This window comes from Leucopleurus acutus (assembly GCF_964270905.1).
Source record: "Leucopleurus acutus genome assembly, chromosome: 18".
NCBI classification, from domain to species: domain Eukaryota; kingdom Metazoa; phylum Chordata; class Mammalia; order Artiodactyla; family Delphinidae; genus Leucopleurus; species Leucopleurus acutus.
In genome coordinates, this window is record NC_139160.1 from 18,305,319 (window position 1) to 18,593,676 (window position 288,358).

General features: G+C 38.3%; 1 protein-coding gene and 1 pseudogene across 6 annotated transcripts; both read right to left on the bottom strand.

Moving 5' to 3' along the window:
* Positions 1–7,475: 7,475 nt before the first annotated feature.
* Positions 7,476–174,865, bottom strand: FNDC3A (fibronectin type III domain containing 3A). Of its 5 annotated transcripts, none has more exons than XM_082859634.1 (26): positions 174,818–174,865; positions 149,984–150,121; positions 111,975–112,050; positions 74,703–74,779; positions 62,662–62,899; positions 56,642–56,911; positions 55,432–55,490; positions 50,682–50,839; positions 48,667–48,726; positions 47,441–47,579; positions 45,668–45,721; positions 43,491–43,615; positions 42,946–43,120; positions 41,061–41,147; positions 33,248–33,386; positions 32,648–32,716; positions 31,693–31,811; positions 29,985–30,090; positions 29,722–29,897; positions 28,130–28,243; positions 27,261–27,410; positions 26,874–27,157; positions 26,557–26,769; positions 23,799–23,965; positions 22,271–22,398; positions 7,476–9,936 (listed from the first exon to the last, which is right to left on the bottom strand). In XM_082859634.1, exons 2-26 carry the CDS (start codon positions 150,080–150,082, stop codon positions 9,622–9,624), a joined length of 3,597 nt encoding a protein of 1,198 aa, XP_082715760.1. In that variant the 5' UTR covers positions 150,083–150,121; positions 174,818–174,865; the 3' UTR covers positions 7,476–9,621. The 5 variants fall into 5 exon arrangements, with proteins under 5 accessions (XP_082715760.1, XP_082715758.1, XP_082715759.1 ...); XM_082859632.1 differs by lacking the exon at positions 174,818–174,865 and adding an exon at positions 173,949–174,183; XM_082859633.1 differs by lacking the exon at positions 174,818–174,865 and adding an exon at positions 173,919–174,183.
* Positions 174,866–269,962: 95,097 nt separating this feature from the next.
* Positions 269,963–270,900, bottom strand: LOC309974922 (calcium-responsive transactivator-like; annotated as a pseudogene). The gene has a single exon. The product of its transcript is annotated as a calcium-responsive transactivator-like (transcript).
* Positions 270,901–288,358: the final 17,458 nt, after the last annotated feature.

Here is a 288,358-nt window from a genome sequence, read left to right on the forward strand (position 1 = left end):
GGCAGGTCTAAGTTTACCTACCTTTGCCTTCTTAGGAAAGGAAGACTAGAGTGTAAGTTTGTCAGTCAGGAAATGCTGTTATGACACACAGTTTACAATTACTTGCTTCTTGTTTTTTTACTAGAGGTGAAGGTTTTAAGGTTAAGAATTATAAGGTAAAATTTCAATATACAAAGATGTAGGACGTGTGTTTTCAGCAAAGAAGGTATGAGGAATGAAAATGCATTTTATTAAAGGAAGAAGGTGGTTTTGTCCTAGAGCTGGTTGTTTATGAATGGAAAAGAAAGTGAGGGACAGATTAATATGGGTACAGAAAAATTGTGGAAGGATTGTGGAGGAGGAACAGCGAAAGAGTTTTGTGCATGGTCAGGATTGGCTAAGATACGATTGAACTTAATTAAGAAAATGAATTTTAAAGGTAAAGTGGTACTAAACCTGAATTTGGCTCTCTAAGAGGACAAAGGTTTCTTAAAATACCAGACTACTTTGGGTAATTGTGAGTTTCTTTAAGTGATCTGTACTTACCATTGAGATCTTTTATTATCACTGGTTAAAATTTTTTGATATTTTTGACAAAATTCCCAAAGATCAAATTCTAAATGAAGTTCATTTGACCTCTAGCTAACTTTGAGGTTTTCCAAAGGGTCCCTGGAACCCCTCAAATTATTTTTTCCATCTCAGAGAGAGGAATATCAAACTAATTAGGCTTATTTAGTATGTTGAACTACATGGGAAGCACGGTCAAATAAGTGGTGATAAAACTTCTTAGATTGTATCATATGGGTAAACGTTATTAATATACACATTTTAGAAATTACATGAAATTCCTAAAATTCTGGTATATCCTGGTAAATGGTAATCAGTCATAATTTTAGTAATTACCTTAAATCGTTGTGTATCACAGCAGTAACCAAGTTTCTTTTCAACTGCATTGTGATCCCTGTTGGTTGATGCTGAAGTAAAAAGGCATCCTTTTAATGGTTAGAAATGATCAATTGCTATTTTTTTTACGGTGGCTTTTGAATGACTTTATAGCTATTTTGTGAAGAAGCGGGGTTTCATCAGCTTCAAAGAGTTGTACATAAAAAAAGGATTGACTAGAGATTCTAAGGAATATTTGTTGCCTCTGTTCAGCAGGAAGTAGCCAGAGCCGTTTATATCCCTTTTCCCACAAGATTCTGGAATGGACATTGATAGTGGGGAATTGTAATAGGGAAGAAACTTTGTATTCAATTACAAGTTAATCACTAAAGGGATGTTGCCTGTAAGCTTAAATTATTCATAATGGCCCATCTCTGGGAGCCCTGACTCCCAGGTAGTGAGCATTAAACGTAAAGGCCTTTGTTTAGCTCACAGGAAACATCCAGACCTGGCCCACCTGTGAAGACTACCGGAAGGAAGAAATGAACACATCCTCTCCGGAGGCTGACTGGAACCAGGAAATGCTTCACTTTACTCCCCTTTTAGTATAAGATAAACCTTAATCCTAACACAGGCAAGATGGTTCTTTGGGGCCCAAGCCCACCATCTTCGTGGCCTGCTGGCTTTCCAGCTAAAGTCGCTATTCCTTGTCCCAACAACTCTTGATTTATTGGCCTGTCGTGCAGCAAGCACTACAAGCTTGGACTCTGTAACAGAGCCAACAGCCTAACACGCCACGCATCTGTTTCTTGCTTCCCAAGAGTCTGCCTCGCATCTGGGGGACGGTCCAGAGCAGTCTTCTCTCTTTGATGGCTCACTGTTCCACCAGTTCAAAGGCTGCTTTGATCACACGGTCTCTCTGTAAAGAGCAGATGCTCCCATAATCTCTGAGGCAGGGGAAGAGATAAAATGGAAAGTAGAAGCTTTAAACTGCTGTCTCTGGGCTCCAAACTCTCCCTTCTTGGATTCTGCGAACCGCTTTTGCCCATCGTTGGGCTTGTCAGTGGGGCTGCTAGCGGGTAGGGGAGGGGAAAAGGCACTGGCTCCTTCCTGTCTGCTCATCCCATGACAGCCCCGTGCCCTCCCGGCAGCATGGGCTCCAGTCTGCAGCTTCTCTGGACACAAACAGAAGCCCTACCATCAGCAGCAGACAGCAGCCACTTTCAGGAGTCTCAGTCCTGGTGTCCGGGGCTCCTCCTCCAACCTGTTAAGCTTGAAACCCTTAACATCTTTCCTTTGCTCCCAACCCCCAAAGTGGCAGATTTTAAATACGGCTATTACCTCAGTGCCACCTGCTTGCTTTTTCAGTCTTCTAACACTTGTTAACCAAATGCCCAATGTTAAATGATCCGTGTTAAATACCTAGTGTGGCATCTGTTTTCCTGATTGAACCCTATCGAGTACAGGGGTGAATGTCTTTTCTGCTCACACTTCACTGGCTGAAAGTCACCTGGCCAGTCCCAACTTCAGTGTTATGGGGGCGGGTGTGTGGGGAGTGCCCTGAAGGAGAATCAATATTTGGTCAAGAACCATGTGTTTTAGAATTTGAATTATGTGTTCCAGTAACTATTGCTGTGTAAAAAATTTTCCGACTCCTTTGTGGCTTCAGACAACCATTTTATTGTGCCAGTTCTGCAGATCAGGAATTGAGGAATGGCTTGTCTCCACCCCATGATGACTGGGGCCTCAGCTGTAAAGCCCCAAAGGCTGGGAGACAGTTGGGGGCTGGCGTCATCTGAAAGCTCATTCACTCGCTGGCCTGGGCCCAGGAGATGTGAGGACTAGGGCACCTGCCCCGGGAGGCTGCAGCCTTCTGCACTTTGTCATTTAATGATACATCTTGGCTTTCTTTCCAGATTGGTAAATAGAAGGCTACTGTAATCTTTTTGCTATAGCTGCATAGTATTCAGTTGTATTGGATGTACAATTTATTTAACCAGTCTCCCATTTTTGCTCATTTAGGTCATTTCCAGTCTTTTGCTGGTACAAACACGTCTGCAATGAATAGTGGTGTCTAATGTGTCACATGTGGGTGTAGATGAATATTTGTCAGTGAATTCGCCTCCTCAGAGTATAAACAATATGTAATTTCCCTTCATAGGGACTGTACAGCTTAAGCTACACCGGCGATGTCTTGTTTTTCTATACTTACCAATATAGTGTGTAATTCAAGTTTTGCATTTTTGCCAATGAGAGTGAAAATGGTTTTTCTGTGTTTTTAGTTTGTGTTCCTTTTGTGTGTGAGATTGAGTTCTTTGTATTTCCTTTTATGTGAACTGCCTGTTTTTATATTGGGTTATTAATCCTTTCATCTCCATATTTCAGAACTTACTACATTTTCCTATGTTAGAGAGACTAGATTAGCCCTTTTCTGGGATATGTGCGCAAGTATTTTTTCCTGGTTTGCTATTTGCTTTAACTTTTTTTTTTCATATGCAGAAGTCTTTATTTTTATGGCATTTAAATGATCAGCCTTTTTGTGACTTTTGTATCTTGAGGCACAAAAGGTCACCACCGCTCCAGGATTATAAAGGAGTATTCCCACATCTTCTCATTTATTTGGTTTCATTGTTCACATTTAAATTCATTTGGCATTCATCCTGGTGTAAGGTGTGAGATACGGATCCAACTTTAATTTTTAGGTTGCTACCCAGTTGTACCAATATCATTTATTGACTTGATCATTTTTACTCCATTGACTTGAGGTGTCAGCTTTATCAAGTATTAAATTCTTCTATGTACTTGGGACTACGGGCTTTCTATTCTGTCCTTTAATTTTTTTGTACTGGTATTATCAGTTATGAAATCTTTATAATTTAGTGCAGCTAATCCCCTCTCATTGCTCTTTTTCAGGGTCTTTCTATTTTTATTTTCCCCAATGAATGGCAGTATTATACTCATTTATTTACAGTGGATTTATAGTATCTTTTAAAATTTGGTGTCCTGTTAAAAAAAATTAATGATATTGTTATAAACTGCATGTGCTCTTTCTAGAATAATGTGTACTCTCTGGACCCTTTGTAGTTTTACACTCCTCACCCCTCTGAGGTCATTTTGAGCCAGATTTACAGTGAATAGATTCCAAGTTTTTCATAGCATGACTGGATACTAGACTTTAGTAGCTGGTTTTAGTAGTAGCTGGTTTTAATGTTCTGAATCAAAATTTAGAGAATCACAAATTAATTCTGTTAGTATTACTACTTGAGCATTAATACATGAATTTTCCTCAAATGTTTTTTAGGTTGCTTTTCAGAATATAGGCTGTGAGGAAAAAGGTCTTATATTACTGTATGTGAACATTTCTTACTACACAGCTGCTGTCGTTGGTAAACTGAAACTGTAAAACGTAATTTCCTCTCCAAGACCACCGGGTCATCCTAGAAACATTAAGAGTCAGAGAGGGACTTCCCTGGTGGCGCAGTGGTTAGGAATCCACCTGCCAATGCAGGGGACACGGGTTCGATCCCTGGTCCAGGAAGATCCCACATGCCGCGGAGCAACTAAGCCCGTGCGCCACAACTACTGAGCCTGTGCTCTAGAGCCCGTGAGCCACAACTGCTGAGCCCGCGTGTCGCAACTAATGAAGCCCACGCACCTAGAGCCCGTGCTCCGCAACAAGAGAAGCCACCACAATGAGAAGCCCGCGCACTGCAACCCCCGACTCACTGCAACTAGAGAAACCCCACGCGCAGCAACAAAGACCCAACGCAGCGGAAGATAATAAATAAATAAATAAATAAATAAATAAAATTAAAAAAAAAAAGTCAGAGAGAGCTGATAACTTAGGCTTGGGCAGGCCAAATCATTTAATAGCTATCAATGACATCCATAAAGATTCAGTTGTACCATGCACAACGCACCGACTCAAAGGAGTAGGAACGCCCAAGGAGGTCTGGGAAGTCTGAAAAGGAAGTGAGAAGTTGGTCTGTGTCCTTAGAAACATGGACTTAAGTGAATTTATTTTATTGACTCAATGTCCAGGAGTCTCTAGTCGTGTGCTTTCTGTATATCAGTCTTTAGGAATGTCTTATAATCCCTTCTAGAAACTGAGGTGAAAAATTCACAGAAAACCAGCCATCTTAAAGTGAGCATTTCAGTGGCTTTTAGTACATTCACAACGTTGTGCAACACCCATCTACGTCTGTCAAGTTCCAAAACATTTCCCAAATACAACTCCATACCCATTACGCAGTTTTTCCCCATTTCTCCCTCCTTACAGCTCTTGGCAACTACTAACCTATCTTTATGGATTTACTTAGTCTTGATATTGCCTATGAATGCAGTCACACAATATGTGACTGGCTGTGTCTAGTTTCGTTCACTTAGCATGTTTTTGAGCTTCATCCACATTGTAGCTATATTCCCTTTTTGGACAAGTTAGCTTCTCTCATTTGTGGATGAATGAGTATTTAAGAGAATGGGTTATTCCTACGGCAGGGTGGAGGCTCAAAATGGGAATCAGTGTAGCAAAGGATGAAATTCTAGAGAAAAGAAATTAGAGCTTCGTGTTTAATCTGTCTGATACGCCTGTACCAGTCTCCTAGTCTGTTTTCTTTCTGTTCAATACTTAGTGGGCTGTGGGCTGTTTTGGATGTGGGGAAGTGTTCAGCACAATGCCTGGCATACAGGAAGCTCTCAGTAAATGCTATCATAAATGCAATATTAAAGTCAACTATTATTTTGATTTCCTTCTTAGAATTCTGGGAGACAGTAGAGGGTAGTGGTCAAGTGTGGGAGCACTAGACCAATCACATGGGTTCAAACCTCAATCTCAGCTCTGTCACCTATTAGCCATGTGATCTTTGGCAGATGCTTGTTGCTCCGTGTTTCAGTTTATACTTAGTGGAGCAATTGAGAGGATTATGAAATAACTAAGGTAAAGCCCTGAACACAACACCTAGCACACACTGAGTGGCCAATAGACACTATTAGGATTTGAATGGTCATGCGGCTTTAAAATCTATCCAGTTTTGAAACTTTTCTCTTGGCAAATTTCCCATAGCATCCTGTCACATAAGATGAAAAATAGTCCTTATAGCATCTAAACATTTGAAGGCACCACTCCATACACTGTAGGTTTGCTGACCCCCAACTATTAAAATCTTAGTTGTTCTCTCAACTTCCCCTTTAAGAGTGTAAGGGAGAAAATGACAAATGAATAAAGGGGTACTCTTGAGGGCATATAGATTATCCTAAAACTGTATATTTAAAAAGCGTTTAAAAAATACAAGGCACTATCATCACCTATGTTGATGGTAGGTGATTAGATTGTAGGAAGACTGGTGTTAGATTTTGGGGACCCATTTCCTCTTGCAGTCTGTTTGCCTAATTGAGCCACCATACACAAGGGATCCTCCTGCAGAGAATCTGTTCATGATGATGATGGTAAGGTACTTGCGTTGGAAACCAACCCACAAAATGCTCAAGTACAACGTGTAATACTCCTATTTCCAATCTGCAGAAAAGAGGTGATAGGTAAGTCAGTATCATATTGTTCTCAAGGCTGGATTCCAACTCAGTTGCTTCCATGGAGTGATGCTCCTACATCCAAAGTTTATCTCCTCTTCCCCAGCCTAACACTGTAAACTTTACTGTGGTGCCTGCAGTTGTGGCAATTAGAGATCCACTTGGATTTTTTTTTGTTTAATTAATTTTATTTTCATTTTTGGCTGCTTTGGGTCTTCGTTGCTGCGCGTGGGCTTTCTCTAGTTGCGGCGAGTTGTTGCGAGTTGTTGCGATTCTTCGTTGTGGTGCGTGGGCTTCTCTTGTTGCGGAGCATAGGCTCTAGAGCACAGGCTCAGTAGTTGTGGCTCATGGGCTCTAGAGCGCAGGCTCAGTAGTTGTGGCGCACGGGCTCAGTTGCTCCGTGGCATGTGGGATCTTCCCGGACCAGGGCTCGAACCTGTGTCCCCTGCATTGGCAGGCAGATTCTTAACCACTGTGCCACCAGGGAAGCCCCACTTGGATTTTAAAAAGCAGTGTATCCCTGGATGAGGTCTGTGGGATGGAAATTTTAAAGAGATTGAGGAGGAATGTTGAATGTCTTGGTGCATGTGAGAACTTTCTGGTGTGGTATTAAGTAGATGGGAACGTTGAACTTTCTGGTGGAGAGCAGACCTGGGGGCAGATTGCAGTGCCAGTAATAGGAAGGTTCTGGGCCCCTGTAGGTGGGAAAGAGAAGGTACTAGGAAGTAGGTAAAGAATGCAGGATAGGTGAGGCATGGTCCGATTTTCTTTCCAATGGGAAGTTTACCTCATAAGTTTACCTTATTCATTAGATATATTGTTTCCTTTATATATATATACACACACACACACACATATATAAAAGAATACATATAATGTGCAACAGAATCGGTCACTAGGATAAAACTTGACCTTCTTGAATATGGATCCTCTCATGTTGACGATTTAAATATTTTGAGAAAACTGTTGTAAGCCAACTGCAAGAGGGGAGACCTTAACATTTCATTTTCCAAAAGAGGCAGCAAATAATGTTTATGAATACAATAAACACATCTCAAAAAAGAATGATACAACTTTTATTTTCCATGGATTTAAAGATACTTTTGCTACATAGTTTATGTATTTTTATGAGATTATATTTTTTCATTTGTATGAAGTTCAACCTTATACAATTTCAAGGTGATACGTTTGGTAGTGTATCTATAATCTTTAAAAAGTTTTTAGAGTTTTTGGAATGTACGGTATATGAGGTAAAACCAAGATTACATTAAAAATTGTTTCTCCTCTGCACTAATTTTGCAGTGAGGCTCAAATGGCAAGTACACTATTAAATGACATTTACTATCAAAAATAGGAGTTCATTTGAGTTACTATGAAAAACATAAGCCACTGCAACTGCCACAGTGGCACATTTTACAATTTTAGACATTCAACTATATAGAAATCTCTGGGTTATTACACTCAAACTCATTTGTACTGCCAAATGTGGCACTTTTAAGAAGTTTCTAGAAAACAATCTCAATCACTGTTTTGGGGGAAGTTAGCCTACACATAAGAGATTAAATTTAAATAAAATGTAAACATACAGTATTTTATAGTGACAGATCATTCTTACCACTTGGGAAGGCCAAGTTTATCCATTTCTTTTTTGAACAAAGGTTAATGTTTTTTCTACAGCACAGATCATTTGACATAAAACAATTACAATACATGCTCATTCTAATATAAGAAATTCTTCAGAGATCTTCAAAGCACAAAACATACGTCCTTTTTTTGAAAGACTGACAGAAGTGCTTAGTAATCACTAAACTGCTAACCTCAGCAACTAAAAATTAGTGACTCGCTATCCTAAAATTCAAATAATAAATTAAAAAGTCTAGTTACAAGTGTTTCACAGATAACAGATGTGATAAAACAAGAATTTTAGATAGTTTCATTACAAACTATTATTACTGGCAGTCATGGACATCTATGCAAGATGTACAATGTGATACTTGACAAAATTCAATCTGATCACCCAATAACTCACAAATGCAAGCTCACAAAACATTAACGAATTATGTAATTGCAAAGTGCTCTAATGCAACATTAACCACATGCAATCAACAACTGGAACAGTATCCAAACAGACATTACATTAAACATTAGTTTTTCAAGAAAGAAAGCAGCTTGAAGTTTACTGGTGCAAATTAATTTTGTCTTCGGATTTGGTGCCCCAAACAAAAGGTTAGGTTTGATTATGAATTCTGATGGTGATGGCAGTAGTTATGGGAGAAGCAGCAAAACTTACGGGAGTTCTTCAAAATTAGCCTGTACCAGATAGATGGAGTGAGAGTGAGTGAGTGTGTGTGTGTGTGTGTATATATTTTTACACTTGGTATATATAAAGCCATATATGTACGTGCATGTCCTTATACACACACATATAGTTCAAAGGCTCACAAAACCAAATTAAATAGGTTTGAAGTTCAGAATTATGATTACTTTTAAAAAGTATGTAAAAGCCCTCTGTTCTTTTCCATGTTCTCAAGACCTGAAGATGGGTTTTTGAGTAAACATTAAAATACTTTTAGGCCAAGTAAACTGTATGTGCTTTCAAGTGACTTACCTGTGAATTCATGAATATATACTTATAATGAAGAACTCCACATTTATCAAACAAGAAGCTTCTTTTTCCCATGCATATTCTTTCATCCAGTTTTTGTCTGCTAAGCCCCTCCAGTTATTCATCATAATCCCACTTACCAAATTAAGACAAATGAGGAGGTAGAAATATAGCACTAGATTGCTTTCACAGCATCATACTTTAACATTTCTATATAGCATGTTAGTGTAAATTTTAATCATTCTGAATTTTTCACTAGGTAATAATTAAAACAAACAGATCAGGTTGTCACTGTTACACTCATGCTGACTGGTCAAAGTATCAATTATATATTGTTGCCTCTCAGAAAGTTTGTTTCACAAGAAGGCATGTCAAAAAAAGAAAAAAAGAAAAGAAAAGAAAAAGAGCCCCAACCGAACAAAAAACCGAAACGTGCTATTTCTGTGGCTTGCATTCTAATAAGGTGCCAGCCTCTACCTAACAATATAAGCATTAAAAATGGCAAAAATGATGTACTATAGTCTCAATGCCAGTGCTAAATGTCACTGATTTTGTAAAAGCAATACAGAAATAATTTTAGTACATGACAAAATAAAATGTAATACAATATTAAAAATAAAGTTATATTTTCACTTGATTACAAAGTACTGAATGATAAAGGCAATCAAAATGGAAAAGAAAGCAAACAGCACAAGGATGACAGCTGCACACTGCTCGTCACTGAGTGCCCGCCGGGTCCTCGTGCTTTCCACAGTGTCTCTGTTGGTGCTGGCTGGTGGTTCAGTCCTCTGAGAGATGAAGAGCACTGTTGTGCTGTAGGGGCCTACGAGGTCCTGATGCCCCACAGGGTCTTGGCACTGGCGAATGGCACACACACGGAAACGATATTCACAGTTCAGCTGAAGGCTTGAATACCGGAATGAAGAGTCAGGCCCTTTGTAAATCTGATAGTAAGACATTAGAAAAAGAATTATATGGGAAGGCTGGGTAGAAAATCTATGTTAAAACTGGCTAGTTTTAGAATTATTTTTGACATGGAAGCTAGTGAGTGCCACTGCTTGTATCTTTTAAATGACATTTTAAAAATACCTATCCATTAAAGAACTCAACTGTTTGCTGTATAATGGCTGGAGAAATCTGAAAAGTAAGGATGTGATATCTACCCTCACAGAGCTTACAGACCAGCTGAAGAGTGAAGATGTGTTCCCAGAACAGCTAGAGAACAAGCAAAATCAGCCCACGGGCATTTCTCTGGTTTCACCAAATGTAAGAAGTCAGACTTCTGTGAAATCATTCCATGAAAGGAGGAACAGTGTCTAACCTTGCTCTCCCATGATATCTTTGTATAACTGGTTTCTGTAAAGTTTCAAACAGATCTGCTAAATGAAACAATAAGTGAAAAAGGAGAGCTCTCTGTAGGTGTCTATGGCAAATCATTTTATAAACTTTAAAAGGAGAGATCCCTTAGAATCAAAGAATGGGATTTTAAAACCCAGCTCCTCTGGCTCATCCCTTAGAAGGGAAATAACAAGAATGGAATTCCATAGATTTTTCAAGAGAGTGTGCTAGTGATTGAGAGGATATGTAGTGGAACTGGGGTCCAAGCTCTGCTCTACCACTGCACACTCCTCCAGGGCATAATAGTAGTTATCTTGTACGGTAATTACGAGAATGAAATAGACTAATACTTGTTAAAGCACTTCTTAGCACAGTGCCCAGCATATAGTGAGTACTCAATATATGGAAGCTATCACTTCCACTACTGCACCCCTTCACTCATTCTCTAAATGAAAAGACCAAGACTTAGTGATTTCCCAGTTGAGTTTCCCCAGCTAGTTGGTGGGTTATATTAAGAGATCAACCAAAACCTGTGGGCTAGCATTCCCTCAAGCAATTTTAGTAGCCTCAGTTGTATCTGTGTTGTAAATCTACATTTTTACATACTGGTTTGCTTCCAAAGGAGAAAGGTAAGATCTTTCCCTCATTTTTGTGTCTCCAGAATATAGCATATAATAGGTACTTAATGAAAGGCCACTAAATTAGTACTGTGTATACATCAAAATGTATATCAGAAGATACTGAGAAGATATATAAATGAACCTTTACTGAAAAAGTAAGCTTTAAGACAAATCTTAAAAAAATGCGGAATATGAGTTAGTTCTGCAGATGCATATGAGCATTTCAGGAAGTGAGAATGTAGAAATGATTTATGTCTCAGCGACAGTAAAAGGATGAACTTAAGTATATCAGAAGACTGTATTAGAAAGCAGTGTGAAACAGTATACATACAATGAAGTCAATTTAGTAAAAATAAAAAATATGTATTTGTCTTATGGGTATAATGGGTGATATTTATTTTTGTCTTTAAAATTTTCTTTACTTTCCATTTGTCTCCAAATGAGCGTGGTAATGTGATCAGGAAAAAAAACTCAACAAATGGCATGAGGGTGATAGGTGAAGAGATTGGACATTGAAAGGAGGAATATGTTAATACACTAGTTGGAAATTTAAGTTTAATTCTACAGGGGCCACTGTAGTGTGTGATATTTAAACTGTTTAAGGAATCCTGATCATAAGGCTGAGAGGGATTGAGGGAGTTGGGCAGGACAAGGGCTCTTGCTGAATTATGAGGCCCTGGTATAATTTTCATGGATCACTTAAAAAGTGACTTTTTATTTTAATAAAAGTTGGCAGGCAAAAAAAAAAAAAAATCTTCCAAGAGTTTAAAGCTTGGGGACCAAAATGATGTTAGTGTTTATGATCCTGACGAATGAGGAAGAAGTTGGAGAGGAGAGACTGGGAAGGAAGACGAGATCAAATTTTCAATTTTGTTTTAGATGTTGGGAAGATATCTAAACAGGGAGACATCCTATAGGTAACTGTAGACTCAGGACTGAAGAAAACAGATACATCTGCTAGAGCTGATTTTAAAAGTTTTATAGATCTAAGTGAAGCTATTCAAAGAGTCTCAAGCTCAAGATAGCTGGGTTAGGCCTTAGAATGAGAAATAAGAATTAAAATGAGTAACACCATTTCCACCACCCCCTTTCATATTGACAAGATAAATTCTGTGACCCTAATAAACAAGAGGGCAAGTAGAAACTCTAATAAATTCATAATGTTTTGGTCCATAGCTATTGCTCACAGATAGTATTACATACAATTAAAACAGAAGAAAAACTAAAATATCCCCTTTATATTTGCTATCAATAACTATCCATTTACTTAGGCAGAATGTGGCAAATATAAATTAATGCAGATTTGTAGTTAAGAGGATGGCAGGTAAGACATTAATGTTTTCACTTTCTTTGCATTTTAACTGAGAAATGCAAACTAAAACTTAAGCTTGGAAAGTCTGCATATCTAGCTGGCCAAGAACTTTGAAACAATATACCACCTGCAACAGAATTTACAGGAAACCTTTATAGAAAGCTTATCGAGTTTCATAAATTGGTATTTATCCTTACTTTAGCTTTGTGAATATATTTACAGCATGGAGAAAATAACAACTGTGGAATTGGGGCCAATAAGACTGAAATCACTATTTTACCTATTTATATCTACCTCTATATCTACATTCTAAAAATCTATTTGGTTGGTGAGATTAATTTACCAAGTACCCATACTAAAATTCAAGACAGTCCTTGTTGTTACCTTTTAAGGACAAGTATACATGTTTACTACCAAAGACAACCACTTTTGAAGCGTCATTATAGAGGAACAAATTCTGTTTATTTCTACTTTCTGTGTACATTACATATCCACAATCTGATCTTATAATGAGTAATAATACAGTCTGTATTATTTATAGAAATTAGTGTAAGACAATGATTTCAGCAATACATTACTATTAGACTGAATGCAGACTTACTCAAAACTTTCCTAAGATTTATTATAGATTTGACTGCATTTAAAAGTAATTACAGTTGACCCTTGGACAACACGGGTTTGAACTGTAAGCGTCCACTTATACACAGATTTTTTTTCAATAAGTACAATCTACACTACTACACAACCGGAGGCTGGCCAAATCCATGAATGTGGAACAGCGAACACGGAGGGCTGACTGTAAAGTTCTATGTGGTTTTTCCACTGCACTGGGGAAAAACCAGTGCTCCTAACCCTTGTGGTGTTCAAGGGTCAACTGTATTCATTAAGACAAATAATAAGGCATATGTTGTCATATAATTTGGCACATATGGTCACATAATGTGATCCTTTTGTAACTTATGAATGTATTATTGCAAATAATTATTTCCTAGTGATCAATAAATGAAGGGAACAGTAAAAACCCTCAAAAACAACTGAATATGGACAAATAACCACATAATTCGTCTCTACCATTCTTCCCCTCTATTATTGTCCAGGGAGTTGTAAGTGAACTTGGAGCTTTTAGAGCAATCTTTTTTTTGAATTTAATTTTTTTTTATACAGCAGGTTCTTATTAGTCATCAATTTTATACACATCAGTGTATACATATCAATCCCAATCGCCCAATTCAGCACACCACCATCCCCACCCGCCGCTGCTTTACCCCCTTGGTGTCCATACGTTTGTTCTCTACATCTATGTCTCAACTTCTGCCCTGCAAACCGGTTCACCTGTACCATTTTTCTAGGTTCCACATATATGCGTTAATATACGATATTTGTTTTTCTCTTTCTGACTTACTTCATTCTGTATGACAGTCTCTAGATTCATCCACATCTCTACAAATGACCCAGTTTCGTTCCTTTTTATGGCTGAGTAATATTCCATTGCATATATGTACCAAATCTTTATCCATTCGTCTGTCGATGGGCATTTAGGTTGCTCCCATGACCTGGCTATTGTAAATGGTGCTGCAATGAACATTGGGGTGCATGTGTCTTTTTGAACTATGGTTTTCTCTGGGTATATGCCCAGTAGTGGGATTGCTGGGTCATATGGTAGTTCTGTTTTTAGTTTTTTAAGGAACCTCCATACTGTTCTCCATAGTGGCTGTATCAGTTTACATTCCCACCAACAGTGCAAGAGGGTTCCCTTTTCTCCACACCCTCTCCAGCATTTCTTGCTTTGTAGGTTTTCTGATGATGCCCATTCTAACCAGTGTGAGGTGATACCTCATTGTAGTTTTGATTTGCATTTCTCTAATAATTAGTGATGTTGAGCACCTTCTCATGTGCTTCTTGGCCATCTGTATGCCTTCTTTGGAGAGATGTCCATTTAGGTCTTCTGCCCATATTAGGATTGGGTTGTTTTTTTAATATTGAGCTGCATGAGCTGTTTATATACTTTGGAGATTAATCCTTGGTCCAATGATTCGTTTGCAAACATTTTCTCCCATTCTGAGGGTTGTCTTTTTGTCTTGTTTATGGTTTTCTTTGCTGTGCAAAAGCTTTGAAGTTTCATTAGGTCCCATTTGTTTATTTTTAAATTTCCATTACTCTAGGAGGTGTATCAAAAAACATCTTGCTATGATTTATGTCAAAGAGTGTTCTTCCTATGTTTTCCTCTAAGAGTTTTATAGTGTCCATTCTTATATTCAGGTCTCGAATCCATTTTGAGTTTACGTCTGTGTATGGTGTGAGGGAGTGCTCTAATTACATTCTTTTACATGTAGCTGTCCAGTTTTCCCAGCACCACTTGTTGAAGAGACTGTCTTTTCTCCATTGTATATCCTTGCCTCCATTGTATATCCTTGCCTCCTTAGTCATAGATTAGTTGACCATAGGTGCGTGGGTTTATCTCTGGGCTTGCTATCTTGTTCCATTGATCTATATTTCTGTTTTTGTGCCAGTACCAATATTGTCTTGATTACTGTAGCTTCATAGTATAGTCTGAAGTCAGGGAGTCTGATTCCTCCAGCTCCATTTTTTTCCCTCAAGACTGCTTTGGCTATTCGGGGTCTTTTGTGTCTCCATACAAATTTTAAGATTTTTTGTTCTAGTTCTGTAAAAAGTGCCATTGGTAATTTGATAAGGATTGCATTGAATCTGTACATTGCTTTGGGTAATATAGTCATTTTCACAATATTGATTCTTCCAATCCAAGAACATGGTATATCTCTCCATCTGTTGGTATCATCTTTAATTTCTTTCAACAGTGTCTTATAGTTTTCTGAATACAGGTCTTTTGTCTCCCTAGGTAGGTTTATTCCTAGGTATTTTATTCTTTTTGTTGCAGTGGTAAATGGGAGTGCTTCCTTAATTTCTCTTTCAGATTTTTCATCATTAGTGTATAGGAATGCAAGAGATTTCTTTGCATTAATTTTGTATCCTGCTACTTTACCAAATTCATTGATTAGCTCTAGTAGTTTTCTGGTGGCATCTTTAGGATTCTCTATGTATAGTATCATGTCATCTGCAAACAGTGACAGTTTTACTTCTTCTTTTCCAATTTGTATTCCTGTTATTTCTTTTTCTTCTCTGATTGCCATGGCTAGGACTTCCAAAACTATGTTGAATGACAGTGGTGAGAGTGGACATCCTTGTCTTGTTCCTGATCTTAGAGGAAATGCTTTCAGTTTTTCACCATTGAGAATGATGTTTGCTGTGGGTTTGTCATATATGGCCTTTACTATGTTGAGATAGGTTCCCTCTATGCCCACCTTCTGGAGAGTTTTTATCATGAATGGGTATTGAATTCTGTCAAAAGCTTTTTCTGCATCTTTTGAGATGATCATATGGTTTTTATTCTTCAAATTAATATGGTGTATCACATTGACTGATTTGCGTATATTGAAGAATCCTTGCATCCCTGGGATAAATCCCACTTGATCATGCTGTATGATCCTTTTAATGTGTTGTTGGATTCTGTTTGCTAGCAGTTTGTTGAGGATTTTTGCGTGTATATTCATGAGCGATATTGGTCTGTAATTTTCTTTTTTTGTAGTATCTTTGTCTGCTTTTGGTATCAGGGTGACGGTGGCCTCACAGAATGCATCTGGGAGTGTTCCCTCCTCTGCAATTTTTTGGAAGAGTTTGAGAAGGATGGGTGTTAGCTCTTCTCTGAATGTTTGATAGAATTCACCTGTGAAGCCATCTGGGCCTGGACTTTAGTTTGTTGGAAGATTTTAATCACAGTTTCAATTCATTACTTGTGACTGGTCTGTTCATTTTCTATTTCTTCCTGGTTCAGTCTTGGAAGGTTATACCTGTCTAAGAATTTGTCCATTTCTTCCAGGTTGTCCACTTTGTTGGCATAGAGTTGTTTGTAGTAGTCTCTCAGGATGCTTTGTATTTCTGTGGTGTTTGTTGTAACTTCTCCTTTTCCATTTCTAATTTTATTGATTTGAGTCCTCTCCCTCTTTTTCTTGATGAGTCTGGCTAATGGTTTATCAATTCTGTTTATCTTCTCAAAGAAACAGCTTTTAATTTTATTGATCTTTGCTATTGTTTTCTTTGTTTCTATTTCATTTATTTTCTGCTGATGATTTCCTTCCTTCTGCTAACTTTGGGTTTTGTTTGTTCTTCTTTCTCTAGTTCCTTTAGATGTAAGGTTAGGTTGTTTATTTGAGATGTTTCTTGTTTCTTGAGGTAGGCTTGTATAGCTATAAATTTCTCTCTTCGAACTTCTTTTGCTGCATCCCATAGGTTTTGGATCCTGTGTTTTGTCATTTGTCTCTAGGTATTTTTTGATTTTCTCTGTGATTTCTTCAGTGATCTCTTGGTCATTTAGTAACGTACTGTTTAGCCTCCATATGTGTGTGTGTGTTTTATGTTTTTTCCCCCTGTAATTGATTTCTAATCTCATAGTGTTGTGGTCAGAAAAGATGCTTGACATGATTTCAATTTTCTTAAATTTACTGAGGCTTGATCTGTGACCCAAGATGTGACCTATCCTGGAGAATGTTCCGTGCACACTTGAGAAGAAAGTGTAATCTGTTTTTGGATGGGATGTCCTATAAATATCAATTAAATCTATCTGGTCTGTTGTGTCATTTACAGCTTGTGTTTCCTTATTTATTTTCTGTTTGGATGATCTGTCCATTGGTGTAAGTGAGGTGTTAAAGTCCCCCACTATTATTGTGTTACTGTCGATTTCCTCTTTTACGGCTGTTAGCAGTTGCCTTATGTATTCAGGTGATCCTATGTTGGGCACATATATATTTATAATTGTTATATCTTCTCCTTGGATTGATCCCTTGATCATTATGTAGTGTCATTCTTTATTTTAAAATCTATTTTATCTGATATGAGTATTGCTACTCCAGCTTTCTTTTGATTTCCATTTGCATGGAATATCTTTTTCCATCCCCTCACTTTCAGTGTGAATATGTCCCTAGGTCTGAAGTGGGTCTCTTGTAGACAGCATATATATGGGTCTTGTTTTTATATCCATTCAGCAAGCCTGTGTCCTCTGGTTGGAGCATTTAATCCATTCACGTTTAAGGTGATTATCGATATGTATGTTCCTATTACCATTTTCTTAATTGTTTTGGGTTTGTTTTTGTAGGTCCTTTTGTTCTTTTGTGTTTCCCACTTAGAGAAGTTCCTTTAGCATTCGTTGTAGGGCTGGTTTGGTGGTGCTGAATTCTCTTAGCTTTTGCTTGTCTGTAAAGCCTTTGATTTCTCCATCAAATCTGAATGAGATCCTTGCCCGGTAGAGTAATCTTGGTTGTAGGTTCTTCCCTTTCATCACTTTAAGTATATCATGCCACTCCCTTCTGGCTTGTAGAGTTTCTGCTGAGAAATCAGCTGTTAACCTTATGGGAGTTCCCTTGTATGTTATTTGTCATTTTTCCCTTGCTGCTGCTTATCCTGTATGGGACTTGCTGCGCTTCCTGGACTTGGGTGGCTATTTCCTTTCCCATGTTAGGGAAGTTTTCGACTATAATGTCTTCAAATATTTTCTCTGGTCCTTTATATCTCTCTCTTCTTCTTCTGGGACCCCTATAATGTGAATGTTGTTGTGTTTAATGTTGTCCCAGAGGTCTCTTAGGCTGTCTTCATTTCTTTTCATTCTTTTTTCTTTATTCTGTTCCATGGCAGTGAATCCACCATTTGGTCTTCCAGGTCACTTATCCGTTCTTCTGCCTCCGTTATTCTGCTGTTGATTCCTTCTAGTGTAGTTTTCATTTCAGTTATTGTGTTGTTCACCTACCTCTTTGTTTGTTCTTTAATTCTTCTAGATCTGTGTTAAACATTTCTTGCATCTTCTCGACCTTTGCCTCCATTCTTTTTCCGAGGTCCTGGATCATCTTCACTATCATTATTCTGAATTCTTTTTCTGGAAGGTTGCCTCTCTCCACTTCATTTAGTTGTTTTACTGGGGTTTTATCATGTTCCTTCATGTGGTACGTAGCACTCTGCCTTTTCATCTCATCTGTCTTTCTGTGAATGTGGTTTTTGTTCCATAGGCTCTGCAGTACTGTAGTTCTTCTTGTTTCTGCTGTCTGTCCTCTGGTGGATGAGGCTATCTCTAGAGCAATTCTGAAATTTATGGTGTTTAAGCACCACTTGGAACTTAAGAACAAAGAAACAAAACCAGCGAAAGAAAAACAGAATTGTGGGTTCCACTCCTAGACATTCAGATTTATTTGGTCTGCAGGCCACTCTGAGGAACAACTGTTTTTGAGAATCTCAAGTTCAGAAGTTTAAGAACGGAAGAAATTGTATAGAATCCAACAGGCCACTGTCCCAGCAACCGTTCTCCTACATTGCCAACAATACCCTAATTTTGGATGGGGTATCCAAAGTACAGTCCCTGTACTAGGAGAAGCTGGCGAGGCTTAAGTCCAGAGGTGGGCCCTGGCTGGCTTAAGCCCTGGCACAGTCACTGCTTCAGGGATGACTTTGTAACCTAAGTGCTATCTTTTCCCTGAATGTGAATAAGGAAGTGTAAGTTCCCCATGGCAGGCACTGAACACTGAGAGAAACTATGTCCCTGATGACTTCATTAAGCTCCTCGATCAACCTACCTACCTACCTACAGGCTTCTCCCTAAGAGGATTTATACTTTATAAGCCAATTTGAAATTTTTTTTAATTAATTTATTTTTTTAGTTATTTTTGGCTGCATTGGGTCTTTGTTGCTGCATGCAGGCTTTCTTTTTTCTAGCTGTGGCGAGTGGGGGCTACTCTTCCTTGCAGTGCGCAGGCCTCTCATTGTGGTGGCTTCTCTTGTTGCGGAGCATGGGCTCTAGGCGCGTGGGCTTCATTAGTTGTGGCATGTGGGCTCAGTAGTTGTGGCTCACGGACTCTAGAGCACAGGCTCAGTAGTTGTGGCACACAGGCTTAGTTGCTCTGCGGCATGTGGGATCTTCCCGGACCAGGGCTCGAACCTGTGTCCCGTGCATTGGCAGGCGGATTCTTAACTAGTGTGCCACCAGGGAAGCCCGTATAAGCCAATTTGTATTAATTTTTCTGGTACTTGTAACATTAATGAGCTTGGACACAAGAACTCTCTTAGGTACAGACTCCCAGATGGTGCTTATCCGCTTTGACAGTGGTTCTACTGTCCCCCAATATTTTCACTTCACCCTGTTATACCACTTGAAATGCTGCTTTTGGTTTAAAAGCACTTGCTTTAAAAAATGTATACACTTCTGGGAAGATTAAAGAGCCAGCAGACACTCAACTTTTGACATGAATTTTCCCAAGGAAAGAGTCTTTTTCCTAATGGCAATAAGGTCAGTTATACTGTGTATATGAGAATTATGATGTATGTGAGAGAGGGAGGCAAGAGTCAGAGGAAGAGTGTAATTTTAGAGAACAGGGCCAAGCCTTGGGGAGGTGCTGCAGAGCAGGGCACAGAGCAGCAAGAAGGCAGCAAGAGTTTGGTGAAAGCCACTGACTGATCAAAGAGGGATGAAGCAAGGGAAGAATGTAAAGAAATCAATATGTTTCTAAGTTTGGCCCAGGGTTGTAAGTACTGGCTGCTAGGCTAATTTGCTTCCAGGTCCCCAAACCCAGCAACACTACAGGTTAAACAGTTTTTAAATAGGCTAGCCTAGAAACTCAACCACCAACTTATAAATAATAATCCTCTTCTTAAAAACATCAACAGTTCCTACTGCTGTAGAATGAAGACCCACTGAGACTTGGCCTCCTCCACTACACACTCCAATCTTTTTTTTTTAAGCTTTATTTTTTATTAGTAATCTATTTTATATATATTAGTGTATATATGTCAATCCCAATCTCCCAGTTCATCCCACAAGCATACCCCCTGCTTTCCCCCACTGTACACACTCCATTCTTGAGCCTTACTCAAGTCATACTTGAGAGTTCATGGTTCCTCCTAAGCTCATCAACTCCCCAAATAGACTCCCTTTAATGATAATCCTTTTGGAAAACATTCCAAAGTCCAGCTGGAAAAAAAAAATCATTCCTTTTAATAAAGTATGTTTTATCTTTATTATGATCTTTTATTTGCTTACACAGAATGTCATGATTATGAAATTTCTGCTTGCTTGCTAACGTCTAATAAACAACTTTCTTGAAATCAGAACAGTAACATTAATAATGCAGCCCCCTCAAATTCTTCATATGTAGTATTTAATACATGTGTGTTGAATAGCAAGTCAATTTTAGGTAAAATATTAAAATCCCATGAATGAGATTGAACTCTTAAAAAATGACCTTTAAACTTCTGGAATACAACTTGCCAATAAATCATAAAATTTTATAAACATTTAAGAGATTTAGATGAGCATATATATGATGAAGTTCTAAGGAAATCAGTATTTTAAGTTTTACAGTATGCTTACAATCTAAAGTAAAATTGGTGATAGGGTTAATTTAGCTTTTAAGTTAAATTAGAATTAGCACTGCTGTTTCATGTAGTGATATGTTTATTAAAATTCATATACTACTCAAATGTGGGGTCCCTATTTCCTTTAAATATGTAATGAAATTACATTTTCTTTAATATTAATTTTGTTTCCTCCTTGGAAGGAAACCTACTTATCTATAAATCATATTCAAGTCTAATTATCATGTCAATTTGCAGATGGCTTAATAAAGAAAAACAATCACATGCCAAATTTAATCCAGCTCTTTGGGGCCTTTTGTAATTTTGGTTAAGAAATTATGCTTCCATATTTAGCAAAATTGAAAGGAAAAAATTATACCTTATTGAAAGGTAGTCTATTATTAATAGTTACAATAGCAGAAGAGTGAAATAAAACAGATGAATGATTTTTTAATAGTGAGAAAAGAAAATACAAAATAAGAAACTAAAATGAAAACAACCCAGCTTAAAAGCTCTCAAAATCAAGAAGAGTAACAGCAAAAAGGAAGAAGCAGATGAAATGCTTACAGAAATAAGGCTTTTGAGTTGCATAAAAACTTCTTTATAAAAGTCATAATGACACTGACAGCTGCCCACTTCATCGGCTATTCACTGTTTACCAGGAACCTATCTTTGAAATTTTACCTAGAGGAAGGTGATACTTCCTCTAGGCTTCCATAATAACTGTGTCAATTGTCATATTTACAACACTGCATTATAACTATGACTATTACTAACATTGTAAAAGCCTCTTCAATGTTGTCTCTGCATCTGTCCTCATCCTGCTCTGGTCACAATAATCTTGTGTCTGATCATGTGCCTACTCTGGTCAAAATCCTCCACTGGCTTCTCATTTTACATGGAGTAAAACTCAGAGTATGACCTATAATGCCCTACACGATCTCCATGCCTGCTCACAGACCCCCTACCATTAAAGCCCTGACTTCATTTATTATTCCTCCCTTTGCTCATGCCGCCCCAGCCATAGTGGCCTTCGTCTTGTACAGTAAATTTAACAAGCATGCTCCTGCCTCAGGGCCTTTACACCTACTGTTTCTGCTTCTTGAAACACTCTTCTCCCCATATTCACTTCCTTTGGGTCTCTGTTCAAATGTCACCTGACGGCCCTATATAAAATAGCACTAGCTGTCCCTCACCCTAGTACTCCCTAATCCTTTTATCCAGTTTTATTTTTTCTCTATTGTGCTTATCACTATCTAACATATGATATACTGATGTGTTTATCTGCTTTTAGAATCTCTTTTTCTACTAGAATGTAAGCTGCACGGAGGCAAGGACTTTTTGTTCACTTGTATCCTGAGTGCCTGGCACAGAGTTCAATAAATACCTGTCAAATGAACGAATACTCTGTTTAAGTGCAGGTCACATCCAAAAGATTTTGAATCCTGATATACTGTGTAGTTACTATTTTTTGGCACATAGTAAGCACTGAACAAATGTTTTTGAATTAGGAAGATAAAGGTAGTCAAATCCTGCATTGAAAATACATAAAAATGAAAAAGGTGAAAGTGTGTATCTATAGAATTATATTTTGGCACATACCTGTTTGAATTCTGAATCTTTTCCCACCATAACTTGAAGACTGTAAATAACTGGATCACCTTTCATTGGCTGTAAACACTCCCATGTAATTTCACAAACGTGATCATTTACCTTCTCTATTTTGGGGGCTGTAGAGAACAAATATAAATAAAATCTGCTCTACTTGATTTTTAACGTGGCACATCACACAGACACTTGTTTCAATCAAAATCAACAGACTTTAAAACATAGTTACAAACTTGAAATAAATATTAGTGAATTTTTGAAATTTTCAGAGAAACGGTCAATGGCTAACTCTTATCATCTCCAGGCCATACAATCTACAAGCACTCCAATGGCCAGACTGATTAAAAGATCTGTAAAGATAAGTACTATTTTCCCTGAGCTAAAAAAAGCCAATGGCAGTTCTACAACATCTTTTATGGTACTTCAAAGAGCATAACTAGAACATGAAATTTTATAATTTAAGAAATCTTCTAAGAGAATGAGTTGAAAAATACACCTAGCTGTCTGACCACATATATGACTGCCTCACTCAATAGTGGGGTACAAAGGTGTTAAAATCAGCAATCTTCTTAAGGTAAAGAGACACTAAACCAGATGAGGGAACAGAAAAATAACTCAGTGAAATCCATCAGCATTATTAGAAAGACTATTCAAAGAACAGTCTTGCTAACTATGCATCTGCTTAACAAATGATACATTCAAGTATATGATCCAGGACACTGTACCAGAAATCTTTGTAATTTGTCCTCAGAGGGTGAGGAATTTTAGTATTTTTTACTTTCCAGGGTCATTTTAAAGAACCCTGCTGAAATTAATTTTAAATATATAATATATACACAAATGTGTGTGTATATGTAAATTTGATTTAAAAATTCAAGTTAACTAAGTATTTATTCATGTTTTGCTAAACAGATGACCTGGCTCTCTCCCTGAAATCCGAATGAAAACAGCAATGACTCAAAACAACCAGAATTGTGATTTTTTTCTTTAAGTAACAATAGTGGAAACAGCAAACAACCCTATTAGAAAACGAGCCTACCTATTCAGTTTAGTACTTTTATGTTTATTAAAAAGATCAGTGACAAAAACCAGCACTTGTCTGATTATCAATATGCCAGATAAAATAGCTTTTATTATTATTAAGTGAAAGTCCCAGTAGGTAGGCTTGTCTAATTTCCTTTTTATAATTTAAATGTTGGACACATCCTGGATGATAATTTTCTTTTTTTTTTTTTTTGCGGTACACGGGCCTCTCACTGTTGTGGCCTCTCCTGTTGTGGAGCACAGGCTCCAGACACGCAGGCTCAGCGGCCATGGCTCACAGGCCCAGCCGCTCTGCGGCATGTGGGACCTTCCTGGACCGGGGCACGAACCTGTGTCCCCTGCATCAGCAGGTGGACTCTCAACCACTGCTCCACCAGGGAAGCCCCCTGGATGATAAATTTTAATAGTACAAAAGTACTTTATGAAAAGTGCATTTAATTTATTATTAAAGAAAATAACTTGAGGATGTATAACTTACCTTTCAGGGCAGCTGGGACAGATTTTGGAGTAGTGAAAATATATTCTTGGGAAAGAGGACCTTCCCCCGCTTCATTACAAGCTTGAATACAGAATTTATAAGATGTCGACTCATTAAGTCTTTGTACTTTGTATGTATGGCATGGACCTCTGTACAGGGATATAAACCTAAAATGGAAATGACTCCTATGAAAAATAAACCTTGACTACCTTATGAAAAACGTTTAAAAACCACTAAAAAAAAAAATACAGTTCAGACATTATTTAGGAGTAATAAGTTACTCCTAGGAGTAATAAGTTACTCCTAGAATTTAATGCCAGGAATGGTTTGTCACACAATAAATCTGTGTTTTTTCAGCAGATGATGAAAATCACAGAATTAGTAAATTTCCCAATTTGACATGGTTTCCTGAAAATTTATTGCTAAATTTTTCTCTTCAGGCTTCTGGTATAAGCTTTGTTTCTGACTGCTGTTTTTTAATGTTTACATTTTAAAGGATACTCAGTACATCACAATTTTCAATATAAATTATTTCTAACTAGAGTCATAGGCATACAATTTGTCACATAAAAAAGAGAATTCCCTTTCCCAGGCATAATTTTAATTGATTTGGTGAGGTTTTCTTAAGATTTACATAACAGTATGAGATAATATATAATTTCCCATAAATTATCCACTTGAACTGTTCAATGGAAAGTTTAACATCATATATGTTATCCGTATGCTGAATGTTCCCCAAATTTTTGATTGGCTATTTAAAAAATTTTTGGAAACTGAGGAATGAATAATGAATACTCTTATAGTTCTAACAGTCTGAAAACTGTAGTTAGATTAAAAATGAAGAAATATTTAATAATCTTTAGTAAGAGTATTTCCAAGAAGCAGTAATTAGATAAGCCTTGCCTTTTGAATCTCCAATTTTTTTTTTTTAATGACAGGAAAACAACCAGTGGCAAAACCACTGTCGAAAAAAGGTGAACGATGATAAAACCTGTGGTCAGGGAACAGCTGAGGTAGCATTCTGACATGATCCCACAGCAAGTGTAAAGAGTTGTGAAAAGTCAAAAGAAAGTAACTAAAGATATTAAATTGATTTAGTGCATTAAGTTTATATGGTAAATTTACAGTATCATAAAACGTTTTAATTTATTTATTTTCCACAGCCAAAGACCATACCCCATACCCTACAACAATTCTCTAGATGCTAGCTAAATATTAATTACGGCTAAAATTCTAAAATAAGAATATAAACTAATATAATCTATACTTAATAGAATCTTTGTTCTATTATCTTTCAACCAAACACCAATTAAACCTGTTTCCAGTAAACCTTCTTGCACTACCCCAAATGTAAATGCTAGAAAGGGGATAAAAATAAAGAATTAATTAACCTAACAGTAACAACATATATTAAAGATAAATGGCTATACCAAAAACCTGTGGCAAGGCAAAGAATTTCCTTCCAGAGATAAGGCTACAAACAGTACATAAAATTCTGCCAAGAACAAAGGCGAACATTCATAGAGGCACATATTTCAGGAAATGATCAATACTATTTGCTCTGTGTAATGCTCTTACTGTTGATACAGTATGTTTAATTCTGTATGCTATTTTAAATGTGTAAGTACTTCTGATAGAGAGTACTTATATACAAGTACCTTGAATATTCCATTATTGAATACTTGGCTAAGATACAAACCCAACACAAAAAACAAAGTAATCTTGGGAAATACTGTCCCTGGTACTCTGAATCTATCAGACATACAAATTATTTCTAATAAACTAGTGAAAAAGCAAACAAATAAAAAAGAAAAACCAACAAAAAAACCCACCAAATTCTTAAAAGATTAGAGTAACGACTGTGAAAGATATATGGCATTGTTTATTTTGGATATAATAATAAATTACCCAGACTGGAATTTGAATAATTTACACCACACTTATTTTGAGTAACACTATAATTCAAATGCATGATTTAGTGGGGTAAAATATGGCATGGATGTAACGAGACTGTAAAGGATGGTAGCACAGAGAAGAACCTGAGTAGCCAGGGGACTGGACTATTTATTCAGAGTCTAAGATCTGATGGTGAGGAAGTAAACTACTGCATTCACTTAGTGTGCAGGCCCTGTGAGGGTGTGGAGGAGGGTGAGATATAATCCCTGCCTTCAAGGATCTCAAAGGCCTTAAGCCAATCAATGATTTACTGTAAAAACTGCCTCTTGCTGGAAATAAGCACTGAAGAGATTATTTTCCAGCACAGATTACGTTTCTTTTACTAGCTTGAAGAGAGGAAATGGGTTAGAGATGAGAGCCAAATAATAGTTCCCCTAATTTTTTCTCTCTTGCATCACCCTCCCAATTATAAACAGAAAATCTTCATTATGTCTTCTGATGTTTCAAAAATGGCATACTTAAAAATTATTTATGAGACTTCTAACTCTGTTTTTTTTTTTTTTTTTTTTTTGCGGTACGCGGGCCTCTCACTGTTGTGGCCTCTCCCGTTGCAGAGCACAGGCTCCTGACGCGCAGGCTCAGCGGCCATGGCTCACGGGCCCAGCCGCTCCGCGGCATGTGGGATCTTCCCGGACCAGGGCACGAACCCGTGTCCCCTGCATCGGCAGGCGGACTCTCAACCACTGCGCCACCAGGGAAGCCCTAACTCTGTTTTTTAAAACTTAATTTATTTCTATTGTTAAAAAAATTTATGTACTTAAGACCTGAGAAACTATATAAAGAAGCAATTAGAAACACCTACCTTCCATTCTTATCCTCCATCTGAAGGTGGTACTGAACAGAATCTGTCGACAATGTCTTTGGGGTTCCTTCTCCCCACTTCAGTTTAAGGTTCTGGTGGCTGAAGGCAACACATTCCAGACGAGGTGGATCAGGAGGGAGGGGTTTAGTTTTTAATTTTATCATGTGGCTGAAAGGACCAGCTCCAAGGCTATTCAAGGCTTGAATTCGTATTCTAAGTGCCATATTAAAAAAAAAAGAAAAAGTTTAGTTTATGATTATTCTATTTAAAGTGTCCCTCTGGTCTAGGCAAAAATTAACATAGTTTTTACTGTGTACCTGTATGTTGTATCTGGTTGCAAATTGTCTAGAATGTAGCTTGTAACCTTTCCCACAGTCAAGGGCTGTTTATCTCCAAAGTCTATGCTGTAGGCAAGGATTTCTGAACCATGATCACAAGGCTTTTCCCAGCTTACTGCAAGGCATGTAGACGGTGAATAATTGGGATTTTCTATATCATCATCACTTACTTCTTGAAGATAAGTCACAATACCAGGAACTGATGGTGGAGTCACACAGGCTACTACTTCACTGAACGGGCCTGCACCCACAATACTCAGAGCCTACAAATTAACAGAGCCCAAAAGGTAAAGACGCGATCATGAAAATGCTCACAAGACGCAAAACTCTGGATAGAGTAAGTGACAAGGCCCTGACCGCCTTTACCTGGACTCTGCAATAATAGGTAGTTGCTGGTGAAAGTCCTTTTAATTCATAACTGAGACCGGGCCCATAGTAACATATCTGCATACTTCCTTCAACTCCTCCCCACTCCAATCGATATTCAGTGACATCAGTTCCATTACTCAAAGGGACCTTTAAATTAAGAAGAGGATAAACGTCTTAAGTCCTGACATGATTAAATAGCTTTGGGCAAAAATGTTCTTTACCTGAGCATATAAAAAACTGAATTGTTTTTGGATTTTTAAAAAATGTTTAACAGAATTTAAACTGTTCAATATTACATTTTTATTCATTAAGGCCACCTGAATTTAAGATTTGTCAAAAAGTATAACTTTGTTTTCAATTAGAAGTAGAAATATCACTGAAACACTTTAGAAAGAGTACTTTAATGTAAATATACTTCAAAACAATTCTATTAAGTAATATAAATGTTAAATCGTACAAGGACATTTTCTTTGTTAAATTTCAAAGGAAAATGAAAATGTAATTATCATTATTGATTATTACTATATGCAATAAATATACTAGAGATAAACATAAGAGAAATAGTATTATAGTAATTTCTATGAATGTTTGCTCTGAACATTAAGCTCACCGTGGCTAAATATCTCAGTACCGAGACAAAGCCTTTGATAAAATACAAAGCACATCACAAACAAGAATCTAAATACTTGTAATGTAAATATACCTTATTTAAATGCTTCAAAGAGAAAAAAGAATTCACTTTTTACCAAGTGAATTTAACTAGGACTTACTCTTTGTATAATTTATGGAGATGAATGCACAGTGTCTTTATTCTTTTATATAAACTGTTTCAATCACTTAAATATAAGTCAAGGAAATTACAATACCTCCCAATTCACTTGTGCACAAGTTGCAGATCTCCATGTAACTTGAGGGGGCTTGCACTGATCTGGTGGTCCAGGGGCTGTAGTAATATCACATTTTTCTGAAAATGGTCCAAACTAGAAAAACAAATATTAACTAGTGTTTTCATTTTTCACCTACCAACTGCACAGCTCTCCATAAATATTCACAAAAAATCAAATTCATCATCCCTTTCCTTTAAGACTAATTGGACATAAAATTCTAAAAGAAATCACAGAAAGTAAAGATTTAATTAATGATCATGGAAGTAAATATGTGGGGTGTTTTAAAGTTTCATTTACTATAGTTTCTTCACTTGCCCCTATTACTTCATGAATTGGTTTTTGTAAAAAGGGCGGGGCATTCAGCAATTGGGCTGGTCAAATAAATAAGAAAAAATTCTGTGAAGGGTGAAGAAATGGATACCAATTAAAGGCATGAGAGGTGATGGGCATAAATTATATCTTAAAATTTAGAATAGCTTTAGTAGGGTGTAAAAATTAAATTCTCTGGAAATACAGAGAACAAATATTTACTTAAGATGATTTTGACAGGTTATTACAAACCTGAAAATATAGGTTAAAGACACTAGCACTAAAGATGTTAATCCCAGTGTACTGCAGCCTTGAGGGGCTGACAAGATCATGACTTCAGAAAGGAAGGAATGACGTACGCATTCCTTGGTTGGAATACCAACCAAGTATATAAAACTGGCATGTAAGAAATTTAAAAGTAAGTAAGTTTACAGATATAATGAACTCAGTTGGAGAATGAGACATAAAACAGCACAGTTTACTAAAATCTGAAATAATGGGGAGAGACTTGTCAGTTTAACTTTATGAAATTTTATACTGTAGTTTAAAGAAACACAGTGCTAACTCAGTTAAAGTAAGAAATCACTGCTTTGTCCTTAGAGAAGTTTTAATTCAGAGGGACGGTAGGTGTCACAGTTGGGTGGAAAGGGCGCTGGCTCTGGGGTCTGAGGAAGTGGCTGGCCTCCACCACTTCTTCGTCTGTGTGACTGCTGGGGCAGCTATTAGCTTTTCTGAGCCCCAGCTTCCTCAGCAGTAAAATGGAGACATCACCTGCTTTGTCCATTTTATGGAGTTGTACATACATAATATTTTTTTAAAAAAACCCACACAAAACCAGAATGCTTAGAATGTAAGTTTTCTCCTTTAGGCAAAAAATGAATCACAACTAGTTGCAAACTGAAAGTAAATGCCGCATTTAACCAGCCTCAAAACACTTAATAACTCTAAGTATTTCATCTTATGATCATGTTTCTACTCTTTTCACAAAGTAAACCCTATTAGCACTGCCTGAAAGGCAAGCTTTAGCTTAGCTAAAGTCCAAAGTGTCACATAGTGTAAGTGGGGTTTGAAAATACTGAGATTCTATAACAATTAAGTTATGGTATACACTGACTTCTCTCTTATTTATCAACAGAGGCTTATTAAAAATTGTAAAATTTGGAGTTGCATGTTGAAAGCAAAATGGTCAAATAATGGGTACAATGACGTATGTTATATGAAATACCACTGTGATTATAATTCAGTCAGCTCCGTCTTCGTACCCCCATTTTGTTAGCTGCACGCAGTCTGAAGCTGTAAGTCTTTCCAGGAAGAAGGCTGCTCACTGTACATTCCACTTCAGAACCTTGGTAAACTTCTCTGGGTTCATCTCTTTCTACAGGAGACATTTCCACACCATAGCAAGAAATGGGTGATCCACCATTGACCAAAGGGGGTCCTAAAGGTGGAAAGATTCATGCAATTTAGCAAGAGGAATATATTTAATACTAACTTAATTATAATTTATTACCAAAGTGAAAATTACCCCATCGTAACTGTATTTCTTTTGCTTTGGGTCTACCCTGTAATCTGGGAGGGAGGCATGGGCCAGGAGGCACAGCTGGAGTCTGCACAAGTAAAGATTCAGATACCTGCCAAAACAAAAGCAAAAACAAAACGAAAATGCCCCAAGCCAAATAATCAGACTGCTTTTGTTAGAGGAAAATAAGACAAACACAAAGATTGCACCAATAATTTGAAACTGTACTTGACTATCAACAGAAAAGGAATAAAGTTCTGAATAAAATCAAACCCAATTAAATCATTAAAACTCAAATTTTACACAGGCAAATAAAATAGACATGTATTATGTGACTACTAGATACAAAGAAAGTTACCGGAACCCCCCCGCCCCAAAAAAAACCTCTCTTTTCTTCTTTCCATAATTAAAAAAACAACAAAAAAACCCCTCCATATAACCTAATGGACATTATTTTTGATCATGTCCAAATGGCTCTACAAACCTCTTCTAAAAAAGGATGTTTTAACATTCTGTAAACGCTATCTGCTCTGTTTTCAGGAGGTTTAGACTATTTTGTCCACCTGACTGTATTTTTAACCTAAACATTAATTTATTTATTATTTAAAAAAAAATCTTTCCTTCTTTCTTTCACCCTAAAAATAATTTAAAAATCAGGTAAGTCTTCCCAAGTATTTGGCATCTTTCCAGGTATTTGGTATTACTTTTAATTTCTATGCTATTAAAAAAAATCTTTTAGTTTTATTTTAAAAAACTTTCTCTTAAAAACACTGACACAAACTCAGTGCCATATTCATTATCTGCACTGTATTAAGGTTTACACTTAAACTTATTCCAAACATAAATAAAATATTTGGTCATCACCTTATTCAGAAAGGCATTCATATAAGAATACTATAGATGCTATATTAGAAAGATAGGTGTTTTTTTGCTGGGGGGGAGGGGAGTGGGGGTTTGCATTTATTTTAAACCTAGGAAGATTTTCTTATTAAAGAAAATGAAGCAATTGGATCCAAAGCCTGTTGGGCAGGACTTGCAACTCAGTTTCACAGTACTCTCATTTTCAACAAAATGCTTATAATTCATTAAAAAACCCTACTTTCATTGCATTAAATCCCATTTGAAAAATAATAACAATTATGAATGCTCCAAGAAACATTCTTGGTTGAATTCATTAAAAAACAAAAAAATCACTTCTATTAAAAAACATACTTCTCCAGAACATTACAAATGTCTCATATATAATCAATGGCACATATAAGTCCATTTTGGTTTTGGGGTCTCTAATAAGTGAAATAATTGTGAAACTTTTCTGAAATAAGTGGATATTTAGAATTTGTATTTAAACAGTAAATGGTATTTTATGGTTTGTCCTGATACACATAATTTACGGTACACTAAATAAACCTACGATTATTTTGTTTCTATTTTCGTTAGGGTTATTATTGAGCATCATCTTAAAATTTATCTTTATAAAATTGTCTGCAATGTTTTCATATATTTATTCTCCCAAAGCTAAACAGCAACCAGACAATAGATATTCACTGAATTTTGACCATAAACTAAGTACTATATGTATTAGAATAGTGTGGTCACTATAAATTTAACCACCTACGTTATACATTTATGATTTATTTCAATAATTGAGGTGGCATCTGATGATCTCATCTCATTTGACCAAACTTGGAAAAAAAAATCTGCATGTAAGTATTACCGCACTCTGTCCTCCATCACTGATGCAGTAAACTCGAAAACGATAGAAACAGCCTGGATTCAGTCGATCGCAAAGATGTTCCCTAGTAGCTCCACTGTATATCATATCCCACTTGTTTCCTGTAAGGTGAAGAATTATGTTCAATCAGCTACCAGGTAATGTTTAACATTTTGGTATCATAGACACAGCAGGTATCCTAGCTTCACTAGGTAAGTGTTTATGTAATTTGTCAGAAACAATTTAAGCCTGTTTTGAGTTTCCTGGAAATGATCCAATTTTCTTTATGTGTGCAGCTTCCTAGACAAATTTGCATGGCTTTGTTGAAGTGAAATATCTCTGTAACTCTGTACAGACTTTGGCTTAGATTGATAATTTACTTTTAATTAAACATTTTAAATGTGTTTACTGGGCCGGTAATAACATTATAACACACAAAGAATAGAAAGAACCAATACCATAGGAAGTTTAGTCTTAATTAAAAGACATCCTTATTTTTTGCAAGGAAATAGGCCATTTGATAGAAATAAAGATTGTTAAATGTGTGATTCAAGAATAAATTTTACTAGGCAAAGAATTTATTACTAAAACTAGTATAATGTAAGTTAAGTTTTAGAAGATGGTTTTTCTGATACATCTGGGTATAAATCTAACTGAGTAAGCTAACCTTCATAAGACTTTAGGTATACTGGAACTGAGTAGTGCAAACAAAGGAGGGAAAAAAATAAGAAAATAATATAGCTATACAGCAGCCTTGCATTTGAGTCACTGTATTTCTGGAGATTACAACTTAAAGTGGGTCATAATAGACAAAATCTTAAATGCTACAAACAAAGGAAAAAATCAAGAGGAAAAAAAAGAGATTATACAACATTTAAAATCATGAAGAGTAAAGGTAGACTGGTATAAATATCAATTTTTAATAGAATAAATATCAATTTTTAATAGATATTCTTACCATTAGAACCTTCTGCCATCTCTACTACATATTTATTGATGGCTGCCCCTCCATTGTCTTTTGGTGGGTCTATCCAAAGAAGCAAAAGTGTTATTAGGTAGAGTATACACAATTAAAAAAATCACATAAACTCATAATAGACAGAATACCAAACTCAGGGTTGCTCTAAAAGAAAGAAGAATCACCTGCAATGATTTTTTAAAAAGTTAACTCCAGCATCTCATTTACTCTCATTTTTGCATAAGGTAGTACATAAGCAGGTGCTCAATTAATTTTTGTTTTAAATGAATAAGTGATTTTAATTTCTCGTGAAAACCAGGATGACAAGAAACTGTAGCTACAAGTTCAGTAATCTTTCATTTCACACATTGCTGCCCCTGCTCAAAGTTCTACAGTGGACCCCAAGTTCTTCCTCCATCAAATCTGAACTTAGTATGTGTGACTACAAAGCCATTCTCAAACAGTAAATGAGTCTCACATTTCTTACTGAACTTACTTGAGCTAACAAATTTATTCAAGTATCTTAAGAATGATCTAAATATTCAAATCATTTTAATCAAATATAAAGGTAATGATATACAAGTATGCATAATATCTTACCCCAAGTTATTTTAAAACTATGTGAATGTATCTTTCCTTTAACTGAGGGCTTTACAGGTACTCCCGGTTTATCAGGGCATGTAGTAAATTCAACTACTTCACTTGGATTACTTTTACCTTCTGAGTTATAAGCAATAACCTATGATGAGAACACAAAGACATAAAATAATTAATGTTTGATACCTAATGATATTGGCTTAACGAACAAAAGTGATGAGAGACAACTAGGCTCAGTCAAATGATTTATGTGAGAATTGCTTGTCTTCAAAAGGGACTCAGCATTAAAAACAAAAAGGGATCCATCTACGTCTCTATATACACTAATATGTATAAAATAGATAACTAATGAGAACCTGCTGTATAGCACAGGGAACACCAATTTGCTGTACAGTAGAAACTAACACAATATTGTAAAACAACTATACCCCAATTTAAAAAATAAATAAAAACAAAAACAAAAAAAAGGGACTTAGCATATATGAAGAAAATTCAGGTATAAAATAATCCCCTTTTAGAATCAGTCTTGAAAATACAAGTATAAGTCTAACATTTTGATACTAAACAAGAGTCATCACTGGAACAAGCTATAATCTGGTGATACTTGATGGGCTTTAGGCTTGCTTTAACTTATTCTTTTATTATTCTTCAGGGGTTTAAAAAAATGCCCACAAATTCTCTGAATTTCCTCTCTTTAAAGGTAAAGGTTAATTCCTCTTCCCTTGAACTGTACTTAATGACTTGCTTCTGACAAACAATGTAGAAGAAATGACGGTATGTGTAGCTTCCCTATGGAGAAGCCCATGTGGTGAGGAACTAAAACCTCTGACCAAGAGACAGCAAGGAGCTGAGGACTCCTGGCAAAAAGTTCACTTGAGTGAACTTGAAAGCACATCCTCCAGCCATAGTCAAGCCTTCAGAGGACTGCAGCCCCACATGACATCTTGACTGCAACCTCATACAAACCCTGCATCAGAACCATCCAGCCAGGCTTGTCCTGAATTCCTGACCCACAGAAACTGTGGGCTAAATAAATGTTCATTTTTTCAAGCTAAGTTGTGCAACAATAGATAAATATAATTCATATTTATAATAATTTACTTATTCAATATAATTATATTTTTCACTTCAGAAATTTAATTACATATATATTTTAAAATTCTTATTTATTTTACTTATTTTTGATCGCATTGGGTCTTGGTTGCTGCGCATGGGCTTTCTCTAGTTGCGGCAGGCGGGGGCTACACTTCGTTGAGGTGTGCAGGCTTCTCATTGCGGTGGCTTCTCTAGTTGAAGAGCACGGGCTCAGAGCACACAGGCTCAGTAGCTGTGGCTCACGGGCTCTAGAGCGCAGGCTCAGTAGCTGTGGCACACGGACTTAGCTTCTCCGCGGCATGTGGGATCTTCCCAGAGCAGGGCTCGAACCCGTGTCCCCTGCATTGGCAGGCGGATTCTTAACCACTGAGCCACCAGGAAAGCCCTATGTTTATATTTTTACCTATTTCTTCTACTGAACTTAAAGTTCCTCAAGTCCAATATCAAACTTGATATGATTTTTTCTCCAAACCTGCTCCATCTCTGTTCTTCCCCATCAGTAATAAGCACTACTACCATTTACCTAGTTACTCAAGCCAAAAATCTAGAAGGATCTTTGATCCTTTCTCTAAACTTATTTGTTGAATCTATTAGTAAATCCTGTACTCTACCTCCACTTCTCTGTTTTCTATACCTACCACAACCTTAGTTAAAGCCTCCTTTATTTGATGTTTGCTGAATGACTGTAACATACTACTAATTAGTTTCTCAGCTTCCATTCCTTTCCTTAACCTCATCTATTCTCTACATGGCAGCCAGAGGGACTTTATCACTTCTCAGCTTCATGGCTTCTCATTTTACCAGAATAAAATCTAAATTCTTATCTACAAAGCCCTATGTGATTCCACCCGACTACCTCCACTCGAAAGGTTCGAGTCTTTTACGTTAGCAGTTATTTCCTTTGCCTGGAATGTTCTTTTTAATCTTGACATGCCACCTCCTTCTTGTTATTCAGATCTGTTTAAATGTCATTTCCAGAACTTCCTCGACTACCCAGTCATTCTGTCAACTCACCCTATTTTAGTTAACTTGCATAGCATTTATCACTATCTAATGTTTGTTTGCTTGTTTGTCGTCTATTCCTTCCACTAGGATATTAGCTGTTTTGATCACTGTTGAATTCTTATTGTTTAGAAGAGCGCTTATCATAGAGCAGATGCTCAATAATTACTGGCAGAATGAATGAGCCATAGGTGAGGACCACTATGACGTGACACTACAGACGAGGATCTAAATAAAATCTATTACCCCAAATAACTCATGCAACCCATGAGAACTCAGTAAAATTTAGTGCAGTTGTTCAGTTTTGCTCAGGCTTCCTCATCAGTCCTCCCACATATTCAGATAGAATTTCAGGATGTTTTCTCACTCTGCTGCTTTACAAATTAGACTTCAAAGGGGGTCAAAACACTTTCAACATAGTACAGTGTTTACTTAAACCTCACAACTAGAGGAAGATTTTTTTAAAAAACTGAAGTATAGTTGATGTATAAGTTACAGGGTGTACAGTATAGTGATTCACAATTTTTTAAAGTTATACTCCATTTATAGTTATTATAAAATATTTTCTATATTCCCTGTATTGTACAATGTCTTTTTAAAAAAAGAAATTTATTTATTTATTTATGGCTGTGTTGGGTCCTTGTTGCTGCGCACGGGCTTTCTCTAGTTGCAGCGAATGGGGGCTACTCTTTCTTGCGGTGCACGGGCTTCTCATTGTGGTGGCTTTTCTTTGTTGCGGAGCACAGGCTCTAGGCGTGCAGGCTTCAGTAGTTGTGGCTCACGGGCTACAGAGCACAGGCTCAGTAGTTACGGCGCACGGGCTTAGTTGCTCTGCGGCATGTGGGATCTTCCTGGACCAGGGCTCGAATCCGTGTCCTCTGCATTGGCAGGTGGATTCTTAACCGCTGCACCACCAAGGAAGTCCCAATGTCTTTTTTTAAAAAACTTCTAATTTTATATTGGAGTTTAGCCAATTAACAATGTTATGATAGTTTCAGGTGCACAGCAAAGAGACTCAGCCATATATATATACATACATGTATCCATTCTCCCCCAAACTCCCCTCCTATCCAGTCTGCCACATAACATTGAGCAGAGTTCCCTGTGCTATACAGTAGGTCCTTGTTGGTTATCCATTTTAAATATGGCAACGTTGTACAGTATGTCTTTATACTTATTTTTTTATACCTAGTAGTTTGTACCTCTTAGTCCCCTACCCCTACAGTGCCCCCTCCAGAGGAAGCTCTTATTTTTAAATTATATACTTAATAAAATCTTTGGCTGCACCATGCCGCATGCGGGCTCTTAGTTCCCCGACCAGGGATCAAACCCGCACCCCCCAGCCGCCAGGGAAGTCTGAGGAAGCTTTTAAAGTAAAAGCAGACTCCATAAAAACCATAAGGTCCACTAATTATGTTTTTAAAGCTATATATGTCAGCACTGCCTTTTACTTCAGTTAGCCAGTAAGGTATAAAACCGTATTTTCCCCCAAATTTTACGAATAATCAAAGCATTCATTTATTGTCCACCACAGAGGGAGCACTGTAACTCTAGGTGTGGTGCACTTTTTACCTTCAGAGTTTAGAATCTTTGTGCAGATTCTATGCAGACAGGCAATATGCATATCAAAAGAATTACGCAACAGAAGAAAGATTACTATGGCCTAAAATGGTCCAGAAAGGCTCTGAAAAAGCAAATGAAAGTGATAACTGGGTTTTCACAGACAACAGCAGTGAAAAGGGGAAGATTGGGTAAGAGAGAATAGAAAGATGTGAGTACAGGAGCAGAAGGGAATAATAAATAGTGAGCTCTGCTCAGGGAAGGATGAGTATTCAGTGTGGTGAGGGAGCCAGTTCAAGTAAGAAGTGAAAGGCAGTGCAGTTAAAAAACTGAATGGGTTGGAATATAAAGAACCTTACAGCAAATTAAGGAAATTACATTTTGGAGGCAAAGCTGTGTTTCAGATAGATTAGGTATAAAATACAACTTGGATTAGAAGGTGAGCAATCAGCTTGAAAGTGATCCAGAACAGGTTTGGAGATTTAGTCCTCTTTAGGGCAGAAATGACAGCTCGCATACGGCAGAGAGACGATACATCCAAGGCAGAAAGGGATATTCCAGGTAGAACTGAGGACTAAACTTGGGCCACACTTAGATAGGGCAGAGGAGAAAGGGAGACGTCATAAAATGACAACAGACAAGATGAGAAAGAAGAGGGAACGTGACTCTGTACTGTCATAGATGCTGATGTATGAGCAAATTTCAAGGATGGAAGATAAGTGAAATTGATGGACCCAGATACTGTTTTGATTTCTCTTCACCTGTGAGAAGGCCTCAAAAACAAGTAACAAGCTGAAGTAAAGGTATCTGAGGGTTCTCAGCTCAAGGTACTCAGACCCTGACTTTTAGAAGCCTTGCTACTTGAAAACATATTTTTTCAGGAACTTCAGGAAATAAGGCATTAGTTTTCTAGTGGCCCAGAGTCATAGGGACTGGCCACTAGTCTCTGACGGTTTTAACTCTTTTCTTGAAAATCTGGACACTAGGTCCTAGCCCAGCTTCCAAGTGAACCACTGGATGGAATTAGCATTGTTCAGTTGTTTATCACTCTGAATTTGAAATGATTTTAAGAATTCTCATTGCTCACTTATGCTTTAAAGTTTTATTTTCATTTTTCTTTTGTCCTTTAAATTTTTTTGTTCTAATTTTGTTTTAGTATTTTGAGTGTCCTAGGATTGTCCTTACTGTACAACCTAGAACTCTGGCATTTGGTAAACTTGCTCAAATTAGAATTTTATGTTAATCGTATCCTTATTGTTTCTTTACAAACAATAATATACTATTTAGTCACTTCTTCCTGCATTATAATATTTTTATTGCTTTTGCTTAGTATTCTATGATTTCTTTTAGAGTGTTAAGATTTTATTTTGATATGTTTGCTTGAAAGAGGAGACTGCAAATGTCAAGCTAGAAAGGAAGACTCAAACAATAGAAGTAGGATTTAATGATTCAACCCCACCTCAGCTGGCACCCAGTACATGGCAGATTCAAAATAAATGTTTGAGCTTCTAGAAAACTTCATACAGTCACCATTTTCTATTTCCTAATATTTTTTTCCCTCCTCTAGATCAGTGGTTCTCAAATTTTCACAAGCATCAGAATCACTTGAAGAGCCTACTAAAATACAGATTGCTAGGCCTTACCCCCAGAATTTTTAAATAAATTTAGCAGATTATAAAGACATTAACAACGTCTCTTTTGAAGATCTGCTGGTATGATAATCATTACCTAAAGCAAAAATGCAATCCAACACCATAAGAGGAAAACTAGAATAAATGTACATAATACTTCTTAGGTATTTTATAAATCTTGTCAATAATAAAAACTGTATTTGAAAATTAAAATGACCCAGTGTTATCAGAAGTTTTAAAAATGAAGCTGATATACAAAATAAAGCATGACAAATATAATCATTATGCACTGCATAATCAAATTTCCCATTATCATTAAAATTTTCTTTCATAGGTTCTCAAGGAGTAATAAAAGTTATCTTTTGCTTTTTAATAGTGAAAACAATTTACGATGGCTTTTATCATTTATTTGAAATAAGTTGTTTAAACAAGCAATGGTAGGAAAATTCAAATGTTGAATTTATCAACTAATAAGCATCCTGTTACAGTCTGGGGAAAACCTCTGCATAAAAATGTAGGCTGGCTTATATTAACTGGTATATTAGCTAATTCAAGCACTGTCTACCAAGAAATAGCAATGCATATCACCAACCAAGTCAGAGCTAAAATATATCCTAGAATGGATGAAATACTAGGAAAGACAGAATTTTCAGAAGTCTCCATAGGAGAAGAATTTTCAAAGCTTGCTACTGCTTCAAGTGAGCAAGACGTAGAGTCTCCAGGCCTCAAGCAAGCAAGAATGACATGAGGTAGGTTGGGTGGGAGCAGCAGCGTCTGCCTAGTAGAAACTTGAGCACCCTGAATAGGACTCTAGGGAAGGATATAAAGGAAAGAGGAGGAGTTTCATCCAATAAGTAAATATTGTGAACATATGTGGGGCAAAGTTTCTCACTGATGATGATGGGAGGAGTTAGAAATAAGGAAAGGGAGAAAATTAGAATTAACCCATGGCACTAGATTAAATGGAGGTTTTTGGTGCAAACTCATGATTTTTAAAAATAGATATTCTAGAAATAAGAATATAAATGTGTTTGTGCATGTAAATTGTGTATGTGTGTGTGTATACACACACACACAAGACAAGCACACATACATCTAGTTCTTAGCCTTGTCCACTGAGAGGATGCCCAGGAGTAGCAATACCCTTATAGCATTAAGTATACTTACTACCCAGATCTTGACTTCTAAATACCATTGTCCACTTAAAGGACCCAGGTGCTTTGAGAAATGGCCAATATCAAGGTTGACGAAGAGAAAGTACAAGATGAGAATGAAATACCATGTTCCAGAAAGGGTGGGCTCAAAGAATGATGGGGTGGGGACATGTCAAAAAAATTCAAAAGTCAGCCTGACAAGGGCTCCCAAATCTAAGACAATTTGAACCTCATAACTGATAGCCATAGCAACAAAATATAACCCACTCAGTAAACAGGAATCCATGAGTTCATACTGAGAAAAGAAAGCTTTTCCTTATAGTATAATGCAAATTAATAAATGTAGAAGGAATGATAAAATTAAAAAAATCACCACTTGGCAACCATTAATCATGATTACTGAATAACTGATTCAGGCAGGAATTATCAATGGGTGTTAAAACTAGTGGGTGAAACTTTGATGAGGAACAAGATGTCTACAGAGTATTCACAAAATACTTATTACAAAGAGAAAAAGAACAACTTTACAGTGAAGAAACATGGTAGATATCACCTTCATCAAGTAACTACTAGTGACTGGACAATTGAAACTGCACCACTAGATAGAGCATTAAAATATCATTACTTTTTTCTGATATACCTGCCAAAAAAGCATATTCTGACTATGTTCAATGAAATCCACATTTTTTTTGACATCCACATTTTAAAAGATGTTTTGTTCACGTTTTGCAAATAAGACTCCCGTAAAACATTGAGACTGTTCTGAATTTAAATAAAGTTTGAGAAGCATTATTATATAGTAAGAAAGTAAAACTTATTAAAGCTCATTTGAAAAGGCCAAAATATTTAAGATTTAAAACCACAGGGGGCTTCCCTGGTGGCGCAGTGGTTGGGAGTCCGCCTGCCGATGCAGGGGACACGGGTTCGTGCCCCGGTCCGGGAGGATCCCACATGCCGCGGAGCGGCTGGGCCCGTGAGCCATGGCCGCTGAGCCTGCACGTCCGGAGCCTGTGCTCCATGGCGGGAGAGGCCACAACGGTGAGAGGCCCGCGTACCGCAAAAAATAAATAAAACCACAGGAATGGGCTTCCCTGGTGGCGCAGTGGTTGGGAGTCCGCCTGCCAATGCAGGGGACACGGGTTCGTGCCCCGGTCCGGGAAGATCCCACATGCCGCGGAGCGGCTGGGCCCGTGAGCCATGGCCGCTGAGCCTGTGCATCCGGGGCCTGTGCTCCGCAACGGGAGAGGCCACGACAGTGAGAGGCCCACGTACCGCAAAAAAACCCAAAAAGCCCCACAGGAGTGAGGCATGTACCTGCCTTTAAAACAGGAACAATAAGAACAAGCAAATCTTTCAAGGGCTTTCAAAGCTTACCTTAAATTTATACTTTGTACTACGTCTGAGATTTTTCACTGTGTAAGCAAGGTCTTCTCCATCATATTTAGGCTTAAAACCATATCCCTGGAAAGGGAAAATAAGTCTTCATTAGAGGTCTAACAGCAGAAATATGGGGAATAAGGAATATGTGAAAAGACTCAGGTCCTCTTCATCTTCTGTTACGTGCAATGTGATTAATGCTTGGTTGAGGGTAATCTTCACCTTGATGCTTCTATCTTGAGTAGACAGATCCAGAAATGCTACTGAACATTTGTAGGAGGATGGGGAAGACCACTTATTCTCAGTAAATACAGTAGCCAAGAGAAGATCTTTGTGTTGAGGGAAAATGAGAGACAATGGTAACATCACCATCAGTAAGCTTATCCCTAGAACTAACAGGAGTTTCCCAGACAGATGTTGCAAGAGCTAAACAAAACCATAACTATTTAACATATTTAACTTTCCCTGAACACATAACTGTGTTTAGGTGAATAGATGAATAGTTGGTTGTGCTGGCAGGTTGTGATGTCACTTATGTTTGGCATTATTTAGTTTGGCATTATTTATAGCCCCAGGGACAATGCTTATACTTTCCCAATGTTATTTTTAAAATTTAAAAAGACTGAGATATAATTCCCAAACCATAAAATTCCCATTTTTAAAGTATAAAGTTCAATGGTTTATAGTATAGTCACAAGCTTGTGAAACCATTGTTTAATTCCTAGTTCCAGAATAAAGCCTGTACTTTACTTTCTGGTTAGCAGTCACTTTCTCTCTTTTCTTATACACCAATATACTTTCTCTCTTATGGATTTGCCTATACCCATAGAAATGGAATCACACAATATGCAGTTTTCTGTGCCTGGGTTCTTTATTTAGCATAATGTTTTCAAGGCTCATTCATGTTGTGGCATAATATGTCAGTACTCCATTCCCTTATGTGGCTGAATGGTATTCTACTGCACGGATATATTACACTTTGTTTATCCATTCATCAGTTGATGGACATTTCGGTTATTCCCACTTTTTGGCTATTATGATTAATGCTGCTGTGAACATTGGTGTACAAAGTTTTGTACAAACATGTATTTTCAATTCTTCTGGGTATACACCTAGAATGGACCAAGCTATTTTTTTTTAATTAATTTTTATTGGAGTATAGTTGCTATACAACGTTGTGTTAGTTTCTACTGTACAGCAAAATGAATCAGCTATACATATACATATATCCCCTTTTTTGGATTTCCTTCCCATTTAGGTCACCACAGTGCATTAAATGGAGTTCCCTGTGCTATACAGTATGTTCTCATTAGTTGTCTATGGACCAAGCCAGTTTTGACTCATATTGCTTCAAAGTAACTCTGAAAAGCTATGGAACTATATATAACTAGGAGAAGACAGCCTAACTCTTGTTTAGCTCAGGTCTAGCTTACAGGAGATGAGACACTGGTAACTAGATTCAGGCTGCACTATATAGTCTGTGAGGCTCTTCAAAGTTTCTGTGGCACTTGGAGAAGCAATGCATGAACACAGTTGGAGAAGGGAGACATTCTCTTTTCTTATCTTTTAGAGTTGCTTAGTCTAAGGCTGTGGTGATCCTTCCCTCTCTTTATTTTCCCCAAAACATATATACTTAAAGTGTAGTCTGTGTTGTTCCCAGGCATAAAATGTATCCAAACACACATAAAAACCAAAACCCCCTCCAACACATCAAGAAAACAAAAGGCTGAGTTGTCCCTCACTTCCAGTCCCTCCCAAACAGTAACCAACCAAGGTTTCAAAGCATCTGGGAAACGATCTAAGTATTGTGGCAATATTTACTGTATCAGGATTAATGTCACACTGAAATGTTTTAAATACCATATTTAAAATACATACTTACTGAAGTTTCTTCCTCCATCTCTAAAATATAAGAAATTCCTTCATCTGATGGTGTTCCTGAGGGTTTACTCCATTGTAAGGATAACCAAGTAACCCCAGCTTTAATTAATATAGGACTTGCTGGCATAGAAGGGGCACAGCCTGAGGTGTAATATAAGACTTCTTCACTAAAACCACTGTTGAAGCAAATGGTTTTTAAGAAGGAATGAAAAATAGTTATTTTTTATAGCCAAAGAACTCATTTTGATAACTGACATTTTTGGGGCAAATGATAATTTTGATAACTAATTATAATCCAGTAATATATCTTGGATTTGGTAATATCTTTATGGTAACCAGGTCAGATACCTAAAAGTGAATTAGTATTGTTTTAAAACTGCAGTTTATGTAATTAACAAATTCTCTCATAGCTTTGCTAGGTTAGTAACACATCTTAACTATATCAACGAAGTGATAACTAAGGCAGAATTTTTAGTGGATAATTTGGACTGTGAATAATTTATACAAATGAATAGTCTAAAATATCTACATTAAAATGTATCTTACCTTGGACCATAGTCATTTTTGGCTGATAGTCTAAATTTACAACCCATTGCTGGTGACAGTTTAGTAATTTTAAATTGCTTCTGTAAGCCCGTGTAACACTGACAAAATTCTCCATTTCCTTTTCCCTAAAAGAAACAGTTATTATATATCATTGTACATTATTGTAAGAAGAAATCCACATTAATTCCTAATTGATAGTAACATATTAGCTAGTGTACATTAAAAATCATCTTTGTTACATGCATGTCATGAATCTCAAGAGAAGTCTAAGATAACACATCTTTTATATGATACTCACTGTTCATTAATGCAGAATTCAAAAACTGAAGAGCAGGCATCTCTGTATAGCTTCTTGAACTAAGCACCCTGTTTCATAGCTGATGCTTAACCTCTGGCTTTTAGTAAAAGAAATTCTTTCCAGGTATGGATCCCACAATCTCTATGGGGGGACTGGCGGCGGTGGAAATAGGTTGATCTTTGATATGCATAACTGGCAGCTTTCCTCAACCTATGAAAAGTTCTATGCAAACAGTTTCAAGAAAAGGTCCCTACCCATCCCCAAACCACCTAGATAGCTGCTAAACTTCCTTAAAGATTTTGGCACTACTACTGCTTAGATTTAATACTGAAAGAGTATAAACAGAGAGAAAAATCCCATTACAGACATTAAGATGGGAGAGAGAAAAGTCTGCAGTTCAGGACAACTGAAGAGTTTTAGAAATTTAAGATGCTACATAAAATCAACACATTTTTTATTTTCTACCCATTTCTCGTTATTGTGTGGTAGAGGTAAAGGGCGGTTAGGGTGACCTCTGCTTCAAAGAATACCTTTAGTCTGAATCTGGTTGCTTTATTGAACTCTAATTTTAGTTTTAATCGTGTTTATAGTTGATTCTATCAAGTTATCTAAATAGAAAATCATGTGATCTCTAAAAAATGATAATCTTGCTCCCCACAGCCCAGCCACCATAGCTCTACCTCTTGTTTTGATTCCAAATCATACTGTATTAGCTGTAACTTCCTGAATAATGTCAAATAAAGGTGGGGAAAACTGGCAACTTTAACTTGTATTTGCTTTGACTAGAAGCGCTTTTATTGTTTAGTGATAGTACTGCACTTAATACAAAACTATCAAATAAGGAATTACCTTTCTATTCCTAATTTGTTTTGAGTTTTAAATGAGATGGGTGATAAATTTTATCAAATATCTGTCATAATTTATTAAGATGATACGGTTTTTCTTCTCAGTTACTATGATACAGCAATAGACTTCCTAATTCTGAATTCTCTTAGACCTTCTGGAATAAAACTTACTTGGGTTGTGCCTCAATTTGAATTCCCAAATTATCAGTGGAATTTCTTCTACTCCCTCTGGCCCCTCCTCTTAGCTGCAGTGAAGCAGCAGCGCAAAAGAGAACATGATATATATAAATGACAGTAAAACAAAGTACTAAACAATAAAGCCCAGTATGTTTGCTGTGGTAGGCTGAATAACAGCCCCCGAAGTTACCCAGATCCTAATCCCAGGAACCTGTGAATGTTAACCTCACATGGTAGCAGGAACTGTACAAATGTGGTTAAGGTGTAAGGCTCTTGAGATGTGGAGAGATTATCCTGGATTATCTGGGTGGGTCCTAAATTCCCTTTTTAAGAGGGAAGCAGAGAAGGACTTGAAGACAGAAGAGGAAGGCCATGTGATAATGGCAGCAGGGGGAGAAAAGGCAATCTGATGTGGCCATGAACCAAGTAATGAGCACAGCCTCCAGAGCTGGAAAAGGCAAGGAAATGCGTTCTGCTCTAGAGTCCCTGGAGTAAGCACGGCTGTGGTGACACCTTGATTTTGGCCCAGTGAAAGCTATTTTGGATTTCTGGTTTCGAGAATTATAAGAGACTAAAAGTGTTGTTTTAAGCCACTCAGTTTGTGGTAATTTGTTAAAGCAGTCACAGTAAATGAACATGCTTGCCTTTAAGGCTGATGTGAAAGAAAATATTCCATCAAGTTAATTAACCAAGTGATAGCTTTGATGGTGGTTTAGTTGAAAACAATTAGAACACTGGGAAGTCTGGTCAGTAATGGTTTCTAAGAACACCATCAGCTGACTCATAAACAAAAAGGTATTTCTGCCTGAGGATATGCATACATTTTAGCCTAATTTAAAAAGTTTAAATGTACTTACCTCATCCCATTCTAAAATAAAACTTTGGATTTTAGAACCATTGTCACTAGGTGCCTAAAACAAACACCAAAAAACAAACAAAATGAGTACAAATTAGTACTTTTATAAAAGATATTGTGACGATCCAATCTAAGGCATCTATTGTGTGTTGCAGATGTTCTCTGGGATTTAGCCCTGGAAAAATGTGCACAGAGAATACAGAAATACATGTGTATCCTATAATCCTTTTAACTTCAAGAAAATAAAACAAATCAAGAGGCTACTCAAATTTTTATGAACACTGAACAATCTCTTTTCTCAAGATCTCTTAACTTTTATAATTTTTTTAAAAAAATTTATTATTTTTGGCTGTGTTGGGTCTTTGTTGCTGTGTGGGCTTTCTCTAGCTGCGGCAAGCGGGGTCTACTCTTTGTTGCCGTGCACGGGCTTCTCACTGCGGTGGCTTCTCTTGTTGCAGAGCACAGGCTCTAGGCATGCAGGCTTCAGTAGTTGCCGCTTGTGAGCTCTAGAGCACAGGCTCAGTACTTGCGGCACACGGCCTTAGTTGCTCCGCGGCATGTGGGATCTTCCCAGACCAGGGCTCGAACCCATGTCCCCTGCATTGGCAGGCAGATCCTTAACCACTGAGTCAGCAGGGAAGCCCTATAATCCTTTAAAAAAAAAAATAAATAAACTGCCTTTTATCAGAAGGTTTTATCAGCTTTAAGCTCCTGGGATAGATCCTGTCATTTTCATTAAAACTCAACTTACAATCTGAAAGTGATATTGTGTAATACACTAAAAAGTGAAAGAACTAGTGTTCTGAAAGAAACTCCAAGAGGGCATACTGTCTGGATCTCTGCTTCTAGACTCCACGTATCAACCGCCTAAGACTGCTAATTCACCAATCTGTTAATTTTCAGTGGTGAAAATTTCAGCTTTTTTGGTCATTTTTTCCCCAGTATTTAATCACTCTAAAACTAAAGAATTTCACCTTCATTTCAGTACAATGAAGAATTGGTCTTTTCCTCTAGGACTTCTGAATGTGCTCCTGGACATCCATACAGGTGAAATATCTGTTTATAATTATTACTGCCTAGACCCTAATTCCATTTTACAAGGTATTTGCGGTATAGTTTTAACAGTTACTGTATTCCCCCAAATGCAACTACTATGCAAGTTGGGAAAGCTTGTACTTAATTTTATTCAAAAATTTACCAAGACCTAGGTATCATTTCAGAAAATCATGTCACCAATGACAATGATGTCTGTGGTGTGTGAATTACCAATTCTATCTAGTGTCTCTCCATTTCATTACATCTTCTTGTGTAGCTGGGCACAAATATTTATATATCAAAAAATATATTATTCTATTAAAAATAATTTTATTCCTCCTTTAAGACATATTAATATTTTAAAAACTATGAGTCTAGTTATTATGAATCTCATTTTAGGATAAAATTCAGGATATAAAGGTGTCATTACAGAGTATTATAGAAAGTAGTAATGAGCCTGAGAATTACACATTGCAGTGTCATCACAAATTCAGTATAAGGGCTGCTAATTATAAATCAATCTTTTCTGCTATACATCAGTAAGAAAAACTGATGAGTGTTAATAACACTAATAAGAGTGTTATTTTATAAGGAACAAATGCCTATTTAATACATGTGAAGAGCAAGAGCAATTTAGCTTAAACCTTTTTGTCTCCAAAAACAAATGAAGTTTAATACTACAGAAGAAAAAAAAGGAAAACAAATGTCCAGTTGGAAATACTCTAGAGAATATTCTTACCTTCCATTGCAAAGTGAGTGAATTTTTGGTCCGATTGGCTATCCTTGGTGGATTAGGTATGTCAGGTTCACAGCTCAAGGTGGTAAAGGTTTCAGCTTCGGAAGGAGTTCCCTTTATAGAATTGTATTCTGCCTGGACTCTAAGGTGATAGAATAAATTGTTTTAACCTGCAGATAGAATCACTGTATCCTACCATTCTATAGCATCACCTTTAAGTACGGGCAAGTCAGTAAGATGCCCTCTAAATGTTCTATTGAGAAAATATGCATATCAGAAATAAAGGGTGACCCTTAAAAGAAAGAAAAATAGAATAGGCCAGGGGCTTTCATATTTTTCTGATTGCCGAAAGTAAGAATACATTTTAAACTGTGACTGTGTCTCTGAGATATGCATTTATACACACACACACACGCATGCATGCACAAGTACCCTGAAACAATATCCTTAACTAGGGTAATATACTGATACTTTCTATTCCATTTGATATTTAACTTTAAAAATTCTGAATATAACCCACAAAATTAATTTTATGATTTCAATAATGGTTGCAATCCACAGTTTGAAAAATATTAGGTTGGATGATACTTTGGGTTTATCCATAGGATGTATAATTGAAGACTTAATTTAATAGTTTAATAGGAATAATCCCAACTACAAGTGTTATTTTTAAAAAGAGGTGACTGACTAAATTGTTACACTGAGTCCCAGCTGGGGAGACCCTAGAGTCTATAAAATAATTTCAGTAAATTATAAAAGAAGAACGGTGCAGAACAAAACAGTAGTATCTAAGTTATCCTAATTAAATGTTATGAAATTCTCAGAGTTTTAATATCCCAAACTTGTACAAAATAGGATGGAGTAAAAATACGTAAGTAGCAAATATTATTTATGATTCTGTTTTGTAAAAGTTTCAAAAGCTGGGACAATTTTCCAGTGCTGAATTAGATATTACAGCTATATTATACATATTATCTGTATATTCATTCTAATCCCTAGGTCCTACAAACAGGGTGATTTACCACTTCAATATAACATTTGAGTTAAATGTTTTTGTTTTTTTTGGAAAGTGTTGATAATTATACCACAAGAAAAATCAAAGTCCACAAAACCCATGTTTTTAATCCAAAATTAATATTTAAATTATATTCTAGACTTTTAAGGAAATCATTAAAAACAAACAAACCCTATGCTATATCATATAAAAGCAACATATAGGAATTCCTTACTTTGCATGGTAATCTGTAGCTGGTTTGAGATCATTTAAAGTGACACTGGTTTCTTCTCCTCTGGGGAAAAAAAAGGCAACATTTCGTTGTATGATAAAGCATTCCAGAGGATATGTATTATGTACACTACAGTTTGTGGTACTTTATGAAATTATACTGCTTCTTACTTTTCCAACTGTAACCACATTCAGATTGCACTAATATGCAATTTGTGTAATTAAGATATATGCCGAACTTAAGCATGTACCTGAATACCACTTTAAAACAAAAAGGTATGCTAAGCAAATCAATTGTGTAAGCCAGACTTTTTTATTTTCCCCCCTGTGGAGTTAGGGAAGATACTTAGCTTACTGAAGAAACAGAACCATTTTCAATTATTTAAAAATCCACTGGTATATAATTAAAATGCTAAATAACACATGTACTACTGAAATCAAACCTACCAAATTTCTACAAGGAGTCTGCCACTACTGGATTTTATTTAAAATATAACATGGAACTTTATTTAAAATGTTACAGTTTAATGAGTAGATAAAAAAAAACTGAATCATAATTTAAGGTAAAGCATTTTTTATGGCCACTATTAAATTTTCAAATATAATGGCACATATTTTCTTAAATAATCATTTGATACAACTATTATTTGGGTATGTAGCCAACAAACTAGCCTGTTTTCTCTTCCTTTTCTTTTAAATCACTGTTCTCTGTTTCATTTCCTTCAGTTAAGTTTCTCTCCTTTCCACTTTATGGACTTCTTCCTCCAACCTCCCACCTCCCTCCCACTTTCCTTCCACAGCTATCCTGTTTCTCAAATCAAAGCCAGTGAATCGTATGAGAAAGGAAACATGTCTCACTGATAGAAGTACACCTTAATGAATCAGGCAGTTGTAGTAGCAGCCTCAGAAAGAGACCTTAATTGGTGCAGGGTAAAAAAAGGTGACTAAGGTTGACTAATGTCCCTCTTGTGCTCTCTGGTCAGGCTGCAAATGGAGATAAATCCTTCCTCTTAGAAAGCAGCCATATCAAACTAGAACAGCCATTAACACAAAAAGAAACCTTTACGTTGATGCTCCTTTACCCTCTGTTTACCTCTTAGGTAGGTTTTGTCTCTTTTAAGAAAAAGAAATAGAATAAACACAAGGAAGTCTCAAAAGAGAGAAGGAGATAGGACATTTTTATAACCTTATGTTGCTAGATGACAGTCACTGGAGCAGTTTCTCTTTCCTTTCTTCCCCACACTAGCTATTTTTTTGAAAAAAGATACCAAGAAGGCTGATGTATCCAGTGTTGTGTGTTAATAATGATCATTCAAATGGCTAACCACATCCTTTACAATCTTCCTGATGGTGAAATTTTAACTAGTAATCGACTTTATTCTTTTTCATCAGAATAAGCAATTTCTATATGAATAAGAAGAGAAAAATAATTTATTTTACAACCATCAATCATAAACGTCACAATTTTAGCCACTGATACTTCCTAAGGCTTCTTGGTATATAATATGCTTTAGAACCAAGAAAAGAGAACTATGATTTTTTCAAAGTATGATTATTAACATACCAACACACAAATGAGGAACAATGGCACTAAATTCATTTTACAATGGGATATGAGCTTGTACATATAAGAATTAAATCCAACTCCCTAGAGGAGCAATATCACATTGCATGAGTTCACAGTATAAGAGTTCTCCATTTCAGGTCCTGGCTTCTACATACTACAATTTATATTTATGTCTCAGGAATACGTGAATAGTGAAATATCTATTAGGGAGCCTACTGCAAAATAAAAAAGCTGAATGTGGGCAATGAAAGTGATTATTCCAAGGGAGTGTAGACAGAAATGTGAACCAGCCAGCATTTGGACTATTTACATTGAAATTACTATCACTGGTCAACTTATAGAGTCAAAATAAAAGCATGAAGAGGGAAAATAGCACAGAATTAGTTTTAAGCTGTTTTTGATAAACCATTAACTTATATAATGGCAGGGAGTAAAACGTAACAAATACCTACGCATATACACTTTTATATTTCCCATCTTTTCCAGTACTTGAGACCAGAATTTCATAACCATAGAGCTCTGGTACAGTAGTCTCATCTGTTTCGCCATTAATGAGGCTGGAAGGAGGTGACCAGGTAAGTACTACTGTCCTTGCCTGGATGTCTGAGGCCTGCAAAAACATAATATTTGAAAGCTCTTTGAAACAACTGTAATGTGTACAACAAACAGTAAAAAAAAATCTAATGGGGTTTCAAGCTTAAATAAAATATATCTACTTACATAAAATGGCTCACAAATAGAAACCTGTCCTTTTGTAGATGAGATACAATTTGCTGTGCAAGGGCAGATAGGTTCAACAAAGGTTTAAAGACCGTTTGGGGCTGTCTAAAACTATTAGTGTAAACATCATATACAGTCAAAAGAAGGGCAGAAAAAACCCACTTGTAACATGCTTGAAAGGGTTCCATTTCCTCACTTTAGAAAGTGTCTAACAATAAGAAAAAGACCAAAGCCTCAACAGAAAAATGAGCAAAGGACATGGACTGTCCAAAGAAATATAACTGAATAATTTAAAATAAAAAGATATAAAATATATCTAACTACATTCATAATTAAATAAATGTAAATTAAAACAAGATACTACTTTTCATCCACTGGGTTAGGGAAGATTAAAATTAATTAATGGATGAAATACTGGATTAATATCTAGTGTGGTGAGGGTCTGGAGAAATGGGTGGTCTCTTAAATGAGGATAGGAGTATAGATTGGTACAATCCCTATGTAGAGCTACTTGGGAACCATTATAAAAATTTAAAGTGTGTTTACTTTTTGATTCAGGAATTCTACTTCCAGGAATTTTTTTTCATGATAATATTCCATAAACTTACATAAGTACATAAATATACACCCTTAAGAATACTCGTCGCAGCACTTTTAATAGTGGCAAGAAACTGGAAATTGGTATAGCTTCTTAACATATTACTATGCAGGTGTTCAAATAATGAGGTAGACATGTACGTGCTGACATTTAAAGAGATCCTCAATATACTGGTGCTATGTAATAGAGGAAAAACGGAAGCTGCAAAGCAATATATATATGCTATGATTTCAGCTGTGTTAAAGAAATTAAAAAATGCACACAAATATCTGAAAATGTACTGTAAAAATGTACTAATCCTTACCTTTGGGGATTTTGTGAGTATGTGTGGTGGGATGAAGAGAGATATGAGAGAAAAACAGGAGGTCTCAATAGCATTTTTACATTTTGGATTACTTTTATAAAAAAAGTCTAATAAAGAGGAAAAAAAGTCTAGGGATTTGATTTAAACTAAAGATTGGTAAGAAAGGTATCAGATTATATCAATACCCAGACATTAATGTAAAAGCTTGCTTTAAAATTATCTACATTTAATGACTATCTTAGTCGAAGACAATAAAACAAACAGAAACAAAACAAAACCACTAACCACTAGGATGAAGCCCCTATCTTGAATTAGGCAGAATAAACAGTCTATACACAAGCATAACTTTCTCTCCTTTTCAAAGCTCTCAAAGCTTGAATAAGTTTAGAAGACTGTTACTGTATTTATTTTGCTTCTGCTGAGTCACAGGAAATGTAATATTTACTGTCATGCTGTCTTTAAAAAGTCTTAGTACAGTACTATGTTGCATTTACAATGGACTTAAAAGTGATTCCTTGTTTTAACCAGTGTCCATCTGGCTATTAATCTGTAACTGTGTAAGGTTTTCTTTCCTTTTTAAACAAACATACTGTTAACATACATATATCTGTACCCTTTAGAGTTTCTTGATTTTATGGGATGATCATAACTGTGTTAAAACTGTGAGAACAGGGAAGTGAACAGTATTCTGAAGGTAGGTAAGTTAATAGCATTAACTGGCATCTACATTATAAAGCTTATTAGGCTTTGTGGGTACTGATTACATCATCAAAAGTATAGGCAATAGAGAAAAGACTAAGCAGGGAGACAGAAGACTTGTCACTAATTTGCTTGGTGATACTAAACTCTCAACCTTTTAGGTTCCAGGTGTCATCTATACAAATGAGTGAAATGATCTGTTTACCTTAATTAATCAAATACAGTATATTTAAAATGGCTTTTTTTGGGGAATAAATCTAGATTTACAGAAAAGTTGGGAAGATAGTATAGATACAGAGTTCTGTATACTTTCTACCCAGCTTCCTCTAATGTTAACATTTTATATAATGATGTACTTCTGTCAAAACTAAGAAATTAACACTGGTAGAATACTATCAATTAAAATTTAAACTAAATAGGCTTTTCCAGGATACTAGTTGAATTTACCAAGTATAGCTTAAACAAAAAAATTAGACACACTGCTAATTTCAGCTTTTCTAGACAATCCATTTTTACAGAATAACTCTCGGTCCCAACTCATTCTTTAAAAAAGATATTTTATTACTTGCATATAAATGTTAAGGCACAAAAGATTACACTAGGGTTGCTGTGGAAAACTTCATGAGAAGTGAATTTTGAATAGAATTTTAAAGGATTTGGGATGGGATATAATTTCGGTAGAAAAGAAATGGGTAAGCTGCTGGAACATGTGTGAGTGTGTATTTTTAAAGGTTACCTAGTAATTTCATGTTCATGAAAACCATAGACTAAGGGAGAGAGAGAGAGATAGTGGGCCATTAAAAGGATGATAGGAGAACAAGGAAATGATCAACAATGTCAAACACTGGAGGGAGATCAAGGAGAATGAATGTAGTCTGAAAAATGCCTAAAAATGCTGTTTTCTGGTGCTGGTTTCAGAAGGATGTAACCAGTTGTAAAGAAGAAAGAGAAGTGGACTGCCATTAAGGTACTGTGAAATTCCTGTGTAAAGATGAGTGTGTGTGTGTGTGTGTGTGTGTGTGTGTGTGTGTGTGTGTGTGTCCAGGAAAAAGTAGATCCTAGAAATTTATAGCGAAAAAAAGGATAAAGCTTGCAATTCAGTTTGGCATGGGGAGAATTAAAGGTAAAGAAGAAATCTAAGATAATACTGATACTGTGAGCCAGAGAAATCTGGATGAGTAAGTGTTCATTGATGGAAATACTGAAATTAGAAAACTAAAGGGATCTAATCCAATTCCTTTTTTATTTTAGAGGAACAATGGAGAAGAGAAAATAGGAAAAATGATGAAGAATTTGGTTTTCTAGATGAAGTTCTAGTTGTTGGCAAAACATACAAACTTGGGTATTCTTTAGGATGCTTCAGGAAATGTGGTTCTAGAGAAAGAGGTGAATAATGAGGGTTAAAAATACAGATACAGAAATCATCTGAAATATGTCTTCTATTTGTATGCTACTTTAGAAGTAAAATTTCCTTTTATATCCACTTTTATTTCCTTTTATATTACTTGATCCTTATAATTATGCTCTAAAGCAGGCAAAACAGACATAACTATCTTTGTTTCATAGATGAAACACATTCAGAAAGGTTAAGTGACTTGTCTGAGGTCACTCAACTAGTGACTAGGGCCTGAATAATTCAGTTCTTTTTTTGCTACACAATGCTTCCATTTTTTATTTTAAAAAGTTAAAAAAAAATGTTTTATCTTTTGGCCATGCCACATGGCATGCAGGATTTTAGTTCCCCAACCAGGGATCGAACGCACACTCCCTGCAGTGCAAGTGTGGAGTCTTAACCACTGGACTGCCAGGGAAGTCCCCACAATCCTTCCATTCTGAATCCACTTCTAGACAGTAGCTGAAAATAGACATGACCGTGTAAAAATACGTGTGAGTACTGACAAAGACTAAATGGTAGTAGGCAAACATGAAAATAGAAGTGGTTGAATTATGTACAGTATATTTTAACTTTTGAGGAAGCTTGTGGTCTTTGTTGGGTAGTGATCAAAACCATTCTTGAAGAAAAGCTGTTCGAGCCCTGGTCCAGGAAGATCCCACATGCTGTGGAGCAACTAAGCCCCATGCGCCACAACTACTGAGCCTGCACTCTAGAGCTCGTGCGCCATGACTACTGAGCCCATGAGCCACAACTACTGAAGCCCGCGCACCTAGAGCCTGTGCTCTGCAACAAGAGAAGCCACTGCAACGAGAAGCCTGCACGCCACAACAAAGAGTAGCCCCCACTGGCTGCACCTAGAGAAAGCCCTCGTGCAGCAACGAAGACCCAACGCCGCCAAAAATAAATAAATAAATTTATTAAAAAAAAATTCAGTTCGTACAAGCATTTTAATCTTTTTTCTTATCTGATGGAAATATTTTTTCTATTAGAATGATAGCCTTTATTTAGGCTATTCTAAAAATATGCAGATGTAGCCAGTTTTGCTGTCATACCTTTTTCTGATTTTCTGATTTCTTCTATTACATCTACACAAAAAAAGGACTGGGGAATATTAACTTTCTTCTATGGTTTGATTTTAACTCTTTCTGTATATGGAGTTAATTGGATATATTTAATTTGGAAATAATATAAATGGGTTTTTTAAAAAATGATAATCAGTTGTACCTACACTCCTTAGATCTTTGCTTGGTCCAGTCATTCCCAATGTCATTGAGCATATATTAAAACCTTGTTTAAAAATTCTTGGTTGAGTAGTCTGCTTCACTGATTAAACTAAACTATCTCACCTTATGTCAGATCTGTACTGATCCACTACTGACCTCACATTCCTTACATATAGTTAAGTTTTAAACAAGGCCTGAATATACCAAAATCCTATATGAATATACTAAATATAAATGTCAAGAAAATACATAAGATACTTACCACTGGTTTGACAATGTTGGAAAGAAGTGCTTCAAAAGCTTTAGTTTCTTCATCTTTTTCTTAAAAACAAAACAAAACAAAACAAAAAATGAACCTAAATGCAATCATCCCACTCCCTTCCCAATATGTCTTCTAAAACATATACCAAGTGGTTGGTATTTTGAGAGTTTTATTGTCTGGTTTTTACCTCTTAGTTCATATTCAGCAGCTTGTGGCTCTTTAGAGTTCTTCTGCCTCAGTTTCTATGTCTGTTTTAACCATGATTACTAATTATAATACCACTATATACATCTGAACTAGTCAATAAGTTTTACGGAAAGTGTATTTTTATACTTAAAAAAAAAAAAGTAAAGAATATTCTCTCTCTGGAAAGTCCTTATTTGCCAATCTCATACCTCTTAATGACAAGTTAACTAAGTATTTGTTTCATGACATGCCTTAACTGTGGTTCCCAAAATAGGAATATAATTGACTTGACCATAACTTATAGCCACCACTGATGTATCTGAAACTTTAGCTTAACTCTTCTGAAACATCAGTGCTGAAAAGAATGATCAGAAGGTCTCAAAAATATGGGAGAACATTTTGATAAACGTTAATAGGCAAGCCAAGAGGCTGTTAAAGCATTAAATTTGTTGATGGGGAATGGAAATTTTAAAGAAAAGGAAGTAATGCTCAGAGTTCATATGGTGAAAGTCACAGGTTAAAGGAAGGATCCAAGGGAAACATGGGGATTTTGAAACAAAAGAACTTTTGAAGAAAGAAATGGACAATACTCTATCCTAACTACAGAGTATATAAATAGATTGGTGAATGACAGAACTAGTTGCTATCAAGGACTTGTGTATAAAGAAGCTGGGAGGATTAAAGAGTTTTGATAAAAATCAGCATAGCCTTATCTAGGTCCAGAAAGAAGAAGGAAAGGAATCTGGATGACCTTTGAGTTTTCCTATCAAAGAGAAATTTCTCTTGGTTAGTAAAGTTTAGATATAGGTGAAATTATTAATTGAGCTTTCCCAAAATGTAAAAAGAAATACCCTAGTAACAATTTAGGTTCTAAAACTTTCCCGTCACATTTAAGAAGTGTTAGGCTATTAATCGACAGTTTATGTGAAGCATGATGAAATGACTGAAAGGTTAGAATATACTTTTAGTAGGTTAAATGATGATAAAAAGTACAATTAGAATATATTGTATTTTAAATAGTTACCTTCTATTTCTGTATCAATTTGTGCACCACCTTTCCCCCTTCCTGACTTGTTCTTTGCTGATCCTATGTTTACACCACTAGCATTCTGCCCTTTCGTAAGCCCATTATGTTCATTTATGGGAGAAGGGCATTTCTGGGGTGATGATGGTGGACTGTTCATTTTATCCTTCTGTGTTCCTTGGCGATCCTTTAATTTTTTCTGCAAACGTTCATATGTCTTACTAGATCTTTCATCTCTAAAGTTGGACCTTCCATGTGTAGAGTGGGCATCTGAGAAGAAATAAAAAATAAGACATTTAAAAAGGTCACTGTCTCCAAACCCATTTATGGCATGAGAAAAGAACAGGAAATAAATCTATCTATATTATATAAAACTTATGTATTATAAAATATTTCAAAGAATAATCTTGCATAACAAAGCTATTTCTGTGTCTCCACCAACTGAAAGAACCAAGCTTTGTGACTTGATTATAACTGTAATCTTATAGACACTTCTTTCCTTCCTCTTTTCTCAACTATTAATCTCCATAGAAACAGCTTGCTGGTATGCTATGACTATTACAGGTGGGGAATAAGAGCTGAACTGAGCTGTGTACAGTTCTTCTTTTACTCTTTTGTAGCCATTACTTTTAGCATCTCTTTCAACTTCAAACATATCAACTAGGAAACAGAAAATCTCCAACTACCTAAATTCCCTTATGACTCAAAAAAAGCAAATCATCACTAAAAAAATAAGGTTTTAAGAGTCAGCAAAAAGAAGTGAGTGGGACTGTTAACTAATAACAGAATCTAGGTACAGAGTATTACATTTTCAGATATTGTAAACTCAGGGCTGAGACTGAGAATGTATTCATTCTAATAAGTCATAGAGCAATATAATATAAATCAATACCCTCATGAATATTGTTAAATCAGTTGTCCTCAGAGTTCATTTTCATTGTAAATTTAAAATCTGTAGTGAGGAAAATATTTTTCAAAGGAAAAGTCTCAAAAATCTCAGTAAGAAAAGTTTTAATTTATCAGTGATTTAAGAAAATTAGTATAATATTCTTGAATACTGTAAGGATATGCACAATAATATTAAAACCCCAGGAATTTGGATATATACAAGTAAAAGAGTAAGTTTAGAGCCTTACTTCATATTATACACAAAAATTAACTCAAAATGAATCAAAGACCTAAATGTAGGAGCTAAAACTATAAAATTTATAGAAGGAAACAAGCACATATCTGCACTTTGGATTTGATAATAATTTCTTAGATATGACACCAAAAATACAAAGCAATCAAAGAAAAAATAAGGTAGACTTCATTAAAAACTTTTCTGCATCAAAGGATACCATCAAAAAAGTAAGAGACAACATGGGAGAAAATATCTGCAAATCATATATCTGATAAGACGACTTGTATCCAAAATACATAAAAACATTTACAACTCAACAAAAAGATAAATAACCCAATTAAAAAGAGGTGAAGGGGCTTCCCTGGTGGCGCAGTGGTTGAAAGTCCGCCTGCCAGTGCAGGGGACACGGGTTTGTGCCCCGGTCCGGGAAGATCACACGTGCCGCGGAGCGGCTGGGCCCGTGAGCCATGGCCGCTGAGCCTGCGCGTCCAGAGCCTGTGCTCCGCAATGGGAGAGGCCACAACAGTGAGAGGCCCGCGTACCGGAAAAAAAAAAAGAGGTGAAGGATTTAAATAGACATCTTTCCAAAGATGATATAAAAATTGCCAATAAGCAAATGAAAAGATGCTCAACATCAGCAGTTACTAGGGACAAGCAAATCAAAACCATACTGAGATAATACTTCATACTCACTGGGATGGCTAGAATCTAAAGACAAATTTTGGCAACGATAGGAAGAAATTAGAACTTTCATACGTTGCTGGTAGGAATGTAAAATAGTACAGTCACTATGGAAAACAATTTTGCAGTTCTTCAAAGAGTTAAACATACAATTACCATATAAGCCAGTAATTCCACTCTTAGTTATATACCCAGGAGAAATGAAACCATATGTCTACACAAAAACTTGTACACAAATGTCACAGCATCATTATTCATAACTGACAAAAAGTGTAAACAACCCAAATGTCGATCAACTAATGAATGGAAAAACAAAATTATATCCACATAATGGAATATTTTTCAGCCATAAAAAGGAAAGGAGTACTTATCATGGTACAAGCTTGAAATATACCTTGAAAACAGTATGCTAAGTGAAAAATGCTAGATACAAAAGGCTATATATTGTATGAACATTTACATGAAATCTCTAGACAAATCCATAGAGACAGACAGTAGATTACGAGGTGGGGGAATTGGGACTTACTCTTAATAGACACAGAGTTTCTTTTTGGGATGATAGAAATGTGTTGAAATTAGATAGCAGTAGTGAATGTAGTATCTAGTGAATATACTAAAAATCACTGAACTGTACACTTTAAAATGGTGAATTTTGTTATGTGAATTATCTCAATAAAAAAGAATAAAACACAGGGACTGTAATTAATTAGTGCATACTTTAAAAATGTAGTTATCCAAATGTTTTTATATTTCATTTACTATGCAAATAGAATGATAAATGGACCATGAGGGAAAAATAAAAAATACGTTGTAATAACAGGAAATTTATTATCAAACAGATCTGAGAGGGTTAACATCCTCAACAATGAACTAGTTGTGACCTTGCAGAAATTACTTAACATTTCTGAGCTTCAGTTTATTTATCTGTATTTTGGAGGATTTTATTGAGGCTTAAGTGAGGTAATACATGTATGAGCATAGTGTCTAGCAAAGTTCAGGCTCAATAACCATAGTTGTTGACAGTGAAATGTTGGATTAGGTCCCACTTTGGGAATCCAAACAAAATATGCATGGAAAAGGGGTCATGGAGGCAGCTACTAATTATAAAACTACTGTAAAACTACTGTAAGTTACTAGGATCTAGTGGTAAATTCCTTGGCTTATAACCTCAAATAGATATGACTCTTATCTTCCATCACTGGGTAGCTGGTTTTCAGATTAGTGCTCTTCGTAGATCTGTATGCTTCACTTTCTTTCTCATCGCTGTGAATCATATTCATACATTCTAATGCATATCTCCTCTGAATAACAATGGGTTTTAACAATGTAAAACAGTAGTAAAATGTAATATTTAGCCTTTTCTTATAATTTTCTCAGACACATTTAAAAAAAATATTTATTTATTTATTTATTGATTGATGCATTGGGTCTTCGCTGCTACACAGACTTTCTCTAGTTGTGGCCAGAGGGGGCTACTCTTCGTTGCGGTGCGTGGGCTTCTTATTGCTGTGGCTTCTCTTGTTGCGGAGCACGGGCTCTAGGTGTGCAGGCTTCAGCAGTTGCAGCACGTGGGCTCAGTAGTTGTGGCACACGGGCTTAGTTGCTCTGTGGCATGTGGGATCTTCCCGGACCAGGGATCGAACCTGTGTCTCCTGCGTTGGCAGCCGGATTCTTAACCACTTCGCCACCAGGGAAGTCCCTCTCAAACACATTTTAAAAAACTAAGTCATAATTAGGAGTAAAAAAATGGAAGAGACCGATTTATAGTATTTACTCTGGCTACTCAAAATTAAGTTCATGGGGCTTCCCTGGTGGCGCAGTGGTTGAGAGTCCGCCTGCCGATGCAGGGGACGCGGGTTCGTGCCCCGGTCTGGGAGGATCCCACATGCCGCGGAGCGGCTGGGCCCGTGAGCCTTGGCCGCTGAGCCTGTGCATCCGGAGCCTGTGCTCCGCAATGGGAGAGGCCACAACAGTGAGAGGCCCGCGTACCGCAAAAAATAATAAAATAAAATAAAATAAAATTAAGTTCATTGGACCACTGCATGAGCCTCACCTGGAAATTTGTTAGAAATACAGAAAACCAAACCACACTCAGACCTATGGAATTAATATGCATTACTTGGGCAACAGAAATAAGTTTGAAAAAAATGTAATATATTACATAATATATATAATACATCTACTACTTACAGGTTGTGCTACACAATTTAAATTTTGTATTTAGAGTTATTTCTTCTACAGATTTACTAAGCATAAATGACAGGTACTGATTAAATGCAAGGAAAACAGTGATGAATAAAACAGATTCAGTTCTTAGGTGGTTTACAGTTAAATAAGGGAGAAAGACATCCAAGAAAAGAACAAAAAAATCAAATTGTGTTAAGTTCTGTGAAAGAAACAAAAGGTTTCAGTGCTAGAGACTGATAAGGATAGGTTAGGGAAGATCTCTCTGAAAGCTGAAATCTAAAGAAAAAAAAAAAAAAATAAAGAAGCCTTGCATGGAAAAGGGGGAAGAGCACTTCTGGTAGAGAGAACACCATTTGCAGAAGCATTGAGGCAAGAAAGAGCTTGGTTCTGAAAAACTGGAGGTGGGGCACATGCATGGGAAAAAGTGGGACAAGGCAGGATCTTGTCCAGGGCAGCCGTTTGCAACCAGCGTCAATCCTGGCCCCTAGGAGTCATCTGGAAAGTCTGGAGATATTTTTAGTTGTCACAATCGAGTCAGGGTGAGGGCTGGAGGTGTGTGCTACTGGCATCTAGTGGGTAGAGGGCAGGGATTCTTCTAAATATCCTATAATGCACAGTTCTGTCCTCCACAATAAAGACATCCTTCCTCAAAGATCTAGAGTGCCGAGGTTGAGAAATCCTGGTCCAGGAGAAGGGTTTAGGATTTTATTCTAAGTACAATGGAAAGTCACTGAAATCCATTAAACAGAAGAATGGTCTGATTTATATTTTAAAATGATTACTCTGGCTGAGCCTGGATGGTTGGGGGCCGCAAGAATGACAGCAGAAAACTAACTGGAAGGCTGTTGTTGCAGCTGTCCTGACAAGAGCTGATGGTGGACTAGAACTGAGGAGCAGTGGAGAAAAAGTAGATTGATTTGGGAAACTTCTGAAAGTAGATGCCAGTTGAAGTGGGGGTTGAAAGAGGAGGAATCAAATGTGGCCACATCTGGTTTTCCCTTGAGCAAACTGAGTGGACAGTGGCACCATCTATCGGGATGAAGATGGCAGAGAAAAGCAGGTTCCATCATTGAGATTTATGTTTTAAAATGCTATAACTGAGATGTATGAGACAATTTAAGTGGAGTTATCAAGAAGGCATTTACGGGAGTTCCCTGGTGGCCTAGTGGTTAGGATTCCGGGCTTTCGCTGCTGTGGCCCAGTGTTCAATCCCTGGTTGGGGAACTGAGATCTCGTAAGCCGCATGGCATGGTCAAAAAAAAAAAAAAAAAAAAAAAGGCAGATAGAAATAAAAGTCTGTGACTCAGAGGAGAGGTTTTGACTGAAGATACAAATTTAAGAACTGTCAGTATATAGATGGTATTTAAAGCCATAGGAAAGAATAAGATTATTATTTTCTGTGTGTGTAGTTGTCTGTCCTTCCCAAAATTTAAACTCCCTGAGGGCAGATGTTATGTCTTACTGTTTTTTTCAGTATCTTACAGAACCTAGCAACTTTGGTTAGTGGCATCAGAGGCTTCAGGTTTTAACAGCAGCATGATTATTCCTGGCTAAAAAATTTCCTCAGAGCCTAGAGAGCAGCAGGACAAAGAAGACCTCTTGTTTGAATGTGTCCCCAAATAAATACTGCTGCATGACAGAAGTTACTTCCCCTCTTTGATTTTCTGTTTACTCATCTGCCTTGAAAGGTGATCATGAGGATGAAACATTTAACGTAGTGTTTTATTGTTTTGTTTTTAAATTAATTTTTATTGGAGTAGAGCTGATTTACAATGTTGTGTTAGTTTCAGGTGTACAGCAAAGTGAATCAGTTATGTACATATACATGTAACCACTCTTTTTTAGAATCTTTTCCCATATAGGTCATTACAGAGTATTGAATAGAGTTCCCTTAACATAGTGTTTGAATAACAGAAAATGATTGTGATATTGTTACCATTTTTTGTTTCTTTTATATAGTAATAGTACCTATTATATCCAAGCAAAAAATAGCCAACTCCATAAAACAGGAATATTTTTAGATCCTTACCTACATCTCCATATACTTGTGAAGACTGATACTGTGTCATATACTGTGTTGCCATGTCTCCAGCTCCAGTTACTGGTGAGTACATGTGGCGTGGTGGAGGGGGCATCATGGTTGGTACAGGAATGAAACCAGGCAGAGGAGGATGTGGAGAACGATGGATGACTGTGTGACCACCAGGATGAAACTCTGGTGCCTGAGGAACCACAACAACTCTTCGAACACCATTGTCTTCAATAACCTACAAAATGAACAGATTAAAAGTTTCTTCCATAGGATGTTAAGCAATCTTTTTCAAATATGTTAGAGTAAGAATTTTTATACCATTAGGAGTTAATTAAGAAATTTTACAGAACCAACATGAAAAGATTTTATTAAGTACATTACATACATATGAATTAGCACTGAACAACATGAAGTAGTTTTTGTTATACAATGCAGTATAAATCTTAAAACACTGAGAAGACAAGCTAATAATTTAAACAATGAGTTATGACATCTGGTATTTATCTTACGTGATACATACATTTAGTGATACAGTAAAAATGAAGGGAGTCTCAAAGGAACTTTTGGTTTGAACATAATATGGGAAAAAAGCTGGATCCAGACTCCTAAGATCAACCATATATTGAATTTAGGTATAAAACTCTTAGGACCATGACCAGAACACTTTTAATAACTGAAGATCATTTCAAGGGAGGCAAACACCTAATATATTAACTCCCAGTTAAGAAAAATATCTGTGGCTCTGAGTCGTAGAAATTACATGTTTTTAAATAGGGGTCACACTGTAGCAAAGGATTTTTTAAAACGCCAGATTTATTCCTTTTGAACCTCACTGGGCAACAAGGACATACAGGAAGGCCTAAAAAGATACAAGATTTAACCTCAAAATTAGAAATCCTTCTACTAAAACAGGGTCCTTAATCTTTTAGACTTAAATGATTACTACTGTAGTACAACAAATGGCTAACAACAGAAAATGATTAAAATGTAAAGTGCTAACTTAAAGGCAAATCCTGATATTTTCAGGAAGTACATGTTTTACTATGCTTAAACAAATTGCAAATTTTGTTTATAAACATATGTGCTTGGGAGGAATATTAGAAAACACACTTATTTGGGTAAAGGTAAGCCTAGATTACAAATAAATTACTGCTTTAGAAAGAATATAGTTGCTACTAAATAGCCTATTAAACTAACCTTACCTGTTGGAGTGTGAGATGACTTGTCTGTAATATGGGACCAGAAGAGCAAATGAATCAGTTTTTATACACTAGCTCTAGAACTACAATGCCTGGCTTCTAGCACAATGGATGCTTCATATCCCACCTCTCTCCCTATTTAACTGAGTTCTGGATTCAAGCCTCAGACAAGTGCCTATGACTGACTGGTGGAAACTAAATCATACCTGGAAGCATAGCTGAAGATAATCTGGAAACTGTTGTTTTTTCAGCCTCTAACCTATAGGAATGGACATTAGACGAAGTCTGAAATGGATTCTGAGTGACCCAAACCATGGTGTCTGTCATTAACATACTACTTTCATCTTTCTCAACTCTCTGACTCACAAATCTTAAATGATCCCGCCATTTCTGATAGGATTGTACTATACATACTCTTAAACCTACCATCCCATCTGGTTGCCACCTATCGTTATTGCTGTATCTTCTTCCACACCAAATCCTGAACCCTTAATTCCAGCCAGGCTGGTATACTAAAAAAACCTATCTTCATACCTAACCTACATATTTCTTTATCTTGTACTTTGGTTTATGCCATCTACCCTCTTCACTTTGCTTCCCCTTAATCCATAACCATGCAAATCCCATCTCTCCTTCCAAATCTAGCAATACCCTCCTCCATTCATTAAAAAAACAAAAGATTTGTTTTTGAACAAAAAGAAATTGTTAATTTAGGAGAGAAAATACAGAGTGATGTGTTTATGCGGGCACATACACTAACAGGGGCAGACAAACATGACATCAAAAGTAAATTACTGAGCATGCTGCATGGTGATAAATACTATGGAAAAAAAAAAAAAACCCCAAACAGAACAGGTAAGGGGGATTAGAAGGATTGTGGGAGGGGAACAGGTTGTAGTATAAAAGAGTGATCAGGATACGCCTTATTGGCAAAATGAAATTTGAGCAGAGACTTGAAGGAACTGAAAGAATTAGCCACACAAAAATCTGAAAGAGTGTTCTGGGTAGAGGGAACAGTTAGAACAGAGCCTCTAAGGTAGAAGTGGCTAGAAGGAAGCCAGTGTGACTGGATCAGCATAAAGGAGGAGGAAGACAGAAACAGATGAGATCAAAGAGATACACGGGCTTCCCTGGTGGCGCAGTGGTTGAGAGTCCGCCTGCCGATGCAGGGGACACGGGTTCGTGCCCCGGTCCGGGAGGATCCCACATGCCGCGGAGCGGCTGGATCCGTGAGCTATGGCCGCTGAGCATGCGCGTCCGGAGCCTGTGCTCCGCAACACGAGAGGCCACAGCAGTGAGAGGCCCGCGTACCGCGAAAAAACAACAACAAAAAGAGATACAAAATGGTAGGGGATGGACTTCCCTGGCAGCCCAGTGGTTAAGACTCTGCGCTTCCAATGCAGGGGGTGTGGGTTCCATCCCTGGTGGGGGAACTAAGATCCCACATGCCGTGCGTGGCCAAAAAAAAAAAAAAAGGGAGGTGGCCAAGTCACGTAGGGCTGTATAGGCTTATTAAGGATTTGTATTTACTCAGTGAAACAGGGAAGCATCACAGAGTTCTGGGCAGAAGAGGGATACAAACAAGTGATTCTCATCCAGGGGTAATTCTGTGGTAACACGTGGAGTCACTTCTGGTTGTCACACCTGGAGCTGGCAGCACTACTTCGCATCCAGCGAGCTGAGGTCAGGGATGCTGCCTCAATGCCCTGCAACACACAGGGCAACCCCGCAACAAAAAATCACCACGCCTAAATGTCTACAGTGCTGAGGGTGAGAAGCTCCTGACATACTCTTACAGGATTATTCTGGCTCCTGAGTTGAGAAGAGATTGTAGGGCAAGGGCAAAAAAGGTGAAATCATTCAGGAAGCTACTGCAGAAATCTAGGCAAGAGATGGTGGAGACTTGGACCACGGTGGTAGCAGTGGAGGTGGTAAGAAGTGGTCCACATTCTGCGTATCTTTAAAGGTAGAACAACAAGATTAGCTGATAATTCCAACGGAGAAGTGTGAAAAAGAAGTTTTGGAACGATGGTATTTCACCAACAGTGAAAGGGAAGGCTGCAGTTAGAACAAGTCATTTGGGGGGTGGGGGCCAGGGAAGATTTGGAGTTTTAGGTTTTGCGCATGTCAGTTTGGTAAGCCTGTAAGACATTTAAGTGTAAATGTTGAGTAGGCAGTTAGATAATAGTAGTCTGCAGCTGCAGAAAGATTGGGAAAGGACAACCAGGTAAGGCAGGAAGAAAACTTAAGAATGTGGAGTCTGGAAGTTTCATTAAGTGTGTCAGGGAGGAAGGATCAGTTCTGTCAAATGTTGCTGACAGGTTCAATAAGATGAAGGCTAAGGACTGACCATTGGATACAGCAATATGTAAGTCATAGTGACCTCGATGAGAGCAGTTTTAGTATGATCATAGGGGCAAAGCCTGATTGGAGTGGATTTAAGAGAGAAAGTGGGGAGGAGAACTAGAGAGGTAACAGCACAATTCTGGAAAGTTTTCCTGCAGAGAGGAATATGGGAATAGGGTGGTGACTGACAGTAGTAGAGTCAAGCAGCTTAAAAAATGTGTTGTTTTTAGTGAGAGCAATTACAACATACTGATATACTAATCAGCACAATCCATCAGAGAGTAAGAAATTGATGACGTAGGAGAGAGAATGCTAGAGTAATGTCCTTGAGCAGGCAAAAGGAGATGAGATTCAGGGCTCCAGCTGGGGCACAGGAGCAGAAAAGTGCGTCTTTGTTCTAGATGAAAAAGAAGTATGGACTGATGAGATGAGAAGGTAGAGCATATAACTCCAGATATTGGTAAAGATGTGGGGTTAGGAGCCGGTAGATAGTTTCTTTTGATTATTCTCTGTGACCCTTTCCTAGACACCACAATCTCAGTGATCTCTGCTTCCTAACAATTCCATTGCATTTATTCTCTATCACTTGTTTGGTATCCATAACACTGTAGTATTTGTTAATTTTCCAAATCCATATGTCTTACTCTATAATGTCTTACTTACTTACTTACTTACTCTATAATTTAACTGTAAGTCTTACTCTATATGTCTTACTCTATAATTTATGTCTTACTCTATAATTTAACTGTAAGTTTCTCAAGGGACATGTATTAACTATTTAATCCTCAACACAATGCTACAAATAGGTAGCATATGTCTTACTCTATATGTCTTACTCTATAATTTAACTGTAAGTTTCTCAAGGGACATGTATTAACTATTTAATCCTCAACACAATGCTACAAATAGGTAGTATTATTATCTCCATTTTTAGATGGGGAAACTGAGGCACAGAGATGTCAAATAACTTGCAAGGTCACACAGGTAGTAAGTGGAGGAGCTAGTAACTGAACTCAGGTAATCTGGCTTCAATTCTATGTTCTTATTCATTTTGTGGGCATAGAATCCACAAACACCTGCCTTCTACTGCCTTTAAAAATTTCACAAACACAAGTGAGATCTCATCGGTTAAAAAAGAAATGGCTAAATTACTTTTGAAATTAAAACTTTTCTTTTGAAAAGAACATTTCAAAAGAAATGTTTTTATTTCTTCTGAAAAAGAACATTTCAAATATAAAGATAAACTGAGGGAAGAGAGATTGGGGAGTTATTAACAGGTTGTGAAAATGAATAAAAGAAACCTCATTTAAAAAAAGAGTTGGGAAGCCCTGAAGGCTTCTCACTTACTACTGCTTGCTGCCCCTTGGAGACACTAGCAAGAAGCATACCTTGCATTCCCCATCCAGAAGAAGCTTACTTTACATACCCCAGCTGGAGGAAGGAAGATTTTTCTCCTTGCCCAGCAACAGCCCAGCCAATGAGAAGCCACCACAACTAGCCTAATGAGAAGCAGCCATAACCCTGAACTCTCTTTCCTCCAATGGATTTTGCTCAAAAAACCACCCCTTCCCAACCCCCCTCTTTTCTTTATAAAAGAATAGGCCTCTTCTTTGTTTTGGGGACTTGCTTGTGGTTTGCTATAGTTTGCATGCCCTGAACTGCAATTCCTCTGCTATTCCTGAATAACCTCATTTCGCTGCTATAATAACTATGTGTTTTATTTTTAAGATTGATAAGGTACAGAGTTCAGCTTTGCAAGGTGAAGAGTTCTTGTGGATGTATGGTAGTACAACAGTGTGAATGTACTTAATACCACTGAACTGTACATTTAAAATAGTTATGATGGTAAATTTTTAGTGTGTATTTTACCACAATTTAAAAAAAAAAAAAAAGCTAAGATGCAGAGATTAAAAAAAAAAAAGAGCCAGAGCAGGACCAAGAGTGTGTGGAGAACTCCACCACTTCCAATAACCACCTGAGCAGCCAGTAACTTCAGAGTAAGGCCAGAGACCTCAAAACTATCTGCTAAGTCTCCAGCTGCCAAGAAATAGCCAGGACATTGAATTTTATATCAACAGGGTACACTGACGGTGATGATTAAAATAAAATCAAGTCATGAAAAGGAAAAAAAAGGTAAAATACCCAAATTAGTCTATGTTAAAAAAAATTAAAGGCAATGAGATAAAATTAAATGGAACTATCAGCATAGTCTGACCACCTAACCACATATGCCATGCAATTTCTAATTAGACAAAGCCCTGTTTTCTTTTCGTTATTGAACACAGACGTAATTGAGAGGGACTGCAGAGGAAGGAGGTTGTGTTTACTGTCTGACATTTTATATTGTGCACCAGAATATACATTCCATGACAGATCTGTATACTGTTTTCTTCCCAATATCTGGTATAATACACCTAGCATATGACAGATGCTCAAAAGTTTTTTTGTTTAATGGATGATATGACCAGAAATAAATTCTATTAGTTCTACTCGAATGCTCCCCTGCTCCCCCCTTAACAACACCAAACTACTAGGGTTTTGTGACCTCTTCAATGCCTACAGTCTCTGCTTCCTCACTACTTTTAGCAACCTACTTCTATTGCCTCACCCTGAACCCTGAACTACTCCAACTTTAAGCTATTGAACAATAATAAAGATATTTCTGGCCATTCATCCAAGAGATATTTATTTTATATATCTAATCAATGTCACTAAGCGACTACAGCCTTTCTCTTCAGCTCTTACTGTGACTCTTCGTCCTCATCTAATCCTCCATCTAATCCTCTAAGTCCCCTTCCAGTCTCTTACACTGCTGCCCATCTTTTTTTGGCTGTTCTCTCCACGAGAGACAGGGAAGACTGAGATCAGACTGGTTTGTAGAATCTTTGAAAAATTTACTGACCTCATTACGTGCTGACATAAAGGCACAGTGAAATACCAAGTCCAGCTCAAAGGAGTAATCTGAAACTTTTCATGAAGCTGACATAGGCCCTTTCCCCACATTATGAGATCTACAATCCCCTCCCTGTTAGGTGCCCTCTCATCACCATAACAACCCACATTCTATAAAAAACAGGGGAGCCATTCATTACAAGAAAGGCAGAAGGAGAGAACTTTTGCTATTACCTTTCAGGAGTTCCATTCAGGTAAATCTATAATATTTTCTTGATAATTCATTAACTTCATCCTTAAAATACCAAGTGTTCTGAGCTGCAATGCCCTTAGCAACTATAAGTTATTATTATTTGCCAGGAAATTAAGTTCCTTCTACACTTGTCACCTTTTGCTTTCCGTGTCATCATTTGCTTTGTTTTTTGAGTTTTACTGTTGCTGTTTGTTTCTCCATTTGATGTCTCAGTTCAGTTGGCACATATTTCTGCCTCTATGCAGTGTGTCAAGTCTCTCGTAAACCTCCCTTTCTTACTTGTTAAACTATAATAATAGAGTTCGGGAAGGTTATGTCTCCAGGTTATCATAACACTCGATGCAATTTTTTTCCCTACCCTTTTACATGTTTTCTAAGTTTTCTACGTAATAATGATCAGAAAAATATACAACTTTTAAAATATACAACTATATTTGTTCTTTAGCACTAAATATATTTCCCATTGGCTTGTTTGCAAAATTAATATTCCTTTATACTTAAGCTTCCGGTGAACTACATTTTGAACTATATTTAAGCTTCCGGTGAATTACATTTTGCTTTATGCATATCATTTTAATTAACTTTAGGTTTCCCTATCATATTGGATGGTATCTTACACAGTGTCATGGTTAATAAAAATTTTTTTTAAAAAAGATCCATTTTTCTGATCCAACAGTAAAAGTTATGTAACTGAAAAATTAAGTCTGACTATTCCCATTACTGCTGAGTAGAATGCTAAAGTATCAGAGCAATAAGGTACAAATATTATAAAATAAACAATATTGTGGAGCTCTTGAATAGATATGCAAAGGAACTATAACACAACTGGCAATTTTAATGGCGAGTTTGGGTTTTGCAAATTACAAATGAGAAAAACAGAACCAATTAATCCCCAAATTACCCAGTGTATAATACCCTGTCTGTTATTCTCAAAAATTAAGTTAAGGGCTTCCCTGGTGGCGCAGTGGTTGAGCGTCTGCCTGCCAATGCAGGGGACACGGGTTCGTGCCCCGGTCCGGGAAGATCCCACATGCTGTGGAGCGGCTGGGCCCGTGAGCCACAACTACTGAGCCTGCGCGTCTGGAGCTTGTGCTCCGCAACAAGAGAGGCCGCGGCAGTGAGAGGCCCGCGCACCGCGATGAAGAGTGGCCCCCGCTCGCCGCAACTAGAGAAAGCCCACGCACAGAAAAGAAGACCCAGCACAGCCAAAAATAAATAAATAAATGAAATTAAAAAAAAAAAAAAATTAAGTTAAAATATATGAGTTAATGATGAGTTCACACCTGAAGTGCTTCTAAACTTAATGGGGACATGCCACTGGTAAAACATCAAAAATTTGAAGGTTGATTTATCCTGGCTAAATCATGATTTCTTCTTGTTTCTACTAATAAGTATTTTTGTTAAATCTCAATCTTCATCTTAAATTAAGATCTATCTTTTGAACCTTTCATTATTCAGCCTCAATATGCTCCTAGATATGTAGCATCATTACTTCCTCAGTGGTAGAGCTAACGGTCCCAACACTGGATTTTAATTTTTGCAGTCCTTGCTTGCCTGACCAAACGTTTTAGGATACATACATTTGCTGAATCCTATTAGTATGTATTGAATTACATGATGATATAGCAAAAACATTACTTGACCCTCCTTGGATCACTGGCCTTCAATAAGAGATACACCTAAGGCCGGGAAGGAGGTGATTAAACCTGCTGCCCTGAGGGGAGAACAGTGTACGAAAGTCTAAAAGGAGACTATAGATGATAGCTATTCATGGATTTAGTGTGTGTGCTACTTGGCTCCTGCTGAGCCAAATATAGCTTGTACTTAACAACAGCCATCTCTGTGTCTTAACATTTGGTTCAACTCCCAGCTTCTATATTTGCTAATATAATTATGTTTGCTTATGTGCCAAGTTTTGGACAATTATCAAGCTCTTAGTTGTGCCTAAAACTTGGCTCTTTATAAGTATTTTCTAACATCAGAAATTGCATATGTCAGGCAATGGGGGATGTACTTCAACAGTGATGTTAAAATGTTAGAATCCATAGTGGGTACTTAAATTATTTCAATGATGATGAAACTAGATTTTTGTCCTTGGATTACCACTGTGTGCTTAAAATGATACATTTCCTAGAGATAATCTTAAACTAAGGTTGATTAATTGTTAATTAATAATTAGCCTCACATAATCCTTCCAGTAAGGTTATTGTTAAAGTTCATTCACTTATTTGACAAATATTTATGAAACATCTACTATATTTGAGTTACCACAGAACAAAAATAATAATTAAAAGGTACCTCCCTATGCTCAAGAAACTTAAAATCCCATATAAGAAGAATATATATATACACAATTATAATACCAGGTAGTATATAACATATAACCAAAGAATGGTACAAATAACTCGATCTAGGTTCTCAAGGATGGGTAGAATTTCAAAAGGCAGAAATGAGGGAATGAATAACATTCCCCAAATAACAGCATTAACAAAAGCATGGAGAAAGAAAAACATCAAGTGAGCATGTGAGTAGTCATGTTTGGCTGCAAAAACAGATTATGTGATTAGATGTATCAAGAGAAGGGTACGAAGACAAACTAGAAGAGAACTGTGTTAAGGCCTTATATATCAAGAAATCCAGACTCATTGAGTGGGCAAACCAAATAATAAGCACAGAAGTGAAAAAAATCAAATAAGTAATATAGGAAGATTATTTCAGTAGCTCTTGGCCTAAAGATATAGAACCTCGGGACTTCCCTGGCGGTCCAGTGGTTAAGACTTCACCTTTCAATGCAGGGGGTGCAGGTTCGATCCCTGGTTGGAGAGCTAAGTTCCCACATGCCTTGGGGCCAAAAAACCAAAGCATAAAATAGAAGCAATATTGTAACAAATTCAATAAAGACTTTGAAAACGGTCCATATCAAAAAAAAAAAATCTTTTTAAAAAAAAAGATATAGGGCTTCCCTGGTGGCGCAGTGGTTGAGAGTCTGCCTGCTGATGCAGGGGACATGGGTTCGTGCCCTGGTCCAGGAAGATCCCACATGCTGCAGAGCGGCTGGGCCTGTGAGCCATGACCGCTGAGCCTGCGCGTCCAGAGCCTGTGCTCCGCAACGGGAAGGGCCACAACAGTGAGAGGCCCTCATACCACAAAAAAAAAAAAAAAAAAAGATATAGAACCTCAACTTGGATGATTATTTGATTGATTTACTAATATTTATTGAGCCCTTAATATAGGACAGGCATTGTACTCAGCATCGAGGAAATAACAATGAATATGAATCCTATATGATCTAGTCCCATTATCTCTCTGACCTCATTGCTTACTATTATTCTGCCTTAAGGGACTCAGTCCAGCCACGATGGCCTCCTTGTTGTTCAGGCATGTTCTCATCTTAGGCCATTTGCATTGGCTGTTTCTGTTCCCAGAATCCTCTTTCCACAAACAGATGCATTGCTAACTCCCAACTGTCCTTCAAGACCTGGTTCAAAGTCACCTTTCCAATGATACCTAGTCTGATCACCCTATTTTAAAATGTAACTAGCTCTATTTTCTTTCTATTACTCACCACCTAATATATTATATAATTTATCCATTTATTATGCTTATTGTTTCCTTTTCCCCACAAGAATGTAAACTACAGAAGTACGGAGGTCCTTGCCTCTTTTTATTCAAGCACCTAAAAGAGCACCTGACATATATGAGCACTCAATACATATCTGTTGAACACTGTTGAATACAGGAACTGTACAAATCCATAATCTTCTCGGGAAAGAGAATTTATTAACTAAACAATGTGAAAAATTCATTAAAAGAAGGATATACATAATGTGCCATGAGAACCCCAAAGGAGAGGCACCTGAAAAGGTTCAAGTAAAGCTAATTCTAGAAGGTCATGATTGAGTGAAAGGAGAGGGGTAGAAATTTGCCATAAAAATAAAAGGTACTGTTAGCTGAGAGAAGAGGATGTGCTATAATTGCCTTCAAAGAATGTCTTAATCATCTTTATGTCACTGGCACTCAATGCAGAGCTTGACACGTGGTACCATTCAACACATTTGTTAAAGTGAACTGTGCTCGAGAGAAAAGACCGGGTATCCTCTTTAGGTGGAGAAAGGTCTGAGAAGGAACAACCAGAGAAGTAGGAAGAATCAGGATAGCATTACTTCAAGGAAATCGGGGATAATCTGGGATAAATCATATGAATAGGGTCAAATGTTTAGAGGTCAAAGAGGATCAGGCTGGAAAAAGGCCTTTGGTTTGGTATATACCAGGGAATAGATTTAGTAGGGTAATAAAGGCAGAATGCAGGCTAAGGAGTCAGTGTGCTAAACAAAAGTAGAAAGTGAGCAGATTACTCTTCTGAAAAGCTTACGAAGCATTTTCTAATATGTTATCATCTCATCTTACAGTGAGGACACTGAGGCTCAAGTAAATTGATTTGTCCCAGGCCACGCAGCTAGTGAGGGTTTTAAGAATGACATGGATCCAGCTTTTTGACTCTAATTCTCATACTGCTTCCATTCTCCCCAGCATCGTGGTCCTCTTTTGCTCTCATTCATATAGCGGTAGGCTTCACAGAGAGAGCAGTGAGTCCACCACAATATCCCACCAATATTCTGGCATAATCAGAGAGGAAGTAAGAGAGGGTCTGAAGAAAATTTCAAGTATAAATTCAGTGCCAGGTAAGAAACTGGCTATTTCCAAAAAGGTTTTGAAGCAATGAGTGCCGACTACATAGAATCTCAGTAGCAGATATTGAACACCTACAGATACTACAGTTTAATTAAGTTTGCCTGTGCAAATAAGTTAGCTATCATTTTTTTCTTTAAGTCAGAGCTTTCCAACTAGTATGTAGGAAAGGGCTACAGGTGTGTGGTGATATTGATCCCCTTAGCCCTTATGGCTGCAGGTCTATAGGTCTAAATTCTCCTCTATTGACCACAATGTGCCATACAATTATTATGGGTGTCTGTGAATGACTGTAAGAATAAAATTGGAAGTACCGTCTTGGATTACTTTTAAGCAAATGATTAATTTTAAAAAGTTAGTTTAGGTACCTTTAAATCTTAAGATACTACTTATATTACTCACATACCCAAGGAGATAAAACTCTAAAATTAATTCTGTATTATAATTCAACACCCAAAGACAAATGATGAGTGCTGCTAACTTAATTTTTCCTCCTTTACAAGTATACTAAATGTACTAAAATATTTGAAATAGATTTACCAAAGATATACTGTACTGGGTAAGCTTCAGCACTTAAATGGTACTTTTTGTCTGAATTAAACAGTAACATTACGATCACTATTATATAGGTATAAAAAGGAAAATTGCATAAAACGTACCTGTGGGGCATATCCAGGAGGCACATAAATAGGAGGCACAGAACCATTTGGGGACATCATTGGAACCTGAGCAGGACCTGCATGGGTCACAGAAATGAGGTATTAATCCAGGATTACTTAGCAAGCTAAAATTGAGAACAATCTGAATTACATTTTGAATTCTTCATCTAAACACTCAAACTAATAGTGACTGTATTACTATGAAAAGAAATTTAGATGTTAAAAAACAAAAGTTTAACTTATAAAGTGCACTGATTGCTCTTTACCTATAGTTGTTTCTCAAACTTGCCTAGTGATCATAACAGTCACCTGGGGAGCTTTTTAAAACACACAGGGACTTCCCTGGCAGTCCAATGGTTAGGACTCACGCTTCCACTGCAGGGGCGTGGGTCTGATCCCTGATCAGGGAGCTAGGTTCCCACTTGTGTGCGGCATGGCCAAAAAACCCCGAAAAAACGAAAAACAACCCCCCCCCCACAGATTTCCAGGTTCTCCTACAGATCGCTGTTTAGTATGCTTACAGTAAATGGGGGTCTTGAATCAGCATATTTACTTTACAAATATCCAAGGTGATTCTTATAATTGTGCAAGTTAAGAAACACTGACCTAGAGGAAACTCAAACTAAACTTTGCATATAAAATCAATGAAAAATACAAAAGGCAAAAATCAAAAGTCAAGAGGGAAAAGCAGTAAGAGGAAGAATAGTTAGAAATTTGGGATTTGCTTTGTTAGGGTTAAAAACCTCTTGTGAACGTTTAAGTCATGTCTGTGGGGGCTTGAGAACAAAGTTAGAGAAATGCTATACATGCATATTTACCCAAAGAAAATTTTTTTGTTTCTTACACTGAAAAGTTCTTTAAAAAAAACTCAGCTTGTCTTATTCTTCATTTCCTTTCGTTTTTATAGTGATATCCTTTCCAAACAACTTTCAAAAGTATTATCTCATTTCCCTTCTCTAACCAGGCACTCTTGGAAGGTGTGTTTTGTTCTTTCTAGGAACTAAAATCTTACTTGCTTTACATGACTTTAAAAAAGAATATCTTACCCTCAGATCCTTTTTTTCCCCTGTAACTTTAGACTGCACTGTCCCCTCACCCACTAGTTTTTAATAAGTTGAAATGAAACCTTCTCAGAGAGCTTTACTCATTTCTAGGGAAATAAAGGTACCCAAGAGTCTGATGAAGAATGTAATGAAGGAAGAGTTCCTTTTATATGTAGATTTCAACCTGCAGAGTACATATAATGGATCCCACTCATAAAAGAAACCAAGGAGGAAAAGCTAAATCACAGGACAGAAAAGAAACAAATTTCACTGGTAGCATTATACATATTTCAGAAAAACAGAATGAAGAGCATGGAGGTTACAGCAAATCAGATTACAGCCACTCTCCTCTTTCTACGGAAGGGGGAGGGGTGAGGACCAAACAACAAAGTAGTGGTGAAGGCTGGTGAAGGTAGGGCAAGGAAGGTGAGAGGTGGGGAAGGAAAGAAAAAAGAGAATGTAGGAAAGAGGAGGATGCAGGTGGATAAGTACTAAATAGTGGTAAGGAAAGGGTGAAGAGAGAAGAGGGAGAAGGGAGGGAGGAGGGGGAGAGGATAAAGGCAGGAGGGGAGGGAGGACGAGGCAAAGGAGGAGAGGTAATAGGAAGATAAGAGAGAAGACAGGAGGAAAGTGAAAAGGGCTGGAAGGGAGGGAGTGAAGGGGAGGGGAAGGAAAGGGGTGGAAGAATGTGGGAGGAGGAAAGGAAAGAAAGAAGAGGCAGGTAGTAGAAGGAAGAAAGTAGGGAAAAGACTCAAGTCGTTAAGAGGAAGTAAGGAGTGATGTGTATGTGAGCAGACTACCAAATTATACTATATATGACTATAAAATAACTTTTCAACAATACTTTTCCTATCTAAAACAAGCCCACCAAATACATGAAGTTGTTCAGAATATTATCTTAAAATACCTAATACTAACTTACTATGTGCCAGGCCTTTTATGTATTTTTTTTCTCCTCATAATCATTCTATTAGGTAAATATTATTACTCCCATTTCCAGATGCAGAAATTGAAGCAGAAAGGTTAATACAGCCCTAGTGGTAGAACTAGGATTCAAAACCAAGGAGTTTCATTTCTGAGGATATCTCTCTACTATGTATTTAGTAAACACTAAAATATGCAATTTGGCAACTGATACAATTTGAGCCTTAAGAACTATGCTCTGATGCTTCTAAGGAAAATTAAGGCCTTCTTTATCATCATATCCTTGAAAAACAAGACAGAAGGAAGAACAAAATTTTTCTACATATAAGCAACATTACCTATAAATTCACTAAATAAAACTTGTGAGGTGCTCTATATCTCTAGGCAAGAAAGGCTTCATCCGAAACTCACCTTTTAATTTCTATACACTGGACTCAAGAGAAAATGACAGCAGTTTTAAAGTAACGCTGGTTTACTTCTATTAGCTAATTTATATAAAACTAGCTTTCTGAATCCTGAGAGCTGGCTTAGATATTATTCAGAACATGTGAAATTTAGCTGAGGACCAGAAAGAGAATTCACTGAAAATCACATCTATAATCTTAATAAAGGAAATTATTCTGTTGAGCTTCTACTATATATGCCAGAGACTGTGGTTCCTTGCGTATGTGGTCAAATTTAATCCCTACTTCAAGTCACCAGAACAAGCCTTTGTTTGATTTTTAGCCTTCAGGGTAAAAAATAAGTTATTACTGATTACATTTAAAGTTGTAAGACTACAGAACTGCTTTGGGTTGCTCTTCTTTTAATAAAAATATGAATACATAAATACTAAGTAGTTATAATTCAAACCATTTTATACTTTGAAAGCTGCTAAAATCTTTTATAACTTAGTAGTATAAAATTCTACTTCATTCTTTAATTATATTTAAGTGTGATACTGAAAAGAGAACAAAACAAACCCAATCTAAAATAGACCAACAGTAAATCCATTACTAGTTGCAGTCCAGGAATAATGATTAACTCATATCCCTATGAAGTAATCATTTCACTTTAGCAAGTGAATTTTCTTACCCTGAGACAGAAATGGTACAAGGTTAGATTAAAAAAAAAAAGACAATTCATGTATATCATTATTGAATATCTAAAATACTGGTGTGAAGTAACATGCAACACTGAACACATAAAACTCCCATTGTATAAACATAATAAATATAAGTATTCATGTTTAGAACTACAATATTTACAGCACCACTTCTGTTGCTCTTCCTGTATATAGTAGCAAAACTCTAAAATCTTGCTTACTTAATGATGCAAAAGTTTGATTACCTCCTTAGTTCCAACAATACTTTTTAATTTAGTAACTACTAAACCCCGATTAAGGTCAGTGAGGGAGATTTTGTCCCAATGAAGAAGCTACATCTGTTACTGATTGTACCATTAAATGCACATCTGGCAGGAGAGTGGCTATATCTGTATAACTGTAGATACACCTAGTAACTCCTTAATAATCTATATAATTTGAGCAAAATCTACCCCAAATCACACAGCTATTGATTTTTAAGGGCGTATTTCCTTTTCCAAAATCGTGCATAAGAGTAAACAACTCTATTCACCAATTATCTTAAGAAATTTGAGAAGCCTCAATTTCTTAAAAAGTGGCATCAATGATTTAATAAGGACGATATTTCACCTAGTATAATTTAAACTCTTTTTATTTTTTCTTTATTAGTATACATTAACATTTAAAAAAACGAAACTAGAAATTTGTCTGGGTTTAAATTCTTAAAATGCAACGGGCTGCTGACGTGCCACACATTCCCTTTTTAAGCAAGCTTTCACAATGGCTTCCAAATAATCTGATGCCAATTTACAGATTTCAGTTGTAAAAAGAAAAGCCTAGTAAAGAAAAGGCTCTGGAATATAAAATATATTCTGTGGAATATAAAATCAGCTCAACTCTTAAGTAAAGTCTAATCTTTTTATAACTACATGGCCACAATTTAAAATATTTTTACAGCGGTAGATCTGGCATCTATTGAAAAAACACATGGCATGACTTCAGATTAATACAATACTTTCTACATTTTAAAATAAAAGCAGAATGTTTAAAATCTTACCACTCATTTTGTTTTTACAGTAGCAGCAGAGAAGAAAATCCAACAAGGAAACAGCGTAGTACACGTTAACAGCTTTAATTGGAGAACGACCGCGGCTTCTTTCTGTTTTTTTTTTTTTTTTTTTTGCGAAGCTGTGAGAGGAAAAGATCCTTTGACCGAGTCACGTGATGCATATCACGTGACCCGCAGTGACCCGCGGAAAGGGGGAAAAAAACAACCAAGCGTTCCTGCCGGCAGTGTTTGGGATACAGTAAATGATTAAATGATTTCTACTGATTCTGCCTTCGATTTGACCATTTTAGGACTCCCTTATGAACCAACTCAAAAGCTCATCAAAATATACATGGAGAAATAGATATTTGATGTAAAACAAGTCTCTTTGTTCTTACCTTCCTCTGATAACATAATGAGCACTATCTACTAATTCGTTTTATTACCCAGGTGGCTGCTTTTCATTTATAAATTTTAGAATACATATAACACTTACTAATTTACAAGATTCGCTCTGAAATGTCCTTGTGTAAATTGACCCACTCTCCATACTCAACCCATAAGGAATGCCCACCATATACAAAAGAATTGTCTGTAAAACACAGGCTTGATCAACGTGTTCCTCAAACATGGGGTTTTTATTTCAGGCTGGCATTTAACCTCTCAAGCTAATAAAGGCTACCACTTTTATTGCTGGTTCTACTTCCTTTTTTTCTGATTTTTTGTTGTTGTTATTAAAGATTTAACCCAGACATTAATACAGATACTTGGTGGATGGCATTCTCACTCATATCCATGAAATCTGAAAAGACAGGTCATGATTGGGGCTTAGAGCACTGTATTCAAGCATGTGTGGAGACCAGGAAAGAGACTACAGATGTTCAGTTACAAAAGAGGGGAATAAGACTGTGAGAACTTTTGGGGGTCTTTTCATTACTTTATGGTGCTATGCAGTTAAGGAAATTTATTAACAGCTAATATGCATATACAGGTAATGATAATGATTGTGATTTGTAACAAGTTGCACAGTGGAAAGAAAATGGATTTTGGTATCAAAAGATGTAAGTTTTAATAACAGCTTCAATATTTATTAGCAAGGCAATTTACTGCTCTTCTGTGAGTCTGTTTCCTTCTGTAAAAAGGTTAAAATAATCAACCTCATAGCACTGTTGAGAGAATCAAATTAGATAAATTTAAAGTACCAAATACGATTGGCAGCACTCAATAAATATAGTTATTATTATAAGTATGATCACTATATGTTTTAAAAAATAATAATGATATAGTGCAGAGTATATACAGGGCACTATCCAGTGTTTTACAAGTGTTAACTCACTTAATCCTCACAATAATTGAAGTAGGCATCATTTATAGGTTAAGGAAATTGAAGCAGAATGCAACTGAGTAACTTGATGAGGGCACACAATGAGGCAAAGCCAGGATACTCTAACAATAAGGCAATATTTTAAAAATACGTAAACGATGTTGAAAGACTCAGTCTTCCAAAAAGGTAGAAAAGAACTGGCAAGGGATAACCTGGAGCAATAGATTTCAATAAATACTGGGTTGGCCAAAATGTGCCTTCGGTTTTTAAGTAAAAATAAAAGATACATTTTTCATTTTCACCACGAACTTTATTGAACAACATATTCACCCTTTTGTTCCACTATCTTCTGCCACTTTCAGGCAACTTCATAATTCCATCTTCCCAAAACTTTTATCTTTTTGAGCAAAGAACTGTTCCAGGTGCCTTTTACAGTCTTCCAGGGAATTGAAATTTTTTCCATTAAGAGAATTTTGTAAAGACCGAAATAAATGGAAATCCGAAGGTGCAATGTCTGGTGAATACGGTGGATGAATCAGAACTTCCCAGCCAAGCTGTAACGGTTTTTGCCTGGTTGTCAAAGAAACATGCAGCCTTGGTTATCCTGATGGAAGATGATGTGTTTTCTGTTGGCTAATTCTGGAGGCTTTTCGTCAAGTGTCGCTTTCAGTTGGTCTAACTGGGAGCAGTACTTCTTGGAATTAATCGTTTGATTTTCTGGAAGAAACTCAGAGGACTCCCTTCTAATACCACCACGTACACATAACCTTCTCTGGATGAAGACCAGCCTCTGGTGTGGTTGGAGGTAGTTCATTTCACTTGCCCCACGATCTCTTCCATTCCACATTATTGTACAGTATCCACTTTTCATCACCCGTTACAATTTGTTTTAAAAACAGAACGTTTTCATTATGTTTAAATAGAGAATTGCATGCGGAAATATCATCAAGAAGGTTTTTTTCCGCTTAACTTACATGGAACCTAAACATCAAGGCGATTAACATAACCAAGTTGGTGCAAATGATTTTCAACGCTTGATTTGGATATTCTGAATGTGACTGCTATCTCCTGCGTGGTATAATGCTGACTGTTCTCAATGAATGTCTCGATTTGATCGCTATCAACTTCAACTGGTCTACCCGACCATGGAGCATCATTCAGCGAGAAATCTCCAGCATGAAACTTCTCAGACTACTTTTGACACGTTTGATCAGTTACAGCACCTTCTCCATACACCGCACAAATCTTTTTCTTGCGTTGCAGTTGCGTTTTTACCTCTCTTGAAATAATAAAGCATAATATACCAAAAATGTTGCTTTTTTTCTTCCATCTTCAATATTGAAATGGGTACACAAAAATTCACCAGTTTTGACAGGATTTTTTTTTTTTTTTTGTGGCTGCCTTGGGTCTTCATTGCTGCATGCTGGCTTTCTCTAGTTGCGGCGAGTGGGGGCTACTCTTCGTTGTGGTGCGCAGGCTTCTCATTGCGGTGGCTTCTCTTGTTGCGGAGCATAGGCTCTAGGCACGTGGGCGTCAGTAGTTGTGGCACGTGGGCTCAGTAGTTGTGGCTCGTGGGCTCTAGAGCACAGGCTCAGCAGTTGTGGCACACGGGCTTAGTTGCTTCAAGACATGTGGGATCTTCCCGGACCAGGGCTCAAACCCGTGTCTCGTGCATTGGCAGGTGGATTCTTAACCACTGCTCCACCAGGGAAGTCCCTTGATAAGCCTTTTTTAAAATGCATGCCGATATAACAGCTGTCACATACAATCTAGCAAACTTGTTTTGAATGAAATTAAAGACAACTAAGTGCTACTACAGCCATCTTAATGGAAAAAACTGAACAAACTTTTGGCCAACCCAATACATGCCAGACACTCCAGAGGAGATAAGACACTAAGGCAGTGGTCCCCAACCTTTTTGGCACCAGGGACTGGTTTCGTGGAAGACAATTCTTCCTTGGACAGGGCGGAGGGTGGGGAGGGGATGGTTCAGGCGGTAATGTGAGCAATGGGGAGTGATGGGGAGCGGCAGATGAAGCTTTGCTCTTGCCAGCCACTCGCCTCCTGCTGTGCAGCCCAGCGGGGGTGGGGCTGGGGCTGGGGTCCCCTGCACTAAAGGATCATTCTCACCAGTGGGGAAGGGAAATTGTTACCTTCTAAGTTCCTACTAAAAGGCAAGGCTACCCTGAAGAGCATGACTTAATAGCGGAGAGTCTCCTGGTCTCAACAGTATCTCCTCATAAATGATGGATTCAGGGCTCCCAGTAAATCCAATCATGCCTCTGATCTTCAGGCCCTAAACAAAAACCAAGCCCCGGCAGCCCACTTCCTCATTTTGGCTCATGTTCTCACACAGCTGTGTTTCCATTTCTTGACTCTTTCTTTAACTGATGATCTCCGTCTCAATTCTTTCCACTGTGCTCACTAGAACCTTTTCTCTAGTATAAATTCCCCTATATCCTCAACCTTTTCACAGCACACCTGTTCATGTGCTTTCTTTAAATGAAACCTGGTCTTCCTCAGGACAGTTTTTCCAGCAGCCACTGGGAGCAGAGGCTTCCCATTCTCCCCTGCGGCAGTCTCCAGACCCCCCAAGGCTGCTTCCATTACCACTGTCCTTCCTGTTTCTTCTTTCTTGAGATCATGCCATAGGAACATACCACCCTCTACCCCTTCTCACTGCTGTCATGCTCAGTCCTCATTTCTTGAGAACTTTGGCATCATGTTCACAGTGTTTTTCCCAGCTTTTGCCCATCAGCACAATGACTTTCATGTCCAAGAAAACCTAACTTCAACTTTTCCTGAACTCTCCTCTTCCATTCTGTTTTTAGTAACCCATGTTCAAAGACATATCTTGGAACTTATCACTTAGAATTCCACTATTTCATCTTTGAAATCTTAAACTTTCATGTTTCTGTCTCTGGCCACTATATCTATCTTTCATCTCTCCAGTTCTCTTTCTTCTACAACATCTGGTCTTCCTCATAATGATTTCCCATTTCTCCTGATCCACCACTGTCTTCATGGCCTGATCTTTTTTCCCATTCATATCTTCCTTTTACTTCCCCTGCACTAAAATTCCCCAATTTTAATCAATCAAATAAGTATCTTCTCATAGACCTGAACTGTAGAAATCAAATGGTACTCAGACTGGCATGTTTATAAATTTAGTTATATCCAACCTTAACTCAGCCATCAGCATTGCTCAGGAATCCTTTCAGGAAGTTATCCCTGGTTAAGAACCTATATCCTGTTTTCTACAGTGATTATCAGAGATCTTCACCACTTTCTAAGGACCTTCCCCAACCCGACCTCAACACAAAACTGAACTCTTTCAATGTTATTTACAAACTTTTCTCACCTCTTCTATTTTCAGAAGAATCACTGTCCCTTCACATTAGGTCAAAGCTATCTTTCCACTTCTACTCTTGATCTGATCTCCATTTCTTACTGGGGTCTTTACTTTATTGGTCTGTCGTCAGTACCCTCTTAACAAGGCTTAGTTCTATACCCTTACTATCCTCAACTATCCCCACAGTTGCCACAGAGTTCTATTGCCCAGGATTAGCAACAGGGTCCATACTTTCAAGGACCTTTCAGTTATATAACAAAAATATAAGTTAAATGTATTTTATATTTCCTAAAGACCTTGTTAATTCAAGAATGTGCATCAAACACTTTTCCCATAGAAATAAAGTGAGAGGATGCGCTGAGAATATCACAATTACAGGAAAACATTATGCAGTGATGAGTATTCATTTTCCCTTTCTACCTGATTATATGACAATTTTAACAAACTTAAAATGCTCCTGCTTTTTATTTCCTCAACACTGTCTCAAATATTTTGCAGAAGGCTCTCTTAAATTAGGAGCATGACATGTCAGCAATTGTATGGACTTCTTGATAACATTTTAATGCATTAACTATTACCATTCCTGAAATAATGATTTTCAGGTAGGCTTGTCAGTGTAGCACTATACTTGGGTGACGCTGTTTATAAGGACTTATTGGGTACCAGGCACTGGTCTAAGTGCTTTATAGACATTAACTCATCTAATCTGCATAATATCCCTGTGAAGTAGTATGACTATTATTTCCATATTATAGGTGACGAAACTAAGATACAAAGAGGTTAAGTAACTTGCAAAGTCTCACAGCTAGTAAGCCAGCAATAGAATTAGGTGGTCTAGCTCTGTAACCCATGCTTTTCAACATGACATTACTCTGCTTCAGTTGTTTAGGATATAACAAATATTAAAAATTATAAAATGAATGAGAAAAATTGCAGCATAATACCAAAATTCACTTGAAGATAAACCACAAACAGAAAAGCAATGAACATTTGGATGGAAGATCCCACACAATACACCCCAAATATCTGTTAGTTACATATAATGGTAACAAAGCAAAATGTACCTAAATGTATCTCACTGAAATTGAGAAGAAATTGAGAAGAAAGATCTTAAATATTTCTACTAAGTGAGGGATATCATATGGAAAATAGTCAGTGAATTACTTAATAACGAAACCTGTTCCAAAAGATAATTTAAGGGAATTTAAGAGACAAACACAGCATCAAAAACAAAAGCTAAAAAACCCCCTAAAAAACCAACCGACCAACCAAACAAACAAAAAGACCTCAAAACAAAACAGATGACAAACTGAAGAAAAGGGAAAATTAACATAGGGAAAATTAAGATAGAAAAAATAATATAAATAAGGAGTGAGGCTGGTATTATGTATGCCCTTTCTAGAGTTGGGCCATAAAACCTTTCTGGTTTGTATGAGCTGAAATGTGATTGAGATATCAAGGACCACACTGTCAAGCTAGTCCTCATTTTCTGCAGATCAAATACATCTCAAACTGCATGGCCCCAGTGATTTGGCTTGAAAAAAACGAGAGCAGGTATAAAGTAATGCTGACTTTGGTCATAAATGAAATTTAGTAAAGCATCAATAAATGTAAAACTTTTAAGCAATGTATCCTCAAAAATAACTACTAGTTGCAAAATGAATAGCTAAATAGCAAGCCAACTATATCAGCTGACTTGTAGAAAGGGATTATTATCTGTGAAGCAAATGAGAAGCTGGAAGAGTTGACTATGATTTTATAAAATTCCTTCTGGCAATAAATAAGATTAGTTGTTTATTAAGGCTGCTCTTAGACTGTAATAGTAAGTCTGGGTCATTTGCATGTCAGAAAATTTAAGAGGCAGACTCATTCACCTTAGCAAAAAGTGGTTTCAAATCATATAAAATGTAAATTTAAAAGAGTGGGGGGACTTCCCTGGTGGCACAGTGGTTAAGAATCCGCCTGCCAATGCAGGGGACATGGGTTCGAGCCCTGGTCCAGGAAGATCCCACATGCCATGGAGCAACTAAGCCCATGTGCCACAACTACTGAGCCTGCAGTTCTAGAGCCTGTGAGCCACAACTACTGAGCCCGCATACCTAGAGCTGGTGCTCCACAACAAGAGAAGCCACCGCAATGAGAAGCCTGCACACCGCAAAGAAGAGTAGCCCCTGCTCACCGCGAATAGAGCGAGCCCGTGCACAGCAACAAAGACCCAACGCAGCGAAAAATAAAAAAAAAAAAAAAAAAAAAAGAGTGGGGATGTGAAGTATGTCCCTCTTCTACTCCTCTACAAATACATATCTAATCCTCCAAAAGACTGACTCTGACGATGACAGTGGCACTGATTCTTGTGGCAGTATTAAGGTACACGTTCTGAAAAAGCATCTAAAGAACATGTGTTAAGCTTATGCAGCTTAGACCATAACTGATGCATGTCCATAGTTTCAAGGGACCAAGAAAAGGTTAATGAAGTCTGCACCTAATCAAGTGCTCTATGGGAGGGAGTATATTACAGGGGAGTGGCTGACAGCGGTATAGGCAAATAACCTCAGGAAGATAAGGGGAGCAAAGGATTGGAATCTATAACGTTATCTTGGACACAGATCAAACCTTGTTTACATTAAGTCTATTTGCTTGCCCATGTTTTTCCTCTTTCGCCTTTCAGGAGCCTTAGTCACCTTGCAGATTGAGCCACACAACAGCATTTTCTTTCTCTAAAATTTCCCTCTTTACTTGTATTAAACTAAAGTATCAATCAACTTGACAAAAGTTTTATTCTGTATTATGCATGCCAATAGGAAGCAAATGTGAGGATCATCCTAAGACCAGATACGGTTTGAAATGATTGGGGTGTGAAGGTAGCTGGAGGTTAGAAACCTAGACACTAGCCAGGGTATGGACAATTCAGACGTCTGTGTTCTAATGTAGTATTTCCCAAGTATTTGTATTTATATGCCAATAAAATTTCAAAACAAATTCTGGGGACTCATTAAGGTAACCAACTTTTTATGAGACCAAGTAATGACATTAAAAGGAAAAAAGGTGGAAAGGAAGGACAGAAGGAAGGAAGTCTGTCCTGTATTATCACATAATTTCATTAAGATGCTCAAAACAGTAGAAGGGATTTAACTTCAGAATTTAAAAAAGTCTTTAAGTTAAATAAATTTAGCTTAATGACTACTACATTATCCTTATTTCTGCATTTCCTAGACTGATGAAACTTCCCCAGATCTACGAACAAGAATATGGGGAATAACTCTCAGTAGTAAGAAAGGTAAGAATTTGTCCTCAAGGCTGACTAGCTCTGGTGATGGAAGAGGGAGGAAACAGAGCAGAGGTAGGGTAATCATATTATCATCATCCAATCTAGGACACTTCTGAAAGTGAAAGAGGTAGCTTAAAAAATCATTAAAATTATATAATTTGGAATTATTCTTTATTGATTGACAAATTGCTTTTATTATATTGAGGAACATGAAAAAGAGTTCTATTAAAAATATTAAAAAATAAAATGCTTTATTAAAACACATATGCAAGTACACTAAAGAGCATTTTACAGGTTTCTTTAAATTGAACATCTGAATATTAAAGAGCAGTATAAGAAGAGCAATTATTCTTAGTACATATCTAAGTATTTTAATCAATTTGTTAGCTGTATCTGTCTCTAATTCCATATCACTGGTATTTAACTGAAAATTTTCCTTTTTTCAATGTAGTCTTATTTTTAATTTTTTCATAAAACTGCCTGCGACTGTTGTATTTTATGGTTAATAAATTTGAAGCTATTGATACCTTCAATTGACTCTTTTCTATAATATTTAAGACTATAATGTTTATATTAAGAAAATACTATGATTCTGAGGGTGATGTTTGGTAAGCTGGGAACAAATTCTGCTAAATGGAGGTTATTCTCAGTTCTGTTTTTTTTTCTTATTGAACTGTGTAAATATTTCAGTCCAAATATTTTCACTGGTACTACAATACCTTCAAATATTTTTACAAACAAAATTCACTGAGTTCTCTTTATTTATGATTCTTTTGAATGTTTCACCAAATTTAGGGGTTTTTTTTAGCTTATTTTTGCTGAAAGGGTTTACTGCAAAATAAAAAAGCACTGCCAATAATAAATAGTTACAGGTTTATATAATAAATGACAAAACTATTCAGACTATTTTTTATATATTCTGAGGCAGGGATATTTAGATTTTATTTCCTACATATTATTTGTCATTCATCTAACCTATATGCATCCCACTGATCCCTCCAAGTGGTGGCCTGGTGACACCAAGTGGCCATCAGGGGCATTAGCATTACATACTTCTGCAGCCGCCACCACCGAGACTGCAAGGAGTTAGCTGTCCCTAGCTCTCCTTTATCTACAAGTACTTTGCTCTACTGCTAAGTACCTTAACTGTTATCCTTGACTTGCTTCTGCCAGGGGTCAGGGAAAGAGAAATGGTTTATTCCAGTTGCCTTTAAGTTTAATCACAGGTTAAAGTAAAAACAAGAGATGGACAAACTGCTTGTTTAGATGAGATCATGGCAGAAGCTGGAAATACAAAATGATGGCTGATCATATACATTAGAGCTTATTTTAATGGAACTACTAATTATACTGTTTAAAAAATGAAACGTCTGAAACAAATGTTAAACCGGTTAGATACCAAGATGACAGGCATAAACTGGGACTGTCCTAGACAAAATGGGACATAAGGTCACCCTATTAATAGGGGATGCTTATTTGTTAAGGCTACAAAACACCTGGCAACATTTATTCACATGAGGCTGGCAATTAGCACAGGCCTTGAGTCTAGGTATTTAACGAGCTGGTGATCATAATTTGGGAATAGAATGAGGCAGGAAGTTACAGAAGAAAGAGAAAAGATCAAGGTAATTATTATTCACTGCTTTAGGGGCCTATCTTTTCCCCGAAAACTTATTATTCATTTTTAAGGCTGGATAAAGTAGACTTTAAATCAGGGGCCTAAGTATGATTCAGAATTATGGGCAACTTCATTTATATGTGTACAGGTAATTGAAAATTTTTATAATTAGATTTGTAAGCATTTAGATATATCAGTGATAAGCACACTAAGTAGAAAAAGGGTGAAGAATGACTATCACATTATGGTTAGAATCTACCTCTAGCACTAAATCAAACTGTATATTGATAGAAAACTTAAGGTAGGAGATGTGTTTACCAAGCACCTGCTTCTAAACAAGAGTTATTTTTAGTGTACTTGTTTAGAAAGCTACAAAGGCTATGATATTAATGTGCACGGATGCAGCAGGTTGTGAACATTACTATTTTTAGTATCAGTCTAATGTGAACAATGATGAATCATTCTTTGTTATTCTAGTAGGAAACAGTGCTTAGGATTTACTGCAGCACATTAACTATGTCTCAGTAACTGTACACCCACACACTGACATCACACAGGCAGTGATATGGATCAATGATGCAAATCCTGTCAGGATCAAACATTCAGGCCACAGCAGTTGAAAAAAAACCTGCCTGCATGACAGGGCAGACCAGTCATCCAACATGTACAGACTGCATTAAATCAGTAGTGCTGATGTTGAAAAGGGTTGTGTTAGGTCCTTTTTATATAATAGCTAAACTTTTTAATTTAATTATAGATTTCCCACATACAGACTCTATCTTTAAGCTTCCTCACAGCTTCTGTGGTTTAAGGTCTGGACCTTTTAAAACATGTCTTAAGGCTCCACCAGCCACATAAGTTATCTTGGAAAATAGCCTCTGTAGCCAGGCTATCTATCTAATCTATCTACCTACCTACCTACCTACCTGTCTATCTATCTATCTACCTACCTACGTGTCTACCTACCTATGTATCAATGTATCTATCGATCTATCTATCTATTTAGGCTGCACTGGGCCTTCGTTGCTGCACGCCGGCTTTCTCTAGTGGCGGCGAGCGGGAGCTACTCTTCATTGCGGTGCGCGGGCTTCTCATTGCGGTGGCTTCTCTTGTTGCGGAGCATGGGCTCTAGGCATGCGGGCTTCAGTAGTTTTGGCACGCGGGCTCAGCAGTTGTGGCCCGTGGGCTCTAGAGCGCAGGCTCAGTAGTTGTGGCGCATGGGATTAGTTGCTCTACGGCATGTGGGATCTTCCTGGACCAGGGCACAAACCCGTGTCCCCTGCACTGGCAGGCAGATTTTGAACCACTGCGCCACCAGGGAATTCCCTGTAGCCAGGTTCTTATAGACAAATCTTTTGAAGAACATGCCTTCAAAATCTTCTGAAGCATTTTATATAACATGTTGTGCTTGACAAATAACATTCAAATTTAGATATGGAGCACTACACTGTGGCCTCACAATTCACTGCTACCTCAGAGTCTTCTTCCCACTGTCACCTTCTTCTTTGAGCTTTCACTGTTTTTAGTTTTACTGGCATCAAAATATTAATTTTTTATCATTACAGATATATTGGAAAAGATGGCTTATTATGAGTAACCATGTATAAAGTTTCAAAATATCTTCTCCTAGAATTACATGTACCCACTGGAATTAGAGATTTCCTTTCCCGTAACAGGAGGCTTGCCACAGAACATTCACATCCTGTTGCAGTTTCTTCTGAAAAGAAACTGGGTCTCTACACTTAAAGCCTCACCCTTCCTTCTAGTTTCTTATGTTCTCCTCAACGACTATCACTTCCCAGGAGAAATGGAAAGCTGAAAGGAGATGAGAGCTGGAGGTGTTTCAGTCTATCACTGATGTTCTGACATAATCAGACTAACATGAAAACATGCCTTTCCCATGCTCTCAGGCACCTGCTTTCACGTTGTTTCCTCAACTAGTGGTGTTTCTTATGAGAGCTTGAAAAAAAAAGAAGGAAAGGTAAGGGTTCTCCCTCATCCTAAGGTTGGTTAGTTTTTTTTAACTGTTAATCATCTGAAAGAAATATTTTGAAAACGTAAAAATTACTGAGACAGTTGTCTTCATAGTTCTTTTTGAGGGGTAATCTTTAAATCTAGATTTTCCATAGTAGAAACCAAATGCTATTTCACAGTTGAAAATATTTCTGTACTTCCCACTGCACATCAACTGTCTTCATGAGAAGACTGAACTGTAAGGTCTTATTTTTCTCTATCATGATTTATATATTTTGATCATCTGCTATTAGCTTCTATTTTACTCTAATCATTTCATTTCAGTCTTCTCAGGGCAAGTCTGTATCAGCTAACACAGTCTTAAATGGAAAAGAGAAGATTAAAAACTCACTGTGCTGATTGCATGCTAAAGACTTCAAAGAGTTAGGAAAAAACTCCACAAAAGACAGGAACAGAGGCCTTGTCTCCCTCTCATTCTCTTCAAAGGTTCAAACATTACCAGACTGGGAAGAAGAATCTTATTTTTTTAAATTTATTTATTTTTATTTTTGGCTGCATTGGGTCTTTGTTGCTGTGTGCGGGCTTTCTCTAGTTGCGGCGAGCAGGGGCTACTCTTCGTTGCAGTGCGTGGGCTTCTCATTGCGGTGGCTTCTCTGCCACTGGCCTTTGGATTCTAACTCAATTACACCAACTTTCTGAGTTCTCCAGCTTGTAGTCAACAAATTGTGGGACTTCCTGGAGAACCCTAGTACACATTCCAAGCCTTTCTTATGAGAAAGAGCTATAAAACCAAAAAGCATTTTGAACCTAACATGCTCAGAAATAAATTAATCATTTCCATCCTTCTACCCAAACCAATTCTTTTTTTTCTTCTTCTATATTTTGAGGAAAAGAGAAAGAAACTGTCATTTATCTTTATGTTCAACTGACTTGTGAAATCTGTAAATCATTCTTAGTCTCCTCTTACCCTCTGAATTGAGCCCCCAGGTCTTATCCTTACTACTTTTCTGGGGGGTTTATTTTCCTGTTTAAAATCAATACTTCAGTGGCTCCCTGTTCCTTTCAGGATAACACCTGAACTCTTTAGCATGCAATATAAAGGTATTTGTAACACAGCCTATGTTTCCATTTTTAGTCTCATTTTCTGATACTCCTCAATGTATTCTGTTCTCCAGTCTATTTCTTTAATCATACCTTTTCAGTCTCCTCTAACTTCTCTGTGTACATGCTATTCCTTCTGCTTCTAAGATATTTTCTCAATTATTTTTCCTCTTAGTTAACTTCTATTTCTTTAAGCATCACCTTTTCCTGCACAGTTCAACAACTATTCCAAGCTGGGTAAGGTATGTCTCCTCTGGCCTCCCACATATATCTGGGCATACCTAATTCCATCATAGCACCTATTACCCTCTTCTGTTTTAACTGTGGTTTACTTGCCTGTCTCCCTGACTGTGCTGTGAGGCAGGGTCTAAGTCTTTTAAATGGCTGTCAAGAATGAGCTGTCCTTCAGAATAGAAGAGATTTGGGCAAATTCTCTTTCCAGGAAAAGAGCATGCATGCACTTAGTTACTGTGTTTTCTGTGCTCTGGCAAGCCCCTGAGCATGGGAGATTGAGTACAAGAAGGTGAGAAATTCCAAAATATTAAGGCTAAAAATAATGTTAAACTATTGAAATATGATCTTTCATTGTAATGATAAAGGGATTTTCCAAAAACGTTGAGGGATTATATAATAAAATGAAGCAGAAGAGTATATCAAAGACAAGAGAACTTTGCTGATCCATACAAAATGGAAACAGGATTCGATTAAAGTTTACCCTCTAAAAGTGAATCAACATCCTCAAATGATGTTATTGCACAGATTCTGAGATCAGAATCCTATGTTAAAATTGACTCTGGCAGAGAGTAACTTAACTTTTGGAGCCTTAGAGAAATTAGTACATACTTGCAAGGAAATCTTCTACCACCCTTATTATGTTGTTGCCTGACTCTTAAGGTTAATGGCAGCATGTTTGGATGTGCCTTAATATAATACCATAACCACAGTCAGGGGCAAAGTCATACTTTTATAAATATAAGGAGGGTCTTTATCAGATATGAAATTATGCCTAGTGTTAGTTGCTGTGACACAGGAAAATGAGAATTGTGAAAGAATGATTTTTCCATCCCTTTATATCTAGGTAGGTACTAAAAATCACATTTAACATGTTGCCATATAAAGAAAGGAACCAGAAAAGATCTTTTCTTTTCCTGGGACAATCTCTGCAGATAGGTACAAGCGTATGTAAATCAGATTATGTAATTAATTCATGGTAGTCTCTTTATGACTTTATATAAATGCTCACTGAAGAGCCTAGCCTTGCCTTATCCCAGCTATGCTTCTGTGAAAAAACCAGAAAGGTTTATGCCTAGGTTAGACTGCTTAATTAGCACTTCCCTGAGTCTGAAATTGTGGCTGCAGTTACTACAAGGCTAAAATAAGGTAAATCTGTGTATCAGTAATTCAGATGCTCTTCTCACCAGGAGATCCTTCTAGTGAAGCTAACTTTAGAGAGTGTGGTTTTTATTTTTAATAAGGAAAGTGATGTTTCTATATACTCTTACATACAGTTAAGAAAATGAATGCAAAGCACAAAACAGGTTTGTAGTGAATACTGGTTCCTTTCCTAGCATCCCTTCACAGAATGATTCGGTTAAATAGAGAGGATCCAAACAAACACATCTTCTTTCAAAAATACAGCCTCGCTTATACTGGTACTTTTTTGGGGTCGACAAAATCCTCAACATCTAAGGTTTATTGCCCTGGGTTCTACCTGTCCTCTTGAATGTCAGAATTCTTTAAGCCATTTCTAAATTATGGTATCAAATTTACAAATTTCTTTTTTTCCACCCCCTTGATTTAAAAAATTGTCAGACTATTATAAGCTTGGTATGTCCCTTTTTTTTTTAACTTTTTACTAGTTAAAAAATCCACTTATCTGCACTAAAATACATTGTATGGTCCACCATTTTCCTTAATAAGCTCAGGGTCTCAGCTTTTAAAAAACAAAACTATAAATTTTATAAAATAAAATTGGGACTAAATTTAGAAGGAATTAAAACATTTATATGGTTATTTAAGCAATTAATATTTGTCAAAATTATCAAATTATACAGAAAATATAAAGAAGAAAAAAGACTACGGTAATCCTACCAAATAGGGGCAGGCACTTGAAGGAAATGTGCTCAAATTATTTTTGATGCATATATATTCATTAATAATATTTTTCCTTATTACAAAAGAACTAATTCTGTTGATATCCTTAGTAATGTATAATCACATAAACAGCCTTCAAGATTCAAGTCCTGATTAAATAAAACTACTAATTAATAATCTTCTTAATCTTCCATTTTGGGGAGGTAAAAAGTAAAAAATAGAGCTTATCCTTTGAGTATCCTCTAGGAAGTATCTCCTAGTCCCTGGACTGGTTTGGATGTTCGTGCTGGAGCTTCTATAGCACCCTTCCTGTTCTCTTCAATCACAGCCCTTTTCTCACTTTACTAAATACTTTTGACTGTCTTCCCTATGAGATTGTGAACTTCGTGGAGGGCAGGGATAGGGTCTACCTTACTCATCACTAAATCTCCAGAGTTTTGGAATAGCGACTGTACATATCAAGTTCATGATAATTTGCTAAATAAAAGAATGGGTTTTAAAAGAAACCTAATATTCTAATCTAGACTCAGCAATTTATTCAACTCAATCTTCTAAATAATCTACACTCTAGTACCATATAATCAGTATTAATGCTTATAATGATTTAGGGCACTGGCAGATTCTGAATTATTTTCAGTACATTCTGTTTACTAAGGCTAAATATAAGTGTTTATTTTGTAAACATTTTCAGTAATATGATTTGGAAAAAGCTTTTCTGGTTTTCAGTTAATCAGAAAGGTATTTTAACAAAAACACACTGCCCCAGGTCAATGTTTAAAGCATACACCTTATGCCATAGTTATTAACTCTAATAATATCATCTTTGGCAAAAATATCTTAAAGCCAACTGATGAAGGTTTCTTCCCCAAAAGACGAGAAGGCAGAATCAAAAGATACTAACCCTCCCTTTGACCCTCCCCCATCTTTTTAGGGTAATAAAAATTAAGATCTTTCTCAAGTATAAATGGGGAAAGAACCTTTTCAAATTCTAATACTTAGTGTTTTTAATATAAAATCTGGTATTGTTTACTCCTTAAAATTCTTATGGTGGACTCTCTCTTCAAAGAAGAGGATTAGTAAATTAAACATGCTTTGAGATGTGCTCTGAGGAAAAATGACGTTTTGCGATTAAAAGCAAAAGAGACTTTTTTTTTTTTTTTTGCCCTAGCATCATGTAGTACAACGTATATACGGCTAAGTGGTACTTTTTTTGGGTATATTTCTTTTTTATTTATTTATTTTTAATTGGCGTATAATTGTTTTACAATGGTGTGTTAGTTTCTGCTTTATAACAAAGTGAATCAGTTATACATATACATATGTTCCTATTAAGTGGTACTTTTTGATAGCGTTGGTCTTAGGGTTCAGAGATGAATTTATGAGTAAAGTTCTTGGTCTACAGTAATTTGGTTTCAGATCTTTAGAAATAAGACACTCCCATTTCTAGAATACAATTTTGAATGACTTACAGTAAGTATATGAAAATATTTCAGAAAAAAGTATGTGGTTGAGAGGAACGAACTATTGTTAAGCTATGAGTAGCGTGCCATCTTAGGTACTTTATGTTTGAGAAGTAGCTATGAAGTGTGGACTCTGCAACCAGACTACCAGAGCTCAGATCCCAGCTCAGCCACTCAGTAACTGGTAACTCCGGGCAAGTTATTAACCTATGTCTCAGTTTCCTTGTCCATAAAATGAAGATAGTAATAGCTATCTCACAGCATTGATGGGAGAATCAAATAGATTAATTACATGTAGAATGTTTACAGAAGTTAACTGGTGCAGTAATTATTCAATAACCATTAGACAGTATCATACATGCTAATTAAATTAGAGTCACTTTCTACCCTTTTCCCATTACCTGAGGATCTATAACGCATTGGTATTGCAATTAGAAATGAGTAAGTGCTGAAATAAAGACAATTCGATCGCTTATTCCTAAAATAAGTCAATAAACATTTAGAGTTTCTATAAATGCAAGGGGAAGGTCCAGGTGCTATAGGGAGGGAAAGGAGATCTAGCACAGAAGAATATAATATGGTTTTGTATCATCATCACTTGAGAAAGGTTGATGTGGGTCCAGACACCTGCATGTTTCAACTTCCCAGTTGATTCTGAAATCCCTTGGTGCAGTGATAAAAATTATCTTTACAGTCAGAAAGACCTTCATTTGAGTCCCAGATCTTCCAATAGCTAGCTTTGAGACTTTTATGAACCTTAGGTTTCTCACTCTTTTAAGGTTTAAATAAGATTAACTGCACACAGCATGATCCTGGCAGATAATGAACACTCAATTACATTATTAGTGGTGGACTCTAAAACAGAAAAAAAAGACAAAAACCAAAAAATAACATATGCCAAGTTAGAGATATAGGCCAGACGAGTGGAAAAGGAAATTGAGGAACACTTTTTAACCCTGGGGTGGTCAGAAAGAGAATCTCAAGAGGTGGAACTAATTAGTACTGGGTTTTGAAGAACTGCAAAAATTTAGAAAGCTCTCTCGTGTGTGTGCACATGTGCATGCACATGTGTGTGCACACTCTTGTGTGATTTTTCAGTGAAGGAGCAATGTGAACAAAGATATGAGAGGGGTCTCTGTAAGAAATATTTAGAGACTGGAGTATCTACTAATCTTGGAATATTTGGAGTGGAAGTTTCCTGAAATTAAAACTAGAAAGAAAGATTGGAATGAGGTGATGGAGTGCCTAGAAAATTAGGCTAAGAGTTATATGCTATATGAAATGAAAGAAGGCAAGGCTTTTCGGTTAGTTTTTAGCATGACTTCCTAAAAAGTCATGTTTTAGGAAGGCCAATCTTTTAGTTACAGAAATAAATATGGAAAAGTGACAGTCTTCTGTAAAGAAATTTGAATCCCAGTCAATGTGGGACTAATGTTGCTTAAAAGGCCATAAAACTACTCAATTAGGTGTAATACATGCTCACACGGACTTCTGTGACAAGTTTTAATCAAATCTAGTTAGAAAGTATAGCTCTCTAATGTGGAAACCTCCCCAATTTATATAGCTAGTTAGAGTGATTTGATAAATTACAGTATCGTTAGCTTTGGTTTCCTCACTTAAGAAGAAGTTGCTTCAGATAGACAGTTCTCAATTTACTAGAAAGTGAATTGGCAAGATGGATATTTAGAACCCAGAATGTATTACCTGACTCTCTCAACTTTATAAATGATAGTAAGGCTCTGCTATAAATAAAAACTCACAAAATAAATACTGACATGGTCTAAAACAGCGGTCCCCAACCTTTTCGGCACCAGGGACCGGTTTCGTGAAAGACAATTTTTCCACAGATGGGGGGTGGGGGGATGGTGCAGGCGGTAATGCGAGCGATGCGGAGCGGCAGATGAAACTTCACTCGCTCGCCCGCTGCTCACCTCCTGCTGTGCGGCCCAGCTCCTAACAGGCTGCGGACGGGTACCAGTCTGCAGCCCGAGGGTTGGGGACCCCTGGTCTAAAAAGTAGTTAAAATATTGTGCATATGCAATGACAACAAAAGTGGAAGGACCTTTTTCTATTAATTACTGTGAAATATCAGAATGTATCAAACATTTAAGGATACCTAATATACTTAATCCATTATATATATATATATATATATATATATATATATGTATGGACATATGTATACATATTTGACATGGCCTCTTTTGGGCTGAGCTCACTGACTAAACTCCAAATGACAAAAATCTCAAGAGGGACAAAGAGGAAGAATGGAGAAATACTAATCCCAAAGGAACAGGTGAATGTGTCTGAGGGAAGGCAGACAAGTATCTTTTGGGTAAAAAGAAAGGGGGGAGGTGGAAGTTTCTTATATACAGCCCTTATTTATTTAAAATGGTTTTTTTTTTTTTTTTTGACTGCACAGCGTGGCTTGTGGGATCTTAGTTTCCAGACCAGGGTTCAAACCCGTGCCCCCTGCAGTGGAGCACGGAGTCCTAACCCCTGGACCGGCAGGGAATTCCCTAAAACGTTATTTTTAATAGGAAGTACATTTACAAGATTCAAAAATGAAAAAAATATTAAAAGGTAGAGAGGAAAAACTTTCACTCCATCCCTGTTCCCCATGTGATGCACCACCACCCCATAAGTAAACACTATAATTACTTTTGGAGGGTCTTTCAAGATTTTCAATTATTATTATTGTTTTTAAAAATAGTCTGTGGCATCTATTAGTTAGCTTCTAGTATTTGTTCTTCCCTTTTTCCACAGTAATAATCCCCTGAATGTTAGCTGGAATCCATGGTCAGCCCAACCAAAGGCAATTTTTAGTTCTCTTATCTAGCTAGAAGTGGTCAACTAAGCTATGGTCAATGAGAATGTGAGAAGTGATCTTTACAATCTCCAGAGTTTGTCCTAAAAGAAACAAGGCATGTCTTATATCTCTTTGTCTCTTCCTCTTTTCCATTCTGTCTGGGACACGGACATGGTGGTGAGCCATCTTGGATCATGCACATGAGTATGATGTGCAGATCCTAAGGATGGCAGATCAAGACAGAAGTAACCTGGGTCCCTTTACTGCCTATGGGGCAAAGAACTCCACACAAGTACTAATTGACCTTTAAACATAATGCATGAGAGAAAAAAAGTTCATATTATAATTGTCTTAGTTTTCTACTGCGGTGTAACATTAGCACAAACTTAGTGGTTTTAAAAAAAACACCCATTTATTAGCTCACAGTTCTGTAGTTCATAAGTCCAGTCATAGTATGGACTGCGTTCTCTACTCAGTCTCACAAAGTGAAAATCAAAGTATTGGCTAGGATGTGTTCTCATTTGGAGGCTGGAGTCCTCTTCCATCCAACCTCATGTGGTTTTGGTGGAATCAGCTTCTTGTGGCTGTAGGACTAAGATCCTCATTTCCTTGCTGGCTATTTTACACAATTATATTTCTGGGTCTCACTTTCCTTTTGCCATCACCACTCACTAAAATTTTTTTAAATTGAGATTTTTATCACTTATTTTAACAGAACTCACTAAACTGGTTTAGATTTCCTATTTCCAAGAGAACTTTAACAGTGATATTTTATTCATTAGGAGCATAAAGAATTGAAGATAATTTGCCTATATTTTCCTTTTTAGCATAAACATTGCAATTTTCTCTTAACTAAGTCATATATAAAATAGTTTCTCTTGAAAAGTAACATTTAATAGCATTTAGGGACAACCTGGGACTATTACACAATGTACTCAGGATGAGTCATAGTCATTCACTTAACCTAAAATGGGCTGAATTTATGAATGGATGATTATATTATGGTTCATTTTCACAAACAAGACTCATTAATGTTTCAAAACAAGTATTTTGAGTCTCTCTACTGGAACTGATGTTTTCATCTTAGAAGGAGAAAATGTAAAGGGCAAACTTTTTAATATAATCATGTGATTTCCACCAGCATGAAAAATTGTTACCTATGCTTTTAGAGCATTTTCTAAGGGTAGTTAAGATTTTCTAAGTAATGTATAAAGGATATAACTTCTCCATGGTTTAGTTTGTTAAATTATGAAAAAAATAAATAATGGCTAATCATATGGGAATGAGAATCTACTACATATGATTTGGACTTGAGTTACTTATAATTTCCGTAGACTGAAAAGAACTTCATTAAGTTCAGTCAGGTCTGTAGTAAAGAAGTCATTAATCCAAAGATAATCAATGGTCTTATAAAAAATTCTTGGAATACTGATATACTTATTATTAAAATAAATTTAAGATATGGCATAAGATATTAGCATAGTTATGAATACCTAAAAACTTGAGAGCTCGTAGAAAATTGTTGAATCTAATTCACACTAGCCCATCCTCATTTATGTGCAAAATAATGGCCAGAATTTAAGTAATATACCCAAGGATATAGAATCATAACATTTTAGACTTGTGAAGAACCTTATTAAAAGGCATCAACTCCAACCATCCATGATCTATTTTGAAATTAAACCTCCTAATGGCACCATCAAGTGAAGAGTCAGTATACGCATTAACACCTACAAAGGTGGATGGGAAACTGATTGCTCCTGAGTCTCTTTGACAGCTCTGTTTATTACAAAGTTGTTCCTCATACTGAGCTCAAGCTGTTTTCCTTTAACTCCCACACACTGATCCTAAAACCCAGGCTGACCTACTCCCAGACTTGTACCTTTAAAAATGCACCATTAATTAATTCACATATTTTGTTATGTCTTTAAAGTCTTAGTGTTGTGAATTTAGGAAGAAAAGTTATATTTCATACTGCTATTTATAGTAACTATAGCAAAAAGTGTAGTGACCATGATATATAAAACAATAGACATTTAACCTCTAATAAATTTCAGAGGTATTTTTAATATCAAAGGTCTGACATATCTAACAAGATTCATGGGGCCTGAGGCATAGTTTGTATACATGTCTCAGGTATTCCAGGGTATCAGAGAAGGTCACTAGGAGTCCTACTTGCATGAAAACTCCATCTTCCTTTCCCATCCCCACCAAAGACAACCTGGGAGAAAAGGCTTTTTTATTTTTTTTACACAAACATTTGCAACCATTTTATTTATGTTAACCAAAATCTGGAAACACCTCAAATGCCCCTCAACAAGTGAGCAAATAAACAAGATAGGGGTATCCATGCAATGTAATATAACTCAGCAATAAAAATGAGCAAACTATTGATACATGCACAACATGGACAGATCTCAAACTTGTACTAAGTGAAAGAAACCAGAAATAAAATTCTACATGTTGTATGATTTAATTTATGAGCTATTACTAGCAAAGGTAAAACTATAAAGACAAAAGGGATCTGATTATATCTGATGAGCATAAGGATTCAGACTAGAACACAGAGATAGGCAAGGCCAGGAGCTCCAACTTTTGGAGCACAGAGAATTCACTCTGAGGTAACAGAGTTGGGGTAAATGGGATACAGAGCTTGTAAGTATTTAACAAAATATTGTTTTATTAAGGACCTCAAAGGTCATCTGGCTCAGTTTAGGAGGAGACTTGCTAATAAAATGCTCTGCAAAGGAGATGGCAAATATGAAAGAGCAGACCAATTGCCGGAGGGAGGCTAGACGTGTGTTTATACGCACCATGATCCCAAAACACACAGAGAAGGACACAGTGGTACTTACTAGTGGGGACAAACCTTCCCTTAACTTCAAAAACCCCTATAATGGCATGAAGAGTCTGGATCAGGTATATGAAGAGATAAGGTGAGAGCGGAAAAGCAGTAATAAAGAGCAGCAGCAGCAAAGAGAAGAAAAATAGGAACAGAGGTGCTGACAATAACTGCCCCAGGAGCAACAGTGCTGGTCACGCTTTGCATGAGGTGACAGTAGAAGCAACAAGGGCCCAATAACCTCCCACTGGCCGACTGAAAGTGACACCAACAGTGGTGAAATAAGCATGAGTAACTACTCAGAAGCTGGTCAGAGCCATCTGGAAGCAAAAAGGCAGGCAGGAAGATTTAGAGGTAGTATTGATGGCATACTAACTCTAGTGGGTGAAGGGCCTCAGAATCAACACACTCTGGAATTGTCAGTTAGGTTCCTGACTTCCCTAAGTAAGGTGAGCTATGAGAAAACAAAGGTTAATAGCTTTCAACAAACCTGAATTCACTTTGACAATTTTTCTACATGTGAGAGTCAAATCGTAAGAAAATAGGCAGAAATCCAGGATTTGGCTAAATGATTAATATCTGGGCATTATCTATGGCTCACTACATTTATATTTTTACATTTTTAAATTAAAATTTCCATATTACCCTCCAATCTTAATTGGTGCTCATATTGAAGACTCTAAGGCACTAAAATACCCCTAAGTATAAAAGTATATTTTCAGTATATAGTAGTTACCAAGGCGAGCAAGTACACCAATATATTTAAAGATATGTTAGCAGTTAATTCTAATAAATATCGACAGCACGCCTACTAAGCAAAAGGCATTATTTTAGCACAGAGAATCAAAGAAAAAAAGGACAATTTTTGTTGTTAAGGAAACAAAATAGAAGGAAGCTAATATTCCTTGACCATTTTCGTCAAGTAAGGTTTTATGTACCAAGCTAAAGACAGCAACACTGTTTCTGTCCCTATAAGATTTGAAGTTTAGTGGAAGCTTCTCTCACAAGTGTTTATTTCATTAGGAATTCGGACTAGTAAATTAGCTAGTTGGCATGCTACTTATAGGTCTATTAGGAGCAATAACTATTCACTAGCTCGATTACTCTATGAAGTGTGCCAGCGCACAGATATACTTGTTAAATTTAAGACTCTCATTCAGAGTACTCACTTCCAAAAACAAGGAGATCTCAGTTTAATTAAAAGATTATTTTGGAATCAAAGAATCTTTAGATAGAATGAATGCTGGAACTTGCACAACCGAAATTCTTTTACTATGCAAGAATTACTTTTTATAATATCATCTAACCAGTACATAAGCATACATAATGATGAGAGTCTGGTATAATCAAGCAATGACTCCATTTTTATACAGCCATAATTGTTGGACAGTTTTTCCCTGTGAGTCAAAATTTGTTTCCCTGTAGCTCTCTCACCTGTTTCAAACATGTTAAAAGGATATCATCTAACCACAGTACTACACCATCTGTTCTGAACATACATTTCTATTTTTGCAGTTCAAGATTTTGTTTTTACTTTTGTGAGATTCAATAAGTGACTCACATTTAGCTCTAGTTCTACTAAAATAAGCAAGTTCTAGTCATAAAGTTAAGTTCTCCTCTCCTGCACTATAGTGTACACTGTCATTCGTTTTGATGCATACGATCTAAAGTCCTTTTGTGTGTTGGAGGAGTCACCTTGGTGTGAGGTGAAGAACATTTCTCCTATAGGTGCTGATAACGTAGGAAGCAGTGGTGGGTGCTACAAGATTCCTGTTCCAGAAGTGGTATCTGTGCTGGAAGCAAGTGACCTTGAATTCTTGGTGGAGAAAGGGCATGGGTACAATCATGACATTCACGATGGTTTCCTAATCAAACTAGTACTGTAGCATGGTTTTAGGGCATTCTTCCTTAAGCTTAGCCTTGGGTATGGTTCTCTAATACTCCCAAAGATTCTATAAGATATCCAATATCATTTTCTTAAAGTAATATTTTTTAAAAAATTCGAAATAATCACAAATTTACAAAAAAAGCTGCATGTCCAGCTGGCACCAAGAACTTTCTTCCCTAAACCATTTGAAAGTAAGATGCTGACATGATGACTCATCACCCATGGAATACTTTAGTGTGCATTTAGTATGTATTCTCCCATATAACCACACAACCATCAAAACCAGGAAATTAAGATTGATACCTTGTTACTACCTGTTATGGGTAAAATTGTGTCCCCCCCAAAAAAGATATGTTTAAGAACCAGTACTTCAGAGTGTGACTTTATTTGGGAATAGGGTCACTGCAGATATAATTAGTTAAGATGAGGTCATGCTGGAGTAGAGTGTGGTACTAATCCAATATGGAATCCTTTTAAGAAGAGAGCCATGTGAAGGCACAGAGACATAGGGAGAATACCACGTGAAGATGGAGGCAGAGACTGGAGTGATGCATCTACAAACCAAGAAACCCCAAGGATTGCTGGCCATCACTAGCAGCTAGGAAAAAGACATAAAGTCTCCCTCAGAAGGAATCAATCCTACTGACATGTTGATCTTGGACTTCCAGCCTCCAGAACTGTGAGAGATTAAATTTCTGTTGTTTTAAGCCACCCAGTTTGTGGTGCTTTGTTATGGAAGCCCTAAGGAACTAATAAACCACCTAATTTCAAACCCCACCCAGGATTCACCAATTGTCCTAATAATGTGCTTTCCAGACAAAGGGTCTAGTTCAGAATCACATATTGCAACTAGTTAGGATGTCTCTTTAGTCTATCATTCTGAACAGTTCCTCAGTCTTTCCTTGACTTTTGAAGATTAAAGGCTAGTTATTTTGTAGAATGTCTCTAGATTTGAGTTTGTCTACTATTTCCTTGAGTTTAGATTCAGATCATGCATTTTGGGCAGAAATATCACAGAAGTGACACCATATTCCTCTTAATGCATCATATCAAGTAGCACACAATTTTGATTTCTGACATTACTGATGACATACAATTTGATCACCCGATCAAGATGGTGTCTGCCAGGTTTCTCCACTGTAAAGTTACTTTTTTTTTTTTTTTGCCTTTAATCAGTAAGTATTTTGTGGGAACATAGTTTGAAACTATGTAAACAGTCCATTTTTCATCAACTTGCAATTTATTTATTTATATTTGTGTGAACTCACTGTTTCCTATTGTATTCAGTGGGTTTTAATCCATATCTATCATTATTTTGATGCTCAAACTGTGCCTGATTTTGCTAATGGAAGTTCCTTCACGCTGTCTACTACATCCTTTTGACATGTCTCCATCCGTTTCTCAGCACTTCTTTCTTTCTGGGATAAGACTTATATAGCAGAAAAGGAGTTACAGATGTGGAAAGGGAGGAAACTAGAATAAATCCTGTGGCAATTGAACCAGAAAAATCATACATTTTGATTCTAGGTCTGGGGCAAGGAAAGTTCAAGACGTTATCCCAGAAAGAAGGAATATTCAATATTGTCATCCCAGAAAGTCACTCAGGCTCTGACTCCCCATGTTGAGTTTCCTGCCCCCTAACCCCCACTCCCACGTGAATGTTCTTTCCTTGGCTCCCTGTGGTCACGTACAAGCTCTAATGCCCTGTGCTGGGCTACCCACTCCAGTTTTGTGTATATTCTCTTCTCACCACATCTGGGCTCTGACTTCCCACACCAGGCCATTCTACCCCTCACCCCACCATGTGGACTACCTCCTTACTCTGCTTGGGCTCCGATCCACACCAGGCCACCCCTTCTTGAGGACACCCTTCTCAGCCGGTTTAGGCTCTGAGTCCATACAGCAGGCCACCTTGCTGTGTGAATTTCCTCCTTACTCTGTTTGGGCTCTGACTCTCTACACTAGGCTGTTGTCCTATGTGATGAACTCCTCCCGCTCTGACATCCTACTCTGGGGCACTGCAGCTCACCTCCCCAACTCCCACCAGTGCAGTGCTGCCATAGATTGAATGTCTGTGTCTCCCACAAAATTCCTTTATTGAAACCCTAACCCCAATGTGATGGTATTAAGAGGTGGGGTTTTTGGGAGGTGATGAGGACATGAGGGTGGAGCCCTCATGAATGGGACTAGTGCTCTTATAAAAGAGAACCCAGAGAGCTCCTTTGTCCCTTCCATCATGTAAGGTTACAGTCAAAGTCAGCAGTCTGCAACTGGGAAGAGGGCTCTCACCAGAACCTGACCATGCTGGCACCCTGATCTTGGACTGCCAGCCTCCAGAACTGTGAGAAATGTATTTCTGTTGTTTATAAGCCACCCAGTCTATGGTATTCTGTTATGGCAGCCCTAATGGACTAAGACAAGTGTCTGCATAGTTCTGCCCCATCTAATGACTTTAGGACTTAAGTGCTAGGAAGGAAAGGGAAGAAAGGAGAGGATCTCAGTATCACAGTAATAAACTCCTTTTGTGCTTAATTGACAAGAGTCAGTTTCAGAAAGGAACTCTGATACACATCATCTATATGGTACCAGTGCAACTAATTTTTTAAATCAAAATGTATAACTTTGTATTATTCCTGTTAAATTTTATCCTATTGGTTTTGACCTATCATTTCAATATATTGTGATCTTCTTGAGCTTGGCATTTACTTAATGTTATTAGTTGTCCTTGGTAACTGTCTGATACCTGGTAACTTTATAAATGTGTCATTTATTTTTCTCAAAGCTATTGATTAAAGTGCACAGAAAGAGAGCCCTAAAGAACAAAGTCCTCTTTCTGACTTACTTCACTGTGTATGACAGACTCTAGGTCCATTCACCTCACTACAAATAACTCAATTTCATTTCTTTTTATGGCTGAGTAATATTCCATTGTATACATGTGTCACATCTTCTTTATCCATTCATCCGATGATGGACATTTAGGTTGGTCCCATGTCCTGGCTATTGTAAATAATGCTGCAATGAACATTGTGGTACAGGACTCCTTTTGAATTATGGTTTTCTTAGGGTATATGCCCAGTAGTGGGATTGCTGGGTCGTATGGTAGTTCTATTTTTAGTTTTTTAAGGAACCTCCATACTGTCTTCCCTAGTGGCTGTATCAATTCACATTTCTACCAACAGTGCAGGAGGGTTCCATTTTCACCACACCCTTTCCAGCATTTATTGCTTCTAGATTTTTTGACAATGTCCATTCTGACAGGCGTGAGGTAATACCTCACTGTACTTTTGATTTGCATTTCTCTAATGATTAGTGATATGGAATCTAAAAAAAAAAATGGTACTGATGAACCTAGTTGCAGGGCAGGAATAAAGATGTAGACACAGAGAATGGACTTGAGAACACAGGGAGGGGGAAGGGTAAGCTGGGGTGAAGTGAGAGAGTGGCATGGACATATATACACTACCAAATGTAAAATAGATAGCTAGTGGGATGCAGCCGCACAGCACAGGGAGATCAGCTCAGTGCTTTGCAATGACCTAGAGCGGTGGGATAGGGAGGATGGGAGGGGAGGGGATATGGGGACGTATGTACGCATATGGCTGATTCACTTTAGTGTACAACAGAAACTAACATAGTATTGTGAAGCAATTATACTCCAATAAAGATCTATTTAAAAAAAAAAAAAGAACAAAGTCCTGGATAATATAACATAAGACAAAGCTTTAGACTGGCAGTGGGCCAGGGACGAAATTCTGTTTTATCTTCCCATAAAGATATATAAGAAAATCTGTCAAATAATCTTGAGGAAATAAGGAGTGTTTGCTTATTCAACTTTTGTCTCTTACTGAATACTGAATGAATGGATGAAGAATATGAGGTCCTCATTTGTGCTGAAATGCAACTGTGGAAGCAACATTGCAAAACAAATCATCAAAATGTAGATCTGGTTAATCCATGATCAACATAATTAGGGTTTATATATCTGATGTAGCTTTTTGGGTTTTATGATTCCACAGATATAAACAATATGTCAAAAAGATATGGTGTAATAATAATCTCTATGACTAATTATATTCCAAATCCTCTGATGGATAAGACTCTTTCACACACACACTCTCTCTCTTTACACAAACAAGTATAAGACAGGATGTAAAAATAATCACTAAATTGCTTAATGTAATCTGACTGATGTAATAGTAAGCAGCAGAGCTGAAACTCAACCCAGGTAGCATTTGCTTAACTACTGCCTTATTAGATTAACAAAATTGAACATTCATCAATATCTTTCTCTCCTAAAGTATATCATTCGAAGGGACCAGGGCATATAAAAACTATTCAATCATAGCTGGTTTATATATTCATTTTTTTTAACATCTTTATTGGAGTATAATTGCTTCACAGTGGTACGTTAGTTTCAGCTTCACAACAAAATGAATCAGTTATACATATACATATATTCCCATATCTCTTCCCGCTTGCGTCTCCCTCCCTCCCACCCTCCCTATCCCACCCCTCCAGGCAGTCACAAAGCACCGAGCTGATCTCCCTGTGCTATCATTTTTTTTTTAAAAGATAACTTTGTATCTTGCACAGACAGCATGGAATCATACCACAGTAGAAGTCCCGTAACAATGCAAAACCACTAGATATTTAATTAATAAATTCTCATTATTTAGTCCTATTTATTCATTTTGAGATGTCATGGAAGAAGGGAAAAAAAAGAAAGCCATACCTGCCTCTCAATAAGCAGGATTTTTAGATAAAATTTTTTGTGTATATAGACTCCATTTGCTTGGCACATGGAAATGCTCAAGAAAGGTTAGTTTTTTCTCTTTCTCATGCAACTTAATTAAACATTTACTGAGCATTCTCTATGTGCTGGGCGCTATGCAAGACAGGAGATTTACAAACATGTCAAACAATTTCTGCCCTCAGTGATTTCTGTATGTGTATCCAGGGGTAGAAGAGGCGAGAAACTGAAGAAAGATCTTGTCTGCAAACACTTCACAGAACAGATAATGTCTGAAGGATGGGTACCAATTTACTGCCAGGAAAGCCAGCTCTACAACAGGGATCTTAAGAGTTCACCACATACTCTCTACAAAATGTGCTTCTAGGACATCACCAGTAAGCCAAATTCAGAAACTTCAGTTAATTCTCTATTCTGTGTACCTCCCCACAAAACAAAACTAAGAAGGGCAGTCTTTAGCACTTGTTACAAAGATCTATTAATACTAAACATTAAGATTTATTCACATAATAAATTTTTACATTCCTATGCACAATTACCAAGCAAAAATGAATTTCCATAATATCATTATAAAAAAAAAATTTGTTGACATGCTATCAATCCAATCACTAAAAAAATCCAAAAAACATCAAGTTGTTAGATGTTTCAAAATAACTGTTAATAGAAAAAAAAAACAGAGATTCAAGGTAGTACTTCAATTTCAAAAGTAATGAGGTATTTGTGCTAAAACCCATTAACAGTGACTTAAGATGGCAAAAATGAGGTATAGGTTAGAATCAGGTAGTATAAATAAATCTAACCAATGAGCAGAATGGCAAACTGAAAGGTAGTAAAAGGCAGGGACCTACACTTTTATATATTTAAGAGTTGTGCATTGTCTAAAAGGACATGAAATAAGGCAAAAGGTAAGTTAAGACAGACATCAGATCCTGTATTAGAATCAGAAAGAATGATATGGAACAATAAAAAATGATCACATTAAATAAACAAAGTATATTATTTTCATTATAAATATGAAACATATTTTAAAAAACAAATATTGAAAAGTCCTTGTTTCTGGCCCATAACAATTTCTTTTCTTTTTTTTTCTTTCTTCTTTTTTCGGGGTGAAGGCAAGAGAGAGAAGCTATGCAATGCATTTAAAAGAATATTTGTTACATTTTATTGAACATTTCTAGGTGTTTGAAGTAGGGAGATTTTCAGATTAACAGGTGAGCACATGGTAACTGAAAACGAATTCACTGATCCTTCCAAACTGTAAACTGGATATTAACTCTATTGTATAATCTCCTTCAATGGCTCTTCCTCACCTTTATAATAAAGTTCTTAGTATGGTAGTCAAGTCATTTCAAGAGGTGACTATATTTTCAGATTCATCTCTGTCCATATCCCCTTTATACAACTTTTTGTTTTGTTTTTAGCTATTGCAATCTCTTTGCAGTTATTCAAATAAATCAAGTTGCTCTTTCCTTCTGTTGCTTTTGTACGCTATTCTCTCTGCCTAAAACACTTTCTTGAGACCCTTTTGTCCATTTGGCCAACTGGTATTTTCCTGAAAGATAAGGACGTGTCACTTTTTCTTTGAAGGGCTTTTTCCCTGACATAATCACTCTGTGATTAGTCCTCTTATGCTCCCACAATACCCTATGCATATTTCTAATGATTCTTTTTATATTGTACAATTGTTAATTTTCCCCCCTTTCCCCTACTACACTGTGTTCCTGAATGGCAGGAACTGTGTCATAGTCTTCTCTGAATCCCTTGCAGCTGGTACAGTATACCTCAGCAGAGATTTTGTAATTCATGAAAAAAATATTAGCAGTTTTATCTATCTAAGCAGTATGCTATATAGTAGGAAAAAGGTAGTATATTGAGCTCTGCCCATAACTACCTGTATCTCACAAATTCTGAACCTCCAATAAAATAGGGGAATTATTTAGATCTCTAATATTCCCTGTGATTCTTTCACTTAGTTTTGGTTTCTATAAATTCTTGATAGGTAATAAAACTGCTTTAAAAAGCACAGTCTTTAATTCAAATGCTTATTAATTTATACTGGATTTATCTCAATTCTTTAGGTTTTACTACAGAGGTTTTCTTAGTATAGTGGCTGTGAAAAGAAAAGCTTTCCTAACTTGATGGCCTTAGGCACCCTATTTTTCTGTCAGTTTCATTGGCACATGATTTTCCTCCCTTAACACTTTCTCTTTTTCATATATTGCATCCACTTCTACCTATACTCTTACTTTTTACCTAGCTCAAGAACTAGGTCAAGAAGATGACTGCCATGTGATAGAAATAGTGATGGCAAAGAGCAAAAAAAGGGAGAGGATGAGCCCCAGCAGTCCTTAGCCTTTTCTTGTCCTGTCTTCTCTTGCTTGGACTGAGGGCATGCTGGTCTTCACAAAGACTTCAACCCAGTCTCTTGTTCACTACTACCTTTCATCTATATCCCATCTTTTAATTTTGGACAAACAAAAACATAAAGAGAGGAGAGTCTTTTACTTTCTGTATGGTTCCCGCTAAAGTTTCCTGTGTTTTTAAAACTCTGCCCAGTAGTAATTTTAAAACAAAGTCTCCACTCTTATAATCTGATGTATAGAGAGAAGAGTCTCCGTTTTCTCCTGAAGCAAAGAAATGTGTCCCTGCCTAAAAATCCTTCACATGATAGTCAATTCTTATTATTAGGATACTGTTAGCACTACAGGCACATTATAAACTAGATACGCTTTTTTGGTTCTGATTGAAGGGATAAGTGCCACATAAAAAATCAATTAAATTGATTTTATGAGGGAAGGGGTTTACAAATTACACTTACAAATTGACTTTTAAAATATAAGATATTTAAAATTCAAAGTCTGGTTATCCAATTGCAATGATCAGTTTTTGCATTTTAAGTCACACTAAAACAGTAATGAGTATCCTCATTTGCAGATGTGTTTGAAAAGACCAATGTTATATTAGTTAAAATGCTTCCATCATAAACAATATTTATTGAAAACAATTTGAAAAGAGATGTACAAATAAACCTAAGGTGTGTGCTCTACTAAAAACTTACATTCTAAGAGGTACCCAGTATAAAAATGAAGTTATTTTTATGAAAACCTAATTGACAAGTAAAGATAGGCAAAGTTTATTATACTGTTTATGAATTCTACTACCTGGTTTCTTTTAAGCTCATAATATGCGGACCATTCCTATTTGTGAAGTTACCAAATAACTGCCGCTCAAAGGATTTAAATTAACTTAGAGAAAGTGCTAACTCTAAGACATGTAAGGTTTAAATGGCAGGTTAAAAGTTTTAATTGTAATTATTGCGCTAACTGCTTCTCTAGAAAGAGTTAGATCTATTTCTTCTTTGCTTGCATTGACTTGACAGCCCAGGTTAAATGGGAGGGAGGTATCATGAGTCCTGGTTTGCCTGGGACAATCTTGGCTGACACTAATTGTTGTGGAGTAATTGCTAGGGTCCACTTTCACTCTTAAAGTATCCTGGTTTGGATGATAAAGCATACGGTCTCCCCACTTCTAACGTGCTCTTTTCAAATGAAAGTAGTAACTATTAGATAGGTACCCAATATGTGGAAGGCCAAGAACTGAAGGGAATACAAAGGAATGTAAGAAATGGTATCTGCCCATAAAGTCCTTATTAAAACTTAGCCGGAGAGACTGAATACACATTCCAAGTTAAACACACAAATTTAAATGGCTTTTCAAAATACTAACTGGAAGAAATGTTACAAAAAAGTACATTCTTGCTAAATGAATGGCACAATAATTGGTGTTTTGGGCTTTCACAGGAGATGGGGTCACTTTCTATTAAACACCGCTACAGTACCCACCATCACCACTTACTCAGTGCCTTCTATGTGCTAGGTCTGGTTTAGAGTGCTTTATAAACGTATTAGTCAACCCTCACAATTATCCTATGAGGTGTGTTATTATGCACAGGGATAGGAATTTTACTGAGAAACGTACCTGATAGAGGTTAAATAACATGCAAAAGTTCATACAGCCAGTTAAGTGGCAGAGTTGGGGTTTAAAACCAGGTTCTCTAATTCCAAAGCTAGTGACCTTTTTATTGCTCTCATCTTCACACAGAGTGGTGGTTCTCAGCTAGGGGTGATTTTGCCTCCCAGGGAACATTTGGTGATATCTGGAGACATTTTTGTTTGGCACAAATGTGTGTGTGTGGGGGGGGGGGTGTTGGCTAGTAAGTAGTGTGGAAGGGATGCTTACTAAAGACTTTATAAAAAACCTTTTAAAGATAAGATCTGAGCTCAGTCTGGAAACATCTGGATAGGCTGGGGGTAGTGGTGATATGCGTAAATTCTAGATAAGAAGAAGAATACAGTAAGTACAAGAAAGGTACAGAGACAGTGAATAAACCAACTTAGCAAGATTGAAGGGAAACAGTATTGAAAGGAAAGTGGGAAGCAAGCAAAAGATGAAATGATCTTTCAAAAAGACTAAGGAACCTGAACTAGATTCACTGAAGATTTCTGAGCAGGGGAGTGACATTATAGTAGGATTAATCAAGAAACCAGGGCAAAGAGACTAATTAAGATGCTACTGTAATAATTAAGCCATAAAGTATTCAGAGTTTGTGCCTTGTGGTGGTAGTGAGAAAGAAAGGAAGAAACTACAAGCACATACACTTTTATGTATCATAAATTTTAGTCTTGTCTCAAATGACAATAACCATTCTTACCTGTAATGCACTGAAACTGTCCATCTTCTCTTCTTATTGTAAATGCTTCCCCTGGGTTAACTTGTACCAGGATAACCTTAAAATGAGGGGAAGAAGTATTAATCAAAGGGGCAACAGAGTAAATCAGTGTATCAAGATATTAAATGTTGCTAGTAAGAGAGTAGATGTGAGCTATTTAATCATATGGAACTGGGAAGGAAAATGGGGATTAACATTTGTTGAAAAGTATTAATTACTTCATTTTTCTGGAGGTCAGACTCAAGCCAAAAGTAAGGGAATAAAAAAAGACAGTGGCACAATTTTATTGGAAAGTCAATAAATTTCACTCTGAAACAAAGATGGAGTTAAACTACTGAATATTTGAATCATCTATGCCTACTTCACCAATTGTAAAGTATTGTGTTTTTCTAAAAATAAAGTATAAATTGATAGGTAGAGAATAAGATGGCACCCCTGAATTAGTATGACATCTCAAATTAGCAATATATTTAAAAATATGTTAAATTAATCCCATAATTTTGAGTAGTTTTATTTTTATTTTATAGGTAATACACACTAATCTTATGACATCTGAAAAACAGAAAAACAAAAAACTGGAAAAAAAACTGAAGTCCCTCCATCCTAATAAACATTGTTAGCATTCTCATAAATTTTTTAGTCTTGTTCTCTATGCATAGGCTTAATTTCCCCCCTTAAATATAAGGGGGAAAAATAAGACCTCCAATTCTGTGTCTTTTTTTGGTTTAATATTAAAAAAAGACTTTTCCAATGTTATTATTCAAAGTCTGTCATCGAATGTTTACACCATAAACTACTTAACCATTCTCTTAATTAAAGAATTTAGGTAGTGAGCATTTTGGTATGTAGTTTTCCCATCTCTATAATTAGTATTGTTTCCTTATGATATACTCCCAGAAATAGAATTCCCTTATCTGTTGCTAAACTATTTTTTAAAAGGGTTTTACAAATTCACATTCCTCCTCAGTCTATGAGAACACCATTTAACCACATTCTCTGCACCCCTAAAAATTATAGTTTTAAAATCTTTGCTACCTTGATAGATGAAAACAGTATATTACTATCGTTTAATTTGCACTTTTTTGATTATTAACGAGGTTAAATTCTATCTTTACATTTGCTACTGGCTCTTTTGTAAACTGGCTGTCTGTCATCTTTATTTTTTGGGGTCTTAAATGTTCTTAGCAATTCATATGAATTCTCTGAATAATAATGGTAGTAATAATAATAATATACTATATTATGCTGCAAATATTTTCCCATTTTGTCTTCTCAAATTTTTTCATTGTTTATTTTCCTGTAGCCAATGTTACCTATTTTTTCCTTTGTGACACCTTCTATTGCTTCTAAATTTAACTTGTGGCTGGCTATCAAGCACTTGAAATGTGGCTTGTCTTTGTCTATATGGAGATGTGCCATAGGTGTAAAATACACACTGGATTTCAAAGATTTAGTACAAAAGAACCCAACCATGTAAAATATCTTGTTGTTAATTTTTATATTGATTACATATTGAAATAATATTCTGGACATATTGGGTTAATAAAAATTATTACAATTAATTTTTCCTGTTTTTACTTTTTAATGTGGCTACTAAAATTTTTTAAATTACTTATGTGATTGGCATTATATTTCCATTGGACAACGGTGACCTATAGGTTTGATTAAAAATGCTAGTTTTTCTTTTCTTCTAGTTTTATATAATTGCTTATAGTTAGTTCTTTAATGCACCTCAAATTTATCTGGAGAAGATCCAAAAGTATTTTTTTTCCTTAGAGAGCTAACCAATACAATCTGCTAAATTTAAGATAGCTCCTTTAGCACACAATATACTCTTCTGGCCTGTCTCATCCATAACACTGTCTACTTTGGCAAAAGTAGCTTAGGAAATATGTTTTTATTTTAATCATTTTAAACACTGTAACCTTAGAAATATGTTTTCTGATGGTGTACCTCGATTACTGCTCTTCTTCAAACATTTCTTTGACATTGACTGGTGATAAGTGCTACGATAGGAGAAGTTAAGCACTATCAGAGCACACAGGACCAAGTACTTAGTCTGTTACCTGAGCATGTGTATGTATACATGTATATGCACGTGTGTGTGTGTTTGTGTATTTAATGGCTTTCTAGAGAATGTAAAAGTTAAGCTGAGTCCTGAAGACTGAGAAGGAACTAGCTAGGCAAGAAGAGTGGGAAGGCCTTTAAGGTATAGAGAAGAGCAAATGCAAAGCTCCAGGAAAGGAAACGTCATCAATAGTTTATCAAATTCAATGAACCAAAAGAAGTTCTGTAGTTCTATATGGTTGGAGAATGGGGCAGGCGGAGATAAGGGTTGGGGAAATGATGGAGGAAAAAGGTTAGAAATATGGGGAAAGGTAGACAGGAGTTGGGTTAAGAAGGGTCTTGTGAGCCATTCTAAGGGCAAGGAAGAGTTACGTAAGCAGGTAATACTATGGTGGATCGCCCTGGCTGCAGTGTAGCAACCAGATATAGGAAGAACTCTTCATCAGGAGGTTACAACAGTCATCTAAGTAGGCTTCTTTTAATACATTAATATCTATTTTCAACTTTTATTATTTCCTTTCTTCTGTTTTCCTTAGGCTTACCAAGTTGTTTTTCTAACTTTTTCAGTTGAATACTCTATTTTATTCTTTCTTTAGTAATATATGCACTTAAAACCATGAATTTTACTCAGTTTAACCATAGAGAATGTTTTCACTATTGTTTTTTAGATTTTCTGCCATTTACTTCTTCATTCCCTCTGTGATCCAACAGTTGTTTTAAAGAAAACTTACAATTTTGAAAGTGGGCTGGAGGATTTTCAGTTTGTTTTTATTTCCAATACATTTTTTTATCAATCTCAAACAAATCCATGGTTCTTTAAAAATTTTTTTAACCCATTATGTTTCTTTCACTCCTTTCCTTATTAGTGTTAGAACTTAGTAGAGGTAGTGAATTACTAAAGGATGATACCTGAGGCCAGCACTGGGTTAAAGCACAGGAGTTCTTAACCTGGGGGCCATAGATATCTATTCAAAGGGTTTGTGAACCACACAGAATTATATATGAAATTCTCTGTAGGTATTACAATTTTCTACGGAAGGGTTCACTATTTTCATTAGATTTCACTAAATTCTTAATGCGGTTCAAGACCCAAAGTAGTGCTTACTGTGTCACACTATGCTGTCTGCTTTACATGTATGTTACCTCTTTTAATTATGATTCTCTATCAGTACTGGTTGTACTATGGAATTCTATAAAATACTAATAATTCCTGTGATGAATTCATTCACTACAAAGTTGGGAAAAAGAAATAAAACTAAGAAAACCAAACATGGTACACATACAACTGATATATCCTGATATTAAGTAAAAAAGGATAAACTCTTTTAAATTATAATAAGACGTTCAGGAAATGGTAGGAGGTTAAATTTATTCATTTATCTAAAAATCATTTATTAAACACCCACTGTGTGGCACCTACTCTTATATGCACTATGGACATCAAGAATAAAAATAAATCACAGTCCAAGGACTCAAGGAATATACAGTCTTGTGAGGGAAACAGGCAAGTACTCAATTAACTCTACAGTGTAATAAGAGGTGTAACAGAGATATGAACAATGTACTATAGGTTCCACTCAGCCCACAATGATGAGGGAAGATTCCTGGAGGAGATGATAGCTACATAATGTTCAGAGGGATAACCAAGAATTAACAAGCTAAAGATGGGGAGAGAACATTCCAGAAGAGAGCACACATAGCATGTATGAAGTCATAGGGGTGAAAGAGATCACGGATATATATTTTTTTAAACATCTTTATTGGAGTATAATTGCTTCACAATGGTGTGTTAGTTTCTGCTTTATAACAAAGTGAATCAGTTATACATATGTCCCCATATCTCTTCCCCCTTGCGTCTCCCTCCCTCCCACCCTCCCTATCCCACCCCTCTAGGTGGTCACAAAGCACCAAGCTGATCTCCCTGTGCTATGCGGCTGCTTCCCACTAGCTATCTATTTTACGTTTGGTAGTTGTATATATGTCCATGCCACTCTCTCACTTTGTCCCAGCTTACCCATCCCCCTCCCCGTATCCTCAAGTCCATTCTCTAGAAGGTCTGTAAATTGATCACGGACAATTTGAAAATGGGAAGAAGTATGGCATAGCTAAAGTCTAAACTAGTTTGAGAAATGCAATGGAAAGAGATAAAATTGGGAGGATAAGCAGGGGCTAGATCATGAAGATCCTTAAATATAAAGCTAAGGAGTTAAACCTTTAGGCAAGGCTATTAAACAGGGAAGGGTCATATTCAAATTTCATCTTTACCCCAACTTTTATTCTGTAATATTTCAAATGTACAGAAAAACTGCAGGACTGATTCAATCAATGCCCATATACCCCTCACCTAGATTCACCAATTGTTAATGGGCTGCCATATTTGCTTACTCTCACACTCACTCTTTTTTTGATATACCATTTTAGAATACCTGAGTGGTGTTAAGTTTGATCACTTGGTTTTAGGTGATTATCTCTTAGATGTCTCTATTATAAAGATACCATTTCCCTTTGAAAGTAATAAACAATCTATATGGTTGGTGATACTTTGAGACTCTCTGAATATTCTATTCCCTAACAGTCTTTCACCCAATGGTTTCAACAATTACTACCAAACATTATTGTGGTAGCTGTAAAATGGCAATTAAAAAAACCCCATTCTTTCTGTAGTTACTAGTTAGCATTCTTCTATTAAGAAGAGAATTCTTTTCTGAATTCTTCCCCTTATCCTACACCCCAACTTTACATGTTTCTTAGTATGAGTATGGGCTCATGGATTCTTTTAAAAATCGATGTTATTATAATCCATTAGTATCACTATTAATATTTTCAGTGAGGTGAAATTCACATATTAATTATAAATCAATATTAAAGTGTACAATTCTAGGCATTTAGTACATTCACAATGTTGTGCAACCACCACCTCTTCTAGTTCCAAAACATTTTACTACACCACTTCCATTAAGGAATCACTCTACGTTTTCCCTCTTTAAGACCCTGATAACCACCAATTTGCCTTCTGTCTCTATGGATTTACCCATTTCTATGTATCATATAAATAGAATCATACAATATGTGATCTTTTATGACTGGTTTCTTTCACTTAGCATAACGTTTTTAAGGTTCATCCAGGCTGTAGCATGTATCAGTACTTCATTTTATGGTTAAATAACATTCTACTGTATGGATATACTACAATTTATGTATCCATTCAGACCCTGATAAACAACTGGACTGTTTTCAACCTTCTGGTTATTGAGAATCGTGCTATGGTAAACATTTATGTACAAATATTTGAGTTCCTCTTTTCAATTTTGGGGGTATGTACCCAGGAGTAGAACTGCTGGGTAATATAGTAACGCTACATTTAACTGTTTGAGGAACCACCACATGCTCCTTATGCAGCTGCATCATTTCACACGCCCAGTAACAATATACAAGGATTCCAATTTCTCTAGACTCTTGCCAATGCTTGTTATTTTGATTATAGATATCCAGTGGATATAAAGTAATATCTCATTGTGATTCTGATTTGCATTTCCCTAACATCCCTGACAAATGATGTCGAGCATTGTGTCATGTGTTTCTTGGCTATCTGTAAATCTTCTTGGAAGAAATGTGTATTCAAGTCATCTGCCCAGTTTAAATTGTGTTGTCTGTTTTTGTTGAGTTGTAAAAGCTCTTCATATACTGTGGATACTAGACCCTTATCAGATACAAGATTTGAAAATATTTTATCCCATTCTGGAAGTTGTCTTTTCACTTCCTTCATAATGTTCTTTTCGGGGGTGGGGGGTACGTGGGCCTCTCACCATTGTGGCCTCTCCCGTTGTGGAGCACAGGCTCCGGATGTGCAGGCTCAGCGGCCATGGCTCACGGGCCCAGCCGCTCTGCGGCATGTGGGATCTTCCCGTACCAGGGCACGAACCTGTGTCCCCTGCATCAGCAGGCGGATTCTCAACCATTGAGCCACCAGGGAAGCCCCATAATGTTCTTTTATGTACAAACATTTTTAATTTTGATGAAGTACAATTTATCTAATTTTATTTTGCTGTTGTTGTTGCTTGTAAGTTTGGTGTCATATCTAAGACTCCACTTAGAGTCCAAGGTCATGAAGATGAACTCTTCCTTTCTTCTAAGAGTTTTATAGTTTTAGCTTATTTAGGTTGCTGATTCATTTCAGTTCCCTTTTCTATATGGTGTGGAGTAGTGGTGTAATTTCATTCTTTTGCATGTAGATATCCAGTTGTCTCAGCACCATTTTGTGAAGAGACTATTCTTTCCCCACTGAACAGTTTTGGCACCCTTGTCTGAAACAAATTGGCCATAGAGATATGGGTTTATTTGTGGACTCTCAATTCTATTCCATTGGCCTATATATATCTATTCTTATGCCAGTACCATACTATTTTGACTACTGTAGCTTTATAGTAGGTTTAAAATCAAGAAGTGTTAGTTGTTGAACAACAACTTTTTTATTCTTTTTCAAGACTGTTTTGGCTATTGGGGCCCCTTGCAATTCCATATGAATTTAAGGATCAGCTTCTTCATTTCTGCAAAAAAGGCCACTGGAATTTTAATAAAGATTGTATTGACTCTGTACCTTCCTTTGGTCAGTGTTACCATCTTTACAATATTAAGTTTTCCAGTCCATGAACATGGGATGTCTTTTTAATTAGTTAAGTCATCTTTAATTTCTTTCAGTACATTTCTGTAGCTTTCCACATACAAGTCTTTCACCAACTTGGGAATATTTATTTCTATGTATTTTATTCTCTTGGATGCTACTGTAAATGGAATTATTTTCTTAACTTCGTTTTCAGATTCTTCACTGCTGATGTGTAGAAACATAGCTGTATTTTTTTTGTTGATCCTATACCCTGCAACTTTGCTGAATGTGTTTATTAGCTCTAGTCATTTTTGTAAGGATTCTTTGGGATTTTCTTTTCAAAAAAAAAATTTTCTTTTTTGAGGTGGACCATTTTTAAAGTCTTTATTGAATTTGTTACCATATTGCTTCTGTTTTGTTTTTTTTGGCAGCAAGGCATGTGGGATCTTAGCTCCCTGACCAGGGATCGAAACTGCACCCCCTGCATTGGAAGGTGAAGTTTCAACCACTGGACCACCAGGGAAGTCCCCTGGGATTTTCTACATAAAGGATCATGCCATCTGCAAACAGACAGACCTTTGGTTAGACTAACCAAGGAAAAAATAGGACCCAAATCAAAATTATAAATGAAAAAAGAAACATTACAACTCAACTGATACCACAGAATTACAAAGGATCATAAGAGGCTATGAACAACTATATGCCAACAAACTGGACAACTAAGAAGAAACAGAAAAATTCCTAGAAACATACACCTTACCAAGACTGAGTCAGGAAGAAACAGAAAATCTGAGCAGACCAGTTACCAGTAAGGAGATTAAATCACTAATCAAAAATCTCTCAATGAAGAAAAGCCCAGGAGCAGATGGCTTCACTGGTGAATTTTACCAAACATTTTAAGAAGAACTAACGGCAATCCTTTTCAACCCCTTCCAAAACACTGAAGAGGAGGGAATACTCCTAAACTCATTTTATGAGACCAGCTTTACCCTGATACCAAAGCCAGAAAAGGATACTACAAGAAAAGCACACTACAGGCCATTATTCTTGATGAATATAGATGTAAAAATTCTCCACAAGATACTAGCAAACCAAATTCAGCAGCACATTGGAAAATTCATTTGCGAGACGAAAGCTGAGCTAAAGGCAATGAATAGCAGAATGAATAATGCAGAAAAACGAATAAGTGATCTGGAAGATAGAATAATGGAAATCATCCAATCAGAACAGCAGACAGAAAGCCAAATTAGAAAAAAAATAAAAGCAATATAAAAAACTTATGGGATAATATAAAGCATGCCAATCTATGCATTAATAGGAATTCCAGAAGGAGAAGACAGAGAAAAGGATATTGAAAATATATTTGAAGAAATTATGGCTGAAAACTTCCCAAACTTAAAGAAAGAAACAAATATTCAGACACAGGAAGCACAGAGGGTCCCAAACAAGATGAACCCAAACAGACCTATACCAAGACATATAATAAAAATGGCAAAAGTTAAAAAAAAGAGGATTCTAAAGACAACAAGAGAAAAACAAAGAGTTAATTAAAAGGGAACCCCCCATAAGGCTATCAGGTGATTCCTCTACAGAGATGCTGCAGGCCAGAAGGGAGTGGTGAAATATATTCAAAGTCTTGAAAGGGAAAAATCTGCAACCTATAATACTCAACCCAGCAGAATTATCATTTAGAATAGAAGGAGAGAGAAAGAATTTCTCAGACAAGCAAAAACTAAAAGAATACAGTAATACTAAACCTACCCTAAAATAAATATTGAAAGGTCTTCTCTAAGTATAAAAGAAGCAAGAAGATACAGAAAAGAGGAAATCACAATTGGAAAATAAATCACTTAAATAAGCCAGTATACAAATCAAAAAGAAAAAAAAATCTATTTGTGAAAGTAATGATAATCACAAGGAACAGCAAAAGGATAAACGTGAAGATGTAAACGAGGACATCAAAATCATAAAATATAGAGGAGAGTAAGAAAATGTAGATTCTTCTTTTTAAGAATGCGTTTGAGACTATATGATTATCAGTCTAAAGCAAGCAGATGGAGGAAGGGGTTAACATACTTGAAAAACAGGGTAACCACAAATCAAAGTCAGCAGCACATTAAAAGGACTATTCATCATGATCCTGGGCACAAGGATGGTTCACCATACACAAATCAATACATGTGATACATCGCCTTGACAGAATGAAATTAAAAAGATCATCTCAATAGATGAGGAAAAAGCATTTGACAAAATTCAACATCTGTTCATCATAAAAGCTCTGAACAAATTAGGTATAGAAGGAAAGTATCTCAACATAATAAAAGCCATATATGACAAGCCCATGCAATCAATGGTGAAAAGTTGAAAGCTTTCTCTCTAAAATAAGGAACAAAACAAGGGTGCCCACGTTTACCACTCCTTTTCAACACAGTACTAGAAGTCCAAGCCAGAGCAATCAGGAAAGAAAAGGAAATAAAAGGCATCAAAATTGGAAAGGAAGAAGTAAAACTGTCTCTTTTGGCAGATGACATAATTTTATACACAGAAAATCTTACAAGACTCCACCAAAAAAACTGTTAGGTCTAATCAACAAACTCACTGAAGTTGCAGGATACAAAATTCTCATGCAAAAACAGTATCATTTCTATACAGTAACAGTGAACTATCTGAAAAAATTTAAAAAACTATCCCATTTACTATAGCATCAAAAACAATAAAATACTTAGGAATAAACTTAACCAGGGAGGTGAAGGATCTCTACGCTGAAAACTACAAAACATTTATGAAAGAAATCAAAGAAGACACAAATAAATGTAAAGGTAACCTGTGTTCATGGATTAGAAGAATTAATATTGTTAAAATGCACACACTACCCAAAGCTATCAATAGATTCACTGTAATCTCCATGAAGATTCTGATAGCATTTTTTTTATAGTAGAAAAAAATAATCCTAAGATTTATATGGAACCACAAAAGACCCCAAATAGCCAAAGCAATTCTGAGAAAGAGGAATAAAGTGGGATCCATCACACTTCCTGATTTCAAGCTGTAGTGTAAAGATATAGTAACAAACAGTATGGTACTGGCATAAAAACAGAAACACAGACCAATGGAACAGAATCAAGAGCCCAGAAACAAACCCATGCATATATGGACAACTAACATTTGACAAGGGAGCCACATATACCCAATGTAGAACCCACAGTCTCTTCAATGAGTGGTGCTAGGAAAATTGGATAGTCACATGTAAAAGAATGAAACTAAGACCTCTATCTTACACCACTCACAAAAATTAACTCGAAATGGATTAAGGACTTAAATGTAACACCTGAAACCATAAAAATCCTAGATGAATACATAGGAAAAAAGCTCCTTGACATGGGTCTTAGCAATGAGTTTTTGGATATGACATCTAAAGCACAAACAACAAAATCAAAAATAAACAAGTGGGGCTTCCCTGGTGGCGCAGTGGTTGAGAATCCGCCTGCCGATGCAGGGGACACGGGTTCGTGCCCCGGTCTGGGAAGATCCCACATGCCGCGGAGCGGTTGGGCCCGTGAGCCATGGCCGCTAAGCCTGTGCGTCCGGAGCCTGTGCTCCGCAACAGGAGAGGCCACAACAGTGAGAGGCCCACGTACCGCAAAAAAACCAAAAAAACCCAAAAAACCAAAAAAAACAACAAGTGGGAATACATCAAACTACAAAGCTTCTACATGGCAACAGAAATGATCCACAAAATTAAAAGACACCCGATAGAATGAAAAAAAATATTTGCAAATCATATATCTGATAAGGGGTTAATATCCAAAATATATAAATAACTCCTACAGCTCAATAGCAAAAAACCAAATAATGGGACTTCCCTGGTGGCGCAGTGGTTAAGAACTCGCCTGCCAATGCAGGGAACACGGGTTCGAGCCCTGGTCCGGGAAGATCCCACATGCCACAGAGCAACTATGCCCGTGCACTACAACTACTGAGCCTGCGCTATAGAGCCTGCGAGCCACAACTACTGAGCCCGCGTGCCACAACTATTGAAGCCCGCGTGCCTAGAGCCCGAGCTCTGCAACAAGAGAAGCCACAGCAATGAGAAGGCTGTGCACCGCAACGAAGGGTAGTCCCCGCTCACTGCAACTAAAGAATGCCCATGTGCAGCAATGAAGACCCAATGCAGCCAAAAATAAATAAATTTATAAAAAAAAAGACAAAAAACAAATAATGCAATTAAAAATGGGCCAAGGACCAGAATAGACGTTTTCCCAAAGATATACAAATGGTCAACAGGTACATGAAAAGGTGCTCAACATCATTTATCATTAGGGAAATGCAAATCAAAACCATAATGATATTATCTCACACCTGTCAGCATGGCCATCATTGAAAAGACAAGAGAAAACAAATGCAGGGAAGGATGTAGAGAACCCTTGTGCACTATAGATGGAAATATAAATTAGTGCAGCCACTATGGGAAACAGTATGGAAATTCCTCAAAAAATTAAATAGAACTACCATATAATCCAGTAATTCCACTTGGGGGTATATATCCGAAGGAAATGAAAACACTATGTCAAAGAGAAATCTGCATATTTTCACTGCAGCATTATGTACAATAGCCAAGACATGGAAACAGCCTAAATGTCCACTGACGAATGAGAATGGATAAAGAAGTTGTGTTATACATACACAAATACACACACACACACACACACACACACACACACACACAGATCCTACACGCAGCAATGAAGATCCCGCATGCTGTAACTAAGACCCATCGTGGACAAAATAAATAAATAAATATTCAAAAAAAAAGGAAAAAGAATTCCATTCATTGTTAAGAAAAATCCTTGAATTAAAGTTTACTTTCTGGGACTTCCCTGGGCGCAGTGGTTAAGAATCCGCCTGCCAATGCAGGGGACATGGGTTCCATCCCTGCTCCAGGAAGATCCAACATGCCGTGGAGCCACTAAGCCCGTGCACCACAAAGCCCATGCCTGCGCTTGAGAGCCTGTGAGCCACAACTACTGAAGGCCGCGGACCTAGAGCCCGTGCTCTGCAACAAGAGAAGTCACCACAATGAGAAGACTGCGCACAACAGAGTAGTTCCTGCTCACCGCAACTAGAAAAAGCTTGTGCGCAGCAACGAAAACTCAATGCAGCCAAAAATAAATACATAAATTAATTTTAAAAAATTTACCTTCTGACCTCAGTAGAACCAGTACTTATTTTTTCTTTTTATAGGAAGTGTATCATAAAGTGCAATGTTTCTACTTAAATATAATCTGAAATATTTGTTTGGTATAAATTTCAAGGTAAAATATAATGGCATCACTTTCATTAGGGACTTTCATTAAAATTATCATATGGGTTTCTGGAAGGTGTGGAGGAAAGCAGTTATAAATTCAAATTAATGTATACTGATAGAATTCTGCATTGGTAGTCTTTAACCTTCACCAGAGTAATTTTCACTAACCAGACGTTTAAATAAAAATTAATATCTCAAAAAAATCAAAGAAAAACTTAGAAAAGATTGAAAATTGGAAAAACTTAGAAAACTTAGAAAAAACTGTAAAAACTTAGAAAAGATTGAAAATTAATATATTAACTGTCCTACTGAGTGAGAAAAGGTAGAGCTAATTCAAAGAAAATAAAAGGAAGGAAAGAGCAGAAACAATGAAAACAAAGAAATGCTGGAGGATGAGAAAACAGCTCTAACAGGAATCAGAGTGAACCAAGACAAAAATTGCAAGAGGAAAAAATAGTCACCTTTTCCACCTTGGGGATGTTTTTTTTCCCCCAAGGAGATTCTCAAACCTTGGGAGATTTTATGCAAGTAGATGACTATAAAATGCATTTTTAAATTCTAGGAACTTACCTCTCTACACAGGTTTTATTTAGGGGAATAGTAAAATTATGGCTCTTCTCCCAAGATCTTTCCAAGGCTGGCTCATTACTCAGGTACCTCAAATGTCATCTCCTCAGAGATCTTCCTTGCCCACCAAATTCTAGGGTATATATACCCTCACACATTTTCTAACAAATCAATCTGTTTTATTTTTTAAGTGCTAGCACTTATCACTATCTGAAATTATTTTGTGCAGTTATTTGGTTAGTTGTTTACTGAGCCATTTCTACTCCACTAGAACAAAAGCTCCCTGAAAGCAAATACCTTGACTTTTCTTATAAACATATGCTAAAGCCTGGCTCATAATAGGTTTTCAAGAAACTTTTATTCAATGAATAAACAGCTGAACAGTGAGGACTGGGAAGTATGTGAAATTCATTCAACAAACATTTCTTGAGGTCTTATTACAATGTAAGGCTCTGTTCTAGGTAATGGAGCTACAGTAGTAAACAAAACAGAACAAAAATATCTGCCTTCATGTTACAGCAGAAAAAGAAAGTTATAGGATTCAAGTTATGCCACTGAGTAATACCAACTGAGATTATTTTTAAAGGTCTAAAGAAAATGTAGACTGATTAGAAGAAATTAAACATACATATGTATGTATGTGTGTATGTATGTATGTATGTATGTGTATATGTATGTATGTGTGGTTAAGAATCATTTAATTGTTGCCAACATCACAGATCAAACTGGGGCTACTTTGTAATAAAGGCGCCTGACTGAATTCTAAGCCTACTCATAGGTTTCTGGCAAATAATCAACAGAGATTTTTGTCTAGCTTCAAAATGCAGAATTCACATACCTTCAAATTATCTGGATTCCTATGCCATTTTACATTCATCTGCACAAATGCAGTAGAATTTTCCATAATCTCATCATAAACAATAGTACAATGCGATAAGGAGAAAGACAACAACTACATATGATAGTTATTTTACCTGAGATAAAATATGCCCCCAAACTGTTTCCAGCACTGCCATAAATGAATTAGTGCAGCTTCTTGACATATATAATCTAATTTGGTGAACACAGAAATCTTGTAAACAAAGTAACTCTCAGAATTGTGACAGGTGAGGAACCCTGGCAAATTATCCATCATTTTGTGTTTCTTATCATTGATGTCTCTATTAGCATAGGGAAATATTACACAGCACATTCCACAAATACAGTATCATAAAATGATTATGAAGTACTTGATTGGACTTTTGAAAATGAGATTCTTCAACATCTTCAAATTTCACAAAAACAAATGATCATACTTGTATGTATCTCAAATGCACTGCTGATCTTCCATTTCCTAACCCCTTTAAAAATTCAGAGTTCAGACCTGACAGTTTCATTACACTCCATAAAATCACTAAATATGTTCTCTTCTCCACTCAGTTTCTTTCATTTCTTACATCCCCATATCCACGGTGCCATGCTCAAGATCTCACTCAGCTTGCAGGATAGATTAGCCAGGCAGTTTTCTTTTGTCATTCTTTAGTGAAAATGCTTTTAATGCCTGGTTTCAGTTAACAGTGTCACCAGGGGGTGAGTAGACAATTGATAAAAGCAATTGCCTGAATATGTGCCAATTGTTCAACTTCTAGCATTCTGAACAGAGATATGTAGAGCTATTGAACATTTTAAGTGTATTCTGAACTTAAATATTCAGTACTACTAATATTTACATTACTTCTTGAATAACAGAGAAACATATGCTTGAAACATATGTTTTGGATAAGATGGCTACCACTGCGCCACCAGGGAAGCCCTGGATAAGATGGCTACCACCAAACGGCAGATTAAAGTTGACAATGACTGTAAATAATGCCATACCATGTAGATTTTTAAATTATTCTTACAAGTAGGCTATGATGATACGTGGAACTATTTATACAAAATGTTACATTAAACAGTAACACAGAAAAGTACTCTAATGAAAATGTCACTGATTAAAGCTATAACCATGCCTAGTATATACATTAATGAAGACTAGAAAAATCTAGAAAAACGTAATTAAAATTTAATGCTCCCTGTATTCCCTAATAAATAATTAAAAATATACAGTGGCTTGGAGAAGTTATGGAAGAAGACAGACATTTAAGAGGCTCAAATATAAAATTATTTCCTTAGAGAAAGAAAGAATTTTCAAAAAAAGCAAGATAGCAGAAAAAGACGTCTCTGGAGTAAGGAAAGAAAGAGAAGGACCAAGGTGCATAGACAGATATCAGAAATCAGCAAGCCTGACTGACATAAACACCTCTAAACAAACAGGGCATACAGCCTGGGAAAAGTTAGAGCTAAGGAAACCTGAGCTATCATTTAGTCCAATGTAGATTTATTTTTTTAAAAGTAAAATAAGAGATTATTGGTGTTATTGAAAAAGTTACTTCATTTTACAAAACCATTCAAACAACTATTCTCTTATGGAAAACTCCCAGTGTAGTGGACTTAAAACTTAATTTATATCAGCTAACCACTTAAATGAGGCAAATTCAAATGAGCATTTACAATAAAAAATATAGGACTTAGGTACCACCTTGGAATCTGTACTACATAGAAGTGCCAAAATTAATTTATTTATACTTTGTTATACAAAAAATTGACTTTATTCAAATGTCAGGGCATAATCGTTTATTAATAATATTTGCATATATTATAAAGGAAACACAATGAGTGAACAATTTTTAAAAAACATAAACACCTAGGTATAACTTGTACCTTGTCATTTAATTTTCAATCGCTACTAATCATTACTAAATATAACTTTGAAAATATTCTTTTGCATTTCAAAAATACAAAATTCCTTGGCCATGTACTTCAATTTTACTGAATTGTTGTTAAAGTTCTTTACATGTAAAACGAGAATAGGAAAAAGAGCAATCTTTCATATGACCCATGGCACCAATAAAGTGTATTAGATGAGAAAATGTGCACTAGGTGAAAAGGAATACTTCTTAGAATCACTCTGAAATTTTCAAAACAATATGTACATATTTAGGTCTATTTCCAGGGGATAAGGAGTCTGGTGTTTTTCCCCTAACCTGAATCCCATGGAAATAATCAGTTTTCTAATGTAATTACTCATAAATTCCTAAGATGGCCATCAGAAAAACCATGCTATTATTTATTGTTCCAGAAAGTACCACTACTTTAAATCCTAAAGGATTTAGTAAAAGATATAAGGTTAGTGTTAATATTCTATATATAATCTCTAAAGGAAACAACAGAAAAAAAAAGCCAAATTATTATAAGTAATTTGTTCTGTGGAGGTAACAAAAATTTAACTTTTGAATTTAGGAAATCATTTTTACTGTTAAACTCTAACAGTTTAAATTGTTTATTCTGAGGGATATATACCTATGAAACATTAAGGATGTATTAATTTCTAAAAATGTTCACCTGTATTTTTATAAAAATAACCTATAAAACCAAATATAATCATTGAAAAAAATAAAGAGGAAAATGTTTACGGACAGCATCAATTTGTGTATATAATTTAATTTTTTCCTCTGTACGTCAAAGGACACACAACTTGCATTCCTCACTGTACATTAAGACTGACACTAAGTTAGGTCTGAGGAGAACAAAGCAGGTACCTCACAGCTCTATTTCTGAAACTCAGTAGAGGGTTTAGCAGACAGAACAAGAAATCAACCCAGAAATCAAAAACATATATACATGCTTTCCAGTATTTACAGATGTATTATCTTGGCTATCGTATTAGTTTGCTAGGGCTGCCATAACACAGTACCAAGTCTGGGGAACTTGAACAAAAATTTGTTTTCTCATAGTTCTGGAGGTTAAAAGTTCAAAATTGCTTCCTCCTGAGGCCCCTCTCCTAAGCGTGTAAATGGCTGTATTTTTCCTGTGTTTTCACATGGTCCTTCCCTCTATGTGTGTCTGTGTCCTAAAATCCTCTTATTATAAGAACACCTGAACAAAACTGTCTGGAATGTCTAATCCTTTTCCCTCTTCCTTATCCAACTGCTTCTTCATGCTTGGTCTAGGGTACCAACTTAAAGAGGTTTACAGTAATAATAAAAGGGAAAATCCTATGGGTCTTGTACCCTTAAATAATAGTTAACATACCTTTAGCAATGTAGTTTCCCAATCTGTGGTTGAAAGCCTTCAAATTAACTCAATACTCATGGGGCTGCTGTGATGACTAAATGAGTTAACATATGTCAAGTGCTTAGGACAGCAACTGGCATGTTGTAAGCACTATTTATGTATATTAGCTGTTGTTACTGTAAGCACTGTATCTGTAGCTCTTAGTATTACTATTTTTATCAGTGCAGATCTGCTGCTGTAAGAATTTGCCCTCTAGCTTAGGAGAAATGGACTAATTTACACAAAACAGAGAGAACACACACAGGACACAATATTTATGAAATTTCTCCTGAACTGGTGCTGGACACCTGCCTGCCTCTTACTTCCCATATTTTCCTGTACTGCCCACCCTATAGCTTTCCAGCTATCCATCTGCTTTATTCCTTTCAATCTAGTGTTGCATAGTCAATACTTTCATCTTCATTTCCTGGTCTGTGATTTATTTACTATTCTCTAGCACGATATTTGATTCACACTTGACTTTGCTGACATTTTCCTATGAGGAACAATTTCCTTCTTCAAGAAATACTACCCATCCTTCAAGATGATGACACTCTAAAGCAGAGTTAGATTATTCCTGTATTAGAGCCCACAGCACTTTGTACATCGTTCTATAATAACATTTAGCACATGATTGTGTTCATTTGTTTGCATGTTGTCAGCTCCACTACATGAGCCCTTCTTGACTTCAGTCTATTTATTTTAATACACAGTTACAGAGACTACAGAAGTTAAACAAATGTTTGCTGAATTAACTACTGTCCAGTCTCTGAATAGCTCCTAAATCTTTTCCTCTGGCTCTGAGAACAGCGCTAGCTGACAGAACTTTCTGTGATGATGGAAGTGTTCTATCTTGGTGCTGGTAAGAGCCTCTAGCTATATTTGGCTATATATGGTCTATATATGTACACAAGTGCTACTGAGCATTTGGAATGTGACTAGTAAGAATGAAGAACTAATCTTCTTTAATCTTCTTTGATCTTATTTAATTAGTTTAAATAGCCACATGTTGTTAATGGCTACCATATTAGGGTATATCTCTAGATTCCCCAAGCTCCAAAATTATATTTCCAACTAATTTCTGAATTTATTTACCTTGATAAACTGCAGGCGCCCAACCTTATTATGTCTAAGTTTGAACTCATTATCTGATTTTCCTAAGAAATTAAGCTGGGAAATTCATTTCATAAACAAGTCTGAATTATTTAAACATCAACGGGATATTAAACTGACTTCACTATAAGAATTTTCAATCATGCTTCGTACTTCACTAGATCCTGTTAATCTGTAGATGAGCTGGCTGATGTAATATATTTCAGCTGAAGTCTAAATAGAGATTAATAATTGTAAATAAAAGGACAACTATCAAACTAATGAATTTGAGTTTAGTTTTTAGTCCTATGAAAGAAAATCACTTTCAAACTCAGCTAAGAATACATGCTTGATACCAGCATACAAACAATTGAGATCTGTCAACCATCTACTCATTTATTTATTTGACAAATAATTAATATGCAAATACTATATGTTAGGTACTTTTTGCAGAGTTGAGGACGTAAGGATGAATCAGTAAGGGAGATAGTTACAGCCAATTACAATGCTAAGTTAGAATACAAGGTATAATTTGTGATAACTAGAAAATACTTAAAAAAATTTCTTTTCTTTCAGGCTCATTTGCCTTCACAATTTCTTTTTAGAAATAAAAGTACTATAACAGAAAAAATATGAATTTGTAATCAGGCAATTCTATATTGAAACTCTACTCTATTGCTTAATAAATGTGTGATTTTTAGACAAATTTACCTCCATGAGCTTTAGTGTCTTTTCTAAAATACAGTGTTTTTGAAGGATTAAGGGAAACACTATATATAAAATGCCAGCACAGTGCCTAACATACAGTAGACCCTCAAAAATAATATTTCCTAGCCCGGAGATGGAAACAACCTAAGTGCCCGTCATCGGATGAATGGATAAAGAAGATGTGGCACATATATACAATGGAATATTACTCAGCCATAAAAAGAAATGAAATTGAGCTATTTGTAATGAGGTGGATAGACCTAGAGTCTGTCATACAGAGTGAAGTAAGTCAGAAAGAAAAAGACAAATACCATATGCTAACACATATATATGGAATTTAAGAAAAAAAATGTCATGAAGAACCTAGGGGTAAAGCAGGAATAAAGACGCAGACCTCCTAGAGAACGGACTTGAGGTTATGGGGAGGGGGAAGGGTGAGCTGTGACAGGGCGAGAGAGAGAGTCATGGGCATATACACACTAACAAACGTAGTAAGGTAGATAGCTAGTGGGAAGCAGCCGCATGGCACAGGGATATTGACTCGGTGCTTTGTGACAGCCTGGAGGGGTGGGATAGGGAGGGTGGGAGGGAGGGAGACGCAACAGGGAAGACATATGGGAACATATGTTTATGTATGACTGATTCACTTTGTTATAAAGCAGAAACTAACACACCATTGTAAAGCAATTATACCCCAATAAAGATGTTAAAAAAAAAATTAAATCTAAAAAAAAAAAAAAAAAAAAATATTTCCTTTAAATCCAGTACAAAGGGAATCCTAATTAATAATGTAGACTGTGGAATACTTCATTTACTGACAATGGTAGAAAAGTGATGTAATATCCCCCCCCACCAAAAATATATATAGACAATGTATGTACACATGTGACATTCAGTTGTTTGTGTGTACATCACGCCATGCCTTTGTGTGTACATATGTGACTAAGGATTTGCATCTTCACCTACTTTGGAATGGCTTATGAAAAGATCTGTCCTTCATTCTCTTACTAATCCTACTAAAAAGGGTTATACCTGCACAAGTGCACCCTGTATTCCATTGAAGATTTATATGAGGGTTGGCAACAATTAAATCTTTAGTTTCTAAAGCCAGTTCTGCTAAAAGGTCATATTTACATTTTTCTATTTTAAATAAAATGAAATTATGTTTAAAAAAAATTATATAGACTTCACAAATAATTAACATATCACTGTCGCTTCAAATTTCTATTCTTTTGGGTTTGCATGTCCATATATTTTTAATCATTCTATTGTTCTTTAAAAACTGACATTCAAAATAAATTCAGTGTGTCAAGGGGATGATTACAACATCACCAGCTAAAAGCTGTGTTTTTTACTTTACTGTTAACAAAGCATTTGCACACTTATTTATTTTGTTGATCTTAGGATTGAGTTAAAAATGTGAATTCACTGTTCATATAGATTATACTCAAACGATATCATATACCACCTGAACATGAACACTCCCAGTATGAAAATGAACTAATTTATCTTTTTAATAAAAATTACTGCTTTATGTTTTTTTTTGTTGTTGTTGTTTTTTGCGGTACCGGGCCTCTCACTGTTGTGGCCTCTCCCGTTGCGGAGTACAGGCTCCGGACCCACAGGCTCAGCGGCCATGGCTCACGGGCCTAGCCGCTCCACGGCATGTGGGATCCTCCGGACCGGGGCACAAACCCGCGTCCCCTACATCGGCAGGAGGACTCTCAACCACTGCGCCACCAGGGAAGCCACACTGCTTTATGTTTAAAAAGCAAAACGAAAAGTTTATATGCTGACAGTCTCCTCACAGAAGAGTAAGTTTTCTTACATAAACTGCATCAGTATTTTGAAATCAATTCATTATGCTCATTAAAACTCAAACACACAAGTTTTTATATTGAGATTTAGAATTAAAGTAATGAGAAATACTCAGACTAAATGTCTTACAACCTGATAGGATCAAGTAAAAAAGAGTTGCTTAAATAATTCTAAGTTTCAAAAGTATTATGATGAAAAAGTCATACGGATGACAAATACTATTAGGTTATTTTAAACTTTGCAATAAATTATTCTAATAATAAGTGTTTATGTATGAAATAGTATCATTTCAAATATATTAACAAATTAACTAAAATGTATACTGAGAACACTGTTTAAAAATGAATGCTAGGGGCTTCCCCTGTGTGCAGTGGTTAAGAATCCTCCTGCCAACGCAGGGGACACAGGTTCAAGCCCTGGTCTGGGAAGGTCCCACATGCCGCAGAGCAACTGAGCCCACGTGCCCCAACTACTGAAGCCCGCGTGCCTAGAGCCCATGCTCTGCAACTAGAGAAGCCACTGCAATGAGAAGCCCGCACACCGCAATGAAGAGTAGCCCCCCACCTCCGCCACAACTAGAGAAAGCCCAAGTGCAGCAACAAAGATCCAATGCAGCCAAAAATAAATAATAATTTTTTTTAAAAAAGAAAAGAATGCTAATTAGTGCCTGAAAAGACTTATTTTCTTTCCAGTGTCTTACAATAGCCTGTCATAGCTTTCCTTTTTCCTAATGTACCTTCTAAAATTTCCACATTTATATTTACTGACAATGGTAGAAAGGACTGATCATTCTTAAATAATCTCTGAAATTCTACAGTCAAATTATAAAGACTTTAGACTGGTAAAAAAAAGAAGTTATACAATCTCCATAATTAGCCAGACTCATCAAGAAAAAAAGGGAGAAGACGCAAATCAACAAAATTAGAAATGAAAAAGGAGAAGTAACAACGGACACTGCAGAAATACAAAGGATCATGAGAGATTACTACAAGCAACTACTATGCCAATAAAATGGATAACCTGGAAGAAATGGACAAATCCTTAGAAAAGCACAACCTTCCTAGACTGAACCAGGAAGAAATGGAAAATATAAACAGACCAATCACAAGCACTGAAATTCAGACTGTGATTAAAAATCTTCCAACAAACAAAAGCCCAGGACCAGATGGCTACACGGGCGAATTTTATCAAACATTTAGAGAGGAGCTAACGCCTATCCTTCTCAAACTCTTCCAAAATATAGCAGAGGGAGGAACACTCCCAAACTCACTCTACGAGGCCACCATCACCTTGATACCAAGACCAGACAAAGATGTCACAAAGAAAACTACAGGCCAATATCACTGATGAACATAGATGCAAAAATCCTCAACAAAATACTAGCAAACAGAATCCAACAGCACATTAAAAGGATCATACACCATGATCAAGTGGGGTTTATCCCAGGAATGCAAGGATTCTTCAAAATACGCACATCAATCAGTGTGATACACCATATTAACAAATTGAAGGATAAAAACCATATGATCATCTCAACAGACACAGAAAAAGCTTTTGACAAAATTCAACACCCATTTATGATAAAAACCCTGCAGAAAGTAGGCATAGAGGGAACTTACCTCAACATAATAATGGCCATATATCACAAACCCACAGCCAACATTGTCTTCAATGGTGAAAAACTGAAACCATTTCCACTAAGATCAGGAACAAGACTAGGTTGCCCACTCTCATCACTATTATTCAACATTGTTTTGGAAGTTTTAGCCACAGCAATCAGAGAAGAAAAAGAAATAAAAAGAATAAAAATCGGAAAAGAAGAAGTAAAGCTGTCACTGTTTGCAGATGACATGATAATTTACATAGAGAATCCTAAAGATGCTACCAGAAAACTACTAGACCTAATCAATGAATTCGGTAAAGTAGCAGGATACAAAATTAGTGCACAGAAATCTCTTGCATTCCTATACACTAATGATGAAAAACCTGAAAGAGACATTACGGAAACACTTCCATTTTCCATTGCAACAAAAACAATAAAATACCTAAGAATAAACCTACTTAAGGAGACAAAAGACCTGAATGCAGAAAACTATAAGACACTGATGAAAGAAATTAAAGAAATTAAAGAGAGATATACCATGCACTTGGACTGGAAGAATCAACATTGTGAAAATGACTATACTACCCAAAGCAATCTACAGATTCAATGCAATCCCTATCAAACTACCAATGGCATTTTTCACAGAACTAGAACAAAAAATTTCACAATATGTATGGAAACACAAAAGACTCCGAATAGCCAAAGCAATCTTGAGAAAGAAAAACAGAGATGGAGGAATCAGGCTCCCTGACTTCAGACTATACTACAATGCTATAGTAATGAAGACAGTATGGTACTGGCACAAAAACAGAAATATAGATCAATAGAACAGGATAGAAAGCCCAGAGATAAACCCACACACATATGGTTACCTTATTTTTGATAAAGGAGGCAAGAATATACAATGTAGAAAAGACAGCCTCTTCAATAAGTGGTGTTGGGAAAACTGGACAGCAACATGTAAAAGAATGAAATTAGAACACTCCCTAAAACCATACATAAAAATAAACTTAAAATGGATTAAAGACCTAAATATAAGGCCAGACACTGTAAAACTTTTAGAGGAAAACATAGGCAGAACACTCTATGATATAAATCACAGCAAGATCCTTTTTGACTCACATCCTAGAGAAATGGAAATAAAAACAAAAATAAACAAATGGGACCTAATGAAACTTCAAAGCTTTTGCACAGCAAAGGAAACCATAAACAAGACGAAAAGACAACCCTCAGAATGGGAGAAAATATTTGCAGATGAAGCAACTGGCACAGGATTAATCTCCAAAATTTACAAGCAGCTCATGCAGCTCAATATCAAAAAAACAAACAACCCAATCCAAAAATGGGCAGAAGACCTAAATAGACATTTCTCCAAAAAAAGATATACAGATTGCCAATAAACACATGAAAGAATGCTCAACATCATTAATCATTAGAGAAATGCAAATCAAAACTACAATGAGGTATCACCTCACACCAGTCAGAATGGCCATCATCAAAAAATCTAGAAACAATAAATGCTGGAGAAGGTGTGGAGAAAAGGGGACACTCTTGCACTGTTGGTGGGAATGTAAATTGATACAGCCACTATGGAGAACAGTATGGAGGTTCCTTAAAAAACTAAAAACAGAACTACCATATGACCCAGCAATCCCACTACTGGGCATATACCCTGAGAAAACCATAATTCAAAAAGAGTCATGTACCGCAATGTTCACTGCAGCTCTATTTACAATAGCCAGGACATGGAAACAACCTAAGTGTCCATCAACAGATGAATGGATAAAGAAGATGTGGCACATGTATACAATGGAATATTACTCAGCCATAAAAAGAAACAAAATTGAGTTATTTTTAGTGAGGTGGATGGAGCTAGTGTCTGTCATACAGAGTGAAATAAGTCAGAAAGAGAAAAACAAATACCGTATGCTAACACATATATATGGAATCTAAAAAAAAAAAAAGAAGGTCATGAAGAACCTAGGGGCAGGACAGGAACTGACGCAGACCTAATAGAGAATGGACTTGAGGACACGGTGGGGGGAAGGCTAAACGGGGACAAAGTGAGAGAGTGGCATGGACATATATACACTACCAAATGTAAAATCGAAAGCTAGTGGGAAGCAGCCACATAGCACAGGGAGATCAGCTCAGTGGTTTGTGACCACCTAGAGGGGTGGGATAGGGAGGGTGGGAGGGAGGGAGGGAGACGCAAGACGGAAGAGATATTGGGATATATATATATTTATAGCTGCTTCACTTTGTTATAAAGCAGAAAGTAACACACCATTGTAAAGCAATTATACTCCAATAAAGATGTTACAAAAATAAATAAATAAAAATAAAATAGCAAAATAAATAAACATTAAAAAATAACTCCATAAATTTTAACTTTCTGGTAAAATGTTAAAATACACATCTTAGCAATAAATGTAAGCAATAAGCTAAAATAGCTTCATTTATATATAATTTACCCATTTAAAATATTGATGTTCTAATAGTTTTTTTGTTTTTTTAATTTTATTGAAGTATAGTTGATTTACAATGTTGTGTTAATTTCTGCTGTATAGCAAAATGACTCAGTTATACATATATAGTTTTTCATATTCTTTTCCATTATGGTTTATCATAAGATATTAAATATAGTTCCCTGTGCTATACTATAGGACCTTGTTGTTTTTCCATCCTATACATACTAGTTTGCGTCAGTTAATCCCAATCCTTCCCTCCCCCACCCTTTTTCCCCCTTGGCAACCACAAGTCTGTTCTCTGTATCTGTAAGTCTGTTTCTGTTTTGTAGATATGTTCGTTTGTGTTGTATTTTAGATTCCACATATAAGTGATATGTTCAGTCATAAACATGCTTATCAGTAAAGCCACTTCCAAAATCTTAGCACTTATTCTTTCTCGAAACCTCTTTAATTTCCTCATTCAATTACTGCTACTACAGCTACCAAAGGCTGCTGTAAGAATCAACAGTTTCTTCTCCAAGTATTCCAATGTGTTGCATTCACCAAACACTGAGGGAATCTTTATTGTCAAATTGGCCCTCAGACTGTCCTTCGCTTAATAAGTCAACCTTTAAAACTCCATTCAAAGTAGAATCTTAGAGCATTTTATAGCTATCTTGGGTGAAAACACAGATAGAGGTGGGATGTTAAAGGTACTATCGATTATCAGTATATTCATCAATACCTACCTCAAACCTTGTTTCCAATCGAATTAGCCAATGTATAATAATAAGCTTCCTGTTGAAAGGAATTTGTCAGGTCACTGTAACAACTAAATCAACAAAGAGCTGTGGTAGCAACTGCTTCTGGATCATACAATGTCAGTCAACAAGTTGGAATTTTAATAGTATGCTGCTTCCAAATACATTTCATTTTAAAGCCACAGTTTTAGTAATTTTATTTATTTTAGCTCTCTGATCTTGGAGTACGTCAGTATATTTATAGCTTATAAATACTATATGCAGATAAATATGCAAGGAAGTAGACAGTGTCACTATGCAAACAATTTATCATCATATATTTAGAAATGTTTTAATTCTGAAATTGATTCTATAAATTTAGCCAATTTATCAAAGACTGACAAGTCTTATAACAATAATTTATTTCTAGATTACCAGCAATCACATTTATAATATATAAACACATCTAAAATATGGAGATGGGTTTTAAGATATTTTTTAATGAGATATAATCCATACACTATAAAATTTACCCTTTAAACAGTATAATTCAGTGGTTTCTAGTATACACACAGATTTGTACAACCATCACCAAAGTAAATTTTGATCCAAAGTAAAGATGATCCAAAATCTTGGAAACAGAATGGAGAAATACAAGAAACGTTTCACAAGGACCTAGAAGAACTAAAGAGCAAACAAGCAATGATGAACACCACAATAAATGAAATCAAAACTTCTCTGGAAGGATTCAACAGCACAATAACTGAGGCAGAAGAACGGATAAGAGACCTGGAAGATAAAATAGTGGAAATAACTACCACAGAGCAGAATAAAGAAAGAAGAATGAAAAGAATTGAGGACAGTCTCAGAGACCTCTGGGACAACATAAAACACACCAACATTCGAATTATAGGGGGTCCCAGAAGAAGAGAAAAAGAAAGGGACTGAGAAAATATTTCAAGAGATTATAGTTGAAAAGTTCTCTAATATGGGAAAGGAAATAGTTAATCAAGTCCAGCAGGTGCAGAGAGTCCCATACAGGATAAATCCAAGGAGAAACACGCCAAGACACATATTAATAAAACTATCAACAATTAAATACAAAGAAAAAATATTAAAAGCAGCAAGAGAAAAACAACAAATAACATACAAAGGAATCCCCATAAGGTTAACAGCTGATCTTTCAGCAGAAACTTTGCAAGCCAGAAGGGAGTGGCAGGACATATTTAAAGTGATGAAAGGGCAAAACCTAAAACCAAGATTACTTTACACAGCAAGGATCTCATTCAGATTTGACGAAGAAATTAAAACCTTTACACACAAGCAAAAGTTAAGAGAATTCAGCACCACCAAACCAGCTTTACAACAAATGCTAAAGTGAGAGAGTGGCATGGACTTATATATACTACCAAATGTAAAATAGCTAGTGGGAAGCAGCCGCATAGCACAGGGAGATCAGCTCGGTGCTTTGTGACCACCTAGAGGGGTGGCATAGGGAGGGTAGGAGGGAGATGCAAGAGGGAGGAGATATGGGGATATATGTATATGTATAGCTGACTCATTTTGTTATAAAGCAGAAACTAACACACCATTGTAAAGCAATTATACTACAATAAAGATGTTAAAAAAAAAAAGCACTTACTAATGTGCCAGTTAAGTTTACCAACTGTTTTAGTTTTAAAATGCCAATTTCTATATTACATAGGTATACAGACCATTAGGTGGTCAATTATGTTTACAGACACATATAAGACACTGGAATTGATGTTTACTAATTAAATAATAGGCATTTTATTCATATATTCCCCAAGAGGAAAGTATATTTATTTTTGTTCACACAGGAGGTATGTGGATATTTCCTCTAAAATTCAACTAGTATACATACCTATCATGATAATAGATAAAATGAAACAGACAATTCCAAATGATTTGACTGTAGAGCAACTGCCAACAATATACTGCCTGTGGAAGTGTAAACTGGTACAGCCTCTTTGGAAACCTTTTTCTTTGCCATCAGTGGGGTGGGAAAAAATAATCTTACCCTAGAGGGAGGCAGCAGCTATTTGGGGAAAATAATAGCCCTCCACAATAAGGGAAGACAGAAGTAGTAGTAAAAGTTTGGTGTTTGAGGGAATATGAGGAGAGTTCAATTGTATTTGAGGTATTCTGAGATGTATAAGTAGAGATAAACAACAACAAAAAGTAATAGTTACTATTTGAACATATATATTCCCTATGATCCATGCACTCCACTATTAGGTATATACCCAAAAGAAAAGCATGCACATGTATAAAAGTAGTGTACAAGAATGTTTTGAAGAACTACTTGTGATAATCAAAAACTGGAAACAACCCAAGTTTCCATCAATAGTAAACTGAACCTACCTAAGGAGACAAAAGACCTGTATGCAGAAAATTATAAGACACTGATGAAAGAAATTAAAGATGATACAAATAGATGGAGAGATATACCATGTTCTTGGATTGGAAGAATCAACATTGTGAAAATGACTCTACTACCCAAAGTAATCTACAGATTCAATGCAATCCCTATCAAACTACCAATGGCATTTTTCACAGAACTAGAACAAAAAATTTCACAGTTTGTATGGAAACACAAAAGACCCCAAATAGCCAAAGCAATCTTGAGAACGAAAAACGGAGCTGGAGGAATCAGGCTCCCTGACTTCAGACTATACTACAAAGCTACAGTAATCAAGACAGTATGGTACTGGCACAAAAACAAAGATAGATCAATGGAACAGGATAGAAAGCCCAGAGATAAACCCACGCACACATGGTCACCTTATCTTTGATAAAGGAGGCAGGAATGTACAGTGGAGAAAGGACAGCCTCTTCAATAAGTGGTGTTGGGAAAACTGGACAGGTACATGTAAAAGTATGAGATTAGATCACTCCCTAACACCATACACAAAAATAAGCTCAAAATGGATTAAAGACCTAAATGTAAGGCCAGAAACTATCAAACTCTTAGAGGAAAACATAGGCAGAACACTCTATGACATAAATCACAGCAAGATCCTTTTTGACCCACCTCCTAGAGAAATGGAAATAAAAACAAAAATAAACAAATGGGACCTAATGAAACTTCAAAGCTTTTGCACAGCAAAGGAAACCGTAAACAAGACCAAAAGACAACCCTCAGAATGGGAGAAAATATTTGCAAATGAAGCAACTGACAAAGGATTGATCTCCAAAATTTACAAGCAGCTCATGCAGCTCAATAACAAAAAAACAAACAACCCAATCCAAAAATGGGCAGAAGACCTAAATAGACATTTCTCCAAAGAAGACATACAGACTGCCAACAAACACATGAAAGAATGCTCAACATCATTAATCATTAGAGAAATGTAAATCAGAACTACAATGAGATATCATCTCACACCAGTCAGAATGGCCATCATCAAAAAATCTAGAAACAACAAATGCTGGAGAAAAGGGAACACTCTTGCACTGCTGGTGGGAATGTGAATTGGTACAGCCACTATGGAGGACAGTATGGAGGTTCCTTAAAAACTTACAAATAGAACTACCATATGACCGAGCAATCCCACTACTGGGCATATACCCTGAGAAAACCATAATTCAAAAAGAGTCATGTACCAAAATGTTCATTGCAGCTCTATTTACAATAGTCTGCAGATGGAAACAACCTAAGTGCCCATCATCGGATGAATGGATAAAGAAGATGTGGCACATATATACAATGGAATATTACTCAGCCATAAAAAGAAACGAAATTGAGCTATTTGTAATGAGGTGGATAGACCTAGAGTCTGTCTTACAGAGTGAAGTAAGTCAGAAAGAGAAAGACAAATACTGTATGCTAACACATATATATGGAATTTAAGGGAAAAAATGTCATGAAGAACCTAGGGGTAAGACAGGAATAAAGACACAGACCTACTAGAGAATGGACTTGAGGATATGGGGAGGGGGGAGGGTGAGCTGTGACAAAGCGAGAGAGAGGCATGGACATATATACACTACCAAACATAAGGTAGATAGCTAGTGGGAAGCAGCCGCATAGCACAGGGAGATCAGCTTGGTGCTTTGTGACCGCCTGGAGGGGTGGGATAGGGAGGGTGGGAGGGAAGAAGATGCAAGAGGGAAGAGATATGGGAACATATGTATATGTATAACTGATTCACTTTGTTATAAAGCAGAAACTAACACACAGTTGTAAAGCAATTATACCCCAATAAAGATGTTAAAAAAAAAAAAGTAAATTGAAGCGATTAAGGTATATTCATAGAATGGAATATTATGCAGCAAATACTATGTTACAGGTGGTAACATGGATAAATCTCATGCATATAACATTGAACAAAATAATATATACAGTATAATTCTATTTATGTAAAATTCAAATCAGGCAAAACTTATCCTTGGTTTGGGGAGGAAAAAAGGGATACTGTTTGGGAGAGAGGGGTTACTTCTTGGGAAGGGTTGCAAGGGTAATCCTTCCCAAGAAGTGTCTTGGAGGTGCTAGTAAAGTTCTATTTCTTGACCTGAGGGTGGTTACAGTGGCTATGTTCACTTTATTTTTTTAATTGGGCTGCAGAGAAATGATTTGCGCACTTTTCTGACATATGTTCGTTTAAATAAAGACATTCTAAAATCTTAAAACAGTTTGGATAAAGCAAAATTTCCACCTCTTGCCAACAAATCTCTTTCCTGAAAAGAAGAACCACTGTTAATAAATGCGTATGTATGTGTCCAGAGCTTTTCTTCCTGTGATATATGTGTATATGTACACTTGGAACTGCGTGTTTTTTTTTTTCAACTGTTAGTTTTTAAATTGAAAAAGTAATAAATCCATAAGATTAAAAAATATTCATACGGTACAAAAGGTTGTATAGTAAAATGTAAACTTTTTCTGGGGTCAGTCCCTGCTTATAATTTCTTGTATAACTTTCTGTCATGTGTTTACATGTATGTGCATATTTGTCTGATTTTCAAAATGTTCTTTTCTGAAAAATCACATAAATGCATTTCAGGACTTTGAATTCTGGGCATTCTATCTGGTGGTAAGAAGATATATAACAGTACTTTGAATATATAATGACCATGGTTTATTACTGAAAGGGAAATGTTACGAGAGCTGAAAAAGCAGAATTCAACTTCTATTTCTATAAACATCTGCATAATTTTTGACAAAAAAAAATCTTGCTTTGTATTAAGCTAATGTAAGAACATAGAAAAGATCATGGGAAAAATCATTTTTGTAAGAAGCCTCCTTTTCATTTAGTATCTCCTATTACAGAAGTTTATAATCAGATTCACTTTAAAGAATTTTCAGTATTCCATGGATAATTTTCAGTTGAATGCATTTCCTTATTTATTCAGTGCTGCTTCGAAGTTATTCTTTATTTCCTCCTCACTTCAGCCCAAATTACATTTCTTATAAGTCAACAATTTCTACAGGATTCTGGGGCACAGGATTTGACAAACTACAAAGTCACTTAACTAGAGAATTAGGAATTATTCTAACTGTAGAATATCTAGAAGTTAATTTAATAGAAAATCAATTATTTTTAGACCAGGATCCATCAAAATTCCATGACCATTATGTTTCATTTCCTTAAGATGTTGTTCCCTTTACAGTCTGGTGATTCTGTCTTTCACAACAGGTTTAAGTGTGTGTGTATATATATACACTTATATGTATTTCATTAAAATACTGTAAAATATTTAATGTTTTAAGTTATAGAAACAGCTAGGTGGCAATACCTTGCAAGGCTGCAGAAAGGTTATCCAGGAGGTGGCATATGCCCTAAATTGGTATCCAGTATATGGTGCTGTTTCTTTCATAGCCAGGACTCGCGAGTCCAGGTCGAAGAATCAAGGGGTGGAAATGGGAGGGGGTACCACTCTCTAGTAATATAAGAGATTATTATCCTGCAAGGTTGCTAGATATTAAAGCAATATAAACTGTGTTTCTATTTACCAACAACAGGACATGAAATTTCACACACATGCACACAATTTCTAATAGCTTAGATATACCAACTTCAACTTCAAGGACTGAAAGACTCAATATTATAAAGATGTCAATTCTCTCCTAACTTGATCTATAGATGCAAAGTACTCCAAATCCAAATCTCAGCAGGCTGTGTATGTGTATATTGATAAGCTAATTCTAAAATTTATATGTAAATGCAAAGGCCAAGAATATCAAGACACTCTCAAAGAACAACAAAGTGAGATGGTTTGCCCTACTAGATACCAAGACTCCATTTAAAGTATTGGTGTATTCCTGGCACAGGAATAATCAAACAGATCAATGGAATAGAATTAATAATCCAGAAACAATTCCACAAATATATGGTCACTTAACTTATGGTATAAAGATCACTGTAAAGTGATAGGAAAATGATAGTCACTTCAATAAATGGTGTGAGATAATTCAATATACGTATGTAAAAATAATCAAATTGAACCCATGCTTGACACAATTCACAGAAATCAACTCCAGTGGATTTCTGAATAAAATGTTCAAAGCAAAACTATACTTTTTAGAAGATAATATAGGAAAATATTTTCATTGCCTCAGTGTAGGAAAGAATTAAACAAAAAATAATACACTAACTCTAGATAAAAAGAACTGATAAATTTGACCACATTACAATTAAGAATTGTTCATCAAAAGACACTAAAGAGTGTGGTTACAAGGATAAGAGAAAGCATTCACCACATTGGTGACTAACAAAAGGTTTATATCCAGAATATATATCAAGAGGTTTGACAAATCAAAAAGAGAAAACAGTATCAAACTAGAAACTGTCCAAATGTCCACCAAGAATAGAAGAGATAAATGAATATACTGTTGTATATCCATACATGGAATCCTATACAACAATGAAAAGAACAAATTTCAGCAACATCCAATAAGAATGAATCTTAAAAACAATGTCGTACAAACCCAGCAAGACACAAAAGAACAGTTACAGTAAAGATTACTTTAGTTAAAGATCAAGAATAGGCAAATCTAAACAATTATTGCTTAGTGATGTATGCATAGATAAAACTATAAAGAAAAGTCTGGAAGTAATTCCCATAGAAGTAAGGATGGTGGTAACCTCCAACTAGAGAGGGTATTGTGATGAAGAAGGAACACACAGGGGATTTCTAGGGTGTTGGCAGTATTCTACCTCTTAGTCTGGCTGGCAGTTATAAGATTTATGCTCTTTAATCATGTGCTATATTATATATTTGTTTTATGTACTTTTCTATATATACAGGTTATAGCTTACAATTTAAACAGGTTTTGAAAACAGTAAGCTGAGGAGATGTTCCATGTTTTCTTACATTCTGTATTTGTCTATTTGGCATCTTTTCAACACAGGGCCAATTATTTTAACCATATTTTCTTATTTTCTGTGTTCTTGATGCTTTGGCATTGATGGCTGAGCTGGCTGGGGAGAGACTGCCTGTCCCAGGGCTAACCAATTCTTCGAGGTAGTAAAGAGCTCAGCCAGGAGCACACCTCTCATATGCAAACCAACCAATTTCAAGTCTACAGCTCCAACTAACCTCCTTACTGAACTCTTACACACCAAGCCAATATTTCCGCTGCCCTAAACCATCCCACGGCCAAGTCACAGGAAACTAAAGACCACCTGTATAGCCCCAAATCTGCCAGAATTATTTTTTTTTATTTTCTTAAAATTGAGATATAATTGGGCTTCCCTGGTGGCACAGTGGTTGAGAATCTGCCTGCTAATGCAGGGAACACGGGTTCGAGCCCTGGTCTGGGAAGATCCCACATGCCACGGAGCAGCTAGGCCCGTGAGCCACAACTACTGAGCCTGTGCTCTGCAACAAGAGGCTGCGATAGTGAAGAGGCCTGTGCACCACGATGAAGAGTGGCCCCTGCTTGCCGCAACTAGAGAAAGCCCTCGCACAGAAATGAAGACCCAACACAGCCAAAAATAAATATAAAAATAAATAAATAAAAAGATTACTATTAAAATTGAGATATAACTGATAGAACATTATATTAGTTTTAAGTGTACAATGTAATGATTTGATATATGAATATATCACAAAATAATTACCACAGTAAGTTTAGTCAACACCTACCACCACACATAGTTACAAGTTTTTTCTTGTGATGACAACTTTTAAGATCCACTCTCTCAGCAACTTTCAAATACAATACAGTGTTCCTTGCTGTGTATTACATTCCTAGGACTTATTTATCTTATAACTGGATGTTTGTACCTTTTGGCCATCTTCACCCATTTTGCCCACCCCCCCATAACCACCCACCTCTGGCAACTACCAATTTGTTCTCTGTATCTATAAGTTCATTTTAAAAAATATTCCATACATAAATGAGACCATACAGTAATTGTCTTTCTCTGTCTGACATTTCACTCAGCATAATGCCCTCAAGGTACATCCACGTTGTGGCAAATGGTAAGATTTTCTTCTTTTTCATGACTGAATAATATTCCATCGTGTGTATGCATACACATATACACATACATATACACATATATATACATATACACACACACCACAACTTCTTTATCTTTTCATCCACTGACGGATACATAGGTTGTTTCCATGTCTTCACTACTGTAACTAATGCTGCAACAAACACAACACAATAATGCTGCAACACAAAAATGTAGATACATTTTTTCCAGTGATTTCACTTCCTTCAGATAAATACCAAGAAATAAAATTGCAGGATCGTATAGTAGTTCTATTTTTAATTTTTTGAGGAATCTCCATACTGTTTTCCATAGTGCCTGCACCAATTTATCCATACCTTCCTACCAACAGTATACAAGGGTTCCCTTTTCTCCATATCCTAGTCAATACTTGTTATTTCTTGCCTGCCACAATTATTAAATAGCCAATCCTAAGCTACTTACTCTACACTGTTGTGCCTTTCCTGAGAAAACACCAATTTAATGGCTTTGGCCTAGGCTTTCCTCTTGTTCCTGCTTCTGCCTCCTGACCAAAACCTGATGTTTCCCTTGTGGCCCAGCATGGCATGGTGTGCTCCCTTCTTTCAGGAAATGTAAGTAATTTGCCTTCAATGGCATTCGTCTCTCTATGTCATTACTTTTGCCTTCAATGGCATTAGTCTATGTCATTACTCAGTCACCTCCATAAATCAAAATCAAGCAGGTACAAGTGAGAAAATAATTATAGAGTTACAAAATAATAATTAAAAAATTAATGAAATGGAGAAGATTCTGATAAAGAAGCTAGATAGGCACTGAGTTTTGAAAGATCTTAGCCAAAAGTTTAAATGCATTCAATATTTTTGGAAGGTAAATGAGTAAAAATTAGAGAAGGTAAAGTTAAATTAGGAAAGTACTGAACCACACAAGAAACCAAAATACCTGAACTTTTCTTTTGATGGTAGCAATAGTGAATACAGCTGGGAGCATTCCACTTGTGCTTAAAGTTCAAATTCCCTAAAGCATATCTGGGGGTTCTAACAGGGCAGCACAAGCACTCATAAACGCTTTACCTGCTCTATCAGGAAAGGATACAATCTCAAATCGAGGACATGCTTGAGAATGCGAAATGGTATAGCCACTCTGGAAAACAGTTTGTTAGTTTCTTATAAAGCTAAACAGAGTCTTACCAAACAATCTACCACTGATGTTCCTAGATATTTCTCCAATTGAGTTGAAAACTTACGTCTATCCAAAAACCTACACATAAATGTTTAGAGCAGCTTTATTTATAATCACCAAAAACTAGAAACAATCAAGCTGTCCTTTAACAGGTGAATGAATAAACCAGGACATTCAAACAATGAAGTATTATACAATAGCAAAAAGGAGCTATTGAAATAGCCACAAGAAGAAATTTTCCAGACCATATTGCTAAGTGAAAGAAGTTGGTCTAAAAAAGCCACATACTGTAAGAATCAGATTATAAGATACTCTGGAAAAAGACAAAAATTATAGGGACAGTAAAAATATCAGTGGTTGCCAAAGTTTCAGGGGTGGGGAGTGAGGGAGGGATAATAGAGCACAGTGGAGTTTTAAGGCAGTTAAACTGTTCTGTATAATACTGTAATAGTGATATACAGCATTACACATTTGTCAAAACCCAGAGAACTGTACAATACCAAGAATGAACCCTGATGTAAACCATGGAACTTAATAATAATGTATCAATAATGGTTTATTAATTGTAACAAATGTACCTATTAAGATGTTAATAATAGGGGAAACTGTGTGGAAGAGGCATATGAGAAAAACACTCTGCTCAATTTTTCTGTAAACCTAAAACGCTCTAAAAATAAAGTTTATTAATAGGAAAAAGGGGAATGAAATTCTTCAAACACAAAAAATAGTTCAGGTGCTGCCAATCAAAATGAATGATAAATGTCTATTATAGCTTCGCTAAAAGCAACACTAGCAGTAATGATATCAGGAGAGATTCCCTCTAGTATAATTCATAAGCCAAAAGACCCGCTATGTATAATGTGACATTGTATAAAATGTTTGCTATAAAAAATTAGAAAATATTAATGAGGAGATAGATAATCTGGATGGCCAACCATAAGAAAATTAATCTGATATCAAGGGATGGAACAGAAATCTCATATTCCCAAGAAATAGAATAATATTTCCAAGAGAGTAAAGACAAGGGACAACCTATCTGTTTTCCTAAATTTTTAACATCATGCATGTACCCGAGAGTTCCTCCTGTCAGGAACTGTCTTTAGCTTGCTTCTTTACTCTGGCCACCAACGAGGTAGTGTCATATCACCAGAGGCAAGCTCTAACTTGGCCATGCTTGGCATACCAGTAAGTTCCTGAGTTAAGACAAAGAGATGCATGTTGTCAGTTGTTATCTACTTACTGTTATCTACTTTTCTTCAGTTCCTTACATTCTACCATAGCTATTGGTCCACTCTCTTACACTTATACTTTAGTTTGGATCCATCATAATTATCTATTATCTTACTATAACTATCTCTGTTGACTTAAGTCCTGACTGACACACCTATATAGTTTCTTCAGTCTTTTAAACATTTATTAAGTGCTTCAATTCAAATTTAGCAAATATTTACTGAGCTCCTTCAAGCTCATTTCACCCTCAAAGCTACAGCTACTCTAAGCAGCTATTACTACCTCTATCTTATAGAGAAGCAAACATACACAGAGAAGTTAAATACTTTGTCTTAAGTCACCCAAATCAAATCTAAGTCTATCAACCAAATCCTATGCTCTTTCCACTCATTTTTCTCTCTCCCTATCAAACTACAAGGCACTGTCTTTGCTAGTTAGAATTTAAGGCTTTATTCCACCTCTTGACACCTGATTTTTCAAACCCTAACTAAAAAAAATTAGGTCCTCTAGACCTAGTGACTCTGCCTGATCCTTCAAATCTTGCTCTAGTGTGCTCTTCTATTCCCAGCTCCTTTCTCTATATCCATCTACACAACTACTACTATATGCTAGCCATGGTGCCCTCAAGATTTCAAGAAAAATTCTGCCAATAGAATCTCCTTTTGGGGGAAAAGAGAGAAATAAGTCTTGAGAGGGCACTGTGGTCTTGTTTCAGCCTACTGTCTTCCCTTTAACAGACTATACACTGTAGCAACTATATCAGTGTACTGTAATTGGCTGCTTAATAGATTCTTTCTTGTATTACACTATAAACAACTTGAAGCCAGTGATCTGCCTGAAGCAACAATGATAACTGAAAGCACTCCCAGAGCCTCGAAGTAAATGAATATCCGCCACATCTATTATTTTTTAGGGAGAAAAAAATCTTAACGGACTTAAATTTGACTATAAAAAGCAACTTTAGTGAAAAGAGGTTGCTGCTAAAAGCTATCAGAGCACATGTGAAAATCAAAACCAATATATACTTTAGAACACAAGCTAATCACTTGATTTTTCAATAGCCAAGTTAACAAAGTAGCCCCTTATCTTGTAAGCAAATAATAATTGTCCACTATAGACACGAAGTTTGTAAAGTAACAAAATAAGACTGCATTATTTTAGTGTCCCAAGGAAGCAGTATGAGTAATGGAGCAAAAAAGCTTTGTGTGATCTTGAGCCTTTCTGAAACTCATTTTGTTTCATCTGCAATAGGGACAGGATTGCTGAAAGAATTAAATAAGATCATAAAGTTCTTAGCACATGTTTTTTATATAGTGAGAACTCAAATTGTTCTTTCTTCTTCTTATTTATTATGTCCTTAATCTTTGTTTCTTCACTTACAATATTAAAATCACTACCATACAGGGTAGTTGTGAGAATTAAGTACATTGCTTGGCACATAACAGGTACTTATGAAATCCCTCATTCCCATCCCTTTAGGATTATTGGGGGAATGAGGCAAAATTCAACAAAATAAGATAACTTTATTTATAAAGCCCTGGGTTGGGAGAAAAACACACCACGAATTGTGTGTTTGCTTTTGGGAGGGGGGATTCCGGTGAGGAGAAAAGAAGAAAAAGAGATAACATTTTATTATAATATAATGCAGGCCGTCATTTAATCACATAATGAAGTCATGATTTCATAATGATTTGAAATAATGATTTATAATAATCATTAAGGTACAAGGTTAAACTTAGTTAAAAAACACTCAGGGACTAGTACATTGTCTGTCTAAAGTAAAACAAAAAAAATTTCAGTGGGAACTAAATATAAACACAAGAAATTTAATCATTAATTAGTGAGACATTTTAGAAGCAACTTCACAAACAGTCTCATTATTTCGTCGTCCTATAAAACCAAAACAACATTTTGAACTGGAGTTTAAAATATGAATTAACAGGAACCTACTGTTGTGATGCCTCATTCTGTTCTAAATTTTGCATTCTTCTGAAAGAAATACATGTGTACTAGACATAAGAAAATAAACATTTCAGTTTCCTTACCTGTTGTGTTCCATCTGCACTTACAATAGGGGCAGATAGGAGAGAAATATCACTACTTAAAATCTGAGTGGTATCCAGTAGTGGTGGATGTTCTGCCATTATCAATAAGACATTAATATACCGGATAACCCTCCAACTCTGAAAAACAAAAATACATAGCCATTTGTGTGTACATCGTTAAAAATATATTAAAATGTAATACATTCCAGATAAAGATATATTCTTGTCAAAGGAAATTTTACAATACTCTATTGACAGCTTTTTTCCGTCAATGGATCATTTAAGGAAATATATTTCTTATTTACCAGCTGTCTGTCAATGTAGACAGCAAACCAAGATACACATCAGGAGCTTCTATTTAAATTCCATGTCTGGGGACTTCCCTGGTGGCAAGTGGTTAAGAATCCGCCTGCCAATGCAGGGGACACAGGTTCAAGCCGTGGTCCAGGAAGATCCCACGTGCTGCAGAGCAATTGAGCCCATGCGCCACAACTACTGAGCCTGAGCTCTAGAGCTCGAGCCACAACTACTGAAGCCCACATACCTAGAGCCTGTGCTCCTCAACTAGAGAAGCCACCGCAATGAGAAGCCCGCCCACCACAACGAAGAGTAGCCCCTGCTCGCCACAACTAGAGAAAGCCTGTACGCAGCCACGAAGACCCAACACAGCCAAAAATAAAAATAAATAAATTCCATGTCTGTCTGTCTCTCTATCCCTTCCACCTCTATATAATATTTATTTAATTTAACCACCACTACTTTAGCTAAACAGTGGGATAGGAACTAAAATGCAATGATTGAATGAGGCAACTCTATCACTGATGTTTTAATCTGAGCTGAGAAGGTGTTTGTGAAGGTCCAGTTTCCCCTCATCACCCTATCAGTCTCTAGGAACTCACAAGAATTATAATTTTTCACTGATTCTTCAAACAGCAAAATTTGAAAAATTTGCTCAGGATAAGAAAAAGAATCTTCAAGTTTTAAGCGTTAAGCTCTGGCTTTGGTCTTCCATCATTCTGGTTTTATTATTTTTTTCTAAATACTTTACAATAAGCCAAATCATTTCAGTGATACAAGCACATACACTTAGAACTCTTTAACTGTATACATTATCACTTATATAAAAAGTAAAAGATTTGATATAAGCAATATTAGTCTACCATATATAACATCAACCATTAAAACATCAGTAAATTACAAGTCAAAATGAGTACAACTGAGCTCAATCATAAATTTTATCAAATCTATACTGAAAGACAAAATAAACATTTTTGGATGCTTGCCGCATTCTACAATTCAGCAGTATCAAAATGTTTAACTTTTATAAGACATTAAATTCATGCTATTTATTTAAAAATCTTGAATCTTTGCAGAAAACTTTCATATAAATTGATTTAACCTAAAAACAGTTTTCTATTTAGATATATAAACACTGGTTTTTTTTTTTGTTTTTTGTTTTTTTTTGCGGTACGCGGGCCTCTCACTGTTGTGGCCTCTTCTGTTGCGGAGCACAGGCTCCGGACCTGCAGGCTCAGTGGCCATGGCTCACGGGCCCAGCCGCTCCGCGGCATGTGGGATCTTCCCGGACTGGGGCAAGAACCCGTGTCCCCTGCATCAGCAGGTGGACTCTCAACCACTGCGCCACCAGGGAAGCCCAACACTGTTTTAAGATTAAAACAAATATTCAATACAGGTATCTACTTCAAGATTTTATACTTAAAACTATAGTATGGAACATTTTATATTATTTAGCTATCTCATAAAAATGCATGCCATTTAAACATAACATATATATAAATATATAATAAATACATATGATATAAACACATGTATGTTCTATATATACAGTATATAAACATTTTTATAGACATATATAAATGAAGGAGTAAATCTAAATTCTGGCTTAATCTGTATTGCTATATTTCTTAAAGTCCAACAAAATCACTGAGTACCTTAAATCATGTCAAATAATTTCACTCTTTGGAACACACAAAGAATTATATATAAGATGGGAAAGAGTCAATGTATTTTCCCTCTTGCATGTCATAAGATTTAGTTCAAGAAGAAACATTTTAGGAAGCTAACTCAGGATTAACCAGAGAAAGTTTATAAGTAATTTACCTTTTAAAATTAATAAATTAAAAAAATAACAACCACTGAGAATTTTTCTTTTGTCATTGTATCCTAATATTTTATTTAATATGCTTAGTTAAAACTGCAAGCCACCATTATTACAAAAATTTTAGAATGTAATGCTGAAGATACAACCATAATTTGGTTTCAAGAGGTGGACTGGAAGCTTTACAAATAAAAATAGAAATTTCTTCTGAATCTCCCGTTAATTCCAGTGGTATTATACAATGAATCTGAAGCCATATGCTGTGTTTTAATATTATCATTCCATTTAAGGTGTTATCTCTGATTTTACTCTCTTCAAAGCTATAACATCGTTTCATTTATGAACTGCCTTCTTTTATGGCCATATTCATCACACTACATGCAAAGTAGCTGGTTTTATTTCAGTTTGCAAATTGGAAACTTCAGTCATGCAACTAAAATGTTGCATTTAGAAACCTAAAAATTCCTTTCATTCCTGCATAGAGAACACTGTCAGCTTCTTCTTTCAATCAATTTCTTCTAATTTTGTTACTACTAAGTTCCTATGTTCTCATCTTATCTTGTGACCACAAATACCCACTTGTTTTAAGTTATGCATCTATTTTTGCTTGTTTTTAATAATATAATATTTGATATGTGCAGAAAAGGGGAGAAGTGATTTGTTCCATCTGCTAATTTCCATGGAATACATATTCCTCCATGCCCCATTTCAAGCCATCATGGTTTAAAAATCGACCTGAAGGGCTTCCCTGGTGGCGCAGTGGTTGAGAGTCCGCCTGCCGATGCAGGGGACGCGGGTTCGTGCCCCGGTGCGGGAGGATCCCACATGCCGCGGAGCGGCTGGGCCCGTGAGCCATGGCCGCTGAGCCTGCGCGTCCGGAGCCTGTGCTCCGCAACGGGAGAGGCCACAACAGTGAGAGGCCCGCGTACCGCAAAACAAAACAAAACAAAACCAAAAAAACCAAAAATCGACCTGAAGATGCCTGAATTTTTAGCAATCAACTTTTGTATACAAGTACAAGATGGCTCCAGCATATCTGTTTATACCTATATCTATATATCAATATTTGACCATCTATGTGGTAATAATACAATAAAATATTAACATTTGGGGAGTCCATGTGAAGAATAGCTGGATATCTTTGTACTATTCTTGCAAATCTTCTATTAGTCAGAATTCTAACTAATGTCAAATTAAACAATGTTAAAAAAATTATGCCAAGTAGACTGTATGCATATCTGAATGCAAAAAGTAAGACAAAAAAGCTTCCAGAGATAACACAAAAGAATATCTTCATAACTGACACAGAGCAAGATTTTTTACACAGGGTATAAATGTTTCTTAAATCATAAAGGAAAAGAATGACATATTGAACTTCATGAAAATTAAGAACTACGATTCATTTAAAAAATTTTAAGAGAATGAAAATGCAAGCCACAGACTGAAAAATATTTACAACACATATAACTGGAAAAGAGGACATATTTCGTATATATACAGGCCTCCTACAAATTGAGTTTTTAAAAAATAGAAAAATGAGATGAGACTTGAATGTGCTCTTCACAAAAGCAGAAATTCAAGAGACCAATAAACATATGAGAAGATTCTCAAGTTCATTATTTATTAGGAAAAAGCTAATTAAAATCATAATGAAATACCACCATAAACTAGGATAGTAAAAATGGAAAAGACTGACAATATCAAGTATTAGTGAGGCTACAGAGCAACTAGCACACTCATATGGAATGTGAATGAAAACTCATAAAATCACTTTGGAAACCAGTTTCATACTACCTACCAAAATTGAACATATAAATATTCTATGACCCCATTATGATCCAGCTATTAGACTCCTGGTATATACCAAAAAGAAATGCATGCACATGCACACCAAAAGATAAGTACAAGAAGGGATGTATAGCAGCATTATTATAATGTATAGCAGCATTATTCTTTAATAGCCCCCAATTGTAAAGAAGCTAAATGTCCCTCAACAGTAAATGGTAAACTGTATCTGATTCACCCAATGGACTACTATACAGCAATGAAAATTAATGGAGTAGTAATATAGAGAACAATACAAATAAATTTCACAAATACAATGTGAGTGAAAAACACACAGAAGAGTACAAACTGCACAATTTTATTTATAGAAAGTTTAAAAACCAATAAAACTTGTCTGTGGTATTAAAAATCATGTAGTGATTGCCTTTGGAAAGGAAGAAAGGATGGGGGCTGGGAGGGGCATGAAGGTAATTTTTTGGGTGCTGGCACTGTTCTACGTCTTGACCTGGGAGGCTGTTGTATGGTAACTACTAGTGTATTATAAACTGAACTTTACACTAAGTATGTACTTCTCTGCATATACTTCAATAAAATTTTTTAAAGGTAAAAATGAACACACGATCATCCCAACTGATGCAGAAAAAGCATCTGACAAGATTCAACATCCTTTCATGATAAAAACACTTAACCAACTAGAAATAGAAGGAAACTACTTCAACATAATAAATGCCACATATGAAAAGCCCACAGCTAACACCATACTCAGTGGTGAAAGACTGAAAGCTTTTCCTCTAATCGCGAACAAGGCTAGAATGCCCACTCTCACCACATCTATTCACAGTACTAGACATAGTAATAGACACAATATTAGACATTAGACATAGGCAGAGCAATTAAGCATGAAAAAGAAATAAAAGGCATACAAACTGGGAATAAATAAGTAAAACTATCTTTGTTCACAGATGACAGGATCTTACATGTAGAAAATCCTAAAGGTTTTAAAAAAACTATTAGAACTAATAAACAAATTTCACTAAAAATGCATGATACAAAATCAATGCACAAAAATCAGTTGCATTTCTATACACCAACTGAAACGATCTGAAATCTGTTCCATTTACAATAGCATTAAAAAGAATAAAATACTTAGGAATAAATCTAACCAAAGAAAACAAAGATTTGTATACTGAAATCCATGAAATATTGCTAAAAGAAATTAAAGAGGACACAAATAAATGGAAAGACATCCTGTGTTCATAGTTGGAAGACTTAATATTGTTATGATTCTATGATACCCAAAGCAATCTACAGATTGAATACAATCCCTATCAAAATCTCAATGGCATTTTTTTTAGAAATAGAAAAATTCATTCTAAAATTCATATAGAATCTGGGACTTCCCTGGTGGTCCAGTGGTAAAGAATCTGCCTTCCAATGCAGGGGACACGGATTCGATCCCTGGTCGGGTAACTAAGATCCCACATGCCGCGGGGCAATTAAGCCTGCGTGCCACAACTATTGAGCTCTCGCGCCTCAACGAGAGACCCCGAGTGCCACAAACTACAGAGCCCATGTGCTCTGGACCCTGTGAGCCACAACTAGAGAGAAGCCCGGCACCACAACAAAGACCCTGAGTGCTGCAATGAAGACCCCACACAGCCACAAAAAATTTTAAAAATAAACAAAATAAATATTAAAGATAAAATGAAATAGGACTTCCCTGGTGGCGCAGTGGTTAAGAATCTGTCTGCCGGGGCTTCCCTGGTGGTGCAGTGGTTGAGAGTCCGCCTGCCGATGCAGGGGACATGGGTTCGTGCCCCGGTCCGGGAAGATCCCACATGCCGCGGAGCGGCTGGGCCCGTGAGCTATAGCCGCTGAGCCTGCGCGTCCAGAGCTTGTGCTCCGCAACGGGAGAGGCCACAACAGTGAGAGGCCCAAGTACAGCAAAAAAAAAAAAAAAAAAAGAATCTGTCTGCCAACGCAGGGGTCACAGGTTCGAGACCTGATCCAGGAAGATCCCACATGCCACAGAGCAACTAAGCCTGCTTGCCGCAACTACTGAGCCTGTGCTCTAGAGCCTGTGAGCCACAACTACTGAGCCCATGTGCCACAACTACTGAAGCCCTCACGCTTAGAGCCCCTGCTCCACAACAAGAGAAGCCACCACGAGAAGCCCGCGCACAACGAAGAGTAGCCCCCACTCACAACTAGAGAAAGCCCACGCACAGCAACAAAGACCCAATGCAGTCAAAAATAAATAAATAAATTTAAAAAAAATAAAAAAATAAAATAAAAATGCATTTCAAAGTTGCAGACATCAGTATACTTTACCCCTAAACACCTCAGGCATGTTTCAGTAACTACTATTCAGTATTTAACTCTTTTTTGAAGGCAAAATTTACATATGGTGAAATACACAAATCTTAAGTATGCCTGTGAGATTTCTTGAAATGAATTCTACTACTATCAGTACCTAAGTATCTGAAGTCCCACTGCTGCTCTAAGACCATAGCTTTCAAACTTTGGTATGTATCAGAATCACCTGCAGGGTTTATTAAAACAGACTGTTGGGCTCTACACCTAGTCTGTTTCAATAGGTGCGGGATAGGGCCCAACAATTCACGTTTCTAATAAGTTCCCAGGTTAAGCTGATGCTGCTAGTCCCATGACCATACAGATTACAGATGTAAAACTAATTTTCACTAAGTATTAACTGATAATGAAGGAGTCAGGGTGATAACAATGTAAAGAATACTTCATCCTTGAAGGGCCCAACCCAGATGTGAATACATTCTTGTTCTTCAACTAGAAATAGATAAAAATAGTTTCCTTAAGGAGAAGAAAGTATTTGTAAGTAATCAAGTTTAATGAGGCCTTTGAAGTTGCCTTTGGATATTTCAGCCAAATCAATAGCCTATGAGCCAAATCAATTTTTCTCTCAGACTGAAACTGCTATTTCCTACAGGTTAAAACACACACACACACACACATACACATACACACACACACGCACATGTTCAAATGTTCCTAGGAAATGGCATCAAGCACATATAATGTGCTAACTACTATAGATTTAAAAAATAGCTTTATTTTGGTATAACTGACAATTTTTTTTTTTTCTTTTTTCTGTATGCGGACCTCTCACTGTTGTGGCCTCTCCCGTTGCAGAGCACAGCCTCTGGACACGCAGGCTCAGTGGCCATGGCTCACGAGCCTAGCCGCTCCGCAGCATGTGGGATCTTCCCAGACCGGGGCACGAACCCATGTCCCCTGCATCGGCAGGCGGACTCTCAACCACTGTGCCACCAGGGAAGCCCAACTGACACATATTAAATAACACATTTAAAGTATACAACGTGATGAATTCTGACACGTGAATACACTGATGAAACCACTACTATGATCAAGATAATTAACCTACCCATCACCTCCCAAATTTTCCTACTATATTTAAAATCCCAGGCTTTGCATTTCCATAATGACTAATGGTGTTCAACACGTTTTCATGTGCTTATTTGCCCTCTGTATAGCTTTTTGGTTAAGCATCTGGTCAATACTTTTGCTCATTTTGTTACTGCATTGTTTTTTCTTATTACTCAGTTTTGATAGCGCTTTAATATACTTGGGTTACTAGTCCTTTATCAAGTTAAGTGATTGGCAAATATTTTCTCCCAGTCTATGGCTTGTCTCTGCATTCTCCTACCAATGTCTTTTGAGGAGTTTTAATTATGACAAATCCAAGAGATTAATTTGTTATTTTATGGATGGTGCTTTTGGAGTTCTATCTGTGAGATCCTTGTCGAATCAAAGGTCACAAAGATTTTCTCCTAAGTTTTCTTCAAGAAATTTTAAAGCTTTAGGTTTTACATTCTATCTGCTCTATCAATTGTTGAGAGAGGGGTATTAGAACCTCTGCTAAATTTCTTATTTGTATATTTCTCTTTGCAGTTTTATCATGTATAAAAATTTAGGATTGCGTCTTCTTCATGAATTAATCCCTTTATTATTACAACATGACCCTTCTGTCCCTGGTAATCTTTGCTCTGAAATCTAACTTCTGAACTAATACAGTCATTCCAGCTTTCTTTTGGATAGTGTTAGCATGGTATATGTTCCAACCTTTTATTTTTAACTTATGTGTGTCTTTATATTTAAAGTGGGTTTCTTGTGGGTGTCATATATTTGGGTATTGACTTTTAAAAAATTGAATCCAATGATCTCTGTCTTTTAATTATAGTGTTTAGATTGTTTATGAGTATTGATATAGTTGGGTTTAAATCTACCATCTAGTTATTTGTTTTCTATTTGTCACATGTGTTCTTCATTCCCCTTTTCCTCTTTATCTGCTTTGTCTTCGATTATTTCTTATTATATCGTTTTATATCCCCATTGGCTTTATAGACTATAATCCTTTATTACTTTAGTGGTTGCTTTAGGGTTTATAATATGCACTTTAACTTATCACAGTCTAATGTTTCACAGTCTAACTTATCACAGTTTAACTTACTACTTCAGGTATAAGTATCAGAATCTTAACAACAATATATCTACCCTTTCTCCCCTTCCTTGTGCTATTATTATCATATATTTTACTTTTACATATGTTATAAACTCCACAGTCATTATCATTATCATGTTAAACAGTCAACTGTCCTTTGAAATTACCTAAATAATAAGTTTTAAAATCTTATACATTTACCCATGTAGTTATCATTTCCTCAGGCCCAGGTATCCATATGGTTTAATTTTCCTCTGCTTGAAGGACTCCATTTAACATGTCATTTAGTACAGGACTGAAGGTAAAACTATTTCAGCTGTTGCATGTTTGAAAAGTCATTACTTTGCTTTTGAAAGATATTTTTGTTGGGTAAAGAATCCTACGTTGACACGTTTTTCTTTTAGTGTTTTAAAGATATTGCTACATTACCTTCTAATTTACATCGCTCCTGACGAGCAATCTATTACTTTTATCTTTGTCCTGTATTAATGTTGGCTGCTTTAGATTTTTTCCTCTTTATCATTGTTTTAAGTGATTTAATTATGATGTTCCTTGGAGACATTTATCTTTCTTGTGCTTATCATGCTTCTTAGTTTATAGTCTTTATCAAATTCAGAAAAATTTTGGCCACTATTTCTTCAAATATTTTTTCAGTTCACCTTTTTAAACAATTCTTTTTTCTCTGTATGTATCATTTTCGACAGTTTCTATTGCTATGTCTTCACATCCAAAAATCTTTTCTTTGGCAATGTCTAACATGCCATTAATCCCATCCAATGTATCTTGTCTCTGACACTGTAATTATAATCTAGAAGATACTTCTACATAACATGTTCAATCTTTCCTCTAGCTTCTCCAACATACTGAATACAAACGTAACTGTTTTAATGTTCCTGACTATTAATTCATCATCAATGTCATTTTGCGGCCAGTTTCAAGTGGCTGATTTTTCTCCTCGTGGTTTGTATTATTCTGCTTCTTTGCAAGCTTACTAGTTTTGACTGAATGTCAGTCACTGTAAATTTTCCCTTCTTGGCTGCTGGATATTTCTGTATTCCTATAACTATTCTTGAGTTTTGCTGTGAGATGTGGCTAAGTGACTTGGAAACAGTTTGATCCTTTGGGGTCTTGCTTTAGGCAAGAACAAAGTTATATTCTTGCGTTAGGCAGGAACACAGCTACATTTAGTCTAGGGTTAATTTTTCCCCACCACTGAGCCAAGACCCTCCAGAGTACTCTACCAAATGCCCTGAGAATTATGAGGCTTTCTACTCTGGCTGGTGGGAACAGGCACTATTTCTGGCCTTGTATAAGCTTGGACACTGTTTTATTTAATATATAATCCTTTTAGGTGACTCTTTCTCTAGCCCTGGGTAGTTTCCTCACAGGTATGCACTTATCAGTACTGTGCTAAATACTCAAGGGGGACTTTCTTCAGATCATTGAGGTCCTTTTTATGTTTAGTGCTCTCTTCTCTGGTACTTGGATCTGTACACTCTATTATTCTCTTTGGACTGCCAGCTTCATCTCAACTCAGGGAGATGGGACCTACTTGGGACACCCCTCCCTGTGCCCTGGGAACTTCCTCCAGGCAATAAGCAGAGCCAATCTTAGGGCTCATGTTTTCCCTCTTCCGCTGCATGATATCTAACATCTTGAGTGCTACTGTTTCATATGTTTTTTTTTTCTAGGTTTTTTTTTAGTTGTTTCAGACAGAAGAGTAAGTTTAGTCCCTTTTACTCCATCTTGACAGGGAACTGAATTCACTACTCTTAATTTTTAATGTACGCAATGGGCAGTAGAAAGGTAAATGAATTTATCACAAGTAGAACACAAATGGCAATGCTTTAAAAGCAAGATTTTTTTAAAAAGTATGGTCTGGGTTGACCAATGGAAGCCAACGTGCTCTTGATATACCCTTAATTGAAAGAAAAATCAATATTCTCTTTACAGATATTTTGGGAAAATGACACGCACTTTCTTAGATTTCTGCATAAGACTAAGTATTACTTACCAGCAACTTACAGAGTGAGTTCTTATTTACTAAAAAAATGTGTTATCTATAAACTAAAATTAATATGTTTCTGGAGATTAGTTGGGCCTCTGATTCAGGATTCTACTAAGACATTTGGCTGCCATGCAACAGACAGAATTACCACAATTTAGGGGAAGGATACTTTGTTATCTGTTTATCTATTATCAGTGCTCTCTTCAATTAGTTCTGGCTTTTGCAGTGTCTTCAACTGGTCATGGTTTTAAATCTAATAGCTTTTATTTAGCAATTACTACATGTTTATCTTATCATTCTCATATTTAATTTAGTTTTCGGAGATGGCTGACTGATTAACCCTATAGTCCAATGGTGCATATGTTAACAATATTTTTGGCTTATCACTTTATCCTTGTTGCTAAAGTAGGTACATTCATAAACTTGCCAATTTGGCTTATATGGTGACATTTCATAAGCAATGTGCTGCTTATGAATTTATATTAAATAACTTACAAAATATTTTCTCTTTTTTTTTTTTTTTTTTTAAATTATTTTTATTTATTTATTTTTTGTGTGTGGTACGCGGGCCTCTCATTGTTGTGACCTCTCCCGTTGCGGAGCACAGGCTCCGGACGCGCAGGCTCAGCGGCCATGGCTCACGGGCCCAGCCGCTCCGTGGCATGTGGGATCTTCCCGGACCGGGGCACGAACCCGCGTCCCCTGCATCGGCAGGCGGACTCTCAACCACTGCGCCACCAGGGAAGCCACAACATATTTTCTAAGTGCAACAATATATTTTTATATAGAGAGCAGTGATTATAGGGCATGGTTCTGTAATATAATAGGTTGAACCACATGAAATTGCCACTTAAGGTCAGAAACATTAAAATAACAATTTCATATGGTTTAATCTAATAAAATCAAATATATATACTCATTTTTTTAAACCGTAAATGGCAATTTATATAGATTGTCAGCAACGTATTCACTATAACTTATTTATCTTACTCTTCTCCAATTCCTTGTTCACTGGAAAGGAAAGGTGAAAGTGGGTAGGATGGGTGGGCCTCAGTCTTTTAACCCTCTTAATTGAACAGAGGTATAAAATAAGGGTTGGGAGTTTGAGGGCCATTGCCATTATTCTCCTTAGTCAGATATAATAAATATAACTTAATTTAATAAGCAGTCAGAAGATACAGCTCCAGCCCCCCCACTAAGAAATCACACCTTAATACTAACATGGAAACCTGATTAAAATAAGACTTCAAACACAATCTTGATGAAAAAGACATCACAAAGATACTTCCACTCAGGAAACTATGAGAAAAGAGAGCAGGAATTCTTCCAAGAAATCAACCCCAATCTGTTAAAAGACAGATAATGTGCACATAAATAAGACCAATAGATTTTTTTTTTTTTAAGTACAGTCAGCCCTCCGTATCTGTAGGTGCGGATCGTGCAGATATTCGACTCTATTGTACTACATCATTTAATATAAGAGACCTGAGCATCTGAGGGGGTCCTGGAACCAATCCTCTGCAGATGCTGAGTGACAACTGTACTTCTTAAATCCCATCTTACAGCTCCTAGCTGTCTAGTGCTATTTTCAGAGCACTTGGGTTACCTTTAGAGCACAACGTAATTACATCTGGGACAATTCTTTTTTCATCTACAAATATTTATTGCCCTTTTGTAAAATACTAGCTTATATATTTAGATTATTCACTTTGCTTTTTCAGAGTTTCAGATTCTTGGTTATGTCTATCAGAATCACTTTGGGTTTAAGACCAAAAAACAGCAGCCTCTGAATATTTTCTGAACAAAGTTAACACCTTAGCATCTAGGTTTACAACCAAAAGGTTTGAATTCCTCTGTAAAAGCTGTATTACTAACTTCACCATATTTAACATGTTTCCTTCATTAGTTTCTCCCCAATAGAGAATTTTATCATAAGATGTAATAAGAAAATCAAGAAATATTTCTGTATTTTCCATGAGAAGTAAGATCTGTCTGTAGAACCCAGTATTTTAATGTTGTCCTTTCTGAGATAACCATATTCTTTGTTTATAAATCTACAACTATGGCTGAGCTAAAAATTATTGCCTAAATATGCTAATCTTTCCTCATCTTATCTTTAAAAAATCTTCCTTTTCTTTACTTTGTCTTCAGTTAAAGCTAACATCTCTCCTGAAATTTACTACCAACTTTCCTAAAATATTAGGTTCTAATATTAAAAGGGGAGATCAAAATATCCAGGCATATGAGACTTGAAAACAACTATAATCAAAATTACAATTTTATATTTGGAAAAGAAAATTGCTTTCATAATAGAAATTCATAAAATAAAGTATACTAAAATTGTCCTGGTTGGCAGATATGGTTATATAAAGGTTGAGAATCACTAGCCTACAATTCTCACTTCTTTAACATGCTGTAACACAGCTTCAGACCCAACACTAAACTGAAATTGCTCTCTTTAAAAGCACCAATGATTTCAGACACTAACTGGGAAGGTTTTGAGTGAAAGGATATGCTGTTAAAAATCACACAGGGAAACAGACATAAATCAAGGCCGGCCAACTAGAAGGTATGGTTCTAACAAGGACTAGTCACAATCACCAAATCCAAACCATCTTTTCTTTTATTGTTTGTTACATCACGAAAGTTGCATGTTTTACACTTAAAAACATATGTACAGACATTATTTTTAACTCCTGCCCCATTCCAACTCCCATTTCCAGAGCAACCACTGTGGAATGTACCCTTTCAGACATTTGCTCTGCACTTATGTATGTATGAGGTTTAGGGGAGTGGTTTAAATAAAATTGCGTGTACTGGTCAGTGTCTTGTTTTTTCATGTAAAATATCTTAAGAGTTTCCTAAAGAAGTACATCTGTAGCTACTTCATTCTTTTTCATGGCTGTCTAATATTCTACTATGAGGGCATACTATAATTTATTCTAATGATGAACACAAAATGCTTTCATTTTTCTTCATATATTTCTCCCTCCACAAGGAACAATCATGTAATATTCTCTATGACCCTATGACAGTATTTCTGTATTATAGATACACAGAAATGAAACTTCTGGCTTAGAAGTATGCATTTTCAAAATTGACAGAAACAGGGACTTCTCTGGTAGCATAGTGGTTAAGAATCCACCTGCCAATGCAGGGGACATGGGTTCGATCCCTGGTCCAGGAAGATCCCACATGCCACGGAGCAACTAAGGCCATGTGCCACAACTACTGAGCCTGTGCTCTAGAGCCCGCGAGCCACAGCTACTGAAGCCCACGTGCCTAGAGGTGCTCTGCAACAAGAGAAGCCACCGCAATGAGAAGCCCACGCACTGCAACCAAGAGTAGCCCCCGCTCTCAGCAACTAGAGAAAGCCCGTGCGCAGCCGCAAAGACCCAACGCAGCCAAAAATAAATTAATTAATTAAAAAAATTTTTGACAGATACAGTTAAACTTTTACCCTAAAAAGATGAAGCTGTTTATACTCTGTTCAATAGTTTATGAGTGCCTACTTTCCAATTTGACACCTACTAAGGTTTTCCAATTTTTGCCAATTTTATTAGCAAAGATTAAAAAAAAAATCGTATCTCGATGTTTTCAATCTCTTACTACTGGTGTGTTTGAGCATCTCTTCAAAACTTTATAGGCTATATTTCTACTTCTATGAATTTCTGTACATTCTTTCTCATTTTCTACCAGGTTGACTTGGTTAATTTGTAGGCACATCTTATATACTCTGAATATTAACTTTGTCTACTATATGTCAAATATTTTATCCCAATCTATTGCTTGCCTTTTTAAATGGCATCTAAGTTTGACGTCTTATTTGAAAAGGCTATCACTACACTGACACTTTTTTTACATTCACTTCTTCCAAAATTTTTGCCATTTTATTGTTTTACTTATATTTAGTCCAACTGGAACTTAGTTTTGAGAGTGCCACAAAGTGAGTACCTAATTATCCTTACCTCAACTGGACAGCCAATTGTCCCCCATCACTTATAGACTAGCTCTTCCATTACTCACTTGTTAATCATACAATAAATTCTTCTGTAACCATGGTGCTCCTCCTGAATTCCTTATTCTGTTCCTTTGATCAACATGCTCATTCCTACTCCAAATTCTTATTAGTTTAATAATTATAATTGTACAGTATGTTTTAATCTTTGATGGGTAAGTTCCCCTTTGTTATGCTTCTTTTTGAAATTTATCTGGCCATTCTTGTGCATTTTTCCTTCTCAAAACTTGAAACATCAGTTTGTCAAATTTCATTTTAAAAATCCTGTTGGATTTCTAATTAGGATTACACTGACTGTATTAATTTGGTGAGAACTGCCAATTTTATAGTATTAAGTTCTCACATTCAGGAATATACTATTCCTCCATTCATTCAGATTTCTTGTAGTTTTCTTCAGATGGTGCTGCATATTTTTAAAATTTCTCAGGTATTTTATAATTTAGGCTTCTACTTTTCTTACTGTTTTTCATAGTTGGTTATTGCTAGTGTATAAGAAAGCTAATGAATCTTCTAAATTTATCTCATAGCCAGTGGGTTTACTGAAATCTCTTTTTGACTCAAATCATTTTCTGTTGCCTGTCTTGTCTAAGTAGATAATCATATCAACTGCAACTAGTAACAGTGGTATATTCCACCTCACTCCCAATCCCCATTATTTCGAGGTTAATTATTTTTCTTGTTTCTTAACACACTGGCTAAGACTTTGACCAACGTTCCTATCTTTTAATGAAAGTACTTCTAACATTTCATTATGACATTTAATACAGGTTTCTGGTAGAGACCCTTTATAAGATTATTTCTTGTTGATGAAGAGTTGTCAGGGATAACTGAATTTTAGAAAATGATTTTTGTTTTTAGCACCAAAGAGATATAAACATACAGTTTTCCCCCTTTAACCTATTAGTATAGTGAATTACATTAATATGCTTCCTAATGCTGAATCAATATTATACTCCTGGAATTCAATGTATCAGAACTGGTATGATTTAATAATTCAAAGCCAGGCTCTGGAGTCAGAAAGCCTAGGTTCAAATCCCAAATCTTTCACTAACTAGTTGTATGATTTTAGGTGTGTTATTTAACTTCTCTGTGCTCCAGTTTCCTAATCTTTAAAATGATGACAATAATAGCTACCTCAGAGAGTTGTTTTAAGGATTAAGTAAACTCATACATGAAAAGTTGTTTAGAATAGTACACAGAACATAGAAAGCATTTAATATATGTTAATTATTATCATTTACTGAGTGCCTCATATCTGCCAGCCGTAAGGTATGCGGCATTGCAGGAGTCAGCAAACTAAGACCCGTGCACTGAATCTGGCCTCCTGCCTGCTTTTATAAATAAAGTTTTATGGGAACACAGTTATACCTAATGTTTATAATTATCTATGGTTATTTTTATGCTCCTACACCACAGTTAAGTAGTTGCAACAGAGTCCATATGGCCACAAAGCTTAAAATATTTGCTATCTGCTCCTTTACAGAAAAAAAAAAAACAAAAAAAACCCAAAAATAAACCCCTGCCGACCCGAGAAGTATTGCTCAAAATCGAGGAGTTCACAGTCTAATAGATGAGACAGGCAAGTAAAAACATATATATGCTACAGTATGTTATATACACAGTCATATTATGAGCATGTTATGGAAACCTATGGCAGTTCAGTACTAAACTATAGGAAGGATTCACACAAGGGATGAAAGACAAGAGGTATTTTATTTACTTTTAATTATTTTAAAATATGTATTTGTTTACATGTCTTTATCTCTCATCGTACTGTGTGAATTGCTAGAGGAAAAGGAATATGACATTCATTTTTGTGACACTCATATTCTAAGTATCTACGACATTTAAGGTTTTTAACAAATGATAGATGAATAAATAAATGAATGGTGAAAGGAAGAATTTAGATACCTGGGTAACAATGATTAGAAATGTCTTTCAAAGTTCTACATATAAATATCCTATGGCAAGTATTTTACTTGCCATGTTAAATGGGCTCTTTCTTTTAATCCCTATAGCAGCTAAACCTAGGAGATAGATCCTATATTACCCCTCTTTGAAGTGAAGAAAGTAAGGCTCCTTGAGGTAAAAGCAATGTGCTCAAGTTTATATACAGCCAGTAAGGGAAGAAGCCAACAAACAAAACCTTTATCTGCCTCATGTAAAACATGCTCTTTGTACGACAAAATTGGGAAGTGGTGGGAAATAGATATAGTCACAGGATACCAACAGAGTATAAACTCTAAAATAGAGATAGAAGATATTATAATTGATGCAGCAGGAACTGTAGTGTGGTTTTAACTTCTAAAACTGAGCGATGATTTGAATAAATTCATATTTTTAAAATATTAGTCTGGAGGCAGCCTGAAGATGAACTAGAGGAACAGTTGCCTGTACTTTTTATCCAAAGTCTCCTCTATCACACACATTAGACCAGTTTTGGTCAGGTTCAAGCAATCGACAAAAAAATAAAATTGCTAGCATACTATGGCATTTGAGGAATAATGATTTATCTACTAATCTGAAGTATTGGAAATAGCTAGTCCTAACATGGAAGAAACAAAAGTATATTTCATTAACTAAAATGTAAGGAAAAAGTATATACTGCAAATGAAAATACTACATAGAAAAAAAATCAAGTCTTAAGAATGAAACTGTAACTGAGAATGGCTGTCAGGAAAAAGACTCACAGTCTAGGAGAATGAACTTAGGGTTACCACGGGGGGAAGGGCAGGGGGAGGGATAGACTGGGAGTTTGGGATTGACATGTACACACTTCTGTATTTACAATAGATAACCAACAAGGACCAATGTATAGCACAGGGAACTCTGCTCAATACTTTGTAATAACCCAAATGGGAAAAGAATTTGAAAAAGAGTAGATACATGTATATGTATAACTGAATCACTCTGCTGTACACCTGAAATTAATACAACATTGTTAATCAACTATACTCCAATATAAAATAAAAGTTAAAAAAAAAAACGTCTTTGGAAAACAAAAAAGAATGGATGTTACAAGCAAACCAAAAGAATCTAGAAAATGTAAACATAATGAAATCAGAAATTATAAACTATGTTTTCACTTTTTTTATTTAAGCCAATCTTAAGAGAAACTGATTTTGAAGTAAATGAAATGACTACTCCTGCAAGCTAGATCTCAACATAAGTACATAGTTGTTGTATATGACATCTATTTCTGCAAAAGAAAGCATATAATTACTTTTTAAAGAAAAGTCTTAACTGTGCTTTAAAATGTACTTAAACATCTGTTTAGAACCCCCAGAGAAGTAGGAAGATTTTTTTTCTCCTTACTGGGGAATTGGATTTCACTAAGAAATCACTTAAATTGTTTAAATTATTGTTCAAAAATATATTAAAATGTGGATTCTGAAGAAGGAAAACAGAAAACAGTAACTTTCAGACACTTCTGATAGAGGCTGATTAACACAACCTAATTTATCAAATTTAGATAACCTTTACACTAAGGTTTATGTCAAAGTACACATCATACTTACTCTGTCTTTCTAACAATTAGCACATAAGCAATCTCAAGAAGTGAGGGAGGAAGAGAGATGGAAGTCAATCAGAAGTAATAGTTTCATCTGTAAAATGAGAGTACCACCACATATCTGGCGAGTCTATATGGCATTTAAAAAAAAACAATCAAGTTTCCAATGAGAGTTCAAGTGGATCTTATTACTATAGATAAACAGTCTTCTACTAGAAAAAAAGAAAACTATAAGGAATTCACTTCTGCATATTTTTATCCCACTGTGGAAAGACTAGCTGAATTTCCTTGGAATGAAGATCAGTATTCTCTTGCAAAGAAGAACAGAGGCACTGGATACCGACCACACTGAAAGATTAATAAGAATGGAAAGAAAGCTTTTAAAATGTGCATTCTCTTTGCCAAGAAGGCAGTTAAAACTTTTGAGTAAACTGTTTTTTGGAACACTATATTTACAGAAGTTTGGAGGATAAAACTTGAACTCATGATTTCTGGTCTTACTAAAAAAAGGCTGCACTGCTTCCAATGTAGTAGCATTAATGTAAATACATATGGTACTTTAATATTGTCATGGTTTCCAACATCTCTTTGGTTGCTCACAATATTTCTGTGGGGAAATCAGGATAGACATTATTCTCCATTTTAAGAATTGGGAACCTAAGATTGAAAGAAATGAATCTGAGATCATACGGCTAACAAGGGTGAAGTTGGAACTAAGATCCAAGGTACTTTATCTCCTATCTAGGAAACGGAAACAGCTGGAATAATGAAGCTGTTTCAAGTACTGACAAAAGGGGGGGTGGGAGAGTGAATTGTTAATTTCTTCTTAAAGCAAAATTTAAAAAGCCAAACTTTTATTGGGTAGCAATCCATGAAGGCTAAAATTTAGTTCAAAAGGTCTGTACTGCCTTAAAACTTAAGACAGTACATACATTTAAAAAGTATGGAAAATGCTAGTATAGGCAAAAGGACAACAGTTAACTTAAGTTTTGGGGTTTTGTTGGTTTGTTTGCTTTTAATGTTTTCAAGAGGAAAAAAAGAAACACCACTGATTTTATCCAGACAGTTCTCCGTCATATACATCTTTACTTTTCCCAGCACCTAATACTATCTCTGATACACAGAATGTATTTACTAATGCCTGTTGAATCAAAGAATGCTCTTATGCTATATTCTTACTTTCTTGATAATACAAAATATAGAGTAACCCGGGCTTCCCTGGTGGCGCAGTGGTTGAGAGTCTGCCTGCCAATGCAGGGGACACGGGTTCGAGCCCTGGTCTGGGAAGATCCCACATGCCGCGGAGCGGCTGGCCCCATGAGCCACAATTACTGAACCTGCGCGTCTGGAGCCTGTGCTCCGCAACAAGAGAGGCCGCGATAGTGAGAGGCCCAGGCACCGCGATGAGGAGTGGCCCCCACTTGCCGCAACTAGAGAAAGCCCTCGCGCAGAAACGAGGACCCAACACAGTCAAAAATAAATTTAAAAAATATATAGAGAGAGTAACCCTAGCGAATTTATTCATGCAACCATAACCTGAGGCACCACTATTTACCTGGTAATGGTACATGAAACACAATGTGAAGGAAATAGAATTGCTTTAGAAATACACACCTATAAATTTAGCAACTTCAAAGAGATATTTCATGTAAATGAATTTTCAAAATAACTGATACTTATCCTTTAAATCACTGTAACTTATCTTTAAATAATCATAATGAAAATATTTTCAAAGAGATTTCTAGGTCTTTTTTCTCTGCCTTAATCTAAACATGATACAATCTTTTCTTGATGACTCAAACTCATCAATGTAAATCTCAATTATTAGACTATTCTATAACACAGTGACTCTTGGAGTTATTGAGGGATGTCCAACTGTTTGTCTCTTCACTAACTCAACCTAGACTACTTTTAAAAACAAGGTTTCCTACTGCCTGCTCCCCAGTTGTCACTTATAGGCCACCAGCATCCTAGCCAAGGCTTCTAAAATGCCAGTTGAAGTTTAAAATACGTACAACCTGAATAGGCAATTGATATACTTAACCTTACACAAGATTATAAATTCCATGGTGTAGCTATTTTCACTGCTCTAAGGCCTAGCTCAAAGGCTTTTCTTCTTTTATGTCTGAGTTCTGAGACTCAGTCTAGGCAGTTGCTAGAAGTCTGGCCACAAAAGAACAATTACAATACTAATTTCTGCATGTTCTCTTAATTCTTACTATAATATAGGGGAAAAAACATAAATGATAGTCATAACAAAACACAAAACAACCATGTAAACAAATGATGTAAGGCAGCTCACATTATGTGCTATATGGACAATTACCTAGCCAATTATTAGCCAAGAGTCAGCAAACCAGGCTCGCTGGCCAAATCCTGCGATTGTAAAAAAACAAACAAAAAAGGATATTCAACAGAGACAGTAAGTGGCCCACAAGGCCTAAAATATTATCTGGCACTCTAAAGAAAAAGTCTGCTGATCCCTGATCTAAACTGTAATATACACACACGTATAAAACATATAAGCTATTCCTCATACATAAAGCTTAAGTTATTAATATAAATAACTTAGTAGATGTAGCATTCTTTCAGTGATGGGTTCATTATGATACAGCCAAACTTGTCCAGCCCTGCCTATTACTCTCTTGACCATGCTGTAGGGCTTAGCCAAAATCTTGACTTTAACCTTCTTTCCTTCTTCCTCCTGATACTTATCCTTATACACTCTCAGACTGGTCTCCTTGCTATTACTTCCAGCTCTGGCTGTCAATCTTTTTTGGAAAGTCTTTCCTTTTGCTAGATATCTAAATCCTTCCTAAGCTTCAAGTCTGACTTCCTTTAAATGCCTTCCAGGATCATTCTAGCCCTCAATGGCCTCACTTTCCTTCAAATTACAGTCCTTGCCACACAATTTAATAATGCCATCTCATATTTTTGCTCATGATTTCTTGTGTGTTAGTCTAGTATCCCCAACTAGTCTGTAAACTACTTGAAGGAAAGAAACACATCCTATTGCTTTTGTATCCCCGCTCTAATAGTAGCTCATCGTCCTCTGAGCACGTGTCATCTCCCAAGCACATCTCTCTACCTTGGAGAAAAAACAGCCTGAGGAATGGTAATGGGTGATAAGTGATTGGCAATATCAAAGGAAGACACCTACAAAGGAACTTGATGGAAGACCATAGGCTACAACGGCAAACTTAGAAAGTATATGTGAAAGATAAACAAAACTACAATAGTGGGAGGATAGAGATAAAGATCAAGGGTTAAAGAGACCACAGCATAACACTCTGAAATAAAATGAGACCAAAATATTAAGAAAATTATAAAAGCTCCCAATACAGGTAAAAAAAAAAAAAGTTGCCTTTCAACACTACTGGTCATTAATTTCTTTTTAGCAAGCAGCTCGACACTGATATCCATATGGGCCATTTTTCTTTTTCTTTTTGCAATGTGATAAAAAGCACTAAAAGACTCAATGGAATTGCATGCACAGTATTCTAAACCTTTGGATTTACAATACTGTGAATTAATTTGAAGTCTGCTAGAGACTGCTAGGGGAAAAAAACAATTATTTATCTTTTGATTACCTGGCTAATAAAATTAGAAATCACATGCATATCGCTACATCATGCTCAAAGATATCACCTAGACTCATTTTCATAGAAAAATGTACCAAGAACAAGAGAAAGAAAACAAAACCTTTAGGTTACTTCATCAAATTGTATCTTAAAAATAAAGGCAAAATAGAAGATGCACAAGCCTTGGATGTATGCACATTAAAAAAATACAAATATTTTTCAACAGGCATAATTATTACCCATAAGTCTAAAACAAATTATAAATTAAATGCTCTTTACCTAAGTAAAGCTACAAAAGACGATGAAAATTATTAATCACGCATCGCTTCTCTTTTTTCTGGGTTTTATAACCTCTCAATCCTGACCTCTGCCTGGCTGGTCAGAGAAGAGGGAGAAATTTTTTCATAATTAGTAATAAAACATGCTCAAAATTATACTGTAGAACTTTAAAAATTAAAACGTAATCACTAAATGCATGATAAATCAGCTTTCAGTTACTCATACAAAGGGGGAAAGTGATGACATAGATGACACCAAATCTGTTTTTTTGAATCATATGATTAATTTGGGAGAAGCAAATTACCCTTATAATTATGTTTGATTGAAGCCAATGTTAACCAGAAGTTTATTTTTCCTGAACAGTCAATGAGTTTTGAGGGTTCAGACAAAACGGAAAGAGGGGGAGTTCATTCAGAAGCATACAGGTGGTTAAAAGCAGCCAGCTTGAGATAAAAAATTTTCAGTTAACCTACACAAGAAAACTGAGAGGTGTTCTATGAAGGGAAAGAAGAAAATTTCACAAAATTTGTGATAGTGCTAAAATTCTTAAACATAAAACTATTTATAAAAATCTTAACAAAATCTTTTTCCTGTCAAGTCATCATCCCTTCTTCCCAATAACTGGTATAAGTGGTGATAGCAACAATTATCAGCGGGCTAAGAAGCTGAAAGCAAAATTTTAGGTTCTATGTTATCAAAGATGTGTAAAATCCTTTTTATCACTGTTTTAAGTCCACCATCTGTCTCAGTGGGCGCTTTATCTCATTACTTGAGAAAAGTCAAACCAACCAAGAAAATATCAAACAGGCAGGGGACTCATTTCTCTGGACTATTTTTAGGTGATTTAAAAACTTACACGATGGCAAGAACTACAGATTTAGCAAATACACAAAAACTAAATATTTACCCAAATACAAGATCATAGCCACAAAACTCAATTAGTTTCTGCCTAACATATGGCTCCAACTCCCGGGTGGCATATGTTTAGCACTGGTGCTGGTACTATCATTGTGATAAAACATTATAGTAACAGTTCAACTTTTGTTATTTCATTCTTGTAATACAGAAAAACACACACCAATTTTGCTTCCAAGAGCTAAAAACACAGACCACGGGAAAAAGCAAAATAATTATGGCGCTCAGTTTTAAGAGCCTACAGTCTACACATACATGAGGATTATACAGTTAAAAAAAAAAATCTTGTCAGCCTGGTATTCTTTGTTAATAGATGGTCAGACACGAAGGTGTCCAAAGGAACTTACATGAAATTTCACAAAAGAAAATCCCGTATTTATGATTCCTAGCACCTCACTATCCATTACCCCCCTTCCCCCGAGAGAAAACTATCCCAAGGCTTTTAACGTTAACAGTTTAATAAAAGAACGACTACATTCATTAAAGCCGCCGCCGTCCTGTCCCCGATTTTATGGCTAAATTACGTGTTCATTTTCTTTACCTAACGCATGACGTTCTTTCACAGCCGTGTCAGAAGTTCAAAGATCCAGGCTGTTAAACAGGGCGAGGACTGCAGCCCGGAGTCCACCCCCCGACTGAACAGGTGGTTAACTCCGCCGGCTGGAGGAACGGCCAGGTACTGGCACCAGCCAAACAGGATCAAATACACAAGGGCGGGTTTTCGAGGTTTTAACCCCAACAGGAGCGGGGGAAACTCTCTTCAGAGGAGCATTCAAGTTTGGCGGCTGCCCGGCGGCCAACACCGAAGGCGCCGCGGCCTCTCGGCGATCCCCTCCAGAGGGCTCCGCAACCCACCCCCCAGCGCCGCCGTGAGCGGCGCGGCTCACCGCGGGCCGCGGGCCAGGGGGGCGGAGGGAGGGCCGCCCGCGCCGCCGCGCCGCATCCGCGGGCTGGTGGCGGGGTCGCGGCCGCGCCCCGCCGAGCGCCTCCCGGCGAGACTAGGGCCCAGCAGGTGCCCCGTGAGTGGACGGGTCCCGCCCGCCGCCCACTCCCCTCCGCCCGGCGCGCGCTCACAAGACCGGGTGGGCCAGGCCCCTCGACGGGCCCGAGCCCCGCTTAGCGCCCCGGCCCCTCACACCCAGCCTAACGGTTTCCCCGGCGCCTGCCCCGGGGCGGGGGCTGGAGGGTGGAACGGGACCCGGACGCCTCGGTCTCCCCCACCTTTCCCGAAGGGAGCGCCCGCGCTCTCACCTCCGAGTCACGCCGCTCTGAGGCGGAGGAAGGCGGCTACCCCGGCGCCTCTTCTTCGGGTTCCTGATCGTTCTCGCTCCACTTCAGCGGCAGAGCCAGCTCTCGGGGCCGCAGCGGCCGCCGGCGCACTGACTGTTGGGGTGGTTTCCCGGCAGTGACGGTGCCGCCTCAGCCCCGCTCTTCGCTCCCTCTCCGCGTAGCTCCCGCTTTCTGTTTCACCCGAGGGACCACGAACGCCGCCGCCGCCATGCTTACTACGGAGCCGGGAGGAGGAGCCCGGAGTCGGCGCGCCGAGTGCGGCTGCGCGAGCCCAGCCGACGGCGCCCCCGGCCGGCCCGGACCCCGCGTCCCCGCCCCGCGCCCTGGCCGGCTGCCCCGCTGGTCTTTACTGGGAGCGCGAGGCGCCCGCGGAGCCGCCGGTGCGGGGCGTCAGAGTCCCCGTCGCCGCTCCCGGGGCGCCCACCGCCCTCCCGGGGCTCCGGGCTCTCTCCTGAGGCCCGGCTACGCCTGGGTCGTCGCAGCCGCCGCCGCGGCCAGGCTGCTAGCGACACTAGGGAAATGAGGAGCCAGGTGACGTTCCTGGGGCCGCTCACACACTTCTCAGTCCAGATTGTAAAAGGCTCCCTCTGAGGCGCACCGGGTCGGCCTTTTTCAGGAAGCACAAAACTTAATGCCGGCAGGTGCTTTTAAAGACACTCCCCCAAGGAATAGGGAGCCAACCGAAGTGGGCTTGGATGGTTTCAACCCCAAACGCTTACACCCCAGGAGCTCTTAAGCAAACAAAAATATTTAGATATTTACTTTAATTGGAAACGTGAGAGTTAGCTTCTTGGTCTCTTCCCCAGTCAAAACGCGTGGAAACCCATTACCTTAATTTGTGCAACAGCCCGAAGACTTAACAAGGGAACGCGGCCGAGATTTCCTTGAACCTCCAGCAACTGGGGGCGCTGCAATAATGCCTGAGGGCCGGTCAGGGCTGCTTCCTTTTGCGGTTTCCACGGGAGGACTTGGGATGGGGGTTGTCTTTGGGACGGGGAGTCTAACCCCAGGAACTGTGCCCTCAGAAACAATGACTACGTACCCAGCCTCCTTGTTCTGGCTTTATTTCAGCTTATGAATTGTGCTGCCTTAAAAAAATAGCAGTGCTTTTTTCCCCACCTTTTTACAGAAATCCTTTTAAAATGTACTTATTCCCTACATGCTTAAGGAATACAATGGTTAATGAAATCCTTTGTTGATGACTAGCCATCAAACGCCATACTTGGCCATATGCTAGTCCCAGGGGATTGCTGAGGTATATAGGATCTTTACTTAGGTGATCTCTTTTTTTCTCTTTGGAATGTTCTCATCACCTTTTCTAATATCTGTCACTGCTTCTCATCTCCTCATCTGCCTCTTGATCCGCTCAGGTCCTTCCTCTCATCCTTTCTACTTTACTGTTTATTTTTTACTCTTTTCTTTCTTGACTGCTTTTCTCTGTGGCTCCAGGTGATGACTGATCAGATGTTTATATCCACAGTCAGCCAATGAGAGATTTCTTTTCTTCCTCTTCTTCCCATCAGTAAATAGGACAGTGACTGTAGGTCAAGTGGTATCCTGAGATATTTTCATTGTTGTTCACTCTCAAAAATTTCTTCTTCTGCCAGAGGGGTTTCCTTTTCTTAACTTGCAGATTTGGCCCTCTTCCAGGCAAAATTACTGGAAAGCTGGTCTCTGGATAACTGAGGCACAACTGTATTTCGTTTTTAAATATGAGAATTTGGGGCTTCCCTGGTGGCGCAGTGGTTGACAGTCCGCCTGCTGATGCAGGGGACACGGGTTCGTGCCCCGGTCCGGGAAGATCCCACATGCTGTGGAGCGGCTGGGCCCGTGAGCCATGGCCGTTGAGCCTGCGCGTCCGGAGCCTGTGCTCCGCAATGGGAGAGGCCAAAACAGTGAGAGGCCCGCATACCGCAAAAAAAAAAAAAAGAGGATTTATTAGAGCGTGGGTGAGTTGGGTGGCTTTTCTGTATTGCTGCCCTAGCTCTGTTTGGTCTGAGACTAAGGGAGTGGTTTCCAAACCTGACTCTACGCTAGTAATTTCCAAAGCTTCCTACTTGGAAACTTTTTTTTTTTAAAGAAGATGTTGGGGGTAGGAGTTTATTAATTAATTAATTTTTGCTGTGTTGGGTCTTTGTTTCTGTGCAAGGTCTTTCTCTAGTTGTGGCAAGCGGGGGCCACTCTTCATCACGGTGCGCGGGCCTCTCACTATCACGGCTTCTCTTGTTGTGGAGCACAGGCTCCAAGACATGCGCAGGCTCAGTAGTTGTGGCTCACGGGCCTAATTGCTCCGCGGCATGTGGGATCCTCCCAGACCAGTGTTCGAACCCGTGTTCTCTGCATTAGCAGGCAGATTCTCAACCACTGCGCCACCAGGGAAGCCCCCTACTTGGAAACTTTTTTAAAAGACAGAATCTTGTAATCCATCCCTCAAAATTTTGATTCCTTTGGGGTTGGGTGTGGAGGTGGGAGAAATGGAATTTTTAAAAAATTATATTTTGGGCATCCCTACCTGTATAGGCACAACAAGAAAGAACAGTTATTTTGAAGGAGACTAAGACAATTCAAGAATGTCACTGAAGTAGACATAGATTAGTCAACAGTGTACAATGCTGTAAGGTTGAGTCAAGCGAGGACTGGGGAATTTATGTTCTGTGGAGAGAATGAATCACACACATAAATAATCCTAGCATGGGCACCAGTATGAATTCTCTGGGAATCCAGAGAGGGACAAGCGTTTACATTGACTTTGAACAAGTCACTTCTCAGTGCTTCATTTTTCTTATCAATAAAATAAGGGTTATTTAAAATCCTCATCTTTTTCAAGCTCTGAATAATACCCAACACTTTGACCACTTATTTCCTTGAACAGTTCTTCCTCTGGCACTATACTCTCTTGGCTTTTTCCCTACATTTCTGGGTACCACTTCTCTAATTCCCTTGCAGATTCCTTCTCCTCTCCCTAGCTATTAAATATAGGAGTACCTCACAATTCAGTCTAGGTTCTTTTTTGTTTTCATTATAATCTCTTGGCCTAAACCTCATCATCCACCCCAATGGCTTTAGTTATCATCTATATGCTGATGATTTCCACGTATGTGTCTCTAGTGTCCCAGTCCCTTACCCTAAATTCCAAATCTGATACCAACTGCTTCCCTGACATGTTCATTTAAAGTCTCAAAGTTACAAAGTTTAGTCCGACTTAGTTCACAAACTCTTGTTTTCCTTTCCCCTCATCTATCCAGTTGTTCAAATCAAACAAGCAGTAGTCTCCCCTGACATCTCCCTCCCTCTCATTCACCATATTTGTTGCAGCACCAAGTCCTAGCAATTTCACCTCCAAAATCTTAAAATTGGCCTACTTCTTTCCGATTGCCACCAATCTAATCTGGTCTCACTGCATACAATCTGAGCCTTTATTCTCCACTTTGCAGCCAAAACAGTTTTTCTAAAAGCAAATAAGATTATGCCACTTTTCATATAAAACCGTTAAACAGGGTCTCATTGCTCTAAGATAAGACTAGCATTCTTAAGGTGGCTTACCAGAACATGTGAGGTCTTGCCTTTTCTAGTCTGATCTGACACCACTCTCCCCGGGCTTCCTGTGTGGAAGGCTTCCTGGCTGCCTTTTATTTTCTCAAACGTGCTGTAATCCCAACAGCCATAGGCTCTCTGCACGTGACCTTCTTTTCCCTTTTAACTTGAGTAAGGAAAAACATTTCTGACTTCCCAGACAAGTTCAAGACCATTTGTTGATGTCAGCCCTCCTACCACCATGTACCTTTCCCTCTATGACTTATCACAGCTTGTAACATTTGGTATGTGTAAATACTAGGTATGTGTCTATTGCTCCCCTTCATGAGGAGAAGGACCGAGCCTATTTTTGCTTACACAGTGCCTGGCATTTAGTAGCTGCCCAATAAATATTTCTTAAATGATTGACTGTTGTTCTTTGAGGTCCCTTTCAGCATTCTAGAAAGTTGTTGAATCATACAATTAGGAGATTACTGATCACTTTTGAGAGAGGAATCTTTTGTATGGTTAGTGGGAGGAAATATAGGAATACATTGGGAGACAATTCTTCACGGAGCTGACATATTTCAGTACATATAGTAAGCAGAGGCACCAGCAGCTTTTGCTCTAGACTCTTTTCCAAATGTTTGTATAGCAGGCAGAATACAGATATAGTGTTTCCTATTGGAGTAGAAGGAACACTTGTTTACCATGCATTATGATAACGTCTCCTTCTGTAGCGAAGGTTAAGCAGGTTTGCTTATAGCCCATTGTGAAAGATTGGAGGTTTCCTAAGCTTGGGGTTCCTCAGCTCTGATGCAAACCCACAGCATCACCTGGGTTACTACATGTTACCCTGGGTGAGATCGCGAGGCAAAGGAACTGCTGTGAGCAGGAAGCTGGTGCTGCTTGCTGTGCCATGTGTAATACAGTCCTTTGACCCAGAAAACTCAGGTCTCCTTTTTTTTTTTTGGAGGAAAGTTCCTCTTTTTTTAAAAAAAATAATAAATTTATTTATTTTTGGCTGCGTTGGGTCTTCGTTGCTGCACTTTCTCTAGTTGCCGTGAGCGGGGGCTGCTCTTCGTTGCGGTGCATGGGCTTCTCATTGTGGTGGCTTCTCTTGTTGCAGAGCATGGACTCCAGGCGCGCGACCTTCAGCAATTGTGGCACACGGGCTCAGTAGTTGTGGTGCACGGGCTTAGTTGCTCCGTGGTATGTGGGATCTTCCTGGACCAGGACTAGAGCCCGTGTCCCCCGCATTGGCAGGCGGATTCTTAACCATTGCACCACCACGGAAGTTCAGACTCAGGTCTTCTGCTAGCATCCAAGAAACTGTAGCAGGCTAAGTTATTAGCTTGCGAGGAGCATAAAATCTCAGACCCTTCACATCTCTTAACAAGATACGATGGGTTGAAGAGAAAGAAAGAGATGAAAAAGTCAAAGGGCAATGGAGACTTGTCTTTTAGGAAGTTTGGGGGAAAAGTCTGGTGAGGAAGAGAGCTGGGACAGAAGATTGAGGTGGGAGGGCTGTGCTGGCCGAATCCTCTGAGCAATCCTGGGGGGTCGTAACTCGGAACCAGAGAGAACACTAACTGCCATTGCTCGTCTCTTTGGATGGGGAACTGGTGCAAGTCTGGAAGAGGAGAGGAGGTGAAAGCAGTTTATCTGGAGGTACACCAGTTAAAGCAGCCAAAAGCTTTTTGTTTGTCTCTGAGGGGTGTGGTATAATGTGGGGGAGGAGAGAAAGGCTTTGGAGTCAGGTAAGTCTGGGCTCCAATCTCAGCTCTACTACTGACTGATTGATTGATCTTGGGCATGTTATCCTCCTGAGCCTCAATTCCTAAAGATAAAATACCTACTTTGAAGGATTAAATGGCGTAATGCTTGAAAATGCCTGGTACATGCCTGATGCTCAGTAAATAAATAATAACTATATAATTAGGATGTCCTGGATAATGTGACCCGGTGAGGTTGGGAAAGTTCAGAACCTTCCTCAATATTTCCAAAGATACTCAGTAGGGGACTTGGCCAGAGTTAACTTTTGCTCCAAATTCTTTATCCTGTTGCAATCTCCATCACTCATCATGCTTTCCCAGCCATGCTTTGCTCCATGGATGAAACAGCTGCTTCCCTAAAAGCAAACAAGGAATAAAATTAAAAGCAACTTGGGGCTTCCCTGGTGGCGCAGTGGTTGAGAGTCCGCCTGCCGATGCAGGGGACGCGGGTTCGTGCCCCGGTCCGGGAGGATCCCACATGCCACGGAGCGGCTGGACCAGTGAGCCATGGCCGCTGAGCCTGCGCGTCCGGAGCCTGTGCTCCGCAACGGGAGAGGCCACAACAGTGAGAGGCCTGTGTACCGCAAAAAAAAAAAAAAAGCAACTTGACATTGAACCTTGGCCATTCCCACCACAGGAAATTTGTCACTGGCCATCATTCTCCTCAGACCCCACCCTGCCACTATGTTGCTTTGGACCCTCACTCTACTAAGAACCTTCCCCACATTTTTCTAAATTTCCGGGATCCCCCCCAAAATCTGTCTTGGGACAATTCCCAAATTCTTGTTAATTTATTACTCAGAGCAATTTTGCTTTTTGTTTTCTGCCCTCATTTTTATCCAGAATAGCCTTGGAAGCCTTATTTTCTTTTCAAAAATCAAGGAGATCCATTCAGTGATTCAGTGAATTTTGATAAAGAGTTAATTCTGTCCTAGAAAAGTAGTTCTTAAACTTCAGCATGAATAAAAATCTTAACACCTGGAGTGCTTGTTTAAGATATAGTGGTTCTACCATGTGTCCTCCGCACCAAGGTTTGGATTCAGGAATCTGCATTTTATAAGCACTCCAAGAGTTTCTGATGAAGGTAGTCCATAGGCCATACTTTGAACATCTTAGAACAGCTCAAACAGTGGTCAACTTTCACAAATAAGATAGTTTTTCTCTCTGTGACATGGAGTTAAACTAGGATTGACTCAATTGTTCAAGAAAACTGCTGATCCATGGTTCAAGTCTTTTATGTTGTTTCTTCTTTATAGAGAAACCAATTAGGAAAGACTAAGGAATTCCTTAATCACAAAATGATATCCTAATAGCCCAAATTTGTCAGTGTTAATGATACGGTTTCAAAGCAGTGCTACTGGAGACAGTCTTACTTCCAAAGAGGGGAAAGTCTTATCTGGTTACTGGCCAGGACTTATTAAATAGGTTCCTGACCTGAAGGGGCTATACAATAATAGACAGATTACAAGGATTTTCTCTAGGTTGAAAAAATAAGGTTTCTATATCTGTCTTTTAGACTGTCAACAGCTCTTTGATGTTTTGCACAGCTTTAGGAGGCACTGATAGCAGCCCTGGGGTTGAACACACCACGATCATTATCCAGCATAACCAGATGACATATGAGTCCATTTTAAAGACAGAAGAAGGAGATAGGCATCTATAATGACAATGAGGCCAAAGATGACTTGGGATTTGAAAAAACTATCTCCAAACTACCTGCCTTTTTTTTTTTTTCCAAAAAATCAAACTTCAAAACCAGAGCAATACTTTATCAAGATAACAATGGGATTTTAATCTAGAAAAAATAAAAACAAAATTTAAATGAGTTAGGAAATGAAAATTCAGAAAATCTAAATGCAATTGTCACCAAACTTAAAGTTCTTCCACAAATTTCAGAAGTAAATATTTAAACCAAACTGCATTTTAAAACTACCAGGCAAATTGACTATTCATGGCAAGTAGAGCAAATATCTTCATACAATAAGTTGCCTTTAATTTTTACACATCCAAAGAAACAGGCATCTTTTAAATAAGGATAATGAGGTATAGTAATGAGAAGAACTAGGGAAATTGTTTATAAATTGAATACTTTTTTTTTTTTTTTGCGGTATGTGGGCCTCTCACTGTTGTGGCCTCTCCCGTTGCAGAGCACAGGCTCCGGACGCGCAGGCTCAGCGGCCATGGCTCACAGGCCCAGCCGCTCCGCGGCTTGTGGGATCTTCCCGGACCGGGGCATGAACCCGCGTCCCCTGCATCGGCAGGCGGACTCTCAACAACTGCGCCACCAGGGAAGCCCTAAATTGAATACTTTTAATGAGGTAAATAAAATACTAATTTTATTTCTAATTTCCAATATTTATGTATAAAATGTTTAAAAATCAAGGCACAACTGAACTTTGATCTTATTTTCCCTTTACACTGTACTTATAAGATAGAAACCCAGTACCATCCTACTGAAAAGACAAAAGCTAAAATTAATTAGTAGTAGTAATTACCATTACTAAAATAGAGACTCATTTTAAAAATAATGAAAGATGACTTTACCAAATAAATACTCAACTTAAAATTAGAGAAACTACTGACTTAAAACATTGGAATTCAAATGTAGCCCATTTTCCCAAGTTACATCAGACTAAGAGTAAAAATAGGGTTGTGGTAGAACTCACAGAGTAGTCTCACACTCTTCCCCCATCCACACTCAAATTCTTTCAGATGATTCTAAGAATCCCCAGGGATTTGCACAGGTATACTCCAAGAAATAGTCCTCTGAGAAACTCGATGACATTTACCATCTTCCTCCTCCCCTCCCCTGGTGTACTGAGGTATTTTCTCCTGTTGTTTCCAAAGCCAACAAAACTCTCCCTCTGCACTTCTATCTGTGCCAAAACTACCAACGCCTAACTTGAAGGGCACTCATGTCTGTACCAAGATACAGTTTTTCATGGCCACCATCTCCTGCTGCTCTCATCTTCAGCTCCAAAACCCCCATGTACATCGTAGCAAAGCATATAATTATATAATTTATTTGTAGCTCTAGGACTCAGGCATGAGTGCATGGAATAGATAACATGTTCTACTAAGCCTTTTCCTTAACACTGGGCAATTGACCTTGAAGCGAACTTTTCGTACTTCTCTTCAGTTAGGATGAGGTTTTTTTCCCCTTCTTCCGTAAATAGACTGCTCTACTGCTCTGTAAATGTGCCCAAACATGCTCAAATCCTAGACCAAACAACAGTTTAACTCAAGCTGTGACCCCAGCTACAAAAATAATTAAGTACTTCTGATGAGAGACTTTGATGTTAATGAAATGATTTACTATATAGTTTTCTTAAAAACAGTCTCTATTGAACATTGATATTACACTAGGCATCTTACTCAACATTGAATAAGAGCAACTCCTTTCTTGTAAGAATCTAATTTAAATTGATAATCCAAATATGCTTCAGAGAGAGGTCCATCATAAAGGAGAGAACCAATCAAGAAGAATATCTTTTAGCAACTAAGACCTGGTACAACCAAATAAATAAATAAATAAATATTCGAAAAAAAAAAAAAAGAAGAAGAATACCTTTTATATTGAAGGTTCTGTACAAAGAACAAATGCCTTGACCTTAACAAATTTACTTTTTGTACTGATTATATTTTGCTCTCATCTCCAAGCCCACCCTTTTATGTCCTGCTCTGGGATGCTGGGGCTAGGTCTGGAAACTACATTTCCCAGACTCATTTACTAGGTGCCTTCCTCTTAGGATCGGCCAATGGAGGCTGTGGTAATTAAAGAGAAATTGGAAGGCTGGCGAAGGAGAGACTGGACTTGCTTTCTATTTGCAATTCCTGTCAAAAGATAACAACTCCAAAATAGCTTCAATGTCTTTTGGCATATTTAGCACCAGCTGTGCCACATGCCTCCAGTGCTACCAGGACTAGTCAATGGGTACTCCCTTATTAGCATAAAAACCAGCCATACAGCACCTCCCTCAGAGATCTAGGCATTAATTATATGAGGACTCTTCCTCTAAGCAATGAAGTTTTATCATTTAGTTCTCTGCCCTGCCCCAGCCCAGCCCAGCAGGTGTTAGCTATTTCCTTCAGCATCCCTGTTGCCTTTTCAGTTTTTCAATATCCAGGTGACTAATTCCTTGAATTCAATCCCTCTGTCTGAAATACCTAGCATGGTTTCTGATTTCCTGCCTGGACTTTGACTGGTAGATTTTAACCAGGTAGACTTAAAATATCTGGTTAAGGAGATAATACTTACTCATGCAGAAAAAATTCAGAAATATAACATTTGAAATGAACAGCTCTGATAAAATTTGCTCCTGGGGTTCAAAAAGGCAACCAATCACTTACTATGGGTTGATCAAACACAGGCATCGTGTTTTTAAATTAAATTTTTGGATTTAATCTTCAACATCGTGATCAAAGTACTATTAGTTCTCATTCTATAGATGAGAAACATTGGTTCCAAGAAGCTAAACATATGTTCACATACATACAGCTAAGAAGGTAGCAGAGCTGGAATTCATATGTAGGTCTGTGTAACTCTAATGCAGCCTTTCCATTATTCCATGTTAGCTCAGAAGGGGTGAAATTCGAAGTGAATCTTGAAGAATAGGCTTCAAATAGAATGGTCAGAAGAGGGGACTTTAATGGGACTGATAGCTAACAAAAGCATGAGATTGGAAAAATCCAAGTGTGCCTGGGGGTAAAAAATAAACCTGTGTAAAAGTTTGTGATGGAAGCTATCACACTGAGCAGAGAAAGTAGGTTGGGGCCAGATTAAGAAGGACCTTGGGTGGCACATGAGGAATTTAGAAACCATATATTTTTAATCAGGGGTCAGAGAAGTGAAATGGCAAAAGTGAAAAGCTATGTGATATTGTTGATTAATGGACTTCATCACTGATATCTGTCAAGCCACTGTTGTTATCGAAGGCTTTTAAAATAACCAACAAATAAAAACAAAACAAGAGAAAAACCTTTATGGATTAACCATCAAAACAGTGATTAGAAAAGGAATTTTAACTTTGCATGAATTTCAGGGTTAGCAGAAAACAAACATCAAGAAAAAAAAAAAAGCTTTTAGAGAAAGAAACCGTGGTTTTTATCAGAGGGAAAATAAAAGAGTATTGATACTTATTTATCCTTTGCTGTGAGATAAATCAAAGTCCTAAATTAATCTACATGGCTATGAGAAATGTTAAGTACTTTTTATAGAAAGGTATTATTATTTGACTAATACATTTTTAGAGGATAAAATGAAAAAATATTAAAATGACAGGTCAACAACCCTAAATTGAGAGATACCAATAAAGTGGGCCACCTATCAGCCTGTCAGTGGACTATTATGTTCTGTTACAAACCTCTTCTTGAAGCAATTGGATTCAGACATTTAGATAGAGTTTTGTGGGCTAGCCTGCAAATTCAACTGTCATTTATAACTTGGTTTCCATGGCAAAATGCCTTTGCAAGTTCTAAACAGCAGACTTTCAAATTAACTTTTGGAATAAAACTCACTTGCAACTTAGGGACTGCCTGTGCTTTGAATGTAGATTGTCTATTATAACAGGGCTTTAACTCTATGGAATATCAGAGGATTTCAAATTAGCATCTTTCTTTCAAAATCCAGTACCTTATTTGGGAAAAGGAGATTTAACAAAGCAACCCACCTGGTGTGAAGAAAGGCAAATCTAATGACTTTTTTCCATTAATGGCCTGATTATATGGAAGCAAACATTTTGTCTATAAGAAGAGTAAAGAATTAAAAAAAAAAACCTGAGTATTTATATAATGGAAGACAGTATTTGTTATCTTTTTTCATACAGTTTGTCTCTACAATGCAAAGGCAACTCAAAGAAAAGAACTGCTTCCATTAACCTTTAAATGCCTGCTTAAACTATTCTTAATGATGACCTTTGTATGCTGTAGGTGAAAATTTTCTAGACTAGATTTGTAAGGATTATTGCAGTAATTTTCCATCGAACAGTACGCAAAAAGATGTAGACAAAGACCTATAAATGAAACTTGGTGTTAAAAATTGTTTCTTTTCAAGAGGATGAAATATTTGTTGTTCATATATAAAACATTTGATTGGATTTCCAGTTAATTTTACTCTTTCAAGTAATTTCTTTTTTCCTCTTTAGAAAGAGAATAATTGAAATAGATACAGCAAAATAAGAAATATTTCTCTATCAACTTGTGCTTTATTGAAGACTTGTTTAAGCTTATTAAATTCATAGCTGATAGGTTTGGGACTCTATATATGACAAAAAGTTCTGGTTTTCCATCAGTTAGGTAAGCTAGTGAATGCTGGCATTCTTAATGATGGCTCACTTGTTATTTTACCCTTGGAATTTTTGTTTGTTTGCTTCTTTTATAAACCAGACTTCTTCCTGGTCTATTTATCACATAGGTGGTAGGGATCATACCATTTATAGTGAGATCCGAGAAACATTTTTTTCTATTAGATACCCTAGTATCTTTAGAAGTCTTAGCCTGACAGTTTGAAAATTGTTATCTTTATTTAGAGTTTACCTGGTCCTTTATTTTTACCTATTGCTTTTCAAATACTTCATTTTGTATTTTTCATAATGACACCTGAAAGCCAGCAGCCTGGGAGTCAAAAACTTTGGATGCTAGTTTACTCTTTCAACAAGTACTTCCTGAGGACCTTTTGTGTAGTGCATTCATAGCCATTCAGTTCTACAAGTGTTTTAATTTCTATTATGATTTTCTCTATGATCCACAGAGTTATTCAGGAGTACTTTTTAGTTCTTTCCAAACATTTTATTCTGGAATTCTAATCTTTTTTACCCTGGGCAGAGAACATGTTTTATACATTAGCTGTTCTTTGAAGTTATTGAACTCTCTTTGGTGATGTAATATGTGGTCATTAAAAAAAAAAAGTGCATTTGAAAAGAATGTATATTTTCTATTTGATGCAAAAGTCTATTCATATCAACTGGCTCAAACTTGTTAGTTTCGTTGTTCAACTCTTGAATATTCTTATTAGTCATTTTGAGTTTCAGCTCTCAGTTAAAAATCTCCCATGGAGATTGTCAGTTTGTCCATGTCTCCTAATAATTTAGTAAGATATTGCTTTATATATTTTGGAGCTATGCTTTTACGGACATATATGTTGAAGATTGCTACATTTTCTTGGTGGATCATTCTTTCTTCTTATTATTCAATATCTCTCTTTATATTATTAATACCTTTTGCCTTAAATTCTATTTTGGCTCATTTTATTTTTGCTATCAAATGTTTTTCTATTTCTCTGATTTAGCATATATCATTTTTCTGTCCCTTTATCTTTCTGTGAAGTTATATTTCACATGTGTCTCGTATAAGAATCCAGAGGCTGTATCTTCTATACATTCTGATTATCTCTACCATTTTATAGGTGAGTATAATCTATTTATATTTATTGTGATTACTCATCTATTTAGACATATTTCTACACTCTTAGTTGTATTTTCTTTTTATCATATTTTTCTTTGCTTTCTCCCTCCTTTCTGCTCTCTAATGGGTTAAACAAAGTTTTCCATGTGCCCCATAATTTGCTCTGCTGGCTTGGAAATTACAGATTATTTTTCTGTTCTTTTAATGGGCTTATTTACTTATTTCTATTTCTATCCTGTTGCTGAGCACAATTCCAATTTTGGCATACTTCACTCTTTAGTATATATAACTCCCCTGCTTTCTCAATGCTCCCATTTTGTTACTGTATTCGTTACTTCTGAAGTCTTAATATATTTCTTAATTGAACATAAAAATATATTTATATATTAATTTATACTCAGTTATTCATATTTACTAACATATTTTTAGCTATTTCTATTCTCCTTGTTGTTTCTCTTATCCTACACTTTCCCTCTAGGTTCACTTTTCTTCATGTGGAATGAAGCATGTACTTTAATAGCTCTTTTAGTGAAGGTCTGTGAAAATTTTGGACTGGATCAAGTGGTTCCTAACCATATCGGAACCAGATACATCTTTTTGTAATTTGTATTTTGTAATGCCTTCTTTACTTCATGAAATAAAATATATAGATAATATAACAACAATACATACAATTTTTAAGCAATCAGTACATCATAACTGCTATATAATGCATTAGTAAAAGAAAAGTGAGTTATCAAAAATAATGTACTTTTTGACATGTAAATAAATGTTTGAATATGACCACACTAGAAAACATGATGGAAAGGGCAGACAGCAGAAGCAAGAAGAACTACAATCCTGCAGCCTGTAGAACAAAAACCACATTCACAGAAAGATAGACAAGATGAAAAGGCAGAGGGCTATGTACCAGAGGAAGGAACAAAATAAAACCCCAGAAAAACAACTATATGAAGTGAAGATAGGCAACCTCCCAGAAAAAGAATTCAGAATAATGATAGCGAAGATGATCCAGGACCTCGGAAAAAGAATAGAGGCAAAGATCGAGAAGATGCAAGAAATGTTTAACAAAGACCTAGAAGAAATAAAGAACAAACAAACAGAGATGAAAAATACAATAACCGAAAGGAAAACTACACTAGAATAAATCAACAGCAGAATAACTGAGGCAGAAGAACTGATAAGTGACCTGGAAGAATGGTGGAATTCAGTGCTGTGGAACAGAATAAAGAAAAAAGAATGAAAAGAAATGAAGACAGCCGAAGAGACCTCTGGGATAACATTAAATGCAACAACATTTGCATTATAGGGGTCCCAGAAGGAGAAGACAGAGAGAAAGAACACGAGAAAATATTTGAAGAGATTAAGGTTGAAAACTTCCCTAACATGGGAAAGGAAATAGACACCCAAGTCCAGGAAGCGCAGTGAGTCCCATACAGGATAAACCCAAGGAGAAACACGCTGAGACACATAGTAATCAAATTGGCAAAAATTAAAGGCAAAGAAAAAATATTGAAAGCAGCAAGGGAAAAATGACAAATAACATACAAGGGAACTCCTATAAGGTTAACAGCTGATTTCTCAGCAGAAACTCTACAAGCCAGAAGGGAGTGGCATGATATACTTAAAGTGACGAAAGGGAAGAACCTACAACCAAGATTACTCTACCCGGCAAGGGTCTCATTCAGATTTGATGGAGAAATCAAAAGCTTTACAGACAAGCAAAAGCTAAGAGAATTCAGCACCACCAAACTACCTCTACAACAAATGGTAAAGGAACTTCTCTAAGTGGGAAACACAAGAGGAGAAAAGGGCCTACAAAACCAAACCCAAAACAATTAAGAAAATGGTAATAGGAACATACATATCGATAATTACCTTAAACGTGAATGGATTAAATGCTCCAACCAAAAGACACAGGCTTGCTGAATGGATACAAAAACAAGACCCATCTATATGCTGTCTACAAGAGACCCACTTCAGACCTAGGGACACATACTGACTGAAAGTGAGGGGATGGAAAAAGATGTTCCATGCAAATGGAAATCAAAAGAAAGCTGGAGTAGCAATACTCATATCAGACAAAATCGACCTTAAAATAAAGAATGTTACAAGAGACAAGGAAGGACACTACATAATGATCAAGGGATCAATCCAAGAAGAAGATATAACAATTAAAAATATATATGCACCCAACATAGGAGCACCTCAATACATAAGGCAACTGCTAACAGCTATAAAAGAGGATATCGACAGTAACACAATAATAGTGGGGGACTTTAACACCTCACTTACACCAATGGACAGATCATCCAAAATAAAAATAAATAGGGAAACAGACGCTTTAAATGACACAATAGACCAGATAGATTTAATTGATATTTATAGGACATTCCAACCAGAAACTGCAGGTTACACTTTCTTCTCAAGTGTGCACGGAACATTCTCCAAGATAGATCACATCTTGTGTCACAAATCAAGCCTCAGTAAATTTAAGAAAATTGAAATCATATCAAGCATCTTTTCTGAACCACAATGCTATGAGATTAGAAATGAATTACAGGGAAAACAACGTAAAAAACACAAACACATGGAGGCTAAACAATACGTTACTAAATAACCAAGAGATCACTGAAGAAATCAAAGAGGAAATCAAAAAACACCTAGAAGGCTTCCCTGGTGGCACAGTTTTTGAGAGTCCGCTTGCCGATACAGCGGACACGGGTTCGTGCCCTGGTCCGGGAGGATCCCACATGCCGTGGAGCGGCTGGGCCCGTGAGCCATGACCACTGAGCCTGCGCGTCCAGGGCCTGTGCTCCGCAATGGGAGAGGCCACAACAGTGAGAGGCCTGCGTACCGCAAAAAAAACAAAACAAAACAAAAACCACCTAGAGACAAATGACAATGAAAACACGACAATCCAAAACCTGTGGGATGCAGCAAAAGCTGTTCTAAGAGGGACGTTTATAGCTATACAAGCCTACCTCAAGAAACAAGAAAAATATCAAATAAACAATCTAACCTTACACCTAAAGGAACTAGAGAAAGAAGAACAAACAAAACCAAAAGTTAGCAGAAGGAAAGAAATCATAAAGATCAGAGCAGAAATAAATGAAATAGAAACAAAGAAAACAATAGCAAAGATCAATAAAACTAAAACCTGGTTCTTTGAGAAGATAAACAAAATTGATAAACCATTAGCCAGACTCATCAAGAAAAAGAGGGAGAGGACTCAAATCAATAAAATTAGAAATGGAAAAAGAGAAGTTACAACAGACACTGCAGAAATACAAAGCATCCTAAGAGACTACTACAAGCAACTCTATGCCAATAAAATTGACAACCTGGAACAAATGGACAAATCATTAGAAAGGTATAACCTTCGAAGACTGAACCAGGAACAGAAAATATGAACAGACCAATCACAAGTAATGAAATTGAAACTGTGATTAAAAATCTTCCAACATGGGGCTTCCCTGGTGGCACAGTGGTTGAGAGTCCCAGCTGACATGGGTTCATGCTCCAGTCCGGGAAGATCCCACATGCTGTGGAGCGGCTGGGCCCGTGAGCCATAGCCACTGAGCCTGTGCGTCCAGAGCCTGTGCTCTGCAACGGGAGAGGCCACAGTGGTGAGAGGCCCGTGTACCGCAAAAAAAAAAAAAAAAAAAAAAAAAAAATCTTCCATCAAACAAAAGTCTAGGACCAGATGGCTTCACAGGTGAATTCTATCAAACAGTTAGAGAAGAGCTAACACCCACCCTTCTCAAACTCTTCCAAAAAATTGCAGAGGAGGGAACACTCCCAAACTCATTCTATGAGGCCACCATTACCCTGATACCAAAACCAGACAAAGATACTACAAAAAAAGAAAATTACAGAGCAATATCACTGATGAATATAGATGCAAAAATCCTCAACAAAATGCTAGCAAATAGAATCCAACAACATATTAAAAGGATCATACAACATGATCAAGTGGCATTTATCCCAGGGATGCAAGGATACTTTAATATATGCAAATCAATCAATGTGATACACCATATTAACAAATTGAAGAATAAAAACCATATGATCATCTCAATAGATGCAGAAAAAGGTTTTGACAAAATACAACACACATTTATGATAAAAACTCTCCAGAAAGTGAGCATAGAGGGAACCTACCTCAACATAATAAAGGCCATATATGACAAACCCACAGCAAACATCATTCTCAATGGTGAAAAACTGAAAGCATTTCCTCTAAGATCAGGAACAAGACAAGGATATCCACTCTCACCACTACTTTTCAACATAGTTTTGGAGGTCCTAGCCTCAGCAATCAGAGAAAAAAAAGAAATAAAAGGAAAACAAATTGGAACAGAAGAAGTAAAACTGTCACTGTTTGCAAATGACATGATATTATACATAGAGGATCCTAAAAATGCCAGTAGAAAACTATTAGAGCTAATCAATGAATTTGGTAAAGTTGCAGGATACAAAATTAATGCACAGAAATCTCTTGCATTCCTATACACTAATGATGAAAAATCTGAAAGATAAATTAAGGCAACGCTCCCATTTACCACTGCAATAAAAAGAATAAAATACCTAGGAATAAACCTATCTAGGGAGACAAAAGACCTGTATGCAGAAAACTATAAGACACTGATGAAAGAAATTAAAGATGATACCAGATGTAGAGATATACCATGTGCTTGGATTGGAAGAATCAATATTGTGAAAATGACTATACTACCCAAAGCAATCTACAGATTCAATGCAATCCTTATCAAATTACCAATGGCATTTTTTACTGAACTAGAACAAAAAATCTTAAAATTTGTATGGAGACACAAAAGACCCCGAATAGCCAAAGCAGTCTTGAGGGAAAAAAACGGAGCTGGAGGAATCAGACTCCCTGACTTCAGACTATAGTACAAAACTACAGTAATCAAGACAATATGGTACTGGTACAAAAACAGAAACATAGATCAATGCAACAAGATAGAAAGCCCAGAGATAAACCCATGCACCTATGGTCAACTAGTCTATGACAAAGGAGTCCAGGATATACAATAGAGAAAAGACAGTCTCTTCAATAAGTTGTGCTGAGAAAACTGGACAGCTACATGTAAAAGAATGAAATTAGAACACTCCCTAACACCATACACAAAAATTAACTCAATATGGATTTGAGACCTAAATGTAAGACCAGACACTATAAAACTCTTAGAGGAAAACATAGGAAGAACACTCTTTGACATAAATCACAGCAAGATCTTTTTTGATTCACCTCCTAGAGTAATGGAAATAAAAACAAAAATAAACAAGTGGGACCTAATGAAACTTCAAAGCTTTTGCACAGCAAAGGAAACCATAAACAAGACTAAAAGACAACCCTCAGAATGGGAGAAAATATTTGCAAACGAATCAACAGACAAAGGATTAATCTCCAAAATATATAAACAGCTCATGTAGCTCAATACTAAAGAAACAAACAACCCAATCCAAAAATGGGCAGAAGGCCTAAATAGACATTTTTCCAAAGAAGAAGCACATGAAAAGCTGCCAAGGAGCACATGAAAAGCTGTGCAACATCACCAATTATTAGAGAAGTGCAAATCAAAAGTACAGTGAGGTATCACCTCACACCAGTTAGAATGGGCATCATCAGAAAATCTACAAACAACAAATGCTGGAGAGGGTGTGGAGAAAAGGGAACCTTCTTGCACTCTTGTTGGGAATGTAAATTGATACAGGCACTATTTAGAACAGAATGGAGGTTCGTTAAAAAACTAAAAATAGAATTACCATATGACCCAGCAATCCCACTACTGGGCATATACCCAGAGAAAACCATAATTCAAAAAGACACAGGCACCCCAATGTTCATTGCAGCACTATTTACAATAGCCATGTCATGGAAGCAACCTAAATGCCCATCGACAGATGAATGGATAAAGAAGTTGTGGTACATATATTCAATGGAATATAACTCAGCCATAAAAAGGAACGAAATTGAGTCATTTGTTGAGACATGGATGGATCTAGAGACTGTCATACAGAGTGAAATAAGTCAGAAAGAGAAAAACAAATATCATATATTAAAGCATGTACGTGGAACCTAGAAAAATGGTACAGATGAACCAGTTTGCAGGGCAGAAGTTAAGACACAGATGTAGAGAACAAACATATGGACACCAAGGGGAGAAAGCCACGGTGGGGTGGGGATGGTGGTGTGCTGAATTGGGCGATTGGGATTGACATGTATACACTGATGTGTGTAAAATTTATGACTAATAAGAACCTGCTGTATAAAAAAATTAATAAAATAAAATTCAAAATTTAAATAAAAAAAAAAACTTCTAGGGCCAGAGCAGCCCCCTTGTCTGGACACTGCTGGAGACACACCAACTGTTACTCATCCTCTGACTCTCCTTTTCCTACCCTCCATGCAAAGATAATGTCCTTGAGAGACACTTGAGAAACACCCTTGCTCAAAAAAAAAAAGAAAACACTGTGGAGTAGTCATATGCTTACATATACTTATAGTGTTTAAGTTTGGATTTAAGAGAAGGAAAGCAATATTTAACTCAATATTATCAGTATTTTAATTTTACATTTTATCATTTATCTTATTTACTGCCTATTTTATATTTTACTTTATATTTGACTTTAAATAAAGAGGCTAAATATATATACACACCCACACATGCACATCCATGCATAGGATCATATGATTATAATAGCTACAAGGTATAGATGTATTGTTATTCAGACTCAGATTCCTTCAATGGCCTTGCTATTGGTGACATAATTTTCCAAAATGGTGAAAAATCCTTAGTAAAGTTTTAAACAAAACAAATTACAATTGTCTCTCTCTCAATTTGCATCATAGTTGTTTTCCTGGACAATATGGCATGCATTATTTTTGTGTTCCTATGTAAAATGGAGATAAATTTTAGGTTCAGACGATTATAGAGAGGATTTTCACCTACATGTATATATGGTAGGACATTAAAGAGTCATTAAGGACAGCACAGCGTTTTGTTATATGGGACTTTCTCAGCACACTGCTGGCCATCTAGCACCCCTGGCCCTCCTGCCCTCTAATGGCCAATAGCATCCCCCCAATTATTGTGATAACTCAAATTGCCCCCTCACATTTCTCACATGCACCATAGGGGGCATTACTGCCCCATTTGAGGCCAACTCAACTAGATAATCTCCTAGATAGGGGTACTTTCTTTTTTTTTTAACATCTTTATTGGAGTATAATTGCTTTACAATGGTGTGTTAGTTTCTGCTTTATAACAAAGTGAATCAGCTATAATATACATATATCCCCATATCTCTTCTGTCTTGCGTCTCCCTCCCACCCTTCCTATCCCACCCCTCTAGGTGGTCACAAAGCACCGAGCTGATCTCCCTGTGCTATGTGGCTGCTTCCCACCAGCTATCTATTTTACATTTGGTAATGTATATATGTCCATGCCACTATCTCAGAGACCCATGTGATTTCGGGAGATCCATGAACGTGGAAGGAAAAAAAAATGCTTTCATGCTTGATATGACATATATGTTGCTTTGTCAAAGACTACCGTTAATGCTCTATTCAAGCCGAGCAACAATAAGCTTCACATTGGTATTTCTCTCTTTATATAATTTATATACATTTGCTTGTTATATAGTGCATTAAGAAAAACACATAATAGTAGTGCAAATTTACTTCCTTTTTTCAATATGTTGATAAATATATTTCAACATAATTGGTTTACTTTGTTTTATGTGTTTAATTTTATGTATTTAAAGACATTATTTTTAGAAGTGAGGGCCATAACTTCATTAGATTACCAAAGGGGTCTTTCACACAAAAAGTGGATAAAATCAGACCCAGGGCTTCAACATCTTTGTATTGTTTTGCCTACGTTGGCTCCATGGCATCGGTTCAGAGCTAAGATCTCAGTGAGGGAGTGTCCAAGAGGAGTGTCCGAGAAGGAGTCAAAAATCAACATAACTCAGAAATATAGTCAGACTGTACAAGACAGGAATACAAGAAGGTATTGATAGGGTGATAGTCTCTTTGACCCAGTTTCTCTTCCATCAAGCTAAACCTGGGGTTCTCAAACTTTGTTGTGCCTAAGAATTCTGAAGAGTACGTTCAAAAACACTGATTTAGTTGAATCAGAATCACTGGGGTTGGAGTATCATACTTGTGATGCATGTGATGCATAGACCAAACTATGAGTGACCTGGGCTCTTGTACAATATTTTAAAGGGGGCTAGTCGGCATCTGATATACATTGCATTTCGCCACTCCATTGCCCTGAAAAGTCCTTCCCTTTTTTCATCCCCCTGGTATACTTTTACTTATCTGTTAAGTGTAGAGTGCAGGTAGACTCCACATTTACTCCTTTCCAAAGCTCTCCCACAGCTCCTATATGCCTTTATGTATTTCTCAGGGCAATAGGGATTTTTTATATTAAATTATTTATTTGAACATCCATGTCACTGGGCTAAAATCCTTGAGGGCAGGAAAATATTTCTGTCCATCATGGGTTTTTTCCCTCTCGCATCTTAGATATTTAACTTGAATTGAAAAATGAAGAAATTCTCTTTTCATTGAGAATTCTCATACAAGTTTATTCTAAAATCAATCTCATATATTTGGACTTCTCTATCTATATAAAAGTTTTATTCATTTTATCTTTTTCTCTCTTAGATCAAGTTTCCTGGGAACATGTCCATATACATTCACCTACGTACGTTAAAAATACCACATATTAGTTATTGTGGCAGGGATAGTTGCCTTCCTAATGTGAGAATTCCTCTTCTTACACGTAAGCCATCAAAACAAAACAAAAACTCATATTTCCCAGTCTTCCTTGCAGAAAAGGGCAATCATCTTTTCAATTCTGAGATGGGAATAGAAATTATTGAGTAGGACCTCCAGGAAAACCCTTAAAAGGAGGACAGATTTAGCTGTTTTGAACATTTTTGCCCTTTTCCCTTCAATCTTCACTTTCTTCCAGCAGGAACATGGACACACAGTTGGGAGGTTAAGTGGCTATCTTGGAACCCAAAGTGATGAACAGAGTAGGATGGCTGAATGGAAGGATATAGGAGCTTAGATACCGATTGCATCATGGAGCTGCGGACCAGCCCTCAATTTTCTACTTCTAGATTTCTTGCAGGTAGAGAAACGCCTAATTTATTCAAGCTACTCTTCCCTTTCTCTCTTTTTCTCCTCCCTCCCTTCCTTCCTTCCCTCCTTCCTTCCTTCCTTCCTCCCTTCTTCTCTCCCTTCCTTCCTTCTTTACTTTCCCCACCCTCTCTCTTTTGGGTTTCTGCAGTAGAATGCAAACATTTGACTGATGATTACCTAGCCTCATCAATGAGTAAGGTTACATTCCTATTAACCTATGGTAGTGCAGCAGAAAACTAACTAAAAAAACTTGTTATTGCTTGGTTGTTTATTTGACCACTATAGAGATCAAACATATATTCTATCTGCCCTCTCCATGACTAAGTTATAAAGTGGCATTTATAAAATCAATGTTGTGTTTATAAAAGTCATATATGTCTGTGTATACATAAAAAATATATATACTGATACATACACACAGCTACTTATAAACATGTTTACCATGGCCCCCAATAATTGATAGTGGTGGAATTTTAGATTATTTTTACTTAATTTCTTATAATTTTTTTTTTTTTTTTTGCGGTACGCGGGCCTCTCACTGTTGTGGCCTCTCCCGTTGCAGAGCACAGGCTCCGGACGCGCAGGCTCAGTGGCCATGGCTCACGGGCCCAGCCGCTCCGCGGCATGTGGGATCTTCCTGGACCGGGGCACGAACCCGTGTCCCCTGCATCGGCAGGCGGACTCTCAACCACTGCGCCACCAGGGAAGCCCTCTTATAATTTTATATTTAAAATCTTACATGACTGTGAATGTGTGATCTTTATAATACCAAAAACAATAACACAACTTTAAAAAAAAAGTGAAGTATAATAGTAACAACGTTCTTATTATTAAAAAGAAAACATTTTTCCTAAGAATATTATTTAATTAAACAACAATTTTGGGGGGGGTGGTGAAGCAAAGGACAAGCTTTTAAGTCAACAGAAAGGATTTGGGCTCTTGTACTCTCTGGGAGCCCTGAGCTGCCACTTAAAGTCTGACTGGACCACTATGATGGAAAGGCCACTTACAGGTGCATGTCCTACTTGAGCCCAGCCTTCCAGCCATTGCCACGAAGGCACCAGGCAGTAATTGCAGCCATCTTGGACCCTGTCAACTCCACATGGAACAGAAGAATCACCCAGCGTATCTCTGGCCTACAACATCATGATATATAATAAAATGATTTTTGTTAGACAAAAAGGATCTTGAATCTCTTTCTCCTTTCTTTGGATAGTGGTCCTACCTACCCTGGTATCCACTTATTTTTTTTAATTAATTAATTAGTTAATTTTTATTTTTGGCTGTGCTGGGTCTTCGTTGCTGCTCACTGGCTTTCTCTCGCTGCAGTGAGCGGGGGCTACTCTTTGTTGCGGTGTGCAGGCTTTCTCATGGTTGCAGGGCATGGGCTCTAGGCGTGCGGGCTTCAGTAGTTGTGGCACATAGACTCAGTAGTTGTGGCTTGTGGGCTCTAGAGCAAGGCTCAGTAGTTGTGGTGCACGGGCTTAGTTGCTCCGCAGCATGTGGGATCTTCCTGGACCAGGGATTGAACCCATGTCCGCTGTATTGGCGGACAGATTCTTAACCGCTGTGCCACCAGGGAAGTCCCATGGTATCCACTTCTAAGGCTAGAGCCTTACTGTCTAAGGGTGGCTCTCCTACATGGTGTCTGGGGCCTGCTTGGGACTGAGGGGATTGTGCCAGGGTTACTCTTTGTCCTGTCCCACCTATTTTACAAGCAGCCATCTTAAAATCTTTCTATTGTTAAACACAGGAAGCTACAAAATGATCACTATGTTTGAGAAGAAGAATGGGGACATTGACTAAAGTAGACAGGATTTAGAGTAGTTCTAAAGAGAACATGTGCTAAAATATACAGTCAACACCGTGAAAATCACCAGGGCTACTGCATTGCAGCTTCTTAGGATTTTATGTTAACAGAACCCCCTGCAGTTACACAGCAGCAGTGGTTTGGGAGGCACTCTGGGAAAATATAATGAAACGTAAAGGATACAGCCGTGTTAGGCAGGGTTCTCCAGAGAAACAGAACCGACAGGATATATGTGGATGTGTAGATGCAGGAGGAGATTTATTATAGGAATTGGCTCCCATGGTTAAGGAGGTCCAGAAGTCCCATGATCTGTGTCTGCAAGCTGGAGAACCAGGAAAGCCTGCGTGTAATTCAGGTCTAGTCTGAAGGCCTGAGAACCCGGGGAACTGAGGGCGCAAGTCTTTCTCTGAATCAGAAGGCTTCTGAACAAGGAGCACCAGATGTGTGATGGCAGGAGAAAATAGGTGTGCCAGCTCTCGCAAAGAGAGAACAAATTTGCCCTTCCTCTCCCTTTTTGTTCTTTTCAGGCCCTCCATGGATTGGATGATGCCTACCCACATGGGAGAGAGTGATCTTCCTTCCTCGGTCTGCTGAATCAAATGATAATCTCTTCCAGAAACACCTTCACAGACACACCCAGAAACAATTTTTTATTTTTGTAACATTAGGCATCACAACAACCTTCCCTCAAAGCATTTATAACCTAGCTGAAGAGGGCAAATATATTCAGACAGCAAGGTAACCAATAAGATTTCTGTCTTATATGCATGTCTTACATACAACATATGTATAATAAGTGCCATAGGATTTCAGAGATGGGAGACCAGCACTGTAGGCCAGCATGACCTAGAAAGCGCCTGGAAAGGGTGTTATCCTGTTGGCCCTTGAAGGTAGGCAGGAAGTCTTACAGGCACACTATAGGGGAAAAAAATGCCTTCCCTGTTCCAAAGGAGTTCATTGAACTAGAAATTCTTTACTTAATAAAACTTAAGTAAAAATTTTTTACCCTTAAAATTTTTTTCCTACACCATAATTTATACTGTGTTTCTCTTAGCAGTGAAATTCACATTATATGAAGTATTATATATGAAGTACTGTAGTTAGCTTCTCAATGGAGAAAGCCGGTCTATGTAGTTTAGATAAGGCTTAAGTATAAAGTATGAAAAATAAATCCTTAAATTCACTTGATCTAGAATCTGTTGTAAAATATCATATTTATAAACAAAAAAAGAGAAATCTGAGACCTTTAAAGGTTTTTATTTTCTAAGTACTTACTCAAATCTTTCATTCATATATTAGTATTATTTATTATACTTAAAATGGTAAAAATTAGATGAGTCCAACTCAGGGAACAAGAAGCCAGCTTCTCAGGCTTTTCTTGGCTTAAATACCTTCTTCAGCTCCTAGCCCAAAGCTGTTTACCTGAGTACATCATATTCTCAGTACTTAATTGCTGAATGAATAACTACATGAATAAAGAACAAGGAAGATTCAGAGGGGAAAAAATTAGCAAAACCTGGTTAACACATTCTAGTAAATATTTTGGCTGCTGAAATTGAAACCAAACCATCTTGTTTAAGAATAGGTGACTCAGGGGCTTCCCTGGTGGCGCAGTGGTTGAGAGTCCGCCTGCTGGTGCAGGGGACACGGGTTTGTGCCCCGGTCCGGGAGGATCCCACATGCCACGGAGCGGCTGCGCCCATGAGCCATGGCCGCTGGGCCTGCGCGTCTGGAGCCTTTGCTCCGCAGCGGGAGAAGCCACAACAGTGAGAGGCCCGCATACCTCAAAAAAAAAAAAGAATAGATGACTCAAAATTCCACACAAAAATATCAAGTTGCTAGATTTAAATGTAAATTGCTCTTTCTCATTATAGATTCATTGTATTCTCTAGTTACGCTAGAACCACTTTCAGGCTTAAACTTCCAATATTTCATTGTGACTCACTGCATTCTTTAAAAACAAAGAAATGACAAAGGTCCTGAGGCCACCCATCACAACATATAAAGTGAATTAGCAATTCACTGAGCTGTTTTTTTTCCTTGGTTACATTTTCTAAGTGTTTTTTGCAATAAGCATAGGTTCCTTTTGTAATAAGGAAAAAAGAATACTAAACTTCATTGAAAAATATAGTAGGTTTGAAAGGATATAAAAGGGTTCAGGATTTTAACCAGTCACTATGATTTTATGGTATGGGGTGATTGTAGATCAATTATTTTCTTCGTATTTTCCACTCTCACAGCACTTTAACATGTGTCATTCAGCAGTTTAGCTAGGTTGGAGGTAAGAGGCTCTCTTGGCCTGCTTGGAACAGATTCCAGCAGGTAGTTCCTGTATTTAAAACTCTTTGAAGAAGAAAGGTATTATTTGAGTATTAAGCATTATTATGAACATCCTGCCTTTTAAAAGCTCAAAGGGAAAGACAAAAGGACCTGTCCTTATTAGTATTTCCAATTAAACTGGGAAGGATAAATTATTTCCAAACCATCTAATCTTTCCTACATGTCCCCACCACCTCCACCTCTACATTTCAGTCAAATCTACAGATGGGGAGAGACATGAATCCAACCTTTAATTTTCCTCTTAGCTCTAATAAAACACATTTATTATAGGGTTTCCCTGCATGTTTGTTTGTACGCACAATCTTAGAGGAGTCCGTTTGCTTCTGCTAATGAGGTTTAACAATACTCTCATGAGCAGTACTACTTGCTGCCCCCTTCCCCCGCCCCAGTCGAGTGGGTAATACAGGAACATGTGGCTGTTTAGTTTGGGGTCTCATAATGCATTCTGCCAAGTCCTTTAACAGTGATATGGAGGTGTACATTTGTCTGGGTATAGTAATCATTCCTAAAGAGCCATCAAATATACTTCTAGAGATTAGTTGCTGGGAAGTTTTTACCCTTTTTCAGGGAATTAACAATAGTCTTAATACAATTGCCAGTTAAATTAATTGAATGATCAGACCCTTTGCATGAAGTCAATTTTTTTGACTTGGATGCTTGATGCTTACCCAGCCATCCCTCATAGCTGTCAACCTCCTGAGGTATAACTCCAAAGTCATCCAGCTTTAAACTGGCCAAAGAGCTCAGGATTTGATATAAATGATATTTTGAGGGGTCCAAATTGAATTTCAAAATGATGTTAAGGAATCCCAAATAACAACTGGCATATCTGTCACAAGTACAATGATTCAAAAAAGGGTATGTCTAAACAGATTAGAGACTCAATAGAGAACATCATAAATTTAGACCAGATAATTAGAGGATATAATTTTTAGCCCACTGGGATGTGTTTTGAATTCAACACCAGTTATTTTTGGTAGAAGGTTGAGTCTGAATATTTCAAATGAAAGGGCATCATGTTAAATTACCTGTTCTAAAATGAGGACCTTTTGTTCTCTTCATGAGATTTCCTTTTAGAAGTACAGTGTGATAAATTAAAATTTAGACTGTGTACCAAACTGAAAGTACGAAATCCCATCTTTAATTACTTGAGAAATCAAGGTTGCAAAATCATCGTTCCTCAGAGGGCTGTTTTGCTTCCATGTGTGTAAATGTATCGACTCCATAAAGACCAAACTTCTTGCCCCATTACAAGGGTAAATAGTTTCAGTTAAAAAATATAATTTCTCTCTGAATGTATGAATTTAAAAGCCTAAACTCATTGTATGCTAGTAGTCTGGCAGCTGTAACAGCAGCCTCAAATGAAGAGTTCACTGCATCCCTCAAGAAGGACCATCAAGAACCTGATGGCATCATTTAGGTTATCTAGGGGGTCCCTTGCACCATGTTACTGTCACCAGGGAGCTCTATTAAGGTGATGGAGACAGTCATCGTGAGTCATGAAACTTAGTTTTTTGATCACAGACTATAAATGTATAAGGAAATAGTATCAGCATCCACTCTGTTAGTGTGGGAAGCCTAGTTTTAAAAATAACTTGGGAGTTAAGGGTGACCTAATATATACTAACAGATACTCCCTCAGTCTTGCCCTCGTACTTTGGTCCTCCCTCCGATTCTCTCTTCAGGAATAACATTCCCATCCCCCAGTTGCTGGGCATATTGGGTGCTGTCAGCCCACACTGTTTCTCACTGGAACTGCCACAGGGAACTGCCTTTACCAAGGAACTACTCCCACTAAGTGGCAGCTTGTGGCCAGTGACTGGATGATATGGGGATAAAAGGACCAGCTCCCATGCCTCAATATGGGACAACACGTGGCCCCAAAGCCCCTTAAAGGATTGACTGAGGCCTCAACTGCAATAACTTTGCAGGTCAGCTCCTCTGCTTTCAACTTCGGTCTTCACTCCCTTATAGGCATATCTCCTGAGAGCGCTCTCCAAGTGAAGTTTTTGCAATCAACACCTCATCTATCCCTCTTTTCAGGGAAGCCAATTTAACACACAGATCATCAACATGGGCTGACCAGTTGTGTTGGCAGAACATGTGGCTACTTAGATTGACCTTCTGGTCAAAAATATTACTACGACCAAGCTGTTCAGTCTGGTGTTCAATATTACCATGGTCAAACCATTTCTGTGAATTAGTCCTGAAAGCATACAATGTGTAGGAAAGTTTCGTAGCAGAAAACAAGACCCTAAGTGGAAGACAGTCTAATGTATAGGTAAGATTGGATGAGCTACAGGAAAAGGAGAGGTAGAAAAGATCTTATGCAGTCTGCTTGGGAGAAGAAGTTCATAATGGGGTTCTCTGTGTCAGCTGGTGCTGTATTTGTGACTGAGGGAGGAATGAGGAACATCACAGGAGGACAGTGGATACCTGGAGTCAGAGGCCCTGAAAGGAAAGCAGTGGAAGGGAGCAACTTCATAATTCTGGCTTTAAGATGACTCTAAAATGAGGCTACTCTAGACCACTACTGCCCACACCTCCTTTTCCCACTCATTTTAGTGCTAAATCTTTTGTCTTATGTCACTTAAATGTTTAATGGGAGTATGCATTTCCTCATACTTTTTTTCTTTTTTTGTTTTCGGCCGTGCCACATGGCATGTGAAACTTCCCCTCTGGGAACCCATGCCTTCTGCATTGGAAACGGGGAGTCTTAACCACTGGACCACCTGGGAAGTCCTCCTCAAACTTGTTTTGAACACCTTATGGTACCAACACAGAACTAGGCACATAATAGGGGTTTAATAAGTACCTGTTGAATAAATGAATGACTAGATAAATGTAAGATGGAAAGATTATCAAGTTAGAAACAAACAAAGACTTGTGATCCAAAGGTCTTAAATCTATGGTTTCAGAAACTTTTAAAATGTGGGATTTAACACAATGATTTTCGACAGGAAGCAATGGATAGACATAGTTTTATGCTGACTGAATCCAAACAATATTTTTAAGTTGGCAATTTTAATCGCATATTGCTAATAATATAAATATCTTGTCATAGGAGATAATAGATTCCTGCAATTTCAGTACATGCCACAGCTCAGTGAGAGCAAAGAGATCTACTGAAAGGTTACATGCTTTATGTAAACTCTGAGCCGTAAATGACTTCCTTTTGTTCAGGTAGTTCCAGACGCCCCCTCCTCCCAATGAACACAAGGTTCTGCCTTATAAGAGAACAAAGGTGTGGACTGCAGAGCACTTCTGTGTCTGGAGTCTGACCTGGCTGTAAAATGACTCCATTTCCAGACAACATGACTAGGCTCCTGTTTCTCTTGGACAAAGTCTTGATACATTCCTTTCTTCCCCTTAATCCCACTGACCAAAATATTCAGGTGAAAACATTTCTAGGAATAGTTTGAAATGAGGATAATGACCACTTCCTTTTACCACACTCCACTTTTCCAGGAAAGATAATTTCTTTAATTGATGCTTATTAAGAACACTCCACAGTTACTTCTCCCTCCAGATCAAATATCGAACTAAAAATATTAAAATCAGTTCGCATGTATTCATAAAGTAAAAACCTGTGGGCTAATCCCTCTAGCATAGAATTATTTAAAACAGACAGAAATGTGAATGAGTGTAAAAGTGAACCAAATAATGGTCTCTTTAAAAGGTTAAAGCATTTATGTTTGAAGTGACTCCTTGAGTTTGTAGTCACAACCCTTCAGGTGGTCTGCAAGGACATTATTCATTTGAAATGGGACAAGCTATTTTTAAAAGGCATATTTAAAATCACATTCAATACATGGAATCTATGTTGAAAAATTATGAATCATTTATAACAGTAAGAGCTTAATTATCTAGAAACATCAGTTAACCCGAAATGCATTTGTTACACTCTGTAGTTGGGTAAGACAGACAAGTTACAGAAAACGCTGGTGACGATAGTGACTTAATATCAAAAGCAACTTCCAGAGAAAATGTTTTTCTTCAGGAAAGACTGAGCCCTCTTTGGCCCATGAAAAATATATGATTGAATTCCCCAAAGTTTTAACCCATTGAGCATGACAAATAATTTTGGCCAAGAAAAATCTCAATAAGCCTCCCATGAAATATTTCTTTTTTAAAACAAAATAGCTTTCTGATGAACTCACCATGTAATTCAAGTCACTACATGGATTAATGTTTTGCCTGGAATTAGGAAATATGAGTCAATTACCCTTTGGAGGACATATTTTAAAGACAGTTTTAGTTTCAAGGACTTATACGAAGTCTTTTTTTTTTTTTTTCTTCTGAAGATAATCAGGCACCAGAAACGTTTAAGTAAAATAAACAAGTAAACAAGTAGAATGAAGTAAAACAAAATGAAAGTATCATTAGTGTTACTGGCGGAGAGTGGAGGCAATGCATTCGAATAATTGAACTATAAGTTGAATTATTCTGTCTAAACTGCAAGGGCATTTTCCATTTGACCAGAAATATTAAAATTCAGGCCGTATATGAGGCTCAATAACTGAAATTGTGCTCATGTTACATTGTCCGTAACCAGCTCTATTTCTCAAACCAACACAAAGTGAACGTAACAAAAGGTTTATAGATTTATGTGATTCTTGACAGATTTCTCCACGAGGTAAGTAATATGACAATAACCAGTAAATGTCGAATTGTACCTGAATTCTTTTGCTCCTTGAACAAGAAATTGAACAAAATATTGAACTGAGAAACCCAGATCTGTAGTTTGAGAAGGGAAGCTGGTCTAAGTTTTTGACAGAATGTTCAACAAACTGATCCATTTGAATTTGGGGGAGAATAGAGAATTTCCCCTTTGAAGAACAGAAAGACCACATGTGCATCCTTCTATATGAATCATACCTGTGAAGGTAACTGAGGTAAACAGGTAAGTAAGTACTACAGTTCATTAATTAGAACAGGTTTTGAATGGTTCTGAGAGACAAAAGTCTTTAGCTATGTGTACCATGTAATTTAAAAATTTTAATCAAATAAGCAATTAAATGGCTCTATTCTAAAATCAAACTCATTATTTGCCAAAAAAATCTCAATTCTTACTTATGTGATTGCTCAGAGTGTATGTTATTTTAATGACAAGTAGATGAAGTTACTTCCCTTCATTATGATCTATAAAATGCCTTCCACTACTTATGAGTCATTACCTGGGAATAATTTTCTTCTCTGTGTGGCTCTCTACCTTTTCTATCTTTAATCTAATTGTGCTGGCCAGCTGCTGTGATCTGTTGCGTCGTGGGGATGGAAAGAATAATTGAGGTCTGAACTGAAGCCAGTTTTTCCATTAGGCAGAAACAAGGATGCCACAATGACTTCTGGGTCAGATTATTAAACACAGTGGTGGTTACCCAAGGACGTTTATGCTTAAACTCTTCCATGGCCAGTGTCACTCACAGGGTCGGTGTGTTATGAATCTTTCTTTTTGAAGCCACCCCCTGAATAACAATATCTCCAAATCTGTGTCATTAATTGCTTCTAATGGCCAGAACCAGGACCTCCCACACTGACTTATTACAGATCTTAGCAGACGATAATGAGATTCAAACCTCATTAGCATGGTCCATGGGCTGTATCCTGTACTGGAAGCTGGGAGCTTCAATTGTCTCTTTCAATTCCCATTTTCCCATTTTGCATGCACCTTTGCTATCTTGACTTCCAACAGGCATTATAAATGAAGAAATAGGTCTGCAAGGCTTATGTTTGAGGACAAAGAGGGAAGCATCTCTCTCAAGGCAAGCAAAAGGAAACTTCAAAACAAGAGCCACTGAACTCATATACTTACAAATTTCTGATGGAACCGGAGAGCTCTTCATTTCAAGACAATGTGTGTACGGTACTGCAAAACCAACAATAAAGGATTCAATTACATTTCCTGTATTCTGTTTACTCAGGAAGAAAATCACACATACCTAAAATCCCAAGTTTTATCTTCTCCCAAAACTGCTCTTTTTCCCATAATCCTAACTCAGATAATGACACCAGCATTCCATAGTACCCAAGTCATCGTCCCCGAGTTGTGTTGATTCTACCATCAAAGCATCTTTTGAATCCATTCGCTGTTTTCTACCCTCACTGCCATTGAGAAGGTTCGAGCCTTCATCCTCTCTGTCCTGGACCGCTGCACAGACTCAAGATTTCCTAACTGGCCCCATTTACCTCCAATGCATCCCTCTTCAGTCCATCTGTCCTCTACTCAGATTTGTCTTTTCAAGACGCAAACCTGATTGTGTCCCTTCCCTCTTTTAGAACGTTCGTTGGCTCCTCATTGATGATGTAGCCCTTCATCTGATCTTCTATCTTCATTTCCCACCTCTTCCCGTACTATGCCCTTTGTACTTCTCTGCCCTTCCACGTACCCCTCTATCTGTCTGCCACGCCTTTCACCTTGTTTGCCCTGTTTTGTTTTAAGACGCTCTTCCAATACGACATCCTCTAGTTCTTTTGCTGTTTTCTCTAAGCAGAGCAGGTTGTACTTTTCTCTGTGCTTGCAGGTTACTTTGTATGTATTTCTAATTTAACTAATCATTTTACCTTCCAATTATTTGATGATGTTTTGTTTTTCTCTTCTACGTACTAAGCTACTAAAGAGTAGGGGCTATCTTATTTATTGCTGTGTCTCCAGGCTTACTTAGCACATTGACTGATCTAGAGGTGCCACTCAATATATGTTTGATGAATGAAGAAACAAGAGTTGATACGTTCCTGCCATTTATTTATTAGGTTTGTATGGTATATGGGACCATCAGCAATGTGCTGATCATGCATGATATTGATAGCAATAACATAACCAGAATTTTATTACTATACTTTGTTTGTTTTTTGTTTGTTTTTTTGTTTTTTTTCTTGCGGTACATGGGCCTCTCACTGTTGTGGCCTCTCCCGTTGCGGAGCATAGGCTCCGGACGCACAGGCTCAGCGGCCATGGCTCACGGGCCCAGCCGCTCTGCGGCATGTGGGATCTTCCCGGACCGGGGCACGAACCCGCGTCCCCTGCATCAGCAGGCGGACTCCCAACCACTGCGCCACCAGGGAAGCCCTATTACTATACTTTGTACTCCACAGAGGAAAGCCACGGATATGCATCTAATTTGCTTGAATTCTGGAGATGAAGTAGCATAATACCCCAAAATATTGGATAAGAAAATTGTACATGGCTCAGGAGAACAATGTATTCTTTGACATTAGCCATGAAAGCTTTCAAAACAAAAATATAAATTATCCTCGCCTCTGAGCTGTTTCCCCTGGTCTCTTTCCTACAAGAGATCACATTTTTCTTTCTGTACACACAGTATTTTTAGAGCACTCTGCTGTTATGAAGCATTCTGCAACCCCTAGTTAACCTATTTAGATCTCAGTGTTCTTATCTGTATAATGAGGCTAATGGTGCTACGCTGTTCTCCCAGGGATGTTTGATTAAATATGTTTCTTGACATTGCACAGACCCTGCATACATCAGCAAGGATTTTCAAAATAAAATGTTCTATATGCACAGAAAATTGTTTCATTTGGCATTGTCTTAAAAGCAAGCACATTTCCAAGAGGAATGTTTGCACCATCAGCAAACATTTCAAAATGGATCTAAGGTAAAAATTGTTATGACTGCAGTGAATGTTTTATTTGGGGTTGATAAGATAGGCAAGTATTTCAAAACATCTCCACCCATAATTTTTAGTGGGAAAAGCAATGCTTGGTGGAATGTGAGATAATTTTAACAGCCAGTATACTGGCTGTTATAGGGGATTTTCTAATATTTTTTACTTCAAGACAGGCCTGTGTTGGATTGAGTCTTTGTACAGTGCATTGACGCTTCAAATAGGAATGGGGACCAGAATTCCTGATGGCAGGCCCTGCCCTGGTGATTCTCCTGTCATTTCACGGGGCAAGAAGGCCTGCATTGACCTCTCAAATGTGCAGAGCCAGACTGGCTTAGGTAGATGGGGTCTCCTTTTCTACAACTCACTTTTCTGTCCATCTGACCTCTCCTTTACTTCTACTACTTTTTGTGACAACTGCCAGTCTTTCTCCTAGTGAGAAGTAGACCACACAGACAGAGAGGAGAAGCCAGTAGAGAAAGGAGAAAATGAATGGAAATCAATAAAAATATAAACAAACATACCCTAGAGTGCTTCTGAGAGGCTGAAAAGTGGTAGCCTGAATTCAGATTTTCCAAAAAAATTACAAGAGAATATTCCAACTCACATTCTCCTATCATCTGTCTCAAACCTAAATTCAGTTGTCAACAGGTGAATAAATGAGTGCTCGCTTCCTTCAGTAAAACTGGTATGAAAAATAATGGCAGTCTAGCCAGGAGAAGAAGGACAGACAAAGGTTCTGACTCTAGGAACTGGTTATAGTCAAGCTCTGGTTAAGCCTCTTCTCTGTGCTTCCACAGCTTGACATGTAACAGAATCATCTGGAAATATTTCTAAACATGAAGAGAAACGCTTTTTATTGAAGCATAATATACATTTTAAATGCATATATTGTAAGTATAAATGATGAATTTTCACAAACTGAACACACTCATTACCCAGCATCATTTGGAGAATTTTTGGGTTTTTGTTCTTTTTAAATTAATTCATTAATTAATTTTGGCTTCAACAGGCCTTAGTTGTGGCACGCGGGATCTTTTAGCTGTAGCATGCGAACTCTTAGTTGCGTGGCCTGTAAACTCTTAGTTGCGGCATGCATGTGGTATCTAGTTCCCCGATCAGGGATTGAACCCAGGCCCCCTGCATTGGGAGCACGGAGTCTTAGCCACTGGACCACAAGGGAAGTCCCGATTTTGTTTTTAAGGTGTAGATTTCAGGAACTTTTTCCAGACCCACTGAATCAGAATCTCAAATATTGAGGCCCAAGAATCTGTACTTTAAATAAATTCCTGAGGAGATTCTTTTGAAGGCAGCTGGGCACTGGGTCACATTTTGAACCACTGTCTGGATTCCTAGGTGCATGAATTGCAGAGAGAGATATTAGGGCAGGACATGGAGCCCTGGAGAAAGGAAGAGTAAGGAATCCCCCTGCTTTGGGAAGAGTTCCAACAGTTCTTTGAGGAAGGAACTATGGCAAAAAAAAAAAACCCTCCATTTGATTCTCAGTATTCATTTATCTTTTATTATTTAGTAACAGAATCCTAATAGAGAAGCATATAGTTACCTGGAATAAAGACTAAATCTTGGCCTCTCTTACAGTTAGATGTGGTCATGTAGCTAAAATTTAGCCAATGGCATTTAAGCGGAAGTGTCATATGTGACGCCTGGGAAATCTTCAGAGGGTTGAGGTGTTCTCTTCATGACCCTTTCCTTCTAGCTAGTGGCTGGAATATGGAAGCGTTGGCTGGAGCTCAAGTAGCCATTTTGATCCAGGTGGATAAAGGCCATATGTTATGGACGGTAGAGCAGAAAGCTGGAACGAACTTAGGTTCCTTAGAACTTTATGGATTTCATACCAACTCTGTACTATAAATTCAGAACTTTTAATAGAATAAAATATTTTATGTTTTGGCTACTATTAATTTGAGTTTTCTAATACTACAGCTGAACTTAATCCTAACTGACTCAGAGGATTTTCCTGCTCTATACGTATATGTCTGAAGGATCCCAAGAAGAGGTGGTGATCTCCCAAGAGCATGGTGTTCTATTATTTGCCAAGAAACAATGGAGAGCAAGTTTGGGTTTTGATAATCAATTCTTAAATAAGATAAATGTGTTCAATTTTGTACAGTAGGAGCTTTCTTTCTAGGAGATATGTTTGTGATTGGTCTCTTTCCATAGGCTTCATGGGGACCAGGTCTTATCTGGTATCTGGAGCTCTTTGGTGGGATTCTCCAAAGAGTGGTTTGTTCTTTGCAGGTCAGTGTTAGCCTTATCGTATTATAGTTTTAGGGGAATTCTATGGTTTAGAGCAAGTTTCCAGCAGAAGCTAAGGGTACTGGGTCCAATTCCCAAAGAGATGAAGCTGGCACAGGTTTGGCATATTGTCAGGTCTTAAGCCAAGATAAGCGGGAGTGGGTTCTCACTGTAGCTCCAGTGCCAGTGGGAGAACTGAGATGTGAACCAGTTATTGGGACGGAGCTGAGGCAGAGGCAGGGAAGAGCGGCAGATCCCAGGGTATCAGAATGCCCAGGAATAGCTGACTCTGGTCTGCAGCAAGACCAACTCCAAGGCCCTACTAGGTAGTGCCTGGGGTTCCTAATGCATATATACTCTCTACCTTTGTCAGAAACCAGACAGGGCTGAGGTTACTGGTAAAAGATAGCACTGCCTGAGTCTAAAATGGATGAGAATGATCATTGTCTGACTTTTTGCAACTTACTTACCTCTTCTTAGCTTCAATTCCCTATTCTGTAAAATTCGAACTAATAATACCTGGCCCAGAGGTATTCAATCATGAATTAAAGGAAAAAAAATTATGTGCAAGGAATTTGCAAATTGTGATGAGGTATACAAATGTAAATTATTATTACTATCTAGGGAGAATGATGCCAGCAATTTAACTGTGCAGAGCAAATCTCCATAGCATTTAAGATGCGATGAATATAATTCATTCATCTGAAGTGAAAGGGGGTAGATTCAGAGAGTCAGGATATAATTACTAGATTTGTAATCTGGTCAGGAAACTTATGTCAGAGAGATACTGTATTCTTATTTGAGAAAAATGCAAGGCTTTTTAAGACATCATGTGACAGACTTGTTTACTTTTTAATCATTTCATAGGCAATATGGTTTATCTTAGGGAAGCCACGATTCATAAAAGTCCAGTTTATGATCCATGAGAATCAAGAACGGCCATGTTGAGCGTTATTAAATGTTGTGTGTTGTTCAAGACAACCATTAAGGATCAAATGCAAGAGTCAAGGGCCTCCCTGGTGGCGCAGTGGTTGAGAGTCCGCCTGCCGATGCAGGGGACACGGGTTCGTGCCCCGGTCCGGGAAGATCCCACATGCCGCGGAGCGGCTGAGCCCGTGAGCCATGACCGATGAGCCTGCGCGTCCAGAGCCTGTGCTCCGCAAAGGGAGAGGCCACAACAGTGAGAGGCCCGCGTACCGCAAAAAAAAATAATGCAAGAGTCAAGAGTGCTTGCTTTTCGCCATAAAAGCAGCATTGGGGCGTATAGGTTTACAGCTGTATTTGTTGTAATAAACCACATTTTATAGGCAACAGGTGTAGCTGACTTATATCCTAAATTGCGTGAGGCTGTGCTGTCAGGCTGGCTCTAAAGGGATTTGGAAAGATTTATGAGATTGAATGACAACCAAGGTGATTCTTGAAATTGACTTTTTAAGGTGTCATTTTGGTGAATGACAGGTTATAGTTACTAAAAAAAAAAAAAAACCCTCATAATAATACAGAGTTTGTCTTTAAATGGCAGTAAGGCTGTTTAGTGGAAAAAAAGCTCATTTTTAACTAGAGATTGCTACATTTTGGACATTTGGCAAATCTAATTGGCTCTGAGTATGTGGCCTGACTTCCTCAGCCATTCAGAATCACTTCTTCCTCCAGCCAAAGGCCACAGTGCCTTCAAACAGGGTTGTAATCTACTCATACTGCTTAAACAGAATTTGCTCTTAATTAGGGTCTTTTCTAACTACTGCAATTAATTTTAAGACAAAGAAATCAGCTATGCATCAAAGGAAGAGAAAGAGGAAAAAAAAGAAGGAAAAATGTATCCCCTGCTCTTGTCAGATGAGCTTCTCTTTCCTTCTCTCTCCTTTACCAGTCATCCTGCTTAGGGGCCCCCATGCTTGCTCCTCTCACTGAGATAAATCAGTTAATCTCCACCCTCCTCTCATGTTTCAGACCAGTCAGCTAGTCTCACAAAGCCTGTCAGCATTTGAACTTAGCATTTTTCAGGTTGAATAAGAAGCAATTTTTCTTTCATTTTTTAATTGGTTGTTAAATATGATATCTTAACTGTAAAGAAAATTTTAGAGGAAAAAAAGGCCTGTAATTTTCCTTAGCATAATTGTTTCCTTTGTGTTTGTCATTAATTCATTTGTTTATATGACAAGTAATTATTGAGAGGCTTCACTAGCCTAAGCTCCATTTTAGGCACTGGGGATATAGCAGGGAGCAAACCACCCTGCCCTCCTGGGGTTTTCATCTGAATTTGGCGAGAGAGAAAATAAACAAACAAATATTATGTCAGATGGTGTTGAGGTCTAAGGAGACAAATAAAACAGGGGAAGGGCTGGAAACATGGGGTTGGGTGGGGAAGTTATTATTTCCTTTCTATTTTCTTCCAGCCACACACGTAACTCTTACTCTGTACTCTGTAAGACCATGTATTCTTCCCCCGAAAAATGCCAACTCCCTCCACCCCTCTCTCCCCAAAAAACTCAACTCATAAATATATATTTAGTGATAGAGTCTGAACTTAATTTTTTCATAGCATTCATATGACATTTAATACAACTAACACAAATAAGAGGCTTGATGTAAACTCTTAAATGGAGAAAACTGGAGGAAATAGACATAGAAAGATAAAGCATCAAATAAAAGAGGAAACTGGCTTGAAAAAGAAGAGATAAAATTCTAGTCATTAAAAATTTGCACTCATGTATCAAACTCTGAGAATTTGGGGCAAGACCAGATTATAGGGTAGAGAAATCCTGAGATAAAGTTAGAAACAAATCAAGTAAGATTAAAAGCAGTTTAGGTCAGAGTTAACAGTCTTATCCAACCTGTGTACTGACTGTTTCTGTTTTGCATAAAGTTCCTGAGTTCCCTCTTTTACTCTCTTGTCCTAGAAAACAGTCGAAGCATTAAAAATAGGAAGTCCTGCTTACCTAGAGATGTCAGGACTATTAGCAATGTGAGATGACTAATTTTCATGAAAATAATGGTTAGAATCATTACGTGTAAAATTCAAGAGCCCCATTTACTCTGGGAGCCCATGTGGACCAGCAGAATGAGCTCAGCATTTGCAGTAGGCAGATGTGGATTTGAATTCTGGCTTTTCCAGGTACTCATTGACCTTAGGCAACTCAATTAATCAATCACGCTGGGCCTACTTCCTAGCTGGTGGGAACATTTCTGGTGTTGGAAATGATATGCATTCAAGGGGCTAGTCTTGACTTAGATGGAACCATATGAAATGGCCATTTTGTACCTCACAGGCAGTCAAAGGCAGCAACTTTATGTGGTACAGCTTGGTATATAGTGGGTACTCAGTTAAAAGTAGCCATTTTTATTGCCATGCTCTTTCAGTATTTTAAAGATTTATTTACTTGAAAATATTAGAACACATATATTGATGAAGGCCTTTAGGTGTCCAAAGGACAATCATATAAAGTACTTTATTCTTTTTTTTAACAATATCTTTATTGAGATGTAATTCGTGTTTCATAAAATTGATCCTTTTAAAGTATACAATTCAGTAGTTCTTAGCATATACACAGAATTATGCCACTCTCACCACTATCTAATTTTAGACATTTTTATCAGCCCCGAAGAAACCCCGTAACTCCCAGCAGCCACTCCCTGTTCTCCCTCCCCTTAGCTCTTGGCAGCTAACCTACTTTCTGTGTCTGTGGACTGGCCTATTCTGGACACTTCATATAAATAGAATCAGACAATATGTGGCCTTTTGTGATTAATTTCTTTCACTCAGCATAATTTTTTCAAGGCTTATACATGTTATTGCATGTATCGGTATTTCATTCCTTTTTATGCCTGAATACTATTCCATTGCATAGGTATACCACATTTGGTCTAACCATTCATCAGCTGATGGACATTTGGATTGTTCCTGCTTTGGGGCTATTGTGAATAATGCTGCTGTGAACATTTTTTAAAAATTTTTATAAATTTATTTATTTTATTTTTGGCTGTGCTGGGTCTTCGTTGCTGCACGCGGGCTTTCTCTAGTTGTGGAAAGCAGGGGCTACTCTGCGTTGTGGTGTGTGGCATTCTCATTGCAGTGGCTTCTGGTTGCAGAGCATGGGCTCTAGGCATGCAGGCTTCAGTAGCTGTGGCATGTGGGCTCAGCAGTTGTGGCCCAGGGGCTTAGTTGCTCCACAGCATATGGGATCTTCCTGGACCAGGGCTCGAACCCGTGTCCCCTGCATTGGCAGGCGGATTCTTAACCACTGTGCCACCAGAGAAGTCCTACTGCTATGAATGTTTGTGTACAAGTTTTTACGTAGACATATGTTTCCATTCTCTTATGAAGGAAATTTCTGGGTCGTATGATAGCTGTACGTTTAATGCTTTAAGCTACTGCCAAACTGTTTTCTTTATTCTAAATAGCTAAGAAGTGGGTGATTCTAGCAGAGAAAATACAAGATGAGCTTGGACCATCTGTAGTGCGAGAAAGCAAGGACGTGCTAAAAATATAAAAGATGAGGGCATATCAAAGGGACTCAGGAGCCAACCTAAAGGAGCTACCAACAACAAAACCTGGAACAATGTGAACAGCAAGGGAAAGAGTATGGTATTAGATCACAATCCAAATATAAAATAAATATGTATTAGCCCACACTGATATAAAATAAATGATTGAATAAACAAATAAATAGAAGAGACAAGTTTTCCTCAGTGAAGAATTCCAAATAATATAAGTAGATATTCCCCACTCCAGGAGGTGAAGCTTGAGTGTGGACTGGACTTAGTAACTCACTGCCAAAGAATAAAGTATGGAAAGGAAAAAAATAGTAACTTTATAGAGAAATCTGGCAACCCTACCTTCACCAAATGATCCAGGTTAACATCGCCAGCAATAAGTCCTGTTGAGCTCGTGTGTCTGGTGATATGATGTGATGAGAAGGGCACTTCACCCATGAGGTGTTCTTCTCCAAGATCCGTAACTCTAAATTTAATCATGAGAAAACATCATATAAATGCAAACGGAGGAACATTCTGCAAAATGCCTGATCAATACTCTACAAAACTGTCAAGGTTATGAAAGATAAGGAAAGACTGGAAAACTGTCCCAGAGCAGAAAAAACTAAGGAGACATAACAACTGAATGCAACATGGTACCCTGCTTGGGATTCTGGAACAGGTAAAGGACATGAGTGGGGAAACTGGTGACATCCAAATAAAGTCCGGAATGTAGTAATGTACCAGTGTTGGCTTCTTAGTTTTGGCAAATGTACTGCTGTAATGTCACATGTTAACATCAGGGCAAAACTGAGTGAGGGTTATATAGGAACCATACACCACCTTTGTAACTTTGCTGTAAACGTAAAATCACTCCAAAATAAAAAGTTTACTTGAAAAATAAGTCCATTACATGTAAACATAAATAATACATTTTAATTGAAATATAACTATATGCGCCAAAACACAAAAATTACTTAATGAGAAAATCTAGTGAGTATAGGAATGATTAGCTAGGAAATTCAGATAAAAGAATTTGTCACTGAGAATGAATATTGAGATTGATCTAAACTGATGGTTTGCATGGGTTAAATTTACCAGGGACTTGCTTATCTTTCTATCAAACTATCTAAAGTTACAAGGTTGGCTGGCTAAAGCAACAGCAGCTACTGCAGCAACAAAGATTTTTAGCATTTGATCCCCAGCACTGAGCACTTAGGGCACAGTTCTGTTGTCTTCTTCTGTGGATTAACTTATCTCTTTTCTTAAGCAGTATCAGCATTTACCAAATTAGTGAGTTAGGGTTACACCGAAGAAGATATTCATTTCCCTTGGTCTCCTTTACCTGCAGTTGCTAAAATACACTTTCCACGTGCCTGCCAGTCGATCCCATTCTTGTTCAGGACTCAAGTCTCATGTAAACATGATGACTCCCAAATCTGTATCCTCACACTTCTCCCTTGAGTTTCAATCTTGAATATCTGACTCTTTTTCTGGACATAAACTGGCTGTCTCACAGGTACACAACTGAAAAGATTGCAAAGTCAAACATATTCTCTTGCTACCTTTCATTCCTGTTAAAATTGTTCCTCCACTTATATCCCCTTCCTCAAAAACAGACATAGACAATGCATAAATAAATGAATGTGGCTATGTTTCAATGATACGTTATAAGAACAGGCAGTGGGTCAGATTTGGCCTGGGAGCTATAGTTTCCTAATGCCTTATTTAAACCATAGCATTGGAAGAGACTGCCTATGACAGTAGGCTAAGGCCAGAGGCTCTGGAAAGAATCCAGAGGAACATCAGTGTTAAAGTACTTGGCTTGGGAAAGGAATTCAGTGAAGGAGAATGAGGAAGAGTAGTCAAAGAGGCAGGGAGAAAATTAGGATACAGGTGTCTCTTAGAAGTCAAAGTATTAATAATAGCGTACCTGCTTCACTAACAAATGCTTACAGAGAGATGAAGTAGGATGTGTTGAATCTGGGTGAACTTAGGCATAGGCCATCCTGAGACCACAGCACTTTGTGACAAATGTGAACAGAAACCTGGAACTGGGATAACGCAGGCTGAAGTCCAACACTGGGACCCAGACCATTCAAGGAAGATTGGGGTTAGAAGGAGAAATAAGTGAACTTCTCAGGGTATCTAAGGTCCAGGGCTTGTTCAGGATGCACGAAATATCAATTCTGGATAGCAAATCTGAGCTTCGGAGTGGTGGAATTGTGAACTACACGGCTTTACTTTTTAACCCCCAAATGTGGATACATGTCCTGAGAAAACATAGACATTGACTTTTAGGTTATCACTGTAAGACCTCACTTCTCAGTAAGATAACACTGTCTACTTCCTGGTGGGGAAACTGGAAGTAGAAAGTTTCTGGAAAGCTTGACACCATGGATAAAAGCAAGCAAGCAAGCAACCCCTGAACCCCTAATTGCGCCCCTCAATTTCCTTCCCCAGCCCTGCTTTTGTGGGGGTGAGGAGGGCAGTCAGGCAATCTGAGAAGAATTTTATTCCATGAAATATATCTAAAAAATCCTTTTCTGTTGTCACCATCTAAGAACATGATTGCACTTGACATATCATAATTAGAAAGACAGATTACGATAACATATATCCACTGAATTTACTTTTAAATGTTTTTGCTTTTTTGACCATGGAAATACACCATTCATCCTCAATGTACAAAGACTGACATAACCTCACATGATTAATGGTTCTGAATATGTCTTTCTTTTCATAAATTTTAGAAATCATTTCAAAAAGAAAGAGCTGATAGCATTCACTGGAAATCTCATCTCAAACATTTTATTCATCATTCACATGACCACATTTTTCAATTAAAAAGATACTTCGGATGGAATTCTTGTTTTTCCTTTCTCTTCCTCTTCCATGCCCGTATACTTTTGGGACATAGGCATGAAAGATTAAGCACCTCAGAGGCATCCTGGGGCTCAAATCACAGTAAATGACCACGAAAATCCCATGACGCTGCTACCTTTTTGTTCTAGGAATTCTGCTTTCTAGTTCTTGGAAAATATGAGAAGTGGATTAGTGTTACAGTCCAAGGTTTACTTGAGAGTTGAAAACAGAGATGCTGAGAGAGGCTCACTTTGCCTTTTGATCAGTGGGAATAAAGCTTGGTACTGACCATTTTACCTCATTAGTGGGGCTCACTAACCACACCTCTCTCTTTAATTCTGTCCTGAGTGAATTTGTAATTTGCCTTTGGTTTCTGCTTTTAAAAGAACAGATTGTGAAGGATCAAAGAGGAACTGGATAATGACAAGGAGGAAATGGCAAGTTAGTGACATCTTTGTAGAAGGAATAGTAACTATACACAGTGTGATTATTCAGAATCAGTCTTCAGAGAAGTGACTAGAGGATAAGTTCCAGTACAACAAACTCTAAGTATCTTATTTATTCTTTAATTCTTGTTCAGCCATTAAGCTTTTATTGAGCATCTACTATATGCAAGACTTGGTAAAAATAGAAGTATAAAATAATGGATAAGAGATGGAGATCTTAAAATCAAACAGAACTGTATATAAGTCACTGGTTCTACTGTTTACTACTTGTAGTGGGTTGAATCATTGTCCCAAAACAGATGTCAACCAAAAACTTCAGAAAGTGACCTTATTTGGAATAAATCTTTACAGATGTAAGTAAAGTGAGTTTCTTAAGATGAGATCATCCTGGATTAGGGTGGGCCCTAAATCTAATGAGGAGTGTCCTTATAAGAGACAGAAAAGGAGAAGACACAGAGCTACATAAGAAGGCTACATGAAGACGGAGGCAGAGACTGTAGTTCTGCATCCCCAAAAGGCAAAGAACATCAAGGGCTTCAGAGAAGCTAGGACAGAGGCATGGAAGGGATTCCCCCTCAGAGCCTCCAGAGGGAACTGCCTCTGCCAACATCTTTTTATTTTCTGCCAACATCTTGATGTTTGGACTTCTAGCCTCCAGAACTGTATAAGAATAAATTTGTGTTGTCTTGAGCCACCAAGTTTGTGATAATTTTTTATGAAAGCCCTGAGAAACCAATATACTGGCTGTGTGAATTTAGGGTTAACTAACCCTCTATATTTTCGTTTCTGCCTCTATAAAATGAAGAGGATAATATTACCTACTCCTAGAGTTATTGTGTTATATTTATTCCTAAGTTTCTAGCTTGCTTCTATTTCTAAATTATGTTTTCTGATTTGCTGAGAAGTTTTTTGTTGTTGTTTTTTACTGATTGGGTAATGGATTTTATCACATGCTTTTACTGCATCTATTGAAGTCATCATATGTGTGTTTTCTGATCAGTTAGTGTGGTGAAATACATTTACGTATTTATCATTGTTAAACAACCCTTGTGTTCCTGGGATACACATATTTTGGTGATTCAGTCATTCAGAAATAATATTGATGCCCATTTATGTTCCATGTGGTGTTAAGGTGTTGGGATACAGTAATGGGGAAAAAAGAACTAGAAATTGCTACCTTCATGGAACTTACATACTAGTGTTTTATACACAGCTGGATTGACTTGGCTAAACTTTGTTTATAATTTCTGCATCTATGCTCTTGAATGAAACTGACCTGTAATTGCACTTTCTTGTATTTGTCTTGTCCACGTATTTGAAAACTATTCTACAGGCTGGGTCATAAAGCCCAACTGGAAGGTCGGCCCGGGTTTGATTTAGGTTCTGCATTCAAAACTGACAGTCTTACATGTATTTTGTAAATGAATTGAAGTAGCACACTCAAAAGTGATATAAACTGCCTCCAAAATCCAAAATAAAGGCCCTACAAGTGTTGTGCCACTTTTTTTTAGCAGTCGGTGGTGGAAGACGCAGCAACTTGTTTTTCTCCTCAGAGGGGACGGATATCTCAGCTTGTTCTGGACCACAGGAATCCGGACAATTTACGGAGGTGATGGGTTCCTGAATTTTCATGGAGTTTACCTCTTACCTTCTGGTTTGCGTTCTCACACATTTTCTCCAGGCCTACGTCAGCACAACTAGCAACCCCTGCACCTCTTTAAGCCGCTGTCTCCCAAAGCAGACTATGTACTTTCCCCCTTTGAACAAGACGAGATATGATCTTGTATGAACCTGGTGACAACAAGGAACATTCAGGCTAATTCTTCAGGAGAATGAGTGCCACCTTGTAAGGCAACTGCTTCAGATGAGGTTATTACGGGGTATTCAAGCAAGGAATAGATAGTCTCCTTACACATGCAGGGCAGGCTCCTTCTACTGGCAAGAGAATCTCCGACTGACTCAGTGGTGGCGATAGGGGTGGGCTGCCGGTTAAGATTCTCAGTGTCTTCTGAACCCAAGCAGATGTCTCCACTCTGATTCTTTTTTTTTTTTTTAAATAAGCACAAGCCTCTTGTCAGTTAACAACAGCCTGTATTTATTTATTTTTAAAAATTTTATTCACTTATTTATTATTTTTGGCTGTGTTGAGTCTTCGTTTCTGTGTGAGGACTTTCTCTAGTTGCGGCGAGCGGGGGCCACTCTTCATCGCGGTGTGCGGGCCTCGCACTGTCGCGGCCTCTCGTTGCGGAGCACAGGCTCCAGACGTGCAGGCTCAGTAGTTGTGGCTCACGGGTCCAGTGGCTCCACGGCATGTGGGATCCTCCCAGACCAGGGCTCGAACCCGTGTCCCCTGCATTGGCAGGCAGATTCTCAACCACTGCGCCACCAGGTAAGCCCCTCCATTCCAATTCTTAAGTCTCACTCTTACCCAATCAATGCCTTCACTTTTTTTTTCCTTTTTTCTTCACTTTTTTATTGTGGTGAAATACACATAACATAAAACTTACCATATTAACCATTTTAAGTGTACAGATTAGTGGCATTAAATACATTCACAACCATCGCTACCATCTACGTCCATAACTCTTTTCATCTTGTAAAACTGAAACTCTCACCCATTAAACAAAAACTCCCATTTCCCGCTTCCCTAACCCCAGCCAACCACCTTCTACTTTCTGTATTTATGATGTTGACTACCCTAAGTACCCCATATAGTGGAATGATACAGTATTTGTCTTTTTGTGACTGGCTTCTTTCACTTAGCATAATGTCCTCAAGCTTCACCTATGTTGCAGCCTATGTCAGAACTTCCTCCCTTTCTAAGAATGAATAATATTTCGTTGTATGGATACACCACATGTTACTTATCCATTCAACACTTTAGTGAATAATGCTTCTACAAACATGGATCTACAAATATCTCTTTGAGATCCTGCTTTTGAGTATACACCCAGAAGCAGAATAGCTTCATCATATGGTAATTTCATTCTTAAGTGTTTGAGGAACTGCTATATTGTTTTCCAGAGCATCTGTACCATTTTACATTACCACCAGTCGTGCATAAGGATTCCAATTTCTACACATCCTGGCCAACACTTGTTATAATCTGGGTTTTTTTTTTTTTTTTTTTTTTTTTTTGGTAGGTGCCTTCCTAATGAGTGTGAGGTATCTAATTGTAGTGGGTTTTTTTTAACTTTTTTTTTTTTTTTTTTTTGCAGTACGCAGGCCTCTCACTGTTGTGGCCTCTCCTGATGCGGAGCACAGGCTCCAGACGCGCAGGCTCAGCGGCCATGGCTCACGGGCCCAGCCGCTCCGCGGCATGTGGGATCCTCCCAGACCGGGGTACCGACCCGCGCCCCCTGCATTGGCAGGCGGAGCCTCAACCACTGCGCCACCAGGGAAGCCACAACATCTTTATTGCAGTATAATTGCTTTACAATGTTGTATTAGTTTCTGCTCTATAACAAAGTGAATCAGCTATATGTATACATATATCCCCATATCTCCCACCCTCCCTATCCCACCCCTCTAGGTGGTCACAAAGCACTGAACTGATCTCCCTGTGCTATGCGGCTGCTTCCCACTAGCTATCTATTTTACATTTGGTAGTGTATATATGTCAATGTCACTCTCTCACTTTGTCCCAGCTTACCCTTCTCCCTCCACGTGTCTTCACGTCCATTCTCTATGTCTGAGTCTTTGTTCCTGTCCTGCCCCCAAGTTCATCAGAAGCATTTGATTTTAGATACCATATATATGTGTTAGAATATGGTATTTGTTTTTCTCTTTCTGACTTCCTTCACTCTGTATGACAGACTCTAGGTCCATCCACCTCACTACAAATAACTCAATTTCATTTTCCTTTATGGCTGAGTAACATTCCATTGTATGTACGTGCCACATCTTCTTTATCCATTCATCTGTCGATGGACACTTAGGTTGCTTCCATGTCCTGGCTATTGTAAATAGTGCTGCAATGAACATTGTGGTACATGACTCTTTGAATTATGGTTTGCTCAGGGTGTATGCCCAGTAGTGGGATTGCTGGGTCACATGGTAGTTCTATTTTTAGTTTTTTAAGGAACCTTCGTACTGTTCTCCATAGTGGCTGTATCAATTTACATTCCCATCAACAGTGCAAGCGGGTTCCCTTTTCTCCACACCCTCTCCAGCATTTATTGTTTGTAGATCTTTTGATGATGGCCATTCTCACTGGTGTGAGGTGATACATGGTAGTTTTGCTTTGCATTTCTCTAATGATTAGTGATGTTGACCATCCTCTCGTGTTTGTTGGCAATCTGTATATCTTCTTTGGAGAAATGTCTATTTAGGTCTTCTGCCCATTTTTGGATGGGGTTGTTTGTTTTTTTAATATTGAGCTGCATGAGCTGCTTGTATATATTTAGAGATTAATCCTTTGTCAGTTGTTTCATTTGCAACTATTTTCTCCCATTCTGAGGGCTGTCTTTTCGTCTTATTTATGGTTTCCTTTGCTGTGCTTTTAAGTTTCATTAGGTCCCATTTGTTTATTTTTGTTTTTATTTCCTTTTCTCTAGGAGGTGGGTCAAAAAGGATCTTGCTGTGATTTATGTCATAGAGTGTTCTGCCTATGTTTTCCTCTTAGAGTTTTATAGTGTCTGGCCTTAAACTTAGGTCTTTAATCCATTTTGAATTTATTTTTGTGTATGGTGTGAGGGAGTGTTCTAATTTCATTCTTTTACATGTAGCTATCCAGTTTTCCCAGCACCACTTATTGAAAAGGCTGTCTTTTCTCCATTGTATATTTTTGCCTCCTTTATCAAAGTATAGGTGACCATATGTGCGTGGGTTTATCTCTGGGCTTTCTATCCTGTTCCATTGATCTATCTTTGTTTTTGTGCCAGTACCATACTGTCTTGATTACTGTAGCTTTGTCGTATAGTCTGAAGTCTGGGAGCCTGATTCCTCCAGCTCCGTTTTTTTCCCTCAAGACTGCTTTGGGTATTCAGGGGCTTTTGTGTCTCCATACAAATTTTAAGATTTTTTGTTCTAGTTCTGTAAAAAGTGCCATTGGTAATTTGATAGGGATTGCATTGAATCTGTAGATTGCTTTGGGTAGTATAGTCATTTTCACAATGTTGATTCTTCCAATCCAAGAACATGATATATCTTTCCATCTGTTTGTATCATCTTTAATTTCTTTCATCAGTGTCTTACAGTTTTCTGCATAAAGGTCTTTTGTCTCCTTTGGTAGGTTTATTCCTAGGTATTTTATTCTTTTTGTTGCAGTGGTAAATGGGAGTGTTTCCTTAATTTCTCTTTCAGATTTTTCATCATCAGTGTATAGGAATGCAAGACATCTCTGTGCATTAATTTTGTATCCTGCTACTCTACAAAATTCACTGATTAGCTCTAGTAGCTTTCTGGTAGCATCTTTAGGACACTCTATGTATAGTATCATGTCATCTGCAAACAGTGACAGTTTTACTTCTTCTTTTCCAATTTGGATTCCTTTTCTTTCTTTTTCTTCTCTGGTTGCTGTGGCTAAAACTTCCAAAACTATGTTGAATAATAGTGGTGAGAGTGGATATCCTTGTCTTGTTCCTGATCTTAGAGGAAATGGTTTCAGTTTTCCACCATTGAGAACGATGTTGGCTGTGGATCTGTCATATATGGCCTTAATTATGTTGAAGTAGGTTCCCTCTATGCCTCCTTTCTGGAGAGTTTTTATCATAAATGGGTGTTGAATTTTGTCAAAAGCTTTTTCTGCATCTATTGAGATGATCATATGGTTTTTATCCTTCAATTTGTTAATATGGTGCATCACATTGATTGATGTGTGTATATTGAAGAATCCTTGCATTCCTGGATAAACCCCACTTGATCATGGTGTGTGATCCTTTTAATGGGCTGTTGGATTCTGTTTGCTAGTATTTTGTTGAGGATTTTTGCATCTATGTTCAGCAGTGATATTGGCCTGCAATTTTCTTTTTTTGTGGCATCTTTGTCTGGTTTTGGTTATCAGGGTGATGGTAGCCTTGTAGAATGAGTTTGGGAGTGTTCCTCCCTCTGCTATATTTTGGAAGAGTTTGAGAAGGATAGGTGTTAGCTCTCCTTTAAATGTTTGATAGAATCCGCCTGTGAAGCCATCTGGTTCTCGGCTTTTGTTTTTGGAAGATTTTTAATCACAGTTTCAATTTCAGTGTTTGTTATTGGTCTGTTTACATTTTCTACTTCTTCCTGGTTCAGTCTCGGAAGGTTGTGCTTTTCTAAGAAATTATCCCTTTCTTCCAGGTTGTCCATTTTATTGGCATATGGTTACTTGCAGTAATCTCTCATGATCCTTTGTATTTCTGTAGTGTCAGTTGTTACTTCTCCTTTTTCATTTCCAATTCTTTTTTTTTTTTTCTTCTGTACGCGGGCCTCTCACTGCTGTGGCCTCTCCCGTTGTGGAGCACAGGCTCCGGACGCGCAGGCTCAGCGGCCATGGCTCACGAGCCCAGCCGCCCCGTGGCATGTGGGATCTTCCCGGACCGGGGCACAAACCCGCGTCCCCTGCATCGGCAGGCGGACTCTCAACCACTGCGCCACCAGGGAAGCCCTCCAATTCTTTTGATTTGAGTCTTCTCCCTTTTATTCTTAAAGAGTCTGGCTAATGGTTTATCAATTTTGTTTATCTTCTCAAGGAACCAGCTTTCAGTTTTATTGATCTTTGCTATTGTTTCCTTCATTTCTTTTTCATTTATTTCTGATATAATCTTTATCATTTCTTTCCTTCTGCTAACTTTGGGGGTTTTTTGTTCTTCTTTCTCTAATTGCTTTAGGTGTTAGGTTAGGTTGTTTATTTGAGATGTTTCTTGTTTTTTGAGGTAGGATTGTATTGCTATAAACTTCCCACTTAGAACAGGTTTTGCTGCATCCCATAGGTTTTGGGTCGTCATGTTTTCATTGTCATTTGCTTCTAGATATTCTTTGAATTCCTCTTTGATTTCTTCAGTGATCTTTTGGTTATTTAGTAGCGTATTGCTTAGCCTCCATGTGTTTGCATTTTTTAACAGTTTTTTTTCCTGTAATTTATATCTAGTCTCATAGTGTTGTGGTAGGAAAAGATACTTGATACAATTTCAGTTTTCTTAAATTTACCAAGGTTTGATTTGTGACCCAAGGTATGGTCTATCCTGGAGAATGTTCCATGAGCACTTGAGAAGAAAGTGTATTCTGTTGGTTTTGGATGAAATGCCCTATAAATATCAATTAAGTCCATCTTGTTTAATGTATCATTTAAAGCTTGTGTTTCCTTATTTATTTTCATTTTGGATGATCTGTCCATTGGTGAAACTGGGGTGTTAAAGTCCCCTACTATGATTGTGTTACTGTCGATTTCCCCTTTTATGGCTGTTAGCATTTGCCTTGTGTATTGAAGTGCACCTATGTTGGGTGCATAGATATTTATAATTGTTATATTTTCTTCTTGTATTGATCCCTTGATCATATGTAGTGTCCTTCTTTGTCTCTTGTAATAGTCTTTATTTTAAAGTCTATTTTATCTGATATGAGAATTGCTACTCCAGCTTTCTTTTGATTTCCATTTGCATGGGATATCTTTTTCCATTCCCTCACTTTCAGTCTGTATGTGTCCCTAGGTCTGAAGTGGGTCTCTTGTAGACAGCATATATACGGGTCTTGTTTTTGTATCCATTCAGCCATTCTATGTCTTTTGGTTGGAACATTTAATCCACTTACATTTAAGGTAATGTTCGATATGTATGTTCCTATTACCATTTTCTTAATTGTTTTGGGTTTGTTTTTGTAGGTCTTTTCCTTTTGTGTTTCCTGTCTAGAGAAGTTACTTTAGCATTTGTTGTAAAGCTGGTTTGGTGGTGCTGAATTCTCTTAACTTTTGCTTGTCTGTAAAGGTTTTAATTTCTCCAACGAATCTGAATGAGATCCTTGCTGGGTAGAGTAATCTTGGTTGTAGGTTTTTCCCTTTCATCACTTTAAATATGTCCTGTCACTCCCTTCTGGCTTGCAGAGTTTCTGCTGAAAGATCACCTGTTAACCATATGAGGATTCCATATGTTATTTGTTGTTTTTCCCTTGCTGCTTTTAATATTTTTTCTTTGCATTTAATTGTTGATAGTTTGATTAATATGCATCTTGGACTGTTTCTCTTTGGATTTTTCCTGTATTGGACTCTCTGTGCTTCCTAGACTTGACTATTTCCTTTCCCATGTTAGGGAAGTTTTCAACTATAATCTCTTCAAATATTTTCTCAGACCCTTTCTTTTTCTCTTCTTCTTCTGGGACCCCTATAATTCGAATGCTGGTGTGTTTAATGGTGTCCCAGAGGTCTCAGACTGTCCTCAATTCTTTTTTCTTTATTCTGCTCTGCGGTAGTTATTTCCACTATTGTACCTTCTAGGTCACTTATTCGTTCTTCTGCCTCAGTTATTCTGCTACTGATTGCTTCTAGAAAATTTTAAATTTAATTTATTGTGTTGTTCATCATTCTTTGTTTGCTCTTTAGTTCTCCTAGGTCTTTGTTAAACGTTTCTTGTATTTTCTCCATTTTATTTCCAAGATTGTTGGTCTGGTTTTTACCTGCTCCTTCATCTGCTGTGTGTTTCTCTGTCTTCTCATTTTGCTTAACTTACTGTGTTTGGGGTCTCTTTTTCGCAGGCTGCGGGTTCGTAGTTCCAGTTGTTTTTGGTGTCTGCCCCCAGTGGGTAAGGTTGGTTCAGTGGCTTTTGTAGGCTTTCTGGTGGAGGGGTCTGGTGCCTGTGTTCTTGGGGGTGGGGCTGGATCTTGTCTTTCTGGTGGGCAGGGCCATGTCCGGTGGTGTGTTTTGGGGTGTCTATGAACTTAGTATGATTTTAGGCCGCCTCTCTGCTAATGGGTGGGGTTATGTTCCTGTTTTGCTAGTTGTTTGGCATAGGGTGTCCAGCACTGGAGTTTGCTGGCCATTGGGTGAAGCTGGGTCTTAGGGTTGAGACGGAGATCTCTGGGAGAGCTCTCACCAATTGATATTACATGGGGCTGGGAGGTCTCTGGTGGGCCAATGTCCTGATCTCGGCTCTCCCACCTCACAGGCTCAGGCCGGACACCAGGCCAGAGCACCATGACCCTGTGAGCTGCACGGCTCAGAAGAAAGGGGAGAAGAAAAGAAAGGTAAAAAAAATTTTAATAATAAATTAAAAAAACTAAAAAGATTATTAAAAAAAATAAAAGAGAGAGCAACCAAACCAATAAACAAATCAACCAATGATAACAAGTGCTAAACACTAAACTAAGATAAACATAAAATCAGAAACAAATCTTGCAGACAGCAAACCCCAAGTCTACAGCTGCTCCCAAAGTCCACAGCCTCAATTTTTGGACGATTAGTTGTCTATTCAGGTATTCCACAGATGCAGGGCACCTCAAGTTGATTTTGGGGATTTAATCCACTGCTACTGAGGCTACACAGAGGAATTTCCCTTTCTCTTCTTTGTTCGCACAGCTCCTGTGGTTCAGCTTTGGTTTTGGCCCCGCCTCTGTGTGTAGGTTGCCCTCAGGCATCTGTTCCCCACCCAGACAGGAGGGGGTTAGAGCAGCAGCTGATTAGGGGCCTCTTGCTCATTCAGGCCGCGGGGAGGGAGGGGTACGGTAGTTATAATTGTAATGCGGGGTGAGCCTGCGGTGGCAGAGGCCAGTGTGTCGTTGTAACAGCCTGGGGTGCGCCATATGTTCTCCTGGGGAAGTTGTCCCTGGATCCCGGGACCCCGGCAGTGGCGGGCTGCTCAGGCTTCCGGGAGGGGAGGTGTGGATGGTGGCCTGTGCTTGCACACAGGATTCTTGGTGGCTGCAGCAGCAGCGTTAGCGTTTCATGCCCGTCTCTGGGGTCTGAGCTGTTAGCTGCAGCTCACGCCCGTCTCTGGAGCTCGTTTAGGCGGTGCTCTGAATCTCCTCTCCTCGTGCACCCCGAAACAATAGTCTCTTGTTTCTTAGGCAGGTCCAGACTTTTCCCCGGACTCCCTCCCGGCTAGCTGTGGCGCACTAGCCCCCTTCAGGATGTGTTCGCCGCCAACCCCAGTCCTCTCCCTGCGATCCGACTGAAGCCCGAGCCTCAGCTCCCAGCCCCTGCCCGCCCCAGCGGGTGAGCAGACAAGGCTCTCGGGCTGGTGAGTGCCGGTCGGCACCGATCCTCTGTGCGGGAATCTCTCCGCTTTGCCCTCTGCACCCCTGTTGCTGTGCTCTCCTCCGTGGCTCCGAAGCTTCCCCCGCCACCAATCCCCGTCTCTGCCAGTGAAGGGGCTTCCTAGTGTCTGGAAACTTTTCCTCCTTCACAGCTCCCTCCCAGAGGGGCAGGTCCTGTCCCTATTCTTTTGTCTCTGTTTTTCCTTTTTTTTTTTTTTTGCCCTACCCAGCTACGTGGGTATTTTCTTGACTTTCGGGAAGTCTGAGGTCTTCTGCCAGCGTTCAGTAGGTGTTCTGTAGGAGTTGTTCCACATGTAGTTGTAGTTTTGATGTATTTGTGGGGAGGAAGGTGATCTCCATGTCTTACTCCTCCGCCATCTTGATGGTCAGTGCCTTCACTTTTACATGAGTGACTTAGGGAGGCTACGAATTCAATTTACATTGTAATTCTGCAACCTGTATTGTTAAATTTTGTGTTTAGTTTTCAACAATATTTGCCCTGTGGCTACCAGAAATAAGAGATTCTTTTAGGCATAGGATAGAAATTCTCTGATAATCTGTGACTTAAGTTCAGTGTGTAAAGACCTGGGCTCGTAATTTTCTTTCTGTAAATGCTCCATTGCTCTAGAAGAATTCATTCAGGGCCACATTCCTTGTAGTCAACATTACTTCATTAACAATCAAGTGAAACAATCACTTGTTTCTCCAAAGTACTTAATCCATTAAGAACTTCATCATAACCAACCACAGGTATAATTTGATTAATTGTTAATACCAACACATGAATCACCAGTATCCCATATTCCATTATCGAGGCACTACATTCAAGTCCAAGGACACAACCAAATCAATACTCTAGATGATATTTTTCAACATTTCCCTTAGAAATTTCTGGTATTAATTCACGTGTAGTTGGTGTCTCAGGAGACAGAAATTATACAAGTTATTTTAACATAGATAATTCAATATAAAGAATTATTAACTAGGTATTAAATTGATAATTAGGTAAGGAAGAGGCAGAAAGAGAACACTAATACATCATGAAGATAGCAACTATGGGAACAGCTACCATCTTTATGGCTGGGCAGTCAAAGGGAAGAAGTTGGCATTACTAAAACTTAAAAATTTGGAGGAGACTCCTCCCCCCACCCCCTCGCCCTGAGCTGGAACTCAGACCTCTGGGTAGGGGCACAGCTTGACCATCTCTGACATCTCTGAACTTGAAGGAGAAGCACTGTGGAGGTGGGGCCCAGACCCTGGAGGTGGGGACACTAGCCAGTTGGTGCTAGTGTCTCTGAGGGAGTGCAATGAGGTTCATCCTGCAAGTGTTGGAAGAATTGCAAATTCATCCAACTACTGATACAGGAAGGGACTGTAGTTGCCAAGGTATAGGGCGATATTCACAGGAACCAGAAGCAGACAAGAAGCAAAGAGGAAGCAAACAGGAAGTGCAAGTCCTTTCTTTATCCTCTAGCCTTGCAGTCTCCCTCTAGTGCAGCCCTATGGCAAAGTCTGACAGGGAGCAAGCTGGCAAAGTAGAAATGTGGTTTGCAGGCTCCTGGCGTGGACACCACAAAGCAGAGACTGGAAGGGGGTTTTGGAGTTATGGGACAACTGTACAGACCCCTGTTTGACTCTCTTTCTTCCAATTTTCTTATTATTCTGAGTGTATGAGAAAGCAAAGCAATGAGAGAATTAAAGAAACATTTATTTACAAACCATTAGAAATAATTATTACTTTGGTAAAGGTAGCTATTTGCTCAGAAATCCAATATTAAAAAAACAAAAGCCTTTAAAGTATGGAGACGCAGAGGCAGAGAACAGATGTGTGGACACGGAGGGGGAGGGGAGGGTGGGATGAACTGGGAGATTGGGATTGACATACGTACATTACCATGTGTAAAATAGCTAGTGGGAACCTCCTGTATAGCACAGGGAGCTCAGCTTGGCTCTGTGATGACCTAGATGGGTAGGATGGGGGTGGGGTGGGAGGGAAGTCCAAGAGGGAAGGGATATATGTATACATATTGCTGATTCACTTTGTTGTAGAGCAGAAACTAACACAACATTGTAAAGCAATTATATTCCAATATAAAAAGAGAAAGGACTGTGCCTATTGCTTATAAGAATTGGAATTTATATCCCAATGACAGAAGTACTGAAAGCTGGAAAAAGGTAGGATTGAATGGTTTATTCAGAAGAGAAAATAGTAAAGAAAAATGCAACTTGGAATTTAAACACAGATTTATTTGTGTCCTTATTCAGTACTTCGCAGACATTTGACATTCTACTGATTCCTTATAAAATCTTGACCCTTATTGTGAGAAAACTCTTTTAAAAGGCAAAATTAAAATTTGATACCACACTAATAAAAAGAGGCTCTCATTCTTTTTAACTTAAGATACATTTGTTCCAATTCAGTGATTCATAATAGACTCATGGCTGATGAAGTTGGCCTTAAAAATAAGGAAACATTTTAGTCAGGGATAAGTTTCCTACAGGGCCTAATTGCAAGGATTCTCTGTAATTAAACTGTTCTGAATGTTGGCTTAAGTTTTAATAAGCTGATGTCTAACTTTCCCATGATTGTCTGTATTCAAAACAAATCAGAGTTAAGAAAAATATTTTTTCCTCTGAAACTGCAATGCATTTCAAAGGCAGATATACTTAAAATGCATTCAAATCATAAAATGCAGTACCAAATGCGGCATTTAGCCCTTAATGTGTTTAGTATTTCCAAAGCAGTCTAACAGCCTTTTATTTTTTAGCATTGTTATAAATCATAACACAGATGGTGTTTCTTGATATCTTTCAGTCATATTTCAGTCCTGTGCCACAGCAGCACCCTCTGTCGATATGGCTTCTTGGAACTCTCATATATTGCTGGTGGGAATGCAGAGTGATACAGCTACTTGGGAAATCACTTTAGCAGCTTCTTAAAAGGTTAAACATAGAGTTACTACGTGATCCTAGGTACATGCCCAAGAGAGCTGAAAATAAATGTACACACAAAAACCTGTGCATGAATGTTTATAGCAGTAGTATTCAGAAGAGCCCCAAAGTAGAGACAACTGAAATGTTTATTAATGGATGAATGGATAAAGAAAATGTAGAGGCATACAATGGAACATTATTCAGCAATAAAGAGGGAAGAAGCGCTGATATATGCTACAGCATGGATGAACCCTGAAAACAGTATGCAAAGTGAAAGAAGCCAGACACATTGTCTGATTCCATTTATATGAAATGTCCAGATTGGCAAATCCATGGAGACAGAAAATAGACCAGTGGTTGCCAGGGATTTGGGGGGTGGGTGGGTGAAAGAAGAGTGACTGCTGATGGGTATGAGGTTCCTTTTGGGGGTAATGAAAATGTTCTGGAGTTAATGGTAGTAGAGGCACAACTCTGTGAATATAGTAAGAATTAAAGTTCACAGTTTAAGGGGATGAACTTCATGGTAGTGAATTATATCTTCATAAGCTATTATTTAAAAGAAAAATATAAGGGGGCATTCCTTTCAGGTGTGAACCCCAAACTTGCATGAGCCTAAGAGTAAATGCCTCATTAAATTTGACCCCTGGGTACCTTGCTTGCCTCACCCTAGTCCAGGCCCTGCAGATACACCATGGAACTCTGCCACTGGCCTGGTCTTATACTTCACTGGAGTCTTACACTTCATTTACTTCCGCTGATTCATTTTCGTAACCCCAATTCTCCCATTGCTATCTACTGATTGGCCCTCCCTAAAAGCCTATGACCTCCCTTGCCAATCCTGATTGAAGCAGAAAGGTGAGATCTGAGACTGTCTTGTTCCGAGACGGCCAGAGTGCCTGGTGTGTAGTAGGTGCTCCGATACCTGTTGAATAGAAGCCATTTTTCGTAGAAAATGTCATCCAGTGACTTCCTATTGCTTTCAGGTTAAAATCCAAACTTCTTCCTGGGATGGCATGTAAGGCCCTTTGGGACTGTGCCCTTCCTGGGCTGTTCAGTCTCATCCTGCCTTGCTGTTTGGAGCTCCCTGCATAATATTCCTGTTATACTGAACCTCTTGCAGGTCACAGATTGCTTCACGAACTCTCTCCTTTCTGGCTTTGTATTTGTTCCTCCTCTTCATAGAACATTCTCCCCCAGTAGTAGCTTGGATCCTACCCAATCCTTCTTCCTTTCCGCTGTCCTTCACGGATGTCAGATCTGCCTCTGAGTCTGAGGTTCTTTCTACTGATACTTTCTCTGACTTCTGCCTCTTTCTCTTTCACAGACGTTTTCCCCAACAAACCTCTTGCCTTTCTAATCCTGTTATGGCATCTGCTTCTCAGCGAGCTTGAAGTAACACAATAGCTTGACAGTCACACCTTCCTTTTTATTCTTGCAGTTGTTTTTTACTCCAGAAATCACACCATGAACCCTAAATTACATAATTCTAAATTTAATAGCTTTACTTTCTTTCCAAATAATACAAAGACTTTAGATTCTTAAGCTGCATTTGTTCACGCTCCTCACCAATACGATATAAATGTTAAATATTTTCACTCTTGCTTTGTTTTAAACATTATGTGACAATATTACTATTGTTTTATATGATCTTAATTTACATTTATTATGCACATATATACCATTTTCAATGCACTTCATTTCTTCCATTTGCAATCACTTTCTTTTGGCCTGAAGTACATCCTTTAGAATTTCCTTCCATGAGGTCTGGCTGGTGGCAGACTCTCTCTGTTTTTGTTTGTATGATGTCTTCACTTTGACTTCATTATTGATAGATAATTTCACTGGATGTAGAATTCTAGGACAGTAGTTATTTTTCAGTGACTTAAGGATGGTGAGAACTGGAGAGCTCGAAAATGTGCATGAATAAATATTCTCCAAGCTCATTTGTCACCTTCTTGAACCCCTAGTTTACTTAACAGACAAAGGTGCCCTCCACATGGATTAAAGATGTGAAAGATAAACTTAATAGGAGATCATGATTGAAGCAGGAAGGTGAGGGAATACTTTTGTGACTCAAACACACCTAAACTATGAGGCAAAATTCTGATAGATATGACAATGTAAAAAGTAAAGATTTCTATTTAACACAGGACACTTTGATAGAGTTAACACACAGACACCAAACCAAGAGAAGCCAACTGCAATGTCAAAAATCATCATTGTATTATTATTTGCTAATCAATAAGAAAGACAACTGAAAAATGGACAAAAGATATGAACAAAAGTGGAAATGTAAATAAATGACAAGTACACGAAGATGGGCTTAATCTCATTCATAACCACAAAAAGGCAAGTGGAAACAACAATGAAATACCACTTTTCACTTAATATTTGGGCAAAAATTAAAAACATGGAAAATAGCAAGTGTTGAGAGAGAAGTGGAGAAAGGGGAACCATTAAGCATTATTGGTGAGGTGAACTGCTGCAGCTGTTCTGCAGAGTAGCTTGACAGCTTTTAGTGAAATTAAGTGTGCATTTATCTTATGACACTGCAGTTCACTTCTTGGTATAAAGTCCAGAGGAATCTGTGCAGGAGTTGATGAAAGACAGATTTGGGGCTATTTATGGCACTGTTGTTGTTTGAGGTCGTGAGGATCTGGAAGCAACCTCAGTGTCCTATAGGGAAATGACAGGTAAATGACTGAATACTATGCAACAATTAGAAGCAATGAACTAGATGTCGTGTACAGAATTACTGATGGGTCTTAAAAACAGAGTTGAGAGAAAAAAAGAACAAAACAGAAATAGATTGACAGCATAATACCATTTATGTAAGTCAGAAAATGTATAAACACAAAGTAACACTGCAGATTTAACAAGGATGCATATATATTGGAGGACAAATATCGAACACCACGAAGTGAAAGCTTGCGAGAGAGAGGAATATGGGAGTAATGAATGGGGATAAAGGGGAAAGAGCAAAACAGGGGAGGAGTCATAAACTGAAGGGAATAAACTGAATCAATTAGTCTCCTTGTCCCTGAGGTCCAATACTCAGCCCTACCCACTCCCCACCCCCAAACACCAAATGTAATCTCCTCTGTCAGGTCTTGCTTGAGTCCTCTGTGAAGATGGAATTCATCACTGCTTCCTCTGGTCTGTTCCATGTTCCTCCCATCATACTGTGCTCTAAGATCTATGTTAATACACACCCCACTCTATCATAATTCTTGTTTTACTGCTTTCCTTCCTTAACTAGGTAGTGGGAATCTTGAAGGTGGTCCCTGTATCCTTAGGAACCAGCTCAATGCCTGACACACTGTGTTTGTTGAGTGAATAAATTAGTGAAGCAAGGGAATTGTGATACAGAAAAATGTATTGAAATCAAGGAAAATCAGCAATGTCAGTTAGGTAGAAAATAGGGGAAAGTGGGTTACATGTCTGAGTTGCTGTGGGCAGACAGGAAAAAAACCGCTAGGGTGTGCGTGGGTGAAGGAAGAGAATCAAAGAATTTCAGTAAGAGATGTCTATCTTTAGAGTGGGAAGATAAAAGCCCAGCTGGAAATCCTATCTAGGCCAACCTACTACCTGCACACAGGTCTCATCCTCTCCATCCTACTCAGGGATATTTCTTCAGAAATCTCCCTGCTTCTCTCCTGTATCATCAGCTTTCTCCTCACCACTGGATCATTCTCATCAACATGCAGAGAAGTTGTAGTGTCTTCCATCAAAGTAATCCCCCCATAACTTCCCCATCCCCCTCCAGCTACCACTACATTTCTTTGTTCTCATTTTCAGCAAAGCTGTTTGGCAGAATTGTCTCCACTCACTGTTTCTACTTTCCTCTCTTCCCATTCTCTTTTGAATTCATCTCAGTCAGGCTTTTGCCCCATTACTCCACTGGAACAGTTCTCGTAAATGCCACTAGTGACCCACAAATTGCCAAATATGAAGGTCAATTCTCAGTCCTTATTTTACTTACTCTCTCAGCAACATTTGAAAACAATACTCTGTCCTCCTTGAAACAATGCCTTCCAACAGACCACTTTCTTGGTTCCTCTATTCAACACCTCCCCTTGAATGACTAATGGGTGTTTCAAACTTGATGTGTACGATACTTAACTTCTGATTTTCACCTTCAAACTTGCTCTTTCTCCATCCTTTCAGTTGCTCAGGTCCCCAACATAAAGTCATCTTTGAGTCTTTCTTCACCTCATATCTCACATCAAAGCCACTAGCCAAATCCAATTGGTACCATCTTCCAAACAAATTCAGAATTTGACCACTTCACCACCTCAGCTGAGGTCGCCCTGATTCCAGCCACCACGATCTCTTTCCTGGGTTATTGCAAGTGTCCCCTAACTGATCTTCCTGATACTAGTCTTGCCACCTCCTCCCAGCCCCTTGTCTCAGTCTATTCTCAACACAGCAGCCTTTAAGACCTGAAGATTCTTCTAAATTCTTTGAAAAAATGTCTTTTCTCTTTTCAACATCCTCCACTGGCTTCCCATCTACTCCCTAATAAAAGTCTCTGCCTCCTGGCTCCCATTGCCTCTTTGATCCTACCTCCTACAAATTATCTCTGGTCCCTCTGATCATACTGGTCTCCTGATTGTTCTTTGACCATACCAAACCCACTTTTGTCTCAGGGCCTTTGCATCTGCTGTTCTCTGCCAGGAATGCTTTTTGCCCTCCAACAGCCTTACAGCTTACTCTCTCACTCCTTCAGCTCTCTGCTCAAATGTCACATTGTCAAAGAAGTTTTGCTTCTTAACCCTTTCTAAAATAGCACCTCCTCCCTTCACTCTCTTTCACTGCTCCATTCTTGTTCGTAACATCACCACGTTATATTTGTACGTTATCTGACTCCCCCTTCTACTGTGACTTTGTCTTTCTTGTTCACTGCTATATCTCCAAAGCCTAGAATAGTTTGAGGTACATATTGGATGCTTTAAAAGTGTTTGTTGAATGAACAAATGATTCCCTTCAGAGAGGAAAACAACATTGCAAAGCACCCCCCCTTTTATTTTTTAAAACTTAATTAACTTTTGGCTGCGTTGGGTCTTCGTTGCTGCACGCAGCCTTTCTCTAGTTGCAGCGAGCAGGGGCTACTCTTCGTTGTAGTGTGTGGGCTTCTCACTGTGGTGGCTTCTCTTGTTGTGAAGCACGGGCTCAAGGCATGCGAACTTCAGTTGTTGTGGCACGCGGGCTCAGTAGTTGTGGCCCACGGGCTTAGTTTCTCTGTGGCATGTGGGATCTTCCCGGACCAGGGCTTGAACCCGTGTCCCCTGCATTGGCAGGCGGATTCTTAACTACTGTGCCACCAGGGAAGTCCCGCAAAGACCCTTGAAGTCCTTCCAGATGCAGTATCCAGGGCAATATCCATGGTGTAAAGTTTTCCAGCCATGGCCAAGGACTTGGAATCCAGCAAAATGAACTAAGAGCATGAGCCCCCAAAGAGGTGGGCTGGCCAAGTGTTAGTAAAATAGCTAAAACTAAACTAGCCCAGTGGAAATCTGATGAGCTCATGCCAGCTTGTTTCCTGTGTGTGTTGAGTGTGACTTCTGAGATTCCTCCCTGCAGAACCAGTGTTGCTCCTGCTGTGACCTAGGGACGTTTGATTGCCAGTACCATTTTGTGTAGGACTTGGGACATGGGCATGGTGGGATGGAGTTGAGTTGGTCCCAAATATAGGCTCTTCCATGTTCCTATAGTGATGAGATAAAGGAACCAGCAAGGAGAGTGAAAAAAGGTAGTTCCTTATGTATTTTTAAAAATATTTATTTATTCATTTATTTGGCTGTGCTGGGTCTTAGTTGCAGCATGTGGGATCCTAGTTGCGGCATGCGGAATCTTCAGCTGTGGCATGTGGGATCTAGTTGCTGATCAGGGATTGAACCCGGGCCCCCTGCATTGGGAGTGTGGAGTCTTAGCAACTGGACCACCAGGGAAGTCCCTGCAGTTCCTTCTTATCAAATAAATATGCTGATCCCTCTGTCTCTGTTTTACACATTTTAGCACTGTATCTGGGTGCCTTTTAAAATGATGAAATGCTATTGGAATTTGATAGTTTAAGGCAATTAATATTTATTGAGCAATTAGCTTTCAACTGGATATTATGGGAGTAGGAATTGAATCAATCAAAATCAATAAACATCATCTTGAACAAGGCAACACGGTAAGTGTTTTAAAAGACAGAAATAGGGGCTTCCCTGGTGGCGCAGTGGTTGAGAGTCCGCCTGCCGATACAGGGGATGCGGGTTACTGCCCCGGTCTGGGAAGATCCCACATGCCGCAGAGCGGCTGGGCCCGTGAGCCATGGCCGCTGAGCCTGTGCATCCGGAGCCTGTGCTCCGCAACGGTAGAGGCCACAACAGTGAGAGGCCCGCCTACTGCAAAAAAAAAAAAGACAGAAATAGGACCTGGGTCATTGATTGATGCAGTCATCGGGTTTCCACTGTGGAGACCTCTGTGAGACTGTCTGCTGACTTTTTGCATTCCTCATGCACAGAGCCTTGAATACAGTAGAATTATTTGTGAAATTGTTTTCCAGTCCCCCAGACACTGAAGCAAATCTCGGCAGTGGAGAATGGTTGTCTCTCTGGAATTTTATAATCTTGAGCAAGTAAACCATTACTCAAAGTTTTCTTCTGTTTCCCTGTAATTCTTTTAGAGAGCTACCAACATATCTTTTTGATCTACTGATAACCATTTAATGTATTTTTCAGGGATATCAATAAGGTTTCCAGAGAGTCTATCAAGTTCTTTCCTGAGGATGTTGATAAATAAAGTAACAACATAAACAAATCACATCTCTAGCTCATTCCACTGTATGAGCAGTAGTTCCACTAGGGAACTACAGAATAGACAAAATCTGGTCTGGTGAGGCCAAGAAAAAACTATAAGCACGGCAGTCGCTATCACCTGAATTAAAAAACTGTGTGCCCTCTGGGTGAGAATCAGAAACCAGGTGCTCTTCCTCCAAGGCTGACAGAGCTGTGCCTCGAGCACACAGCTTGCTGAGTGGAGTCAGACCTGTATTTTGCAACCCTTCTACCCTTTCTGGCCTCCCTTGAGATCCCCTTGGCTGGGTGCAGTCACACGGTGCTGTTACTAAACCGAACTTGAGTCTGCTTGCTCGAGTGGCAAAGCCAATTTACTGACACTGGGTTGTGGTGAAGGAAAGTACAGTGTTTACTGCAGGGCCAAGGAAGGAGTATGGGCAGCTCAGGCTCAAAAGATCTGAACTCCACGATGGTTTTTGGGGAAGAGTTTTTCAAGGCAAAATTTGGGGTGAGGGCTACAGGGTGTGTGACTTTCTTCTGATTGGTTGGTGGTGAGATAATGGGATGGTGTTCCAGGAGTCCTGTGCTCAGCCTGAAGTTACCATCCTCCAACTGGGTGGGGCCCTTAGTTCCTGTAGAAAAACTCGAGGTTATATTTTTATGTGTATCCCTTGAGGAGGAACTAGGACTCTGCTTTATTGCTGCACTATTGTTTGACTGCTTTTCCTTTGTTTCTGCATCGCCTCCTTTCCCTATTAGTAACTGCCCTATTGAATCTGCCCTTTGGAACTCAGGGAAGGTCTAGGAGGCTGAAGCCTTTTTCCTACAGACAGGAAACGGGGGACACAGACAAGCTTTTTTAGTGGGAGCCCCCCACCCACCAGGGTCCTGCTTGATTTCAGTGCTGGAAAAGTTTGAGTGGAACTAGAGAAATCCTTGAATGGGGAGCAGATAGCTGCAAGTTGAAGCGCCTTTGCTGCATTTCTCTCTGAGAGAAAACTGAAGCGGGGAGACTTCAAGTTTCAGAGGCTTAGTGTGACAATACATGGTACAGTGAGGGAGTAAGATGAGTGCTTTGTTCTCAACACTGTGTTTAAAGTAGGATGTCAGCTACTATCTCCTCTTGATCTTTCCTGCCGAATCTTCCCGTTAAACTCCTCCATGTAAAAAAAAAAAAAAAAATCTCCTCCATGTGATGCCCCATCACATTGGTACAGTCTTATAACTTGTGCTTTTTTCCAGTTTCCCTGTAGATCTCAATGGACAAGCTCATGGCTTAACAATGACTGTATACCTCCTGAGTGTACAATCCACAGGAACAGGCACCTGTTCCCTTGAGCGTCTTTTCAGAATATTAAGAAGTGTTTGACCTAAGAGCCACGGTTCTTGATGAGACGAACGTGAGTTCAAGTCTCAGGTTTGCCCCTTACTAACTGTGTGATCCTGGGAAGTTGCTAACTACTGGAGCCTTATTTTCTTCAATATGGGGATTAAATAAGAATGCATGCCAGTGCTTCATTAAGCCCAGGGCCTGATGCACAGCAGCCATTCAAACTTTAGAATGTGTCACTGGCATCACAGTTAATACTAAAAGTACGTTGCCCATGGCAGATCTTGCTAATCAATCATAGTGTGCACTGCAGCTTAGCTTCAGAATACTTTGCAAAAGTGAATTTTAAGTAGTCACTACTAAGCGGTTGGCCTGGCCATCCTTGGCTTGGAAAGTTATCAAAGTTATTTACAAAGTTATATTTACAAAGTTGTGTAAATATAAGGTATCCTATTGTGGGGACAGTGGGGTAGGATGGGCCAAGCCAGGAGGGGTTGGGGCTAGGAGCTCACTCAGGGGCAAGAAGGTCTGTTGGAACAAGAGGGAGGAGATGGACTCAGTACTATGAATCAAGAGTGTGAAGCCACATCCTTAAAAAACTAAAAAACAGAGCTACCATGTGCTCCAGGAACCCCACCCCTGGGCATATATTCAGAAAAGATGAAAACTCTAATTCAAAAAGATACATGTATCCCAATGTTCATAGCAGTGCTATTTACAACAGCCAAGACATGGAAACAACACAAATGCCCATCAACAGATGAGTGGTTTAAGAAGATGTGGTATATATATATTTATATATATATGTAAATATACATATATATGTATGTAAATAATGGAATACTACTCAGCCATAAAAAATGAAATAATGCCCATTTGCAGCAACATGGATAGACCTAGAGAATACTAAGTGAAGTAAGTCAGACAGAGAAAGACAAATATTATATGATATAATTTTACGTGGAATTTAAAAAATAATATAAATGAATCTATTTATAAAACAGAAACAGAATCACAGACATAGAAAACAAACTTAGGGTTAACAAAGGAGAAGTGGGGGTGATAGAAAACAAACTTAGGGTTACCAAAGGAGAAGTGGGGGAGAGGATTAATTAGGAGTATGAGAGTAACAGGTACAAGCTACTACACATAAAATAGATAAACAAGGATTTACTGTATAACACAGGGAACTATATTCAATATCTTGTAGTAACCTATAATGGAAAATAATCTGAAAAATATATATATAACTGAATCACTTTGCTGTACACCTGAAACTAAAACAATATTGTAAATCAATATACTTCAATTAAAAAAAAAAAAAGAGTACTAAGCCATGATCAGGGGACAAACCAGAGGGAGCAAATTAAAAAAGGAATCTGTGAAGGAGAGCCAAAAAGAAGTTCAAAACTTCCTATGGCGACCGGGAGTCTGGAGGTTCAGAGTTGAACCCAGGCCCAAGGGAAAAGGAGGAGAGTGAAATCCAGATAAAGAAATCCAAGAATGGTGACCTGCAGTTGCTGACACAAAAGTGGATTCTCCCAACAGTGCCCCAAGCTATAACTTGACTTAAAGACAGGTGTTGCTAGTCCTCTCCCCTTGTTTTTGAGCAGCCTCCTAAGGACTACGCATTACCCTACAAAGGCAGGGCTATTCACATGACTGGGTTACTGTTAACCCATTTTCTGGTACATAGATGAAGATAGTATTTGTTTAAGGTAAATGTTCCCTTATCTGCCTGGATCCTCCGTTCCCGAAAGGAATCCATACACCTGATAAAACAATCCCACTTCGAATTTCATAGGGGATAGAAATGTGTTTTGGTATTTTGAGCTGGATTGCAATGCACTTTCCTATAGACACATGTTCTGCTTAGAAGTTGGGAGCAAATGTAATATTAGTGGAAGGATCTTAAATTTAAAAATTTCAAGAACTGTATAACTCAAATATTTTGTCCCATTATCCTTGAGAATTCGAATATTTTGAATATCCCAGATGATTTTAAGTCCTGAAGAGGCATGAAATTCCTTTGAAAGACCTGGTGTAGTAACTCAGTGGTTACTACAATTAAAAGGATACCTGAAAATGTTTATTTGGCAAATTAACCATTGCATAATGTTGTTTCTTCGGAAGAATGATCATGAAGTCATGAGCAACTGACTTTCAAAGAAGCACTGTCAAGACAATCTGTTCATTTGGAGAAGATAAACTGTAGAAGTTCTTAGAGGCTACATAACTCCATCTGAAGCCAGTTTATTGAAAATGCAGCTACCTCACATGGGAAAGAAACCTCTAACCTGCATGTCCTTGTCTGTCTACAGGACAATCTCTTTCCTTATAAGCTAGTTAGAAGGTTCTTGGGAGCTGGCCAGGTCACACAGCTTGAGTGTGTCCTAGACTAGGTTGCCCTGCCCTTTCTCTGTCCTGCTCCATATCGCAGGGGCTGACCCCTGGAGGCTGCGTCTCCCAGGCTTTCTTGTCAGTTGGTGTCTGGGTGGATTTGGCCAACGGGAGGCAGCAGTGGGAGATAGAAGAGCAGGTGGAAGGAGGAGCAAGGCTGTCTCTCCCTTCTTCATCTTGACAGTGTCTTCTTTCTCCTCTCCTTTCACAGGTATCTCCCAGCCTCCTCCTGTTCTCTTGTCCCTTAATTCCTTATAAGCATCTCCTCCAATAAATATTTGCAACCCTAATTCCATCTCAACCTCTGCTTCCCAGAAAACCCAAACTGACACTGATATCTTCAGAGACCAGCAAAATGGCAGGGCTGACATTTTTGCTGGGAAAACCAAAACTTTAATCTCACCATTTTGTTAAAAGAAAGGCTTATGGTTTCATTTATTTTGGTGGTTAGACCAAAAATACCTGGATAAGGTGTCCCACTCTTTTATTTTTGGTTTATCTCAGGTCCTAAAGTGTTTAATTTTTCCTCTGACGGTGGTCTGTGCTGTGCACACTTATGCACGAAGACATGAGGTCACAGCGCAGCGTCTGTGAGTTCTGCTTTCACTCAAATTGCCGAAGGCGTTATGAGCAGAAACATCAGAGGAGAAAGATGGCCGGGTCAGTGCTATGTGTCCTGAAGTTCTCTGCGGTAGGCAGAAGAAACAGACCCTCAAAGATGTCCACATCCTAATCCCTGACACCTGTGAATGTTACCTACACGGGAAAAGGAACTTTGCAGATGTGATTAAATCAGGGAACCTGAGACGAGATTATCCTGGACTATCCAGGTGGGCCAATGAAATCACCAGGGTTGTATTAGAGAGAGACAGGAGGGCCAATCAGAGAGAGATGTGAAGGTGTTATGCTGCCGGTTTTGAAGAGGGAGGAAGGGTCCACAACCAAGGGATGCAGGTGGCCTCTAGAAGTGGGAAAAAGGGTGAGAAAGTGACTCCTCCTCTAGAGCCTCCAGAAGGAATGCAGCCCTGTCAATACCTTGATTTCAGCTTAGTGAGGGTGCTTCTTGACCTCTGACCTCCAGAACTTTAAGATAATAAATTTGTGTTGCTTTGAGCCACTACTTTTGTGGTGATGTGTTATAACAGCAATGGGAAACTAACGCAGTCTTATTCAGGCTTATGATTTTATCTTCTCTGGCACTTTCTGACATTTTGCATTTACTCATGGGCTCTGAAATTTTTCACACCAAAGATATTGCCTGGGTCCATCTCTATGTCATCATTTCATTCATTAACTCAAAAATATCAGCATAGTTGATTAAGAATCAGACTCAAGAACCAGGTTTGAACCTTTATGCTGCCATTTATCAGCTCTGTGATACTGGGCAAGTTACTTAACCACCTGGGTTTCAATTTTCCCATCTTCAAAATAGGAAAGGGATCAGAAAATTATGGCCTTTGGGCGAAACCCATCCTCCTGTCTGTTTTCACAAATACAGTTTAACTGGAACACAGCCACGCAATTTGTTTACATACTGTCTACGGCCGCTTTCACACCATAACAGTAGAGTTGAGTAGTTACGACAGAGACCATATGGTTCACAGCACCTAAAATATTTACTATCTCACCCGTTATAGAAGAAGTTTGCAGACCCCTGAAACAGAACAGTAACATTATCTACGTCATGGCATTTTTATGAGATAAAGCTAGCAAAGAACACAAGAAGAGTTCTTGACACACAGTCCTTAATAAACACTAGCTGTTGTTGTTTTTATTATCATCATTATGTAATTTATTATTGCCATCATTATTATTCGTCAGTTCAGCACCAACTCTACAGCAGGCATTGCCCCCACTACCCCTGCTGTCACTGCCAGGAGACCCCCGACTTCTCCTTGAGCCTGAACTACAGGGCTTCTCCTGGAGCTCTCTCTGTCCACACCAATGCCCACTTCCAGGTTTTGGGCTGCCTTGAGTCTAGGCCAGGGGAAAGAGTAGGAGGAGAATACGATAAACTCACTGTGGGTTTGATGGTACTTTGAAATCTAGTTTCTTCCCTAATCTGCCTACTACTATATACTTTACAGACTCCTCAAATAGCTGCCCCATGCATTCTGTAGCTGTATTCAGCAGGAGAGACAGGTGGAGTATGCTTACTCCATCTTACCTGAAACTGGAGCCTCTCAATACAGTTTAGTATTGTTAATTTTTTGGCAAGATGCTAAGTATTTATGGAGTTATTAAAAAGTAGTATGACTTGGTCCCTGCCTTGAAAAAGCTTGGTGGAAAGTAAGAGGTCAGGGTAATTCCCACATGTCAGAGTTTGGGCTTTTCTTTGCTGTGAAGAATATGTGTTGGGGGAGGGCCAACAGTGAATTGAGATCTCAGCCAAATGGAGCTGGTGGGAAGCAGGCTGAAGCAAGGACAGGAAAGGATGGGGCAAGTGAAGTGACAGGAGGTTTCCTTGATGAGGGGAGCACCTGGGTGGTCCAGGTACATTGAGGAAGGTTTGGGGGATTTGGTCCCAGGTCTAGAGGCAGTGTCCTGGAATATCGAGTGATGAGTATGTGTCAGCACAGGAGAAATTCATGAAATGCTTGAAGCCAGGAAGACTGTGTGCTATGATTCTGGAAGACTTGTTTCTAGGCTCTAACATGCCAGGCAAGGAGTAGGATCTGGTCCTCAAAAGCCTTGGGGTTCCATGTCATGCCCCCTTCCTGGAATGGGGTAGAGCAGGACGCAGAGCAAGAAGGCGTGCTTTGGAGGGGAGGAGTTTGGTTAGGAAGTCTAGTTTTTTTAGATAAACTTATACTGGTGGTAGGGAATACTACAAGATGAGAAGCCACATAATGAACATGGAATATTCCAGACTAGTTATCAAGAAGAAAGACAGACTGTAGAGACCTGAGGTGCTCTGCAGCCCCAACTGGACCACCCCTTCTTGAGAAGATGGTTTAAATTTAAGCCCTACCAACAGAACTCGATTCTGAATGTTAATATGCATAGGAGACCTCTGCTTTAAAAAGTGTAGAGTTTTGGAACCTTACCGTCCTGGTAAGTCCATTTGAGGTGAGGCCCAGAAATCTGCACTTTTACCAGATGATTCCGATGTGGCTGAACCACAGGTCACACAACGAGGTTTCCTTCTCTGTTAGGACTGGCTGATGCATCTGAACCGCAGGTAAGGCTTGTCAGGGGGATCATCTGTGATGAGCAAGTGACTGTGGAGGGAAGAGAAATGGGGCAGCACAGGGGGGACCACTGGTCTATTCTAGGATGTTGGGATTTGGCGCTTGATTTTTCTCACTCATCACACTTCTTCTCCAGGAGCGTGCATTTCCCAGGCAATTGATCAAAGAAAGACGAAGTACTGCTTATTAACAGAGGGTAAACACCCAATACGCTGCAAAGCAGGGTTCTCCAGTCAAAAGCTGTATTTTCAAATGTGGCTTAGGCTGGGAGGCTCCAACAAGGGTTTTGATTCATTTCTGCTTGAAAATAGAAAGGCAGAGTGTCTCTGTCCATTTGGAATAGGAAAGAATGGGGCTGAGAGAGGCCTCGGCTGGGCAAACCTTGCAGGCTAGCTTACCTCACAGGTTCAGCAAGGGAAAAAGCAGGGCATGACTATATGTCTTTTATAACTCACAGTAAGCTGGCCCAGTAGTAAAACACAGCCCAATTAGCATTTAGTCTCTAATCAGATTGGCAATCCTCCTTCCCTTTGGGGAGGAGCCTGTAATAGACTGGAGAGAAGAATAAGAAATGTTATTGGACATTCCTTTATCTATAGGAGAATTTGACTTCCCAAAAGGGATGAAAGTGATTTTGTATGTTTGAACAGAGAAACTCCAAAGGATATTAACACATGTTAATACTTCCTGGATTTATGGCAGTGAACATAAATGAGTGTCTGCCCCCCAGACAACTTTGAACAGAGTCCAAAAACTTCATCTCTAATACCTATGCTTGCTACAGAATTTTTTTCAATGAATAAGAGAATGACAAACACATCTCTTGATCAGTTTTCTCAAAAGCCCTCAAGTAGACTTAGATCTCCCCTGTAGGTCTCCTCAGAGGTAGCTGAAACCCTTAAGCCTTTCTGGAGCTTCTCATGGCCAAAGTGGGGACCATATGAGCAACAAAATAAATAATGAGAGTAACTGACTGTAATCACAAAATAAAACAGATATCCAAGGGTCCATATTGATGTAAATAAACAACTGAATAAATAATGAGAGAGAAAGAACTGTTCTTCCTTACAGACTACCAATTAAGGAATGTAGAAGGAATGACTGAAATAGAAAAACCACTCTTTTGCAAACACCACCGTAATAGTTGTTTCAGGAACCATCAATGGATGGTAAAATCACTGGGTGAAGACATCATGAGAAACAGGTATTTGTACAGTTTCAACATATATCTCTCAAGATATTCTTAATGTAAAGGGAAAATAGTAACTTTTGAAAGTAGAAACCTGGCAGACATCCCTTTAACCAAGTGATCAAAGTTAACATCACCATAATAAGACATACAGATATGTACCTCCTGGCCTGATGCACTAAGACGGTGGAACTTCTGTACTCTTGCCAAAAATGCATAAACGCAACTAATCATGAGAAAAGATGAGACAAATTCAAACTGAGAGGCATTCTACAAAGTAACTGACCTACACTCTTGACAAAAGTCTGAGTAACTGTTCCAAATTGAGAAGACCAGGAGACATGACAACTAACTGTAACATGGGACCCTGGATTGGCTCCTGGACCAGAAAAAGGACATAAGTAGAACAACTGGTGAAATTCAGATAAGATCCATAGATTAGTTAGTTTTATTGTATTAATGTTCTGGTTTTAACAATCTTACTATGGTTATGTAAAATGATAAAATTAAGGAAAATTGAGTGAAGGGGATATGGAACTCCATGTACTATTTTTGCGATTTTCTTGTAAATCTAAAATCATTTTAAAATAAAAAGTTAGAAAAGAAAGAGCCTTTCTGAATTCTATGAAGGTATTCCTTCACCTTTAGATTTATGCAATGAAGTAAGGCAGAAATTATGCAGAAGATAAAAATTTGGTATATGACATTAAATATTTTGTAGCATACATCAGGTATATAATTCATAATTAGCTGAACATAGTGTTTAGTTTCTTTCTAATAAAAAGTTGGATACTGAACATTTAATTAGGAATTTAATGCCCTAATATGACTTTAAGTCTGTGGAAAAATAGTTTTCAACTTACATAATTTTGACTTATGGCACCATTTCTAGAAAAGCAATCGTCTGCAAAACTGGGAATGGTCCGCAAACTAACCACACTTATCAGAGACTAAGTAGATTGATAGAATCTGACTTTCAGGGAGGTATTCTTACCATCTTGATTTCTTTTTTTTTTTTTCTGATTACAAATCATTATTGATTTCAATGGATAAATTAAATTGCAGCTAAAATGTGGCCATCACACTGAAGGGCTCTGTGGCATGTATCGTTATTCAAGAATGCATTGATTAAAAATAACAGAAAAGAAAGACAAGGCCTAATTCAGTTCTGGCTTCTGAGAATAATTTTTCATCTGAAAGCCTCAGAATCAACAGGGACATTCTTTGGGCAGATTCATTACCTGAAAGAACACTTTTGTTCATTCAGAAGCCTGTATTACAAGAACCAAGGAAGATGTATGAGATCATGCGTGACTCTCCAGAAGGAAATGAAATTGGGTGCAGATGTGATTCCTGTCTGATTTGGGTGATGAATGTATTCCCACCTCTATGCTGCAGAATACCAATCAATTGATTTTGTCAAGCACAGAGGCCTTAGTACTGGGGAATAGGAACGGAAATGGTGTGACAGTTCGTGTGGTAGTCAGTGTGTGTGGAGGTGTAAGTCACCTGCAAAGATTCAGGTGAATTTGTGGATTTTGTAAAAATACCAGTTAATTTTCTTTGGCAACACTAACAATGAATAGAAGCTAACCTTTATATAGTGCTTGCTATCTGCTAGGCTCTGTGCCAGACACTTCCCGCGTTAACTCATGTAATCATCACAACAACCCAACAGGATACTGATGGTAGGCTCCATTTTACAGATGAGGAAACTGAGGCACGGCAATAACTTACCTTGCCAAGTGGGCAAGTCTGGGCAGTCTGGCTCTAGAGTTATGCTTTTAACCACTACACTATATTTGGTGTAGTTTAGGGTTTTGCTTCCTTGGTATATTATGTTCACTCCTCTCTTCTGGCCATATGCTATCAATTTTCTCTTGGTTCTGGATATATAGTAAGTACAGTCAACATTTTATAAGCACTTTATAAAAATTACATCATTTAATTCCCATAACTGGTGTGTGAATTTCAATGTCTTCATTTTGCAAACTGAGGTTAAGTAAAAGTCTTCGGTCCCTAGCAATTAATTAGCGAAGGTATTAGAGAGCTACTGAGGTGGGGCTCCTATTCTTAAACACTGCTCTGTGCTAACTTTGGAGGACGTGGCAGGTTGCTCTTCTCCACCCTCCAATCTGTTCTCCCCTTCTTCCATACCGTGGAGTTTTGGGTGAATACAAGGCCACGTTGCATGGACTCTGTTGACCAGATGTCCTTGAAGCTAGATTTGGCCATGCACCTAGGCTCTAACCAATGGAATGTAAGCAGAGGAAAGTCTGCAATTTCTATGAAAAAACTGCTTAACCTGGACTTCTCTTTTTCCTGTGGGGGAAAGCAGAGCTGCCAAGCCGGCCTGGACCTGCTGGACTGTCATACCAAATTTCTTCTGATTGAGGATAAGTCACAGCCTTTAAACGGCTACCCTCTCCCACCCCATCTGAAGTATTTGAATGACAAATGTTTCCTGCATTCTGACAGAGACTTTTTTTTTTTTTTTGGCTGTGTTGGGTCTTTGTTTGCTGTGTGCGGGCTTCTCTTGTTGCGGAGTACAGGCTCTAGGTGCGCAGGCTTCAGCAGTTGTGGCACATGGGCTCAGCAGTTGTGGCTCACGGGCTCAGTAGTTGTGGTGCCTGGGCTTAGTCGCGGCATGTGGGATCTTCCCGGACCAGGGATCGAACCCGTGTTCCCTGCTGTGGCCTCTCCCGTTGCGGACCACAGGCTCTGGACGCGCAGGCTCAGCGGCCATGGCTCACGGGCCTAGCCGCTCCGCGGCATGTGGGATCTTCCTGGACCGGGGCACGAACCCGTGTCCCCTGCATCGGCAGGCAGACTCTGAACCACTGCACCACTAGGGAAGCCCGGCAGGTGGATTCTTAACCACTGAGCCATTAGGGAAGTCCTGACAAAGATTTGTTTCGTCTTGTTTTCTTATAGGAACTCAACTTCTACATAACATCAAATGCTTCAATAGTCATGTACCAGAACCAAATATAATATTCCAAGTAGTCACCTATGAATTCAGGATCTAAACATTCTGAGAACTGCTGCCTCGCGACATTCTAGATTCATTAGTTTGTGAACAGAAATATTGCTATTCATTTGACTGTGATTTCCCGATGACCTGTGTATCTTTTATCATGCATCCATTGAAAATTATGAGGCAGAATACTATTTAATGACACGAAAGGGAAAATGTTCATGATATTTTTTAAGTGAAAAAAGTGCCTTCCAAAATGGTAGGTAAAGTGTGACCCCTGTTTTATAATAGTAGGTCTCATTATCTTGAGTAATTGCAGATTTTTATTTCTTCTTTTTTGACTTATCTGTATTACAGTATTTTTTCTTCAATAAGATTGTATTATTTTTTATTAAAAAATTTTAAAGAAATAAAGGTGAAATATATATTTTATATATATATGTAATATATGTGAAATATAGGTGCTCTAACAAATAAAACTCCAAAATGTGGTGGCTTAGAGAACTAGAGGTTCAGTTCTTGCTCATGCAATGGAGCAGAGTGCAGGTTCCAAGTTGGCTGCGGTGGCTCTACTCCTTGCAGTCATTCAGGGGCTCAGGCTGACAGAGGCTCCGCCATGTTGAACAAATGGCTTCCAAGTCACAGTAGCCATCTCCATTCCCACCAGCAGGGATGAAGAAAGAGCACGGAGAAATGTGCATGGCAGGTTTCTTAGGGCCAGGCACCCATTCTACTCACTTTCCACTGTCAAGAACTCAGTCTTGCCACATCCAACTGCACGCCATTGTCATTAGCCTATGAGGTAATATCATTGTTCCCAGCTATCCATTCAGGTTCAACAAATGATTGAACAGTGTGACTTTTGATTCTTAGATTATTTTTTGGTTCAAATTTAGTGCTACTAAAAGATAATTTATCAATTTTCCTGTCAAATTCTTTTTTTCATAAAGAGCAGGGAATAAAAATTTTCTCTCCGCAAAGATTCAGGACTTAGCCTGTTACTTTTGAGCTTTGTAACAGTCACGTTGATTCACTTCGGTGTTGTGCTCTAACTCAGTTTCATTTCGAAGCAAGTGGCACCTACTATTTATAGGTCAGGAAAATAGTTGACATTCAGTCTTGTCTCTGGGGTGAAGCTAATGAATTGCAAGATTGGTTCATGGTGAATCAATTAGTTTTGAAACCATGGAATTCAGAAGTTCAATATTTCCTTTTTTTAAATCCCAGATTTCTCTCTGTGACTCCCTGCTGTTTGTCTTTTGATTTTATAGATCGTATGAGATAAGCTCTTTGCATCCTCATCTCCACCCTCTTCCTTTCTATCCTCTCCTCAGGAAAAGGGGTAGCTTGTTAAATACTGAATATAGTCCAGAGAATCAAGTGAGACTTATTTCCTTGAGTGATGGTCACAATACATTTCTTCTGATCAAGGATAACTCATGAGTCCTTAAGCAATTTCCTCCTCTCACCCCATCTGAAATATTCTGATGACAGAAATGGTTTCTGCATTCTCATCCTGTTACTCTGATATTAAAACAGAGGAAGCAGTTAAGAGACATGAAATTCTGAGTCAGGAGAGTAGGGGTGATGGATGAATAGCCTTGAAGCTTTAAGAGTTAAGGTTAGGAAAAATGAAAGACTATAAACAATGTTTTGAAAGCTAATTCACATCTCAGAGGACAGTTAAGAAAGGAACCAGAATCTGAAACGTATGGCTTAAACAAATAGAAAACCGGTAAGAGTGGGTAATCCAACACTCAAGAACCTATCAAATCTTGTCCTCCTCCTTCTCAACATATCCCTCTCCATCATTCACAAATCCTCTTTCTCTTTCTCTCTCTCCTCCTCCATTCCCTGACGTTCTTGCCTGTTCCTCTTTCACACCTGTTTACTCTGGTACCATCCTCAACTCTTTATACCTCTTTCTCACACCTTAAGGTGGCCACAAAATGGAATGGAATAATCTAAATACATGCATTTATTCACAAATAATTTTAAGCTCTAAATGTCAGCGCCTGTATTAGGTCCTGGAATCTAAATATGAACAAGATGCACTTCCTGACCTCAGATAGCTCATTGTCTATTTGGTCAGATACTTCCACTCTTTGGGAGTATGAAGGGCAGAAGAGATAGTTTTACCAGGCAGAATCTTCCCTGATTCTCCCTGGTAAAGAAGGGGACACTTGAGCTTGGGTCTTAAAAGATAATTAAGATTTTGCCAGGTAGAGAAGAAGGGAAGACCCTTTCAGGCAGAGGGAACAGCATATAAACTTTTTTTTTTTTCTTAAAAAGAGATTTCCCAGCACTAAATGAATATCATCAAGAATTAATGAAAAGAAAGTATTTCCTTCCTTATCTATTCTGAGATATGTTACCCTGACTAACGATGTCAAAGTAAGCTTTTCCTATCCAGAACCCAGTTACCTAGAATTCCTATCACTTGAGAACACAGCTGAACACCAAGTATTAAGTGAACAAAGGTCTCTGAGTAGCCAAGAGTTTCGTAGCAAAGTGTCTCTGCTTATGGAAGAACCACTCAGTCAGAGCCTCTTTCTGGATATTATGAACATCGCTCTAACAGAGCAAATCAGAGGCGGTCACACGCGATGGAAGTAGGGAAAGGTTTGAGATTTAAAGGGCTATTTCTGGCAGGCTTACTAGGAGTAGTAAGAAGTAACGGCTAGAATCCTGAGAGTTAGCTGCAGTTAGCTGGCAGGGTCAGGGAAAGATACAAGCACCTCAGCCTTGTTGTTGCCCGCTGGAGCCATCTCCAAGCTTGGGGCCGTGGTGGGCACGGAGATGAGCTGGAGCATGCCGCCTAGGAGCGGGGTAACGTTCTAGGGGAAGGATCACATTAAACCAGATAGTTCTACGTTTAATTCCAAATGAAAAGTTAAGGCATTTTCAAAGCCCTGTTTACACTTAACTACCATTTGTTTATAGAAAAGAATCACTGGTAAGCAGCATCTTAAATTAGAATGAATCACTGAAGCTTTGGCATGGCCACTTCTGAACATGTTGCCAAAGACCAGAGCCTCCTTTACCACCTCTTTCTGGATTGTTCTTCATTGCTCAGTCTTTTGCCTTGACTTACTTAGGGCCACGCAACCCATATTTATTTAGTACTCTACGGGAGAAACAGGCAAGGAAATCGGGGTCAGAGCAGAGATGAAAGAGGCATTTTTCTTGCTCCTCCAAGAGTTTGGTGGGGAGAAGAGAATGTTCACAGAGAATTTAGGTCAAGGTATAATGTGAAGGGTAGGATAAAAGCTACAAACAAAATGCTATTGCAAGCATTGGTGGAGTGAGATTATTTTCAGCCAGGCAGTCAGTGGCTTAGGGGTTGAGTCAGGGAAAATTTTGTGAAGAATGCATATTGAAGCTTGATTTTATGATTTAAACAGGGAAAGATGACAAGGAAGGCTTCTCTGGGTGACAGAGGGGACAGTGCATATGAAAGCATGGGGTTAAGGAAGTACAGGGCAGGCTTCAAGAAGCCGGTTTTGAAGTTCATAAGGATGGAGAGGGATGTTGTTGGCAAGAACAGTGGACAAGTAGGCTGGGGCCAGGCCCTGAGGCTCTTCACTGCTGTGTTTAGGGCTTTGCGTGTGGGCAGTGAGGTGTGGGGGAGGAAGTCTGTTGCTCCTGAACTTTATCCAGTGTTGCAGCCCAAAGTGGAAAAGCATCTGCTCCTTCCACATAATTGGAGAAAGGGGGAGCTGGGGGCTAGAGGTTCTGAGCAAGCAGCTCTCTCAAGCCTCCCTTCCTCCGCTCGAGGTCACAGTGACAGGGGCCCGTGGCTGAAGCTCCAGTGGTCTGGGTGAGCCAGCATGGCCTTATGCTCAGCTGGTATGAAGCCCCTGCTCCGCGATGATGTCTCCTCCCATAACACAGTCACCTTCATTCTTCATTCTCCTTCATTCAAGGAGCCCCAGTGACACTGGCCTCCTTGGCCACTCCTTTAGGGTCTTTTGCTTCATGAATGAACTGTTTTCAGCCCCCTGAACTAAAAATTTCTGGAAGGCACGAGTCACTTCTTATGCTTCTTTTGTTTACCCCTATTCAATGACAGATGCAGTAGGCTTGCAAGGAAAAGGCCTCATTAAGTATATACCAGCCCACTTTATTCCCCACAAAATGGCTGAATAAAGAGTATTAATACAGCAAACTACTTAATCCTTTAAAGATTCCTAAGAAGAAAGCTCTCAGTAGTCAAATAACTTGGATGTTTTCTTTAAATCAGCAAATTGATTACGTGAGTATTTTTACATTCCTGTTCAAGGTACAAAAGTCTCCAGAGTGCCAGTGGCTGCTTACACCCACTCCTTGGCCAATATTTTACCAGGCCCTGAGTCATAGCTCTGAAATCAATTCTGCCCTTTACCGCAAACATTACAGGGCCAAGAAAAATGATCCTTGCTGTTTAATCAGCGGGGGTGCTGGAAAATCAGGAGACGTTGATGCTGTACCGTGAGATAAGGGTCTGAATGAAGTATGCCAACCAGAGACGTGGAGGATGTGATCACATTCACTCTCAAGCCTGGCTCTAAAATGAACTCAAAGGAAAGGGTGTTCTGATGCACTCTCTGTAATTCACAGAATCACAAAATTTTTGCATGTTCAATTTCTCAGTCTTTTAAATCGTTCTTCCTCAAATAAAAAGAACATTCTAAAGGTGAAACGTGTGATAATAAGAAACTGAAATGTCAATCTATTACCAGTTTTTTTCTTTTTGGTGTGCTATCCTCCTTACTTTAAAAAATAAAGTCCGACTTCAAGAAAACAATGAGAGACCAGAGAGAAAACATCCACCATGCAATCAGAAAAGGCGAAGAACTGAGGAGATCCCAGTAGGAAGACGTCGTTGTTCTTGCTGTATCATACTTGCCAAAGACTGTAACACTAAGGCACCAGAAAGAAGGGAATTCAAGAGCTGTGGGGTGGAAATGGGTCCTTTTTTCATCTTTTCCTGGAGATCCTGACAGTGGTGCCTTTAGTGGAGGCCCTAACCGAGGGCTTGGTCACCAGTTTCCAAGCTCAGTACATCGGAGCCAGGATGGAAGGGCCACAAGCCTGATGGTTTAAATAAGGACCTTCTTCTGGCCTCTTTATTTGGGGGTAGTTTGGGGGCTGGTAGAGTCAGAGCCTCTGTGCCCATGGTCAGACTATGACTCCTTCCCGTTCATGGGATTTCCTGCTGTTTTCATTGTGAATTACTGACACCAGAGCCTCCTTTACCAACCACCGCTTTCTGGATTGTTCCCATTGCCCAGTCTCTTGCCTTGACTAACTTAGGGCCATGCAGCCAATGTTCATTTAGCATGCTATGGGACACACGTACTAGGACCTAGGGGGGACCAAAGACGAATAAGGCTTTTTTTGCCCCTCAGTAGATTTGGGGTTGGGGGAGGTGAAGGGTGATCACAGAGAATTCAGTACAAGTACTAAGCCTCTTAGACTATGTATGCTCTCTCTCTCTCTCTTTTTTTTTTTTTTTAGTATTTATTTATTTTCTTTATTTTTCTGCCTGCGTTGGGTCTTTGTTGTAGTGCGTGGGCTTGTCTCTAGTTGCGGCGTGCGGGTTTTCTGTCTCTAGTTGTGGCGCACGGGCTTAGCTGCCCCATGGCATGTGGGATCTTAGTTCCCTGACCAGGGATCGAACCCATGTCCCCCGCATTGGAAGGTGGATTCTTTACCACTGGACCACCAGGGAAGTCCCTATGTATGCTCTCTTACTGGCGCAATGGGGATACTCTCTTTGAGAATCTTGGCTGTGGAGCACATGAAGAGAGAGGCACAGTTAGGGTGACCTTGTTCATTTCCCCTACTGGACTATGAGAGCCTAGTCTTGCTTATCTTTATTGGTCTAGCTCTGTGGGCAGTGGTCTCTCAGCAATTATTAGCAGTTGCTAATAATAACCATTTAATGAAAATTCACTATGTGCCCAGAACTTTTCATGCATTATTTTCAGCAAATCATTATGACAACTCCTCTGAGGTAGACAGTATTATTTTCACTTTTCAGATGAGTCTCTGAGAGACCAGGCACCAAACAGAGTACCTGAATAGTATGTCCTTTCATCACAGACAAACCAAGGGTATGCTTCGGATAATTAAAAAAAGCATTGTTTTCTACGTTCTTTCATCTATTTATTTATTTAGCAAACTCTCACTGAGCACCTACTATGTGCTAGGAGGCCCCAAGACAGGAGACAGAGACAGAAAAATGTGTTTTAAGACATAGTTCCTTGTTTTGAGAAATTCCTTTTCATGCAAAGGAGATAGACACATGAACCAACAATTTTATTTCAAAGCCCTTAACAGGATTATTGAGAAGGACTATCTGCCTAATTAAGAAGTTATGAAACCACAGTTTTCTAAAACATTTGTGATGCTAATTATGAGACTATTTACAAAAGTACCTGAAAATGGTTTCAGATGTAAGGAGATAAGTCTCTATTTTAACAACAAATTTTTTGTGTGATGTCGTTTTCTAAGATGATACAGTAGTACCACTGTTGATGTTTAGTTCCTCACAGTGTTTTTGGCTTATAAAAGGTACTTAATGGAAACCCAATTGTTCTATCGCAACACTTACTATTTAAATTTTCTTTTTGTTGTTCTTCCAAATACTTTCTCTCAGCACATTTACTCTTTCAGATATTTTACGGTAAGCATTTTAGAGACAGCTTCCTTTTTAATTTGGATCTTGGCACCTTAAAAATAGGGCTTGATCAAGGAAAGAACTGCAGTTCCTTCCCCAATCTTGAACTGCCAAGGACTGCCCTCTTAATAATACTTCACATTTATCTTAGCACTTAAGAGTTTTCAAAGTGCTTTCCTATACATTATCTTAATTTAACCCTCTTAATTACTTGATGGGATAGGCTGGAAAGTATTCTTACTGCCATTTTTATTAGTGCCACAAAAACAATACATGTAGAGGACAGAAAACCCCCCAACAATACAGACACTTACAAAATTAAAAAGAAAATTACTGCTTCTTTATCTCTTTTCAGACCACTCCTCAGATGTAACCATTTTCAACTGTTTCTCTTTTCACTTCTTCTCACATTTCTCTCCATAACTCCAAAGTATAGTACCTGGTCATTTCTTGGTTTATCGGCCTTAGGTAGAATCTAAGAATCTAAATTGATTCCTTTCGTGAAAGTGAGAAATTTAGCTTATTCATATTACCTTCCTCTTTCATTCAAATTTTTGCTAATTATATATTTATTTTTAGTTCTTTCATTACGTATCTTTATAATATTAAATAACATAGTGCTTAAATCTGGATTTCTTCATATCTCAACTTTAGAAAAAATATATATTAGCTCCATTTATGGCAGATGAAGAATTTTTACTCTATACTTCCCTTCACCTCATCTCTCTCCCTTTTATTCCTAACTTCTATCAGCATTACCATTACTTTTATACTGTTAAGGTTTTAAATTTTAACCTTGTGTCCTATAACTATGATTCAGTCTTACATGCTTTGTTTACAGCTTGATTTAAAAAATTAAAACATGATACTTATGTTAATATGATTATGAAAATACTATACACTACAGGTCTAATTAGTGATTAGTTCCACAAGAGAGAAAATGTAGTCTTGTAACTAAACCTATGGAATTCAAAGGAGAATGTTTCAAGCATCAGAATCAAATGAGACTTAGGTAATATTGATTGTCCAAAATTAGACTACAATGCTGCAATTTGCATCACATTTGGATCTATGGCTTTTTAATTCAGCTTTTGTTTTTCCTGGAATTTTAAATTACTTAACTTTTCCCCTATGCTGTTGGTTCACTTTACAGCCATGCCTCAGTTGCAACTGGTGTTGGCTTCTAATAGCTCATAGCTGCCCACTTTTCCAGAGAATTGCCCTGGGCCTAATGGAAACTGCCTTTTCAGGGAAGTTACCCCTTCTCACACAAGCCTGCAGCTGGCTTACTGCCTGAATGACTGACACAGGGGCAATAGACCAGCTTGCTTCAAGATGGGACCCATTCTCTGGTGCAGTTTGTGATCCCTATTTGCCTGTGGAGTCACTGTACAGCTCATATTCAGCAGAGCCACGTTCTTGCTTAGCTTTTTTCTTGCCCTTTATTATTTCCCTCATTCCCCTTCTCCAAAGAGCATGTCCTCAATAAATCACTTGTAAAAGAATCCTCAACTTAGGCTTTGCTAGCAGTATCAGCTAAATGTTTTTCCTCCCCAAATTTTATATTTTGAAGTCCTAATCCCCATTGTGATGGTATTAGGAAGTGGGGCCTTTGGGAGGTAATTAAGTTCAGATGAGGTCATGAGGTTGGAGCCCTCATAATGGGATTAGTGTCCTTTTAAGAAGAGGAAAAGAGATCAGAGCCCTTCCTCTCTCTCCATGTAAACACACCAAGAAAAGGCCACAGGAGCACACAGCAAGAAGTCTTCTGTCTGCAAGCCAGGAAGAGGGCTCTCACCAGACACCAAATCTACCGGCACCTCAATCTTAAACTTCCCAGACTCCAGAACTCTGAGGAATAAATGTCTGTTGCTAAAGTCACCCAGTCTATGATATTTTGTGATAGCAGCCCGAGCTGATGAAGACAGCTAGGAAACCCAACCTAAAACAATTGTTGATAGAAGATCATAAGTCTTCACCAAATCACTACGGATTATACAGTTTTTTTACCTATTTTTTTTTTTTTTTTTACAGAACCGTCTTTCTTCTTGAATATATTTTTCTTAGAATCCTCTGACTTCCTGATAAAGTTTGGATCAGTTGCTCTCTAAGTATACTATGCATCTAAAATATTGAAATTTCTTTGATTACCTCACTTCTGGGTCAGATCCCGTAATATTTGTATCATATATCTTTCTCTTTCTCGGTTTCTCTTTTGTGTTAAAAACGTGCAATAAAATTTAAAGCAATTGTCACAAAAGTTGGACAGGGGGTTAATTTTGTGAGTCACAACAAGTCTGAAAATCTGTTTTCACTAACTTTATGATTGACAATTTGGCCGAACATATAATTCTGGTTTCAAAATAATTTCCCTTCATCCTTTTAAAGGCAATTCTGCATTGTATTCTAGTTTCTAAGGTGGCTGATGAAAAAGCCAATGTCGGTCTGATTCTTTGGGGGGTGGGGGGTATGCGGGCGGTGGGTAGGAAATCTATTATTTGTCCCTGAAGTTTTTAGCGTATTTTTTTCCTTTGGGTTTTCTGAAATTTCATCTATTTGGACACTCAATGGGCTTTTACAATCTGACAACTCCAGTCTTTCTTCACCTCTAGGAAATTTCCCTGAATTATTTTTTTAATTGTTAAAGCTCCTTTGTTTTTTCAACTCTCTTTCTGGAATTCCTCTTAGATGCACTATGGCTTTATTTGTGGATTTATCGTGGACTTATTGTCTGTATTTCTCTTAGTCCCCCTCTCCCCCATTTTTAAAATTATGCTCTACTGTCTGGGAGGTTTCTACAATTTTACCTTCACCTTGGTTCCTCATTTTGGGGCTGTTTTTTTTTTTTTTTTTTTTTTTTCAGTTATGAGGAATCCTTGGCTTTCCATCTATATTTATGAATAAAGTACTAGATTATTATTGTGAAGATCTAGTATGACTTTCCTCTGGGTGTGTGGGGTTCATGGAGAGGCACAAAATTAGTCTGTTTCTTTCCTTTTTTTTTTTTTTTTTAATAAACTTATGTATTTATTTTTGGCAGCGTTGGGTCTTCATTGCTGTGTGCGGGCTTTCTCTAGTTGCAGCGACCGGGGGCTATTTAGTCTGTTTCAACAGTGCATGTTTAGTGAATCATGCTTATTGTCATCCGCAGCTCACTTTTGCTCTCATACCTGCTAACTCTGGGCTTAGAGCCTCTCCTGGTCTTATAGGCAGAAACAACTTCAACTGCTGTCTCTGCTGCAGTCTCCTACATGGGTCCTGGGCTGTGACTTCCTCTCTCAACATGAATCATTTCAAAGGCTTCAGTTCTCAGTACTGTTATGGATGTGTCCCCTCTCATACATCTTTATTGTTGATCTAAGGAATGGCTGGGAGGAGAGTGAGGTCAGCTCATGTGTGTCGCCTGCCCTCCCGAACCAGAGCTTGGTCACTGCCATTTTCTAGTTCCCGAAACTTGGGCACACAGGAATTATATGCTTTGTCAAATGACTAGTAAGCTGTGGAGGTGAAAACTAGAATCCCGGTTTTCTGTCGCCTAGTCTAATGTTCTTTCCATTTCTCTGTACCTCTTCACCACGCCTTGTCCTCTCAGTCCTTATCAGTGGAATTCAAGACAGCTCAGCAGGAATGTTTACAAGCAGATTTTTGAGCACGTGTCTCATTAAAGCCAGATGTGAGGACAGATAATGCATTTGTATTTGCTTTGAATATTTTTCCTGAGTCAATGTCACTGTCACTCTCATCTTGGGCTTACACAGAAACATCAGAGATGAAAAGAGGTGGAAAGTTTTTAGTTTTAAAACCAGTGTAAGTCACTTGCAATAAAAGCTTTAAAATAAATTAGTTGACTAGGGGGGAAAAGCACTTTCAAAAATGCTCACTATGACCTGTGAACATCACATTTATTAGGGCCTACTCCGGTTCCAGTTTCTGAAAGCTGGTGGTGTGTGGGCGGAAGAAGAGACATATCAATTACTTTTGTCTACTGTGTAGCCAAAACAAGCACCTCCCTTAACCTCAATCAGACCCACCTGTATTTTCCCTCTCGTTACCAGTTTTTGTACCCATTAATCATTGAAAAACAGAAGCTGGAACACGGAATTATGGCCGTTATTACACACACAGGGCCTGTTAAACCAAGCGGATTAAAATTTCTCACCTTCATTTTCAGAAAACCATAGTTAATATTAACTGAGAGGAATAGGTATAAAGTAGGGATTCCCTTTTAATTAGGAAATCTGAGAGCAGAGAGTAACAATTCGCTCATTCAGTGAACAAACTTCTATCAAGTACCTCCTACTATATGCAGGCATTGTTAGAAATTTGGAATAAAAACAGATAAAATGGTGAGCATCTAGTGGAGGAGGGAGGCACGAACTAAATAACAAAAGTACATGGTAAAATTATGAACTGGGAAACACCATGAAGGTAAAGTCCACACACAGTACCATTGATAACCAGGGGAAGGCAGGCAGGGAAAGCTTTTCTGCAGGAGGGACTTTTTTTTTTTAATTGGAGTATAGTTGCTTTACAATGTTGTGTTAGTTTCTGCTGTACAGCAAAGTGAATCAGCCATGTATACATATATCCCCTGTTCCTTGGATTTTGAAGGAGGAACGTGTGAGGTGAGTTATATTTGTGAGGGAGCAGGGTCAAAAAGGAAGAGAACTTTAGGCAGAGGGAATAGAAGGTGGAAGGGCCCCAGAACACGAGAGGGCATGGCACAGACTGAAAAGAGCCAGAGCAGCTGCAGACACAGGCAAAATCCAGAGCCCAGGGGCCTGCAGGCTCGGGTACCATGGGAAGGTGCTGAAGGAGGGGAGGGAGTCTGACTGCATCTGTATCCAGAAAAACCATCCTGCATGTACCATGAGGCACAAGCTGGAGACAGGCAACAGAGGGCCTAGGAGGTCAGGTAGAAGACCACATTGGTAGCCCAAGTGAAAAGTGGTGCTGACTTGGACAAAGGTTTTGTAGTGGAGTTAAAGAAAAATGGGTGGATTCAAGAGATATTGACAGAGTAGACCTTCTGGGGTTGGTGGTGGATTAAACATGGAGAGTGAGAGAGGAGGCATCTGGACGTCAAGGACAACTGGTCTCTCACAGGTGGGTGCATGCCGGAGGAAACACCATATTCTAGACAGTAGGCTCAGGAGATTAAGAAGATTAAAGTGAATGGAGCCATGGTTCCACGTTTTCAAGCCTGGGTGGGCAGGAGGCTGGTGTCCTATTATCAAGAAGAGAGAAACCAACAAAAACACATGAGTTAGAGTGGCTGAGAGGACTGCCAAGGAGAAGTATTTACCAGGCGTTTGAAAATACATGACTTGAAGTTCAGGATTGGAGATGTGGATTTGGAAGTCACCTCCAAATAGTTAAAGCTGGGATGGGGAAAGGGGAAAGTTGATGAGATCACCAAGGTCTATCAGAAGATAGACCCAAAGTGAGAACCTTAGGAAATGTATTACTTGAAGTTCCATAAAGAAGAAGGGTTGTCAATGACAGGGGCAGAGAAGAAGCCATCAGAGAGGCAGGAAATGAGTGGGAGGAGTGTGACATCAGGGAAAGCAGGTGATCAGCTTTGTAGGAGGAGGATCAGAATTGCAGGAGGAACAGGGTTAATAGTGTTAAACTGCTTACGCTTCAAGCCATAAGTTAATATTGAGAGATCGGGGGGAAAAGCTCATTAGGCTTGAGGCAGAGAAACAGAAAAGACAGGACCAAAAAAAACTGTAGGGAAGGACAGGCTGGCTCAGGAAATGCTTGTTGAACAAAAGAAGGTTGAATGGGACTTCTCTGGTGGTGCAGTGGTTAGGAATCTGCCTGCCAATGCAGGGGACACAGGTTCGAGCCCTGGTCCGGGAAGATCCCACATGCTGTGGAGCAAATAAGCCCATGCGCCACAGCTACTGAGCCTGTGCTCTAGAGCCCGCAAGCCACAACTGCTGAGCCTGAGTGCCACAACTACTGAAGCCCATGCGCCTAGAGCCTGTGCTCCGCAACAAGAGAAGCCACCGTAATGAGAAGCCCATGCACCGCAACAAAGAGTAGCCCCTGTTTGCCACAACTAGAGAAAGCCCGCATGCAGCAACGAAGACCCAACACAGCCAATAAATAAATAAATAAAAATTTTTAAAAAATAAAAGAAGGCTGAAAAGTGAGCTGACCTCCCCGTTCCAGGGAAAGCTCTTGGTGGTACCTCTAGACTTTTAATTTACAGTTGTGCAAATTCCATTGTTTTCCATTGTGTTCTGAAGAACATAAAATAACGCAGCCGGAATGATTATTCACCCCTAGGTCTTTTGTGGTCATTGTTTCATATTAAATGTAAAGTTACTTTAAAAGTTATATTTAATCAACTTGCTCAGCGACCTCAGAAGTTGCAGCTTCCATTTTATGGCTGCACAAATGACTGGTGGGGGACCCAGTCTTGATGTAATTGACATAATGATGTCTGCTGCTTCCTCCCACACAGGATCCTTGGGTAGCGCAGGAAACAGTCAGGGGGCCTAAGGTACCCGTAAAAGGAGGGCACATCTGACAGCTTGCACTCTTTGGGGTAGATTACAGAGCAAGGAAGGGAACTTTCAGATGTTACTAGATTTCTCCCAGTTTAACAGAGATTTCTTATTGGAAATGCATCCAAAGGACACGGGTGGGTAGCTGGTTGCTTGTCAGTAGGCAATTTGGTGGCTGCACAAGCCGCAGAACCTATACAGCCACACAACAAGACATATTTACATTTCTCTATATCGTCTAGAAATGGAAATATGCAATGGAAATTAATGGTTCTGCTGCAACATCCTCCTGCCACTCCTGATCAAAAGCAAATCATTACAGCTGTGAGTCTCCAAGGAAAGGGCAAAGACATGGGATTTGGGAAGACTGCAGTTTAAACCTCTGCTCTGTACCTACTGGTATGACCCTGGGCAGGTTACTTCACATTTCTGTGTCTCAGATTCATCATCTAAAAGCAAGAAGTAATATGGTGCTGACTCCCAAATCTACACTTCGGCCCAGATCTCTCTCCTAAGCTCCCTACCCTTATGTTCAACTGCCTCTTGGACACTATGTAGGTGTTTCATGGGCAACTCAAATTCATTTGTCCAAAACCAAACTCATCTCTACCCCCATCCCCGATAAAACAAAACACTGCTCTTCCTGCAGGTTTCCTAGGTTTCCAACCAGTTCCACAGGCTGGAAACTTGGGCGGCATCCCTGACTTCATCTTCTGCCTTACTCCATTTCCAGTTCATCACCATGTCCTATCAATGTTATCCTCTATTTCTCCAACCCTACTTTCACCATAATAGTGATTTTTTTTTCCTGTCTGGACCCCTCATCTCCTGCCACTTGCCCTCCTGTATCTTATACTGCAACCACACTGAGCTGCTTTTAGTCCTTGAGACGTGCCACGGACTTACTTTCCACCTGGCCTTTGAAATGGTGGTTCTCTTTGCTTGTAATGCCCTGGTCATATCACATCCTTTTCTGTCTTCTGCTTAAATGCCATTTCTTTTGGGAGCCTCCCCTCATTCCCACCCTCTGGATCAGGCTAGGTACCCCTGCTCAGCAGTTCTATAATACCTGTTACCGCCCCTTACTAGAGTACTTATCAAAGTGTATTTTGGAGACTCATCTGTTTATTTTCTTCCTAAACCCTTAGCTCCTTAAAACAGGAATTGTATCCATCTTGTTTACTAATATATCCTCAGCCCTCAATACATACGTGTGGAAAGAAGGAAGGAATGAAGATAGGAAAGAAATTAGCAAGAGAAGAACTGATTAAAAATGATATAAGAAAGCTTGCTTGGTAAAAGGCATCTATCACTATTGCTATTCCAGGGAAAAGAAGTTTCAGAAGGCAATTCTTGTATATTAAGGCACCTCACCTGCTTGGAAGGGGATCTGGGGGTAAAGCATTCCCTGAATTCAGAATGGAGACGTCCTTACTCACCCTATGAAGCTGAGGATATATGGGAAGTAAGGTTTCCCCCTCCCCATACCTCCATTGGTGTGTGAGGGGGCTACCTACAGCCATTGACAATGTACTTTCAGGAAGTTGCTTAATTTCTTTGAGCTTTGGTTTGCTTATATATAACATGAGGGGACTGGACGAGATCACCTCGAGGGTCTATTCCAACTCCAACGTGGTTTAATTTTAACTTGTAACCCATTCCTTTCTTCCTTAAGGCTTTTGGATCCCATTTATTTATTTTTCCTTCTTTCCCCCTTCTCACCTAGGTTTATTAGTGGTAAAAAATAAAGGTTGAAAGATTTGGGGGAAAGTAGACAAGAGTATATATGTTACCCGTTCTACACTTTGGTCTTTGTTCGACGGTCTTCTGTTTGCATAGGCTTTATCTGATCTTCCAGGTAGTCTAGGATGTTTTCAGAGTGGCTCAGATTCAGACCAAATTTTTAACTTGGAGACATTAGTTTCAGCCACACCATCTACTGGCATTTCCATCGTTTTTTTTTTTTTTTTTTTTTTGCCAGAAAGGTTGGCTCTGGTCAGCAGTTTAGGCCAAATGTCCTTTCACAGATGAATAGTCAAAGACATACAGGTCTATCCTGGGTATCTTTCAAACCACACTTCAAAGACTTTAATGAATAGTGAGACTTCCCTTGGAATGAGGCTGCCTGATGGCTCGGTCTTCCCAAGGTGCCATGTGAGTTCATGTCTACGAACTCCTCTCTCAGTTCTCGATATGGCTCGTTCCTTCTCACTGTTCATGTCTCAGCTCAAATATCATCTCCTCGTAGAAAATTCCCTTGACTACCTTGGTTACATCAGTCCTCCCACTCCGCAGTTACTCTACCACATTGCTGTTTCATTATCACCACAGCATTTATCACAGCCTGAAATTATAGTGCTTATTTATTTGCTTATTCCATGTTTTCTCATTCACTAAAATGTAGGTTTTATGGAAGATGGGACTCTATCCATCTTGTTCAGTGCTGTATACCCAGCAGTGAGGACAGTGCATTCACAAGATAGATGCTTGAATAAATACCATGGTGAATGGATGAACCTTTGGGATGTGGTGGGGTTTACTCAGTCCATTCACCTAGCAGCCAATAAATGTCAGCACCTCCATGGAATTACTGTGGAAAATGAGTGGATTAACAATTTTAAGGTTTTTAACATCAGACTAGGTGGTCTCTTATGGACTTTTCAATCTGATATTCTTTGCTTTCTAGTCACATTATATATCTTTTAGCTAGGTAATGCTATCTATATGCAAATTATATCCATATATCTATCATATATTTATATATCCTATATACATATAGATATCAATACCTATTTGTCTACCCTAAAATTTCTAATATTTTAAATAATGACTTAGAGCAGTGGTTTACTTTTTTTAAGCTGAGAAATCCTTTCTTCAAGTGAAAATCTCATAGGGAAGCCTAATATATATGAGATACAATGAAGTCCCCTGGAAGAAGAAAGACTGTGGGGGAGGGGCTTCCCTGGTGGTGCAGTGGTTGAGAGTCCGCCTGCCAATGCAGGGGACACGGGTTTGTGCCCTGGTCCAGGAAGATCCCACATGCCGCGGAGTGGCTGGGCCCATGAGCCATGGCCACCGAGCCTGTGCGTCCGGAGCCTGTGCTCCGCTATGGGAGAGGCCACAGCAGTGAGAGGCCCGCGTACCACAAAGAAATAAAAATTAAAAAAAAAAAAAAGAACAGTGGGGAGGAAGAAGAGAGTTTATAGCTCTGCCTGCTTCCCAGAATAACATCTTCTTCCTCATGATAGCCCCTGGGATATTTTGACTATTTATGGATTATAATAATACTAAGCAATATTTTCTGAATACTTACTACATACTAAGTACTTTACATGTATCACCTCATCTAATTCTTATAACAATCCTATGAAATAGATATATTATTATTGTCTGTATTAGGCAAATAAGAGAACAAGGTTTAAAGAACTAAAGGTAAAAACCTTGTCCAAGGCCTTCACGGGAGTCATTTTCCAAGATAGCTGCCAATGCCCCTACCTCCTGGTGCTAGTACCCTTGTGAAGTCCCCTCTTACACTGAATCAGGGCTGACCAGTGTGACCAGTAGAAAGTGGCAGAGGTGATGATGGTATGTAATTTCCAAGGCAAGATCATAAAGGCACTGTGCCCTCTGCCTTGCTCCCTTGGATCACTCACTCTGGGGTGAGCCAGTTGCCATGTCATCAGAACACTCAAGCGGCCTGTGGAGGCCATATGGAATAAAACTGATCTCCCTGCCAATAGCCTGCAGCATCTTGCCACATGAGTGAGCTACCTCAGAAGCAGATTTCCCAACCCCAGAGAAGTCTTCAGCTGACTGCAACCCCATGGGAGACCTTGTGCCAGAATCACTTAGCCAAACCGCTCCCAAATTTCTGCACTACAGAAACTGTGGAAGATAAAAAATGATTTTTACTGTTGTAAGCCAGACAGTTTGGGGATGATTTGTTACACAGCCGTAGGTAACTGGTGTAGTCTTGTAGACAGTTCAATGGCAGAACCAGGATTTTATCCCAGGTCTGACTCCAGAGACTATGCTCTTAACCATGAATGCTCTATTTTCTTACACACTCATTTTTAACACAAATGAAAAACAAAATAAAAGTTATGCAAGTATCTTACAAACTCCATGTCACAGAGGAAAAAACTGAGGCTCACAGAGATTTAAAAATTAATTGGCAATCCAAGACTTGACATCAGGCGGTCTAATTTCAAGACCTGCGCTCTTCATTATCATGCTAAGCTAACATCATAATCACAAGAATCTTTCAGTAAAATTAATCTGAAGTCAGAATGCTAGATGGAATGGAAAGGAAAGAGCATGGAAGTGTGGTCCTTGACTGGGAGGCTACTGTGCTTATTGAACAGAATAGTTATTTGAGGGAAATCAAGACCTCTGTCATGGAGAGTAACTTCTAAACTATTTCTCAAAGTATCTTTGATTACTATTATTGGCGATTGAAGATTTGAATGGGCAGGTCATTGGTCTTTAACAATAAATTATTTCTCATATTGCAATAATTTCTACTCATTGGTCAATATTCCAGAAAGAAATTAACCATGGTCATTGTCCAACATGACCTCCCAAATGGTGGGAGCTGGGCCGGTTGAAGATGGTTCTCAGCATTCACTATAATGTTTAGTCTCTGTTTTCCTGTAGCACTTCAATATTTACTTTTATATCATAACATGTACCACTGTTTTTAAAAGAGGAAGGAGAATGGACCAAGATTTTCTCCCTTGAGGTAAGCTAACAGATCAGTGATAATTGAAATGAGAAATCCTGGCGCAGGAAGAGAGAAGTGATTGTACTCTATCCTTGGTAGACTTTTGAGTCATTCATGCAGTATAGTGTATGGAGATCTCTAGTGAGTCATGCATTGCTAACTATGGAAGAAAAATGTATTTTCTAAAGCTGTCTCTTATTACTCATGTCTTTCAGTGAGCATCAGCAGATGCTGGTACCCTATTGACTGGTGATGAAATAGGAAGTTTCTCAGAGACAGACAGATCTGACACAATCTTCCTCTAACTCTGATAAATTTGGCACAAGTCCTTTTATTTGGCTTGCAAGCTGTTTGCATTAACATTGTGACTTATTTTTGGCTTGGTGTTAAAAGGATTGTTTAGTAACAAAAACGGAGCATTTGGATTGGGTGGCAGCCGGGAGGAATGCTTTTATTTTATAATGAAACAACCTAACAAATGTTTTTTACAGTGATTCATTACTCATGTGGGAAAAATTTCTTTTTATATATATTCTCTCTCTATTTGATGCATGAAGCTGTTCTACCTTCAATATTTAGGCAGAATTTCTAGCAAGCAATTTGGGAACAATATCTGCAAATTATAAAGATAGGTTCCTCTGCAAAATAAGCAGTATTGAAACTATAGGATTGAATGTTAGGAACCACTTGGGTTCTATTTCTAACTGGGTCAGAGTTGGTGTATAACCTTGAGCTATTCACTTAATCTTTTTTAAACTTAGGTTTTCTGTCTAAAATAGACAGAAATTGCTTACCTATTTAGCCAAGGCAGAAACAATTTCCTGATAGGAAGATGACTCAGCCGCGTAGGGAGGTGATGTAGCCTCTTGTCCTGGAAATCTTCAGGGAGATGGAGGCAGCCAGAAGCCTGGGACCACACAAGTGAAGCCTGACCTTTAGGGACAGTAAAGAGATGCAGTCATTGAGGGCATGCTATTTGCCAGTCACTGAGCTAGATCCTGGGAGATAATGGTGAACCAGACTTACCCAAAGTTTCTGCCCTTATGAAGTTTACTGTTGAGGATGCTGTGTGCATGTTTCAGATGATTCAGAGAGAGGTTCTATTATTTTATTATCTGGGTCTGAGAGTTTTTTATTTTTTATTTTTATGGGATCATGTAGGATCACTCTCAAGAAATACAATTGTCGGAGACTTATGGGAGAGGAGTCTGATGTTGTATGGGGTATTGTTAAAACAGGCCTTGTTAAAACAGGGCTTGACCGCCCCAGCTCAGATGGAAGCAACGGAATCACATGGGCATTGCTTGTTACCTGAGATGAGAGTGTGGAGTTTTAACATATCTTGCATGGATTTTGGGGTCAAAGTTAGTGGCTCCTCCTCTCCACTGCCCCCAGAAGGGCTTTTTACCAATCTGCTGATGTCCCACTTGGATGATGGGGCTGAAGCAATTGAACAATGGATTCTGACTACACAAGCTGCTCCTGTTCTTCTGTGGTCAAGGGCACAACCAGTAGTGGTGTATAAGCAGTGTAGTGGCATCACTGGTCTTGCACCAAGATTTTGTTTCTAGATCACCTCTTACAAAGCAGTGGTTCTTCCTACTGTAGGAAATTTGAAATGCTCCTTCTCTTGCCATTGTGCGTGTTGCTCATGCAGGGAAAAAGCTGCCACAGGTGCTGAGATTAGGGAGGTGGAGAGACAGCTGCAGCGTCACACAGTGGGTCCTTTGAGCAAATGTCAACTGTCTGGGGTATCCCAAGTCTTTCAGTGTTATTGGCTAATTTGTTCCATTATAATTTTTAATTTTTAATTGCAACATTCACTTTATTATGGTCTGGAACTGAACCCGCAATATCTCAGAGGTCTGTGTGCCTATACCCAAAAGAATTGAAAGCGGGGTCTCGAAGAGATATTTTTAAACCCATGTTCACAGAAGCACTATTCACAATAGCTAAAAGGTGGAAGCAACCCAAGTGTCCATTGACAGATAAATGGACAAGCAAAATGTGGTGTAAACATACAATGGAATATCACTCAGCCCTAAATAGGAAGGCAATTCTGACACCTGCTACAACATGGATGAACCTTGAGGACACTATGCTGAGTGAAATAAGCCAGTCACAAAAAGACAACTATTGTATCATTCCACTTAGATGAGGTACCCAGAGTAGCCAAAATCAGAGACACAAAGTGGCTGCCAAAGGTCGGGGTGGGGGATAGGGAGTTAGGAGATAGGGGACAGAGTTTCAGTTCGGAATGTTGAGAGGTTCTGGAGATGGTGGTGATGGTGGTGGCAGCCCGACAACTTGAATGTACTTAATGCCACTGAACTGTGCACTTAAAATGGTAAATTTTGGGGCTTTCCTGGTGGCGCAGTGGTTGAGAATCTGCCTGCCAATGCAGGGGACACGGGTTCGAGCCCTGGTCTGGGAAGATCCCACATGCCGCGGAGCAACGAGGCCCGTGAGCCACAACTACTGAGCCTGCGCGTCTGGAGCCTGTGCTCCACAACAAGAGAGGCCGCGACAGTGAGAGGCCCGCGCACCGCGATGAAGAGTGGCCCCCGCTCACCGCAACTAGAGAAAGCCCACGCACAGAAACGAACACCCAACACAGCCAAAAATAAATAAATAAATAAATAAAATTTAAAAACATTAAAAAAAAAATGGTAAATTTTGTTGTGTTTTTACAAGTTAAGAAACGGTCACCCCAAAAGTCACATCGTCAAGTCACCCGTTCCGTATGTACCGTTTGTCTTTTCCTCTCTGGGGCCTGGCAACCCTTACATTTTCCCCACTGCCTGACATCCAAACAAGAGAGCCTGGACCACGTCACCCTGTGGGGCTTATCGTTTCCTCTCCTCTCCGGGCTTCCAGGGGTTGGTGGGAAGTCCCTTCACCCGACAGGCCCGGGGCCAGCTGGCACCCGCTAGAGAACAGAATGTGCCTGCTTCTTCCCAAATCCGTGTTTGGTGATGTCACCTTGGCAGTTTTAAGTCATTGGGAGTGGGAGTGTTCACACCAGGGAAATGGGCGAGCGCCACAGACCAGGGCTTTCTGTCCGGGGAGCTGCTTCCAGCGCGTCGCCGCCTCACCCTCGGTCTGACAGGTCCCTCTGCCAGAGGTGCGCCTTATTTGCCAGCAGGAAGGAATGCCCAGGCCATGCCCAACACACCCCACGTGTGCCGCCCGCCTGGCTCAGTCGGGAGATGGAGTGCCCAGGTCCCCGCCGCTCGCCCTCCCGCCTTTGGAACAAAGGACAGTCTTGACTGAGGAGGCTCCGAGAGCAGCTCACAGGCCCCAAGATGGTCAGCTGGGCCACATGGTGGGTCTACCCCGAGAGACCCTTCTCCTCCTTCATTAACACACAGGCAAGTGGGGACACAGGGCCCGGCCTGCACTGCCATAAAGCCCGTACACATCAGGCCCTGCAGCACGCGGCCCGGCCGGCCTTACCGCCGTTGTGGTAGTGCTGCGCGGACTCCTCAAACGACCGGTAGTAGCTCTGCTGGGCGTAGGATGCCAGCTGGTCGGTGTAATCGCCGTGTGGTCCGGGGGGTCTGTCCGGCTCATGGGCTCCGAGGTGGCCTGGCGGTGGCCGTACAGCTCGCCACAGTTGTTCTCCCCCTGGCACAGGTACTCTGGGAGGAGTCTTGCCGGGAGGACTTGCCGCTGCCCCACCGCGCTGCTCCCCTGCCCGCTCCGGCCATCATGGCCATGGACTGGCCTGCGTAGTGCGGGCTCCCGCCCCGCACCCAGCTGTAGCGGGCCGAAGCCGCCTGGGTTGGGCTGCATGTTGATGTTGGCCCAGGACACGTCGTTGCTAATGGCGCCTTGGCCCTGCAAGCGATACGCTCTGCGAGGCCGGTCCCGAGTGGCTGTAGCCGGGCCCCGAGCCCTGGCTGCTGCCTGACGCGCTTGTGGAGGCACTGGGCAGCGCGCTCTGCGCCGTCTGCCGCGTGAACACGTGGTTCGGACCGATGTCGGTCTGCGCCTGCGTGAGGGAGGACGGTGGCAGGCAGGCGGCTGTGGCATCAATGAGGCTGCCCCGGAAGTGCGGGCCCTGGTCAGAGGAGCTCCGGAACAGCCCTCCGCCGGGCGAGGCCCGGCGTCCTGCTCGGGGTGGGCGGCCGTACAGCAGGGACTGCATATTCTGGCTGGAGTTTGAGATCGTGGCCCGGTAGACCAGGTTCCGGTGCAGGGCCCGCTGGTAGTGGGTACACTCACCGTCTTGCCCTTGCTCTGATAGTCCAGGATGAACTGGATCAGGTGGTGGTTCTCATCTAGCATCTTCTGCGTGGTTTGCTGCATGACTTCTCCTTTGCCTCTCTGCCGGGCGAATGCGAAGGCCACCGACATGGTGGCGGGTGCCCCATTATACTTTTTAAATTAAAACGATGCGAAAGCCTTTCTTACTTTGAGGGATGTCTCAGCACCCTTGTAATATCTCTCATGATTTTTTTTTAATGAAATATAGTAGACTTACAATGTTGTATTAATTTCTGCTGAACGGCACAGTAAGTAATTCAGTTATACATATATATACATTCTTTTTTATGTTCTTTTCCATTATGGTTTATCTCAGGATATTGAATACAGTTCCCTGTGCTATACAGTAGGAGCTTGTTTATCAATTCTATATATCATAGTTTGCATCTGCTAACCCCAAACTCCCAATCCATCCCTCCCGCCATCCCCTCCTCCCCTTTTGGTAACAGTAAATTTGTCTTCTATGTCTGTGAGTCTGTTTCATAGATAGGTTTATTTGTGCCATATTTTAGATTCCACATATAAGCGATATCATATGGTATTTGTCTTTCTCTTTCTGACTTACTTCAGCTAGTATGATAATCTCTAGGTCTATCCATGTTGCTGTAAATGGCATTATTTCATCCCTTTTTATGGTGAGTATTGTTCCATTGTATCTATGTACCACATCTTCTTTATCCATTCATTTGTCGATGGACATTTAGGTTGTTTCCATGTCTTGTCTATTGTGAATAGTGCTGCTGTGAACATGCAGCACTATTCACAATAGTGCATGTATCTTTTTCAATTATAGTTTTGTCTGGATATATGTATGCCCAGGAGTGGGATTGCTGGATCATATGGTAATTCTCTTTTTGGTTTTTTGAGGAACCTCCATACTGTTTTCCATAGTGGCTGCACCAACTTACATTCCCACCAGCAGTGTAGGAAGGTTCCCTTTTCTCCACACCCTCTCCAGCATTTGTTATTTGCAGACTTTTTAATGACAGCCATTCTAACCAGTGTGAAGTGGTACCTCACTGTGGTTTTGATTTGCATTTCTCTAACAATCAGTGATGTTGAGCATCTTTTCATGTGCCTATTGGCTGTCTGTATGTCTTTTAAAAAACTTTTTAACATCTTTATTGGAGTATAATTGCTTTACAATGGTGTGTTAGTTTCTGCTTTATAACAAAGTGAATCAGCTACACATATACATATATCCCCATATCTCCTCCCTCTTGCGTCTCCCTCCCACCCTTCCTATCCCACCCGTCTAGGTGGTCACAAAGCACCAAGCTGATCTCCCTGTACTATGTGGCTGCTTCCCACCAGCTATCTATTTTACATTTGTTAGTATATATAAGTCCGTGCCACTCTCTCACTTCATCCCAGCTTACCCTTCCCCCTCCCTGTGTCTTCAAGTCCACTCTGTATGTCTGCGTCTTTATTCCTGTCCTGCCCCTAGGTTCTTCAGAACCTTTTTTTTTTTTTTTTAGATTCCATATATATGTGTTAGCATACGGTATTTGTTTTTCTCTTTCTGACTTACTTCACTCTGTATGACAGACTCTAGGTCCATCCACCTCACTACAAATGACTCAATCTTGTTTCTTTTTATGGCTGAGTAATATTCCATTGTATATATGTGCCACATCTTCTTTATCCATTCATCTGTCGATGGACACTTAGGTTGCTTCCATGTCCTGGCTGCAATGAATATTGTGGTACATGACTCTTTTTGAATTATGGTTTTCTCAGGGTATATGCCCAGTAGTGGGATTGCTGGGTTGTATGGTAGTTCTATTTTTAGTTTTTTAAGGAACCTCCATGCTGTTCCCCATAGTGGCTGTATCAATTTACATTCCCACCAACAGTGCAAGAGGGTTCCCTTTTCCCCACACCCTCTCCAGCATTTATTGTTTCTAGATTTTTTGATGATGGCCATTCTGACTGGTGTGAGATGATATCTTGTAGTTTTGCTTTGCATTTTTCTAATGATTAGTGATGTTGAACATCTTTTCATGTGTTTGTTGGCAATCTGTATATCTTCCTTGGAGAAATGTCTGTTTAGGTGTTCTGCCCATTTTTGGATTGGGTTGTTTGTTTTTTTGATACTGAGCTGCATGAGCTGCTTGTAAATTTTGGAGATTAATCCTTTGTCAGTTGATTCATTTGCAAATATTTTCTCCCATTCTGAGGGTTGTCTTTTCGTCTTGTTTATGGTTTCCTTTGCTGTACAAAAGCTTTTAAGTTTCATTAGGTCCCATTTGTTTATTTTTGTTTTTATTTCCATTTCTCTAGGAGGTGGGTCAAACAGGATCTTGCTGTGATTTATGTCATAGTGTGTTCTGCCTATGTTTTCCTCTAAGAGTTTTATAGTTTCTGGCCTTACATTTAGGTCTTTAATCCATTTTGAGTTTATTTTTGTGTACGGTGTTAGGGAGTGTTCTAATTTCATTCCTTTACATGTAGCTGTCCAGTTTTCCCAGCAACACTTATTGAAGAGCCTGTCTTTTCTCCATTGTATATACTTGCTTCCTCTATCAAAAATGAGGTAACCATATGTGCGTGGGTTTGTATGTCTTCTTTGAAGAAATGTCTATTTAGGTCTTCTGTCCATTTTTCGATTGGGTTGTTTGCTTTTTTGTTGTTGAGTTGTATGAGCCATTTGTATCTCATGATTTTTAAGGGTTTACATTTCTGAGATCCTACCACAAACAGTGACTATCTGATATGGGAATTTAAAAAAAAGTCTCATGCCAGGAATCAAATATTAATCTGGTACCATGTCTTTATTCTATAGTGTCTTCCTGTTTCTCCTTCTACAATTGGAAACATTGACCTGTTTTCAGTATTTGGTAAAGGCTTCCAGAAAACTGTACATAAGATTAGATTCTGAAAAGTCAGCCTCACATTAACCATCTGTAGAGCTAACACATGCTAAGCAATGATTTGTAAATGTGAACATGAAAATTTTGGGAAATACCCAATGCTAAATTAAGTCATTCAAACTCAGCAGAGGGCTTCCCTGGTGGCGCAGTGGTTGAGAGTCTGCCTGCTGATGTGGCGAACGCGGGTTCGTGCCCCGGTACGGGAAGATCCCGCGTGCCGCGGGGCGGCTGGGCCCGTGAGCCAAGGCCACTGAGCCTGCGCGTCCGGAGCCTGTGCTCTGCAGCGGGCGGGGCCGCAGCAGTGAGAGGCCCGCCTACCAAAAAAAAAAACCTCAGTAGAGTATGCCCATATTAGCCTGTTTAAAGATATTGGCAAGTTAGTTGGTATTTGCACTGCGTAAAGGAAGATGGTTTACACAAGGAAATGCATTGCAAAGGAACTCAGAAAATGGTTGAAAGGGAGTTGCTGAGTTTGATAATAACAGCCACCAAAATCATCTCACTTATTCCCCTGGCTTTGGTTCCCAAATAACAGAGCAATCTTCCCACTTAAATTTGGCTTTGTAGGTGCCACACAGAGACCAATGGGCATGGGGATTCCAGTGTTCTTTTTTTTTTTTTTTTTTTTTTGCGGTACGCGGGCCTCTCACTGTTGTGGACTCTCCCGTCGCGGAGCACAGGCTCCGGACGCACAGGCTCATCGTCCATGGCTCACGGGCCCAGCCGCTCCGCGGCACGTGGTATCTTCCCGGACCGGGGCACGAAGCCGTGTCCCCTGCATCGGCAGGCAGACGCTCAACCACTGCACCACCAGGGAAGCCCCCCAGTGTTCTTAATGATTATATTTCTCAATGAAAATAATAGATGTTCCAGTTTATATATTATTTTTTTGTGAATTTGATTAATGTTAATTGGCACCCTAGAGTCTGTCTCTAGGTACACCAATAGAAGTGACCCTCCAGCCATAAAGTTAAGGACTAGACTCTAAATGAGATGACCAAGGACACTGTCATCCCCTGAGACCCTGACTGGCTCCCAGCCTAGACAAGAGCTCTGTCTCAACTTTCTTTTACTGCCGCATATTGGATTGATAACATGGTTTGAGAAGGCAATGTCAGTGACCTTAATGTTCTGAGCCAAAATCATCCAGTGGCACAGTCTGACAACCTGAATATGTTTTTTCAGCTGAAACAAGCAAGTGGTTGCAGCAGTCACCACAGCAACGGTGTGGCTGGAATTTTCAACTGAGGAATAAGGGCAGTTGTGAGGATGGCTTCACCTGGAACTAACAGTGACTAACTTTTAAGATTAGCCTCCTGGGAATCCTTTATGTTTTTTCTAGTAAACATAAATACACACTGTGATTGTTCTTCAACATGAAACACTGCTCTTGACTTTCACTCAATACTACTACTCCTTTTCTTTTTCTGGATTTTATAAATGCTAAGCAAATCCTCATAATAGGCTCCAATTTAAAGGATGGGAGAAAAGTGAAGAATTTGTTTCAGGCTACAGAAAAACATAGGTTTTATCTAATTTTCAACTCTGCATTCCTGAATTTTTCCTTTGTTATCTAACTACCAGGCTGCACTTATTTCCATTTTGAAAGAAAGGCAAAATAAGACGCTAAGGGGAGTAGAATAGTGAACTTGAAGAGTTGTTTAGAATCTATTCTATGAAGTCAGAGTCTTTTTTTTTTTTAATGTATTTATTTATTTATTATTTATTTTTGGCTGCATTGGGTCTTAGTTGCTGTGTGCGGCTTTCTCTAGTTGCAGCGAGCAGAGGCTACTCTTTGTTGCGGTGCGTGGACTTCTCATTGCAGTGGCTTCTCTTGTTGCGGAGCACGGGCTCTAGGTGCGCGGGCTTCAGTAGTTTTGGCTCGCGGGCTCTAGAGCACAGGCTCAGTAGTTGTGGCGCATAGGTTTAGTTGCTCCGCGGCATGTGGGATCTTCCCGGACCAGGGCTCGAACCTGTGTCCCCTGCATTGGCAGGTGGATTCTTAACCACTACTCCACCAGGGAAGCCCCAGAGTCTTTTTAAAAAGTTTTTTTCACACTATGGACATACCAATGCTAAAATCAAATTGATAAAGCTTAAATTCACATCAGGAACCAAAGACTGGGGAAAAATAATCAGGAAAGGGATTTTCCTGGTGGCGCAGTGGTTAAGAATCTGCCTGCCAATGCAGGGGACACAGGTTCAATCCCTGGTCTGGGAAGATCCCACATGCAGTGGAGCAACTAAGCCCATGTGCCACAACTACTGAGCCTGCGCTCTAGGGCCCGTGTGCCACAACTACTGAGCCCGTGTGCCACAACTACTGAAGCCCACCTGCCTAGAGCCCATGCTCCACAACAAGAGGAGCCACCGCAAGAAGAAGCTCACGCACCGCAACGAAGAGTAGCCCCTGCTCACTGCAACTAGAGAAAGCCCGCGCACAGCAACGCAGACCCAACGCAGCCAAAAATAAATAAATAAATAAAAATCAGGAAAGCTTTATCACACAATTCAGACATGTACTCAAAATTTCCCATAATAGCCTATTATTGGGAAATAAAGGGAAGATAAATAAGAAAGGTATGTGAAGTGGCCTGAGAGTGGTGACTGCAGAATTATATAATAATAAGAAATATTTTTTCAGCTAGATTAGTGTTTGGAAATACATATGAAGTAAAATTGTCACTGAAAAATATATTATGTTGGGCAGTTATGTTATTTTATGCAGCTCTAAACATAATTATGATTGGGATCTAGAAAATAGAAAATAACTTTGTTTTTTCCCCCAGCTTTGTTGAGGTAATATTGGCAAATAAAAACTGCATATATTTTAGGTGTGCAATGTGATATTTTGATATATGTATACATATATCAAATTAACCCAACTAACTCAACTAACACAATCGGCTATATATTGATAGTACTGTATTGTAATAGGTTTATAATACTTTTCACACAAATAATACATAAAAAACAAACACAAAAAACAAACACACAAAAAACAAACACAAACACAAAAAACAAACACAAAATTAAAAATTTTTAATCTTACAGGACAGTACCTTGGAACACACAGGAGTACCAGCTACATCCCTACTGCTTTTACGCTTGCTTCTGACATCCTGGGCTTGAAATAAAGATACTGTACTACTGTACTCTATACAGTACTGTAAAGTACACAAAAGCACAACCACTTGTAGAGGATGCACGCACATAACAATGTCTGCCAGACACATGAACTAACTTACGTGATTGGACATGCGAACACATGTTCGCATCGTTGAAAGTTCGCAACTTGAAGGTTCGTATGTAGGGGACTTACTGTATTGTTGTGTTTCAGGGAATAGGGAGGCCTGAGGGGAGAGAGAGAGATGGGGGAACAGTCAGAACATGCACAACACTTGTTGTTTAAGTTCACCATTTTATATGGGTGCAGTTCATGACACCCCAAACAATTATAATAAAATGTCAAAGATCACTGATCCCAGGTCACCATACAAATATAATAATGAAAACGTTTGAAATATTTCTAGAATTACCAAAATGTGACACAGAGATATGAAGTGAGCAAATGCAGTTGGAAAAATGGCACCATTAGACTTGCTTGACAAAGGAAACCTTTAATCTATAAAAAATCACAGTATCTGCAAAGGGCAGAAAAGTGAAGCACAATAAAGTGAGATACGCCTGTACTATAAATTTCCAAGAAGAGTGTGCAATATCCAGTGTTTCTCAATCTTATTTGAATAGTAATCCTCTTTCTCAGAGATGCTGGAGGACAGTGTGGGCAGAATTGCCCTTAGATGAGGCAAGAAAGGCCGCTACCCTGGGATCTGTGATATAGAGGCCCTGAGTTGGCCCTCCTCTGCCTGTGCCCCTTCCCTAGGGCCATGGGGATAGCCCCACCCAGAATCACAGTTCACCCCTCTACATCATGCTCTGGGCCTGCATGCCTTTCTATCCATAGTACAGCTTGTCCTTCTGAGAGTGGACTCCCCTCACAGCCCAGCCTTGGCCAAGGGGCCCTGCTGTTTGCAGGGGTCTGGGGACAAAGTTGGGATGTGTATGTTACTGACCAGAGTTCTTGGCCTTCCCCAATCAATAGAAATTGACTAGAGGCCAGACAAGAAATTCAGGCAAGCCTTTATTGGGGCCCCTGCTGCAGCAGCGGGGAGTGAGAACAACCAAGTTTCCCCTGCTTGCTCGCTCCCTGAGGGGGGGCAGGCTTGCTCCTTATATGGGGTGAGGGTAGAGATGTGTCCCAGGGTCGGGCCAGAGGGGTGGCTCAGGTGTTTTGCCCACCCCTTAGGTGGTGTAGTGTGCAGGGGCATGAGCAGTGCCCTGCTTTTGCTCCCACACCCTCTTTTTGCTCCCAGCTCTTCAAAAGTGGCAGTTGGGTTTTTTTGTATCTTTGTATCTTTTGGGCCCAGAATTTGCCCCAACTGCGCATGCACGCAGTTGTTTGTAGTCCCATAAAGTATCTTTGTATTTCGTTGCTTGAGGAGAGGTGTGTCCAGGTGCAAGCACTGCAGCACTGCAGCAAAGGGTCCCAGGTCCCAGCCGGTCTCATGTCAACTACTATATCCACCTGTGAACACATGAGGCCTTTCCTGGTGGGCTCTGGAGACAAGCACGAGAAGAGAAAGGAATGGCAGGGAACAACTTCACTCCCCATGATCAAGTTCCAACGCAAAACGCTGTGGAGTCTAGGAGTCCAGAATCTGAACCTGGCCTTCCAAGCTGTTATGAATGCACTTTTGCAAAGGTAAGAGGATATTTTATTTAGCGGTTTGCTAGTCTAATTTATAACTTCAAAATATTTAGACATATGGTAAGTGGGCTTCTATTTATACTGTTATGTAACTTCAAGCCTTGCAAAAATTAGGAGAGAGCCTGGGCTGGTGTACCCCAGAACATGGGTCTGAAAAGTTTGCACTAAGCTTCGCTCTGTGACTATTTCCCATCTACTACTCTATTTACTTGTGGCAGCCAGACTTACCCACGCTGAATGCCATGCCAGAAAGGAAGCTTCATATATCAGAGTGGGAGGGAGGATTCCAAGTAATGGTTCTGTGAGATTCTCAGTTTCTCTTTTGTAAAATGGGACAGTATGAAAGTACATCTTTCATAAGATTGTTGGGAGGATTAAAGTGAGTAACTTAGCGCATTTAGCACAGTGTTTGGTGCATAGAAAGCTCTCAACAAATGTTCAGATATTTTTACTAGATAGTTTAGATATTTTTACTATCATTAATATTATCATATTAGTTCAAAGTGGAACATTTCTGATCATTAGGTAACAGTGGTTATTGTATTAAAAAGTGTGTCTTGTTTGACGGGTGAGAAGCAGGCTCATTTGGACACAGACCTGCCAGACTCCCAGCTTCCTTGGGCTGCTACCCCCCTGAAGTCCAGGTGATTCCCTCTGCAACTGTGGGGAAGCATCAGGCTCCAGTTCTACCTTCCCATGCAAAGGGGGCTGGAGTAAAAATGCAGGTCTTGTCTGGGGTTGGAAGTGAGCCAACAGACGAGAATGACGGTCTTGATAGTCCCCCTTCCGTGTGAATCTCCAACACCAGGCCAGCCAGAAATTCTCACCTATGTGTTAGAAGTCTGGCCTTCAAAATACCTATTAACTGAGAGAGACCCAATGTTTTAACTGTTGTCGTTGGTGAACATAAGCATTGGGTTAGTTGTCTTAGCAGAGAGAAGAGTCCAGATGGATTGGAGGAAAGAGAGTACATTCCAAGGAAGAGAAGAGAGAGTGGGTGGCATGGAACAGTGATTCTCACACTTTAGTGTGTGCAACAGAATCACCTGGAGGACTTGGTAAAGCACAGGTTACTGGGTCCCACCCTCAGAACTTCTGGTTGGGATGAGGCCCAAGAACTTTCATTTCCAGCCAGTTTTCAGGTGACGTGGATGCTGCTGGTTTGGGGCCCACAGTTGGAGAACCACTGATCTGGAGCATTAGGCGCTGTTTAGAAAGGCTACAATTTAGTGATTGAAGAGACAGCCATGGGGCAGGATAAAGGTCTATCCATGAGAACAGCGCTAATGATGAATGTGGCCTGCTTCCTAGATTAGCCTGGGAACGTGGCTTTCAAGTCTCTTGTTTTGTTCTATTGAGTGTTTGCTTATTGCTGCTCTGGAGCAAAACCTCTCTTAGGTGCCAGCACTTGGTGCCTAGTAGGTGAATCAAGCGTTGGTCAAACAGGATTCCTAGAGATCAGGGAATCTGCACAAATACAAAATTAATAGGCACATCTACTGAAAATTCCATTTATTTGGCACTTTCAGAGAATGAGATGGGTTTTGCAAATAAGGTCAGGACCTTCCCCAAGGGTGAAGGGCCTTGGGCAACCCCGTCAGTGTTAAGTTCCTAAGATAATCAGTCGCACTGGAAAGGAAACACTCTGCCAGCGTCTTTCATAGGCACCTTGGGTTATCTTTATTCAAGACAGAAAAATTTAAATTGAGTTTTAACAATGTTCCAAAATAGAAGAGTGAGGTGCAGCACCACCATGGGGCCGAGGACAGCTGGGTCCATTGCCCTCCCTAAGAGATGGATCTAACTGGAATTTACCTTTTAAAAGACCAAACTTGGGGCTTCCCTGGTGGTTAAGAATCTGCCTGCCAATGCAGGGGACACGGGTTCGAGCCCTGGTCCGGGAAGATCCCACGTGCTGCGGAGCAGCTAAGCCCGTGCGCCACAACTACTGAGCCTGCACTCTGGAGCCTGCGAGCTACAACTGCTGAAGCCCGTGCGCCTAGAGCCCATGCTCCGCAACAAGAGAAGCCACCGCAGTGAGAAGCCTGCACACCGCAATGAAGAGTAGCCCCCGCTCGCCGCAACTAGAGAAAGCCTGCGCGCAGCAATGAAGACCCAACGCAGCTAAAAATAAATAAATAAATAAATTAATTAATTAATTAATTAATTTAAAAAAATAAATAAAAGACCAAACTCATTTTACTTTAGCTGTTGTTCCTACATTTCCTCCTTACTTCCTGTTAATTGCCTTTCTTCTAGAAAGAAGTGTCCTGAGAAGTTGAAATAAATAATGTTGTTCTAACCTGGCCAGTAAGCCCAGTTTCACTCCAATAACACAGCTGTGCTCAAGGCATAAGTCAACCAACCTCACCCCCAAAAGGCCTTACCATTGATTCTTCCATAATTGCAATTTCCACACAGGGAACACTTTCAGACGTAAATTGCATTTTAACATGGGTGACTCTTTTCATCATCTTAGATTACTTAAAGGAATAACTTAAAGTACATAGTCACTCTTTCATCTATTCCTCTTCATCTTTCCCAGGTGTATCTAGAGCTGTGAGGTGAGAGAATAAAATATTTGGGGGATGATGACTTGTCGTTCTGTGCTTCCTTTTTATCTAGCCCAAGTTTTCCATCAAAGGATCAAAAATAATCTTTGGGGAAAAGAAGAAACGAGCTCTGTTTGTTGTAGGTATTTAATAGCTCTTTGTTGGTTTGCATGATGAAGGACGTCAGCCACTGCTATATTTTTACAAAGAAAACGTCTTCAGAGTTAGAGAAACTATCTGATACTGGCTTGTGGTTGGTAGTGGTAGGGGAGCCTGCTCTACTCCCGGCTTTTGGGGAGGAGTTACATATTTTACCTCCCCATACATTGCACAGTGTATGAGTTAAGAGCTTCAAATGACAGGGAGAGAAAGAAAAACTTCTGTTCTTTTCCATTAGGTATTCTTAGAAATGTCAACTCATTTTTCTGGAGTATATATAGCACAAGTTAACAAGAAAATGAGTCACTTCCAGCCCTGCGTGGGAACTGACACCGTAGTAGCCTAGCTACCTTACTGTTGCCTGAAAGCAACATCCTCTTGAGTTTTTAACGTCACAATTGGATTACCAAACTGAGACAGCAAGACTAGGAAGAGGGTTGTCATCAAAGTTAATTGGATACACGTTTAATAATAATATATGGAACTGTTATTGCACTGAATGGCAGTTAGGTATAAATGGTGCTCCGTTCCATATATGAGTCTGTTTTGTCAGTCAAGTCAAGCATTTCTAGAATTCTGGTGGGTATCAGGTCCTTTGACTCCTGTCAAAGAGACTAGAGCTGGACACTAGTTAAAACAGTGAAGATAAATTATATATATATATATTTTTTTTTTCGGTATGCGGGCCTCTCACTGTTGTGGCCTCTCCCGTTGCGGAGCACAGGCTCCAGACGCGCAGGCTCTGCGGCCATGGCTCACAGGCCCAGCCGCTCCAGGCATGTGGGATCCTCCCGGGCCGGGGCACGAACCCGCGTCCCCTGCATCGCAGGCGGACTCTCAACCACTGCGCCACCAGGGAAGCCCGATAAATTATATTTTTTTAAAAAACCCAAAACTATTGCAATAGGAGGGAAAAAAGAGACTTCAGTATAGAACTGAATTCTGAGTGCAGCATGGACAAGTGGGGATTAATAGCCAAGGATCAGGGTGGGGGTCAGTGGATGGAAAATCACTAAGAGGAAACGTCAGGGGTAAGGAGGGATTCTGGCTAAATCAACTTGGTAGGATTTTTGCTGAAGGCAGGGCCCAGTGATTAGATACCAAGAGTGGGGGATGAAAAATTTGATCAGATATGGAGGGTGAGGATTCTTGCTAAACTGACATAGCAGGATTTTTGCTAAAACTGGGTGATGTAAAGATGGACACAGAAGTTCAATGGTTGGCTCCTAGTTGAGAAGAAGGTTCCAAAGAACCTGAGCAAAGTTGGGTCAAGGAGATAGTCTTTGTCATCCCACATATCCCATCATCTTTCCCCTGTCACAGTTCTCTTTTCTCCAAGTCACCCACCCATACCTGCTGATGGTCCCCAGTCTTTGCATCAATCCCAAATCTGGACAAAAGGAATCACAAGGATGGCAAACAGATTTCAGAGCTGCCTTCTCTGCTCGATTGGCAGTACCTGCCAGCTCACTGCGAACAGAGTCTGGGTCTGGGTTAGTGGGACAGATGCCATAGGATAGGAAAAGACACTGTAGCCAGCATGCCCTGGGACACTCCAGGATTGATAAAGGTTGAGATGTGTACAATTTACAAAAATATATGACCACGTGAATGGATTGCCAGGGCCTTGGAAGGGACCTGTGCAGAGGAAGGGTTTTAAAGCTTAGCTTCCCGGTAGAGCTGCCTCTGATTGAAGCACAAACATTCTCACTCAGATCCAGCACTTTAAATCTCAGTGGCCCATTGTTTTTGCAACTAATCCAACTTACCAGCTTCTTTCCTTTATGGCTAGTGCTTCTTGTGCTCTACTTAAGATACCTTTGCCTATCATGGTGACATTTTCCATTATTTCCTTCTGAAAGCTAAATTGTTTGACATTTAGAGCTATAACCCATCTGGAATTGATTTTTGTGTGGTATGATACAGCATAGTAGATAGTAGTCAAGATTCATTTTTTTTCTATATGGATATCCAATTGACCCAGCACCATTAAAAAAAAATGGATCATCCTTTCTGCACTATAGTCAGAGTCATCTTTATTTTAATTAGGTAATATTCTATGTTTCTGGATTCTGTTCTGTTCCAGAGGTCTATTTGCCTGTGCTGACACCAATACCACCCTGTTCCAATTACTAGAAGTTGAAAATAAGTCTTAATATTTGTCAGTATAAGTCCCCTAGCTTTTTTCTTCTTTTTCAAGATTATCTTAGCGTTCTTAATTTTTTATAATTCCGTATCAATTTTAGCTTGTCAGTTTACACACACACACACGCACACAAACACACACACACAAACCATCCGTACAGAAATTGAGATTGGGATTGTCTTAAGTCTACAGATCAATTTTGGGGAGAGTTGGCATAGTCACAATTTCAGTTCATAACTGAATTGAACTCAATTCAATTTAATATCTCATATTTCAATGAGCTATCCTACCATTGACTTAAACCTTTAAAAATTTCTCTCAGTAATGTTTTTTAGTTTTCAGTATGGATGTTTTATACATCTTTTAGATTGAGTCCAAGTATTTGATATGTATTTGGTACTATTGTAAAAAGTTTTATGTTTCAATATATTTTTCCTTTTTTGGTGATATATAGAAATACAATTGATTTTTGTATATTAACTTTTAAGTACATAACTTTGTTAACTTATTGGTCTAATAGCTTACAGACGCTTAGATTTTATATGTGCACAATCATGTCGTTTACCAATAATAACAGCTGTATTTCTATCTTCATAAACTTTGGCCTTTAATTTCACTGGCTAGGAACTTGGGAAAATGGTGAATCATCTTCTTTTCATTCCTCAGTAGAGGAGGAAAGCTTTCAATAATCTGTTTGATTTTATGTTTGATGTAGGATTTTTGTAGGTATTCTTTATCAAATTAAGGAGAGTTCCTTTTATTCCTAGTTTGCTAACATTTTTATCCCCTAAAGGCATTTAACTGTATAAAATGCCTAGTCTACACCTATCAAGGTGATCATAATTTTTTGTTTTAATCTGTTAATATTATGAGTTACATTGATGAATTTTAAAATGTTAAACAACCCTGGCATTACTGGAATAAACTCTACTTCTTTGTGACATAGTACCTTGTTATATGTCACTGGATTTTATTTGCTAATATTTTGTTTAGGATTTTTGGATCTATATTCATGAGAATAAGTAGCTTGTAAACCCTGTCAGGTTTTAGAGTCAAGGTTATACTTGTCCTCATAAACATGTCCTTTTCTGTTTTCTAAAAGAGTTGGTGCAGAATCAGTGTTCTTTCTTTCTTAAATGTTTGGAAGAATTCACAGCCAAAGCCATCTGGGCCTAAGGTTTTGTTTTGTTTTTATTGAAAGGTTTTTAAAACTTAATTAAGATTTTCTATTTCTGTTAGTTTTGGTAACATTTTTAAAAGATTATTCTGTGTTAAAATTGTCAAATTTATTGGCCTAAAGCGTTTCAAAAAATATATATCTTTAATACCTTTTGATATCTATCAAGTATATAATTATGTCCCCTTTTCCATTCTTGATTTTAGTAATTTGTAATTTCACTCTTTTTTTCTCTCAATTTTCTAGAGGTTTATTTATTATTTTGATCTTTTCAAAGAACTAATTTTGCTTCTGTTGATTTTCTCGGTTGAAAGTTTGTTTTCTATTTCACTGATTTCTGTTCTTACCATTATTATTTTATTTCCCACCTTCTCATTTGTTTCATTTGATTAGTATGTTTTCCTAGCTTTTTGAGATAGAAGCTTAGAATATTGACTTTTAGTCTTTCTTCTTTTCTAACATATCTATTAAATAGGTGTTAAATATGGCTTTATGTTTCCCTCTACCACTGCTTTAATTACATCCCACAAGGTTTGATATGTTCAGAAAATTGCACAAGTTATCATTCAGTTAAAAATATTTCCTAGTATTTGTTGAGATTTCTTATTTGCCCTTATTTAGAAGTGTATGGCTTACTTCCAAAAATGTTGAGATTATCTAGTTCTTTTTGCTATTACTTTTTATCTTAATTTCATGTTAGTCAGAGAATATGCCCCTTCATGATTCCAATACTTTGAAATTTGCTGAGGTTTCTTTATGATCAATTTTTGACATGCTCTATATGCACTGAAAAGAATGTGTATTCTGTCATTACTGAATGCAGTGTTCTATATATGTCAATTAGATAAAAATTTTTAATTGAGTTGTTTAGGTCTTCTATATTCTTAATAACTTTTGCCTTTTTAAAAAACAATAAATCATTCAGTCATTGAGAGAGGTAAAGTCTCTCTTTTAGTTCTGCTGAGTTCTGCTTTGTGTATTTTCAAGCTATGTAATTGAATGCATACAGATTTAGAATTGTGATGTCTTTCTGGTAGAATGACACTTTGATCACTGTGAAATATTCCTCCACTTTAGAATTGCTATATGTTTCATGTATAGAAAAAAGACTGGATCATATAAAAAATATGTTACCCTGGATTACTCTGGGAGTTCTAATTATAGATGATTATTTTCTTTTTTTACCTTATTTATATTTTCTTATTTATTACAGTGAGCAAGTATAACTTTTATAATGATAAAAAATATGAAATTTACTTTAGAAAACACAATAGCAGACAGTAGCTTCAAGTTTCTCCTGTACATAACCAAGTAATTAAAGGGATGCTTGGGCATATGCAGCAGGACTTCCTTGGTTTAAATATCAAGCAATTCCACTTCTGCTCCTCCTGAGTAAATCCCTATGTTTATCTCATCTAGATGCTCTCATATGGAACTCTGACAGATATAAAGGGTGGGCATGCGCGCGCGCGCGCGCACACACACACACACACACACACACACATACACACCTCTTCTTGACATTTTTAACTCTGGAGCTTTTAGAAAAGTTGACAATAAGATTTAAGTAAGATTTAAAGTGTCATTAATAGGCATTTTGTCCCTTCTTTATTAGTAGATATTTTGGCATCATTTATATCATCTTTGGGAAGCAATCTAAACAAACAAATTCCAAAACAGAACTCTCAATTATCATGCTTGAGAGAATATGGAATTAAAACTGATAATCAAAATATACAAATAGGGCTTCCCTGGTGGCGCAGTGGTTGAGAGTCTGCCTGCCGATGCAGGGAACACGGGTTCATGCCCCGGTCTGGGAGGATCCCACATGCCGCGGAGCGGCTAGGCCCGTGAGCCACAGCCGCTGAGCCTGCGCGTCCGGAGCCTGTGCTCTGCAACGGGAGAGGCCACAACGGTGAGAGGCCCGCGTACTTCAAAAAAAAAACCAAAAAAAACCCACAAATAATCTCATATTTTATGTAAGTAATAGTTGTTATATATTTCCCCAGTTAGCATTTACCAGAATCATCATTTTTGAAGGGGGAAAATCATAGCAGTTAACATTATTGAGCACTTAATTCTGCGTCAGCCACAACTGTAAGCTCTTAGTTAATCTTCACAAATCCCTGTGTCATAGATAATATTCTTGTTCCCATTTTACAGATGGGGCAGTTGAGGTACAGAGGATAATTAACTTGGCCATGATTAAACATCCAGCAAATGACAGAGCCAGAATTTGAACTCAGGGAGTTTAGGGCATCCTCTTTAATACTATATTATATCATAGCAGAATTATAGGAAGGAAATCAGTGTTCTAGAGTTGGGAAGTCAAATAGAGTTGGGATTATTTGTTCTGGTGAAGGAAACATGGCTTAAGACTCAAGTGAGGACTTCAGTCTGTGGCAGGAATCCCTGAGGGGCTGTGAATGGGTCAGAGAGAGGCTGGTGGGTCTGAGAGGAGCTCCAGAATGTGCTGGTCTCTTCTGGGGGACAGAGTCAGGGTGAATGTCATTACTGCCCAATGAGGAGACTTCAACTTGTCTTGGAAACCATGACACTTCAGGAATCCAGTTTTGCTGCCTTCCAAGGAACACTGAGGTTCCACCCTTATCGCCCCAACCTGTGGCTGCCCAGCTTGCTGCAAATTCCTTGATTTCTAGCTGGAATCTGCAAGGCATGAGTTAGGTAAAAACAATTCTCTTAAGGTCCTATCACCATTCTTCCTTTCCAATATCCTTCCTCCTCTCTAATAATCAGATTACCCATTCATCATCATCATCATCCTCATCATCCTCATTATCATCCTAGTATTTATTAAACCCCTGGTGTACACCTGGCAGAGTATTAAGAATTTCTACTGCATTATCTCATTTAGCTCTTACAGCCCTCTTAGATGACTGAGTTGGGCGCTGAGGCTTAGCATGGTTGGCAACTTACTCAAGATCAATTGCTCAAGGTCAACTTGCTCAAGAGCTAGTAGTGGCGGAGCCAGGTTTTAAACCCAAGCTTGTCTGATCCAAAGCCTAAGTTCTTAACCCACCATGTTGTACTGCTAGAAGAATTAGTCTGGATTTATGGAATTTAGGGCAAGTACTGGAAGGGAGGAGAGATGTGATAAATCCAAAGTCCTTCCTTATCATTACATTAGTGGCTGCTTCCTCATGAGACAGTTTGGCCACACCTGAAATCCAAAGTACTTTCCTACCATGAATCTCAGTTGCGGCTTCCATCATTTAGTATTATACTTTCAGTTTGTATCTGCCCCTTTTGATATGTCTTGAGCTCCTTGAAGGAGCTCAGTTATCCTCTATTATCTAATGGAGGATTTGGCATCCAGTAGGACACAAGATTTTGTTGTAAGAGGGCAGCATGGGAGTTCACAAGTGTTGCAATCAGAACATCTGGCTTTGATATTTAATCCTGCTGCCTACAGGCTTTGTGACACTGGGCAAGGCATTTAAGCTCTCTGAGGGCCTGTGCCCCGTTTCTGGAATACAGAAACGTATTGTAGTGTTAGGGGATCTAAATGACCACACATACATGAAGATCCTTCGACATTTGTAAAACTCACTACCTAAATGTGAAGTATATCATGAGTATCGCTGCTGTTTCCAATGTCAGCTGCCGACACTGTGCCTTTTCTGGCCCAGCTTCACAGCATCCTGGCCTGGTTGACAGTCTCCTAAGCTCATTTGTCTCCCCAGCACCCAGCAGTGTTCCTTCAGGGTAGTAGGTGCTACTAATCAGTATTGCCCATGTCATACAGAAAATCTGCTTCATTTAGAGTTGACTGTAACAAAATCGATAGATTTGAGGTTTATATTCTTTCATGTCTTCTGTCTACGTTTGCTCTCGTTCCTAAGGAGATGT

Excerpts from the sequence above, each read along its gene's own strand:
- FNDC3A (XM_082859634.1), bottom strand. The coding sequence starts at position 150,082 with ATGGCAGAACATCCACCACTACTGGATACCACTCAGATTTTAAGTAGT. Across the intron at positions 56,912-62,661 it reads ACAAGTATATGGAGATGTAG|ATGCCCACTCTACACATGGA; the intron begins GTAAGGATCTAA and ends ATTTCTTCTCAG. Across the intron at positions 43,616-45,667 it reads TTATTTTAGAATGGGATGAG|GGAAAAGGAAATGGAGAATT; the intron begins GTAAGTACATTT and ends TGTTTCTTTTAG.